This window comes from Gorilla gorilla, chromosome 21, assembly GCF_029281585.2.
Source record: "Gorilla gorilla gorilla isolate KB3781 chromosome 21, NHGRI_mGorGor1-v2.1_pri, whole genome shotgun sequence".
Lineage (NCBI taxonomy): Eukaryota > Metazoa > Chordata > Mammalia > Primates > Hominidae > Gorilla > Gorilla gorilla.
The window spans coordinates 14677000-14965357 of record NC_073245.2 but is presented as its reverse complement, the minus strand read 5'-3'; the positions used below and the strand labels follow the sequence as shown (position 1 = coordinate 14965357).

Below are 288358 nucleotides of genomic sequence, written 5' to 3'. Positions count from 1 at the left end.
TGACCAGCTAATTTTCCCTTTGATGAATATACCCACGTACCTAGTTTTAAACATGTTCTCTCTAAGAAAAGATAGTTGACCATGAGTGACCGTGGTGGATCTGTAGGTGCCGGAAGGGTGAAAGTCAAATTCCTTTAAAGTTTAAAGGAAAACCCAAACTGGCAGTTCTCTGCAGAAGAGGACGGTCTTGCGTACTTCCCCACAGGTAGACTCTTGGGTGAGGAATGGTCCGGCTCCCTGTGAGGAGAAAGAGGGCAGTAAATAGGAGAGGCACAAAGTAGGCTGGTGGGGCCTACTCAGTCATGAAGGGATTTTTCTTTCCTAGGTCCTCTGCATCTCCTTCCTCATCTTCCTGAAGACCCTCCTAGTCTGGCCCTGGAGAGAGGATGTAGGACCTAGAGGAGGGTGTACCTATCCGAAGGAGGGATCAGAAATAACAGGGGAGGCCAGGCACAGTGGCTCATACCTATAATCCCAGCACTTTGGGAGGCCAAGGGGGACAGATCACTTGAGATCAGGAGTTCGAGACCAGCCTGGCCAACATAGCGAAACCCTGTCTACTAAAAATACAAAAATTAGTTGAATGTGGTGGTAGGTGCCTGTAGTCCCAGCTACTCAGGAGGCTGAGGCAGGAGAATTGCTTAAACCCAGGAGGCGGAGGTTGCAGTGAGCCGAGATCAGGCCACTGTGCTCCAGCCTGGGTGACAAAGTGAGACTCTGTCTCAAAAAATAAAAAGGAGGGGGGAGGGGGAAAGTGGGGGCATTTCTCAAGGGATGGGCCATGCATGCTTTCTAATAGAAGAGTCAGGTAGGTTGACTTAAAAGATTTAAATAAAAGGCCGGGTGCAGTGGCTCATGCCTGTAATCCCAGCACTTTGGGAGGCTGAGGCGGGCAGATCACTCAGGAGTTCAAGACTAGGCTGGCCAGCCTGGTGAAACCCTGTCTCTACTAAAAATACAAAAAATTAGCTGGGCATGGTGATGCACGCCTGTAATCCCAGCTACTTGGGAGGCTGCGGCAGGAGAACTGCTTGAACCTGGGAGGCAGAGGTTGCAGTGAGCCAAGATTGCGCCATTGCACTCCAGCCTGGGCAATAAGAGCAAGACTCCATTTCAAAAAAATAAAATAAAATAAAATAATTAAGTGAATCTGAATATAGGCTTTTTCACATATCCCTGTTAAATTTGATTTTACTTGTTCAGTCCATCATTCTGGATCACAGAGATTGCCCTAAACCCTGCTTGGTGTTATCATCTCTCTCTCTTTTTTTTTTTTCAGAGACAGTGTCTCACTATGTTGCCCAGGCTGGTCTTAAACAATCCTCCTGCCTTGGCCTCTCAAAGTGCTAGGATCACAGGTGTGAGCCACCGTGCCTAGCCATTATTATCTCACATGCTGATTGTTCCTTCAAGCTTAGAGTTATTTACAATTTGATAAACATTTCCTCCATTTTTTCATTGATAATGCCACTGCAGTCTAGCCTGGGTGACACAGCAAGACCCTGTGTCAAAAAAAAAGATAACAATGTTGTAAGTCAGGCTCCCTAGAAGCAGAGGCTGAGGCGGGGATTCAGCTGCACGTGATGTCTTCGGGGAGTGCTCCCATGAGAAGGAAGTGAGGGAAGCCACATGTGACAGAGGAAGAAGCTGAGCAAAGATGTGGTTTTCATCTAGAATCTAGCCTTAGCATGATCCCACAGAGAGCTCAGAAGTATGAATAGCACCACAGTGTTGGTCTCACCCTGGGGCAAGAGGACCAGCCTTTATACAACAGAGTCACACAGCACTGTTTGCAGGCTGCTGGGGGTGAGTAACCTCCCAGACAAGGCGACCCCAGTTGGCCAAAAATAACTCTCTAGAAAATGGGGCAGTTGTGAGTCATTATCAACCATCACTCCCTGCAGCTGGGGGAAAGATGCACCAGGCAGCTGTATGAGCTTAATTGTGTCCTCCAAAATGTCATATGTGGAAACCCTAACCTCCAGTACCTCAGAATGTGACTCTATTTGGAGACAGAGCCTTTTTGTTGTTGTTGTTTGTTTTGTTTTTTTTTTTGAGACGGAGTCTCGCTCTGTCGCCCAGGCTGGAGTGCAGTGGCGCGATGTCGGCTCACCGCAAGCTCCACTTCCCGGGTTCAGGCCATTCTCCTGCCTCAGCCTCCGGAGTAGCTGGGGCTACAGATGCTCACCATCACACCCAGCTAATTTTCTGTATTTTTAGTGGAGACAGGGTTTCATCATGTTAGCCAGGATGGTCTCGATCTCCTGACCTCGTGATACACCCACCTCGGCCTCCCAAAGTGCTGGGATTACAGGCATGAGCCACCGCGCCCGGCCGACAGCGCCTTTAAAGAGGTAATTAACTTAAAATGAGGCTGTTAGGTTGGCCCCTAATCCAGTCTGACTGATATCCTTATAAGAAGAGGAATTAGGACACACAGAGAGACACCAGGAATACATGCACAGAAGAAAGACCATTTGAGGACACAGAGAGACTATGGCCATCTGCAAGCCAAAGAGAGAGAGACTCAGAAGAAACCCATCCTGCACGTGCCTTGATCTTGGACTTCTAGCCACCAGAGCTATGAGAAAACACATTTCTGTTGTTTAAGCCAAAGCTAGTGGTACTTTTTGGTAGCTTGAGCTGACTGAGACAGCAGATGAACAGGACCTGGATGGCACCAACAACATCCACTACATCTTTTTTTTTTTTTTTGAGACGGAGTCTCACTCTATCGTCCAGGCTGGAGTGCAGTGGTGTGATCTCGGCTCACCACAACTTCCACCTCCCAGATCCAACTGATTATCCTGCCTCAGCTTCCCAAGTAGCTGAAATTATAGGTGTGAACCACCATACCCAGCTAATTTTTAGCAGAGACAGGGTTTCACCATGTTGGCCAGGCTGGTCTGATTTTTTTGTATTTTTAGTAGACACGAGGTTTCACCATGTTGGCCAGGCTGGTCTCAAACTCCTGACCTCAGGTGATCTGCCTGCCTTGGCCTCCCAAAGGGCTGGCATTACAGTTGTGAGCCACTGCGTCCAGCCTCCCCTACGCCTTCATGTATGCTCTCCACCCAAATCATCTCTCCTTTCCTTCCCCAACTCCTCCCAAACACAGCTCTTTTAAATCTGTCTGCCCTCTCTTCATTGGGAGCTACAGTGCCAATTATAGGAACCAGCTAATTTCCTCTATCAGCTGCCTGCCCCAGACAGGAGCCGACCAGTTTTCCCAGCCTCCTTTCAGCACTTTTGACATCTCAATGAAAACAGTGCAAATGGGCTAGGAATGGTCTTTTGGTTGAAATGAGCCATAAACCATCAAATAATTGCACATGTTTCTATATTTCAGCCCTTAACCCACCATTGATACCCAGTTCTGACTTAGGGGATTTATGTGTCCTTGCCCAGTCTACAAAGAGCTTAAGAATTGTTCCCATGATCTCCATGGAGGGGCAGAGCATCACAAAGGGAAGGAGACGGAGTTGGCTAAACTTTCTGAGATGAGATCTTTAGTTATTAAATCATTAAGGTTAGTTTTCTTTCCAATGTTGGATTTTTCTTGTTGCAACACTAACTCTGTTGATCCAGTTTCCACCTAACAGTGGGAATTCTCCAGCCTTCCAGTTGGCTGAACAAGTTTCTAAGCAGTGGACACCAAGTTTGCTAAGTTTAGGGTTGGTAAGTTTGAGTAAGAACTTTGGCTTTTTATCTGGGTGAAATTGGGAGCCATTGGTGAATGTATTAGATTGCTAGGGCTGTCATAACAAAGTACCCCAGACTGGGTGGCTTAAACAACAGAAACTAATTTTGTCACCATTGTGGAGGCTTGAATTCCAAGACCAAGGTGTCAGCAGGGTTGGTTTCTCCTCAGGCCTCTTTCCTTGGCTTGTTGAGATGGCAGTCTTCTTCTATAACTTCACATGGTCTTCCCTTTATGTGTGGTGTCCAATTTTCCTCTTCTTTTTTTTTTTTTTTTTTTTTGAGGTGGAGTCTCACTTTGTCTGGAGTGCAGTGGCATGATCTCGGCTTACAACAACCTCCACCTCCCGGGTTCAAGTAATTCTCCTGCCTCAGCCTCTCGAGTAGCTGGGATTACAGGCACCTACCACCAAGCCCAGCTAGTTTTTGTATTTTTAGTAGACACGGGGTTTCACCATGTTGGCCAGGCTGGTCTCGAACTCCTGACCTGAAGTGATCCACCTGCCTCAGCCTCCCAAAGTGCTGAGAATAGAGGCGTGAGCCACTGCATCTGGCTTCTTCTTTTTTGTCACTGCAGCCTCGATCTCCAGGACTCAAGTGATTCCCCCACCTCAGCTTCCCAAATAGCTGGTGGGACTACAGGTGCGCACCACCATGCCCGGCTAATTTTTATATTTTTTTATGGAATCGGGGTTCTGCTATGTTGCCCAAGCTGGTCTCAAACTGCTGGGCTCTAGCGATCTGCCCACCTTGGCTTCCCAAAGTGCTGGGATTACAGGCATAAGCCGCTGCACCTAGCCTCAGTTTTCCTCTTCTAATAAACACATAAGTCATATTGTGTCAGACCCCACCCTAATGACCTCGTTTTAACGTAATTGCCTCTTTGAAGACTCTATCCCCAAATACAGTTACATTTTGAGGTACTGGGGCTTAGAACTTCAACATAGGAACTGAATTGGAGGGGGACACAATTCAGCCCATAACAGAGGGTTTTGGACAGAAGAAGGACTTTGTAATGTCTTAACTGACTTTTTTTATAGTAAATAAGAGAAATATGGCTCTGTCCTGCCCGGCTCCCAGGCAGTCAGACCTAATGGTTATCTCCCTTGTTCCCTGAACATCACTGTTATCCTGTTCTTTTTTCAAGGTGCCCAAATTTCATATTGTTTAAACACACATGCTTTACGAATAATTTGTGCAGTTAATGCAATCATCACAGGGTCCTGAGGCGACATACATCTTCAGTTTACGAAGATGACGGGATTAGGAGATTAAAGTAAAGACAAGCATAGGAAATTTTAAGAGTATTGATTGGGGAAGTGATAAATGTCCATGAAATCTTCACAATTTATGTTCAGAGATTGCAGTAAAGACAGGCCTAAGAAATTAAAAAAGTATTAATTTGGAGAACTAACAAATGTCCATGAAATCTTCACAATTTATGTTCTTCTGTCACAGCTTCAGCAGGTCCCTCTGTTCAGGGTCCCTGACTTCCCACAACAATAGCAGAGACAGGGTCTTGCTCTGTTGCCCAGGCTGGAGTGCAGTGGCATGATCACAGCTCATTGCAGCCTTGAACTCCTGGCTCAAGCAATCTTTCTGCCTCAACGTCCAAAAGCACTGGAATTACAGGTGCGAGCCACCATGCCTGGCTGTCATCTGACTTTTTTAAAGGACCACTTAGGCTGTTGGGTAAGAAGGCAAGGGTATCAGAGCAGAGCCCACCAGGCGATGACTGCAATAATCCAGAGGAGAGAAGAGGGTGTCTTGAGTAGGGGGATAGCAGTGATAAGATGCAGATAATAAGGGGGATCAGATCCTGAAATATATATATATATACTTTTTTTTGGAGACTGACAGATATCCATTGAGGTCAGGAGTTCGAGACCAGCCTGGCCAACATGGTGAAACCCCATCTCTACTAAAAATACAAAAATTAGCAGGGCATGGTGGTGGCCACCTGTAATCTCAGCTACTTGGGAGGCTGAGGCAGGAGAATCACTTGAACCCAGGAGGCAGAGGTTGCAGTGAGCCAAGATCATGTCACTGCACTCTGGCCTGGGGGACTGAGGAGACTCCATCTCAAAATCCCAGCTACTCAGGAAGCTGAGGTGGGAGGATCACTTGAGCCCAGGAGGCCAAGACAGCAGTGAACTGAGATTGCACCACTGCATTTCAGTCTGGGCGACAGAAGGAGGCTCTGTCTCAAAACAAAACAAAATAAAACACACACACACACACAAATAAAGGCAATATGTTAATCTGGGTGGAAATGAGAGGCACGTTATTTGGGAATGTGAGGTAGCCATCCAGTGGTGTTTAACAGATGTTTTTACAGCCAACTTTCCAGAAAAAAATATGCATATATATTAATATACACGTTTATTATAAATTTTTCTGATATAAGGGATATATGGTATACAATTTACAGATGATAAAATATATGTATTTCTCTTTTTTTCCTTTTCCTTTTTTTTTTTCTTTGATGTAATGTCTCACTCTGTTGCCTAGGCTGAAATGCAGTGGTACAGTCTCGGTTCACTGCAGTCTTTTTTTTTGAGACGGAGTTTTACTCTTGTTGCCCAAGCTGAAGAGCAATGGCGCGATCACCGCTCACCACAACCTCCGCCTCCCAGGTTCAAGCAATTCTCCTGCCTCAGCCTCCTGAGTAGCTGGGATTACAGGCATGCAGCACCATGCCAGGCTAATTTTGTGTTTTAGTAGAGATGGGGTTTCTCCATGTTGGTCAGGCTGGTCTCAAACTCCTGACTTCAGGTGATCCGCCTGCCTTGGCCTCCCAAAGTGCTGGGCCTCCCAAAGTGCTGGGATTACAGGCGTGAGCCACCACGCCCGGCCTGCAGTCTTGACCTCCTGGGCTCAAGCGATTCTCCCACCTCAGCCTCCTAGTAGCTGGGACTACAGGCACGCACCACCACACCCAGCTAATTTTTTTTTTTTTCTTTTTTTGTTTTGTAGATATGTGGTTTCACTGGTCTGGAACTCCTGGGCTCAAGTGATCTACCCACAGGCGTGGATTACAGGCATGAGCCACCTTGCCCAGCCTAAAACATACATTTATTTCTAATTCCATATAGCAAGTTGATTCTAACGGAATGTTTTCATTGATTTTTTTTTTTGAGACGGAGTTTCACTCTTGTCAACCAGGCTGGAGTGCAATAGAGTAATCTCAGCACACTGCACTCTGTGCCTCCCAGGTTCAAGCGATTCTCCTGCCTCAGCCTCGCAAACATCTGGGATTAGCCGAGATTGCACTGCTGCACTCCAGTCTGTGCAACTGGAAACCCTGTCTCAAAAAAAAAAAAATACTAGTGAAAATGTTGATAGAAAGTATGTCATATCTGTAGCTGTAGCCTTTGCATTGGAATAGCATGAACAAACATTTGAGGAAATGTTCTTCCAGTGTTCATAATCTTTTTTTTTTCAGCAGACAAGTTCTCCTACCTCTGATTAACAAGTGAAGTTCTGAAATATATAGTTCTTGTTTTACTTTGTCTTCTTTGATAACATACATGAAAATATCAACCAACATTCATGTTAGATACCAGAGTTCAGCAAAAATCAGTGAAAGTGGCCAGGCGCAATGGCTCATGCCTGTAATCTCAGCACTTTGGGAGGCCGAGGTGGGTGGATCGCTTGAGGAGTTCAAGACCAGGCTGGCCAACATGGTGAAACCCCGTCTCTACTAAAAATACAAAAATTAGCCAGGTATGTTGGTGTGCACCTGTAATCCCAGCTACTTAGGAAGCTGAGGCAGGAGAATTGCTTGAACCCAGGAGGCAGAGGTTGCAGTAAGCCAAGATCATGCCACTGGACTCCAGTCTGGGCAATAGAGCAAGACTCCGTCTCAGAAAAAAATAAAATAAATTAAATTAAATAAATAAGCCCGGTGGGGTGGCTCATATCTGTAACCCCAGCACTTTGAGAGGCCAAGGCAAGCAGATCACAAGGTCAGGATTTTGAGAACAGCCTGGCCAATATGGTGAAACCCTGTCTCTACTAAAAATACAAAAATTAGCTGGGCGTGGTGGCGGGCACCTGTAGTCCCAGCTACTCGGGAAGCTGAGGCAGGAGAATCGCTTGAACCCGGGAGGTGGAGGTTGCAGTGAACCGAGATCGCACCACTGCACTCCAGCCTGGGCGACAGAGTGAGACTCTGTCACAGATAAATAAATAAATAAATAAATATAAATATAAATAATAAAAAATGAGAATACAGAAATTAGCTGGGTGTGGTGGTGGGCGCCTGTAATCCCAGCTCGGCAGTGAGCCAAGGTTGTGCCACTGCACTCCAGCCTGGGCAACAGAGCAAGACTCCATCTCAAAAAAAAAAACAAAATTATAAAACAAATAAATAAATAAAAATAATTAAAAAATACAAAAATTAGCTGGGCGTGGTGGTGGGCACCTGTAATCCCAGCTCAGGAGTGAGCCAAGATCATGCCATTGCACTCCAGCTTGGGTGACAGAGTGAGACTCTGTCTCAAAAAAAATAAAAAATAAATAAATAAAAATAAAATAAAATCTTTCCCAAGCCCAGGGAGCTTATTCTTAGAGAAGGGGGAAGGATAACGGATTGAGCAGGCATTCTAAAAAGTATTACAACACACTTGGTAGACAAGGAAAAACTCTGAGTCTTTTTAAAAGCAAGCCGAACATCACACATGGAGAGATGACTGAGATGAAAGGACAGCAGGATAAGTTAGAGGAAAGTTGGATGATATCAAAAAGGATTGCAGGAAAACTAAAATTCAAGAATAGCATTAAAATCCATTTTGGAGGATGACCTTTAAAAAAGTTTGCCTGGAAAGCGACAAAAAAGAACAGAGTAATAGACGAAGAGGATCATAGCAGGCAGAGAACACAAAGCTGGGTCAGAGACACAGTGGAAATATCCTTTCTCCCTTTTCTTTTCTTGACATTATTTTGGTTTTGTCAGAGGTGAGGCTGGTGGTAGAGAGGCCAAATTTTGACGATGATGAAAAGGCCGAGGGCACTGGGGGGTTTGGGCTCCAACATCCTTATTCCACTGAACCACGACCCGCAACTGCCTATCCCTAGACATTTCATTATGTGAGCAAAATAAACACCTATTTTAAGTCACTGGTGTCTGAGTTTTCTAAAACATGAATTTCAGAAAATTCGTGTTCCCTGAAATCCCTAACTGATATGCTAGCATTCATATAATCAATGTTTCTCAGGCGAAATCAGAACAAAAAGGATTAGGCCTAATAATTGAAACTATAAGAGAATAAAATTATCCTGAGATAAAGAAATATGCAGATCAAAGAGTTTACTGTCTGCTGAATGAAATTAGTGAGAAGATCTACATTTAAACATGATTCACCGAGGCGGGTGGATCACTTGAGGTCAGGAGTCTGAGACCAGCCTGGCCAACATGGTGAAACCCCATCTCTACTAAAAATACAAAAATTAGCTGGGTGTGGGTGCACTTGCCTCTGATCTCAGCTAATCGGGAGGCTGAGGCAGTAGAATTGCTTGAACCTGGGAGGCGGAGTTTGCCGAGATGGCATCACTACATTCCAGCTTGGGTGACAGAGCAAGACTCCGTCTCAAACAAACAAGCAAACAAATGTAAAGACCATTCAGCAAAGTATCTAAACTGTGAGAGGAAAAAAGATAGGATCCATGTAGAAATGATGGGAAAAACAAGAAAGAAATATATGTAAGCTGGCCTTAATACCAACCTCTACAAGAGTTTTATGGGGTAAAATATTGCGACTCAAGGATTTTATACCCAGTTTATATTCCATGTGTAAGGGCAAAAGAACATTCTCAGATATTCAAGGGCTAAAAAAAAAAGTCTATCATATCTAGCTTGCAGTAAAATACTATGCAAGGCTGAGGCAGGTGGATCACTTGAGGTCAGGAGTTTGAGACCAGCCCCGGCAATATGGTGAAACCCCGTCTTTACTAAAAATACAAAAATTAGCCAGGTGTAGTGGTGTGCGCCTATAATCCCAGCTACTCAGGAGGCTGAGGCAAGAGAATTGCTTGAACCCAGGAGGTGGAGGTTGCAGTCAGCTGCGATCGCACCACTGCACTCCAGCTGGGAGACAGTGACTCTGTCTCAAACAAACAAACAAACAAACAAAAATTATGCACCTTTTTTTAAACATGGAAATTTTTAAGGTAAAAATATGGAAAGATTCCCAAGATACATACTGTTACGTGAGAAGAAGCACGCAGAACAGTCTGTACATCATGCTACTGCAAGAGTTCAAATCGGGGGAAAGCAAGAATCTGTATTAATATTAGCTTGTTTATTCATAAAGAAAGGAAGTGAAACATAAGAAACTAAGAATTGTGGTTAATGGTTGTTGGAAAGATGGGAGACAAGGCTGGGAAGAAGGCGAATTCTTCATATATTTTGATGTGGCTTTTGAATCATGTAAAAGTATTACCCATTTGGTCCGGGTGCAGTGGCTCCGCCTGTAATCCCAACACTTTGGGAGGCCAAGCCGGGTGGATTGCCTGAGCTCAGGAGACCAGCCTGACCAATGTGGCAAAACCTTGTCTCTACAAAAATTATAAAAAATTAGCTGCGCATGGTGGTGTGCGCCTGCAGTCCCAGCTACTCAGGAGACTGAGGCATGAGAATTACTTGAACCCGGGAGGCGGAGGTTGCAGGAGCGGAGATTGCACCACTGCATGCCAGCCTGGGCGACAGAGCAAGACTCTTTCTCAAAAAAACAAAAGTATTACCCATTCAAAGATTAAACTCGAAATACTGTATATTTTTATTTTTAATTTATTTTTATTTTTGTTTTTTATTTGTATTACCCATTCAAAAATTAAACTTGAAATACTATTTTTATTTTTTTATTTTTTATTTTTTAGAGACAGGATCTCACTATGTTGCCCAGGCTGATGTGCAATGGCTTAAAATAGTTGTGTGTGTGTGTGTGTGTGTGTGTGTGTTTTGGAGACAGGGTCTTGCTCTGTCACCCAGTCCGCTGTGCAGTGGTGTGATTCCAGCTCACCGCAACCTTGAACTCCTGAGCTTAAGGGATCCTTGCGCTGCCTCAGCCTCCCAAGTAGCTAGGATAAGCAGTCTTCCTGCCTCGGCCTCCCAAAGTACTGAAATTATATGGATGAGCTACCACACCCAGCAAATATATATATACTATTGGAAGGCTGAGAGGTGGCAGGAACCCTTGACCCCAGGAGGTTGAGGCAGCAGTGAGCCATGACTCAAAAATTTTTTAAAAATTATATTACTATAGTTGTATATTGTAGTTATATACATATAGTTATTTGTTTAACATCTGCCCGCAAAAAGTGCTTTACAGGCTCATGCCTGTAATCCCAACACTTTGGAAGGATGAGGCAGGCAGATCACTTGAGGTCAGGAATTTGAAATCAGCCTGGCCAACATGATGAAACCCCGTCTCTACTAAAAATACAAAAATTAGCCAGGTGTGAAGGCAGGTGCCTGCAGTCCCAGCTACTCGGGAGGCTGAGGCAGGAGAATCGCTTGAACCCGGGAGGCAGAGGTTGCAGTGAGCCGAGATTGTGCCATTGCGCCCCAGCCTGGGTGACTCTGTCTCAAAAAAAAAAAAAAAAAAAATTATCCAGGCGTGGAGGCACATGCCTGTAGTCCCAGCTACTTGACAGGCTGAAGCAGGAGAATTGCTTGATTGCTTGAACCTGGGAGGCGGAGGTTGCAGTCAGCTGAGATGGCACCACTGCACTCCAGCCTGGGCGACAGAGCAAGATTCTGTCTCAAAAAAAAAAAAAAAAAAAAAAAAAAAAAGATATATACCAACTGGCTGAAAGAGGAAGCAAAATATGAATCTGAGAAATGGGGAAGTCAAGGTATAGAGTGGGCTGGAGCACACAATCAAAGTCAAAAGGTCAAAAGTCACAATTATTGTAGAGCTGCTTTCAATACTCAATGCCAACATAAAAAATGACTTTCAGGGTGGATTTTTCTATTTTTGCGAAGAATGTCATTGGGATTTTTGATAAAGACTACGTGAAATCTATAGATCACTTTGGATAGTTTTGACATCTTAACAATATGAAGTCTTTCAATCCATAAACATAGGGTATCTTTCCATTTATTTATGTCTTTTAAAATTGCTTTCAGCAATGTTTTGTGGTTTTCATTGCACAAGTCTTTCAATGCATATTTTATTCCTTTTTTTTTTTTTTTGAGATGGAGTTTCGCTCTTGTTGCCCAGGCTGGAGTACAATGGCACGATCTCAGCTTACCACAACCTCCACCTATGGGGTTCAAGCGATTCTCCTGCTTCAGCCTCCCGAGTAACTGGGATTACAGGCATGTACCACCATGCCCGGCTAATTCTGTATTTTTAGTAGAGAAGGGGTTTCTCCATGTTGGTCAGGCTGGTCTCGAACTCCCAACCTCATGTGATCCACCTGCCTCAGCCTCCCAAAGTGCTGGGATTACAGGCGTGAGACACCGCACCAAGCTGTATTTTATTCTTTTTATGCTATTATAAATAGAATTATTTTCTTAATTTCATTTTCAGATTGTTCTTTGTTAGTATATGGTAACACAACTGATTTTCATGTATTGCTTTTGTGTCCTGCTGCTTTGCCAAATTTGTTTAGTAGTTCCAAAGGGTTTTTGTGGAATCTTTAGGGTTTTCTATGTATAAGATCATATAATCTATGAATAATAACTTTCCTTCTTCCTTTCCAATTTGGATGCATTTTCTTTCTTTCTTCTTTTCTTTCTATTCCCTCCTTTTCCTTTTCTTTTTTCTTTTCTTTCCTTTTCTTCCTTTTTGCCTAATTGCTCTATCTAGAAATTCCAAGACTATAGAAGTGGTGAAAGTGGGCATTCTTGTCTTGTTCCTGATCTTCGAGGAAAAAGTTTGTCTTGCATCATTGAGTATGATTTAACTATGGGGTTTTCATATATGGCTATCATATTGTGGTAGTTTTCTTCTATTTCTAGTTTGCTGCATTTTTTTTTAATCACGAAAGTGTGTTGAACTTTTTCAAAAGCTTTTTCTGCATTGATTAAGATGATCATGTGGTTTTTGTTTGTCATTCTGTTACTGTTGTGCATTACACTTACTGATTCTGGGATTGATTTTAAAGCATTCATTCCTCCAAACACACTACCAGGTTTAGGTCTCTTACCTCTGCACGTATTTAGGAAAAAGACATAATATGACCAACTTCCCAACTATTCAACCATGTTTAGGATAAACTGTATTTTGTTATGGTGCCTTATTTATTTATTTATTTATGAGACAGAGTCTTGCTGTGTCACCCAGGCTGGAGTGCAGTGGTGTGATCTCGGCTCACTGCAACCTCCGCCTCCCAGGTTCAAGTGATTCTCCTGCCTCAGCCTCCTGAGTAGCTGGGATTACAGGCACGCACCACCACATCTGGCTAATTTTTATATTTTTAGTAGAGACAGGGTTTCACCATGTTGGCCAGGCTCGTCTCGAACTCCTGACCTCAGGTGATCTGCCCCACCTTGGCCTCCCAAAGTGCTGGGATTTACAGGCGTGAGCCACCAACCCTGGCCTGGCGCCTTCTTTTAAATAAGTTTGTTTTTTGTTTTTTTTTGAGATGAAGTCTTGCTCTGTCGCCCAAGCTGGAATACAGTGGTGTGATCTCGGCTCGTTGTAACCTCTGCCTCCCGGGTTCAAGCAATTCTCTGTCTCAGCCTCCTGAGTAGCTGGGATTACAGGTGTCCGCCACCATGCCCGGCTAATTTTTGTATTTTTAGTAGAGATGGGGTTTTGCCATCTTGGCCAGGCTTGTCTTGAACCCCTAACCTCGTGATCCACCCGCCTCGGCCTCCCAAAGTGCTGGGATTACAGGCATGAGCCACCGCGTCTGGCCCTTTTAAATAGTTTTATACTGCATACTATATTCAGTCTTTAGTGGTAGATGAATTCTTACTCTGTTGTTGCGTGCCCTGGAGAGCATAGTTCCTTGGAGACACCAAAGGAAGATTTTTCCAGGAAGGTCTTTTGGGAAGGGGCCTCCTCCAAGAAGGGAGTGAAGAAAGAGGTAGATTGAGTCAATGCACTTTTCCTCTATCTGGTCAGAGTTCTTGAAGGTATTTTTCTTCTGAACTTGGGTGGGGTTTGCAGTGGGGTAGGGGAAAAGAGAAATGATTCTGACACATACAAGAAAATGCTCCTTTGTGGGGCACGGGGGCAGGAGTTGCTTCCAAAAGGACCCAACAAAGACCTGTAGGGAACGTTTAAATTTATCTGTGTGTGGCCGGGCATGGTGGCTCATGCCTATAATCCCAGCACTTTGGGAGGCCAAAGTAGGTGGATCACCTGAGGTCAGGATTTTGAGAGCAACCTGGACAACATGGTGAAACATGGTGAAACCCCGTCTCTACTAAAAATACAAAGTTAGCCCGGCGTGGTGGCGCATGCCTGTAATCCCAGCTATTCGGCAGGCTGTGGAAGAAGAATCTCTTGAACCTGGGAGGCGGAGACTGCAGTGAGCTGAAATTGCGCCATTGCACTTCAGCCTGGATGACAAGAGCGAAACTCTGTCTCAAAAAATAAATAAATGAATGTCTGTGTGAACTAGCACTTGAGAGACTGCAGCCTCAGGCAGTTTTCAGCCCTGTGCACACAGTGAAATTACCTAAGGGGCTTAAAAAAAAATACGGAAGCCTGGGTCCCACCCCAGAGCCTCTGAGGGAAGTAACCTGCAGTGCAGTTTTTAACCATCCACAGGTGTTCGTCATGCAGCGCCAAGGTTGGGTAATGAAGAGCTGACGTTGATTGAAGCTTACTCTGTGCCAAGCTCCATTCTACAAGTTTTACTTCACAATAACCTCACAAGACAGGTCTACTGTTATCCTTCGTAGAGGGCCATTGAGGCACAAAGAGGTTAAGTGCTGGCCAAGGACACCCAGTTCATAAGGGATATTCTCTCCACTTGAACTTCAGAGCCCATGCCCCTTACCACAGTGCTGTGCCAGCAAGGGTTGCATGCCAGGCCCTGCCATGATCCTGCCCCAGTATCCCCTGGGGAAGAGAAATGAGCCAAAACCTAAAGGGCAGGAGTAGCTGGCCATGGTGGCTCATGCCTGTAACCCCAGCACTGTGAGAGACCGAGGCAGGAATATCACTTGAGCCCAGGAGTTCAAGACCAGCCTGGGCAACATAGCGAGACTCTATCTCTACAAAATAACTGTTTTTAATTAGCCAGGTGTGGCAGAGTGTGCCTGTAGTCCTAGCTACTCAGGAGGCTGAGGTGGGAGGATTGCTTGAGCCCAGGAGGTCAAGGGTGCAGTGAGCCGTGGCTTTGTCACGGCATTCCAGCCTGGACAACAGAGCGAAAACTTGTTTAAAAAAAATAGAAATAAAAGCAGGAACATCTCCTTCTCTGCTAAACCGGTCCAGGCACCAAGGACATTGCTGATGAGCACAAAAGGGAACACAGCAGTCTGTTTTAAGCTCCTGATGCCAATGCCTCCATGGAGCAGCCCAGATATGACCACCATACCCTGAGTGAACTGCCTCCCAGAGATGTCTGGGTGACCCTAGATCCCCTGGCTCCTCTTCAGCCCCTCCTGATTCTCATCAGTGTTTGTTGCCTCCCAATCCAAAGAGTACATGGAATTCATGACATGCATCTTCTTACATGGGCCTGCAGGGTACGAGACATCAACACTGCCCCAGCAAATCGAATATGCAAGCTAGAGCCTGTGATCTGACAGAGAACTGAAGCAGTTATTTTTCCCAGTCTCCTGGGGAATGTGAGATTCGTTCAGTGTCATCCTCACCCCAGCTGAGGATTCCTGGGGAGCCAGAAGGAAGCTGGGAATATAAAATGGCCCACCATTTCACACCCCAGCCAATGTGAAAATAAGTCCTGAGAGAAAAGGGAAGCTGGGTGCTGTGGCTCATGCCTGTAATCCCAGCACTTCGGGAGGCCAAGGCAGGAGGATCACTTGAGCTCAGGAGTTCGAGACCAGCTTGGGCAATGCAGTGAGACCTCATCTCTACAGAAAATTAGAAAATTAGCTGGGCATGGTGGTATGTGCCTGTAGTCCTAGCTACTCAGGAGGCTGAGGTGGGAGGATCCCCTGAGCCCTGGAGGTCAAGGCTGCAGTAAACCCTGATCATGCCACCATACTCCAGCACTCCAGAGTGAGACCCTGTCTCAATAAATAAATAAAGAAATAAAATGGAAAGCACAGAAGGCAAGAGAAAAAGAAAAAAAACAGAACAAGATTATAGTTTAAAGTCCCCCAATGTCAGATCAAGAGTTTAAAAATAAGCAGTCGGGCTGGATGTGGTGGCTCATGCCTGTAATCCCAACACTTTGGGAGGCCAAGACGAGCAGATCACCTGAGGTCGGGAGTTCAAGACCAGCCTGACCAACATGGAGAAACCCCGTCTCTACTAAAAATACAAAATTAGGTCGGGCACGGTGGCTCACACCTGTAATCCCAGCACTTTGGGAGTCCGAGGCGGGCAGATCACGAGGTCAGGAGTTCAAGACCAGTCTGGCCAACATAGTGAAACCCCATCTCTACTAAAAATACAAAAAAAAAAAAAAAAGAAAAATTAGCTGGGCATGGTGGCGTGTGCCTGTAATCCCAGCTACTCGGGAGGCTGAGGCAGGAGAATCACGTGAACACAGGAGGAGGTTGCAGTGAGTCGAGATAGTGCCATTGCACTCCAGCCTGGGCGACAGTGTGAGACTCTCAAAAAAAAAAAATTAGCTGGGCATGGTGGTGGGCACCTGTAATCCCAGCTACTCAGGAGGCTGAGGCAGGAGAATCACTTGAACCTATGAGGTGGAGATTGCAGTGAACCGAGAGTGCGCCACTGCACTCCAGCCTGGGCAACAAGAGTGAAACTCCGTCTCAAAAAAAAAAAAGAGTAATAAAGGGAGAAGCACAATCAACCAAGGGTTTACAAATGTTGAAAAGATTAAAACTGAGATCAAACATCTGTGATAAAAAGTTATGCATAACCAGCCTGGCCAACATGGTGAAACCCCGTTTCTACTAAAAATACAAACATTAGCTATGCTGGAGGCGCGCACCTGTAATCCTAGGTACTGGGGAGGCTGAGGCAGGAGATCACTTGAACCTGGGAGGCACAGGTTGCAGTGAGCCGAGATCACACCACTGCACTCCAGCCTGGGAGAGCGAGACTCCGTCTCAAAAAAAAAACGTTATGCATTAAAAGGTCATCAGTGAGGAGGTTAAATAGGATAGAGAGTTAAAAAAAAAAATCCCGCTAGCAGCAGCTGGGGAGAGACTCTTCAAAAAGGGTTTTTAGGACACGCCAAGCTTCTAGCAAGTCCTAAAATAGGCAGGAAAGCTGCAGGCACTGTCAGCATCTGCAGGCTCCAACACTGAACCTTCACGCAGGGTCCTCTGGGCTGGGGCCTTCACTTCCATCTCAGGAGCCCTAGGGCAGAGTTCTCTGTAAGGCTGCTTCTTTAAGTGGGGCCCTGGAACCAGCTGCATCCCAACACAGGAGCTTGTGAGGCGTGTAGATTCTCCGGCCCCATCCCAGGCCACTGACTCAGCAACTGCATTTTAACAAGATCCCCAGGAGATTCATTGTACATGAAAGTTTGAGAAGTGCTGCTTTAGAAAAAATACCACATCTCCTTCCTTTATTTTTAATTTATGAAGTATTATAAATAGCCAAAGAAATAATGAGAACATTATGGCAAATGCTTAGGAACCTACAACACAGATACAGCAAAAGTTAGCATTTTGATAAATTTGCTTCAGATCTATTTTCTTCTCTCCTTCCTTTTGAGGCAGAGTCTTGCTCTGTCACCCAGGCTGGAGGGCAGTGGTGCAATCTCAGCTCACTGCAACCTCCGCCTCCCAGGTTCAAGCGATTCTCATGCCTCAGCCTCCCGAGTAGCTGGGACCACAGGTGTGTCCATCATGCCCGGCACATTGTTTGTATTTTTAGTACAGATGGGGTTTCACCATGTTGGCCAGGCTGGTCATGAACTCCTGGCCTCAAGTGATCCGCCCACCTTGGCCTCCCAAAGTGCTGGGATTACAGGCAGGAGCCACTGGGCCTAGCCTTTCTTTCCTTAATACAATATTAGAGGTTTCTTCCTCTGATCGTCACCTTTCCTCACAGGTCTCTTTCCTTCCCTGGAGATTGCTGCTGCTATGACGTTAGTGTGTTTCTTCCCCAGTTTGCACCTTTATTACAAATGCAAGAATCAATAAAGACAGTGTCACTCTGTGTGCATTTGATTTTACATAAATAGTCCCATACCTTACGTACCTTTCTGCAACTTGCCTCTTTAACTCAGCATTATGTCTTAAAGGTTTATGCATGTTGATAAGTTCACTCATTTTAATAGCTGCATAGTATTCCTTTGATTGTATATTGTGAGATGTATTTATTAGTTCTCTTATTGAGGGACAAATAGGCTATTTCCAGTTTTTTGCCATTGAAAGCTGAAATGAACATTTGCAGGTATCTTTGTGAACATGTATGAGAGCTTCCCAGCTGCAAATATCTGGAAAAGGCTAATCCGGGTTGCCCACTATCTAAATCGTTATATTAACTAGTATTGGCAAATTGCTTTCCAAAGTGGTTGAGGCTATTTACACTCCTGCCAACCATGTATGAGCATTTTTTTTTTTAAATAGAGACAAGTTCTCCCTATGTTGCCCAGGCTGGTCTCAAACCCCTGGGCTCAAAGGATCCTCCAGTCTCAGCCTCCCAAAGAGTGCTAAGATTACAGGCCTGCCACCACACCCGGCCCCTCTTTTTTTTTTTTTTTTTTTTTTTTTTTGAGGCAGGATCTCTCTCTGTCACCCAGGCTGGAGCGCAGTGGCATGATCATGGCTAACTGAAGCTTCAATCTCCCAGGCTCAAGCCATCCTCCCACCTCAGCCCCCTGAGTAGCTGGGACAACAGGCAGGTGCCACCACCAGCTAATTTTGTTTATTTTTTGTAGAGACAAGGTCTCACTTTGTTGCCTAGGCTGCTTTCAAACTCCTGGACTTAAGTGATCCTCCTGCCTCAGCCTCCCAAAGTACTAGGATTATAGGCATGAGCCACCACACCTTCTCAGCACTCTTCCATATCCAAATGCTCTCCAATGCCTGATTTTGTTGGTGTGTTAGACACTGTAGGCTGGCTAACCCAATACCTGTCTAACTCTTTCTGCCCAGCCTACCTGTATTGTACATATTAGAAAACAGAATACTCACATTCTCATCTCCCCTTCATCTGGGGTGGCCACATAATGCAATCCTGGACACTGTCTCTCGTGTTTTATTAAGGAAAAAAAATAGAAGCACAATTGGCAAAACATCAGTGTTTGTTCAGAATCAATCATAGGTACACATGTGGGAGTTATATCATTTTCTGTTCTTTTCTGGATGTTTGAAATATTTTGTATAGCAAAAGTTGGCTGGAAGCCATTTAAAGCTTTTGCTTTTCTGACAAAGCATGCTGATGCCTTAGTCTTGCTCTTCTCTGATTGTGGCTTTAAAACGGGTGAGATGTCAGGGAGCACATCAGCTACCTCAACAACGTGTGGCTGAGCAATTGAACCGATGCTCACGTCACTTACCTCCAGACTTCTTGTTTGTTTGTGTGTTTGAGATAGGGTCTCACTCTGTTGCCCAGGCTGGAGTGCAGTGGCACGATCACAGCTCACTGCAGCTAAAACCTTCCTGAGCTTAGGTGATTCTCCCACCCACCTCCTCAGTAGCTGGGACCACAAGCTCGCACTACGGCGCCTGGCCACAGACTTGTTATGTGAGAAAAAGAACTTCCTATTTGTCTGAGTCATTTAGTTAGATCTTCTACTGCTTGTAGCCTAATGCATTTCTTGCATTTCTTTTCTTTGTTTTTTTTTTTTTTTTGGAGACAGGGTCTCACTTTGTTGCCCAGGCTGGAGTGCAGGGGTGTGATCTCGGCTCAGTACAGCCTTGATCTCCCAGGCTCAAGCAATCCTCCAGCCTCAGCCTCCTGAATACCTGGGACTGTAGGTGCCCACCCTCACACCCGGCTAATTTTAAAAAATTTTTATTTCTGCCCGGTGTGGTGGCTCACGCCTATAATCCCAGCACTTTGGGAGGCCGAGGCGTGTGGCGTGCCTGAGCTTAGGAGTTAGAGACCAGCCTGGGCAACACAGTGAAACCCTCTCTATTAAAATACAAAAAAATTGGCCAGGCATGGCAGTGCACACCTGGAATCTCAGCTACCTGGGAGGCTGAGGCAGGAGAATCGCTTGAACCCAGGAGGCTAAGGTTGTAGTGAGCTGAGATCGTGCCACTGCACCCCAGCCTAGGAGACAGAGAGGCTCCGTCTCAAAAAAAAAAAAAATTATTTCTAGTAGAGACAAGGTTTTAATATGTTGTCCAGGCTGATCTCAAACTTCTGAGCTCAAGTAGTCCTCCCCTCCCACCTTGGTCTCCCAAAGTGCTGGGATTATGGGCATGAGCCACCGTGCCCAGCTGCCTAATGCATTTTTGATTAAATAGGCAGGCTTGCTAATATTTGCCGATCTGAAGGATGTAAGATGGTATCTTGGTGTGTTTTAATATACATTTCCCTAATTACTGCAGAGGTCGAGTTTCTTTTTGTCTGTTTATATGTTTCATATGTTTATTGGTCATAGAAATCATTCCTTTGTTCATTTTCCTTTTGGATGGTTTGTCCTTTTCTCATTATTTGTAGTGTTTTTTTTTTTTAATTCGGGGGGGTTCTGGGTTTTTTTTTTTTTTTTTTAAGACAGAGTCTCTGTTGCCCAGGCTGGAGTACAGTGGCATGATCTCAGCTCACTGCAACCTCTGCCTCCTGGGTTCAAGCGATTCTCCTGCCTCAGCTTCCCAAGTAGCTGGGACTACAGGTGCCCATCACCACGCCCTGCTAATTTTTGTATTTTTAGTAGAGATGGTGTTTCACCATATTGGCCAGGCTGGTCTGGAATTCCTGACCTCAAGTGATCTGCCTGCCTCCGCCTCCCAAAGTGCTGGGATTACAGGTGTGAGCCACCACGCTGGGCCTATTTGTAGGTTTTAAAAATATTTTGAAAAATAATAATAATAAAAAAAGAAAAGTTTTGGATATCAATTCTTTCTCAGTTATATACATTACAAATATCTCTTAATTTGTAGCTTTTCTTCTCATATTATTTATGGTTTTCCATGAAAATGTACAAAAGGATTTACATTTTATTTATTTTTTTATTTAATTTTTCTTTTTTTTTTTTGAGATGGAGTTTCCCTCTTGTTGCCCGGGCTGCAGTGCGTTTATTTTGCTTTTTTTTTTTTTTTTTTTTTTGAGACGGAGTTTCCCTCTTGTTGCCCAGGCTGCAGTGCGATGGCGCGATCTCGGCTCACCGCAACCTCCATCTCCCAGGTTGAAGCAATTCTCCTGCCTCAGCCTCCCAAGTAGCTGAGATTACAGGCATGTGCCACCACGCCCGGCTAATTTTGTATTTTTAGTAGAGATCAGGTTTCACATGTTGGTCAGGCTGGTCTCAAACCTGTGACCTCAGGTGATCTGCCCACCTCAGCCTCCCAAAGTGCTGGGATTACAGGTATGAGCCACCCTGCCCGGCTTCTATTTTTTTTTTTTTTCTTTTTTTTGAGACGGAACCTCACTCTGTCACCCAGGCTAGACAGCTCAGTGAGGTGATCTTGGCTCACTACAACCTCCGCCTCCTGGGTTCAAGAGATTCTCCTGCCTCAGCCTCCGGAGTAGCTGGGATTACAGGCCCAAAGCACCAAGCCCAGCTATATTGCTACTTACTTTATTTATTTTATTTTATTTTTGAGACGTACTCTCACTCTGTTGTCCAGGCTGGGGTGCAGTGGTGCAATCTCAGCTCACTGCTGCAACCTCCTCCTCCAGAGTTTAAGCAATTCTCTGCCTCAGCCTCCCGAATAGCTGGGATTACACTATGTTGCTACTTTCTAATGGTAAAATAATGTCCTTGCCTTCCTGGGATAAATACTGATTGGTAATGTTTGTTTTACACATAGTTGTATTTGGCTAGCTAATGTTTTATTCATAATTTTTGCATCTATGTAGGTGAAACTGAACTATTGGTTTCCTTTTCTTACTTTTTTTTTTTTAATGTTTTTGGCTAGGTGTGAGATTTCCCTTACAGTAGCTAGTGACTAGATTCACATGGGTTGTTGAATTTTGTTTCTTAGTTTGGGTAAGATGGAGGTTTTCTGTTCCTTAAAGTTATAAAAGTTGCCTGTGAGGACATCTGGGCTTGGTGAAGTGTTTTGTGGTTATAATTTTCTTTCTCACTAGAATTTTTTATTCGGATTCAATTTTACTTATATGTAAGTCTATTCTATTCCTCTGTGTCCCGGGTTCAAGCGATTCTCGTGCCTCAGCCTCCTGAGTAGCTGGGATTGATTATAGGCGCCTGCCACCATGTCCAGCTAATTTTTGTATTTTTAGTATAGACGGGTTTGACCATGTTGGCCAGGCTGTTCTCGAACTCCCGACCTCAGGTGATCCACCCACCTCAGCCTCCCAGTGCTGAGATTACAGGTGTGAGCCACCACAGCCGGCCTAGTATATTTCTTCTTGAACAATTTTGGTAATGATATTTTTCCATGTAATTGTTCTCTTTATCTAATTTTTCACATGTAAAGTCTACCATACAGAGTCCAAAGCTTAAGAAGAGTTCCTCATTTCCCTTCTCTTGTAGGGATTGGACCAACAAGGACAGGTGGCAAAAAAAAAACAAAAAACAAAAAACAAAAAAAAAACCAACTAAAAAAAGATGCTTTTTTTTGTCTCTGATGAGCCACAACCTCAAAAAGACATGGGAAAAGAGCTGTTAATTTCCCAAATATCCCCACTTACATCCATTAAAGACTATTGTCGGGCACGGTGACTCACGCCTGTAATCCCAGCATCTTGGGAGGCTGAGCCAGGTGGATCATGAGGTCAGATCAAGACCATCCTGGCCAACATGGTGAAACCCTGTCTCTACTAAAAATACAAAAATTATCCGGGTGTGGTGGCGTGTGCCTGTAATCCCAGCTACTCGGGAGGCTGAGGCAGGAAAATCGCTTGAACCCAGAAATCGGAGGTTGCAGTGAGTGAGCTGAGATCACACCACTGCACTCCAGCCTGGCAACAGAGTGAGACTCTGTCTCAATAAAAAAAAACAAAAAACAACAACAACAACAACAAAAAACCCCTCTTTGTCACTTTAAATATCTTGGCTGGGTACAGTAGCTCAGACTGTAATTCCAACACTTTGGGAGGCTGAGGCAGGAGGATCACTTAAGGCCAGAAGTTTGAGACCAGACCGGGCAACATGGAGAGACCTCCCCACTCCCTGCCCCCACCATCTCTTAGAAAAGTAAAAAAAAATCTGGAAGTGATGGTGCATGCCTGTGGTCCTAGCTACTTGGGAGGCTGAGGCAGGAGGACTGCTTGAGCCCAGGAGGTCAAAGCTGCAGTGAGCCATGATCTCACCACTGTGCTCCAGTCTGGATAACAGAGCAAGATCCCATCTTAAAAAAACAGAACAAAACCCATTAAATATGGCCGGGCATGGCTCATGCCTGTAATCCCAGATCCCTGACAGGCTAAGGCAGGAGAATCACTTGAGGCTAGGAGTTCAAGACTAGCCTGGACAATATAGTGAGACCCCTGATTCTGCAAAAATACAAAAATTAGCCAGGTATGGTGGTGCATGCCATAGTCCTGCCTGCTGGGGAGGCTGAGATGGGAGGATTGCTTGAACCCAGGAGTTCAAGGTTACAGTGATTTATGATTATGCCACTGCACTCCAGCCTGGGCAACAGAGTAAGATCCTATCTCTAAATAAAATAAAAATTTTAAACCAGCTGGGCAAGGTGGCTCACACCTGCAATCCCAGCACTTTGGGAGGCTGAGGCAGGTGGACCACCTGAGGTCAGGAGTTCCAGACCAGTTTGGCCAACATGGTAAAACCCCATCTCCACCAAAAATACAAAAATTAGCCGGGTGTGGTGGCACACACCTGTAATCCCAGCTACTCGGGAGGCTGAGGCAGGAGAATCACTTGAGCCTGGGAGGCAGAGTTTGCAGTAAGCCAAGATAGTGCCACTGCACTCCAGCCTGGGCAACAGAGAGAGACCCTGTCTCAAAAAAAAAAAAAAGCCTCATTAAACAAGGGCATTCTCAGCATATAGGAGATGGAGTGAACAAGGGCCCCCATGTCCCCATGGTAGGCAGGAAAACAAGGGTGAATTCGGGTGAAGGTGAACACCAACTTGGCAGGAAGGAGGCTTCCCTGGAACAGGCAGAGAGATAAGGTAAAAGCTTACGTGGCAGAGACTGTGACCACGAGCTGCAGACCTGGAGACCAGGTGGTGAAGGAGGTAGAACTTTATCTCGGAGTAACCTGGTCTTCAACCTTTTGCCAGTTTTATCCTGGAGTAAGCTTGTCTTCAGTGTTTTACCAAATGCACCATATTGTGCCACCCCTCCGTTCCCTGCCCCCCACCCGTCACCTTGTCTAAGATAAATGCACCATTTTGGAGAGAACTGGAGGACAGAAGAGGGGGAAAAGACACCAACTGCCTTTTCTTACTACTTATAAACCCTGTTTTGTTTGTTTTTTGTTTATTTATTTTGAGACAGAGTCTTTCTCTGTCACCCAGGCAGGAGTGCAGTGGCATGATCATAGCTTACTACAGCCTCCTGCCTCAGCCTCCTGAATAGCTGGGACTACAGGCACACACCACTGTGTTTAGCTAATTATTTTTCTTTTTCTTTTTCTTTTTTGAGACAGAGTCACACTCTATCACCCAGGCTGGAGTGCAGTGGTGTGATCTCAGCTCATTGTAGCCTCCACCTTCCAGGCTCAAGTGATTCTCCTGCCTCAGCCTCCCGAGTAGCTGGGATTACAGGTATGTGCCACCATGCCTGGCTAATTTTTGTATTTTTAGTGGAGATGGGGTTTCTCCACGTTGACCAGGCTGGTCTCAAACTCCTGATCTCAGGTGATCCACGCGCCTCGGCCTCCCAACGTGTTGGGATTACAGGCGTGAACGACTGCGCTCGGCCCAATTTTTTTATTTTTTAAGAGACAGGGGTCTTGATTTGTTGCCCAAGCCGGTCTTGAACTCTTTCAGCCTCCAAAAGTGCTGGGGTTGCAGGTGTGAGCCACAGAGCCTAACCCTGTTTGAAAATACAGTTTTAACTGGCAGAGAAGTGTTTATTCTCAGGTGTGAATAAGGCAAGAAAAATCAGAAAGTGGGTGGATCTGGGCTGGGCTTTGGTAGGAAATGCTGTGATTGTGGCCTTAGGACAAAAATGCAAAGGGTTTGGGAGATGCAGGGTTTTGCAGCTGTGTAATCTTGGGCAAGTTACTTAACTCCTAAGTCCTTGGAATATCAGAATAAGATCTCTGATGTTTAGCTGAGTTCCACAGTTTCAAATTCCTGTGGTTTGGACACAGGGACCTAGGGATCAGGGAGTGGGGAGGTGGATTTCAGAGTGATATTTTCCAGGGCCTTCTCTTTGACTTCAGTTAGCACCTATTAGATCTGACTTGTACACTGTGCACAGGGATCTGAGCAGTAACACTGTTTGGGAAGCCGAAAGATCCTGTGCTTTAAAAAAAAAAAAACAAACAGTAAACAGTAACTGCCATGGATATTCAACAACCACTGGAATTCTAGAAACATAATGTACTAGAAAAATAAATCCCCGGTGATGTGCAAAATCGATGGCAGAGGAAGGAGACTGGCTTGTCCCTGCTCCTCAAGGTGTGGTCTGTAGACCAGCAACACCAGCATCACCTGGAAACTTGTGAGAAATGCGGAATCTCATGCCCCACCGAGATCTACTGAATCGGAATCTGGGTATTGTTGTTGTTGATGTTGCTGTTGTTGTTGTTTTTAAGAGATAGGGTCAGCCAGGTGTGGTGGTACGTGCCTGTAATCCCAGCTATTTGGGAGGCTGAGGCAGGAGAATCGCTTGAACCTGGGAGGTGGAGGTTGCAGTGAGCCAAGATCGTGCCATTGCACTCCAGCCTGGGCAACAAGAGCAAAATTCTATCTCAAAAAAAAAAAAAAAAAAAAAAAAAATAGATAGGGTCTTGCTCTGTGGCCCAGCCTGGAGTGCAGTGGTGCCACCATAGCTCACTGTAGACTTGAACTTCCAGGCTCAAGTGATCCTCCTGCCTCAGCCTCCCAAAGTGCCGAAATTAGGGTCTGCATTTTCACTTTAGGTAATAGAAATACTTCAAGCTTGGCCGGGCTTGGTGGCTCACACCTGTAATCCCAGCACTTTGGGAGGTCAAGGTGGGAGGATCACCTGAGGTCAGGAGTTTAAGACCATCCTGGCCAACATGGAGAAACCCTGTCACTATTAAAAATACAAAAATTAGGCCAGGCACAGTGGCTCACGCCTGTAATCCCAGCACTTTGGGAGGCCAGGGCAGGCGGATCACTTGAGGTCAGGAATTCAAGACCAGCCTGGCCAACATGGTGAAATCCCATCTCTACTAAAAATACAAAACAAAATCAGCTGGGTGTGGTGGCGAGCGCCTGTAGTCCCAGCTACTCGGGAGGCTGAGGCACAAGAATCATTTGAACCCAGGAGGTGGAGGTTGCAGTGAGCCAAGATCGTGCCACTGCACTCCAGCCTGGATGACAGAGTGAGTCTCTGTCTCAAAAAAAAAAAAAAAAAAAAAAATTAGCCGGGCATGTTGGCAGGCGCCTGTAATCCCAGCTACTCGGGAGGCTGAGGCAGGAGAATTGCTTGAACCCGGCATGCAGAGGCTGTAGTGAGCCAAGATCATACCACCGCACTCCAGCCTGGGCGACAGAGCAAGACTCTGTCTCAAAAAAATAATTAAATAAATACTTCAAGTTTGCATTAATAAGGACCTGAACCAGGCGTTTCACATCCAGTCACCTACTGGGCTAGGGAGGTCCCATAAATAAGTGAGGAGGCCTCTTTGTGGGGAGTGGTGAATGGTTGAGAGATGCCCCCACCCCAAGGGGACAGGGGATCCTTAGCTCTGGCCCAGGAGATTGTGTTTTTGGTCATGCCAGAACAGAGGCATTGCTGGGACTTATGATTTTTTTCTTTTTCTGAGATGGAGTTTCACTCTTGTTGCCCAGGCTGAAGTGCAGTGGTGAGACCTCAGCTCACTGAAACCTCTGCCTCCCAGGTTCAAGCGATTCTCCTGGCTCAGCCTCCTGAATAGCTGGGATTACAGGCACGCGACACCATGCCCGGCTAAGTTTTTGTATTTTTAGTACAATTGGGGTTTCACCATGTTGGTCAGGCTGGTCTCGAACTCCTGACCTCAGGTGATCCGACCTCAGGTGACCTGCCCGCCTTGGCCTCCCAAAGTGCAGGGATTACAGGCATGAGCCAGCGCACCCAGCCTAATTTTTTTTCTTTTTTTTATTGAGACTATCATGAAACAGCATTGATTTTTCAAGAGACGCATAAAATCCAGATTCCAATGTGAAATCTCCTAACTTTTTAATCCTAACAGCCAATGTTTACAATTATGTTTAACTTTGAGAAATTAAAAAACTGAAAAGAGAATTCTCAAACTTTTGTTCTTCTAACCCAGGATCAGGGTAGTGGGCAGATAATAGGAAGGAAGGAGGGAGGGAAGGGAAAAAAGAGCAAAGGACAAATAAACTCTAGGTAAGACAGACGCAACTGGGAGTGCCAGTCTGTAGATGTGGTAATTTACATACTATGTGCAAGAGTATGGGAACGAGTTAGGCAAGCCTCCCAGATTTCAGGAAGAGGTGCCCGGGGCAATGATGAAAGTAAAAAAAGTGGAGGGAAAGCAGGCCGCCCTCTGCGGAAGGATGGCTGGTCCTGTGTTAGGTATGAAGAATGACTTGCAGGCCATCTGGCTCCGGAGCCCAGTTCTTACGCACGTCCACAGAAGGGGATACTGTGCTGCCCTTAAAAAGCATGAGGCTTATGTCTGTAATCCTAGCACTTTGGGAGGCCAAGGCAGGTGGATCACTTGAGCTCAGGAGTTTGAGTCCAGCCTGGGCAACTTGGTGAAACTCCATCTCTACAAAAAATGTAGAAATTAGTTGGGCATGGTGGCACGTGCCTATGGTCCCAGCTACTCAGGAGGCTGAGGAAGGAGGATCGCTTGAACCTGGGAGGTTGAGGCTGCAGTGAGCCCTGATTGTGCAACTGCACTCCAGCCTGGGTGACAAAGTGAGACCCTGTCTCGAAAGAAAAATAAAAAAACAGAATGAGGAAGCCTTGGTGTAGGGATAGGGGAGTATCTCCAGGTCATGTTAAGTGAACCAAGCAAGGTATAGAACAGTGCATACATGGGCCTTCCTTTGGGTTTCTCTCAAAGCAAACTCAGACAAAGATTCGAGAGCAAGTACTTAATTTGGGAAGTGAGCTGGCTAAACAGCAGGAAAGGAGTGGGGAAGTGAGACAGGGCAGGGAAGGTGGCCAATAACAGGTGGGTGATCCAATAAATAACTACTGAAAGCAACTGAAGCTGAATCTGGTGGAGATGCGTGGGGCACCAGCATAGAATTGGCTTCCCAGAGTTATTTCGCCAGAGGGGTGGGCAGGGGAGCAGGGTGTTAAGATGCCACCTTCTGAGAGCTTGGATGCAGGCACTCCAGAATGGGAGTAATCTCAACCCCCACCCCCACGCACTGCCTGCCACAAGGCTGCTGAGGGTCTTCCTAGTTCCCATCAATCCCTCCGGGGCGGGGCAGGTGCATACCTGCCGGCAGGAGAAAATCTGTAGGAGCACACTGCAAAGGTGCCGGGAGAGCAGCCACAGCATGCGCTGCCCTATTGCTGTGTCAGGAAGTTCTTTTTACTTGGCTATGCAACAGAATATTTTTGTTTTGTTTTGTTTTGTTTTTAGAGCTGGGGTCTCGCTCTGTCACTTAGGCTGGAATGCAGTGGTGTGAACTCCTGCACTGCAGCCTTGAACCCCTGGGCTCAAGTCGTCCTCCCTCCTCAGCCTTCTGAGTTGCTAGAATTCATTATTGAACTGCATCCAGCTCAAGAATGTACATGTATAAATATATGTATTTAGAAGAAAATACAAGAAAGCAGTAAGAATGGTTGTTGCCAGAGAGGGGAAATTGGCAGGAAGGAGGCAGGGATGCTACGGAAACTTTCATCCTGGGCCTTTTTACCTTTGAATTTGGAACCAGGTGAATGTATTCCTTGTGTTTTTTGTTTGTTTGTTTGTTTGCTTTTGAGACGGAGTTTCACTCTTGTCGCCCAGGCTGGAGTGCAATGGCGCAATCTCAGCTCACTGCAACCTCCACCTCCCGGGTTCAAGTGATTCTCCTGCCTCAGCCTCCAGAGTAGCTGGGATTACAGGCGCCTGCCACCACGCTGAGCTAATTTTGTATTTTTAGTAGAGACGGAGTTTCTCCATGCTGGTCTGGCTGGTCTGGCTGGTCTCGAACTCCTGACCTCAGGTGATCCGCCCACCGTGTCCTCCCAAAGTGTTAGGATTACAGGCATGAGCCATCACACCTGGCCCCCTTGATTTTAATCAGTACAATTACAGCCCAGAGTTTTAAAAATGGTCTGCAGGGGAAAAAAATAAATAAAAATGACTTGCATGTAGCACCTGAATGCAGGAAAATGAAGGTAGGAGGTGGGTCAGGAGAGCAGAGAACAGAAACAAGCAGAAGTGTTCAGATAAACTGAAGTTATGTGTGTGTACAGAGACCAGATATCTCAGATCTCTGATTCCATGCTATTTTGTAGGGTTTCTTCTTCTTCTCTCTCTCTTTTTTTTCTTCCAAGACAGAGTCTTGCTCTGTTGCCCAGGCCGGAGTGCAGTGGTGTAATCTTGGCTCGCTGCAAACTCCGCCTCCCGGGTTCAAGCAATTCTCCTGCCTCCACCTCCCCAGTAGCTGGGATTACAGGCAAGCGCCACCACGCCTGGACAATTTTTGTATTTTTAGTAGAGACGGGGTTTTGCCATGTTGGCCAGGCTGGTCTCGAACTCCTGACCTCAAGTGATCCGCCCACCTTAGCCTCCCAAGATGCTAGGATTACAGGCATGAACCACCGCACCTGGCCTATTTTGTATGTTTTAATAGTTAAATGTGTATAGCATATAACTATGTAATGTAATGCTTTTACCTTTATCAGACCATGCATTCCATTAATACTTCTTAGTACAGACAAGACAGTAGGGTCACCAGACCCATGAGATGGGCCAAACACAGCCGCAACATTCTTCCTAACGTATGTAAGCGGCAACTGTTATAGATCATCCTTTCCTTGGTACCTCTAGGAGTCCTATTTAAAAAGTACCTGCATTCCTCAAATAGTCAAAACAACATTGAAAAAGAAGAGCAAAGTTGAAGGACCCATACCTCCTGATTTCACAACTTACTACAAAGCCACAGTAATGAAAGCAGTGTGATACTGGCATAAGGACAGACATAGAGACCAACAGAAGACAATAGAGAGCCCCAAAATAAACCCTTGTATTTATGATCAATTGATTTTCAACAAAGGAGCCACTACCTTTTAATGTAGAAAAGACAGTTTCTTCAACAAATAGTGCTGGGAAAACTGGATATCCACATGCAAAAGAAGGAAGTTGCATCCTTACCTAACACCATATACGAAAATATTACCCAAAATGGATCAAAGACCTAAACATAACAGTTAAAACTATGAAACACTTAGAAAAAAATCTTTATGATGTTAGATTTGGCAATAATTTCATAGATAGGACTCTAAAAGTATAGGTAACGAAAGAAAAATAGATAAACTGGACTTCATCAAAATTAAAAAGTTTTGTACATCAAAAAACACTATCAAGAGAGTGGGGCCGGAAGGCACATGTTCTCAGGACTTCTTGAGGCTGTGTCTCAGAAAAAAAAAAAAAAAGAGAGAGAGTGAGGCTGGTCACGGTGGCTCACACTTGCAATCCCAGCACTTTGGGAGGCCGAGGTGGGAGGATCACTTGAGCCCAGGGGTTCCAGACGAGCCTAGTCAAACCCTCATCTCTACAAAAACTAAAAAATATTATATACATATACATATATATACACACACATATATATACACGTATATATACATATATACATATATATATATGTGTGTGTGTATATATATATATATTAGCCAGGCATGGTAGCATATGGGTGTAGTGCCAGCTACTCCAGAGGGTAAGGCAGGAAGATCGCTTGAGCCCAGGAGGTCAAGGCTGCAGGGAGCCGGGATCATGCCACTGCACTTCAGCCTAGGTGACAGAGCAAGACCTCATCTAAAAAAACAAAGAAAAGAAAAGAAAACAACTAGAGATGGCAGGATCGCTTGAGCCCAGGAGTTCAACCAGGCTGCAGTGAGCCATGATCACACACCACTGCACTCCAGCCTGGGCGACAGAGACTCCGTCTCTAAAAAACATTTTTTTTTTTTGAGACGGAGTCTCACTCTGTCGCCCGAGCTGGAGTGCAGCAGTGTGATCTCGGCTCACTGCAAGCTCCGCCTCCTGGGTTCAAGCAATTCTCCTGCCTCAGTCTCCCAAGTAGCTGGGATTACAGGTGCCCGCCACTACACCCAGCTGATTTTTTGTATTTTTAGTAGATGGGGGTTTCACCATGTTGTCCAGGCTGGTTTCGAACTCCTGACCTTGTGATTTGCACGCCTCGGCCTCCCAAAATTCTGGGATTACAGGTGTGAACCACTGTGTCCAGCCTAAAAAAATTTTTAAAACCACACAACAAGAGACAAGACAGTGAAAAGACAACTCACAGAATGGAAGAAAATAGTTGCAAAACATGTATTTGATAAAATATTAATATCCAGTATATATAAAGAAATCCTACAATTCAACAACCAAACAAACAATCCAATTCAAAAGTAGACAAAGAAAAGAAGCCAGGCATGGTGGTATGCGCCTGTAGTCCCACCTACTTGGGAAGCTGAGGATTGCTTGAGCCCAGGAGTTTGAGGCCAGCCTGGGCAACACAACAAGGCCAGGCCAGTCTCAAAAAAAAAAAAAAAAAAAGCAAAGCCTTGAACAGATGTTTCTTTATTTTTATTTATTTATTTATTTATTTATTTTGAGACAAGGTCTCACTCTGTCACCCAGGCTGGAGTACAGTGGCGCAATCACGGCTTGCTGCAGCCTCCATCTCCCGGACTCAACCAGTCCTCCCATCTCAGCTTCCCTAGTAGCTGGGACTACAGGCACACACTACACCCAGCTAGTTTTTGTATTTTGTATAGAGAAGAAGTTTCACCACATTACCCAGGCTAGTCTCGAACCTCCTGGGCTCAAGCAATCTGCCTGCCTCAGCCTCCCAAAGTGCTGGGATTACATGTGTGAGCCACCGTGCCTGGCCAGTGTTTCTTTAAAGAAGATAGAAAAATGGCTGGGCACGGTGGCTCATGCCTATAATCCCAGCACTCTGGGAGGCCAAGGCGGGCAGATCACTTGAGGTCAGGAGTTCGAAACCAGCCTGCCCAACATGGTGAAACCCTGTCTCTACTAAAAATACAAAAATTAGCTGGGCATGGTGGCGCATGCCTATAGTCCCAGCTACCAGGGAGGCTGAGGTGGGAGAATCTCTTGAACCCTGGAGGCAGAGGTTGCAATGAGCCGAGATCAAACCACTGCACTCTAGCCTGGGCGACAAAGTGAGACCCTGTCTCAAAATAAAAAAAAAAAAAAAGAAGAAGAAGATACAGAAATGGACAACAAGCACATAAGAAGATGGTCATCGTTACTAATCATTAGGGAAATTCAAATCAAAACCACAATGAGATGCTACTTCACACACACTAGGCTAGCTATTATAGAAAATAGAAAAATAAGTGTTGGCAAGAATGGGGAGAAATTGAACCCCTTGTGCATTGCTGATGGGAACATAAAATGGTGCAGCTGCTGCAGAAAATGGTACGGCAATTCCTCAAAAATCTAAATATAGAACTGCTATATGAGTCAGCAATTCCACTTCTGGGTACATGCCCCAAAAAAGTGAAAACAAGGTCTTTCAGAGATATGCGTACGCCCACATTCACAGCAGCATAGCCAAGGGGTGATAGCAACCCGTGTCCATCGATGGACACACTGATGAAATATGATATACGCATACAGTGGAATATTATTCAGCCTTAAAAGGCAAGGAGCGTGCTCCAATACAGATGAAGCTTGAGGACATTGCGCTAAGTGAAATCATCCATTTACAAAAAGACAAATATTATATGATTCCACTTGTATGAGGTGCCTAGAGTCATCAAATTCATAGAGACAGTAGAAGGGGGTTGCCAGGGACTGGTGGGGAGAGAACATGGGGAGTTAATGTGTCATGGGTAGAATTTCAGCTGGGGAAGATGAACGTGTTCTGGAGACGGATGGTGGTGATTGTTGCATCACAACGTGAATGTTCTTAACACCACAGAACTGTACATTTAAAAATGGTTAAAATGGGCCGGGCACGGTGACTCATGCCTGTAGTCCCAGCACTTTGGGAGGCCGAGGCAGGTGGATCACCTGAGGCCAGGAGTTCGAGACCAGCCCGTACAACATGGAGAAACCTGGTTTCTACTTAAAATACAAAAAATTAGCTGGGCGTGGTGATGGGTGCCTGTAATCCCAGCTACTCGGGAGACTGAGGCAGGAGAATCGCTTAAACCTGGGAGGTGGAGGTTGCAGTGAGCCGAGATCGCGCCACTGCACTCCAGCCTGGGCAACAAGAGTGAAACTCAGTCTCAAAAAAAAAAAAAAAAAAGGTTAAAATGATATATCTTATCAAAATAGAAAAAGTAATTGCCTTGCATCATCAATAATGAGACAAAGCAGGGTGTGGTGGCTCATTCCTGTAATCCAGCACTTTGGGAGGCCTAGGCAGGAGGATTGCTTGAGCCCAGGAGTTCAAGGCCAGCCTGGGTGAGTCAGACCCCATCTCTAAAAATAAATAAATAAAGATAAAGGCCGAGCGCAGTGGCTCATGCCTGTAATCCTAACACTTTGGTAGGTTGAGGTGGGCGGATCACCTGAAGTCAGTAAGACCAGACTGGCCAACATGGCAAAACCCCATCTCTAGTAAAAATACAAAAATTAGCTGGGCATAGTGGCACGCACCTGTAATCCCAGCTACTTGGGAGGCTGAGGCAGGAGAATCGCTTGAACCTGGGAAGTGGAGGTTGCAGTGAGCTGAGATCGCACCACTGCACTCCAGCCTGGGCAACAGAGTGAGACTCTGTCTCCAAAAAAAAAAAAAAAAGATGAATAAATAAGACAAAGAAACAAACAAACAACATACACATTGCAGTGAGTTGTGACTGTGCCACTGCAACCTAGCTTGAGTGACAGAGAGAGACCCTGTCTCTAAAATAATAATAATGAAACAAAACAACAATAATTTTTCCTGATATGATTCACTGGGAAGGATATGACATCACATCCTTGATTCCTGTCATAAATATTTAATCTAGATCATGATGAGTAAACATTAACAAACCCAAACTGAACGACATTCTGCAGAATAAGTTACCTGGAGTTTTCAGACACATCAACATCAAAAAGAGGTGGCCTGGCATGGTGGCTCATGCCTGTAACCCCAGCACTTCGAGAGGCTGAGGCAGGCTGACCTCATGAGTTGCAGACCAGCCTCGGCAATTTGGCAAAACCTCGTCTCTACAAAAAACACAAAATTAGCTAGGCATGGTGGCACGTGTGCTTGTGGTCCCAGCTACTTGGGAGGCTGAGGTAGGAGAATCACTTGAGCCTGGGAGGCAGAGGTTGCAGTGAGCCAAAATTGCACCACTGAACTCCAACCGGGGCAACAGAGCAAGATCCTGTCTCAAAAAAAAAAAAAAAAAAGAGAGGTAAGGAAACTGCCCAGATTAAAAGATATTAAAGAGGCATAGCAACTAAATGCAACAGGTGATCTTTGATTGGACTCAGGACCAAAAAGAAAACAAATCGGCCGGGCACGGTGGCTCACACCTGTAATCCCAGCACTTTGGGAGGCCGAGGTGGGCAGATCACAAGGTCAGGAGATGGAGACCATCCTGGCTAACACGGTGAAACCCTGTCTCTACTAAAAATACAAAAAATTAGCCGGGCATGGTGGCGGACACCTGTAGTCCCAGCTACTTGGGAGGGTGAGGCAGGAGGATGGCATGAACCTGGGAGGCGGAGCTTGCAGTGAGCCCAGATTGCGCCACTGCACTCCAGCCTGGGCAACAGAGCAAGAGTCCATCTCAAAAAAAAAAAAAAAGAAAAGAAAAGAAAAAAATCTACAAAGGACATTATTGGGACAATTGGAGAAATTTGAATGTAGACTGAATATTAGAGACCAGTGCTAATTTAACAATGATAAATTTCCTGTGTGTGATATTGCCGTTGCATAGGAGAATGTCTTTGTTCTTTTTTTAATTTAATTTTATTTTTTGAGACAGAATCTGGCTCTGTTGCCCAGGCTGGAATGCAATGGCGTGATCTTGGGTCACTGCAACCTCCGCCTCCTGGGTTCAAGCGATTCTCCTGCCTCGCCCTCCCGAGTAGCTGGGACTACAGGCGCATGCACCACCACGCCCAGTTAATTTTTGTATTTTTTTAGTAGAGATGGGGTTTCACCATGTTGGCCAGGATGGTCTCCATCTCCTGACCTCGTGATCCACCCACCTTGGCCTCCCAAAGTGCTGGGATTACAGGCGTGAGCCACTGCACCCGGCCCCGGTTAATTTTTGTATTTTTAGTAGAGACGGAGTTTCACCATGTTAGCCAGGCTGGTCTTGAACTCCTGACCTCGTGATCTGCCCACGGGTGACGGAGTGATACTCTGTGTCAAAACAAACAAACAAACAAACAAACACAAAACTACGGAGAAAAGTGTAAAAAAAAAAAAATGACCACCTCTCAGGAGGGTACTAACTGGGAAGAGGCATGAGGAAAATTTCTCGAGTGATGGAAACGCTATATGTTGAACACGGTGGTGGTCTCATGGGTGTATACAGGGATAGAAACTCATCCACATGCATAAATTGAGCTTCAACAAAAAAATTAAATATTAATAGTATTGAAGACTGTTCTTGGGCTTTGACCCACTGGCCACAACTTCTTGTTGGCCTAAGGCCTTCATGCTCTATGTTTGAGTGTAGTAACACTCATGCTCTATGTTTGAGTATAGTAACACTCAAAAAAGGTGGTTATTGTACCTTCGGAGCTGGGTTATGGCTGACCCTCCCAGGCTCTGGGCAGCTACTGTGGTGCTCCACCTGCAGGAAGAAGAGAGGAGCCAAGATTGAAAGGGAGTATTAACTCCCGGAAAGGACGGGATTTACTAGCAGGAAAAGGAAAAGTTTTGTGTAAAGCACAGGGCACCGGGCTGGGAACCTTGCGTTTCCTCCTTAGGGCTTTCTGAGTCATGCTTCCCTCTGCTCCGTTTCAAGGTCTTTGCACACCTGCCTCTTCTTGGTCCCAGGGCCAAGGTGCCTCCTTAGAGAGGCCTTCCCTGATGCTTCACCAAACATGGCACCCACCTGTATTCACTGCCATCCTGCTCCATTTGATTCCTAAGTCACAATTTGCAATGATCTCTCTTTTGTATTTGTTGACTTGTCCCTTACTCTATTTTAATTGCAACCCCCTAAAGAGCAAGGACTTTAGGTACCACCGGGCTTAGCATGGTCCCCAACTGGAAGTAAGCGCTCTGCCAACATTGATGGCATCAGTAAATAGTATCTGTTAATAAACTGGGGAAATTATTGATATTGTTGAATCAAAGGAGTAGAGGGTGTTTCTTTTTTCTTTCTTTCTTTCTTTTTTTTTTCCTGAGACGGAGTCTTGCTCTGTCGCCCAGGCTGGAGTGCAGTGGCGCAATCTTGGCTCACTGAAACCTCTGCCTCCCAGGCTCAAGTGATTCTGCTTCCACAATCTCCCAAGTAGCTGGGACTACAGGCGTGCACCACCATGCCCTGCTAATTTTTGTATTTTTAGTAGAAACAGAGTTTCGCCATATTGGCCAGGCTGGTCTTGAACTCCTGATCTCAAGTGATCCGCCTGCCTCGGCCTCCCAAAGTGCTGGGATTACAGGGGTGAGCCACGGTGCTGGCCTTAGAGGGTAGTTTTGAGAAAGAGCTTAGAGGGGGCTGAGGAGTGGCAGAAGTCAGGGATTCGTGGAGGGAAGGGGAGTGTGGAGGGGAGGGGAGTACAAGGGCGGCGAGAATGAGAACAAAGTCAGCAGGATTAGTGTGTGTTGATGGAGATTGAAGTTGATGGGAAATTTCAAAGCTTAGTGAAAATAGCTCCAGACAATAGAGATGGGGGTCTTAGGACTATAATTCCTATGGTGGTCTCAAACTCTGGGGCTCAAGGGATCCTCCCGCCTTGGCCTCCCAAAGTGCAAGGATTATAGGTGTGAGCCACTGCACCCAGCCAATAATTATTATTTATGGCTGCCATTTAGTGTTTCCCACAGTCTTTTGAGGAAAGGACTACCTGTGGGAACTCAAACAGGTTGTTTATTTATTTCTTTATTTTGAAACAGGGTCTCACTCTGTCATCCAGGCTGGAGTGCAGTGGCTTGAACATGGCTCACTGCAGCCTCGACCTCCCGGGCTCAAGCAATCCTCATCCCCCCAAGTAGCTAAGACTACAAGCATTCACCACCACGCCCGGCTAATTTGTTTTGTAATTTTTGTAGCGACAGGGTCTCGCTATGTTGCCCAGCTTGATCTTGAACTCATGGGCTCAAGTGATCTGCCTGCCTGGGTCTCCCAAAGCGCTGGGATTACAGGCATGAGCCACTGCGCCTAGGCAAATTATTAACCTCCCTGAGCCTCAGTCTCCCTTGGTCACATGGGGGCAATAAATGTGCCTACCTCATAGGTTATTGTGAGGATTAAGCAAAAATAACAGTTCCAAAGTCTTTGGAACAGTCTGTAGCTGGATCACAGTAAAGTGCTCAATAAATGTCACTACCATTATCATCTTTTAAAAATATTTTGTATTTTTTGAGACTGAGTCTCACTCTCTTGCCCAGGCTGGAGTACAGTGGCGCGATCTCAGCTCAGTGGAACCTCCCTGATTGAAGCGATTCTCCGGCCTCAGACTTTCAAGTAGCTGGGACTACAGGTGCATGCCACCACACCCAGCTAATTTTTGTATTTTTAGTAGAGACGGGGTTTTGCCACGTTGGCCAGGCTGGTCTCGAACTCCTGACCTCAGGTGATCCACCCACCTTAGCCTTAAAGTGCTGAGATTACAGGCATGGGCCACTGCACTCGGCCTTACTATTATTATTTTTTCACTATTATTGTAATTGACCCATTTCACAGGTGAATAATTTGATGCCCAGAGAGGCTAAGTAACTTTTCCAAGCTGGTATAGTTGGGTTTTTTTCCAGTCTGGCTCTCCGGTCTGTCCCCACTGCCACAGAATTAATTCCTCACTTCCCACCCATACTTTTTTTTTTAACCCTTTCAGTAGTCTTCTTTCCATCTGTCTCTTCCCACATGTCTCCACCCTCCATGGCGTGATCTTGGCTCACTGCAACCTCCACCTCTTGGGTTCAAGCGATTCTCCTGCCTCAGCCTTCTGAGTAGCTGGGATTATAGACGTCCACCAGCATGCCTGGCTAATTTTTTTGTATTTTTTTTTTTTTTAGTAGAGACAGAGTTTTGCCATGTTGGCCAGGCTGGTCTTGAACTGCTGACCTCAGGTGATCCATCAGCCTCGGCCTCCCAAAGTACTGGGATTACAGGCATGAGTCACCGAGCCTGACCCCTAAGAAACATTTTAAATGCCTACATGGAGTGTTAGTGGACACTCCAGGTGCACCCTCCACATGCTGAAAGGTCCCATGACCATTTCTGTGGGTCACCGCCCTGAATTCTCTGGGCTTTTGCTTCCAAAGGCTTACATCTATATTCTCTTTGAAGAATTGTCCTCAGGCTACTGGAACTGCTCTGCCTAAAAACACAAAGAGGCTAGGAGCTTACTGTCTTACTGTGTTACTTGTCTTGACTGACAGGTGCTGTGATATGAGGCCCAGCTCCCTTGCCTTGAGTAGGAACAAACTTGGAGATACAATTTATTCTCCAGAACTCCATGCAGATCAGGCTAAGGCTGAGACCTTACCTAAAATCACCCATCTCTCTTTTTTTCTTTTTTAAGACAAGGTCTCGCTCTGTCACTCGGACTGGAGTGCAGTGGTGCAATCATGGCTCACTGCAGCCTTGAACTCCTGGGCTCAAGTGATCCACTTGCCTTGGTCTCTCAATGTGTTGGGATCACAGATGTGAGCCACCACACCCGGCCCATCACCCTCCTTTTAGCTCCTTCTCCTTTCCTATTCTACTTTCCCTTACTGTGAGAAATTCCCTTACCAGGACAGGCATGGCAGTGCGCGCCTGTAATTCTAGCACTCTGGGAGGCAGGAGGATCTCTTGAGTCCAGGAGTTCAAGACCATCCAAGGCAGCAAGAAAGACACTCCCTTACCACTTTCTCTTGGGAGCCTTTCCTTTATAAATTACTCAGAAACAAACCTTTATCTCAGATCTGCTTCTAGGGAATTTTATTCTATTAGTTTTTTTGAGATGGAGTTTCGCTCTTGTTACCCAGGCTGGAGTGCAATGGCGCAATCTCGGCTCACTACAAACTCTGCCTCCCAGGTTCAAGTGATTCTCCTGCCTCAGCCTCCGAGTATCTAGGATTACAGGCATGTACCACCATGCCCAGCTAATTTTGTATTTTTAGTAGAGACAGGGTTTCGCCCTGCTGGTCAGGCTGGTTTCGAACTTCTGACCTCAGGTGATCCACTTGCCTCAGCCTCCCAAAGTGCTGGGATTACAGGTGTGAGCCACTGTGCCCGGTCTTTTTTTCTTTTTTTTTTTTTTGGGACAGAGTCTCACTTTGTTTTCCAGGCTGGATTGCAGTGGTACGATCTTGGCTCACTGCAACCTCTGCCTTCCAGGTTCAAGAGATTCTCCTGCCTCAGCCTCCCGAGTAGCTGGGATTAAAGGCGTGTGCCACCACACCTGGCTGATTTTTGTATTTTTAGTAGAGACGGTGTCTCACCATGTTGACCAGCCTGGTCTTGAACTCCTGACCTCAAGTGATCCACCCGCTTCGGCCTCCCAAAGTGCTGAGATTACAGACATGAGCCACTGCGCCCGGCCTAATTTTTAAATTTTTGTTAAGATGGCCTCTCCCTGGTTCTGCTGAGAGAGCAAAACACAGAACAAAAATTTAAAAAATAAAAAGAGCAAGATAAAACAAAACAAAACAAAAAATTTAAAAAAAAAAAAAGAGAAGGAGACAGGGTCTTCCTATGTTGCCCAAACTAATCTCAAGGTCCTGGACTCAAGCAACCCTTCTGCCTCAGCCTCCCAAAGTGCTGAGACGGCAGGCGTGAGCTGCCTCACCCGGCCATGAACGCCGTTTTGCACCATCATTTTCCTCTTTACTCCCTTTATCTGGGTGAGTACTAATTTCTGTGGCATGTGTTATTGGCGAAGGTCCCCGTCAGTGATGAAGATGATGCCCTCCAGCATCCGGTGTCCTCTCCATGCACTATCCTCTCTCCGCTTACTCCGTCTCCTTTGCTGAAGGAGTTCCCAGGGGCTCCTTCCTGCGCTTTTAGCGCTCTCCATCCGCACGCTCTCCCTAGATGATCCTTTTGAATCTCTTGGCTTTAAATATTACATACTGTCGATGACTCCCATGTACATAACCATAACCCTAGCCCAGTCTCCTCCCTGTGCCTGTGTGAATGAATCTGGATGCAGATATTCAACTTCCTACCCAATGATTCCCCTGGGATTGTCACAGATGGAAGTCTCCTAGGCTGTCCCCCATCACAACTGTATCTCCCTTCATGCCGCTGGTCTGTAAAATGGCCCCTCGTCCACCTGGCTGCCCAACTCCAAACCATGAAGCTATCCTGATTCCTCTTTTTTTTCATCTTCCATGTATAGCCTATTAGCAAGCACTGTCAGTATTATCTTTTTTTATTTTTATTATTTTTTTTTGAGACAGAGTCTCCGTCTGTTACTCAGGCTGGGGTGCAGTGTTGTGATCTCGGCTCACTGCAACATCTGCCTCCTGGATTCAAGTGATTCACCCGCCTCAGCCTCCCGAATAGCTGGGACTATAAGCATGTGCCACCATGCCTGGCTAATTTTTGTATTTTTAGTAGAGACAGGGTTTCACCATGTTGGCCAGGCTGGTCTCGAACTTCTGACCTCAAGTGATCTGCCCACCTTGGCCTCCCAAAGTGCTGGGATTACAGGCATGAGTCACCATGTCCAGCCTGTCTTTAAAATATATCTTGAGGCCGGGTGTGGGGGCTCACGCCTGTAATCCCAGCACTTTGGGAGGCTGAGGCCGGTGGATCACCTGAGGTCAGGAGTTTAAGACCAGCCTGGCCAACATGGTGAAGCCCCATCTCTACTAAAAATACAAAAATTAGCCGGGTGTAGTGGCACGCGCCTATAGTCCCAGCTACTTGGGAGGCTGAGGCAGGAGAATCACTTGAACCCGGGAGGCGGAGGTTGCAGTGAGCCGAGACCACACCACTGCACTCCAGCCTGGGCTACAGAGTGAGACTCTGTCTCAAAAAAAATAAAAAATAAAAATAAAAATAAAAAACGGCCAGGCGTGGTGGCTCACGCCTGTAATCCCAACACTTTAGGAGGCCGAGGCGGGGGATCACGAAGTCAGGATATCGAGACCATCCTGACTAACACGGCGAAACCCTGTCTCTACTAAAAATACAAAAAATTAGCCGGGTGTGATGGTGGGCGCCTGTAGTCCCAGCGACTCAGGAGGCTGAGGCAGGAGAATGGCCTGAACCCGGGAGGCAGAGCTTGCAGTGAGCCGAGATCGCACCACTGCACTCCAGCCTGGGTGGCAGAGGGAGACTCCGTCTCAAAAAAAAAAATTAAAAAAATAAAAGTATATCTTGAATTTGCTCCTTATTTCCACCTCCACTGCTCTTACCCCAGGCCAAACCACTGTCTTCCACCTGAACTCCTGTAATTCCTGTTCTATTTGCTTTACACTTGGCCCCTTCAATCCATTCTCCCTCCCCAGCCAAAGAGATCTTCTCAAAACCTAAATAGGTCAGGCATGGTGGGTGGCTCACACCTATAATCTCAGCACAGCACTTCGGGAGGCCAAGGCAGGTGAATCACTTGAGTCCTGGAGTTTGAGACTAGCCTGGGCAACACAGGGAGATGCCATGTCGTTTTATCTAAAAAAAAAAAAAAAAGTTTTTAATTTTTTGTTTTGTTTTATCTTGCTCTTTTTCTTTCTGTTTTTTTTTTTTTTTTTTTTTTTTGGGACAGAGTCTCACTCTCTTACCAGACTGGAGTGCAGTGGCGCGATCTCGGCTCACTGCAACCTCTGCCTCCCGGGTTCAAGTGATTCTCCTGCCTCAGCCTCCCAAGTAGCTGGGACTGCAGGGGCACGCCACTACACCCAGCTAATTTTTGTATTTTTAGTGGAGACAGGGTTTCACGATGTTGGCCAGGATGGTCTCCATCTCTTGACCTTGTGATCCGCCTGCCTCAGCCTCCCAAAGTCCTGAGATTACAGGTGTGAGCCACCATGCTCGGCCTCTTTGTTTCTATTTTGTTGTTGCTGTTGTTCTGTATTTTGCTCTCAGCGGAATCCGGGACACTTCATCTGGACAAAAATTAAAAATTAAGCCAGGTGTGGTGGCACGGACCTGCAGTCCCAACTACTAGGGAGGCCGAGGTGGGAGAATCGCTTGAGCCCAGGAGTTCGAGGCTGCAGCAAGCCGTGATCACACCACTGCACTGCAGCCTGGGCGACAGAGTGAGACCCTGTAACAGCAACAACAAAACATAAACCCCTGCTCAAACCCTTTACTGACTGCCCATCATATTTAGGAGGCTTGCTTTTCCTGGCCCCTTCATTACCTTTTCTGTAATCTCATCTCATCCCATTCTCCCTCCTGCTTTCCACATTCCAGTCACACTGACTGCTTTTCAATTCCTCAAACATGGCAAGTTCTTTCCTGCCTCAGGACCTTTGCTCTTGCTATTGTACTTCCTGAAATGTTCTTCTCCCAGGTCTCTGCATAATTGGCTTGGCTGAGTCTCAGCAATAATGTCACCTTCTTCATCCTTTATCATCTTACCTAAGTTGCCTGCCAACTTTGATCAAAGCCTGTTCCTCTTGTTCTTTTTAAATTTATCACTAACGTAGTAATAATAATTATTGTTTTTAGGTTTTCGCTATTTATTTATGACAAGTATTCCACATTCAATATGCTCTCCAGTCAACAGTTATTTGAGGCCAGGCACAGTGGCTCATGCCTGTAATCCCAACATTTTGGGAGGCCGAGAGGAAGCATATAAGAGCCCGGATGCTGGTAGGTATGGGAAGACAGAAGATAACTCACTGCATAACCAACACCTGGCGGGGCTCCTGGTACTCGGTGGACTAGTGTTCTAAGACATGAGATGGCAGCCAAAAAATAAACAAAAAATAATTAAGTGCTTTCTCTGCTCATATGAGGTGTGGTGGCAACAGGTGTGGCCTCAATGTGCAGAATAATGCTAGTGAGTTTGTGGACGTGTATGAAATGCTCCACCAGCAACTGCATCATCAGCATCAAAGACTACACCTCCATCTGGATAAATGTGGCTGAGGTTGATAAAGTCACGAGCAGGTTTAATGGCCAGTTTAAAACCTATGCTTTCGGTGGGGCCATTTGAAGAATGGGCAAGTGAGATGATCTATTCTCCCATCGTCCAATGCTGATGGCATTGCTGATGGCATTGTCTCAAATAACTTTTTTGAGACACTGCGCCCGGCCCTTCTTCTGTCTTCCCATACCTACCAGCATGCAGGTTCACTGGGGGCAGACCTAGTAAGTTTGGCTTTTTTTTTTTTTTTTAGATGGATTCTTGCTCTGTTACCCAGGCTGGAGTGCAGTGGCATGATGTTGGCTCACTGCAACCTCCACCTCCCGGGTTCAAGCAATTCTCCTGCCTCAGCCTCTCAAGTAGCTGGGACTACAGGCGCACGCCACCATGCCTGGCTAATTTTTGTATTTTTAGTAGAGACGAGATTTTACCATTTTGGCCAGACTGGTCTCGAACTCCTGACTTCAAGTGATCCACCTGCCTCAGCCTCCCAAAGTGCTGGTATTACAGGCATGAGCCACTGCACCTGGCCAGTAAGTTTCTTTTTGTTCATTTGTTTGTGTTTTTTTTGTGACAGATTTTTGCTCTTGTTGCCCAGGCTGTAGTACAATGGTGTGATCTTGGCTCACTGCAACCTCTATCTCTGGAGTTCAAGCGATTCTCCTGCCTCAGCCTCCCAAGTAGCTGGGATTACAGGCATGCACCACCACGCCTGGCTAATTTTGTATTTTTAGTAGAGATGGGGGTTTCTCCATGTTGATCAGGCTGGTCTCAAACTCCCGACCTCAGGTGATCCACCCGCCTCAGCCTTCCAAAGTGCTGGAATTACAGGCATGAGCCACTGTGTCCTGCCCAGTAAGTTTCTTATCCATCATTTTGTCAGTGGTGTCTAGCTCAGTGCCTGCCAGGTAGCACATGACCAACGAAGAGTGTCTGTACTAACTTATAGGAGGTGAGTTAGTGGTGCAGCCAACAATCTGGGCACAAAGGACTCAAATTCCAAGTGACCTTACAAACTAGAGACCTTATCAAAAACAGAGAATGGAAAAATATCACCTAGGGAAAGACTGAGTGTTTGATATTATGGCTCAAAAACCAATTGTGGGCTCAATTCTACAGCTAGATTGGGCTTCTTATATGGTATTTGTAAAGGGCTATAAAAACACATCTGCAGGAAGCACGTTCACATCAATTACCTCATTTAATCCTCATACCAACCTAGGCAGTGGATAGGGCAGACGAAATTGTCTTAAGTTTACATACTAGGAAACCTAAGTGTAGTTTGGTTATATGATTTCCCCAAGGTCACTGAGCAAGGCAGAGGCAGGCCAGGGACCCTGTGCCTTTTCTCGCCAAGGCTGCATAAGGTGTATAACTCATTTATTCTAGGATCAAAGAAATATTCAAACTTAAACCTTCACATCCTGCAGTACAGACACATCCCTCTTTTCTAAGGCACACATTCCTGGAGACAACACCTGGGACCCATTCAAGACCCTGAGCCTTTTCTTGTGCCCCAGGCCCCACCTCAGACAGAGACCAAGCTGTTTGAAACAGGGAACAAGCCCAGCCGCGGTAGCTCACACCTATAATCCCAGCACTTTGGGAGGCTGAGACGGGGTGGGGGGGAGGTGGGGATCACCTGAGGTCAGGCGTTTGAGACCAGCCTGGCCAACATGGAGAAACCCCGTCTCTACTAAAAACACAAAAATTAGCCAGGCGTGGTGGTGGGTGCCTGTAATCCCAGCTACTTGGGAGGCTGAGGCAGGAGAAACGCTAGAACCTGGGAGGTGGAGGTTGCAGTGAGCCAAGACTGTGCCTTTGCACTCCAGCCTGGGCAACAAGAGGGAAACTCCATCTCAAAAAAAAAAAAAAAAAAGAAAAACTTTTTGTAGTATACATACAGAGAAACACACTTAAGTGTGCAGGTTAATGAAATCTCACAAAGTGAATATGCCTGCGTGCCTAGCACCCATATCAAGACATCACACATGGCCAGCTCTTCAAAAGACCCCTGTGCCTTTGCTTAGTCACTATGCCCCCAGAGGGTGACAGTATCCCAAATTCCAACAGTTTTGTTTGCCTCTTTTCTTTAAAAACAAAACAAAACAAAACAAATTTGCTGTCATCCACTTCCTGTTTGAACCTCTTTTCTTTTTCTTTTCATTTTACCTGTCCGTCCCATTCAAACTCTTTTCTACTTTATATAATTACTGATAGATTTTTGTCCTTTTTCCTTATTTCCCCCTCAAAGACTAGGTGTGTCCCTGAGGGTCTAGGTTAAATTCCCTTATTGAAAAAAGCTTCCTTTCTTTCTTTCTTTCTTTCTTTCTTTCTTTCTTTCTTTCTTTCTTTCTTTCTTTCTTTCTTTCTTTCTTTCTTTCTTTCTTTCTTTCTTTCTTTCTTTTCTTGACAAGGTCTTGTTCTGTCTCCCAGCCTGCTAGGCTGACACGATCTCGGCTTACTGCAACCTCCACCTCCCGAGTTCAAATGATCCTCCCACCTCAGCCTCCCCAGTAGGTGGAACTACAGGCGTGCACCACGATGACTAGCTAATTTTTTTTTTTTTTTCTTTTCGAGATGGAGTTTTGCTCTTGTTGCCCAGGCTGGAGTGCAATGGTGCGATCTCAGCTCACTGAGACCTCCGCCTCCTGGGTTCAAGTGATTCTCCTGCTTCAGCCTCCCGAGTAGTTGGGAGGCACATGCCGCCACGCATGGCTAATTTTGTATTTTTAGTAGAGATGGGGTTTCACCATCTTGGCCAGGCTGGCCTTGAACTCCTGACCTCAGGTGATCTGCGTGCCTTGGCCTCCCTAAGTGCTGGGATTATGGGCGTGAGCCACCGCGGCCGGCTAATTTTGTATTTTATATAGACACGGAGTTTCACCATGTTGCCCAGGCTGGGCTTAGACTCCTGGGCTCAAGCCATCCACCCACCTCAGCCTTCCAAAGTGCTGGATTACATGTCTGCGCCACAGTGCCAAACCCAAAAGTCTCATTTCTATACCCTGGCGTTGGAGCCTTCTGTGTTTTGCCTGTAACCTATGTTTTCCACGTGGCTTATCTGATGGTTAATTATATGTATCAACCTGTCCGGGCTAAGAGATGCCCAGATAGCTGGTAAAACATTATTTCTGGGTCTGACTGGGACGGTGTTTGCAGAAGAGATAAGCGTTTAAATCAGTAGACAGAAAAGTTCCGCTTTCACCCACGTGAGCAGGCATCATCCAATCCACTGTGGGTCCAGACAGAACAAAAAGGCAGGGCGAAGGCACATTTGCACCCTCTTCTGGAGCAGGGCCATTCATCTTCTCCTGCCCTTGGACATCACAGCTCCAGGTACTCAGGTCTTCAGACTCAGGGTGAAGGACACCACCAGCTTTCCAGGTTCCCCAGCTTGCAGACGGCATACGATGGGACTTCTTGGCCTTTAGAATCACGTGAGCTAATTCCTGCAATAAATCCCCTCTTTCATATCCTCTTTTTTTTTTTTTTGAGACGGAGTCTCACTCTGTCGCCCAGGCTGGAGTGCACTGGCGTGACCTTGGCTCACTGCAAGCTTCGCCTCCCGGGTTCAGTCCACTCTCCTGCCTCAGCCTCCCAAGTAGCTGGGACTACAGGTACCTGCAACCACGCCCGGCTAATTTTTTGTAATTTTAGTAGAGACGGGGTTTCACCACGTTAGCCAGGATGGTCTCGATCTCCTGACCTCGTGATCCGCCCGCCTCGGCCTCCCAAAGTGCTGGGATTACAGGCGTGAGCCACCGCGCCTAGCCCATATCCTTTTATATATCCCTCTATATATCCTGTTGGTTCTGTTTCTCTGGAGAACCTTGACTAATTCAGTTTCCAATTCTCCAGAACCCTGGGGGTTAATCCTGAGTTCTTTCCCTTCGCATTTCACCTCTCATCAGCGGGCAGCCCCTGTTGGTTTGGTGGAACAAGTAAAGTCATTGAGTACTAACTGAGTACTTCAGTACTAACCGAACTGAGAACTTACTGTGTGGTAGGTACCACGTGAGGAGCTGGCATACAGAATTAAATAAACCAAGACCTCTGCCCTGGATGCACTGACAATTGGTGAGGGAGAGAAACAGAAAAACAACTTATTTCCATACATTTCTTTCTAAATGCTGTGATGCATGGAGGGAGTATACTTGCACCAGCCTAGGGACTCGGGGTGGTTCCAGGAGAGGCCAAGGTGGGACTTTCTGAGCAAGAATGATCCAGAGGACATTAAGGAGATCCAGGCAGTAGAAATGTGATGGCCTTGAGGAGCTTTTGCAGGGAAAACAGAAATGGACATAGCCACACTCTCCTTGTCCCCAACACCTTTTTTGAAGGGAGCAGGAGGAAGAAGAATCTGAGAAGAAAGAAAAAAATACAGTCAGAGAAGTAGAAGAACCACTAGGAAATGCAGTCACAAAGTCAAAAGAAGAGAGATTATCCTGAGAGAATACAGCTGTGCCAAATGCCTCCAGAAAATTCAGTAAGATGCATATGCAAAAGATTCCCTGGATTGTGCAATTTTGAGGGCATGGCTAATTTACCTGGGCAGTTTCAGAGGAATACAAGAATGCAGCCCAGATTGCCTGGGGGTAAAGGGAGGAAGGAAGTGAGGAGGAGGAAATAAGTACTGTACGTGGCTTTTTTGAGAAGCTGAGCTGAGAAGGGGAGATGATTGTGGGAACTGGGAGGATGTAAACTTTCCAAAGACAAGGGTGGTAGGGCCGAGCGTGGTGACTCATGTCTGCAATCCCAGCACTTTGGGAGGCTGAGGCGGGAGGGTCACTTGAGCCCAGGAGTTCGAGACCAGCCTGGGCAACATACCCATCTTAAGAAAAAATAAAGAAAGGGAGGTCAGCATTGAAATATGGAGGACACCCAAAGGAGGGGTCTTCAGTACTGGAGGCAGGGAAGAGAGGTCCCTCATGGGAAAGTGGGGTTGTGGATAAGGGGAGGTGGGGGTTGAGGAAATGCCCTTCTCATGACCAGTTGCCAAAAATCAGGAAGCAAGGTTATTTGCTGGGAGTAGGGGAGAATGGTTAGGTAAGGAATTTGGGGTCATTCGAGGGTAAGAGGTTACTTCCATTGGCTGGGCTTCAGATCTGCCAGAGCTGCAGAGTGAACTGGGGTGGAGGAGGCAGAAGCAAACCCTGCTTCTTTGAGCCCCTTGGGCATAGATCCGTGCCCACCAGTGTGCTTTTGTGTCGGACAGATTCCAGAACTAACATTCTGAGTTCAGGGTGTGTGCATTTAAACGCTTTCTTTTTTCAAGGGGTAGGGGGTTGTGGGGGAGACAAGGTCTCACTCTGTTGCCCAGGCTGGAGTGGCACTTAATGCCACTGAGTTGTACACTTAAAAGTGGTTAAAAAGGTAAATTTTGGCTGGGCGTGGTGGCTCACACCTGTAATCCCAGCACTTTGGGAGGCAAAGGCAGGTGGATCACCTGAGGTCAGGAGTTCGAGAGCAGCCTGACCCACATGGTGAAACCCCGTCTCTACTAAAAATACAAAAATTAGCCGGGTGTGGTGGCATGCGCCTGTAATCCCAGCTACTCAGGAGGCTGAGGCAGGAGAATCGCCTGAACCCAGGAGGCAGAGGTTGTAGTTAGCCAAGATCATGCCATTGCACTCTAGCCTGGGCAACAAGAGCAAAACTCTGTCTCAAAAAAAAAAAAAAGTTAATTTTATTATACATATATTTTATCACAATGAAAAAAGGAATGAAATATTGAAGCATACTACAATGTAGTTGAACCTTGAAAACATGGTAAGTGAAAGAAGCCAGTCACAAAAGACCACATATTAGTATATAATTCATATAATTCCATTTATACTAAATGTTCAGAATAGTCAAATCCATAGAAAGAGAGTGAAGATTAGTGGTTGCCAGGGGCTGGGGGAAGAGGAGAAATAGGAAATGACTGCTAATAGATATGGAGTTTCTTTTAGGAGTGATAAAAATGTTCTAAAATTAGTGGTACTTGTACAGCTTTGTGAACATACTGAAAACCACCAAATTGTATACTTTACAATTGTTTACTTTTTTTGTTTGTTTGTTTTTGACACTGAGTCTTGCTCTATTGCCCAGGTTGGTGCTCAGTGGTGCGATTTCAGCTCACTGCAACCTCTGCCTCCCAGGTTCAAGTGATTTTCCTGCCTCAGCCTCCCAAGTAGCCGCGACTACACGTGTATGTCACCATGCCTGGCTAATTTTTGTAGTTTTAGTAGAGACAGGGTTTCACTATGTTCACGAAGCTGGTCTCCAACTCCTGACCTCAAGTGATCCACCTGTGTCGGCCTCCCAGAGTGCTAGGATTATAGGTGTGAGCCACCAGGCATGGCCACAATTGTTTACTTTAAATGATATATTCTAAAATGTATACCTTAAAATGGGAGTATTATGGGTACATGAATTATATTTCAAAAAAAATAAAAGCAAGCCTGGCGGTGGAGTGAGGAGAAGCCTACATGGTATACATGCTATACAGTGCCTATCTCATAGATCATTCAGCCATTCCCTGATCGATGGATGTTTAGGTTGTTTTCAGGTTTTTTGTTTTTGTTTTGCTACTTGAAACAATGCTTCAATGTACATCATTGAACATGCACGCACGCACACACACACACACACACACACACACACACACGTCATTTCAGGCAGGTCTTGGTCCTGCCATGCAGCCCTAGATCTGTTATGTCTCAGTATGAGACAGATGTAGAAAGTGTGAATTCTGCTGACATCAAGAGATGGTGCAGGCCAGGAGTGGTGGCTCACTCCTATAATCCCAGCACTTTGGGAGGCCAAGGCAGGTGGTTCACTTGAGGCCAGGAGTTTGAGACCAGCCTGGCCAACATGGTGAAACCCTGTCTCTACTAAAAATACAAAAATTAGTGGGGGGGTGGTGGCAAACACCTCTAATCCCAGCTATTTGGGAGGCTGAGGCAGGAGAATTGCTTGAGCCAAGATTGTACCACTGCACTCCAGCCTGGCCAACAGAGCAAGACTCCGTCTCAAAATAAATAAATAAATAAATAAATAAATAAATAAATAAATAAATAAATAAATAAAATGGCTTTTACAGATGAACGTTTGCCATCAATTTGATGATAGGAAAGACTAACTTTGAACCCCAAGTAAGCAAAATCTTATTTTCCCCACCCCCCAAATTCTATTATTTTCATTAGTAGACCTGTATTATAAAAATATTATGCTCAATATGACTGGGCGCGGTGGCTCATGCCTGTAATTCCTAGCACTTTGGGAGTCCGAGGCAGATGGATCACAAGGTCAGGAGTTCAGTACCAGCCTGGCCAAGATGGTGAAACCCCGTCTCTACTAAAAATACAAAAAATTAGCCGGGTGCGGTGGCAGGCGCCTGTAATCCCAGCTACTCGGGAGGCTGAGGCAGGAGAACCGCTTGAACTCAGAGGGAGGAGATTGCAGTGAGCCAACATCGCGCCACTGCACTCCAGCCTGGGCGACAGAGTGAGGCTCCATCTCAAAAAACAAAACAAAACAAAAAAATATATTATGCTCAATCGTTATTATATTTTGAGTTTCATCAATAAGAAATCTGTGGAAATTTGTTTTCTATCATTATATAAGTACTGTCACCTTTTTTTTTTGAGACGGAGTTTCGCTCTTGTTGCCCAGGCTGGAGTGCAATGGCGCGATCTCAGCTCACTGCAACCTCTACCTCCCAAGTTCAAGTGATTCTCCTGCCTCAGCCTCCCAAGTAGCTGGGACTACAGGCATGCGCCACCATGCCCAGCTCAGGCTGGTCTCGAACTCCTGACCTCAAGTGATCCACCCATCTCGGCCTCCCAAAGTGCTGGGATTACAAGCGTGAGCCACCGCGCCCGGCCCCTATCATTATATAAGTACTGTACCTATATAATGTCATCAATTTTACCTCTTGGCCCACAAAACCTAAAACATTTATTATCTAGCTCTTTCCAGAAAACGTTTGCCCCAGGTCTAGACTCCAGAGAGATGTTGAAAATAACATTGAAAAGTGCTGTATGAAGATGGAATAGCCCCAAGCTACAATTACCTCTCAAAAATAACACAGCCTGGAAATGACTGAAATTTCAATCAAATTAACCAGGTCATGAAATGTTCTTGATATATTCTGCTGATTTAGTTTAGAGAAGTTAACGGAGGAGGAAAAAAAAACCTTGTTTGTATGAGCTGTAATAGAAAGGAAGATGAATGGAAAATAAAAGGAAAAGCAACTGAAGAGGAAAAATTTGATGTATTTTTTTAATTGATGATAATGCTAAAAATAATTATATAAAAATAATGATATCGAACACCTACATATTCATGCACTGAATAAGCACTTTATATACATTTAATCCTTGTAAGACGTTGAAAGACAGAAGTCAGAGCTATCTGCTGATACCAAAGCCAGTTTGTCAGCAGTAAAATCTCCAAAAAAAAAAAGAAAAAGAAGCCGAGACTAGAGATTAAGGGCCTTGAATGCTACACTGGGAAAGGTTTATTCTTTCTTTATTTAGCTATTAAATTTTTATTTATTTATTTATTTATTTATTTTTGAGACGGACTTCATTCTTGTTGCCCAGGCTGGAGTGCAATGGCACGATCTCGGCTCACTGCAACCTCCACCTCCTGGGTTCAAGCGCTTCTCCTGCCTCAGCCTCCCGAGTAGCTGGGATTATAGGCATGCGCCACCATGCTCGGCTAATTTTGTATTTTTAGTAGAGACAGGGTTTCTCCATGTTGCTCAGGCTGGTCTCGAACTCCCGACCTCAGGCGATCCACCTGCCTCGGCCTCGCAAAGTGCTGGGATTACAGGCGTGAACCACCGCGCCCGGCCTAAACTTTTAATTAATTAATTAATTTATTTATTTATTCAGAGATGGGGTCTCCCCATGTTGCCTAGTGTGGTCTCAAACTCCTGGCAAAGGCGATCCTCCTGCCTTGGTCTCCCAAAATGCTGGGATTACAGGTGTGAACTACTGTGCCTGGTCTGCAATTATCCTTTTGACTAGGAGGCCCTGAAGGATTTTCAGAAAAGGTGTGAGATTATCAGTTCTGTGCTCTGGGATGATAACAAGGATAGTTTCAGGAGATTAGTGTTGAGTCCAACAGGCCAGAGAGAAACTTTTTCGATGGTTAACAGCCCAAGAAAGAGCCAGTGAGGGTCAGTATCTGTGTTGGATGAGAAGAGAATTTCAGAAATACTTCCCAGCTTGACCATAGGTGACAGAGTGGACATGTAGGCTATGGGGCAAGGACTCAAAGACCATTTCGAAGTTTCTGGTAGCAAAATGAGAGAACTCAGATAAGAAACCAGTTTATGGGAGAAAATAATGCATCAATAGTGGAGATTATTTGCCATTCCTGGAGAATATTCAGGGCAGGTTGTTCAAGGGACAATTGGAAATGTGTCTACAAGTTCAGAAAGATGTCTGTCTTGTCTAGGGAGAGAGGTTTGGGAACCACGAGGAGATGGCTGACCTTCAGAGGGGGTTAGAGAAGGAGAGGGCAGGGGAGAAAGGAGATATGAGGGGAAACTAACATTTCTAGACTGGAGTCTGAGAAACTCACATCACTGAGAGGGAAGGGGGGTGTATGGATAGTTAGCGAGAAACAGTGGTATTATCACAAGAATAGCGTTTCAAGTGAGAAGTCAATGGACTGTTACAGAGCCATCAAAGAAGAAAAGGACTGTAAACCTGTAATTGGTTTTGGCAATTAGAAGGTCACAGATGACATCTGATAAAACAGGGAGGGACAGTGCCTGAGGGGTGATGGCGGGGGAGGTTGGGCAGAGGAAGGCAGGCAGGACGGCTGGGGAGACTGGGATTATGGAAGGTTTTTCAGGATAGAGAAAAATGGTAAATGCCTAGAGAGGGAGAGGGAGACACTGAAGATTCCACAGTTCATGGAATAACGATGGGGAGGGGATAGACTTAAAAGCTCCGGGGGTCTTGACCCTGGAACTTCCCTTCTAATCAGAAGACTCCACATTCCTTGCTAAGCAAACACATCGTATCAAAAAAAAAGAAGGTTGGCTGGAATACGCTCTATGCTCTCACTGGTGTAGAATGATGGTTACGGGGCAATGCGTGAGTTTTTCTCTGGGTGCTGGTCACAGCATTTTTGTTGTTGTTTTTGTTTTGTTTTGTTTTGTTTTTGAGACGGAGTCTCGCTCTGTCGCCCAGGCTGGAGTGCGGTGGCGCGATCTCGGCTCACTGCAAGCTCCACCTCCCGGGTTCACGCCATTCTCCTGCCTCAGCCTCCCGAGTAGCTGGGACTACAGGCGCCCGCCACCACGCCCGGCTAATTTTTTTGTATTTTTAGTAGAGACGGGTTTTCACCGTGTTTGCCAGGATGGTCTCGATCTCCTGACCTCGTGATCCGCCCGCCTCGGCCTCCCAAAGTGCTCGGATTACAGGCTTGAGCCACCGCGCCCGGCCGCATCTTTGTTTTTTATTTTCTCCATCTTCGACGGGGATCAAAACATTCGACATTCCAGTGTATATTGAATTTTGCAATCCAACACTTTCTTTTCCCTACTTACTGAATCCCAGTAGGAATTGTGAACTTCAAATATCTGAGACAGGTCTCAGTCAATTTAGAAGGTTCATTTTGTCATGGTTAAGGATGCGCGCCCGTGACGCATAAAACCAAGCTTAGCTGGACCTGTTGGTGTGGTCCTGTCATCCCAGCTACTTAGGAGGCCAAGGTTGGGGGATCCCTTGAGCCTGGAAGGTTGATGCTGCAGCCTTAATTGTGCCATTGCACTCCAGCCTGGGTGACAGAGTGAGACCTTGTCTCTAAAAAATTAAATATAAGCAAATAAAAATGCAGTTATTAGATAAATAAATGGGAAGACACATTATTGTCAAGACACAGACCACACTTGCCTATTTCATAAAATTCCTTTAGTTGCTGCTCCCCCAACTGCATTAATATGTGTGATGTCACTTTCCAAAACTGTGTAAAACACATAAATAATTCTGATTATAAAATCAATTTCTCTCCATGTGAGGTCAGACAGACACCGTCTACAATTCTGTTTCTCAAGAGTTGCCCGGGAATTAGTACATTATCATTCAGTTAGTAAAGCAACCGTGACAATGGTTTCAAGATGGAAGGTGTTAAGAAAGTACTAATTATTAGAACATTTAAAAAAATGTATTCAGATTTCAGCAGTGGCTCAATACGTGTGGTCCCCAGACCAGTAGCATCAGCATCACCTGGGAACTTGGCAGAAATGCAGATTCTGGAGCCTCACGCCAGACCTCCGGCCTTAGCAACTCTGGGGATGGGGCCCAGCCATCTGCATCTTAATGAAGTCCTCAAAGTGAGGCTGCCCAGCTCCAAGACCGAGGGCCAGGGATTTACACTTGGCCTTTCTGCTTAGCGGTCCAAGAACCTCACCCGGGGGCATCACCTGGGGACAATTTAGAAGTGCAGACTTTCGGGCTGCACCCCACAGCCACTGAGTGTGAACCCGCCCCTAGCCTAACACGACCCCCAGGGAATTCACGTCTGAAAAGCCTTGGTCTGTATTACGATCTCTGCATGAGGTAAGAAGGACTTCTTCTCCAGTTAAGTTAAAAAACCTGGCTACCTAAGTGGAGAAGCGGTGAAATTGTTTTAACACATCCAACCCACTGAACCCAATGCACCACAAACTGCCTGATTATCACGCTCGAGCAATGACAGGGCTCGGTGGCAGGCGGGGTAAAAAGGGGGGACCTGGACCAGGACACTCAGGGACCAGCGCTCTGCTTGCCAGGTGGGTCCCCAGGAACAGGTGTGACTGGTGGGAAGGGTCGCGAAGGGGGGCGATCTTTCTGCGCAGGGGAGGGAAATGAAAGGAACGGGAAGGGGACGGCTGGGTGCGAGGCCCGGGATGTTCCGGGGAGCGCTGCCGGGTGCCAGGGAGCAGCCCCTCCCCGGGGGGAGGCCCGAGGGCAGGGGTCGGGGGCGGGGAGGGAGGTGGGCCCCAGACCGGCGCGGGGGCGGGCGGCTCCGCTGCACCCCGCCCCCGGCCCGCCCCTCCGCGGCGCCATTTTGCAGGCGGCTGTCGCGGGGACCGGAGGCGGCGGCGGTAGCGGGCACTGCGGCGCCGAGGCGCGGCGGCAGGACGGGAACCACGCGAGCTGCAGCCAGGTGAGAGCCGGGCCGCCGCGCCCCCTGCCCGGCCTGCGGGCCGCACCTGCCGGCGGGGCCGCGAGGTGCTCGCCGCGCCCACGAGGCCGGCCTGGCACGGCCCCCGCGCGCTGTCACCCACCGGCCCCGCGGCGCGGCCTGCGCGCCCCCACCCCGACCCATCTCCCGGGACCCCGCGCCCGCCGGCCACCCTGGCCCCGGGGCCCAAGATGCCCGGCGGCCCTCAGCTCATGCCGTTCTGCCGGCCGGGCCGGGCCCCCGGGGTACCCACCCCTGCCCGCCACGGGAGCCACAGCGCGCTCGGGCCCTCAGGCCGCGCAGCGGGGAGGCAAATGGGGCGCCCCCAGAACCCCACTGGCTGCCGCCGCCTCCTCCCGGGCTCTGCGCCCGCGCGTCCTGGGGTCGCTTCCCTCGCCCCTCCCCAGGTGGTGCGCACGGGCATCGTCTCGCCCCCTGGAATTCAGGGGCATCAGGAGGGGCGGCAAGAGGGTGCCTTTTACATTCTTGCTTTCTTCCCTTCTACAAAGACTGCGCGAAGTAATTTTAGAAGCAGCTGCTCCGACCCCGGGGCCTTTCTGGCCTGTTCCCTGGGGGTCGCGAGTCCCCCTCCTTGCCACCTTTCGGGGGGAAAAAATGACATTTCGAGTGTGACTACTTTAAGGCGCAGGATTTTCTCCTTCGTTTGGTCCTAGATGCCCCCCGTTGGATGGGTGGCTGATAGGATGTCGGCCTGCAGGCTGGGGGTTTAAGCGTGACTGATGGGAAATTATCGATTGTCAGGGCAAAGGGTAAATGAGGGCAACTGCAGGTGGAAGAAAGTCACCCATAAGGGCTTTTTGGGTCTGCAGCGTTTGTAGTAGGTTCTACTTCTATTCTTGCAGTGCTGGGAGACGGGCGGGGGAAGATGCAGTCCCTGCTGACAATTGGGTCATCTGCGCGCAGAGAAGGCCCCGGGATGTGCGAGGACATGGGACCGGGAGTCCGGAGGCAGTCTGGTTTGAGCTGTCACTAATTGGCCATGTGACCTCCCTCAGCCGGCTTCGTCCTCTCTGAAGCAAAAGGCTGGAATTGGGGTGGCTGGAGCATTTTTATTTTATGTTTTTGTATTTGAATGCTGTTGGGTTTGGGCCTCACCGTTTCTGGTTGTCTACACCTGCCTTTTTCACCGTTGCAGCTGACGTTGCCTGCCTCCCCTGAAGGTGTTTGAACCTGGTGAGATTTATAAAGGGCCCTTTTCAGCTCAAAAAATCAGAATTCTGTGCTGGGTTATGGTTGGCTCTATCAGGGTCACTTATGAACGTATTACTACTGTTCTCTTTTCATTCATCCCCAATTTAATAGCTTTTGGGCACCAGTGGGTGTGCCCAGTGTAAGCTCTCATGGCACACCTGCTAGTTAAAGGGAGGCAGCAGGTGTGTCCAGCCTGTTCCATGTGACATCCTGAGCATGAGGTATCTGCTTTCTAGGCTATTTCCTTTGCCAAAATGGCAACCAGCTTCTTTCTTTTAATACCAAGGCATTTCTCTTTTGGTTTCTTTGCTTAGAGTGGAGGGTGATTTTTTCTTTTTTCTTTTTTTTTTTTTTGAGACGGAGTCTTGCTCTGTTGCCCAGGCTGGAGTGCAGTGGCGCGATCTCGGCTTACTGCAAGCTCCGCCTCCCAGGTTCGCGCCATTCTCCTGCCTCAGCCTCCCAAGTAGCTGGGACTACAGGCGCCCGCCACCATGCCCAGCTAATTTTTTTGTATTTTTAGTAGAGACGAGGTTTCACCAGATTAGCCAGGATGGTCTCGATCTCCTGACCTCATGATCCGCCCGCCTCGGCCTCCCAAAGTGCTAGGATTACAGGCTTGAGCCACCGCGCCCGGCCTGGAGGGTGATTTTTTAAGACAATAGGTATTTCAGGAACTTTTTATGTTGACAGTATTTTAGATGGTTGTCTGGCAGTTGTATTCTCTGACTGTGGCACGGTCAATTAAGTCAATTAAGTTTAAACATCTGTTGACATGTTTAAAAAATGCCTATTGAAGTACCTGGGCCAGGTGTTGTGGTTCACACCTGTAATCCCAGCACTTTGGGAGGCTGAGGTGGGAGGATTGTTTGAGGCCAAGAGTTCAAGACCAGCCTAGGCAACACGGCAAGACTCCTGTTTCTATTAAAAAAAAAAAAAAAAATAGCTGAGTGTGGCGGCCAGCTTAAAAAAAACCAGTACCTGGCTAGAAAAATGTAGATGGTTTTGCTAGGTTTCATGCCATACTATCTATCTCATTGATGGAGCAAACTCTAGTCCATGTAGCATTGCAGAAGTGAGTCATGTGTCCTGGGGCAGGCAAGCACATGTAGCCACCCACTGAGTAGTCTGTCCATCTGTGTCTGCCCATCCATCCATCCACTTGGTGACCAGGTTCTGTTGAACACATCGTTGTTGAATAAACTGTGTCTTTTGCCCTCACAGAGCCTAAGGTCTAGTTTGTGGGGTGTTTGAAATCCCGAATTAGCTATTGTTGTCCTCTTCAGTGTCTCTAAAGACAAACCAGGGATCTATTTGGGGACCTATATTCTGGTACCACTGGTAGCTTGAGGAATTTTCCCATTTTGGTTAAGGTAATTAAAAGCAGTAGGCCGGGGCTGGGCATGGTGGCTCATGCCTGTAATCCCAGCACTTTGGGAGGCTGAGGCGGGCAGGTCGCTTGAGCTCAGGAGTTCGAGACCAGCCTGGCCACCATGGTGAAACCTCGTCTCTACTAAAAATACAAAAGTTAGCCGGGCATGGTGGCGCATGCCTGTATTTCCGGCTACGCAGGAGGCTGAGGCAGGAGAATCGCTTGAACCTGGGAGGTGGAGTTTGCAGTGAGTCGAGATCGTGCCACTGCACTCCAGCCTGGGTGACAGAGTGAGACTGTCTCCTAAAAAAAAAAAAAAAAAGATCAACAGTAATGATTTGAAATTATATGGTGCTTTGTACATGTAAATTGAAGCTTTTTAAAAACGTATTTATATTTAATCCTCTTAGGCTTTTTAAATTTAAACATCTTACAGTCCTTCCTGACCCGTTTCCTGGCCTTGCCCGTAAAACTCTCACACACCAGTCTGTTGGTTCCCAGTGCCCAGTAACCTCATTAATTCATTTTCATGCCCTGCTATTCCTCCAGTTGTTCTCTGGGCTTGCTTTTATTCTTTCTGTAGGGAACCATCCTCCTCCAGGTTAAGCTGTGCGTTGCAGCCTCTAGGTTGAAACGAGCCCTTTGTGCGCTATGCCGTTCTTCTCATTTTCTCTGTGGCTTTGCTATTTTGAACCTGTTATTTTGTCACAGGTTCTAGGTTCTTGGCTCTCCTGTAATTGAGGTCTGCTTTCAGCTTGCACCTTTCATAGGCCTTTCATACATTTATTACATTGTTTGAGTGCCTGATCTGTGCTGGGTAATATTCTTGGTGCTTGGGATGCTGCAGGGAGATTCCCAGCCCACATGGAGCCCACATTGTAGGGAGGTGGACAATGAGAGCTGGTTCTGTGAAGAGGAATCTGACAAGGCTCGGGGGATTAAGTGTGGGGATGGGAGTTGATATTTTTGGAAGGGTAGACAGGGAGGAAGGTATATTAGTCTGCTAACACTGCCATAACAAAAATAGCACAGTGTGGGTGGCTTGAACAACGGAAATTTGTTTCGTATAATTCTGGAGTCTGCGAAGTCCAAGGTCAAGGTTCTGGCCTCTTTAGTTTCTGGTGAGGGCTTTCTTCCTGGCTTGTAGGTGGCCATCCTCTTGATGAGTCCTCACATGGCCTTTTCTCGGTGCCATTTATCTCTTTCTGTTCAAGCACTGTTGGTCACACCTGTAATCCCAGCACTTCAGGAGGCTGAGGCAGGAGGATCACTTGAGACCAGTCTAGGCAACATAGTAAGACTCTGTCTCTACAAAATAAAATAAAATAAAATAAAAAATTCGCTGGACGTGGTAGTAGTGCCTGTAGTCCCAGCTACTCAGGAGGCTGAGGTGGGAGGATTGCTTGAGCCCAAGAGTTTGAGGCTGCAGTGAGCCATGATTGTGCCACTGCACACCAGCCTGGGTGACAAAGCTACTTTGTTTAAAAAAATAAAGTTTTCCTATTGGATCAGGGCCCCATCCTTAAGAACTCATTTCAACTTGGTTACCTCCTAAAGGCTCTATCTCTAAATACAGCTGCATTGTGGGGGTAGGGGCTTCAATATAATGAATTCTTTCGGTGGTGGTGGGGGATACAGTTGAGTTCATAGCGGAGGGCTTGAGTCATTTTTAACTGAAGATGTGTAGGGAGTGAGGCATGTGGAGATCTGGGAGAAGGATCATTCTGAGGGGAGGAAACAGCAGATACAAAGGCCCTGAGGCAGGAGGAGGGGAGAATTTGGTCTTGAGGTCAGAGAAACCATGGGGGTCAGATCACATAAGGCCATGCGGACCACTGTAAGGCTGGTAGATTTTACCTTGAGGGTGGTAGAAGCCATTGGAGGGTTTTGGAGTAAAGAAGGGAGGTGGACTGATCTAGCTTTTAGCAAGCACACTCTAGGCGTTGCTGTGTGAGATAGATTGAAGGCAGGACAGCAAGGAGACCAGCCAGACTGCAGGGCTGAGGGGAGACTAGTGGGATTTCAAGGTGAGGTTGAGATTTGCTGATGAACCAGAAAGAAAACTGAGGAGGACTCCGAGGTTCTGGTCTTAGCACCTAGAAAGAAAGAGGCCATTAACTGAGATGCTGGAGGAGCTGGTTTAGGCCATGTTAAGTTGTGATGCCAACCCAGCATACCCAAATGCAGCAGAAAAGCAAGGGTGGAGATTTTTGGGGAAGGTCATCCTCAATGGAAATATAAATCTTGGGAGCTTCTCATTGTCCTTTGTCCCAGTTTTCAACTTTGACCTCAGGTGACCTCAGCCAAGTCCGTGACCTCAGATCTAGGTGTTTCTAAGGCCCTCTATGGAAATTCCATCCTTAAAGGAGAGTGGTTTTCTCTGGTCAGTGATCAGGAAAATCTTCACTCATGAGTTGTTTTTTTTTTTTTTTTTTTTTTTTGAGATGGAATCTTGCTCTGTCACCTAGCCTGGAGTGCAGTGGTGTGACCTCGGCTCATTGCAACTTCCGCCTCCCCAGTTCAAGGGATTCTCCTGCCTCAGCTTCCCAAGTAGCTGGGATTATGGGTGCATACCACTGTACCCGGCTAATTTTTGTATTTTTAGTAGAGATGGTGTTTCACCATGTTGGCCAGGCTGGTCTCAAACTCCTGACCTCGTGATCTGCCCACCTTGGCCTCCCAAAGTGCTGGGATTACAGGCATGAGCCACCGTGCCTGGCCCACTCATGAGTTTTGCTCAAAGCAGCTGATGGCTCAGGCTTCCTTCCCAAAGGCATCATCTCATTGAGCACCTGGTGGAGGTCATCCATCTATGTGTGTAACTCTTACAGAGATGAATCCCTCTGTCTTCTAAGTTGAATGGAAGTGCAGTTTGATAAGGTGTGCTTCTCTGTTGGACCCTCTCCAAGCAATAGAAGGGACCCTAGAAAGACAAGAGAGCCCCATGTGATAGGGCCAAGGAAACAGTGATGGTGCCCATAGGTATTGATTATGTATTGGGCACTTGAGGTTATTATTGCTAGTCCTAGCAACTGGCAGGCAAGGTGGCTTCTGGTCCTTCATTTATTGATGAAGTCTTGGGTAACTTCTGTAAGTTAATTCCTGAGTCTTGAATTCTGTTCCATTAAACCACTGTAGAACACTATTCCCAGCTCTCATCTGAAACTCAGGGTTTCTAAGTTCTCGTTAGTATAGAAGAGGGCAGAGAAGCCAGTGTCAGTTGAGTGCCGGGGAGCTCTGCCCAGCACTCCTGTGTTCTTTCACATTGATCAGTCTCTGCAGCCCTGTGGGCTGGGTATTAACGCTTTTCATCCTACAGCTGAGGATGCTGAGGTGTGGCAGGAGGGCAGCTCCTTGCCTAGGGTCTTAGCGCTGCCAAGTAGAGTCAGGATTTGACCCTAGGCCGGTCAGTTGCCAAGCTCGAAGTTAGACTCTAATCATGCTGTGTTCCAGGATGACTTTTGGGGACTTGGGATAGAAAGTAGGGTTAGGCTACAGAAGTTGGGAATGACAGTCCGGATCGAGGGATCAGTGTGAGCAAAGGGTGGAGCGGGAGAGGCATGTGACTGGGAGAGGGTAACTGAGTTAGGACAGTTGGAAGGATGCTGAGGATGTGATGGGGGTCAGGTGGAGAGGTCCTTTGATACTGTATTATGGGGCTTGAATCTTTGTCTGGAAAGGCACGGGGAGATTCCCAGAAGGGGAGTGACTTGTTCAGATGTGCATTTTAGAAAATTTTGGGGTGGAGTAAAGGGTGCACTGGGAGGAGGCTGAGGCTGAATGGGAGCAGGACCGTCTCCTCTTGCTCCTGCCTTGTTTGCCTGTGGTTCATTCCTGGCTACAGTGTTTGCCTTTATGCACCCTAGCTTGGATTCTTTCTGTCAATTCCCTTGTTTGTTCCTGTAGGAATCTTCTACCCACCACCTCAACGCTCACACATTTTTTTCCCCCACTGGCTTTCCTTTGTTCAAGTGAATATATACATACCCCCAGCTCCATTTAATTAAATTGGAATAAGCTTTTTCATTTTGGACCATCATTTCATCTCAGAGTTCTTGGCTTTGTGACTCTGAGGGTCTTCTCCACCCTGCTTCAGACCGAAAGCACTGCTGTGTCCTCAGTCTTCATGAAGGAAACACAATTTCTTTCTTTCTTTCTTTTTTTTTTTTTTTGTGAGACAGAGTTTTGCTCTTGTTGCCCAGGCTAGAGTGCAATGGTGCGATCTTGGCTCACTGCCACCTCCACCTCCTAGGTTCAAGCAATTCTCCTGCCTCAGCCTCCTGAGTAGTTGGGATTACAGTCACTGCAACTGTGCCTGGCTAATTTTTGTATTTTCATATTTTTTTTTTGGGACGGAATCTTGCTCTGTCACCCAGGCTGGAGTGCAGTGGCGCGATATCGGCTCACTGAAACCTCGGCCTCATGGGTTCAAGCGATTCTTCTGCCTCAGCCTCCTGAGTAGCTATGCCTGGCTAATTTTCATATTTTTAGTAGAGACGGGGTTTCACCGTATTGTTCAGGCTGGTCTCGAACTCCTGACCTCGTGATCCACCTGCATCAGCCTCCCAAAGTGCTGAGATTACAGGTGTGAGCCACCCCACCTGGCCAACACAATTTCTTATACATTCTACTTTAGATGGGATTTTAGCCTCAAATTTGGTTTGGCTTTATTGACTCCTCTCCAGGGCTGGCTAAAATCATTTCCTGTCTCCAAAGGCAAATCACCTAGCTGGGGGCTAACTACAACACCTTCCTTGTCAAACATGGATCTCATTCTGAAGATCTAGGGTGGACCCCGAAAATGTGCGTTTCTCACAAGTTCTCAGGTGACAGGGATGTTGCTGGTGGAGGCATCACCAGCATCTGGTTTTGTAAATAAGGTTTAATTGCAACACAACCAAGCTCACTCAAGAGACCATGTAACTCTGGCCCTTTATAGAAAAAGTTTGGTGATCCTGCTTCACAGTAAGGTATATGTGGTCAGTGCTGAGAATTTTCTATTGAATTTATGTATCTATATTTTTTGAGACGGGGTCTGTCACCCAGGCTGGAGTGCAGTGGTGAGATCTCTGCTCACTTGCAGCTTCTGCCTCCCGGGCTCAAGAGATCCTCCCACTTCAGCCTCTTGCGTAGCTGGGACTACAGGCGTGCACCACGACACCCAACTAATTGTTGTATTTTTTGTAGAGACAGGGTTGCACTATGTTTTTAGAGATGGGGGTCTCCTGTGTTGGCCAGGATGGTCTCGAACTCTTGAGCTCAAGCATCCTAAAGTTCTGGGATTACAGCCGTGAGCCACTGTTCCCAGCCCAAGTTCATATATTTCTTATCAAGAGCTTTTTTGATATTTATATTTATAGACATTGCTTCACAAATTTTTCCACAGATGCATGATATGGGGGAATGTATGCATATTTAAAAGTGTTTGGAATATAACAAGCATGACACTTCTTTTAAGTCTCTTCTGTTTTATCTAAAATTAATGTGAACTTCTCATTCTGTTTCAGAAACATCAGTGCTTGTTTTAATATAAAACATTTTTCTTCCATATTCTTTGAGTAAAGTTGATGCTACTAGATACATTGTTTTTGATCTTGACCTGCTTGAGAAACACGTACAGGTTGAATATACCTTCTCCGAAGTGCTTATGACTAGAAAGTGTTTTGGATTTTGGGTTTCTTTTTTTCTTTTTTTTTTTCTTTTTTTTGGATTTTGGCATATTTGCACTATACTTACCAGTTAAGCATTTCTAATTTTTTAATCTGAAATTCAGAATGCTTCAGTGAGCGTTTCCTTTTTGTTTTTTGAGACGGAGTCTTGCTTTGTCGCCCAGGCTGGGGTGCAGTGCCGCGCCCAGGCTGGGGTGCAGTGGCGCGATCTCAGCTCACTGCAAGCTCCACCTCCCAGGTTCATGCCATTCTCTTGCCTCAGCCTCCCTAGGAGCTGGGACTGCAGGCGCCCGCTACCACGCCTGGCTAATTTTGTGTGTGTGTGTTTTTAGTAGAGACGGGGTTTCACTGTGTTGGCCAGGATGGTCTCGATCTCCTGACCTCGTGATCCACCTGCCTCGGACTCCCAAAGTGCTGGGATTACAGGCATGAGCCACTGCGCCCGGCCGAGCGTTTTCTTTTGAGTGTCTTGTTGGCACTCAGAAAGTACTGAATTTTGGAGCCTTTCAAATTTTGGATCCTTTCAAATTTTGGATTTTTGAATTAGGAATACTCAACCTGTGTTAAGATTTGCATTTTTTTGTCCTACTTTGCAAATATTTTTTTCTATGCCTTGACTTAAATTCAAGTCTGTCGGCCAAGCGCGGTGGCTCATGCCTGTAATCTCAGCACTTTGGGAGGCCGAGGTGGGCAGATCACCTGAGGTCAGGAGTTCCAGACCAGCCTGACCAACATGGAGAAACCCCGTCTCTACTAAAAATACAAAATTAGCCAGGCATGGTAGTACATGCCTGTAATCCCAGCTACTCGGGAGGCTGAGGGAGGAGAATCACTCGAACCCGGGAGGTGGAGGTTGCAGTGAGCCAAGATTGCCTCATTACACTCCAACCTGGGCAACAAGAGCGAAAAACTCCGTCTGCAAAAAAAAAAAAAAATCTGTCAATCTTTTTTTATTTCCCATGGCTTTGTTATCCCAAAATTTTATAGGTATTCACTCATGTTTTCTCTTAGTTCTTTAAAAAAAAATTGGCTATAATTAGTCTGATATTTGTTTTGGAGTATGGTATGAAGTAAGGATTATTTGTCCCCTCTAGTTTATATTTTTTGAGTACTATTAATTCATCCTTGTTAACTTAAAAAACAACACCTTAATCATATGCTGAATCCTTGGATCTGTTGTTTTAGTCAGTTTATCTGTTCTTTTGCCATGACCTTACTATTTTAGTCATTATAATCACTTTATAGTAGGCTTTATTATCTGGTAGTGCCTATGCTCAGTTTTTACTCCAGTGTTTTTCAATTTAGGGTTTCAAAATACTCCCTCCATCTCGAGATGGAGTCTCACTCTGTCCCCCAGGCTTGAGTGCAATGGCGCGATCTCGGCTCACTGCAACCTCTGCCTCCCAGGTTCAAGAGATTCTCCTGCCTCAGCCTCCCGAGTAGCTGGGATTACAGGCATGTGCCACCACGCCTGGCTAATTTTTGTATTCTTAGTAGAGACAGAGTTTCACCATGTTGGCCAGGCTGTTAAAATACTGTTAATGGGAAATTTCATTAAATGCATAAGTTAATTTGGGGAGACTTGTCATCTTTATAATATTGACTTGTTCAGTGTCTCTAGATTTTTCCTAATATGTGGTCTATAGATTACTTTTGTGTGTGTGTGAAATGGAGTCTCTCTCTGTCACCCAGGCTGGAGTGCAGTGGTGTGATCTCAGCTCACTGCAACCTCCGCCTCCTGGATTCAAGCAATTCTCCTGGCTCAGCCTCCTGAGTAGCTGGGATTACAGGTGTGCACCACTACACCCAGCTAATTTTTGTATTTTTAGTAGAGATGGGGTTTCACCATATTGGTCAGGCTGGTCTTGAACTGCTGACCTTGTGATCCACCTGCCTCGGCCTCCCAAAGTGCTGGGATTACAGGCATGAGCCACCATGCCTGGCTGATTACTTATTCTTTATTTTAAAGTATTTGCTGGACTGGACATGTGATTTATGCCTGTAATCCCAGTACTTTGGGAAGCCGACATGGGAAGATTGCTTGAGGTCAGGAGGTTAAGACCAGTTTGGGAAACATAGTGAGACCCCATGTCTGCAAAAATTTTTAAAGTAGCCTGGTGTGGTGGTGTGCATACCTGTGGTCCCACTGACTAGGGAGGTTGATTGTTGGAAGAGAACTCAAGCCCAGGAGTTCAAGACTGCAGTGAGTTGTGATGGTGCCACCGCACTCCAGCCTGGGCAATAGAGGGAGACGCCCTGCTCAAAAACAAAGAAAATATTTGGTATTTAGAATGCGATTATCTCCCCTCACACCTCCTTCCCACCCGCTATTACTAACTGGTATAGAGCAGGTATAAAGCAAGTATACTGCTTGCAGTTTGTATGCTGTGGGTTTTTTTTTTTTTTTTTTTTGAGACGGAGTTTTGCTCTTGTTGCCCAGGCTGGCGTCAGTGGTGCGATCTCAGCTCACTGCAACCTCCTTGTCCCAGGTGATTCTCTTGCCTCAGCCTCCAAAGTAGAATTACAGGCCTGTTCCACCATGCCTGGCCACTTTTGTGTTTTTAGTAAAGACAGGGTTTCACCATGTTGGTCAGGCTGGTCTTGAACTCTTGACCTCTAGTGATCCACCTGCCTTGGCCTCCAACAGTGCTGGGAATTACAGGCGTGAGCCACTGTGCCCGGCCTTGTTTTTATAATAAGATAAGAGATGTAGGCCGGGGCAGTGGCTCACGCCTGTAATCCCAGCACTTTGGGAGGCCGAGGTGGGTGGATCACCTGAGGCCAGGAGTTCAAGACCAGCCTGGCCAACATGGTGAAACCCCCACTCTATTAAAAAAAAAAAAAATTAGCTGGTTGTGGTGGTGCATGCCTGTAGTCCCTGCCACTCAGGAGGCTGAGTAGCGTGGGAATCAATTGAACCCAGGAAACGCAGGTTGCAGTGAGTCGAGATCGCGCCACTGCATTTCAGCCCAGGCCACTGAGTGAGACTCTGTCTCAAAAAAAAAAAATAAAATAAAATAAAAAATAAGATAGAGATGGAATCTTGCTGTGTTGCCCAGGCTGGCCTCCAGCTCCCAGCCTCAAGTAATCCTCTGCCTTGGTCTCCTGAAGTGCTGGGATTACAGGGATGAGCCACTGCACCTGGCCAGTCTGTATGTTTTATAACCTGTATTAGTCAGGGTAGGTAATGCTAGTTAAAATCTGTGGCCTGACAAAGAAAACATTTATTTCTTGCTCACACTTTTTTAGATGGTTCTTTTCTAAGTGGTGACTTGGGGATCTGGGTTCCTTCCATTTTTGTCACAACTGACAAGAAGATGTGACCTTAAGTTTGCCGTGTAATTTTGTGCATGGAAGTTTTTTTCATGGGTCAAGCTTGGAAGTAGTAGTATTTCTTCTGCGGTCTGTTGGCTGTATTTTAGGTGCAAGGGGGCTGGGAAGTGGTGTCCTTTGGTGTGTCCGTGAGGAAAATGTAATAGCACCGTGTCTGCTCTGCTACTTAACCAAACTCTGTTCTTATTTTTCAGTAGATTCTCTTGAGTTTCTTAGATAGGTAATCATAATACACATTGAGCATTTCTAATCCCCAAATCTAAAATGGGAAACTTTTGAGCACTGACAGGATGCCACGAGTGGAAAATTCCGCACCTGACCTCATGTCATGGGTTGCAGTCAAAACTTTATTTCATATGCAAATTTTTTTTTTTTTTTTAAGGGATCTTGCTCTGTCACTCAGGCTGAAGTATAGTGGCAAGATCATGGCTCACTGCAGCCTTAATCTCCTAGGCTCAAGCGATCTTCCTGCTTTGGCCTTCCAAAGTGCCAGGATTACAGGTGTGAGCCGTTGCGCCTGGCCATTATACACAAAATTATTTAAAATATTGAGTAGAATTACCTTCAGGCTATGTGTCTAAGGCGTATATGAAACATAAATGAATTTTGTGTTCAGACTTCCGTCCCATTCTCAAGATATCTCACTATATATATATGCAAATATTCCAAAATCAGAAAAGATACAAAATTTGAAACACTTCTGGTCCCAAGCATTTTATACAAGGAATACTTAACTTATAGCTGCAAATGATCATTTTGTCTTTTTTTTTTCTCCTTCCTATAGTTAGCTATTTCTTTTTCTTTTTTTTTTTTTTTTTTTGAGACGGGGTCTCGCTCTGTCACCCAGGCTGGAGTGCAGCGGTGATCTCGGCTCATTGCAAGCTCTGCCTCCCAGGTTCAAGTGATTCTCCTGCCTCAGCCTCCTGAGTAGCTGGGACTACAGGCACCCGCCACCATGCCCGGCTAATTTTTGTATTTTTAGTAGAGATGGGGTTTCACCACATTGGTCAGGCTGGTCTCGAACTCCCTCCTGACCTTGTGATCCACCCGCCTCGGCCTCCCAAAGTGCTGGGATTACAAATGTGAGCCACCGCGCCCGGCCTAGTTAGCGATTTCTTTTCCTTTTCCCTTTCCCTTTCCCTTTCCTTGACAGAGTCTCACTCTTGCTGCTCAGCTGGAGTGCAATGGCGCGATCTTGGCTCACTGCAACTTCCACCTCCAGGTTCAAGCGCTTCTCCTGTCTCAGCCTCCCTAGTAGCTGGGATTACAGGTGCCTGAACACCTGGCTAATTTTTTTTTTCTTTTTTTTTTTGAGACGAAGTCTCTCTCTATCGCTAGGCTGGAGTGCAGGGGCGCGATCTCAGCTCACCACAACCTCCATCTCCTGGGTTCAAGTGATTCTCCTGCCTCAGCCTCCCGAGTAGCCGGGACTACAGGTGTGTGCCACCGTGCCCGGCAAATTTTTGTATTTCTAGTAGAGACAGGGTTTCACTATGTTGGCCAGGCTGGTCTCTAACTCTTGACCTCATGATCCACCTGCCTCAACCCCCCAAAGTGCTGGGATTACAGGTGTGAGCCACTGCGTCCAGCCAATTTTTGTATTTTTAATAGAGACAGGGTTTCACCTTGTTGGCCAGGCTGATCTCGAACTCCTGACCTCAGGTGATTGGCCCCCCTCAGTTTCCCAAAGTGCTGGGATTACAGGTGTGAGCCACCACACACGGTCAGCTACTTTTTGTTTTTGAGATGGAGTTTTGCTCTTGTTGCCCAAGCTGGAGTACAATGGTGTGATCTTGGCTCACTGCAACCTCCGCCTCCCTGGTTCAAGCAATTCTCCTGCCTCGGCCTCCTGAGTAGCTGGGATTACAGGTGCCCACCACCAGGCCCGGCTAATTTTTTTTGTATTTTTAGTAGAGACAGGGTTTCGCCATGTTGGCCAGGCTTGTTTTGAACTCCTGACCTTGAGTGATCCGTCTGCCTTGGCCTCCCAAAGTGCTGAGATTACAGGCGTGAACCATCACGCATGGCCAACTTTTTTTTTTTTTTCTTTTAATGCATCGTGGAGTACTTGCAGAATAGGTTTAACTGTCATAGGTCTTATTTTCAATTTTTACTCAAATGCAATATTGTAAATAGTCTTTAGTGGTATTCAAGAAGTGTCCTAATTACAGATTACAGTCTCATACGTAGTTTTTTTTTTTTGAGATGGAGTCCCGCTGTGTCGCCCAGGCTGGAGCGCAGTGGCGTGATCGGCTCACTGCAAGCTCCGCCTCCAGAGTTCACGCCATTCTCCTGCCTCAGCCTCCCGAGTAGCTGGGACTACAGGCGCCCGCCACCACGCCCGGCTAATTTTTTGTATTTTTAGTAGAGACGGGGTTTCACCGTGTTAGCCAGGACGGTCTCAATCTCCTGACCTCATGATCTGCCCACCTCGGCCTTCCAAAGTGCTGAGATTATAGGCGTGAGCCACCGCGCCCAGCCATGTAGTGTTTTTTTTTTAGCGAACAAAGCCCAGCATCTTGACATTGACCCTGCAATCCTCACAGATATTCTTGGTAGTCTCTCCCTGATAGTGATAATTCTCTAAATTTTTGTTTCCCTGCTGATTTGAAGATGACCTCAGATTTCTTGCTGCGAGGAGTTTCGCGAGTGATCGTTCTTCAGGTTTGTCCCCAGGGCTTCTGTTTTAGCCCAGGCTGTTGGATTGTGCAGCTGCTCACATCTTCTGTGTCAGAGATCCTGACCTGCAGTGTTTGAAAATGTTGTCTCCCTCAGAGAAGTTTGATGGGTTCTTGTTCCTCTTCCTTTATTCTTTCATCCACTCAAAGATAAACTGAATAAGTTAGCAATATCGATTTTGTTCCTTCTCCTTTCTTTCCTCCAGTTGACCCTTGGCTTCTGTTTGAGTTCTTTTTGCACTTGCTTCTGGACCCCTAGTGTGAGTTTGGGGCCTGCATGTCCACGCTGCCCACCTGCAGCCCTGCAGTCCCCATTTCCAGTGATGGTACACCCTTCCCTGCGGAGCTCCCCATGTGATCTACAGTAGACTTCACCAGAAGGGGCCTGAATTTAGTGGGAGTAGGAAGCTCCTCTGAACCCTGAGAGGTGGATGGAGGAGGGAAGCTTATTACTTGACTTACCAAAGTAGATACCAGGGTCAAATTTACTTTTTCTGGTGTTTAGTTCCATTGCTTACAATGATGCTTTAAAGTGACTTCAGCTTTTTTTTGATTTCTCTTTTTGACTCTGAGATCTCACACTTACTGTTTTATTTCTTGAATACGGTCAACTGCTAAAATATATTTCCCAGACTTTTTGTTTTGACTGACCCACTTCTCTCTATTTATATTCATCTCTCTCTCTGTGTGTGTGTGTGTGTGTGTGTGTGTGTGTGTATGTGTGTATGTATGTATCTCAGACAAAAGTTTCAAGGCCAGGCGCGGTGACTCATGCCTGTAATCCCAGCTCTTTGGGAGGCTGAGGTGCATTGATCACTTGAGGCCAGGAGTTTGAGAACAGTTTAGCCAACATGGTGAAACCCTATCTCTACTAAAAATACAAAAATTAGTCGGACGTGGTGGCAGGCAGCTGTAATCCCAGCTACTCAGGAGGCTGAGGCAAGAGAATTGCTTGAATCCAGGAGGCGGAGGTTGCAGTGAGCCGAGATCCACCACTGCACTCCAGCCTGGGCAACAGAGGGAGAGTCCATCTCAAAAAAAAGAAACAGTTTCATGGCTGGGCATAGTGGCTTATGCCTGTAATCTTAGCACTTTGGGAGGCCGAGGTGGGTGGATTGTCTGAGCCTAGGAGTTCGAGACCAACCTGGGCAACATGGCAAAACCTCGTCTCTACTAAAAATACAAAAAATTAGCCGGGCATGGTGGTGCACTCCTGTAATCCCAGCTACTCGGGAGGCAGAGGCATGAGAATCACTTGAACCCGGGAGGCGGAGGTTGTAGTGAGCCGAGATCATGCCACTGTACTCCAGCTTGGGCAAAAAAATAAAAAGGTTTCATACCACACCACATTACCTTTGTTTTTTCTTTTTGTGGCGAAAGGGGTCTCTCTGTGTTGCCCAGGCTAGTCTGGAACTCCTGGGCTCAAACCATCCTCCTGCCCCTGCCTCTGCTGGGATTATAGGCATGAGCCACTGCATTCAGCCAGATAACCTTTTAGGCCGTGTACTCTGAAATTTTCTATGCTGATTTCATGATAAAAATTTTGGTTATGATGCCCTAAATTGATATAGACCTGTAAGTAAGGCCTTTGATTTAGAAAGGTTAATTATTCATACTATCCTATGGAAAAGAAACCAGACGAGATTCTGTGGGCATGGCGGGAGAGGGATTCCCTACATCCAGAATAACACATAAGGAAGCTTCATTGAGATAATTTACATAAAATTCAGTTATTTAAAGGATATGCTTCAGTAGTTGGTAGCATGTTCACTGAGTTTCATAACCACTACCATCTGGCTGTCATTAGTGGTTACTCTCCCTTCTCCCCTTTTCACCCAGCCCCTGGCAACACTAATCCACAGTCTGTTTCTATAGATGTACTCTTCTGGACATATAAATGGTATCATACAATATGTGGTTTTGGCCAGGCACAGTGGCTCATGCCTGTAATCCCAGCACTTTGGGAAGCCAAGGTGGGCGGATCACCTGAGCTCAGGAGTTCAAGACCAGCCTGACCAACATGGTGAAACCCTGCATCTACTAAGAATACAAAAATTAGCTGGGCATGGTGGCGCACACCTGTAGTCCCAGCTACTAGGCAGGCTGAGGTGGGGGTATTGCTTGAACCCGAGTGGTGGAGGTTGCAGTGAGCCGAGATCATGCTACTGCACTCCAGCCTGGGCAATAGAGCGAGACCCTGTCTCAAAAAAAAAAAAATGTGGTTTTTTGTGATAGCCTTTTTCACTTAGCATAATGTTTTCAAGGTTTATGCATGTTACAGCATGTGTCAGTACTTCCACTTTATTGCTGAATAATCCATTGTATGGATATACCACATTTTGTTTATCCATTAATTAGTTGATGGACATTTGGGTTATTTTCACATTTGCCTGTTATAAATAATGCTGTTATGAACATTTGAATACAAGTTTTTGTGTGATCATCTTTTTACTTTTGTTGGTAGATACATAGAAGTGGAATTACTGGATCATATGGTAATTCCATGTTTAACTTTTTTTTTTTTTTTTTTTTTGAGACAGAGTCTTGCTCTGTCACCAGGCTGGAGTGCAGTGGCGCCATCTCAGCTCACTGTAACCTCCACGTCCTGGGATCAAGTGATTCTCCTGCCTCAGCCTCCCAAGTAGCCGGGCATGTGCCACCACGCCCAGCTAATTTTTGTATTTTTAGTAGGGACAGGGTTTCACCGTGTTGGCCAGGATGGTCTCGATCTCTTGACCTCATGATCCACCCGCATTGGCCTCCCAAAGTGCTGGGATTACAGGCGTGAGCCACCACGCCCGGCCGATTCTATGTTTAACATTTTGAGGAGCTGCCAAACCATTTTACAAAGTAGGTTCTCCAGAATTATATGAGGGTTCCAATTTCTCTGTGTCCTTGCTGACAACTGTTATTGCTGCTTTTTTTGATTATAGCCATCCTAATGGGTGTGCAGTGGTTTTGGTTTGCACTTCCGTAGTGACTGATGATGTTGAACTCCTTTTCATGTGCTTGTTGGCCATTTGTATGCTATCTTTGCAGTGATGTCTATTCAAATTCTTGGCTCATTTTTTGGTTTATATTTGAGACTGGGTCTTTTTTTTTTTTTTTTGAGACAGAGTCTTGCTCTGTTGCCCAGGCTGGAGTGCAGTGGTGCAATCTCGGCTCACTGCAAGCTCCGCCTGCCAGTTTCATGCCATTCTCCTGCGTCAGCCTCCAAGTAGCTGGGACTACAGGCACCCACCACCATGCCCGGCTAATTTTTTGTATTTTTAGTAGAGATGGGGTTTCACCGTGTTAGCCAGGATGGTCTCAATCTCCTGACCTTGTGATCCACCCGCCTCGGCCTCCCAAAGTGCTGGGATTACAGGCGTGAGCCACCGCACCCGGCCGAGACTGGGTCTTGCTATGTTGCCCAGTCTGGAGTGCAGGGGCTTGTTAATAAGAGTGATCATAGCTCACTGCAGCCTCAGATTCCAAGAGATCCTCCTGCCTCAGGCTCCTGAGTAGCTGGACTAGAGGCATGTGCTGGGTCATCCAGCTTTCTTTGCCCATTTAATTAGGTTACTTGTCTTTATATTGTTGAGTTGTAAGAGTCCTTAATATATTCTGCATGAGTCCTTTATCTGGTATGTAATTTGCAAATATTTTTTCCTCTTTCTGTAAGATTCTTTTTCACTTTCTTGCTGTGTCTTTTTTTTTTTCTTTTAGACACAGTTTTACTCTTGTTGCCCAGGCTGGAGTGCAATGGCACGATCTTGGCTCACTGCAACCTCCGCCTCCCGGGTTCAAGCGATTCTCCTGCCTCAGCCTCCCGAATAGCAGGGATTACAGGCATGCACCACCATGCCTGGCTAATTTTGTATTTTTAGTAGAGATGGGGTTTCTCCATGTTGGTCAGGCTGGTCTGGAACTCCTGACCTCAGGTGATCTGCCCACCTTGGCCTCCCAAAGTGCTGGGATTACAGGTGTGAGCCACCGAACCTGGCCTTGCTTGTGTCTTTTTTTTTTTTTTTTTTTTTTTAAAGATGGAGTCTTGCTCTGTCACCCAGGCTGGAGTGCAGTGGCGCGGTCTCGGCTCACTGCAAACTCCACTGCCCAGGTTCAGACCATTCTCCTGCCTCAGCCTCCCAAGTAGCTGGGACTACAGGCACCTGCCACAACGTCCGGCTAAATTTTTGTATTTTTAGTAGAGACAAGGTTTCACCGTGTTAGCCAGGATGGTCTCGATCTCCTCACCTTGTGATCTGCCCGCCTTGGCCTCCCAAAGTGCTGGGATTACAGGCGTGAGCCACTGCGCCCAGCCTGCTTGTGTCTTTTGCAGTTAAGAAAGTTTTAATTTTTGTTAAAGTCTCTATGTGTCTGTTTTTCTTTTCTTGCTTGTGATTTTGGTGTCATATCTTAGAAACCACTGCCTAACCCAAGGTTGTAAAGATTTACTCCCTCTCAGTTTTCTTCTAAGAATTTTATAGTTTTAGCTCTTAAAGTTGGGTCTCTGATCCATTTTAATGTTTGAGGTAGGGGTCCACCTTCATTGTTTTACATGTGGACTTTTTCTTTTTTTTGAGATGGAGTTTCACTCTTGTTGCCCAGGCTGGAGTGCAATGGCGCGATTTTGACTCACTACAACCTCTGCCTCCTGGGTTCAAGCGATTCTCCTGCCTCAGCCTCCCGAGTAGCTGGGATTACAGGCGTGTGCTACCATGCCCAGCTAATTTTGTATTTTTAGTAGAGACAGGGTTTCTCCATGTTGATCAGATTGGTCTCGAATTCCCGACCTCAGGTGATCTGCCTGCCTCAGCCTCCCAAAGTGCTGGGATTACAGGTGTGAGCCACCGTGCCTGGCCACACATTTGGACTTTCGGTTGTCTCATCATCATTTGTTTAAAGGATGACTCTACCCCCCATTACATTGTCCTGATGCCCTTTTTTGAAAATCACATGTTTAGGTTTATTTCTGGATTCTCAATTGTATTCTGTTAATCTATATGGCTACCCTTATCCTACTATCTTTGTATGTACTTATACCACACTGTCTTAATTAGTATAGCTTCATATTACTTTTGAAATGGGGTAGTGGGACTCCTCCAATTTTGTTGTTTTTCAAGATTGTTTTGACTATTCTGGGTCCTGTGTATTTCCATAAGAATTTCAGGATCAGCTTGTCAATTTTTGCCAAAAAGGCAGATGGGATTTTGAGAGTGAGTGCATTGAATCTGAAGATCAGTTTGGGTAGTATTGCCAAGAATTACATATTTTTAACTGAAAAATTTCTTGAGACAATGTTTATCTGCATAAGGAGCAGTACATTATGATAATTTCTTCCAGCCTAGTCTAGTCTACTTCATTCCATTTTTTCAAATTAAGAAATTGCCATCGGCCGGGCACGGTGGCTCACGCCTGTAATCCCAGTGCTTTGGGAGGCCGCGGTGGGCGGATCACGAGGTCAGGAGTTGGAGACCAGCCTGGCCAACATGGTGAAACCCCGTCTCTACTAAAAATACAAAAATTAGCTGGGCGTGGTGATACACGCCTGTAATCCCAGCTACTGGGGAGTCTGAGACAGGAGAATGGCTTGAACCCAGGAGGTGGAGGTTGCATTGAGCCAAGATCATGCCACTGCACTCCAGCCTGGGTGACAGAGCAAGACTCCATCTCAAAAAAGAAAGCGGCCGGGCACGGTGGCTCATGCCTGTAATCCCAGCACTTTGGGAGGCCGAGGTGGGCAGATCGTGAGGTCAGGAAATCGAGACCATCCTGGCTATCACGGTGAAGCCCTGTCTCCACTAAAAATGCAAAAAATTAGCTGGGCATGGTGGCATGCACCTCTGGTCCCAGCTACTCAGGAGGCTGAGGCAGGAGAATCGCTTGAACCTGGGGGGGTGGAGGTTGTGGTGAGCCGAGATCTTGCCACTGCATTCCAGCCTGGGCAACAGAGCGAGATTCCATCTGAAAGATAAAGAAAGGAAGGAAGGAAGGAAGAAAGAAAGAAAGGGAGGGAGGGAGGGAATTGCCAACCCCAACCACTGATTTGAGTACTCACTCCCATGGACCATTCATTATCTGTTGTTTGAAAAATATGCTTCACGTCAGTGGTCCTCAACCTCGACAGCAAATTGCAATCACCTGGGAAACTTTAAAAAACTACGGATGCTGGACACATCCATGAGACCAGGATGCAGTTGATGAGAAATTCAGCCCGATCACTTCCAGCTGATTCCAGGGTACAGCCAGAGCTGAGCACCATTGCTATAAATAAACTAAAATTCAGATATTTATACTGCTTTTAAAGCCTTTTCATAGTTGACTGAATGGGATGGAAATGTGCGTATTGCTAACTTACAGGTCCTTATGTGTCACTTTGATGACAAATGTATTAGGTCTGTTTGTGCGCTTTCTCTTAACGTAATATGACCTGTGATGCAGTTCTCCTGAGAAATTGAATGATTATGCTATTGACTTGCCCATGGGTATGTAGGGTTGTCCCTGGTCTATGCAGAGAGCAAAGATAGAGCAGGGTGTTTGGAGATCATCTGTCATTTCTCAGAAATTTTTATGTCTGCCTTTTTGCAGTAGGAAATGGATTGAGAAGAATATGTAGGAAATTCACAGCTATTTTAGGAACTGTCATATAGAGACCACTAAATCTAAATATACTGTTGATGTATATGAAGCTATTGGTCAGAACTAAGGTCAGAATTAGTGGAAAAATATCTGGACTGGTGTCCTGTCTTAGAGAGATTAAGGAATGTTAGGATTGTGGTGGAATGCGTATACATAAAGTAGCTTATTTTACTCATTGAATATGCTTTTATCTGGTTATATTTGAAAGTAAACTGTGGCTGGGCGCGGTGGCTCACACCTGTAATCACCCAGCCCTTTGGAAGGCCGAGGTGGGTGGATCACCTGAGGTTGGGAGTTCGAGACCAGCCTGGCCAACATGGTGAAACCCCATCTCTACTAAAAACAAAAAATCAGCTGGGTGTGGTGGCAGCCACCTGTAATCCCAGCTATTAGGGAAGCTGAGACAGGAGAATCACTTGAACTGGGAGGCGGAGGTTGCAGTGAGCCAAGATTGTGCCACTGTACTCTAGCCTGGGCCACAGAATGAGACCCCGTCTCAAAAAAAAAAAAAAAAAAAAAAGAAAAAAGAAAAAGAAAGTAAAATGTGCATATATACAATATATATAACTTTTTTTTTCAAAGTAGAGATTATACGGAGGGTATTTAAGCCTGTTTTTTACTTAGCAATGTATCTTAGATATGTGACTAAATAGTCCTTTATTTGCAGCTCATTTGTGCTGAATACATCATGTTTTATTTGACAAATCCTTCTATTAGGTATTTAGCTTATGAGCCATTTTCTGCTGTGGTGGACGTAATACAGTGGTGAACAGCATTGTACCTAAATCTGAGTGCATTTTCCTGATTGTTTCTTTAGACTAAATTGTTGGAAGGCATATCATTTGCATTTCTAAGACTAACACATACGTAACATACATGCCAGAGACCTCCTGCATTCAGGTTAACACACTGGGAAGTATTGCCATAATAAAACATTTTTTCTTTTTTATGCCAATTTGAGTGAAGAATGGAATCACCATGTTTATTTTGCTTTTCTTTGATACCTAGTGAGTTTGAGTACTTTTTAATGATTCTTTTGGCCATTTATATTTTGTTTGGCTTATTGTGTTTTTTTTGCCAGTTTTTCCAGTCTTGTATCTGTCTCTTTTTCCTGGTGATTTATAACAGTATTTTTATATCAAGGACGTGAACACTTTAATAAATGTTATACATATTTTCCCTATTTGCCTGGTAATTTTATGATGTATTGGAGAACTAAGTGTTATTTGCAGATCGTTTTTCTTGGTTTAATTTTCAAATTAGAAGTCTCATTTTTCAAACTTTAAAGTTTCATAGGAAACATTTTTCTTAAAGATGAATAAAAATCTGTCAGAACATGATTTTGTTTAAAGTATTTTATAGATTTCTTATTTGCCTGTCTGCTAAAAGAATGCTTGGAACAATCAGCTGCCACCTTTGAATTAAAAAGAAAAGTAAAATTTGGAATAGAAGATTTTCCAATATTACTGTCTCTGTATTTTAATATTTTTTCCATATATTTAGAAATTTTTTTTTGTAGAGGCAGGATCTTTCTATGTTGTCCAGGCTGGTCTTGAACTCTTGGCCTCAAGTCATCCTCCTGCCTGGGCTTCCCAAAGTGTTGGGATTATAGGTATGTGCCAGCATGGTGGCCCCATTGTCCCAGTAAATGTGAACCTGAAGTTTGGGCGCTTTTGGTGTTTACACCCTTTGGGTACACATAATGTCTGTTGGGTTGATGGTGCTCTTTTGTGTTAATTTCTTTTTTCTTTTTCTTTTTTTTTGAGATGGGGTCTCTCCCTGTTGCCCAGGCTGGAGTGCAGTGGTGTGATCTCGGTTCACTGTAACCTCCGCCTCCCGGGTTCAAGCGATTCTCCTGCCTCAGCCTTCTGAGTAGCCGGGATTACAGGCACACACCACCACGCTTGGCTAATTTTTGTATTTTTAGTAGAGATGGGGTTTTGCCATGTTGGCCAGGCTGGTCTGGAACTCCTGACCTTGTGATCTGCCCGCCTCAGCCTCCCAAAGTACTGGGATTACAGACGTGAGCCTTACAGACGTGAGCCACCGTGCCTGGTCCTTTGCATTAATTTCTTAGTTTTGCTCTAGTAGTATTACATTGGAGACTTTTGCATCATACTTAGATAATAGCCTTAAATAACTCTTTCTGATTTTACCCTATAGGCTTCTTGTTTAAAAATCGGCATCTGTTTGTATTCCAGCTCTCTGGAAACACTTGTCCTAGCTAGGTTTTAGGGGCTTGCTAGTCTTGTTGGCTCCTTGAGGTTGTGGAGGGGAGCTTAATGTGTGTAGCTTCACGGCATCTGGCTCAGCACAGCTCAGAATAGGTACTACATGTGTCCTATGTGCATATCCTGGCATTATCCCTTTAACTGTCTCTAGGAGAAATGAGACCAGTATGGGTTCTGGTTCTGGGGCTGCCTCCAACTGGGGGTAAGACTCTGTTTCCCCTCTGTGTCTTCCATTGCCAATGGGGGGCCAGGTTGCAGGATTTCTAAGCCCCTTATATTCATTCTTTCCACCCCCTTCATTGAGCACTGTCTTTCGGCAGGGTGCTGGGGAGAAGCAGCCTGCCCAGGCTTAGCCATTTCTAGGTCGTCCTCATTTTGAGTTCACAGTTCTGACCTCTAGTTACTTTAATCTGGTTATTTTCTAATCGTGATCACTCCTAGACATTTTGGAGAGGTTTAGAAAGTTTTGGGGTTAACAGACATAAAATAGGATTTTCAGCTTAGTTGAAGGTCAACAGTACTTGTTCACACGCAAAGGCACAGTTTATGAAGGGAAAAATAGAACCATTTGTGTTAACTGAGCTTGACTTATTAGCACCGATAGTTGCCATGGGAGTGTTTTTTTAAGTTTGTCATTTTGCCAGGAATGTAAATCGGGGCATTACTCCTTAGATCTTCATGTAATTAGGAGGATGGACAAAGCCCCTATTTTTCTTGAATCAGAAGTTTATTATCCCGTTTATAATATGGGAGTAAATTAGGAAAGGTGTCTTTAATTTTTTTGTTTTTGTAGAAACCCTTGTTATGTTGCCCAGGCTGGTCTTGAACTTCTTGGCTCAAGTGAGATTATACAGTGTGAGCCACTACCAGTATCTTTCATTTTTTGATGATAAGTACAACTTAGGCATTGAGCAAAACTGTTTTTAGTGACTTGTCTTGCATATATATTTATGAATTTTGAGCTTTTAAAAAATCACAAATAGGCCAGGTGTGGTAGCTCACACCTGTAATCCTAGCACTTAGGGAAGCTGAGGCAGGAGGATCACTTGAGCTCAGGAGTTCGAGACCAGCCTGAGCAGCATAATGAGATCTCGTCTCTTTTCTTTTCTTTTCTTTTTTTTGGGGACAGAGTCTCGCTCTGTCACCCAGGCTGGAGTGCAGTGGTGCAGTCTCAGCTCACTGCAGCCTCTGCCTCCCCATTTCAGGTGATTCTCCTGCCTCAGCCTCCCCAGTAGCTGGGGCTACAGGTGCATGCCACCATGCCCAGCTAATTTTTGTAGTTTTTTAGTAGAGTTGGGGATGGGAGGGTTTCACCATGTTGGCCAGGCTGGTCTCGAACTCCTGACCTCGTGATCTGCCCACCTCAGCCTCCCAAAGTGCTGGGAGTACAGGCATGAGCCACGGTGCCCAGCTTGAGAGCTTGTCTTTATTAAAAAAAAAAAAAAAAAACATAATACGTGTTCATTAATAATGGTTAAAGTAGAAAAGCAAAAAGAAATAGGACACCACCTGCATCTGAAACCCTGGGAAGATCCAGTTAATATAGTAGTAAGTGTCCTAGAATGGCTATCTTGCTGAAGAAGTCATGTCCATAAAGAGAGAGATGTTCTGCTTTTTTTCACCCCACTTTGTAATAGATCATAACTATTTCCCTGTGTCATGACAGTGTACTGCAGAGTGGCCCTGTAGTATTTTTATCATACAGTGTTTTGCTATCGTAATTTATTCATGCAGTCTTTACATGGTGGATTCTACTTGTCCTACAACTGAAGTGTGTACAATTACATTCATCTAATTACTTTTCTAGAACAATGATTTTATTGGATATGCATTTTTGTTATTTTTTTTTGAGATGGAGCTTCGCTTAGCCACCCAGGCTGAAGTGCAGTGGTGTGATCTTGGCTCACTGCAACCTCCGCCCCCCTGATTCAAGTGATTCTCCTGCCTCAGCCTCCTGAGTAGCTGGGACTACAGGCGGGCGTGTACCACCACGCCTGGCTAATTTGTGTATTTTTAGTAGAGACAGGGTTTCACCATGTTGGCCAGGATAGTCTCGATCTCTTGACCTCATGATCTGCTGCCTCAGCCTCCCAAAGTGCTGGGATTACAGGCATGAGTCACTGTGCCCGGCCGACTCTCTTTTTTTTTGAGATGAAGTCTTGCTCTTGTCCCCCAGGCTGGAGTGCAATGCCATGATCTCGGCCCACTGCAACCTCTGCCTCCGGGTTCAAGCAATTCTCTTGCCTCAGCCTCCCGAGTAGCTGGGATTACAGGTGCATGCCACCACGCCCAGCTAATTTTTGTATTTTTAGTAGAGACAGGGTTTCACCATGTTGGCCAGGCTGGTCTTGAACTCTTGACCTCAGGTGATCTGCCCATGTTGGCCTTCCAAAGTGCTGGGATTACAGGCGTTAGCCACCATGCCCGGCCGGGGAGGGACTTTCTAGCACAAAAGTAATAGAAGAAATTGCAAAAAGATACTAGTATGACTTAAGAGAGACTTAAAAAATGTCCTTTATTTCAAGTGGTATAAACAAAATGGAAAAAGCAGTCATTTGCTTTTTCTGGGGAAAATGCTTTCAGTAGACAAAGGGTTAATATCCTTAACCTATAAGAAACTCTTGCAAAAAGAAAAAGCAAAGTAAAAGTAGGAAAAAAAAAAAGAAACTCTTGGCCGGGCGTGGTGGCTCACGCCTGTAATTCCAGCACTTTGGGAGGGCGAGGCAGGTGGATCACAAGGTCAGGAGATCAAGACCATCCTGGCTAATACGGTGAAACCCCGTCTCTACTAAAAATATAAAAAATTAGCCGGGCCTGGTGACAGGTGCCTGTAATCCCAGCTACTCGGGAGGCTGAGGCAGGAGAAAGGTGTGAACCCGGGAGGAAGAGCTTACAGTGAGCCGAGATCACGCCACTGCACTCCAGCCTGGGTGACAGAGCGAGACTCTGTCTCAAAAAAAAGAAAGAAACTCTTGCAAATGAATCAGAAAAACCCAAACACATACTGAAAAAAATGGGTAAAAGGCACTTACAGTTCATAAAAGAACTGTAGACACATGGATCAAAGAAATCAAGATCAAAACCAGATGTCATTCTTTACATGTCATATTTGCAAAAATTAAAAAAAACAAACAGGCCAGGCACGGTGGCTCACGCCTGTAATCCCAGCACTCTGGGAGGCCGAGGCAGGTGGATCACTTGAGGTCAGGAGTTTGAGACCAGCCTGGCCAGCATGGTGAAACCCTGTCTTTACTAAAAACACAAACATTAGCCAGGCATGGCGATGCATGCACGTAATCCCAGCTACTTGGGAGGCTGAGGCAGGAGAATGGCTTGAACCCGGGATGTGGAGTTTGCAGTGAGCCAAGATGGCACCACTGCATTCCAGCCTGGACAACAGAGTGAAACTCTGTCTCAAAAAATAAATAAGTAAATAAAAAACAATCTAGGAATGGCAAGTGAGGTTAACGTCATATTCTTTCTTTTTCTTTTTTTCTTACTCACCACTGCACCAATGAAGAAATACATAGTTTTCTTCCATTGTGGTTTGTCAGTTTGTCTGCTTTCCCAGAAGGAATTGGGAAGCTTTTTCATTTCCCATTTCTTACGAGGAAGGCTGGGAAATAACTAAGAATTTGTCTGGGCCTAGCACCTTTTGGAAAAGAGTAATTTGCTTTTGTAATTTTCTCCATTTATTGTTACTTGTTCAGGTTTTCAAAAAATAGTTTTTGGCCAGGCATGGTGGCTCACACCTGTAATCCAGCATTTTGGGAGACCAAGACGGGTGGATCACTTGAGGTCAGGAGTTCGAGACCAGCCTTGTCAACATGATGAAACCCCATCTCTACTAAAAATACAAAATTAGCTGGTCGTGGTGGCGCATGCCTGTAATCCAGCAACTCAGGAAGCTGAGGCAGGAGAATCGCTTGAGCCCTGGAGGCGGAGGTTGCAGTGAGCTGAGATCACGCCACTGCACTCCAGCCTAGGTGACAGAGTGAGACTCCGTCTCAAAAACAAAAACAAAAACACTGAAAAAATAGTTTTCCCCCCAAAATTGCCCATTTCATCAAGATTTTCAAGTGCATACATGTGCTTCTTTTGTAAGACCTTGAAAAAAATACAAACATTGGGAATGATAGTATAAGGATAAAGGATATAAGGGTAGTATAAGGTTAAAAATAAACTTAAAAAACAAAATGCAAAAGCATGAAGAATATGTAGTGTTTTGAGTTTGCCCTTGTTTTCAGAAGATATTTGTCATATTCAGGAAGTATCTTTTAATTTGCATTGAAGATATTTGGTTTTTGCTTTTTATTTATTTTTTATTATTATTTATTTTTATTTTTTTATTTTTTGAGACGGAGTTTCGCTCTTCTTGCCCAGGCTGGAGTGCAATGCGCAATCTCGGCTCACCGCAACCTCCGCCTCCTGGGTTCAAGCGATTCTCCTGCCTCAGCCTTCCCGAGTAGCTGGAATTACAGGCTCGCGCCACCACGCCTGGCTAATTTTGTATTTTTAGTAGAGATGGGGTTTCTCCATGTTGGTCAGGCTGACCAACTCCTGACCTCAGGTGATCCACCCACCTCAGCCTCCCAAAGTGCTGGGATTACAGGCATAAACCACCGTGCCTGGCTGGTTTTTGTTTTTTAAATCAGGAGGAAGTGTTTTGTCAGCCTTTTTGGCATCTACTGAATTGATAGAATGATTTGGCTGTTCAAAGGTTCTGGCCTGTTATGATACTGGCCCTGGCGTTCTCTCCTTCCTGCTTTTGAAGAGTTAACATCCCTTTTTAAGGAAATGATGGTGAGTCAGTGGTAGATGTTAAATAACATAGTAAGATACACAGATGGCAATTCTGTAGTATTTCTTCCCCAGTTTTTTGTTGAATGTTTTCTGTATGAAGTCAGTGTCTGGAAACCACAGCATGTAGTATGTAATTTTGCACATCCTAATTAAGAAGCAGCAGAAGCACTGTGAACAGATTCTTGAGAGTTCAGCGGGCCTTGATGGGGGAAAGTCATGTGGTCATCAGTGTGTCCCAAGTGATGTTTCCTCTGACCTGCCACAGTGCCCAGGCTTTGATCTCAGCCCCGTAGCCTTGCGTGCAAAGGACAGTTTTCATGTTTCCAGAGTGCGGTGGAACCCACGAATGGGAGGGGCATTCAGCGGAGCGCTCTGCCAGAAGTTCAAGGTTGCTTACTGATAGCTCAGTCTTGTTTTTGTTTGTATCGTGATTCCTTCTTAACTCCTTCCTCAGAGATTCCTTTCTCAAAAATGTATTTATGTGTTCCCAGTATTAAAACCTCTGACCCAGTTCTGTGGTTTGGTCTCAGTACTTGTTCTGTGCAGTAGTTAAGTCAAGTCCTTCCAGCCATCTTGCCACTCAGCTTAGAAAAATACTCTCCAAAAACATGTCTTTAAGGAGTCATAGTACTTTCGCTTCCCCATTCAGAATTTTCCAATGATTTGTAGCTAAAAATGACATTCTGTTAATTTGCACTTTGCCCTCATGGAGCCGTTTTTAATTAATAGTTTTTTAAAGAATTTGCAAAAGAAGCATACACATGTTGAAAAATAATTCTAGCTTGTCAGACTTGTGTTTAGTAAATTGAGAAAGTCACACGATCTTTTCTTATGTCCCCCCACCACTTCAAAGCAGTTTGATCTGTATCCTTGCCAGCCCTGTTCTGTGTACACAAATGCATACTATGTAATTATCCTTTTAATAAAAGTGAAATCATAACCACACATATTGTACAACCTGTATTTTTCAAGGAACTGTATTTGTTATTACAATTTAACTGAAAGTAAGCCATTCTTTTAGAGTGTCTTTCTTGTTTTCTTTTCTCATGTTCTTTTCATTATTCCTCTTGACTAGACATTGATGGATGTCACCTTTGTGCCTCCCTTCTGACATTGCAAATTTCTGATAAACGTAGCTTAAGGCTTGGCATAGTGGCTTGTGCCTGTAATCCCAGCACTTTGGGAGCCGAGGCAGGTGGATCACCTAAGGTCGAGTTCAAGACCAGCCTGGCCAGCATGGTGAAACCGTGTCTCTACTAAAAATACAAAAAATTAGCCAGGCGTGGTGGCGGGCACCTGTAATCCCAGCTGCTCGGGAGGCTGAGGCAAGAGAATCGCTTGAACCCGGGAGTGGAGGTTGTAGTGAGCCAAGATTGCGCCACTGCACTCCAGCCTGGCTGATAGAGCGAGACTCTGTCTCATTTAAAACAACAACAAAAAAAACCCCCAAAAAACCCCCCCAAAACCCCCACATAGCTTAAGATAGATTTATGTATAGAGATTTTATTTTGAGAAATAAATTACTTTTTTTTGCCTTGCATGCAAAATGTTTTAGAAAGGGAAAGACATCAATTTCTTCATTCACGTTCTAATAATTTAAAGTGAGTATTTTTTCCCAAACAGCAAAAGACCAGTGTTTAGTTTCCAAAATTTAAAAAAAAAAAAGACTCATTAATGGTTCATTGAAGGCTGGACTGGTACCAGTCTGATGGCATTTGTGTGCTATTTAACTTGGGGCCATTGGCGATTGTTGATGCTAACTTGCCCAAGAACAAATGGTAAAAGTTGATGTCTCAACATACGGATTTTCCAGTGAAAATCTGGCTAAACTGTTGGTTGCCTTGCACGTTTTTCTTCACAAGGGAGGGCCAGGCTCATGGCTGGGGCTGTGATGGCTGTTCCCAAGACAGCCACTGAATCAGGCTCTGGATTCCCTTTATTGTGGAACATATGCATAGGTACAAGAGTGGATAAAACATAGCCGTTTAATAAATAGTAAAAGAAACATCTGTGTACCTGCTCATATCCCAGTTTGAGAAATAGAATGTGACCGGCTTTTTGAGAAGCACCCTCCCCATGTGCTAATACATTTTTAAGAGGCTTTAAAAGAAAGTGACTTTTTTTTTTTTTTTAAATCAAAGGCCCTGTGCTAGGGAATATGGAGTTTAAAAGTTATCAATGAAGAAATCCCAACTGAGTGCAAATCACTTTTTTTGCTTTTGTTTTGAGATGGCGTGTTGCTCTGTTGCCCAAGTAGGACTGCAGTGGCACAGTCACGGCTCACTGCAGCCTTGACCTCCTGGGCTCAAGGAATCCTCCTGCCTCAGCCTCCTGAGTAGCTGTGACTACAGGTGTGTGCCACCACGACGAGATAATTTTTTTTTCTTTTTTGTAGAGACAAGGTTTCACTATGTTGCCCAGGCTGGTCTTGAACTCCTGGCCTCAAGTGATCCTCCCATCCCAGCCTCCCTACAGGTGTGAACCACCGTGCCTGGCCCAAAATTGCTTTTTATTTATTTATTTATTTTTGAGACAGAGTCTCACTCTGTCACCCAAGCTGGAGTGCGGTTGCACAGCTCACTGCAACCTCAACCTCCTGGGCTCAGGCGATCCTCCACCTCTCAGTCTCCTGAGTAGCTGGGATCACAGGTGTGCACCACCACACTTGACTAATTTGTGTGTGTGTGTGTGTGTGTGTTTTGTAGAGACCACCCTATTGCTCAGGCTGGTCTCGAACTCCTGGGCTTAAGTGACCTGCCTGCCTTGACCTACCAAAGTGCTGGGGTTACAGGTGTGAGCCACTGTACCTGGCTGAAAAGTTTTTTTATAGGTGTTCTAAAATACTATCTTTCAAAATACTTTGTAGAAATGGAGAGTGGATTTTTAAAGAATTGTGGGTGCAGTTTGTGACCCTGCCTAGAGACAGGCTGGGGCCTTGGAGGCAGTCCATAAAAATGAAGTAGTAATAGAGCAAATTCTAGGATTGGGCATGGCTGGGTGAAAAATAGACTCCATTCATGCAGAGTGCCTCCTGCTAGGTTTGTTATTACTTCTAATTTACCATTTGCTTTTCTCCAGCTAGGTCTTGACTCCACTAACGGGGACTTCTCATACGGCTTTGAACTTGGACCTTGGTGCATCAGCAAATGTAACTCAGCGAATTGTAATGGAAAGCATATGGACAGGTCTACGCCACATCACTTAGGTGCGTGTAAAACACAATCTCCAGTTGTGTTTCCTTTTTCTTTTCTTACTTTTTCTGAAACAGGTTCTTGCTCTATCACCTAGGGTGGAGTGCAGTGGCACGATCACGGCTCGTGGCAGCCTTGGCCTACTGGGCTTATGTGATCCTTCTACCTCAGCTTCCCAAGTAGCTGGGACTGCAGACGTGAGCCACGGTGCCTGGCTAATTTTTAAATTTTTTTTTTGTAGAGATGGGGTCTCACTATGTTATCTAGGCTGGTTTCCAACTCCTGGGCTCAAGCGATCCTCCTGCCTCTACCTCCCAAAGTGCTGGGATTATAGGCTTCAGCCACCATGCCTGGCTAGTTATGCTTCATGGTAGAATTGGGCTGGCAGCTCTCATTAGAACCCTTTTGTACTTGACCTTACCTTTGTACGTTTTTTACGTGTTGAGAACGGTCTAAATGCACAACCTTTGGAATAATGAATTGTTAGGTTAATGCTAATGATAAGGTAATAGACTTCTTTAGGCCAAATTCCACGTAAGTAGATTGAACTAGAAAATAAACAGGCACAGTCTTGCCACTTATATTAATTACAAAGTAGGAGGTAAATAATTTCAGTTTTCTTTCATGCTTTTGACTTTATTATCAGCAAAAATTTGTTGAGTACCTCCTGCTTTTGGCCCTCCGTGAGGTTTATACGTGAGGACCCTGGAGTGGAAAGAGATTTAAGAATTGTTTCCTCACCCCTTTTCAAGCATTCTCTGCAGTTTAATTAATGAGACTAACCACATGTACATTACTCAGGAGCATTCTTTTTTTCCTCCTTCTGTTGTTTCCCTTATCCCCAAAGCTTGTTGAACATTTTGATTATTTTTAATTTTTTGCTATTATAAGCAATACTGCAATCAAATTTCTTCTTGGGGAAAACATCTTAGCAGTAGTAGTGATGGGCACAGTGCATGACCTTTTAAAATTTGATACATGTATAGGTAAATTATCCTTCAGAAAAGCCACAAGTGTTTCACATCTGCTGATACATTCTCTCAGATACTCTGCTTCTGGATGTGGTGGTGCACGCCTATACTCCCAGCTACTCTGGAGACTGAAACAGGAGGATCACTTGAGCCCAGGAGTTCAAGGATTTAGTGAGCTCTGATTGTGCCAGCGCACTCTAGCCTGGGCGGCAGAGTGAGACCCTGCCTCAAGAAAAAAAAAAAAAAAAAGGATGCTGTCAGATACATTGACTTGTTAAAACTAAATTTATTCAGTATGGTGGATGTAAAATGTTATGTCAGTGTTGTTTTAAAAAAATTTTATGTGCAGTAAAATTTACTTTCTGTGTACACTTATAAGAGCTTTTACAAATACTTAGAGGGGATCACTCCTTTTAAAAAAATTTTAAGACTTCTAATAAAGGCTGGGCGAGGTGGCTCGTGCCTGGAATCCCAGCACTTTGGGAAGCTGAGGCGGGCAGATCACCTGAGGTCCGGAGTTCAAGACCAGCCTGTACAACATGGAGAAACCCTGTCTCTATTAAAAGTACAAAAAATTAGCCAGGCATGGTGGCGCATACCTGTAATCCCAGCTATTCGGGAGGCTGAGGTAGGAGAATCGCTTGAACCTGGGAGGCAGAAGGTTGCAGTGAGCCGAGATTGTGCCATTGTACTCCAGCCTGGGTAACAAGAGGGAAACTCTGTCTCAAAACAAAACAATGACAACAACAAAAAAACCAAAAAACACTTCTAATAAAGAAGTCTCTACTTACTACTAAAAACAAAACAAGGCCGGGCACAGTGGCTCACACCTGTAATCCCAGCACTTTGGGAGGCCAAGGTGGGTGGATCATGAGGTCAGGAGTTCGAGACCAGCCTGGCCAACATGGCTGGTGAAACCCCGTCTCTACTAAAAATACAAAAATTAGCCAGGCATGGTGGTGCACACCTGTATTGCTAGCTACTCTGGAGGCTGAGGCAGGAGAATTGCATGACCTCAGGAGGCTGAGGTTGCAGTGAGCCGAGATCATGCCATCGTGCTCCAGCCTGGGTGACAGAGACAGACGTCGTCTCAAAAAAAAAAAAGAAAAATACACATCCTGACCTTTTTAATGATTTACGTTGTCAAGCCTGTTTTCTTAGTTCTGAAGGAAGAGGACACCTGGCTCTTTTCTTAGAGGTCACCTTTAATACCAGGTCTTTCTTTGAAATCACTCCCTTAGTTCATCCATTTTTCTCATTGGCATTTTCACCATTGCAGTTGCCAAGGTCCTTTTCCTTGGATTAACACAGTAGCTTCTTGATCCCCATTTTGAGATTATCCTGTGGTGGACAACTGCTCTCCTCGCCTGCCCAGAAACTCATGTTGCATGAAGCCGTTCTGTGTTGAGTTTGCCTTTCAAGGCTACTTTGACTCCACAAAGGGTTTTCTTCCTTTGCTTCCCTGTCCTCTGACCTCCAGGTGCTGGGGTTAGGCTGTTGTGTTCAGCGCCCAAAAGACGCATCATATGCCACCTACCTCTGGACCTCCGTAGTGGCATCTCTCTTGGGATTCCTGCCATCTTTCAAGGCTAACCCTAATCTCACTTCCTAAAAGTCATTTCTGACAACTTCCAGCCTGGAGTTCCAGTGTCCTTGAGCTCTCCTGCCCAGCTGTATGGTTGTATGTGTTTTCTCTGATTTGCTAGGTGTCCGGACTGTACAATCAGATGGGAAAGAGCCTCAGCATAATGTATCTCCATCTCCTTGCTCCAGCCCACCAAGGACAGTCAGGGATCTAGTTGGATGGTTGGTGTCATTCCATTTGCCTTGAGATGATCAGTACAGATCCTAAAATATCACGCTCTTACTAAACTGAGAAGAGAGGAGGCTTGCGCGTACCTTTCATTTTTGTCATTAATAACATACAGGTGACCGTTGAGTGCCTGGCTTTCATAACTGAGAACACCCATTCTGCTTGGTGCCTGAAGCCTGCAGACTGGGTGCCTGGTTCTGGTTGAAGGGTATTTTAGCATTTGCTAGAACCACCACAGATGCTGCGGAACTCAGATATAAACTGGATCAAACACTTGGAGCAGTGAAGAGAATTTTCTATTTTATTGGTGCCTGATTTCCAAGAGGCCTTGTATCGGGAAATCCTGGTGTTTTTGGTTTATAGACTTTGTGCTGTTGACGTCAATGTCTTATTTTCTCATTACCAAACATGTTGTATAAAAATGTTGTGTTGCTTATGGTTTGATCAGTAGCAAAGAGAATTAAATATTTACTGGAGAAATTGGGTGGTTTCACAAACCTATGTAAACACTGATGGTGATTACAGAGCTTACATAAGAAGGTAAGGAAGGAAGATGGAACAGTTGTGTAACAGTTACTATGAAAGAGATTCCAAGCAAATTAGAACAAGTCTGGCCTTTTCAACTGGTTATTTTGAAAAATCAACATGTTAGTGTTGGATTAAGACCAGCTGTTTATAAATTGTCTAAGTTGTTTGCTGATTTTTCTGTATGATGTTAAAAAAAAAACTCATCAATAAATTTGTCCCATGACTTCTAATGATAATCCTTTTTAAATACACACATTATTTTGTTTTAGGTTTGCCATAAACTGGAACTTGCAGATCAATAGCAATAAAGCCTTTCTGGATTTGAGTAGTGTTTACCTTTGGATGGGCCCTGTGTTTTATTTAGATTTCTTGTACTGGTTGTGGGCTTCCCTCAAAGAGCCCCTGCCTCCAGCCCTTCTGACCTTTCATCTTGTGCTTCTCGTTAGCACTGGATTCTGCTTCTGGATTTCTGCTTTGGTCTCTTTTATATCTGCTTCCTTCCCTCCTCTCAGTTCTGTGTGTGGAAAATTAGGTTATGGCACCTGCTCCCCATCATGTAATCTGCCCAGCTGACTGTATAGGATATTAATAATAGGGTTGTCTTTGATGTTTGGATAAAGATGGCCATGCCTGTGTGTGTGTGTGTGTGTGTGTGTGTGTGTGTGTAAAATCAAACTATCAAAAGTTTACACATTCGTAGGATGTGATCTTATCATGATTACCCTGGTTGTGTGCACTGAAATAGCATTTTCTCTTTCCCTGGTATCCACGTATTTTAGACTAGCAGTGCCTAATACCATTATAATGGAAGTCACATATGTAATTTTGAGATAGCTACATTAAAGGAAAACAAGAACAATTAATTTTAGTAATATATTTTATAAGCTGATATATTAAAAATAGTATTTCAACACAATCAATATAAAGTTATTAATGAGATATTTACATTCTTTTTTATTTTCATAGCAACCCTTTGAAGTCTATTGTATATGTTACATTCATAGCACATACCAGTTGGACCAACACGTTTAAGGTGCTCAGTAGCCACCTGGGGCTGGTGGCTCCCGCATTGGATAGCACAGTTTAAACCCCACATAGCTTTATTTACCACTGAGCAATATGTTTTCAACTTCCAAGCTCTTGGATTTTTCAGTATTTCATAATGTAAGCCCCTTCTATTTCAGGGACTATGTAGTAATACATACTCACACTTGAATGATGCTACTAAAGCTTCCCCTTCCTCACCTTTTTCCTTTCAAATTTAGATTTTCTGTTGCCTGGAAAATGCACATGAACCAGTTCAACAAGTAAATTGATCTCCCCTGCTGCCCCCTACCCCAGTCTATATGTATATTTTTCTTTTTTACCCAAGAATCACAAATACGTTCTATAGCTTATAATTTTATTTTTTTGGAGGGGACAGGGTCTCCCTCTGTTGGTGGTATGATTATAGCTCACTGCAGCCTTGATCTCCTGATCTTCCTTTTTTTTTTTTTTTTGAGACGGAGTCTCACTCAGTCACCCAGGGTGAAGTGCAGTGGCACAATCTTGGGTTACTTTAACCTCTGCCTCCCAGGTTCAAGCAATTCTCCTGTCCCAGCCTCCTGAGTAGCTGGAATTACAGGCGCATGCCACCACGCCCAGCTAATTTTTGTATTCTTAGTAGAGACGGTGTTTCTCCATGTTGGCCACGCTGGTCTCCAACTCCTGACCTCAAGTGATCTGCCTCCCTTGGCCTCCCAAAGTGCTGGGATTACAGGCTTGAGCCACCACGCCCGGCTGAGGGTGATGCTTCCTCTTCAGCTTGCCTGGTAGCTGGGACTACAAGCATGCACCACCACACCTGGCTAATTTTTTGTAGAGACGGGGTTTTGCTGTGTTACCCAGGCTAGTCTCGAACTTCTGGGCTCAAGTGATACGCCTGCCTTGGCCTTCCAAAGTACTGGGATTACAAATGTGAGCCACTGGGCCCAGCCAGTTTATAATTTTGACAAGTTAAAGTTTGGTTGCAATGAATGAGTCTCATTTCTTTTTGAAATAAAGAAGATCTAGGAAATGTGAAGAAGTATAGTAACTAATATTAGATAAAAATAGCCCTTGGAAGAGTTGAGATCCAAGAATAAAAAGGATTGAAGGAAAATCAGGAATCCCTGAACACAGTAGGTTTACCGAATATGAAGAGCGCTTACCTTTTGACCACACCTTTGGTTTTCTAAGTTACTCAGGTGCCATCAGCAAGCCCTTAGGAATGATAAATTTAGGCTCCTAGTTACCAGGAAACTCTAGCCCTCCCAGCGCTCTCTCCGGGAGCACAGTGACTATATCAATAGGGTGTTTTTTCTCAGCACTGGTGTTGACTGCCAGAATTTCTCTTCTAGTTTGTCTTACCTGTATATTGATTTCAGTGTTGTCCTTAGATAATGGCTCAAGCTTTTAAGAATTATGAAAGTGACATATGTACACTGTAGAAAAATAAGGGGGAAAAAAACACATATAATCCCATCATCTGGAGATAATCATGTACTATTTTGGTGTTTTCCTCTATTTTCCTTTCTTTTTTTTTTTTCTTCTTTTCCCTTCTCTTCTACTCTTCTCTTCCTTCCTTTTTCTCTTTTCTTTTTTTTTTTTTTTTTTTTTTGAGACAGAGTCTTGCTGTCATCACCCAGGCTGGGATGCAGTGGTGCGATCTCACTGCAACTCTACCTGCCGGGTGCAGGGGATCCTCCTGCCTCAGCCTCCTGAGTAGCTGGGACTGCAGGAGTGTGCTACCACACCTGGCTAATTTTTTGGTGTCCCTTCATTTTCTGCATGTGTGCACACACTGAAATGGGATTATCAGGTTTGTTTTGTAAGCCTGTCTTTTTCTCAGCTTAATAATGCACTCCTTACGTTGCCACGTCAGTCACCGATGTTTTAATCTCTGCAATATGCTTATATAAGAATGTGCCCACAATTGTACCAACCAGTCCTCTATTTTAGGCATTAATATTTTCCCCTCCGGTTTTGGATTACTCTTAAGCATTATTTTAATGAACACTCACAAAATGAAAAATTTAAGCCTGTTTTAATTATTTTGCTAGGATAAATTCCTTAAGAGTAAAATTGTTAGGTCAAAGGCTATGTGTATTTTTAGAGCCTTTGATTGGTGATGTTAAATTACCATCTAAAAATGTTATGTCTGGGTGCAGTGGTTCACGCCTATAATCCCAGCACTTCGGGAGGCTGATGTGGGCGGATTGCTTGAGCCCAGGAGTTCCAAGACCAGCCAGGGCAACGTGGCGAGACCCCATCTCTACCAAAAATAGAAAAATTAGTATGTGCCTGCAATCCCAGCTGCTTGGGAGGCTGAGGTGGGAGGATCACCTGAGCCCAGGGAGGTCAAGGCTGCAGTGAGTCATGATTGTGCCACTGCACTCCAGCTTCGGCGACAGAGTGAGACCCTATCTCAAAAAAAAAAAAAAATAAGTTAATGGCAATTATTACTCCCACTAGCAGTATATCCAAAGTGCTTGCATGTTAACAGGATGTTAAAAATTATTTACTAAATTTACAATTACAATTTGTTGTGTAAATTATAAATGGTACATTTTATTTTATTTCTGCCTTTTTGATTTTTTGCTTTTTTTGAGACAGAGTCTCACTATGTCACCCAGGCTGGAGTGCAGTGGCACGATCTCGGCTCACAGCAACCTCCGCCTTCTGGGTTCAAGTGATTCTGGTGCCTCAGCCTCAGGAGTAGCTGGGACTACAGGTGTGTGCCATCATGCCTGGCTAATTTTTATATTTTTAGTAGAGACGAGTTTTCACCATGTTGGGCAGGCTGGTCTTGAACTCCTGGCCTCAAGTGATCCACCCACCTTGGCCTCCCAAACTGCTGGAATTATAGGCGTGAGCCACCATGCCTGGTCAGATTTTTTACATTTTTTTTTAATAAGAAAGCTTACATATGGTCATATTCCTATTGGCAACACAGAGTTATGGCAGCCTTAGGGATTCTTAGAGCCATGCAGACTACTTTTAGGTGCGTGTGGCTGTGACTAAGGGGTCCTGAAGCCAGCATGCCAGAGCACCTGCTTTCCTGACTTGGTGGCTTGCTGGATACATCTTTAGGTATATACCCTTTACTTATTTTCTGCTGATCACAATTTAGGAAGTGGATAGACCCAGAAAACGTGGATCCGTGGTTGGCTTCATGAACTTGAGAAAAGCATAACTTTGGATAACGAAGGACATTTGGCATGAATTGTGCTCCTTGCTTTGGGAGAATAGCAAAGAGTGAAGTGAGTGGTTTGGATTTTGGGAGATGTGGAAAGGATTTGCTGAGGAATTGATATTTACATTCTCCAGGTGTTGCAGTATTTCCAGGTAGAGGGAATAGCAGGCTGTGTCCTCCAGCCTTAATTCAACTACTGCTGTTAGTTTTGAAGCCTTTTTCCTCTTTGCCATCATCTGGCAACTTTTTTTGAGATAGAGTCTTGCTCTATCACCCAGGCTGGAGTGCAGTGGCATTATCTTGGCTCACTTGCAACCTCCGCCTCCCTGGTTCTAAGCGATTCTCCTGCCTCAGCCCCCTGAGTAGCTGGGATTACAGGTGCATGCCTCCACACCCGGCTAATTTTGTATTTTTAGTAGAGATGGGGTTTTACCATGTTGGCCAGGCTGATCTCGAACTCCTGACCTCAGGTGATCCACTTGTCTCGACCTCCCAAAGTGCTGGGATTACAGGTGTGAACCACTGCACCAGGCCATCTAGCAACTTCTTGACCTTTCTTTATGCCGCTTGAATGTTGGCTCCTGGCCTGCCACATTTCTTTCCACTGTGTCTTCTAGCATCATCTCTCAGTCATTGGCTCATCCGGCCACGGGACCTCACTGACCCTTTACCTTTTGCAGGTAGTTTTACTTCCAGTTTATATCAGCTCTCCAAGGCCCAGTCATCTCCCAGACAGCACTTTGGGATCCTGAGCTGGGAGTGTGTCTGCACACCCTGTCCTCCCTAGCTCTCATTCCTCCCCTTCATCGGTCCTGGTGCTCCGGCTCTGTGGTGCTCTCTGGCTTCCTCTTGCCTCCCCAGTCCTTTTTACCTGCTATGGACGCCACAGGAAATCACGTGGCTGCCATCTTACTAACATGGTCTCCTCCCTCTCTGAGCTGCCTCCAGAACTTGTCAAGCTCCCTCAGTGCCCTGGTCTTAACTGTTCTGTTTTTTTGGGGTGGAGGTGGTTGAACTCTGCTGGAGAGAAACCAGATAACAAGGTGACTTTCTCTATTTCACATTATGAGTTCTGGGCTCAGCTGGACTTTGATTTTTTTTTTTTAAATAATGTCATTTTTCTCATCGTTTTTCTTCTTCCATAGTCACTTCTGTCCAATCCCATTCCCAGCCTTTTTACTCTCAGCCATGACCTCTGCTTCTTGGTTCATTAAGAAAACAAGTGATCAGATAAGCACTCCCCCAACTTCCTGCCCTCCTCTCACCTCATGCTGCCTTGCATAAGGGCAACTGTCTGCGTATATCTCTACCCACAGAGGCTATGAGGCAATCACTGCAGATGGTCTGTGTGGAACTGTCCGAACAAATTCTAAGTTTTCCTTTCAGGGTTACATGAGAACTGCTTTTCGCTCCCTGTGGCATAGTTAGAGATTCTCTGGCTGAGGGGGATATGTTTGTGTTTTCATAAAAGACAATATTTTAGAAGTGATGTGATACTTGGAGGGGGTTAAATCATCCCCAAAATTAAATCTCCTCCCAAGATGATAGAACTCATTAATGGCACAGTCAGGGCTGGAATCTCAGTCATGTGTTCAGTGGCCTGTCCTTACCTGAAATAACAATACTTTAGATCAAGGGTGTCCAATCTTTTGGCTTCCCTGGGCCACACATAAAATACTGTATCACTAATGATAGCTGATGAGCTTAAAAAAAATCGCAAAAAATCTCAAATGTTTTAAGAAAGTTACGAATTTGTGTTGGGCTGCATTCACAGCTGTCCCGGGCCGAGAGCTGGACAAGCTTGCTTTAGATAAGCCCCACTCTGGGGGACTGGAGATAAAGAGGGCGTAAAATTTATTTGTAATTAAAAAAATAGATAGGCCAGGTGTGGTGGCTCACGCCTGTAATCCCAGCACTTTGGGAGGCCAAGATGGGCAGATCATGAGGTCAGGAGATCGACACCATCCTGGCTAACAAGGTGAAACCCCGTCTCTACTAAAAATACAAAAAATTAGCTGGGCATGGTGACACGTGCCTATAGGGAGAATTGCTTGAACCTGGGAGGTGGAGGTTGCAGTGAGCCATGATCGTGCCGCCGCACTCCAGCCTGGGCGACAGAGCGAGACTCCGTCTCAAAAAAAAAAAAAAAAAAAAAAAAGGATGTGTAATCAGAATGTGCATGAGGACAGGCCAGGCAGGGAGAATAAGCCTCCTTCCTGTCTGGTCCTTGTCCCAGTTTCCATCTCTGGAGGCAGCCACTTTTACCAGTTTTTGTGTGTTCAGACTGTATATCCTTTTAAAGATAGTCTTTGGTTAAACATTTGCTTTTAATTGTGACATTTCAAATATAAAGAAAACAAAAGAATGAAAACTTACCTGCTAGATACCCAGACCTAATAAATCTAAACATGTCATTTTTGCTTCAGGTATTTTGTTTTTGCTTTTTAAGGAAATTGAAACATTTCAGATACCTGGTTTGTCCTCTCTGCAAGCCTCATCTCCCTCTTTCTCTTCTTCCCAGAGGTACCTTTACAGTCCGTGTCTTTACTTTTGTGTTACATGCTTATATATTCACAAACCAACATATAATAATGATTGCGTGATTTAAAACCTTAAATAGTAGATCTTGTGTGTGTGCGCGTGCATGTGCGTGTGCGCTACAACCTACTTAATCACTCTGGAAAATGTTCCCACATGTTGGTCCAAGTAGCTAGAGTTCGTTTATTTTAACTACAGTATTTTATTTCATTGATCAAGCATAGCATAACTTAGATATTCTCCTCTTGACATAGCATAATGAACAGAATGACTGTCTTCATCTGGGTGGGTTTCTCTAGGGTGGAGTATGCTAACTGGCCTTGCTGGATCATAGTGCACACACAGTTCCACCCAACTAAATATTAGCAGTGGTTCTGTCAAGTATTTGAACCAGTTTTCTTCTCTGTCAACAAGATAGAGGAATTCCTATTTATTCACAGTCTTGCCAATACTTCATATTACTAAACTCTTATTCTAGCCTTATCTGATGAATGTGAAATGATAATTGTGTTTTAATAGAGATAGGCTATGTGGTTTGTGGATATTCACTAGTTGATGTTTACTAGTTAAAGGTGAATGTTGTTTCCAGGTTTTGGCTATTATAAATAAAGCCGCTAGAGGCCAGGTATGATTGCTCACAGTTGTAATCCCAGCACTTTGGGAGGCTGAGGTGGGAGAATCGCTTGAGCTCAGGAGTTTGAGACCAGCCTGGGCAACATAGCGAGACCTCATCTCTACAAAAACAATGACAATAAAAAATAAATTAGCTGAGTATGGCAGTACACATCTGTAGTTCTCTCTACTTATGAGGCTGAGGTGGGAGGATTGCTTGAGCTCAGGAGTTTCATGCTGCAATGAGCTATGAGCCTGCCACTGTAATCCTGCCTACGTGACAGAGAGAGACCCTGTGTCTAAAAATAAAAATAGCTGATATGGTGACTCACGCCTGTAATCCCAGTGATCCAGAGGTCAAGGCGGGAGGTTCGCTTGAGCCCGGGCAAGAGCCTGGGCAACATGACAAAACCTCATCTCTACAAAAATTAGAAAAATTAGCCAGGTGTGGTAGCGCACACCTATAGTCCCATCTATTTGGGAGGCTGAGGTGAGAGGATCACTTGAGCCCGGGAGGTTGAGGCTGCAGTGAGCCATGATTGTACTATGGCACTCCAGCCTGGGTAGCAGAGTGAGACCTTGTCTCAAAATAAATAAATAAAAATAAAAAATAAAGCTATTATTAACATTTATGTACATGTTCTTGTGTGAACGTAAGGTTTCATTCAGCCATAGATGCCCAGGAGTAGTGTTGCTGGGTCTTACGGAAACATATGTTTAACTTGATAAGAAATGACCAAATGGTTTTTCCAAAGTAGTTGTACCATTTTGCATACCCACCCAAGAGTATGAGAGTTCCAGTAACTTGTCAGCACTTGGTATTGTCTGTTTTTGTTCTAGCCATTTTAATAGGTATGTCATACACCATTTTTTTTTTTTTTTTTTTGAGATGGAGTTTTGCTCTTGTTGCCCAGGCTGGAGTGCATTGGCACAGTCTTGGCTCACTGCAACCTCTGCCTGCTGGGTTCAAGTGATTCTCCTGCCTCAGACTCCTGAGTAGCTGGGATTACAGGCATGTGCTACCATGCCCGGCTAATTTTTTTTTTTTTGTATTTTTAGTAGAGACGGGTTTCTCTGTGTTGGTCAGGCTGGTCTTGAACTCCTGACCTCAGGTGATCTGCCCACCTTGGCCTCCCAAAGTGCTAGGATTACAGGCATGAGCCACCACACCTGGCCCTTTCATACAGCTTTTTAATCCAAAGAATGAAATTTAAAAATCAAATTATATTTTAAAGTTATTTAAAGTAATTGATTTTTGCCCTTCTTGCTCTTGGATGATCTTTTTTTCTTTCTCTTTAATTCAAAATCAGAGCATTGTGTTAGGGTAACCAAATAGTAAAGAGATTGTATAGTACAGCGTAACATTTGCAGCTACTCAGCCAGGCGCGGTGGCTCACACCTGTAATCCCAGCAATTTGGGAGGCCGAGGCAGGTCGATTGCTTGAGCTCAGGAGTTTGAGACCAACCTTGGCATCATGGTGAAACCTCATCTCTACCAAAAATACAAAAATTAGCCAGTCTCATAACCCGGTCTCAAAAAAAAAAAAAAAGGTAAATAAACATTTGCAGCTACTGCTAGAAAATTAGATAAATGTATTTTGTTGCTAAGAAATACATGGAATTTTTCATTTACTAGTTGGACTATTTTATTTCTGGAAAATGTATGTTAAAACTTTATAGTGAAGAATGTTAAACCTCCATTTTAATGATGCCATCCACCTACTGGTGTGATTTCTCCCCCTCCCCTCTAGGCTTTAAATAAGATTTAATCTGAGAATACTCATTCCACTACTAAAAAGAGAAGTGCAGAAACTACAGGAGTAGGGCAGCAATCTTATTTTACAGAGGCATTTTCGGCTCACTGGTTAATGACTTTCCTGCACATACTGCACCACGCATGGTCTCCAGTGAGGGGCACGGATGCCAGTGCAGTGATGCTTTACCACTAACCCTTCTACTGCAGCCTGCTAACTAGGACACACTGTAGTGTGAGTCTTGAGCTGGAAGGATGCAGACAGTCTTCACAGTGGATTTGCTTTGAGAGTTGGATGAAGTGTTTTTACTTCATTGCTGGAATTGTGGTATGTGCTTGTCAGCACACATTCTGAATCATGGCTTGAGATTATGGTTGAGTGGCCAGGCTTTAAGTGTCTGCCAAAGAAGCCAATTTAATAAGTTTTTTTTTTTTTTGAGACGGAGTCTCGCTCTGTTGCCCAGGCTGGAGTGCAGTGGCGCAATCTCCGCTCGCTGCAAGCTCTGCCTCCCGGGTTCACGCCATTCTCCTGCCTCAGCCTCCCGAGTAGCTGGAACTACAGGCGCCCGCCACCATGCCGGCTAATTTTTTGTATTTTTAGTAGAGACAGGGTTTCACCATGGTCTCGATCTCCTGACCTCATGATCTGCCCGCCTCGGCCTCCCAAAATGCTGGGATTACAGGCGTGAGCCACCGTGCCCAGCCAATAAGTTTTCGGTAGTCAATGTGAACAATGAATTTATTCATTTCACCCAGATGCTTAGCTTTTACCATGAACCTGCTATTTGGTTCCTCTGAAGAAAAATAACTTCAACCCTCTATTCCCCCACCATACCCCCAGGTTAAGAATATGTACTGATCTTGTATTTCCTTTGAAAAATTTGGAAACTAGGGTTGTTCCAAATGTGATGTCTTACTAGTGCTCTTTGCAGATTTTCTATTTTCTTTTTAAAATGTCAGTATTCTTTATTCTTAGAATGGACATATTATACAATTTTTTTTTTCTCGAATGCCAGGTTTCTTTTTTTTTTTTTTTTGAGATGGAGTCTCACTCTGTTGCCCAGGCTGGAGTGCAATGGCCTGATATTGGCTCACTGCAACCTCTGCCTCCCGGGTTCGAGTGATTCTCCTGCCTCAGCCTACCGAGTAGCTGAGATTACAGGCATGTGCCACCATGCCCAGCTAATTTTTGTATTTTTTAGTAGAGACGGGGTTTCACCTTGCTGGAGGCTGGTCTTGAACTCCTGACCTCAAGTGATCCGTCCGCCATGGCCTCCCAAAGTGCTGGGATTACAGGTGTGAGCCACCGCGCCTGGCCTGAATGTCAGATTTCTTTATTCTGTTTTTTTTTTTTTTTTTTTTTTTTTGAGACAGAGTCTCACTCTGTTGCCCAGGCTGGAGTGCAATGGGACGATCTTGGCTCACTGCAACTTCTGCATTCCGGTTTCAGGGGATTCTCCTGCCTCAGCCTCCCGAGTAGCTGGGATTACAGGCGCCCACCACCATGCCTGGCTAATTTTTGTATTTTTAGTAGAGATGGGGTTTCACCATGTTGGCCAGGCTGGTCTTGAACTCCTGACCTCAGGTGATCTGCCCGCCTTGGCCTCCCAAAGTGCTGGGATTACAGGTATGAGCCACTGCGCTCGGCCTGTTGGGTTTTTTTTCTTTTCTTTTTTTTTTTTTTTTGAGGTTATAGTTTTAGCTGCTCTGACATGCTGGGATAAGACCATCAAAGTTTTTTCCTCACATAATCTATCCCCCTCTTTAAAATTTCTAGAGTATTGATTCTTATTTTTAAAATTAATTTTTAGAGATAGTGTCGCTCTGTCATCCAGGCTTGAGTGCAGTGTCATGATCATAGTTCACTGAACAGTGAACTCCTAGGTTCAAGCCATCCTCCTGCCTCAGCCTACTGAGTAGCTGGGATAACAGGCACACCTCACCATGCCCAGGTAATTAGAAAAAAAATTTTTTTGTACAGATGGGAGTCTTGCTGTGTTGTCCAGGATGGTCTCCAACTCCTATCCTCAAGTGACCCTCCTGACTCAAGTCCCCCAAAGCACTGGGATTATAGGCATAAGCCATTATGCTTGGCTTCTTAGAGTATTGATTCTTTTACATAGTCCAAGATGGTTCCTGCAGCCAGTAAGAAGAGGGAAGGAGGCCGGGCGCAGTAACTCACGCCTGTAATCCCAGCACTTTGGGAGGCCAAGGTGGGTGGATCACCTGAGGTCAGGAGTTCGAGACCAGCCTGATTAACATGGAGAAACCCCGTCTCTACTAAAAATATAAAATTAGCCGGGCATGGTGGCACATGCCTGTAATCCCAGCTACTTGGGAGGCGGAGGCAGGAGAATCGCTTGAACCCAGAAGGGAGAGGTTGCAGTGAGCCGAGATCGCGCCATTGCACTCTAGCCTGGGCAACAAGAGCGAAACTCTGTCTCAGAAAAAAAAAAAAAAAAAAAAAAAAAGAAGAGGGAAGGGAGAGGGGAGGGCATGCTTACTTTCACCCATATCCGTTGGCTAAGGCTGGCTGCATCTAGCTGCAAGGGAGCCTGGGAAATGTTGCCTCAGTTAATTTAGTTGGTTGTGTGCCCAACTTAAAACCAAGGATTTTATTAGTTGAATTACTAATCGAATGGCAGAGAAGGGCCCACAGAGATACCTGGTTGCCTCTGACACCTCTTAATGAAATATAAAAGTTGCTACAAGAGTAAGAACAGTCAGTAATTGGAAGCAAATTGAATATGAAATGAAAATGTGTTTTCGTTTTGTCTACTTTTCTGTATGTTTGAAATTTTCCGGAAGAAGTTTTTTAAAATCTTACATTTAGGTTTCTTCTACCAAGTGCCATTAGATTTCATAACACTAGAGGGTGCTGTTAATGCATTTGCTTTTAGCATTTCTAGCATCTGCCCCCTTGTCTTATTACAGAGTCAAAGTAGGTTTTGTCTAGCTGATAATCTTGAATCTCTTTTGTTGTTTTACTCAGTTTTACAACAGCAGGGGCACAGAAATGTCAATATCTAACATTTATCTGGAAAGACAGAAATAATGATTCCAAATGTGGAATTAAAAGAAAAACACATTTTAGATTTTATTCATAAAAGGAAAACAAATCAGAGATTATGTTAATCAGATTAGATATTTTCAAATGCAAAATTATTTCTGAAGAATTAAAAGTTTTTTTCTTGTATTTGTCCATATTTAGCATTTTAGTTGTTTTGCCCTGTTTTCTGCCCTGAATTTACTAACCATACATACATACTAAGAATTGAGCTATTGATAATTTTTCCTCCTAATATAAGGAGAGGGATATAACTAAAATTTTAAGAATGCAGATAAACACAAAAAGGAACACCCGTAACCCCTATATTATAGAGATTACCACCATAAGCTGCTTGGTGCATAGCCATTTTTTTTTAAAGCTCAATCGCACATGTATATATACAGTACTTTTTTTTAAAAAAAAAATTATTTTTGAGACAGAATCTCACATTGTTACCCAGGCTGGAGTACAGCAGCCCCGTCTCTGTTCGCTACAGCCTCGACCTCCACGCTCAAGCGATCCTCCCACCCCAACCCTTCAAGTAGCTGGGACTAAAGGCACATGCCCCCATACCCGGCTAATTTTTTTGTATTTTTTGTAGAGACAGGGCTTCACTATGTTTCCCAGGCTGGTCTCGAGCCCCTGAGGTCAAGTGTTACTCCTGCCTTGGCCTCCCAAAGTGCTAGGATTACAGGCATGAGCCATCGTACCCAACCTATACAGTACTTTAAAGAGAGGGGAATCACGAGTTAGTGCTCATGTATGGGAATTTTTTGTGTATTCGTTTTATAACTTACTATCTTTCTGAAGTATCTTATTCTAGGGTGTGTGTGTGTGTGTGTGTGTGTGTGTGTGTGTGTTTTAACTCATTTTCTGGGTAGACAGATGCATTACCTATAAATAATTATTTTGCTTTCCCTTTTCCATTATTTGAGCTTTCACATTTTTTTTCTTCTTTTTAGAGATAGGGTCTTAACTCTGTTGCCCAGGCTGGATTGCAGAGATGTAGTCATTGTTCACTGCAGCCTCAAACTCCTGGAGTCAAGCCAGTCCTTCTACCTCAGCCTTCCCAGTAGCTGGGACCACAGGCATGCACCACCATGTCCAGCTAATTAAAAAAAAAATTTTTTTTTTAAATAGAGAGTAGGTCTTGTTACGTTGCCCTGGCTGGTCTTGAACTGGCCTGAAGTGATCCTTCTGGCCTCCCAAAACAATGAGATTACAGACCTGAGCCACCGTGCCCAAATAAAATCTTTTTCTTACTGTCCTGGCTAGAACTTCCGGAACAGTCTTCTATAATGGCACCCACCAGACTCCTGTTTCTGTCTTTAAAGAGCACCCCTCTGGGTGTCGTTCAGGTTATGTATCTCATTGCCTTTGGTATGAGATCAGGGTTCTTTTCGAGGACTTTTTTCTTACATGTGTAATGTGCTAAGAGTTTTATTCAAAAATTGACACTGAGTTTTATGCCTTTTTGGTTTCTTTCTTTCTTTTTTTTTTTTTTTGAGATGGAGTCTTGCTCTGTCACCCAGGCTGGAGTGCAATGGCACAATCTCAGCTCAACTGCAACCTCCACCTCCTAGGTTCAAGCAATTCTCCTGCCTCAGCTTACCGAGTAGCTGGGACTACAGGCGCCCGCCACCACGCGTGGCTAATTGTTTGTATTTTTAGTAGAGACGGGATTTCACCATGTTGGCCAGGCTGGTCTCAAACTCCTTACCTCAGGTGATCCACCTGCCTCAGCCTCCTAGAGTGCTGGGATTACAGGCATGAGCCACTGCACCCAGCTGAAATGTTCCTTTTTTCATAGGGTTTGAAATTTTCCTTGTGGCATGATAGATGGTGACTTTTCATAAATGCTCTTTAGCCATTGAAAATGAAGCTATTTTCTATGGGGTGCAAAGTTTGATATCTATTGTATTAGCCTTATTCATTTTATTGGTCAGATTCTGTGATCAATACAAAATAAAATTAATATGGACATGGGGCCTATGCTTGTTTATCCTCCCTACCCCTATCTTCTTGGAGAGAGATATGTTTATGAAGTGTTGGTCATTTCTTCTCTATTTCTAGCCATTATGGGCTTTATTTCGGTGAAAGAATGTTCAGAATGTAAAGACTGACATCATATTCTTCTTGTGAATTTTATCCTTTAGCAATGTAAAATGACATCCTTTTTCCTGCTTAATACTTTTTGGCATGAATTCCACTGTGTCTGACATTTAAAAAATAATAAGGCAGCATTAGTGTTACTTTTTTTCACTTTAAGGTCTATCTTGGGGGTTGGCATTTATTTCATTTTTATTTATTTATTTTTGAGACAGTCTCTGTCTGTCGCTGAGGCTGGAGTGCAGTGGCATAATCTCAGCTGACTGCAACCTCCGCCTCCTGCGTTTAAGTGATTCTCCTGTCTCAGCCTCCCGAGTAGCTAAGACTGCAGGTGTGCGCCACCACACTCAGCTAATTTTTTTTTTTTTAGTAGAGATGGGGTTTCATCATGTTGGCTAAGCTGGTCTCGAACTCCTGACCCCAAGTAATCTGTCCACCTCAGCCTCCCAAAGTGCTAGAATTACAGGCGTGAGCCACTGCGTCTGGCTGGCATTTATTTTTTGATGCAATCTGAGTATTTTTAATTAAATGGGTTTAACTCACAGGTCTAGCTGTGTTTTAGTCTGTATTCTGTTTCAAATTCTAATAGTGGTTTTAAGTGAAAAACATAAAAAAAAACTCATTTCTCTAATTGTCATAGTTAAGGCCTATGATTCTTTCTGTTTGGGAGAAGGGCTTTAGCATCTTCTTACTCTCTGTTTTCAGTCTTTATTAATGTAATCTTTTCTGTCTGCTTTATTTAATTACTTTTTTTAATTTAATTTAATTTTATTATTATTATTTTTGTGATGGAGTCTTGCTGTGTTGCCAGGCTGGAGTGCAGTGGCGCTATCTCGGCTCACCGCAGCCTCCACCTCCCGGGTTCAAGTGATTCTACTCCCTCAGCCTCCTGAGTAGCTGGGAATACAGGCACGCGTCACCACGCCCAGCTAATTTTTGTGTTTTTAGTAGAGACGGGGTTTCACCATGTTGGACAGGGTGGTCTGGATTTCTTGACCTTGTGATCCGCCTGCCTCGGCCTCCCAAAGTGCTGGGATTACAGGCATGAGTCACCGTGCCAGGCCTTTTTTTTTGAGTCTCGTTCTGTCACCCAGGTTGGAGTGCAGTGGCGCAATTTCGGCTCCCTGCAACCTTCGCCTCCCGGGTTCAAGCGATTCTCCTGCCTCAGCCTCCTGAGTAGCTGGGATTACAGGTACATGCCACCACGCCTGGCTAATTTTTGTATTTTTAGTAGAGATGGAGTTTCACCATGTTGATCAGGCTGGTCTTGTCTTGAACTCCTGACCTCGTGATCCACCTGCCTTGGCCTCCCAAAGGGCTGCGATTACAGGTGTGAGCCACTGCGCCTGGCCTATTTAATTACATTTCTTATATAGCATATGTTTAGAGAGCAATGTGGCTCATGCATTATGTTTTATAACCAGGTTTACACTCATTATTTAGCTTTGTCCCTGTCTTGATGGTTTTAGCATCCATGCTTAGCAGTCTTGTATACTAGTTAGTGGCCTCTGTGAATTTCACTTCTATATTCCAACCTGGTTGGAATATAGCTTCAGGCTTTCTTTCCCTCCTTTTCTTTTGAGCTCATGCACATCTAAAACTGTCTTGTTTGGCTTTCACACATGAAGGGCACCTTATCTGGGTATAAAATTCCTTGTTAAGACCTTTCCCTCAGTTTGTGTTTGTGTTATTGTCTTCTGACATTTAATACTGCTGTGGGCAACCCAGGTGCTAAGCTTAATTCAAGCTAACATTTAAGCAAACCAAACATTTTCTCCTCCCTGGATGTGTCTACGATTCTTTCATCCTGTGGTTAAATTATTTTGCTAGGATGTGTCCAAGTATATGATTTTGCATGAACCTAGAATGCCCTTTTAGTCCCTTTACTCAGATTTTTCTTAATCTCAGAATAGTTTTTTAGTCTACATCTTTTATATTAGGTTATTTAAGTCTGCTCCATTTGTTCTTTTTTTTTTTTTTTTTTTTTTTTGAGTCAGCGTCTTGCTCTGTCGCCCAGGCTGGAGTGTGGTGGTGCAATCTTTGCTCACTGCAACCTCTGCCTCCCAGGTTCAAGCGATTCTCCTGCCCTCAGCCTCACAAGTAGCTGGGATTACAGGCACGTGCCATCACACCCAGCTAATTTTTGTATGTTTAGTAGAGATGGGATTTCACTGTGTTGGCCAGGCTGGTCTCAAACTCCTGACCTTAGGTGATCGTCCTCCTCAGCCTCCCAAAGTGTTAGGATTACAGGTGTGAGCCACCACACCCGACCTCATTTGTTCTTTTTAAAAAAGTTTTATTGAGGTGTATTACACACCATGATAGTCATCATCTTAAAATATACAATTCAGTGGTTTTTAGTATACTGTTATTCACAAAGCTGTACAGCCATCACCACAATACAATTTTAGCACTTTTTTTCATCCTTCAGAGAATCCTAAAACCCATGAATAGTCACTCCCATTCCCACCCCAGCCCCAGGCAACCATTGATGAACTTTCTGTCTCTGGATTTGCCTACTCTGGATGTTTTGTGTAAATGGAATCGTACAGCATAGCTGGCTTCATTGCCCCTTTTGTTTCTAAGTCTGCTTGAGAGGCACTGATGAGTCACAGCTTGGCCTTGTTCTTTGCTTTTTCCTGCCCAGCTCTGTCTCGGAATAGCCTTAGCCTTTCTGTACTTTTCCTTGTCTCTCAGAGTTTCTCAGGTCCGTCACCCACCTCTGTTTCAGTCTTTTGTGATGCCATTTCTCTCGCTTACTTCTGAGTTAGTGCTGGCTCTTCATTTCCCTACTGTTCTTCCCCACCTCAGCTTCTTGTTTTTGTTCCATTTTCTCCATATAATTGTCAATCTTGTTTCCTTTTTTAAAAAAATACCAACTTAAAAAATGTTTTTCCTCCTTTATTCCAACTGTGGGTTTTTGTTTTTGTTTTTGTTTTAAATTTTCTTTTGGCTCCTGCAACAAATCTTCTCTGATGTTAGAGTCTTCACAGCATGTCCTGAATACAGTTCTTGGCTCCCCTAGGCATGTTGACCTGATGGGTTGGATGTGTCATGTGCGGACCTGTGTTCTGGGCGCTTGTGGTGGTGGGTCTCCTGCCCTGAGCAGTTGAAGCACCCGGCTCCCAACCTTCTCCCCAGTTTCTACTAAGGCGTCACTTCTGGTCAGGTGGTGTCATCCTCTTGTCCCACTGCTGAGCTCCTCAAGGTTTCTGTGAATGAGGAATACTTACAGCTGCTTTTCTCCAGGAATTGTTCTGGTTCTTTTTCTGTCTTTATCTCAGGGACTCCCATCTTCTAAGATGTCCCTTGCTGATGGTCGATGCCTCTTCTGCCTGGCTGTTTGTCATCTGAGCCTTGAGTTCCCTTTCTGGATTTGGGAAGGGCAGTCTGGTGTTAGGGAGATGGAGGCAGGTATTTGCATATTCCACAGGGCAGAGGGTGCCCACTGCCCAGGTTCCTGGTAGGCCCTGGCTTGGAGTCAGGACTGGGAAGGGCGAAGTCTGGCCACAGGTGTGACTTCTTTCCTAGTCCTGATGTCAGACTGTCAGTGTGCATGCACCACTTTTGTGTCTTCATGGGTACTTCCACTGTTCGGTAGGAATCAGTGGGGACCTGCCTGCTGGATGCCATGTTGAACTGGACCCCAGCAGTCAGCTCTCCAATGTGACAGTTATTTGTTGGCTTTGCCTACCTTTTAATGATGAACTCCTACCTTGAGATCTGAAATTTTTTGAGCTTTGAAAACAATTGTCTTTGGGCCCTGATTGGGGAAATGGAAACTTCCCAGGTAGTAAAATTAATCTCCCTTTTCACTGAGCTGGAAGCAGCATGGGTGGACTTATTCATCTGAACTGAAGGGTTTACAAAGATAGGTTTTAATTTTCCTTCTTAGTGCAGGTTTGAGACGTATTCTCAGCAGCTGCTTGGTTTCTACAATAGACTATCCAGCCTGCCATGGAGAAACCTGCTACAGATTGATGTTAAGGAAACCATAATAGAGGCATGCAGTAACTGTTTGTAACCGGGTGGTGGCTGTTGTGTAACACAAATAGCATTTCTAATGAGGTGGTGCGGTTATACAATTTTGGCCAGCCTGTGTGGGTTATAAAAGCTGAAATTCCTTCAGCACCTGAGAGCGTCTCATGCTGAGTACCAGGACAGTCGCAGGGTTGCACAGACACCGGCCCAGAAGTGGTGGGTGACCCACTGATTAGAGGACATTTCTGTGGAAGGGTGGAGTTTCACTTTGAAGGTAAGGCCATTTGACGGCTCTGCTTTGGGGAATGAGTTGTGAGGATATACAGATTGATTACTATCTGTTTGTGTCTGTGTGCATTTGGGTCTGCGTGTGTCTGTTTCCATGTGAGTATCTGAGTGTTTGTATCTCTGGTGATGTTTCTGATTTTCTACATATATGTCTGTTTCTGTGTGTGTGCGCGCCTGTGTGTGTGTGACTGTGCCTGTGTAGGTGGGTGAGAAGTTCTCAGTTTTGCACAGCTGCATTACTAGAAAATCTCCAAAGGGTTTCTTAGTGCTGTCAGACATAATTTAAATATCAAAAACTGAACATTAACATTTATGCAGTTCTTAGAAGACACCACCCTTACTTAGGTATGTGAGAGAGAATAGCAATAAAAACTTCATCTGCAGCGAGTAAAATTTCTGTGTTTTTCAGGTGCTTATTTACTTTCCAGAGTAAATAAAGTAAAAACGATGTAAGTAAATTATTTATTTTCAGAGTCCAATCTAGTGCCAGGATTGCCAAAGCTCTGCTGTGTGTTCTTTTACGTTTTCCGTTTTTTTTGTTTTTTTTTTTGAGATGGAGTCTCGCTCTGTCACCCAGGCTGGAGTGCAGTGGTGCGATCTCGGCTCACTGCAATCTCCGCCTCCCAGGTTCAAGCAACTCTCCCGCCTCAGACTCCCAAATAGCTGGGATTACAGGTGCCTGCCACCACGCCTGGCTAATTTTTTTCTATTTTTAGTAGAGATGGGGTTTCGCCATGTTGAGCAGGCTGGTCTCAAACTCCTGACCTCAGGTAATCCATCCACCTTGGCCTCCCAAAGTGCAGGGATTACATGTGTGAGCCACTGTGCCCAGCCTATGTTTTCCTTCTATGCAGAGTTTCAGAAGTTTGATGAAAAGTAAGTAAACAACCAAAAAGGAATATAAGTGAAACAAACTTCATGGAGAGCTAGAGTGTCTTATAGCTGAGTGCAGATATATTTTTAATTCTTTTAAGGTCTTTGGGTTATTAAAAAATGTCAGGTTCAGATACCAGAAAAAAGCAAGACATCTGTAGCATACAATTCTAAGTGATTGCAGTCTCTGTATTTAATGAATATAATTTTTAATGAATTGCTTAGGAAGAACACCTTTGCAGGAAAAAGAATGTATAACATACAGGCATGGAATATTTAAAGCCTCCCATTTATTGAAGATCAGGGAAAAGCTTTGCAATAATTTTGATCACCATGTATGTGGTGTTAACCTGGGGAAGAATTAGTGTCCCAGCCCCAGATAATTGCAGTGCAGTTTAGGCAAACCCACTCTTCAGCCCTTAGGTAATCTATTAGAGCAGGTGAATCCCTCAGAGCTCCCTTTTCCTTATCTTGGGAGAGTCTGCAGGGAAGAGGAACGCTTGGACTAGGGGGGAGCAGGGGGTATGGTGTGGTGGGGAGAAACAATACAGCAAAAGAGATTTGCAAATGGAATGTCTTCCAGATGAGACCGGGAAAGTGGTTGGTGTTGAGAGGACTGAATAAATGGGCCAAAGTCCAGCAAAACCAAGCAGGCGTAATTGGGTAGTTAGGAAATAGAGGCAAAGTGGAGCTGGATCTTTCTCTGCGGGTGAAAGAAGGAAATCTGGCTTTGGTCCTTGGAGAATGACATGGTCTGAAGAGCAGATCACAGAGAGGGCTGGTGAGTCCATTGAGTTACTTGAGATGCTTCTCCCAGCACCTGAGCCTGCCTTCTCCCAGCAGGGGCAGCTCTGGCAACAGTAGCTGGAGGTGACCAGGTGTCCTACTGAGGCTTCCTCTTCAGGGACTGTGCTGGAAAGAGGATGGAGCAGGCATCCCAGACACAGTGGGACTGAATCAGCAGGGCACAGCCATCTCCTGGAAGTTATCCAGGCCCCCAAGATTTTTGTATTGGGTGAGCCAGGGGGAGCATCGAATGACAAAAGGCATCTGGAGACCTGGAAGAGAAGAAAGCATTCTTTGTATTCCCTGAAAGTAACTCACAAATTTTCCTCAGCTTCCTTCAGAATGACTTTTAGATACGACCTTCTCAGGCCTATTCTGGTCTTTTGGCCTTTTCTTCAGAGTCTTGTTCTCTTAGCTTGGAAGGTAACACGAGCAATGTTTGTCTTCCAGAATGATTGTTGGACCCACAACATTGGCCCTGAGCTTTTTTGCAGAGATAAATCAACCTCTCTGTGCTCCAGTTTCTCATCTGTGAAATGGAGAGAATAACAACCCCTCCCAGAATTTTTGTAAGGGCTAAGTGAAACCATGTTTGTGCCTGGGACTTGATAGTTCATTATGCACATGTTTTTATCTTGTTGTTAAAATTCCATATAAAATTAGCTTTTCAGTGGCTCCTGTGATGACGGATGATTAATACATTTTAAATAGTGTTTAAATAAAAAGCACCATGTGTGCAAAAAGTGATGTGTTAAATCACGTAGTAGAAATAAATGCAATAAAACTCATCTTTGTTCTGCTTTAGTTTGCTAAAATGTACATTCAGATTTTAATTTTGTCATGCAGGCTGCACTTTTTGCTGTACTGCCCCTCCCTTTCCCCTTTCACGTCCCAGCCACAAGATTTCCCTGAACGAGTCAGGGATTCCCCAAGTATTTGAATGCCTTTTATGCATTGGACACTGTGTCCCTGCTGCTATCTCATTCTGGTGGGGAGCGGACAGGAAGCTGGGAACCATGGAAACACAGAAGACGGACAGCTGACCCAGGAGTGCTCCCTGGAGGAGGAGGTCTCTTGAGCCCAGACCTGGGAACTCTGGAGGTCAGCGTGGGCAGTGTGGGCAGCACCTGGCACTGAGGAGAAATGGCCAGGATGACGAGGCTTAAGATGGTCTTGTTATAATTTTATTTAAATAAAGTTTTGGAAAGAAAACTTCTGCTGAAAGATACCAGGCACAGTAGGCGCTGTAGCATCTGTTTGCTATACCATTGGGTTAGAAAAAGAAAGACTGCGGATGACTTTGTATCTTAAACCCCCAAACAAACAAAGCGTACGCCACTCTGACATTTTACTTTCTCAGACTCCATCGCTCTTCTGAACAAGCAGGCAAATGAGTTATCGTCTTGTCACCTAGATACCATGACCATCACCTTTCATGGCTCATGCATAATTCGATGTCAGCAAAATGACGTGTCTCAGGCTGGACTCAGGAGCTTTTTTAGGATTTAGTGTTGCATTTGGGACTAGAGCTTGTCTGTACCAGAGCTTCTGGGACTAAGTCTTTGGGCTGGACTGAAGGGATCTTCTGTAGGCAGAGCCCATTCTTCAACATCTTGTTTCATTCTGTCAGTTGTGCATTTTACTTTATGTGCCATAAACTATTTACTGTCAGTTAGGAATGATCCTCCCCACCCAACTCACCCCATGGATGTTTCAGGAAAATTTCCCACGTTTATCCAGTGGCATTGCATCCTCTCTGGCCCACTGGTGAGGACCTGAGAACCCATTTTTAGATTATTTCTAACTAGTACAGTGTTTGCCCAGGGACCCTTTTTTTCTACCGTCAGAGCAGGGTTGCTACTGTCAGGACCCCTCTTGGGGCCCTGGGAGTGGCCTCTAAGGGATCATTACTCCTGGGGCTCGCTACAGATGGAAACTGGTTTCTGAGATGGAACTAGGCAGTGGTACCTATGTTCCCTCTCAGAAATCCAGGTTTTATCTGGCTTCCTTTAAAACATTTCTAACTCTTAAAAGAATTAAGTCCACAAACTGAGACAGTGACAGAAGGCTGAGATGGTACATTAGGGTGCAAAGGAGATTCCTCCCATTGCAGTCATTGGAGGTAGTTTGGTTTAGGGCTCTGGTAGATTATTGTAATTAATTATAAGGCCACCCTGGTGCTGCAATTCTGGGTACCCCCTCCATCATTGTGGCAGGGGAATATGATGATATTTTGTCATCAGTGCCATCATCTTATACCGCTTTCTCACTTTGGCACAGTATTTCTATGGGCATGTTAGTTTAAGGTCAGTAAATAATCTGATTTAAGTCGGGCACTTGGAACATGCCTTTCATGTCAGTGTGCAGAGCTTTTCCATCAGTGACTTGCAGACTCTTTTCCCCTGACCCACAGCATGAAGCATTTTACCTTGACACTCTCGGTTACCCCTGTCTTTTGAGATATGCTCTGAAGTTTTTTGTTCTGTCAAATGCCATTGTTTTAAAAATTCTGGTCAAGATCCACTAATTTAATTTCATGACCCACTAGTAGGTACTGACTTGCGGTTTGAAAAATGAGCGCTGGCTAGGCATGGTGGCTCATGCCTGTGATCCCAGCACTTTGAGAGGCTGAGGCGGGAGGATTGCTTGAGCTCAGGAGTTCGAGACCAGCCTGGGCCACAAGTAGACCCTGTCTCTACAAAAAATACAAACATTTGCTGGGCATAGTGGCGCATGCCTGTGGTCACAGCTACTCAGGAGGCTGAGGTGGGAGGTTGCAGTGAGCTGCGATTGCTTGACTGCACTCCAACCTGGGTGCCAGAGCCAGACTGTGTCTCAAAAAAGACAAACAAACAAACAAAGAAGATCAAGAGTTCCTGCAGTGTTTTGGAGAAGACTGCAGGATGATTGTTTTGTTTTTTTTTTTTAAATTCAGTCACATGCTATGAGCATACTTGTCATCACAAGATCAAATAAGCACCACTGCTTACAAGTTCATTCGTTGCTGCTTGGAGCTTTAAATGGAATAATTATAGCTAGGATCAGCATCAGAATTGCAAACTCCCTGAAGTCGGACTCTGTGTATTAGGTAACCAGTTAAGTCATTTCATTCAAAGGAAGTTGATCATATACAAGTTGAAGATTTTTTTTTTTTTTTTTTTTTGAGAATTCAGAGTGTTTCATTCAAAACCAGCCCTCACCACACCTACAAGTTGAGGGCATATGTTCCAACAATCTTTTTTGACTTGAATTAAAAGCATTTAGGTCAAATGTTAGCATTTAACAGAACTTAATGGAGCAGCCACAGTTTGATTATAATCCCCTTATGGGATTTAAGCAAAGAGCCATGGATTGGCTTTTGAAATGTGCTTCATCATTGAACCTAGCTGGCCCTGAAAGCTCTTGTGTCTTAGTGAGAACCAAAGTAGCACTTGGCAGGCTGAGGTTTTGAGTGTCCTTATCCCAGAGGGCACTCCTTCTTAGTCATATTCTTCCCCTGTCTGGATTGGTTTAAAGAAGTGCAGACAATAGCTTTTTCCCAGCCAAGATTGCCTATCCCAAGGTGTGGGTGATCTGAGGACCTCTAGCATGAGAATATTTGTGCATTTGTTAAAAATACAGGTTCCTGGCCGGGTGCGGTGGCTCATGCCTGTAATCCCAGCACTTTGGGAGGCCAAGGCAGGTGGATCACGAGGTCAGGAGTTCAAGACCAGCCTGGCCAAGATGGTGAAACCCTGTCTCTACTAAAAATACAAAAATTAGCCGGGTGTGGTGGGGCACACCTGTAATCCCAGCTGCTTGGGAGGCTGAGGCAGAGAGTTGTTTGAACCCGGGAGGTGGAGGTTGCAGTGAGCTGAGACTGCACCACTGCACTCCAGCCTGGGCGACAGAGCAAGACTCCATCTCAACAAACAAACAAAAATACAGGTTCCCAAGCTCCCACGGTAGGTCTATAGGATTAGAATATGAGGAGGGGACATTTTTAAAATTGGTGGGATTGCAGGGTTTTTGAATTCTTTTAGTCTTCTAAAGTCAATTTTATTGCGATAGTGTTTACATAGAGCAAGTGGATATACATCCAAATGGAGCCACCAGAATCACAGTCAAAACAGCAGATTTCTATCATTCCAAAGGTTCCATCCTTTCCCTGGGGAGCCCTTTCCTCCATTCCTGCCCTAGGTAACCACTCTCCACTTCCTGTAGAATGGTTTGTCTTTTGAGAATCAGACTGCATGTCTCGTGTCTGGCTGCTTTAACGAAATGTCTGTGCAACTCGCTTGTGCTGTCAGGCACGTCAGCAGACGCTCTCTGGTTTGTTGCTAACTAGTATGCCTTTGGATGGACCCACCATGATTTGCTTACCCGTCCACCTCTTGATGGCTCTTTGGATGTTTCTAGTTTGGGGCTGTTATAAATAAAACAGTGTCGAATTTTTGTCTTACATGTATTTGTGTGAAAGAAATCTGTCTTTTTTTTTTTTTTTGAGACAGAGTCTGACTCTGTTACCTGGGCCGGAGTGTAGTCGTGCAGTCTCAGCTCACTGCAACCTTTACCTTCTGGACTCAAGCCATCCTCCCACCTCAGTCTCCTAAATAGCTGGGACTACAGGCGGATACCACCATGCCTGGCTAATTTTTCTTTTTTTTTTTTTTTTTTGGTAGAAATGGGGTTTCGTCACGTTGCCCGGGCTGGTCTTGAACTCCTGGGCTCAAGCGATCCGCCTGCCTCAGCCTCCCAAAGTGCTAGGATTGCAGGTGTGACCCACTGTGCCTGGCCCAGAAGTGTATATTTTAAATAAGCTTCCCACGTGAGTCTTAAGCACATGAGCCACTGATTCTTCTTCTGGCTCTTCCTCTCTCTCCTATCCTTTTGGAGAACTGTGGGTTTTTGTCTAGAGCAAATGATGGATTTGCCATGGATTTATATTTCTGATATAGTATTTATTCAGTGCCGTCTACTTGGAGTAAATGTAAATTTCATTAGCATTTATGGAACATCTATCTTCTCCACACCCCCCCACCCCCGCCCCGTGTACTTCCTTGTAAAGAACATCTGTCTATTCTGTACTAGGAGCTGGGAATATAAAGATGAATTTTATGTTTTATTTTTTGTAGAGTCAGAGTCTCGCTATGTTGCTCAGGCTGATCTCGAACTCTTGGCCTCAAGCAATCTTCCCAACTAGGCCTCCCAAAGCGTTGGGATTATAGGCATGAGTCACTGTGCCCAGCCTTAGAGATGAATTTTACATAGGGGGATTCTACTCTTTGGGCAGACTATTAGTGATTAATTCATTCAGCCATTGGAGGGTTTCTGTGTTACCTGCTCACTCTGCTAGGTGCTGATCATGAAAGGACAGGTTTTTCTTAGGATTTGGTGGTTCTTTCGAGAAACACAGAAGGTTTTGGTATTTAACTCCACGAATAGCTCAGCTCTGAAAACTTCTGGACAGTGCCATCACATTTCTCCTTCAGGTGGCCCTGCTAAGCCACAGTGAGAGGGGTGACTCTGTTTCCTGGACAGGGAGAGATGGTCAGATAAAATGAAGTTCAAAAGAAATCATTACAGGCTGAGTAGCTGATGAAACAAGTACTGATTAAAAGCTTCTGCATTTGTGCGTGATTGTTGGTGGCTGGAGAGCTAGTGATTCAGTCCTTAGGGAATTGGAAGATTGGTTACACGTCTAAATATTTTATTTTACTTTTCTACTTCCTCGTAACAGAATTTTCCAGATGGCTGATTTTTTTTCTCTGTCAGGTTTACATTTATTTCCAGGTGACTTTTTTTTTTTTTTTTTTTTTTTTTTTTGAGACTGTAGCGATTTCCTGCTTCCTCTCAGGTAGTGATTTTTAACTTTGGCTGCAGGGAGCTTTAAAAAATCTAGATACCAAGTATAATTTGTAGAACCTTGGCTTTTCTCCACTCTCTTCTGAAACCCAAAGTTATTTTAGAACTTTAAACATGAGGACATTATTCCGCACTGCTGTATCCTGAGCTCACAGCAGAAAGGACTGAATTGATTTGCTTGCATTACATTGTAAAGGGGGTAGATGCTGTAAGGGAAACCAGCCTTTCCCCTGGACTTGAGTCTGAGGAGTAAGGAAGAACTGGTGCTAATGTGGACACCATGAGGCTCTTAGGGGTGAAATTGGGCCCATCTTTTGTAGTTAAGTTAGTTTAGAAAATATAGAGGAGTAAAAACAGGAAAATAAGTCATTTGTGTTTCTATCACTCAACATCTTGGTTAACATTTTGGTGTGTGTATACATGGCCACATACTTTACACATCCACAGTGGGTTAATGCTGTACATACTATCTTTTTCATTATATATATTGCTTTTAATTCTTTTCACTTATGAAATAACTTTTTTCACTCAAAACTAGTATCTTCTACCATTCTTTTTATTTTTTTATTTTTATTATGATAAGAACGTTTAACACGAGATCTACCTTAACAACTTTTTTTTTTTTCCTCGAGACAGAGTCTCACCCTGTCACCCAGACTGGAGTGCAGTGGTGCGATCTTGGCTTACTGCAACCTCTGCCTCCTGGGTTCAAATGTGTCTCCTATCTCAGCCTCCCAAGTAGCTGGGATTACAGGCATGCTCCACCACGCCTGGCTATTTTGTATATTTTTAGTAGAGATGGGTTTCACCATGTTGGCCAGGCTGGTTTCGAACTCCTGACCTCAGGTAATCTGCCCACCTTGGCCTCCCAAAGTGCTAGGATTACAGGCCCAGCCGACAACTTTTTGAGTGTACAATATGGTATTGTTTTGTTTTCTGGCTAATTTTAAAAAATTTCATTTTTTGTAGAGATGGAATCTTACTATGTTGCCCAGGCTGATCTTGAACTCTTGGCCTCAAGCGATCGTCCCACTCTTAGCCTCCCAGAGTACTAAGATTATAGGCGTGCATGAGCCACCATGCCTGACCGAAGTATTGTTAATTATAGGCACAGTGTGGTCCAGCAGATCTCTAGAATTTGCTCATGTTGTATAACTGAAACTTTTTTTTTTTTGAGACAGAGTCTTGCTCTGTCGCGCAGGCTGGAGTGTAGTGGTGCTATCTCGGCTTACTGCAACCTCCGCCTCCTGGGTTCAAGTGATTCTTGTGCCTCAGCCTCCTAAGTAGTTGGGCTTTTAGGCGTGCACCACCACGCTGAGCTAACTTTTGTATTTTTGGTAGAGACGGGTTTTCACCATGTTGGCCAGGCTGGTCTTGAACTCCCGACCTCAGGCAGTCCTCCTGCCTTGGCCTCCCGAAGTGCTGGGATTACAGGCGTGAGCCACCGTACCTGGCAACCTAAAACTTTTAACCTGTTGAAGTCAGTTCTCCATTGACCGCCCCCCCAAGTCCCTGGCATCCACCATCCTACTCTGCTTCTGCATTTGACTATTTTAGACGCCTCACGTAAGTGGAATCATGCAGTATTTGTCCTTCTGTGACTGGCTTGTTTCACTTTATGGAAAGATGTTCACCCTGTGTTATGTAAAAAGGCAAGTTAAAAAATAACACATATATAACAGGGTAAACATCTTTCCATGTCAATAAATATTTCTGTGCTTTCTTAACAATGTTAAAATGTAGACGTTAGGTCTTACTTTTTCTGGATTTTGTTACTTGGTGGTAACCAATTGTCTTGGCATGTATAGTTGGTTTTATGATTTGAAGTGCTGCCATATCATATGTTCATCAGTTTTTGGGTTTTTTTTTTTTTTTTTTTTTTTTTTTTTTTTGAGACAGAGTCTCGCTCTGTCGCCCAGGCTGGAGTGCAGTGGTGCAATCTCGGCTCACTGCAAGCTCCGCCTCCCGGGTTCACGCCATTCTCCTGCCTCAGCCTCCCGAGTAGCTGGGACTACAGGCGCCCGCCACTGCGCCCGGCTAATTTTTTTTTTTGTATTTTTAGTAGAGATGGGGTTTCACCGTGGTCTCGATCTCCTGACCTCGTGATCTGCCCACCTCGGCCTCCCAAAGTGCTGGGATTACAGGCGGGTTTTTTTTTTTAATGACTAATAGTTACTTTGTTTTCATACTTGTTGAACTTCTGTTTATTACAACTTTACCTTAGGGTTCTTATCTCACTGACCACACTCCTCCTATTTTTCAAATATTTGTGGCTATCCTTGCTTATTATTATTGTTGTTGTTTTGAGATGGGGTTTCACTCTGCCACCCAGGCTGTAGTGAAGCAGCATTATCTTGGCTCACTGCAAACTCTACCTCCCAGGCTCAAGTGATCCACCTCAGCCTCCCGAGTTGCTGAGACCACAGGTGCATGCCACCACACCCAGCTAATTTTTTGTACTTTTGGTAGAGATAGGGTTTTGCCATGTTACCCAGGCTGGTCTCAAACTCCAGAGCTCAGGTGATCCACCTGCTTCCACCTCCCAAAACTGTTGGGATTAGAGGCATGAGCCACCATGCCTGGCCCTTGCTTATTCTTCTAGAGGATTTTTTAGCAAGCTTCTCTGACCTGTTGGGGGGGTATTAATGGATTTGTATTAAATCTGTGTAGATTATGTTAATTGGAAAATGAATATTCTTACAGTACCTTTCCTATCGAAGAGTATCCTCTGTTTCTTTGGTTTTTCAAATCCTTTTTATGTCCCTCAGTAATATTTTATCGTTTTCTTCATAAAGGTCACGCATATTTTTATTTAATTTATTCTTAAGTATTTAACGTTATTCTTGCCATGGTGAGCAGGATTCCTTTATCCTATTATTGTCAGGCATGGGCAAACCTTTCTATAAATGTCTTTGGTTTTGGGGGCCAGGTGATCTCAGTCACATGTTCTTCTTTGCTGTTGTTCACAATCCTTTAAACATGTAAAAACCATTTTTAGCAGGGACCTTAACAGAAACAGGCCAGATGGTGGCTAGCTAGCTGCTGATACAGATGCTTATCGCTGGCATTTGGGAAATGTTTGATTCAATCACATCGATCATGTGTTTTGTAACTCGCTATGTAATTGTAGGTTCTCTGAGATTTTTCATATCTTTTGATGTAGTTATAATTTGGACTTTTCTAATACTTCCCTCATCTTTCTTGGTCGGTGTCCATCGATGGTGGTGACGTTGACACCCCCGACTTGTTCCTGACATCTGTTGTATCACAGATAGGTTTGATGTAGTAAGATTATTAAACAAAACCACTCTTACATTATACCACATGCCTTAAAAAAAATCATATATCAGTCCACAAACGTTGGAGAACCTTTAATATATGTGCCAAGTTCAGCACCAGGGGTGGAGGTAAGATGGTGAGGCTGTGACACTGTTTCTTTCTGTTTCCCACAGCTCTCTGGCTAGGCAGACAGATAGACATGATCTTGCTTTGTTACAATCATCTTTTAAAATTTTACCTTAATTTTTTTTTGTACAGATGGGGTCTTGCTCTCTTGCCCAGGTTGTTCTCAAAGTCTTGGCCTCAAGCAGTCCTTCTGCCTGGGTCTCCCACAGTGTTGGGATTACAGATGTGAGCCATCACACTCAGCCCTCCACATGGTCCTCTGACATCATGATGAGGTGGTGATCAGAGGAAGTATTGATGGGAGTCACCCCAGTGAGAAGGGGTGAGATGAAGGGGGCTTATTTTGGAGGGATGGCATGAGCAGGGTCCTGAGAGATAGGAGAGGCCTGTGAGTAACCACAGTAGGGGCCATGAGGGACTGGGAAAGGGGGCCTGGATAGGCCCCATAGTCACCTCTTGTGAAGGAATTTGGGTGTCACTCTAAATTAGGAAGCCATCAAAGAGCATGGTAATTTTCTGTTGAAGCATCATGCTACTTACCATTTGGACAAGTGTTTAGAGCCATCAAGATGCAATGAGGGGCCCGGCACGGTGGCTCACGCCTGTAATCCCAGCATTGGGAGGTCAAGGTGGGCGGATCACCTGAGGTTGGGAGTTCGAGACCAGCCTGACTGGCCAACATCTACTAAAAATACAAAATTAGCTGGGCATGGTGGCGCATGCCTGTAATCCCAGCTACTCGAGATGCTGAGGCAGGAGAATTGCTTGAACCCGGGAGGTGGAGGTTGCGGTGAGCCGAGATCGCACCATTGCACTCCAGCCTGGGGAACAAGAGTGAAACTCTGTCTCAAAAAAAAAAAAAAAAAAAAAAAGATGGAATGAGGGCCAGGTGCAGTGGCTCATGCCTGTAATCCCTGCACTTTGGGAGGCTGAGGCAGGAGATTGCTTGATCTCAGGAGCTCAAGACCATCCTGGGCAACATTGTGAAACCTCATCTCTACAAAAACTAGCCAGGTGTGGTGTCACATGCCTGTAGCCCTAGCTACTCAGGAGGCTGAGGTGGGAGGATCACCTGAGCCTGGGAAGTCAAGGCTGCAGTGAACTGTGATCGCGCCACTGCACTCCAGCTTGGGCAACAGAGTGAGATCCTATCTCAAAAAAAAAAAAAAAAGATGGAATGAGAACACGAGTTAAGTGGCTGTTGTGATGTTGATGAGAGACCATGGTGATGTGTGCTAGGGAGCAGCCATGCAGGTGAATAGAAGTGCATATGTTAGAGAGTTCCTAGTCCAAGGAGGGTGGGTATCAGCCCTGGAAAAGGAGCTTGAAGGTGATTCCTGCCCCTCAGTGCCCCCTCAGAAATCACAAGGAGGGCAAAATCACCAGCAAGTCTCACAGAGGCAGTGTGTATAGGCCAGCTGGCCTGGGCTGTGTTTGTCCAGGGAGAACAGCTGTAAGCTGAGCATTTAAAGGGCAGTTTTATGTCTTGTATAAACAGTGTAATGGCAGGTTCAGATTACTGATTCAAGTTTGAATCCTGTTCTACTGCCTATAGCTGTGTATCCTTTGGCAAGTTATTTTACTTCTCTGAAGCTCAGTTTCTACTTTTGTAGAGTTTGTGTGCAAACCAAGTAATATTATGCTTACTGGCCAGAAGTAACTGTCATTTATTTAATAAGAGGTCAGAGAAGTGCCTGGCACACACCGACACTTAACAACTGGAAAATTGCAGTTATTACTGCCATTGTCGCCATCATGATCTTCCATCCCTCTGCTCCTCCTTCCCCACTGTCATGTATTAAGGCCAAGACAGCGAGTGGATTTGCTCATTCTCTTTCTCTCTTTTGCAAGGGGTAGGAAAAGGGGCAATGAGGGACCACGGGTTGGCACACACACTTTCCCCGGTGTCAAATTCCCGGGGAGATTTCGCTTCTTGTTTTAATACAGACGTTAAACTCCACTCTTCCCTCACCTCTCCCCTTTTCTCTGTTGCATTTTGCCGCTGGACCTTGGCATTTATACACACCATGTTCATCCTGTGTGGATAAACCCTCTGATCTCGGGTTGTCGCATACTTTCTGACCTTGAGAGTGTCTGCATCATCCTTGTGCACTGGGGTGTGGAATGCTGTCCTTTTGGGCTTTTTATGGCGTGTCCAAGGACACATTTCTTTGCTCACCCCTTCTTTGTTCTTCCTCCATGTACTGTCCCTGATGAAAGGTGCTCCCCTCTTCCTGAGCCCTGCAGTCCTCTTCCCTGACGCCTTTCTCAGAACATCACTGCTCTGCGCTGTATGAGTCTCATCCTCTCCTGTGCTCTTTCAGGTCTAAGGCTTCAGGATACTCCAGGCACTACTTGGAAGAGGTGGGTGAAGTGCATTAGTGGTTCCCCCACTGTAGCTTATGAGGTTCAATTAAATGCGTGGTGGAGAAATGGAGCACAGAGTTACTTGCTGGAAGGTATTCTTGTCGGGATGGAACTGTCTCTGTTCCTAGTGCTGGGGATGGTGGGGAGGGGTTTGCTGCTGCAGTGGATGTTCATGTCTGGAACACCAAGATGAACTTAACCTAGGAGAGTAAATTTATTCTGCTTTAAAAAGTCCCATCAGTTTCCTTAGCCAGGCATGGTGGCTTGCACCTGTAGTCCCAGCTACGTGGGAGGCTGAGGCAGGATGATCGCTTGAGGCCAGGATTTTGAGACCAGCCTGGGCAACATAATGAGACCCCCTCTCTTTAAGAAAAAAAGTCCCATCATTTTCCCTAAAGTTGATATAGATAAGGGTGATTTGAAAGCTCTGCTGACATGCTAGATGTGGTACAAAGAGCTTATTGGTCCCTTGGAATGTGACTATATGGCATGTGGCCATGTAAAAATCTACCAGTATTTCACTATCCTCTTTGCCCATTTTATTTTCTGAAAAAATAAACTTCTGGTGGTCTCAAGGCAGAGGTCCACTGTGGCTCCTTCAGGCAGATTTTATTTTTAGGTATGTTTATTTTCACTCTGGGTTTTTTGCAGATTTTGGGAAGATGATGGGTGGCAGTGGCTAACTCACAATGTAGAAGGCTGATGGATTTGGCTACACAAACATGATGACAACTCTGGCAGCTCAAAAGGTCATCCCCCAAATTCATAAACAAAAAGCGGGGATAAAATGTTTGCATCAAATACAACAAAGATTTAAAGGATTAATATCCTTAAAATGAAGCTCTGTAAACATTATAGAAAATAGGCAAAGGACATAAGGGGATAAACCACAAAAGAGGCTCTGTGGTTGCCAGCAGACATGAAAAACTCATGAATCAATGCATGGCAACATATCTGAAAAATTACCCACTTGCACAGATTTTTTATACATATATATATATTTTTTAAATTTTAATTTTAATTTTTTTTTGAGATGGAGTCTCGCTCTGTCGCCTAGGCTGGAGTGCAGTGGTATGATCTTGGCTCACTGCAAGCTCCACCTCCCAGGTTCACGCCATTCTTCTGCCTCAGCCTCCCCAGTAGCTGGGACTACAGGCGCCCGCCACCACGCCCGGCTAATTTTTTTGTATTTTCAGTAGAGATGGGATTTCACCATGTTAGCCAGGATGGTCTCGATCTCCTGACCTCGTGATCCGCCTGCCTTGGCCTCCCAAAGTGCTGGGATTACAGGCATGAGCCACCGCGCCCAGCCTGCACAGATTTTACATATTAAGGGCTATCAGACTTTGCAGTGTTGTAGTGATCCCTGCGGTAGAGTTTCATATCCTTATTAAACAGCAGAGTTGTGATGAATGAATTAGGACCTGTAAGTAGCGGGGGCTGTGGCAGGGTGGTGGGACCCCTGAGGTGGTCTGGATGTGGCATTTTAGGCTGTGCATTCATTTCTCTCTGGATGCTGTAAACATCACTTTTTCCTCCAGTTTTTACTGTTAATGATAAGAAGTCTGATGTTAATATTATCTTTCCTTTGTCAGTAAGCTGCTTGTGTTGGTATGGTTTCTTTTTTTTTTGAGACGGAGTCTCACTCTGTCGCCCAGGCTGGAGTGCAGTGGCGCGATCTCGGCTCACTGCAAACTCCGCCTCCTGGGTTCACGCCATTCTCCTGCCTCAGCCTCCCAAATAGCTGGGACTACAGGTGCCCGCCACCACACCCAGCTAATTTTTTGTATATTTAGTAGAGACAGGGTTTCACTGTGTTAGCCAGCATGGTCTCGATCTCCTGACCTTGTGATCTGCCCACGTCCGCCTCCCAAAGTGCTGGGATTACAGGCATGAGCCACTGTGCCCAGCCTTGGTTTTTTTCTGACAAGAAGTTTCAAGATTTTTTTTTTTTTTGGACAGAGTCTCACTCTTTTGCCCAGGCTGGAGTACAATGGTGCAATCTTGGCTCACTGCAACGTCCGGCTCCCAGGTTCGAGTGATCCTCCTGCCTCAGCTTCCCGAGTAGCTGGGATTACAGGCGCCTGCCACCACGCCTGGCTAATTTTTGTATTTTTTAGTAGAGATGGGGTTTCACCGTGCTGGCCAGGCTGGTCTTGAACTCCCGACCTCAGGTGATCCACCCACCTCAACCTCTCAAACTGCTGGGATTATAGGCGTGAGCTACCACACCTGGCCAGAAAATTCTTTTAATAATGACCAAGCTGGAGTAAGTCCCATAGACGTGCTTCTGTGTGGGCTTTGCTGTCTCTGCTATATGCATGTTCCGAGTGTATCCCTTGGAGGACCTGATCTTGTCCTTAGGATTAACATGGCACATCTGGGATGCCATCCTTGGGAGGAGGGAAGTGTCTTTAAATGAAGATTTCTCAATCTCAGCCCTCCTGAAATCTTGGTGTGGGATCTGTCCTGTGCATTGAAGGATGTTCAGCAGCACCCCTGGCCTCTATGTACTAGACGTTAATAGCTCTCCCCGAGTTGTGATGGCCAAAGACATCTCCAGACATCGCCAGATGTCCCCTGCAGGGCAAAATTACTCTGGATTGAGAACCACTGCTTTAAATGAACATGGATAGCATGTGAATGAAAATGCAAAATGTGCATGAATATGCAAACAAGAACGACCACCCCGGAAGAATTTGATGTGTGTACCTAGCTCTCCGTATTCCACTCATGGAACTTCATGTTCTGGCAGCAGTTTCTTTGTTTTCCTTTTTGGCCTTCTGATTTCTGAACTCTAAAATTTGTGTAATTCTTTCTCTTTTTTATTTCTTTACATTTCGTTTTTCCCCTGGCTCATCCAAAGTGTTTATTGAATGAAGTGTCCCATGAAGAGTTCCTCAAACAGCAAGTTCTGTACTTGTATTTCCAAACTTATTGCAGGCCTGTCCTCACATTTGCAGGGCAGCTTGGTTGGATTCTTTATTCCTAGTGGGAAGATAATTGGTGGTAAGATCTGATGTCACCCTAATTGGAGTACCAGGGGATGCGCTCTGCCCTTCCCACCCTTACCTGTTTGCATTATCTTTTTCTTTGTAAAAATTCAGGCATAGCTAGGCATATTTCATTGTATGTATGCCATTCCTTGGAGGGATCCTCTGTGCCCTCTCATTTTTTTTTTCTTTTGAGACTGAATTTCACTTACTCTGTCGCCCGGGCTAGAGTGCAGTGATGCGATCTCGGCTCACTGCAACCTCCGCCTTCCAGATTCAAGTGATTCTCCTGCCTCAGCCTCCCTAGTAGCTGGGATTACAGGCATGCACCACCACTCCTGGCTGATTTTTGTATTATTATTATTTTTTTTTAGTAGAGACGGGGTTTCACTATGTTGGCCAGGCTGGTCTCAAACTCCTGACCTCAAGTGATCCACCTATCTCCCAAAATCTTAGCTTCCCAAAGTGCTGGGAGTATAGATATGAGCCACTGTGCCTGGCAACCTCCTCTTTTTACTGCTTTTGAGTATCTTCCCCTGCTTTTAATTGGGCACATGTAGGGAATTTAGAATTATTTTACTGCCCATCTAATCATGATTAATTGGCTGTATCTGCATTGCCCAGTATAGTAGCCACAAGTTACAAGTATCTTAAATTTCGATTTAAATTAGATACAATTAAAATTCAGTTACTCATTTGCACTAAGCACATTTCAGGTTCTCAGTAGCCACATGACTCTGTTGGATAGGACAGATATATAACATCTCCCTCATTGCAGAAAGTTCTATTAGGTAGTGCTGGGTTATGAGATATAAACCATATGCATATCAAAGAAGTACCTTAGCTATTTTTTTCTCCCTAGTATTGTGATATTTTTGATAGTTTGGTTTAGTGGTCCCCCTCTCTAGTGGGCAATTCAGAATCAGTAGGTGACTATAAATGAAGAAGGGGTTGGGTGCCTGAAAACTGTAATTAGGTAAAGTATTTTTTGGATGCTTGGGTATAATGTGTAGTGTGACTTTTTTACTGTGCAAGAAACTCAGTGACTGCATGCAGGCCTGTGTTGTTTTCATGCTTTGGGGTGATTTGGCTGTGCTCTTCTTTTCTAGGTGCTAAGAGATGCCGTTTGCAGGCCTCATCTCTGCTTGAGAATCGGGGGCTCCAGGCACTAGAAGAGCTGGCTGATCCTGGGCTCCTAGCTTGAATAAGCCTTCACTTCCAGCTGCTCTCCAACGGCTGTGTAAACTACTCGTTTCTCTTAATGATGGGTATTGGTAAGAATACCACATCCAAATCAATGGAGGCTGGAAGTTCAACAGAAGGCAAATACGAAGACGAGGCAAAGCACCCCGCTTTCTTCACTCTTCCGGTAATCATATTCCCCATCTTCCTTTCTTAAATCTCTTGAAAGTAGTTTCCGTATGGAATCAACATAGGATTGGCTTTAATGCTCATGTTTTCAGTGAAGGTTAAGGCATTTGCAAACCAAATACTTTATATGTGAGATAGTCTTTGGGCTAACTCTTGGGTTTTAGCTGTGCTCTCAGCCTGGAGTCATCTGCTGGGATTAACTCCAGGAAGGAAGTATGCATTGCTGTTAACATTTTAAATCTAGCCCAGTGCTTACTGTGTCCTGGAGGATGTTGAAGACTTAATTTTATCTTCAAAAATGTACTCTTAGGAAATAATGTGCAACCCAACATCACACTCATATTGCAAGCTGGGAGGATGAATGACTTACTGCTTGGAACCCCACTGTCCATATGTATTATGGCAGCAGTGTCCAGCACAGAGGTAGTTTTATCCAAATAAGTGATAGCAATCAGATAAGGCTGATTACACACATTCATTTATATTCAGTAAGAACATTTTTTTCCCAGATGTAGGACGATGACTTGATTTGTATAAAGTTACCTATAATGTGTTGGTTTAAAAACAGAAAAATGCTCTTTAGAGAGGTCTTGCCTCAAGATGTTTTCCTCTTAATATTGGAGATGTGGTTAATGGCAAGAATAGTATTCTAGGACTTTTTTCTTTTCTTTTTTCTTTTTTTTGAGACAAGGCCTCGCTCTGTTGCCCAGGCTGGAGTGCAGTGGCACCCTTAAAGCTCACTGCAGCCTTGACTTCCCAGGCTTGAACTATCTTCCCATCTCAGTCTCCCGAGTAGCTGGGACTATAGGTGTGTGCAGCCTGTAGTCTACCACAGCTGGCTAATTTTTTCTACTTTTTGTAGAGATGGGGTCTCACTGTGTTGCGTAGTCTGGTCTTGAACTCCGGGGCTTAAGTGATGCTCTCGCCTCAGCCTCCTAAAGCACTGGGATTATAAGCATGAGCCACCACACCTGGTTTCAAGATTAGTTATTATTATCAATGTTGCATCTGAAACTATTGGCATGCCCCATGGCCTGATGATAAAGGGACTCAACAGTAAGACATTTGAGGGTAGATGGATCTACAGAGGTGTCAGTATTATTTTTTAAGACTGGGTCTCACTGTGTCACCCGAGTTGGAATGCAGTGGCACAATTAAGACTCACTGTAGCCTTGACCTCCTGGGCTCAGGCAGTCCTCCCACCACAGCCTCCCAAGTAGCTGGGACCACAGATGCCTGCCACCATGCTCAGCTAATATTTTTTATTACTTTTGTAGAGACAGGGTCTCCCTATGTTGCCCAGGCTGGTTTTGAACTTAAGAGCTTGAGCTCAAGCAATCCTCCGGCCTTGGAGGATTCTTTTTTTTTTTCTTAAAAAAATAACAGTTATTTTAAGAAAAATATATTTTAAGAAAAAAATAAAAGTTATTTTAAGAAAATAACTTTTCTTAAAAAAAAAAAAAAAAAAGAAGAGACTGAGTCTCACTCTTGCCTATGCTGGAGGGCAGTCGTACAGTCATAATGGAGCTTTGAATTCCAGGGCTCAAGGCAACTGACTTAGACTCTTGAGTAGCTGGTATTATGGATGCATGCTACCAACCCTGACTTGAACATGGCATCTTTTTTTTTTTTTGAGACCGTCTTGCTCTGTCACCCATGCTGGAGTGCAGTGGCACCATCTTGGCTCACTGCAACCTCTGCCTCCCAAGTTCAAGCGGTTCTCCCGCCTCAGCCTTCCAAGTAGCTGGGACTATAGGCATGTGCCACCACGCCCAGCTAATTTTTGTATTTTTAGTAGAGATGGGGTTTTGCCATATTGGCCAGGCTGGTCTCGAACTCCTGACCTCAGGTGATCCACCTGCCTTGGCCTCCCAAAATGCTGGGATTACAGGTGTGAGCCACTGTGCCCAGCTGAACATGGCATTTTTTAAGTACATTGATTGACTGCTTTCGTTCACACTTTATTCGTTTATTTTTTTAAATTGTATTAATTCTCAGAGGGCTGTTTAACTAATTTTACAACTGGCATTACCATTTTCTTTTTTCCTATAATGAAAAATTTTGAAACTGGATTTTCTTCACTGTTGAAAGCTTAAGGTTGACACAGATTTTCTAGGGGAAGAGGCATCAGTCCAGTTGTTCAAGATTAAATTAGATGAACTTGAAGAATGAATGGGAAGGTTTCATGCATGGGGGTTGCCTCATCTCTTTGGTGGCTTTATTTTGTCTTACAGCCCAGGAGATGATTCACTCTCACTTCCCTTCACTTTCGGGACAAGAACTTGAACATGTCTCAACCACCTGCCTTGTTATTATGGTCCAGAATTTAAGATTTACTTACTCTAGGTTAAACTTGTAGTATTTTATCGTTAGCAGTTGAATTCATCATTGTATGTTGTCAGCTTCCTCATTCCTTGTTGTTTCTTGCTTTCTTCTTCTTCCCTCTTAGTTTGCTTTTCATTTAAGATACACTGATGGTCTGTGGATGGTCACCATCGTAGTCTTTGTACATCTGGAAATAATTGTAGTTTGCCCTCCACTATTACACAGACTTCTGTGAATGATACAGCCCAGCCTTCCAGCCTGTCCTCATTTCTCTTTAGCTGCTTTCTCTAATGATTTGGGTATCCTCTTCCAGCACTGCCTTCTGGATGAGTCCTTCAGTATTTTCCGGTTTACTTATTTTTTGTATACAGTCATGTATTTGTGTTGAATTTTTATTGCAATAATTATACTTCTTCTAAAATTTTTATTTGGTTAACTTCTGCCTATTTTTGGTCCTTAATTTCTTGTATATATGTGTTTCTTTTAAATGTGACTTCATTTAAATCATTGGGAACCCTGATATACTGTATGAAGTCCCTCCCTAGTTCTCTTTCCATCTGGAATCTTCCAGGAATTTCATCTCTTTCTCTGTGCTTCTGTGGGGTTTGTGTCTTTTCATTATGGATCCAGTCCAGAGGCAGACCCTAGGGTGGAGCCCTCGTTGTCTTCCCCAGGGTTGCCAACCATGGCATGGAAGAGTGGGGAAGCCTGCCTGGCCTGGTTCAGCCCCCACCTTGTTCCCCTGCTGGAGCCGAGGCTGCCTGGCTTAGGGCTTCCAGGCTCAGCCTAGCAGTTCCCAGTGTCAGCCCCATTTTTTTCCGTAAGTGTTTTTTTCTCTTTCTTTTCTTTTTTTTTACACAGGGTCTCATTCTGTTGTCCAGGCTGGAGTGCAGTGGAGCGATCACAGCTCACTGCAGTCTCGACCTCCTTGGCTCAGGTGATCCTCCCACCTCAGCCTCCTGAGTAGTTAGGACTGCAGGTATGTGCTACTGGGCCTGGCTACATTTTTGCGTATATATATATTTTTTAAATTTAGAGATGGCATTTCTGCATGTTGCCAGGCTAGTCTGGAACTCCTGAGATCAAGTGAGCCACCTGTCTCAGCCTCCCAAAGTGTTGGGATTACAGGCGTGAGCCACCGTGCCCAGCCCATACATGTTTCTTGCGTATGGAAATGTTTGTCTTTTTAAGCTTGCCTATTTTGAGGTTTTTCCCTCTATCCCTGTTACATTTTTTAGGGCAGGGTTGGGAAGGAATACTGCTCACAGCATTAATTTCCAGATCCAACCTAAGTAGGAGTCCCTTTGAGAGCATGGGAGCTGGGAATGTGGACGTAAGCCATAGTTGGGTGTAAATATGATGTTAATTATAAAGTTGATTTAACAGTAGAGCCATTTAATTAAGGATGTTATGGAATTTTTATCCCAGTCTAGGGCTATAAAAGGAAGCCTTAAAAGGGGAAGAAAATAGTTTTTAAAATTATGCTAAATTGAACTACAAAGAGTAGGAATAGAGCTGGAATCATGGGATGGAGCTGCTGGGAGGAGAGAAATGCCAAGGATAGAGATGGCAGAGAGTCCAAACATGAGCTCCCAGGATGATTTGGCATCAGGGATGCCAAGATGAACCTTAGTCTGAACTCCCAAAGCTCAAGATAAAGTAGATTACATAAAAGAAGGAAAACATGAAAACAAAACCTCATCAAAGAATGTTTACAAAGGAATAGTTTGTGGGATGGAGTTTTGGGTTGTGGATAGTTTTGTTAGAAAACATGTTATAGGCTGGGTGCGGATGCTCAGGCCTGTAATCTCAGCACTCTGGGAGGCCAAGGTGGGAGGATCACTTGCAGCCAGGAGTTCAAGACCAGCCATGGCAACATAGCGAGACCCTCATTCATACAAAAAATTTAAAAATTAGCTGGACGTGGTGGTGCATGCCTGTAGTCCTACCTACTTGGGAGACTGAGATGGGAGGATTCTTTGAGCCCAGAGGTTCGAGGCTGCAGTGAGTTAGCAGTTGTGTCATTGCATGCCATCCTTGGTGACAGAGCAAGACCCTGTCTCCAAAATATATATAAAATAAGAACAGGAACACAGTACCGCCCGTATTTAATCACTAGTGAAATTGCTACCCTAAGTCAACTTTTAAAGTAGAAGACCATTTTGAATGATTTGCCCATTGACAGGGAAGAAGTGAGGAGACTAAGTTACAGTGGGTCGCTTCCCATTGCCTGATGGATGGGATTGGTGTGGGGGCAGCTGGTTGGAGGCAGGGGCAGTGGGGTAGCACAGGAAGAATTGGTGAGTCTGGGAGATACCAAAGGCATGGGAATAGTAAGAACAGAGGTGAGGCTGATAGAAGAGATGATAGGAGGTTTTGAAGGCCAAAGAAGGAGATGTTTCGGATTCTCATCAAGATTTTATACAGAAGAACCTGACTGGGTATATGTTGGCTTTGGAGAAAATATGAAGTCTAGGGAAAACCATAAGTTTGGAGGGTGGGGAAGATGGAAGATGATGGGTTTTATTTGAGAAGTTGTGGATTTGAACTGCGGTGCTCCTAGAGCCTGCAGGCAGTGGGGGTGTGGGACTTGACACACACAGAGATCAGGAGAGCTGTAAAGATTCACTGTGATGGCTCATGTGGGTGGTGACTGACCCGTGTGAGAGGGTGCTGCTGCCAGGCAGAGCTGGCAGAGGAAGATAGGGTTGAGGGTCTCACCGTTGGATATACCCACACGTGAGTGACTGGGAGGATCATGCCAGGACATTGCTGCATGCTAGTGCCTTGTTTCATTCTGGCCTTTGCAAATGTAAATATTGAAGAATAGCCAGCATGGCAGCTCTCGGTTTTATCTTTTTGTCTGGATCTGTACTGTCCAGCATCATGGCTGCTAGTCACATGTGACGTTTACATTTAAATTAAATACTATTCAATAAAACCTGAAATTCACTTTGTTGGTTGCACTCGTCAAGTACTCCATAGCCACACGTGGCTAGTGGCTAGCCCATCTCTGCTTGCTGGTTAGGGCCTTGCGAGGCTGAAATGTTGGCTCTTATTTTCTCATTTGCCTCAGAATCCAAAGCTGGGCCTTAGGCTGTCCGCTGTTAAGGCATCTAGAGAAAGGTGTGCTGGAGTGCAGTGTTGTTGGGCTGCAGTAACCAAATCTGGCCGTTCCTGAGAACCAGGCTTGTGGGGTGTCTCCTGGAAAGGGAGGTGGGGTGTGTGGCTGATAAGGATCTCATCTTTAGAGATTCTCTTAGGCATCCTGTGTTGGATGAGTGCTTCCCAGATCTTTAAACAAAATAAAACAAAACACCCACACAAACATTTTACAAAGAAAAAGAACAAATCCATACTTAGAAGTAGAATGTCCACTAGGTCAAAGTAAGAACAAGAGACGTGCCAGGCCCCAGAACTCATGGAAATTAGATCATGTGGTCAGAGTTGATATCAAATAGGGGGAACATAGCAAAAGATCTTCTTCTTATCCCACAGGACTCTAGTTAGGCAAATTCTTATGTTTTAAAGCCAGCTAGGAAATGCGTAAATAGGGGTGAATGCCCATGGCAAGAAACAGGAATCAGGAAAAAAAAAAAAGCAAAAAAAATTCTGATGAACGATCGTACCCTAGGGACATTGATCCCAAAGTACAGACAGGAAGCACGGCCAGAAAAAGGCTGTGTGTTTGCTCAGCAGTTCTTGGACCACCTAAACCTGGAAGCCCAGTTAACAGCCCAAACTTCCTGTTGGCACAGGCACGGCTGTGACACACACAGCCTGTTGTTTCAGTGCGTCATCATTCAGAGTCAGGGAAAGCGTTTAAGCTTCCTTAAGCTTTTATTTCTCTTAACAGCCTTTGTGAGAATATTTGGGTATCAAGAGTAGATTATTCTCTGTCTGGAGATATTAGCGGCATGGACCGAGGAGTAACTTTATGAGGTTCAGTCTTACCAGAGAATGGGAGAAATACTCCTGGGTGTTCATAAGAACCGACCACTTCTCATCTTACCTTGGTGTGTGTTCTTCAGAACATGTAATGGGAAGAGCCCACAGCCTCACGTTCCTCCATTGATTAAATGTGTCTGGTGCACATACCTGGTAACCAGCTGCTTACAGCCCAGTGGGGGACATATGGCAAGACAGCCAGCATACATCAGTGTTAGGGTTTCAATTCCGCAAGGGTGCTGTGATAGTGTCCACGTGAGACCCTTGCCCAGTCGTGTTGTAGGGTAGGCCTTGCCGGTCAGATGAAGGTTCCCAGGGGAGATAACATGGAACTCCTAAAAAATGTCTAGGTATAGTAGGTCAAGAGGAGGGAGACTGAAGGCATCTCAGCTGAGGGTGTGCATGGCAGTGTCCTGCTTGGGGCACAAGTTTAGTGCAGAGTACAGTGGAGGTGGAGATGAGCAGCAGGGATGCTGAGGAGAGGTCATAGTAAATTTGCTCGTTTTGGGGTAGGAAATTCCTGCGGTGGGTGCCGGGGCAGGAAGGGTCTGGAGATAGGAAGGCAAGTTAGGGTGCTTACGCAGTCCAGGTGTGAGCCGATAGTGACCTGACCTGGAAAGTGCGGAGGAAAGGAATTCTTCCATTCAGCAGATGGTTATTGGGCACCTGCTTTGCGTGAGGCTCTGTCCTGGAATTGGCCTCCTAGTGATGGTGGGAGGAGAAAAACAGTAAAGAAACTAGCAAATACGTCAATCTTGTGGCAGCTGGTCACTAATTCTGTGAAGAAAAATAAATCAGGGAGGGGAATAGTGAGAAATAGAATGTGAGGTCAGACAGTGATCATACAGGACCTGCAAGCCATTCATTAATTTGTCCTTTTGAAAATAGGAACTGTGTGCCACTCACAGGTCTGGGCTCTAGAGAACAACAATGAACAGACAGACAAAAATCCATGAGTTTCCATCTTTTTTTTTTTTTTTTTGACAGAGTCTTGCTCTGTCATTCAGGCTGAAGTGCAGTGGCATCATCATGGCTCACTGCAGCCTCAACCTCCTGGGTTTAAGCCATCCTCCCACCTCAGCCTCCTGAGTAGCTGAAATACGGCACATGCCACTGTGCTCAGCTGATTTTTAATTTTTTTTTTGTAGAGACAAGGTCTTAACTATGTCACTGATCTCAAACTCCTGAGCTCAAGCAATCCTTCTGCCTCAGCCTCCCAAAGTGCTGGGATTACAGGTGGGAGCCACTTCGCCTGGCCACAGGGCTTTCGTTCTGGTGTGGGAGACAGGCAATCCACAATAGAAATAAGTCAAATGTGTAGATGTTAGATATTGACAAACACTAGGGAAAAAAATAAGGTAGAGGTATGGATGCTGAAAATTCAGGCGGCCAGGAAGGGCTGCACCAAGAAGGCGGCCTTTGAGTAAAGTCCTGGAGGAGCTGTGGGAAGCCTGCGTGTGGGCCTCAAGGGCAAAGGCCCCACAGCAGGGGGGTGCCTGGTGTTGCTCCACCAGGGTGGGCATTGACCAGAGATTCCATAGGCCTTGAGGGCCTCACCAGGATGTTGGCCTGAAAAAAACCTTTGGAGGCCTTTGAGCAGAGATGTGACATGCTCTGTCTAGTGCGGAGTAGGCTGAAAGGAAAAGCAGGAGGCCAGGCAGGAGCTGGTGGCCCTAGGACAGGTGTGCTGACAGCAGCTGCATCCTGGGTGCTTGCCATGTGGAGGTGGGAGAAGCCACCAGGCTCTGGAGCAGACCTGGTTTCTGTGCTTTTGGGCTGGATGAGGGTGGGGGCAAGTCCCTTCAGAAAGAGACACCCATTCCAGGCGTTGAAAAGTATGTCAGGAGAAACTCTGACTCCAGAGGGAGGACGGGGAGGAGCCACAGTGGAGGAAGGGTTGGCTGGAGGTGTGGCCGAGAGCTTTGAAAAGAAGGGGCAAGTTGCTGTCCTGGAAGAGACTCCTGGAAGGAGCTTCAGGAGGAGACCTGGGGCCTGTGGGGCTGTGTCCTGATGGGTGTGCCTAGCAGGCAGGAGGTGAGCAGGACAGAGTGGTGATGTGGCTCAGAGCTGTGCTGTGCAAGGATGCAGGGATGTGAGGATGCCCCAGAGCAGAGGGGAGGAGGGCAGCCACCAGGATCAGGGACCCATGCTCCTTTCTTTCCTTTTCTGTTTCCCTTCCCTCCCCTCTTCTTCCTTCCCATCCCTTCTTTAAGACAAGTGGCCTTGGCAGAAAGATGTAGGGAGGTACAGTGAAGAAACCATTTAATGGCTGCTTCAGTTCCTCTAAACCCCTGACTATATGATGACAGATTTGAACATGCCCCTTTTCAGCAGTGAAAAGAAGGCAAAAAGGTTTTTTGGTGCAAATACCTTCATTCTAAAAACCAAGCAGAGAAGCCCAGAGCATGTCCTTGTTCTTGTGACTTCCGTACCAGGTGCTGTGAAGTTCCTTTTTGTACATCCCTAAATAGAGAGTTTGGAGTACTTAGATCTTAAAACGAAAAGTCTCAGTTGGATGGTAATAATAGTTGTCTGGGAAAATGTTCTTTCTGTAAGAATAATAGATTTTGGGATTGACTATGATTCCAAGAAGGGCCTGAGGATGAAGAGAGACTGTTTCCTGGAGTCGGCCCAGGGAATTGGTTTAATTCTCCTATTTCTGTAAGATGAGAGTTTTAATATACTGCATAATGGCCATGATTTAGGCAGGGGATGCCCTTAACAGCTTGAAGTGGAACAACCAAGATGAGCACCCTTTTCTGTTTTAAAATTTGTAAGTTGGGGGGAAAAAGTGTTAGGAAAGGAATATGCCAATATATGCTTTGAAATGAAAACATCAAAACGATGGGATGCAAGTGAAGATTTTTGTGCATGGTAAGATGTTCTTTTCCTTATCCATCCTCCCTCCCTCCCTCCCTGCCTCCCTCCCTTCAAGATGGGGTCTCGCTACATTGCCCAGGCTGGTCTTGAACTCCTGGGCTCAAGCAGTCTTCCCCCCTTGGCCTCCCAAAGTGCTGGGATTACAGGCATAAGCCACCACACCCAGTCCTAGATTTTTAACTTAAAAATTAATTTTTTTCCCTCTGGTTTTGAGGTTTCAGATAGTTTATCATATTGCAATATACTTTTAATTTGAACAGAGTTTTGGTAGTTTTAAATGAAATGAGAGATGTTAGTAATACAAAGTACACATCTAATAGTTGGGAGACACGCAATTTGTTATGAATGAAAATAGCAAGAGGTTCTTGCTACAGTCTCTTACTATAGCAGGCTTACAAAGTTGATCAGCATTCTGGCCATCTCGTGTGTGTGTGTGTGTGTGTGTGTGTGTGTGTGTGTGTGCTTTTTTTTTTTTTTTTTTTTTTAAAGACACGGTCTTGCTGTCACCCAGGCTGGAGTGCAGTGGCGTGATCTTGGCTCACTGCAGCCTCCGCCTCCCGGGTTCAAGCAGTTCTTGTGCCTCAGCCTCCCAAGTAGCTAGCTGGGACTACAGGCATGCACGACCATGCCCAGCTAATTTTCGTATTTTTTGGTAGAGACTGGATTTTACCATGTTGGCCAGGATGGTCTCAAACTTCTGACCTCAAGTGATCCTCCTGCCTCGGCCTCCCAAAGTGCTGGGATAAAGGCGTGAGCCACTGTGCCCGGCCTCTCATCTCTTAATTTCTGTGAGGTCAGGTTTATGGAATCTTGGTCATGGAAAAGGCCTTAGAGGACCTCTTGTTTGTTCTGCTCTTGCTAAATGCTGTGACAGGAATGCATCAGAAGTAGTTGACAAAGCTTCCTTCCTTTCCTACCCCATGTGATCCCCCTGCCTTCATCCTGCCGTCTCCGCTTTCTGTGGGTCAGCATCAGTTCTTCCTGGGATCATCGTGACAACCTCCGTGTGATCTCCCTGCCCCACAGCCTTGGTCTCTTCTGACCCCTGATTGCTATTCCTGCCTGTGCCTTTGCACTTCCAGGACTACTTCAGATTTCCTTTCTTCTAGGTGAATCCCCACTTCTAAATTCCTAATCCCCACCCCCACTAACTTTTATTTGCCTCAGCTAGGTAGGCAGGCTTCTTAGTTTTAATGATTAGAGATAAAATATTTCAGATTGATTTCTTTACCATAATCTAAGCCCATAATTCTATTGGAGAAAAAGTTCATTCCTGCTAGGATTTGATAAAGTACTTGAGGAGGAAGATATGATATTGGAGGTTTCAAGGCAGTAATCACTCAGTTGTCACATTCCCCACCCTCTTAAATTGCCCTTAAAATGGATGTTTTTAAGCATCCATAGTTCTCCCTAGGTTTTACGGTACAAACTACATTGTTGGGGTGAAATGGAAGAAGCAAGAATGCTGATATGTTCTTCTGCCTCTTTTTTGTAGTTCTCATATGTGTATTTTCTGTCCCTTTTTCATTATTTGTGTAACTTCTTTCATTTACAAGAGAAATAAGTTCACTGCAGAAAATGCAGAATGGTAAAATGAGGAAAACAAATAATTTAAAATCTCACTAGCCAGAAAAACACCACTTTCTGTTATTTTGGTAGTAACAGAAAATATTTTACTGATATTTTGGGTGTATTTCTTTTTTTTTTTTTTTTGGTTGTGATTGTTGTTTGAGACAGGGTCTCACTCTGTCACCCAGGCTGGAGTGCAGTGACATGATCATAGCTTCCTGCAGTCTTGACCTCCTGGGCTCAAGTGATCCTCCCACTTCAGCCTCTTGGGTAGCTGGGACTACAGGCATGCACCACCACGCCCAGCTAGTTGTTGTTATTGTTGTTGTTTTTAGTAGGAATGGGGTTTTGCCATGTTGCCTAGGCTGGTCTCGAATTTCTGAGCTCAAGTGATTGGTCTCCCAAAGTGCTGAGATTACAGGCATGAGCCACTGTGCCCAGCCTTGATGTATTTGTTTCCAGAGATTTAAAACAAGTATTTGAGTGTTCTTTTATAAAATTCTCATCAACACACAGTCTGCTTTATAAAGACTTTAACTTTGTATCATATCGTGGCATCTCAATGTTATTAGAAACAGAACTTGTAATTGTGACATATAGCAAATCATGGCTCTAACTTTTCCACTTGCATTGGGACTTTGGATTGTTTCTAATGCTTTGCTATAATAAATAACAGCCTAGTTTATATTGACCTTATTGTATCTGATTGCTTTAATTTTGAGTTTCAGTGAAGCCAAACACTTCTGCCAGCATTCCTTGGCCATTTATATTCTTTCATTGTGCCTATTCTTCTCCCTAGCCCCTTTATTCCTGCGGAGTAATACTGGTGATCAAAGATACTGCATCATACAGAACAATTACAGAGAAGATCCCTGGATCTGATAGCACTTTGAGGGAATAGAGGAAGAACCAGCCGCACCACCAGCCAGATCTGCGCCTGTTATTACTAATAGCCCTAGGATAGGGGGATGTTTACTCTGTCTCTGTTTAGGGGGAGCAGCTTTTGTTGTAGAAGGAAGTGTCTGTATCTACAGATCTGTGTCTGTAGCTCTGTTCTTGCTCTTTTCACTTTCTGATATACAGATGATGTTCTGTATACCTGTGTCAGTGTATAAGGATTATCTTCATTGTTTTTTATAACTGCAAAGTGATCCATGGTATAGATATACCATAATTTATTTAATTACTGCAGATAGACATCTAGACTGTTTCTAATGTTTTGCTATTACAAATAGCACTACTCTGAATAACCTGGCACATAAGTTGTTTCACTCAGGTGTAATTGAAGGATAGATTTCCAAGAGTGAGATTTTTGAGTCAGAGGGGATGTGCCTTGGTAAGCTGAGGGGGCTACTCACCAAATTGCCCTCTGTTGAGGAATTTCGTCAGCAATGTGTAAATGCCTGTTTTCTTGCATGCTTGGCAGCAGAATATATGGTCAGACTGGGCTCTTGTCCCGATTAGTAGGTAGAAAGAGGTTTCTCATTATAGTTTGGTGGAGTCTCGTTCTGTTGCCCAGGCTGGAATGCAGTGTCATGTTCTCGGCTCATTGCAACCTCTGCCTCCCAGGTTCAAGCAATTCTCCTGCCTCAGTCTCCCAAGTAGCTAGGATTACAGGCGCGAGCCTCCATGCCCAGCTAACTTTTGTATTTTTAGTGGAGATGGGGTTTCACCATGTTGGCCAGGCTGGTCTCGAACTCCTGACCTCAAGTGATCCATGCATCTTGGCCTCCCAGAGTGCTGGGATTACAGGCGTGAGCCACCGCACCCGGCCTCTCATCATAGTTTTAATGTATATCTTCTTATGAGTAAGGTTGAGCATCTTTTTACTGTTCAAGAAGCATGTTTTTTTCCTTAGTTATTTTCCTGTTGGGATGTTAGCCCTTTTCTTGTTGGGTTTGTGTCCCTTCCATATTTACATTTTAGAGACATGGGTTTGTTATCTGTAATGTGTTAGCACCTGGAAAGAATGGGAGAGGACGGTCCGTTTTGGGTGGAGTGCTGTAATGTGCTGCGTGGCCTCAGGATCTGTTCTTGAATCCATCTGGGGACAGGATCCCCAGGGACATCTCTTAGAAACCTCACCTAGCAGGGAAGATGTTTGAAGTGCCCAACCTAGTGCCAGGCATGAATATGTGCCAGGCAGACAGTAGCAGTCACCAGCACCACCTGCCTGGGGTGTGGGAGGAGCACACACTGCAGAGTGTTTCAGTGTGGGCCTTGGCAGACACATCACCCGCCCGAGCTCTACTGTGGGCCGGCATGGGGAGAGGTAAGGCTCCTTCTGGCTCCTCTTGTCGCCCTACTGGGGGACAGGTGAGATGCAGCTGGAATCCCCGGGGTGCTTCTGGCTGCCACAGCCTTAGCCTTCTGGAGAAGGCAGCCCTAAGACCAGGCTGGGCCAGGTGAGTGGTGGAGGCTGAGCCATCCAGCAGCATCACCTGCACTGGGGAGTTACAGGAGCCGTCCTGTTGGAAGAGGCAGTGAAAGCAAAATTAGAGGCTTTGCTGCATCAGCCAGATTCAAGGTCGCTAGTGTCATGTTAGATCTATCCGCTGCTGCATCTTTTTGAGATGATGTAATCTAGATTGACAAGCTTTGGGTGTTTAGAATATGTTGTACTGTACTCACTTGAACTTATTTTTCATAGTGGTTAATTTTGAAATTTCTAATAATATTGAAAGTAGGTGGAAAGTTTTCATGTTCATAGGAAAGGAGCTTTGGAGTAAAGGCTGGGAAACACGAATCTGTTATCTTCTGTATTCAAAACACATTTTAATTGTGGAGTAGATTTGGATACAAGAGGAAATAACGGTGTGTGCACACATTGAGGAGGGGGATTAATAACAGTGTGTGTTACCTTTCTGTTAAAAGAATAGAAAGCAGAAATTTGGGGGACTGTATTACTATTCTGAAAGTGATTGGTTTAGTATAAAGTGGTTCTCTTAGCGGCCAGACACGTTGTAGTGTGGATGAATTATGACCACATCCTGAATAAGTGGGAAATTGAGTTCTGAACACTCTCATTGGAGGTGTGGGGTTTCGCAGGTGCCAGTGCCCTCCGCTTGACAGGTGTCACTAAGCAGCACATGCACTGTCACTTCTGCTTGAGAAATGTGGGCACACACAGCTGTCAGTTTCGCCTGGCACTGCTGTGATACTGACACCTCTAGGCAATGACTTCTGTCACTCCTGCTTCCTACACCTCTGACCATCTCAGGAGAACTGTTTAGAAATAAATACTTTAATACCATTGTCTTAGCTTAGTAAAAATAAAACACAAGCAAAAAGACAAGTGTAAGACTTGACTTTGAGTGTGGAAATGTGTCCGTTGCTCAATAAATACAATGCAAATGCAATTGCATATTGGAGACAAAATCATCTGGTTAGGCAGAGAAAACCTCCTTTCATAGCTGATTGATTGTACAATGTTAGTTTAGGAGACAAAACTTAAGGCCATGAGTTTAGTTTAAGATAGTTTTGGAGAAGAAAGGACATCTTGTTCCCAAAAGGGGTATACTAATCTGCTGGTATTTTTATAAAAACTTGATCAATTTCCTGAGGTGAACAATGCCAAGATTCTTCTGTTATCTATTAGTTACCCAAAAGAAAACCAGACTTTATTAAGTTTAGAAAGCTTCCCAAGACATGTTTTATTTCCCAGTTAAAATAATATTTAAAAGTTCCAAAATATGAAGCTTTGATACTATCATCAACATTTTAATCCTTTTCCCATAAAAAATTCAGTCCTCAAGAACTGATTTTTACCATTTGATTTTTAAAATTAAATTTTGCATTAAAAATAGACCATTAGAGTATCTATTTTAATAAGCCAAAGGAAAAAATGTTAGTAAGGTGGACTAGTACTTCCAGTAGAACTCTTCATCTGTAAGAACCATTTAGGCAAGAACTATTTAGGCAGCCCCCTGCACGTAAATAGGTCAGAGACGAGCCAGTCAGACAAGAGCATTTCCAGCTGGCGTCCCCATCTTATTACAGGCTTCCTTAGAGGATGGGGGTAGCACGGAGAGGAGAGCTACATCTCAGCTGTGCAACAGGAGGGTAGCAGGGGGAAGCTGGGCTCTGAGGTCCCCAGGGACAGACAGCTGGACCTGTGCAAATCATAGGTTTTCTAGGTCAGTAGTATTTACAGTTAAATAAACTTCCTGGACTAGCCTGGCAAAGTAAAGCTTCCTTTTTTGGATGATTTCTGTGGGTCAAACACATTTTGAATTGGCTTACAAACACTCCACCCCTACCTCCACCAGTCTCTTTGGGACTGGCACCTCCATCCACCCAGCTTCCCAGCTAAGAAACCCAGCCTGGACACTTTACTCCCGTGCCCCCTGCTGTGCTGTGATGGCATCTCACCGCTGTACTCACCACAGAGCTCCCATCCAGACAATCTTCAGGGGGCATTAAGTCCACATCATTGCTCTCTCCTGAAGCTGACTGTCTTTCCCAGACCACTGTTAACACCTTGGCCCAGCTCCTGTCTCCTTGTGTGCCAAAGGGTCATTCCTTTACCCCACCCATCCACTCTCCTGCTGCACCCAGAATGGCTGTCCAGTGCTAGCATCTGATTGTGGCACTCCTGTTCTTGGCATTTCTTTGTGGCTACTGACTGCCTCCTGTGTAACAGCGGAATTCCTTGGCGGGGCACTCAGTCTGGACTGAGCTCCTGCAGGGAGGCAGGACTGCATTCTCATTGCCTGGGATACAACCACAATTTGTTGAATGAATGAATATATGAGCTTTTTTTCTAGGCTTAGGAGTGTCTGCATTTTATAATACAGATGTTCCTTGACTTATGACAGAGTTACACCCCTAAAATGCATTTAATACACCTAACCTACTGGCAATTCGTAGCTTAACCTCGCCTACCTCACATGTGCTCAGAACCCTTACATTAGCCTGTAGTTAGGCAGAAGCATCTAACACAAACCGTATTTTATGGTAAAGTGTTGAATATCTCTTGCAGTTTCTTGAATACTGAAGTGAAGAGCAGAGGGGTTGTATGGGTACTTGACAGTTTCTACAGAATACGTATCACTTTTGTACCACTGTAAAGTCAAAAAATCGTAAGTTTAACCATTGTAAGTTGGGGATCATTATACTTATTTGTGTATGTATAAGTAGTGAGTGGAATGTGTCAGGGGAGCAGTAGGAATTGCTAACTCATTTCAAAATCTATCTTCTTAGTGCCATGTATACAGATGATTTTTTTTAATGTATCGAGGTGAAGTTTGCATAACATGAAATTAAAGTGAACAATTCAGTGATATTTTAATACACTCACAGTGTTATACAGCCCCGTCCATTTGGTTCCAAAACATTTTCATCTCCTGCAAAGGAAACCCCTTACTGGTAAAGTTGCTGTTATCTGCAGCAACCCGAGATAAATGCAGGTGAAGGTTAGTTTGGCTAGAGTCAGACTTTCAATCATATCTAGGTTTTTCTGATGATTTAGTAACTGATCCGTGTTTTAGGAGAGTTCATCCTGAGAGCGTGTTGCTCTTGGCTTCTCAGTGGGTTGAGCACTGCTGCGATATGACTTGGAGCACAGTTCTCTCTGTAAGTTAAGAGTTTCATCTCGTGGACCTGAACTTGGCCAGGAACGTGTATCCTCCCAGCAGCCAGTTTTTATAGGCAAACCAGCTCCACAAACTCAGTTGGCTTGTGTAAAAAACTATAACATGTTTGAGAAATAATTTTAAAAGCAGGTCTTTATTTGAAGTAATGTAAGAGAATTCTGCTCTGTAGGAGTATGTACTAATTAATTGAGATCTCTGGCATACTTTTTATTTTTATTTTATTTTATTTTTTATTTGTTGAGATGGAGTCTCGCTCTGTTGACCAGGGTGGAGTACAGTGGCACAATCTCGGCTCACTGCAACCTCCACCTCCTGGATTCAAGCGATTCTCCTGCCTCATCCTCTCAAGTAGCTGGGATTAGAGGCGCCCATCACCACACCCAGCTAATTTTTGTATTTTTAGTAGAGATGGGGTTTTGCCATGTTGGCCAGGCTGGTCTCGAACTCGTGATCTCGGGTGATCTGCCTGCCACGGCCTCCCAAAGTGCTGGGATTACAGGCATGAGCCACTGCGCCTGGGCTCTCTGGCATACTTAAAAACCCACTTCAGACCTAGGTTATAATCTGTATGACCTTGAATGAGAAACCTAATTTTTCACTGCCCTGATTTCCTTGACTACAAAAACACATGAATTGGGAATCTCTCTGGACCTCCTCAATCCAAGCTGTACTGCTAGGATTTTAGTCTTAAATTTCTTCCCTATTATCAAAATAAATTGTACTTACTCATTTTAGGAAATTACCAAAATATAAAAAGGGGAAAAAGTTGGCAAAAATGGCCCTACCAATTAAGGACAACCACTGTTAGCATTTTGGAGTATGTCTTTTTTTTTAAATTATCCATTTTAAAAAAAGCAGTATACAAATAACAGAAATACATCCTGATCATAAAAGATCCAAACACTTACAAAGGGTTGGGAGTAAAAAGATGAAAGGTGTCTGCTATTGCTGTTCTTGTCCCTAAGGCAGCACCCTTCCTACTGGTTGTGATTTTCCTGTATCCTTTTCTGTCCTTTTTAGACAAGTGGTGGGGTCATTACAATTTTCTTTTTTAGCTCAGTTGGGATAATTCTAGGCTTATTGTTTTATAACTTTTTAAAAACAGTATTTCTTGGAGTTCTTTTTTTTTTTTTTAATTAGTACATCAGCTAGCTATTTATTTATTTATTTAGAGTCGATGTCTTGCTCTGTCACCCAGGCTGGAGTGCAACCCCCACCTTTCATGTTCCAGCAGTTCTCCTGCCTCAGCCTCCTGAGTAGCTGGGACTACAGATGTGCAACACCGTGCCTGGCTTATTTTTGTATTTTTAGTAGAGACGGGGTTTCACTGTGTTGGCCAGCTGGTCTCGAACTCCTGACCTCAGGTGATCTGCCTGCCTCAGCCTTCCAAAGTGCCAGGATTACAGCCCTGAGTCACCGTGTCCAGTGCTTTATTATTTTTAATGGCTGATTATCTCCTCTAAATGAGTGTATAATAATGTAACTGTGTCTTTTTGATGAACATTTATGTTGTCCCCAAGTATTCAGTATTTCATAAATTACAGCAGTGATCAACCTTGAATATATATATTACCTGCATGGATATTTCTAGAGGATAAGCTTCTATGAGTCTAATTGCTGGATCCACAGAAATACCTGTTTTAAATCCCATTGCCAAATTTCCCTCCATGAAGGCCATTCCACCAAGAGCATGTTCTCTGCAAGAACACAGGAGAGTAACTCTCCCCCATACCTTGGTCAATACCTGGTTCAGTTTTTTAAGTTTCCCTCTAAATTTGTTTTTTTAAAATAAAATTTTAATAATTATTTCCATAATTTAAAATGATATGGAACAGCTTTTCATGTGTTTTATTGTATATATGTTTTTCTTCTATGAGTGATATATTCCTAGCCCTTGCCCATTTCCTTTCCATCCTTTTTCCTTAGGCCTCTCAGGGATGAGTTGGGTTGTTTGGTTTTATTATTGGTTTGAGGTGTTCTTTACGCATATTGATACTGACCCTTTTTATATCTGCTGCACTGTATTTTCTCCTAGGCCATCGCTTTTAGTGTATTTCACAATGCCAGAATTAGAACTTTTAATATACTTTTTAAATCTGTAGTTTTTAAATGTAGTTGCACTGTTAACCATATATACAGTTACCTTAGTATTTATTACATGTGCATTTTCCTTGATATTACTCTGTTAAAAATCTTTTCCCTTGTAGTATTCTGGGTGTCAGTGGCCTATAACTAGTTATTTGAGCCATGTGTGGTGGCTCATGCCTATAATCCCAGCACTTTGGGAGGCTGAGCTGAGTGGATCACCTGAGGTTAGGAGTTTGAGACCAGCCTGACCAACATGGTGAAACCCCGTCTCTACTAATAATATAAAAATTAGCCAGGTGTTGTGGTGGGCACCTGTAATTCCAGCTACTCGGGAGGCTGAGGCAGGAGAATCGCTTGAACCTGGGAGGCGAAGGTTGCAGTGAGCCGAGATCACGCCATTGCACTCCAGCCTGGGCGACAGAGCGCGACATCGTCTCAAAAACAAAATGAAACAACAACAACAAAAAACCCTAAAAAAACAAAAACTAGTTATTTGTTATTATAAACAGTGATTACTTTCTTTGGGTTAAAGCTTTTGTTCTCCAGTATAGATTCCTAGAAGTGGAACCATTTGGCTAAAAAGTAAAAATATTTTATGGCTCTTGCTACTGGCTGGCAGAACCCGGGACGATGGTGTGGCCCCTTACCGAGGAGTGTTCTCCAGTGGGCTGGTTTACTTAGGTGAACAGCAAAGATTGAGTTCCTCCAGCTAGAACATTTCCCCTTCTAGGTGCAGGAAGTCGGCCTCAGGTGGTTATGTGGGCAGGGATCTTAACCGAGGCAGCTCAGGGTACTCTCACCTGTTCAGCCTGGGCCTCATCCACAAACAGCATGGGCCTCTGAGCCAAACTTCCCTTCCCCTGGAGGATGTGGGGGTGCCCCTGCTGAGGTTGCCCTGGGATTTTATTTCTTTTCTCCCCAGCTGAGCCTTCTGCTAAGGCAGCCTCCCCATACGGTACATGGAGTATGTTTCTCCATCAAAACCATGTCTGGTCATGCACTCACCAGGAGAATTACAAACGGCTTTCGGGGGGAGGAAAATGTGGTTCACGCTGAAACATCCTCTAAGTGGATTGTCTCTGCAGGTGGTGATAAATGGAGGCGCCACCTCCAGCGGTGAGCAGGACAATGAGGACACTGAGCTCATGGCGATCTACACTACGGAAAACGGCATTGCAGAAAAGGTACCCCTTCCGTCACCCCGTGTCCCCACTCCCACCGCCATCTCCTCCCACAAGTGCTGCCCCGGATCTGGATCCGGATCCCTTTCAGACACTTGCATGTCCTTCATCTGGGGCTTGGTCTCTGACTCCCAAGGGGGTGTGTTCTCTTCATAAGGGAAGTAGGAGGAGCCATAGGGAATAGAAGTTACTAGTTTGTTTTTTTTTAATTGTTTTAATGGCATTTGAGGTGAGAACCATAGAGGAGGATCTAGGTATTTAAAAAGGCCTCAGCCAAGATGGCAGAGGGAAGTGGTTAAGAGCTTGAGGTCTGGCGTCAGGTCTGGGTGCAGATATGAGTCAGACTGAGGAAATTATAGAAGTTCTCTGGGCCTCAGTTCCCTGTCTCTAAAATGGGAATAAAAATGTCAACATCTGGTTGTTTTGTGGATTGAATGAAATGATATGTGAAGTTATTAGCATCGTGCCTGTTACATATACATATGCAGTAAATAAGAATAAGGGAAATCAGCAAGTGGTTTATGCAGCCTATGAAAATGCCTTTGAGTTTTGACCATAGCACCTTTGGCACCTTAGTGTGCCAATGGAAATGGCACACTAAGGTGGGGAGAATCGTGTTTGTGGTTTTTTTGTTTATTTTTGTTTTGCTCTGTGCCTCGTTCCATCTCCTTGAATGGTCAGACTTTGTGACCATAGAGGTCAGGAAAAAGTTGCCCAAAGCGGCTCCAATCTGGGCGCAGTGGCTCACACCTATAATCCCAATACTTTGGGAGGCTGAGGCGGGAAGATTGCTTGAGGCCAGGAGTTTGAGACCAGCCTGGGCAACATAGCAAGATCCTGTCTCTACAAAAAAAAAAAAAGAAATAATTATCCAGGTGTGGTGATGTGTGCCTATAGTAGCAGCTACTCAGGGGCAGGAGAATTGCTTGAGCCTAAGAGTTTGAGGCTACAGTGAGCTGAGATCATGCCTCTGTACTCCAACTGGGAAGACAGAGTAAGACCCTGTCTCTAAAAAAAAAATAAATAAATTCATAAATAAAAATAAAATAAAGCAGGTCCAGATATCCCGATTTCTTTTTTTCTTTGTATCTGCCACGATGTCTAACATATGAGAAGTTAGATAATCTGATATTTCCAAATTGTGTCGCAGCTCTGAGACTTTCATTTGAGTTTTACTTGATAGATTTTAAACACAGGTTTTATTTATACTATGAAAATTTACTAATTTTCAGCTGACATAATAAGAAACTAAACAATTTATGTAATGAGAAATTCTATTCTGGAACCACTGTATTATACTGTAGACAGTGTATACTATGTATTCTAATAACAGACCACCCAGAAGTTGACACATACAAATATAGTACCTGAGTTGGGTATTAGCACGGTGAGTTCACAGTGTAATCACTAAAGTGATTAAGAACAAATAAATTGTATTGAAATTCTGAAATAACCAAATTTTATGCCCTTTTAAACAAAATTCCAGTCTGGGATATGGAAATTTCATTTTTGCCTCTCAACCAATATTGTTATTATTTTCCTGCTGCTTGGAGCTATTATAAATTTTATGGAGGTTAATTAAAGTAGATTCAGGCAGAGATACTGAAATTCCAGAAGTGCGGGGTTCCAAGCTGCTCCCCAAAGGTTAGTGCAGTGGTGTTTGGCATGTGGATTGGTGCCTGCGGTCTGCAGCTGAGGCACATCCCACACCGCCGGTCCGCAGCTTTCACACGGTCCATTTTGTAACAAAAGGCTTCTTCACAGACTTGGTGGGGCCGCATATAATCCTCTATGCCATGATTCCAGGCTGTCATGTTTTCAGACTTCCTCCTTCTCTGTCTGGAGATCGTCTTTAGAAATAAATAGTGATGAGCATTAACACTTTGGGGCTTAGCTTTACCTTTTACTGATGGGAGGGATCCAGTTGTAGGAAAAATGTCTCTAGCACATTTATGCTAGATGTTTATTTTCCTGTTTGGGTGAACATTTTTTCATTGTCTAAACATTGATACATTTGTATTTCCTTGAATACCAATGAAATGGAGTATCTTAATATTTTCCTGGCCATTTTTCTTACTTTATGAAATGAGGAGGGCAGTGAGAAGAGCTGCCACATATTAAATAGTGCTAGTTGGGCTGGGCGTGGTGGCTCATGCCTGCAATCACAGCACTTTGGGAGGCCGAGATGGGTGGATCACTTGAGGTCGGGAGTTCAAGACCAGCCTGGCCAACATGGCGAAACCCCGTCTCTACTAAAGACACAAAAATTAGCCAGGAGGGGTGTCACACGCCTGTGGTTGGGTTGCAGCTACTTGGGAGGCTGAGGCAGGAGAATCACCTGAACCCAGGAGGCAGAGGTTGCAGTGAGCTGAGATGGCACCACTGCCCTCCAGCCTGTATGACAGAGTGAGACTCTGTCTCAAAAAAAGTAAATAAATAAAATGCTAATCATTAAGCCAGACCCTCAGCGGGCTGTTTTTTTTTTTTTTTTTTTTTCCTTGAGACAGAGTCTCACTCTGTCACCCAGGCTGAAGTGGAGTGGCCCAGTCTCTGCTCGCTACAATCTCTGCCTCCCCGGTTCAAGCAATTCTCCTACCTCAGCCTCCTGAGTAACTGGGACCAGAGGCGCACGCCATCATACCAGGCTAATTTTTTTTGTATTTTTAGTAAAGTTGGGGATTTACCATGTTGGCCAGGCTGGTCTCAAACTCCTGACCTCAGGTGATTTATCTGCCTTGGCCTCCCAAAGTGCTCAGATTACAGGCGTGAGCCACCATACCCGGCCAAAAGTAGTGGAAGGCTCTCAGGAAGCCGGATTGCCCCAGTGTGAGCAGAGTGGCATGTAAGCTGGTTATTAAAGAGCCTGCACTGGATGTGCTGCCCTGTGTGCCACTGGGCCTTTTGCTGCCCGTTGTTTCAAATGCCTAGTTGCAATTATCATATTAAATACAAGATAAAATAAACTTGTCTTCTATAACTTTGAGATCTACTTTTTTTTGTTAGAGACCTTTTCTGACTTGGGCCAGGTGGGTGGCTCATGCCTGTAATGCCAGCACTTTGGGAGGCCAAGGTGGGTGGACTGCCTGAGCTCAGGAGTTTGAGACTAGCCTGGGCAACATGGTGAAACCCCGTCTCTACTAAAAATACAAAAAAAATTAGCCGGGCTTCATGGCATTCGCCTGTAATCCCAGCTACTTGGGAGGCTGAGGCAAGAGAATTGCTTGAATCCAGGAGGCAGAGGTTGTAGTGAGCCAAGATGGCGCTACTGCACTCCAACCTGGGTGACAAAGTGAGACTGTCTCAAAACAAAAGAGACCTTTTCTGACTTGATCCCTGTGGATTCTCTTTAAGCTATCTTTTGTTAAAGGACTAGTTGTTCCAAAAAAAAAAATGACATTCATTTTAACATGATTGTCTAATAGTAAACAGTCCAAAAAATGGAGAAAGTTGAAAATGTGCCCCCTACATTCTTTATGTATTCTATGTAACCAGCGGCTGGCAACCTGATGTAGAGTAACCGTCCTAAAGCTGAGATCTGAAATCTGCAATGTTCCAATATTTGAAATTTTTTGAGCACCGACATGATGCTCAAAGGAAACGCTTGCTCATTGGAGCATTTTGGATTTGAGTTTTGGGATTGTGATGCGCAACCAGTAAGTATTTCAAAATCCCAAAAAAATCTGAAACCCAAAACATTCGGGTTCCAAGCATTTTCAACCTGTATGTATATTCCATACCACTTTCCACATAGGTACACACAAACAGATGCCCCAGATGTTAACATTTTACTGTACTTTCTTAATCATTCTTGTAGGCATATTATTATTTTTGAGCTGTTCGAATCTCACAGACATGATGCCTCTTTATTTAGGGAAAATACTGCATGTGTATTTCCTTAAAACAAAGACATTCTCTTTGTTTTATAACTTCAGTACAATGTTTTTTGAGACAGTCTTGCTCTGTCATTCAGGCTGGAGTGCAGTGGCACAGTCTCAGCTCACTGCAACCTCCGCCCCTCCAGTTTCAAGCAATTCTCATACCTCAGCCTGAGCCTCCCAAGTAGCTGGGATCACAGGCGTGCACCACCACACCTGGCTAATTTTTCTATTTTTAGTAGAGACGGGGTTTTGCCATGTTGACCAGGCTGGCCTGGAACTCTGGCTTCAAGGAATCTACCTGCTTCGGCCTCCCAAAGTGCTGGGATTACAGGCATGAGCCACCACACCCGGTCCCTACGGTACAATTCTTAACACTGATGAATTAAATGATTAGTCATACAATACCTAATTGATTTTATTACTTAATCCCAATTTTAAAATATTTAATATCTACAAGCTTTATTCACATTTCTTCAGTTGTCCAAATAATGTTCATTATTGTAAAATAAATAAATAAATTAATTAATTTTAAAAGTTTTGGTCCAGGAATCAAATCAGGGGCTGTTGAGGCATTTACTTTTTAGGTATATCTTTAGTCTCCTTTAATCTGGAACAAATTTTCATTGTTAATGTAACATGGTACAAGCCAGTTTACTTTGTAGAATCTCTCTCAGCTTAGGTTGGTCACTGTAGTTTTATCCTGATTTTTCATTAGTGAGGCTGCATCTCTACACATGCTCAAGAGCCATGTGTATATCCTTTTCTGGGCCAGTTTTTCCTGGCATTTTCAATATTTAGCTTTGAGGCTACTATCATCTCAGGAATTGTATCTTTAAATATTAATTCCAGTCTATTCTTTTGGTTTCTGATTTGGGAGCTGCAATTATGCATGTTTTGTTTGTTCTTTGCCTGCCTCCTCCAGCTATCAGTTCTCTTTAATCTTTTTCTTCCTCTTAGCACGGAGTTTTTTCATTCTAGTCTCTGACCCTTACTCTGTTTCTCAGCTTATCTGTTCTTCCTTGTGCTCCTCACACTTTCATAGTTTTTTGTATTTTTTTTCCTTTCCATCTGGCCAAATTATGTAAACTCATGTTTATTTCCAGTTTCCCTTAAATGTCTGTTTGAATTTTAAGGCCTTTCTTAGTAAGAATGATTGTTTTATTGTGTTTTCAAAATGCATTTTTTCGTTAATCCATTGAATACTGTAGTATCCTTCTAATTTGTTAACATGTCCTTTATTTCTTAAATTTTTCTTATTTCTTTGGTTAATTTCTATATTCTTTTTTCCTTGTTCTGACATTTAACACTTACTGTTACCTATATTTGTCTTTTTCTTATTTTTGAGAGCTACCTTTGACTTCCAGCCCTTCTGTTGAGTTTTAAAAAACTATCCTGTGCTTAATTTCTGAGACCTCTTTTATTGTTTTTTGGTTTTGTTTACTGGTTAAAGTCTTTAAAAAGCATTCTTTGTCTCCCACAATTGAAGTAACTTTATTTTTCTGAAGATAGTTTTTTTTTAAGCTTTTTAAAAAATACTACATTGATTATATTGTCTGTTTCTTTGCCTTCATTTTTTTAGTCTTTCTTCACTGTTCCAGGATAGGAGGCAATAAAAGATAGGATTGTGAGGTCTTTGTGTGTGATGAAGTTTATCTAATCGTGGGCCTGCCCTTGAGTGACCAGGTGGAAAGCCGTGTTGTCTCTGTGGGATCTATAGATGTCACTATCTTGCCTTTGGGGCTGATCAGCTTTCTCTAGAAAGGAATCGTGTGGTCTCCTGTGGGTATAAGTCTGGCTTCTGTGACCTGGTTTCTGGCATTCTGGAAGCAGATGAGTATCCAGCTGCTGCTGTTTTCCTTGATCGCTGTGTGGTATTCCTCAGCCTGAGGGCTTTCCAGTTTATATTCTTCAAACCATACATATTTGTTTCTTGAAGGAGGAGGATAGCAGTAGTTAACACACTGTCTGACCAGTTTGCGGAGTTAAGACCTGTCGTCTCCCCATTGCTACTCTGTCTAGTGCTTCCAAGCATAGCACTTTCTGGGGTCCTGCTGGTCAGCCAGCCCACCTCTTCACAGCATCCTTCTATGAGCACCCAGCTTGTGCATTCCTTCCCTCTCCCAAATTGGTCACAAATCATCCAAACAATTTCCATATTAAAAAGAATATTAATCTCTTTTTCTTGATCTCCTCTTTGCTTTGTGCTTGTAGATGAGTATCATATTTATTCCTCCTGTTTTTAGGACTTAGAAGAAAAGACACATGTGGTCAATCTACCATGCTTAACTAGAACTCAAAAGCTGGCTTGTTGAAAAGAATAATGAAATTGATCTTTTGGGTTTTTTGTTTTTTGGTTTTGTTTTGTTTTGTTTTGTTTTTTTGAGACAGAGTGTCACTCTGTCACCCAGGCTGGAGTGCAGTGGTGCGATCTCGGCTCACTGCAGCCTCCGCCTCCTGGGTTGAAGCGATTCTCCTGCCTCAGCCTCCCAAGTAGCTGGGACTACAGGTGTGCGCCACCACACCCAGCCAATTTTTGTATTTTCGGTAGAGACAGGGTTTCAGGGTTTCACCATGTTGGCCAGGCTGACCTCAAGTGATTGGCCTGCCTTGGCCTCCCAAAGTGCTGGGATTACAGACGTGAGCTACCAGCCTGTTTTGTTTTTTTTTTGAGACAAGATCTCTGTTGCCTAGGCTGGAGTGCAGTGGCGTGATCACAGCTCACTGCAGCCTCAACCTCTCAGGCTCAAGTGATGCTCCTACCTCAGACTCCTGAGCGGGTGATCACTGGCATGTGCCACCACACCCAGCTAATTTTTGTTTGTTTGTTTTTGGAGACAGGGTCTCTGTCTGTTGCCCAGACTGGTCTCGAACTCCTGAGCTCAAGCAGTCTGCCGACCTTGGTCTCCCAAAGTGCTGGAATTATAGACATGAGCCACCATGCCTGGCCAAAACTGATCTTTTGTGGCCCTGATCAAGAGAAAAAAAATAGAAAGCACACATATACATTAGTATAGTAAAAAGGAGAAATGTACAAGAGAATAATACATGCTACTTTATGATAATCAGTTTGAAACGCTACAGCAGGGGTTGGCAAGCCAAATTTGGTTTAATATCTGTTCTTCTCAGTAGAGTTTTGCTGGAACACAGCCACATTTCTTCGTTTACCTATTGCCTAAGGCTGCATCCATGCTACAGTGACAGAACCATGTGGCTCCCAAAGCTTGAAATATTTACTGTATGGCCCTTTATAAAAAATATGTGCTGACTCTGCTGCAGAAGAAATGATTTCCTAGAGAAAGAGACTACAATCGACCCCAAAGGTGCTAGACTAGATAGATAACCGCAGAGGAGATAGCAAAGGTTATTAAAAATGTTAAGAAGGCTCCAGGCAGAGAACAGCGTTCTGAGTTCACTCTAGTCTTCGGAGCACAGGCAATTTTTTTGTTCTTTAGATTATTTTGGACCATAGAATAAGATGGAAAGTCTTTGTAAAGTGACGTAATTATTTATGTAGTCATCTTTTACAGAAACCTTGTTAGAGGTTTTTGTTTTTGCGGTATTTAAAATAGCTCATAGTTTACAGTGATCACTGGGTGTGGCGCCACAGTGCGTAGAGTGCACAATGGCCAGACTGGTCCTTCTGTCATCAGGAGGGGCTGCACAGCGTCTGCTTCACAGTGTTGTCTGATCCTCTTGACCACACAGCCCCCTCCTGTATCATTTTAATACCAGTTGTGGACCTTTACACAAGTTTTGTTGCTGAGTTGTAGGGCTACCCTCATTACTAAGAAAAGTTTGTGTGTGTGCATGTGCATACATGTGCCTGTGTGTACATCTTAACCTCTGCCTGGATGCGAAAAGTCTTGCTTTTTTTTTTTTTTTGGTGACAGAATCTCTCTCTGTTGCCCAGGCCAGAGTGCAGTGGCGTATCTTGGCTCACTGCAACCTCTGTCTCCTAGGTTCAAGCAATTCTCCTGCCTCAGCCTCCGGAATAGCTGGGATTACAGGTGCACGCCACCACGCCCAGCTAATTTTTGTATTTTTAGTAGAGACAGCGTTTCACCATGTTGGCTAGGCTAATCTTGAACTCCTGACCTCAGGTGATCTACCTGCCTTGGCAGGTGCTGGAATTACAGATGTGAGCCACTGCACCTAGCCAAAAAGTCTTTTCATCTGCCTTATAATTAACACTAGTGGTTTTGGAATTGTTAGAAAAATGTTGCTTACATTATTGTATAACAGGTTGTACTAGTCTATGATAGGGTTATGTATTCTGTCTTCAGACATTTCTCTTTGTTATGAAATACTTCTTTGTGAGCAGCCACACCGCCTGTGTGGCTGTAGCTAACGTGGTGCTGTTGAGCTGACCTTTGTGTAGTGAGCCCCAGGTCTGTAATTCCATCACGTTAGCAAAATGGTGACCTCAGTTCAGAAGTTCCCAAATCAGGTTCTGTGATTTATGAGAAAGACTCAGAGAATTCAGCAGAGCTGTTTTACTCACAGTTAAGGGTTTTTTGTTTGTTTTTTTTTTTTCTTCAGAGAAAGGATACAGATTAAAATCAACAATGAAAAAAGGCACATAGGCAGGGTCTAGGAGACACCAGGCACAGGCTTGCAGCCATCCTCTCCCAGTGGAGTCATGCAGGCAGTGTTCAGTTTTCCCAGCAGTGATATGTGATAACACCCATTCAACCAGGGAAGCTCATCCAAGCCTTGGTGTCCAGGGTTTTTAATTGGGGATCTGTTGTATAGGTATGGCTGACTGCCTATGTGGCTAACTTTAATTACTCACCAGCCCCTCCAGAGGTCAAGCTGACACTGTGTGGCCAAGTTTCAGGTAAAAAAAAATATGTATAAACTAGAGAAGAGGCCTCACTATGTTGCCCAGGCTGTTCTTGAACCCTGGCCTCAAGTGATCCTCACACCTTAGCATCCCATGGTGCTGGGACCACAGGTGTGAGCCACTGCACTGGGCCTAAAAAGACATGTTTAAGAGGCAGAAACCCCAAGAGCTCAGGTTATCCCCCACGTACCAGGCAAGAGTCAACCCTTTCTTTGAAATGTGCAGGGTTTGGACAACCCAGACCTGCTGAGTTAATCTTTATTGTACATCACTACATGCTACACCCCTCAGACACATACGTACTTTTTCTACCATTTCTTCCAACAAGTTTTTAAAGACATCCATAATCCATTGTAACAAATTCAACACAATGTAAATTTGCCAGTATCCCTTGTGAGGACGGAAGAGAAAGTGTTACCCAAAAGGTCATATTCAGTTACATTTGGATTAGATGAGATGTCAGCTTCCATCAGACATTTACCTTCCGGCTGTGGAAGGTGAGGGTGAACTGTGTCCCTTCTTTTGTTTAAGGGTATTGGGCCCCAAACCCAAAACCCCTGTTGCCTCCATGTCGAACACATGGAATCAGCATTTTTCCATGTGGATATCTCTTCATTTTGTTTCCTGTTAAACACTTTGTTTGCTAGGTTATAAAACATTTCTTAAAATGAGATACATATCTTGGATTCCAAGAAATGATTGTAGAAATTCCAAGAAAAGATTATTTGTGTGGTGTTTGAAACCAGAGCAGTTTTGAGGTTCTCCTGGGGAACTTGGGGCTACCTTGAGTTTTCTGTTTGGCTCAGATACTGCATGAGTTCAGAACTGATGCTGAGGGTGATTGGAAGAGGCTGGACTCTAACCTAAAGTGACTGGTCTTTATGATGATTTTTGCTTAAAAAACCATGCCACACTTAATGTTTTAAAATATTTATTTTACTAGTGTTAGGGGAAAAAGAAGAAAAAACCTGTCACCTAAACTATCAATACATTTTTCATGTTTTGTTTTTTAAACAGAATTCAAATCACCGTGTTTATATACTTTAGAATTTTCCTCTTTTCACCTAACGTTATCTGAGCAATAGTGTTTGGATAGGAGGGTGTAGAATTTTAAAGTACAAAGATCCTTTTTACTTGCAGGGATGAAGTGGGCTGGGAGGGGCAGATCAGTGTGCTGTCTCTTCGAAAGTGGTTAAAATTTTCTAAGATTTTTTTCATCTGGGGTCTCATGCAAGGACTGCTTGTGCCAAGGTATCATTTTGTGGTCTCAACCTGGGAACATCTCTGTCCATGCAGGAGGATCCCCAGGCCTGGGGAGAAGCTCTGAGCAAGTTTGGCGTTCTCAGGGATGAGATGTTGCCAAAGGATGCTGACCCCCCAAATTCTGAGGATTGACCATCCCGGTGGGCGACTGTACTTGAGCCCAAGAGTATACTTGGCTTCAAAGATAGCCAAGGCTCAAAACTGCAGGAAAATGGCAGCCACTTGATAAAGTTGTTTTTCTGTAATAGTGGCCTGTACATGGCCGAGCTAACACTGGTCTTCACGTTTAATGAGTACCTTCTTTTCTCCTTCTGGCTCACAGAGCTCTCTCGCTGAGACCCTGGATAGCACTGGCAGTCTGGACCCCCAGCGATCAGACATGATTTATACCATAGAAGATGTTCCTCCCTGGTACCTGTGTATATTTCTGGGGCTACAGGTAAGATGATTCCTGTAGGATGTGTAACTACCAGCGTGTGTTTGCATTGTCTACCATCTGGAATTGTTTAAAAATTCAACTTTGGTTTTTGTTTATTGAAGACTTTTGTAAATTCCTCTTTTAAGAGTGATGAGTAGGGGCTGAGCACGGTGGCTGATGCCTGTAATCCTAGCAGTTTTGGAGGCTGAGGTGGGCAGATCACTTGAGCCCAGGAGCTCAAGACCAGCCTGGGTAACATGGCAAAAGTCCATCTCTACAAAAAATACAAAAATTAGCCATGTGTGGTGGTGTGTGCCCACAGTCCCAGCTACTCAAGAGGCTGAGGCAGGAGGATCGCTTGAGGTTGAGGTTGCAGTGAGCTGTGATCACACCACTCCACTTCAGCCTGGTTGACATAGTGAGACCCTGTCTCAAAAAAAAAATGATGAATGGGAATTGTTGACATCACAGCAGGAGGAAGAAAAGAACAGGTAGAATGGATTACCAGGGAAAAGAATGAAGATGTTCAGGGGACAAGCAAGAGCAGCGACATAAAGGAAGGGAAAGGAAATAGAGTTATAGAAAGAAGGAAGAATAGAGAAAGGAGAAAAGTTGAAGAATAGAGAAAAGAGAAATTAATTTTCATCTCCCATTCCTGGCCTAGTTAACCCACCCAAAATCATGGTAACCTCTGCCATGAAACAGGAGCTACCCTGAAAAGTGCCATGTTGGCCAGGACCTAAATGGTAGGTTTTCAGTCTTATTTTTTAAAGGAAGGGAAACTTGCCATGGTAGCAGCAGCTTTGTCTGCTGCAGCTTCCAGTGGGAGGGGAGGGCAGCCAGGCTCAGGGACAAGGTGGGTGGTGACATAGCTGATGGAGGCCTCCAGCGCCTTTGATACTTCCCTCCTCTGTCTTCAGCACCCTTTTCCCTTTCATAGGATGAACGCGGGACGTTTTGGAGAAAGGGGACAATGTGGGGAGGGTCTTTTCTTAGATGCACACCGCTGGACTGAATATGCTTTGGTTTTAACTTGGACTCTGTTCTGAGGTCGGACTTAGCATTTTTCCCTTCTCAAGTTTGTGTGGTCAGTTCAACCTAAGGTATCTCAGGTGCCGAGAAAATCCATCTCATTGTCCAGAGAGGTTGATTCACCCTGGGGTGGGGCTGCCAACAGCTGGGTACTTTGGTTGAGTTTCCAGTTGCCCCGCCCTTCCCTCACCCCGTTTCAGGTATCACAGCCCATGGTAACCCCGACTGGCAGGTGTCTGTTGAGTAGGGGAGGAGTCAGAGCAAAAGGAGCTGAGTGGCCTTGGCAACTAGTCTACCTGGGGCTGAGCATTCTGAACCAGATTCAGGAAGCACACTTTTTGGAAGGTTTATCTTATAAATGTTCCTAGCAGTCTTCCCTGGTCAGATAGGAGTGGGAAACCCTGCCTGCATCATGCCCTTCCTGACGATTCAGAGTACATAAAGCTGTGAGCAGCCCTGAGACATCCTGAACAGGAATATTTCACCCCAGGAAACTCCTTTACAGTCGGGCTTTGTGGGCTGCATGTGGCACGTTTGGCTAACGTGGGCAGGAATGGGAAGCTGCTGGAAGAAAAGTAGGAAGTTTGCAGAACAGAAATAAGAACTGGTCAACAGGGGAAGGGAGGGAAGTGAGTCGTGAGTGCTGGGAGTATCCTACCAGGGCTACAGGTGTGGCGGGGGGTTGGGGGGACTCCCAAAGGAAAGTGGGATGGGGTTCTTTCTGGAAGATTACCATGGCTACCGTATGCCCTTAACCCTGCCCTGACTGGAACAGATGAATTCTTTGTTTTCGAAAACAATGCCAGCTCACAGAAAAAGACAGAAAACACTCCATGCGTATGTAACTTATGAAGCTTATGTAACTTTAATCCCCAGACATGAGAGAACTTTTTTAAAGAAATAGACTAATTAACCTAGAAATGTAGATGCAAAATTCTATATAAAATATTAGCAAATCAAATCCCAGAAGAAAAATACAGTGTGACTAACTAGGGTTTGTTTCAAGCATGCAAGAATAGTTCAGCACATCACAATTCATGATAACAGATTAGAGGAGAAAGGCCTTATGGTTTTAGCAATTTATGCCAGAAAAGCTTTTTGGGGAAGAAACCCAAATATTTCTAATAAGAATTACATAAGTAAAATATCACCAGTGCTGATATTGACTGTTTCCTTTGTGAGGCATGGATTCATCCAAGTAATAAGTAATAATGACAGTGAATAGTAAGACAATAAAATGTAATGAAAAGGAGAAATGCAGCTGGGCGTGGTGGCTCACGCCTGTAATCCCAGCACTTTGGAGAGGGAGAGGCAGGCGGGATCGCTTGAGCCCAGGTGTTTGACACCAGCTTGGCCAACACGGTGAAAACCCATCGCTACAAAAAATACAAAAATAAGCTGGGCGTGGTGGTGCGCCCCTGTAATCCCAGCTATTTGGGAGGTTGAAGCAGGAGAATTGCTTGAGCCTGGGAGGTGGAGGTCACAGTGAGCCAAGATGGCACCCTTGCACTCCGTCCAGGGCAATGGGAGTGAAACTGTCTTAACAACAAAGGAGAAATACTGAAAAAGAAGGAAAAAAGTATGGCTTGGTCGAAAAACCAAGGAGATTCTTTATGTGGGCTATTTTTTAACGACAATAAGAGAGAAGAATTAGGATGAAATCAAGAATAAATGAGGAAGGGTTTACTGTTTCTCCTCTGACCCTTTTCCTGCCCACAGCACTACCTGACATGCTTCAGCGGCACGATCGCAGTGCCTTTCCTGTTGGCCGATGCCATGTGTGTGGGGTACGACCAGTGGGCCACCAGCCAGCTCATTGGGACCATTTTCTTCTGTGTGGGAATCACTACTTTGCTACAGACAACATTTGGATGCAGGTGAGATTGGGGTACTAATGGGGGATGCCAAAGCCCCCAGAAGGCGTTGAGCTGCGCCGTTTGCCTAGGGCTGTTTGCAAGGACAGAATGGAGGCAGGGGAATGTCCTAGTGGCCTTTGGTCCCCACCCCTCAGTGTTCCTCCCAATCATTTCCTCTCTTGGTGAATGGCACCACCACCACCTTCCCCTACCCAGTTGTCCAAGCTGGAAACTCAGCCTCACTCTCCTTCCCCTGCCCCCTTGGCAAGTCATGCTCGCTCCCCAGCACCCCTCTGTGCCCCTATACCTTACATTCAGACCAGAGTGTCCCACCAGGCTCCCCGTTGGCTTCCCTGCCTCCAGGGCACCGCTCTTGGACCCACTTTGTGCCCCACACCCAGTGCCATCTTTCTACTTCCACACCCTCCTCAGGGTGAGCCACACTGCAGCTCTCCTCCCTTTTTACACACCAGGCTGCACCCAGCATTTAGGCTTGCCCTTGCTCTCTGCCCCACTTCCATTTCCAGCCGTGCCTCTGAGCCCTGTCTCCTGCCTTCCCTGGCCTCACTCCCGAGGGCCCGCTGTCTACCTTCTTGTGTGTCTTCCCCCAACCCGCCTGGCACACACCAGCTCATCCTCCAGGCCCAGCTTGTCCTGCCCTCCCGACTCTGTGGAGCCCTTCATTGTCCTCTGAATTCCCACCTTGTTTTCATCCTTCCAGTGTGGCCCTTATTCCAGTTTGTCCTTTTTGTTTCTATGTCTTTTTCCCACGGTGCTTCCTCCTTGATGCCAGGGCTTTGGCTTGTTCACTTTGCATTTCCAGCCACCAGCTTAAATGGACATGGAGCTGGCACAGGAAGGAAGAGAAACATCCTTATCTACCTTCCTACCTCCTCCTGCAAGCTTGCCTTTTCCTCTCCTTTCCTGCTCTTCTCCCCTCTTCGCAGTGCAGCCTCTTACTTTACCCCAGGGCACTGCTCAGGAAGTGGAGCCTGCTCTGGCAGGACTGTCCCAAGTTCACGGCCAGCTGTCTCTTGCTCTGTCAGAGACAGGCTGAGTAAGGCCTGGCCCTCCCTGCGGTGGGAGGTGGGTGTGAGCTGAAGTCAGGGACTGCATTCTGATGAGTCAGAATCCTTCGGGACCTCAGGGTTGCCCTAACGCGGCACGGGAACAGGGGAGCCTTGGAGGGCGGTGAGCCATGTGCAGGTGTTCTGGTTGCCAGGGTAGGCCACACCCTGGGAGGGCAGGCCGCAGGTCTGCTGATGGAAAGAAGCTATGTGGACTAAAGGCTTTGGGGCTGGCAAGCTCTTATGGTTCCCAGATCCCAGCCCTTGCTAGTCTGCCCATAACCACCAAGCTGGGCTGAAGGGAGGAGGGTCTCCTCAAACCCCCCAGGGGGCAGGGCAGGGATATCACTGACCGACTAGGGGAAGGAGATGTGGTCTGGGCCTTCCAAGAAGGCCTCAACCTGACTAGCACCCTCTTTCATTCTTTGGGTACAGTGTTCAGGGCTCTGTGCTTCAAGTCCAGAGTGCATGGCAGAGCTTTTTTTGGCTCACTCAGGATCCTTACCTTGCCCATGGAGCACTGGTTCTCTGGGGAGATGTTCTTTTTCTAAACAGCTGACTTATCCGTGGATTTGTAGGCATAATCCCTCTGTGAATTTGGTCAGTGTCTCTAGCTGAGCATTATTGGTTGACCTGAATAGGGGATGAAAGCTGTGTTTATTGCAGTGAAGTGTGTACCGTGTGCAGCTCTGCCCCAGCTCATGCCAAGGAGGCCAGGCCTGGCCAGCAGCTGAGCCTGATGGGCATAGTTGCTAATGGGACACAGAAGGGAGGGACTGGGGGAACTTGGGGTAAATACTTTTGGTCGCAGAGGGCATCATCTTGCCCACTGTTGGGGCACAAGACCTAAACAGAACTACCCGGGTCAGCGTGGTTCACCTCCCTGCTGGTCTGGGAAGCAGTTTGAGCGGAGTAAGAACAGGAGAGGGATTTGACACCCTACTGGGATGGCTCAGGGACCCAAAATGCAGAGCTGTGGCCTGGAGGAGGGTGCGTGTCTGTGCGCCCCATGCCCACAAGGCTGAGTGAAAGCAGCCTTTCTTGCTGTGTTTGTGAGGAGTCAGAGTGAGTCCCCCATGACCTTTGGCTGTGCAAGGAATGGCAGCCCCACCCCTGCTTCCATCCTCTCCACAGTGTGGCCATTTGCTTAGTCGTAAATCAGGTGGTGCTGACTCTAATCACATCAGCAACCGTGCGCTGCTGGGCAGGTGCAGGTGTGCTGGGGACTTTGGTGGGGTGTTGGGCTTGTGATAGGGGTTTTCTGTGGTTGTCGGGGTGTGGGTGGTGCCCGTTCTCTTAACCTGGGCAAAGACAAAGAGTACTGGCTCAGCCCTGCAGATATTCAGTGACTGGTCTATGTAGCAGGTGCGGGGCCTGGCCACTGTGGGGAGCAATGGTGACATCGAAGCACATGGCTTGCAGCACGAAGGGCAGCGCCATCAGGGAGACACAGTGCATCCTCCAGGGGACTTGGTGGGAGCCCTGGAGGAGGTGGTGTTTGAGACAGGCCCTGCAGGCTCCAAGGGCTCTGCCCAGGAGGGCTGAGGGAGCAGCTTCCATCCCAGCAGGGGCAGGAGCAAAGGCAGGAAGTCACAGCCTGGCATGATCCCCCTGCCCAAGCACACAGAGGCCAGAGCTTGGGACTTATCAACAGGCACAGGGAGCATTCAATGGCTTTGTTAGCAGGGGACGCGCCCCCTGGGGCTGTGCCTTGAAGGACGTTACTTGGTTACTTAGTATAGGGGGTGAGGACCATCCCAGGGGATCAGTGACATCCATGAGAAAGGTGATGGGGGCCTAGGCAAGTCTCAGGGGTGTGGGATAGGAAGGTGACTGTGCTGGGACTGAACTCATTCCCCAGTCTCACTCTTACTCGTCCTGGGGGTCCCTTCCTGCTTTGAATCCTTAGCTGGAAAGAGAAGCAGCACGGAATGGAATGTGCTTCATGTGTCCTGATTAAAGAATCTTTCCAGCAGAGCGGCTTAGAGAGAGCCTTTGGGATGGGGGAGGGGAGCGCCCCTGCTGGCACCTTGTGGGCAGTCTGGGCCTCCCAGGCTGAGGGGGGGGCTCTTGCTGTGAATCTGAGCCCGCAGTGCTGTGTGTTGCCTGCACCCCTTGCTTCCTCTCCGACCAGCAGGTGGGCAGTGAGCAGGGGCTCTGGTGGGGGCTCCTGCTCCGCACGGCCTCAGACCCTGTCTGCAGACCTTCTTCTGTGTGGGTCCTTAGCACACTTGGGGGCCTGCTGTGCAGGGGGCTGCGTGTCTGAGGCAGCGAAGGGGCACTGAGGCAACAAGAGAGGCCGCTGGTTCCCCCCTTGACTGGCCAGTCACCATGGGGGGCACGTTTGCTGCACCCCATGTTTGTGTGTTTCCTCTTCTCTCATCCCCACCACGTCTCTCCACCCTCCATCCCTTCCTGTTGGGATGCAGACTCCTCCACCCTTCCTGTTCCCATCTTGGCGCTAGGCCAGAAGAGGCCAGGCTACCTTGTCAGCCGCACCACCTCTCACAGCCTTGCCTCAGGTTTCCTGTGGGGTTAGTGAGGAAGAGCAGAAATCCCCAAATGGCCAACTCCTCCATGAGCATATGCCCTGTTCCCATCCAGCAGAGCAAGGTTGGCAGCCAGACCTCAGTAGGGTGAGGCCCCCTCTGGTACTTGGACACCCAGATCTCAGGACAGCATCTGTTCTAGGGGTGCTCACCAAGATCAATACTGCCAGAGCTGGATGCATGGCCATTGCAAGTGAAAGTCAGATTTTGGGATACTTTTATGGAATTCTAACCCCTTGGGTATCAAACCTACATTTCTGAGGATAGAGATATGTTTATAGCATGTGGCATTATGACCTTGGACAAGTGACCCCTCCAGCCCCGTTTCCTTTGTGAAAATGAAAGAAGGCTTCTCCCTCAGGTGTCCTGGGAATGATATATTTCGCCTTATTTTAATGAATCTATTGTGTTTTTGTAGATTATTATGTTTCCTAAAATACTTTTTGGGAGTTTTTGCATATGAAAATGTGAACTCATATTTTAGACTTTTAGTTCTGCTAGTTGCTTAGATAGATCCATCATAGGCTGTGAATTATCATTTCTTTTAGACTTCTGTGTTTATTTTCTGCTCAAAAAAGGATGGAATAAATAGCTAGAGCAGTTGGGGTAGAGAGACTGCGAGCAGGGAGCAAGGTGGAGAGGAAAGGCAGATGCAGCCGGGCGTGCAGGCCTGACTCCCAGCAGCACTGCCGGAAGGATGGCAGATGGCCTCTGTGGGCTTTTTTGGGTTGTGTTTTTGCTTTTGGAGAAGCTCACCACTCATTTCCTTAGGCTTAGGGCAGCAGAAGGAAAAGTTTTTCGTGTCCAGCTTTCGTGATTTCTAAGACACAGTGTCAGACTTCTCCAGCTCCGAAGTGGTTCCCCTGTTGTGTTTCGGTTCTGTATCCTGCATTGTGCATTTGACTGCCTCTTGCTGAGTACCCAGTATTTCTGTCACGCTGGATGTTGTGGGTGAAGGGAGCCTGAGGACAAACCATGGCCTGTGCCCTTGAGGGGTGGGCCCTCTATTGTGCAGAAGTGTCTAGATTACAGGAAGGAACAAGGTGCTGTGGTCAAGTCGTCCCCCTCATTTCACATGGGCTCTTGATCTGAGTGGAATGCTATCCTGGAAACCTGTTTCATTCTATAAAAATGATCAGAGTTGATGGGAAACCCATGAAGGTGAAACAGATGTGTGTCTTTGCAGAAGACACAGTGAAACAGATGTGTGTCTTTGCAGAAGAAAGGGAGGGCCTGGGGGAACTTGGGGTAAATACTTTTGGTCACAGAGGGCATCACCTTGCCCACTGTTGTGTCACAAGACCTAAATAGAACTACCCAGGTCAGCAGGCAGCATGGTTCACCTCCCTGCTGGCTTGGGAAGCAGTTTGAGCAGTGTAAGAACAGGAGGCCGATTGTAGATGCCACAGCATGGGGGTACATTTCCCAAGGCTGACTGGCTGAGACCACATGAAGCATGTCTGAGTTGTGCAGGCTGCAGACCCTTCTTCCTTCACTGCACATCTCTCCCCTGGCATGAAAGTTTTCCTTTTCTTCCAGGGGCCGTTGTCTTTTTGCATTGGAGGTTGTGGGCCTTAGCCCCAGTTGTCGAGGACTTTAGGAGGCTTTGGTGCTTTCCAAGCCTTTGCTTAGGGAAAGGCAGCTTCCTCACGGCCCTTCCTCATGGCATTCCCTCTCCCTCTCCCTCTTCCTCCCTACCTTTTCCTCCTCCCTCCTCTCCTTTGACCTTGATCCCCTGAGCTTTGTGTCAAGGAGGTCTTCATTACCGAGTTTTCCCCTGAGCGAGGTTTCAACAGTTCTCATTCTGGTTGGTCTGTGATGTCAATTCCAGCTAACCCTTGTTCCAGGAATTAGTACAAAGCCTTTAAAATCCAGAGAAATCAGGTCAGGGTTTTGAGAGTCCCCTAGCCAGCCTGCAGCCGTCATTCTTTTGTGGCACCTCTGAGCTTCCCAGAGTTCCCACCCCTGACCCTTGGTGTCTCTAGGGCCCTCCAAGACCCTGCTCTGCCGTCACCACACTGACTTTCCCGCAGGCTGGTGGGAGGAGAGTCTTACGGCGTCTGTGGGGCCACCCTCAGCCTTTCACTCCAGGCCCCTCTTAGAAGCATCACTCTGACCTCTCCAGCAAAATGAAAGGTAGGATGCCCCCTCTGAGAGGAGCCCCTCCTGGCCATTCTCAGGCCTGCTGTAGGCACACAGCACATTCATGTGCTAAGAAAAGGTAGGGTTTGGCCAAGAGAATCATTGTAGCTGGTTTAGGAACCTGGCCTCTAACCAGATTGTCTGCCCTAAGGAGAGAGAGTTCCTCTGTCTTCTATCCTGTCAGGTTCCTGGGGCCCGTAATGGAACCTTGTCCATGATATATGCTCACTGAGTACAAGGGGTGGCTCCAGGAGACTTTTAAGTCTTAAATCTGGGGACTTCGAACTCATGATTGTTTATAAAACTTAGAAGCATGGAGGGATGCGGTGATCAGATTGGGGCAAGGGAGAGACCCCACTTCTCTTTCTGTATATGTATGTTGGGGTACAAGTGTAATTTTTTTGATTTTTGAGCCACTTGAAAGTAAAGTTGCAGGCTGAGCAAGGTGGTTCAGGGCTGTAATCCCAGCACTTTGGGAGGCTGAGGCGGGAGGATTGCTTAAGCCCAGGAGTTTGAGACCAGCCTGGACAACATAGTGAGACCTTGTCTCTACAAATAATAAAAATAATTAGCTGGGTGTGGTGGCGTGCACCTGTGGTCCCAGCTACTCGAGAGGCTGAGGTGGGAGGGTCGCTTGAGCCCAGGAGATGAGGCTTCACTGAGCCATGATCACGCCACTGCATTCCAGCCTGGGAGACAGAGCGAGATCCTGTCTAAAAAAAAAAAAAAAAAAAAAAAGTAAAGTTGCAGATAGCATGATGGCTCACCCCTACATACTCTCCTAGCAATGAGAGTGTCTCTTGTGTATCACAGGAGACAATTTGTCACACCTAAGAACATTAACAATCATTCTGTTTCATCGTCTCATATGCAGTTCGTATTTAACTTCCCAGTTGTTCCTAAAATACCTTTCCCCATTATTCCCTCTCTAAACCAGTCTCCTTCGTGTGGTGCATTTGTTTGTTGTGTCTCTCTGCTGTCTCCACCTTTTTCCTCCCCACGTCGTCATCTTTTTTAAAAGATTCCAGACCTGGTGTCTCGTGAGTGTCTGATTTTGTCTTGATTGTGTCCCTGTCATATTGTTTGATTTGTCCCACAATCCCTCTGATTTGTTGTCAACCAGAAGATGGGGCTGGAGGCATGGTTGATTTAAGGTAAACATTGTTGCCAAAATTACTGTGTAGGTGATGTCAGATCCTTTGTATTCTGTCATGTCAAGCAGGCACATAATGGCAGATTATAGGGTTTTGTGCCCAAATAAAAAAATTTTTTACCATCCATTTAACTAAAAAAGAATTTAAAATCGTACATTAATATGGGAGACCAGGCTGGGCACAGTGGCTCATGCCTGTAATCCCAGCACTTTGGGAGGCTGAGGCGGGCGGATCACCTGAGGTCAGGAGTTGGAGATCAGCTTGGCCAACATGGTGAAACCTCATCTCTACTAAAAATACAGAAATTAGCTGGGCATGGTGGTGGGTGCCTATATCCCAGGTACTCGGGAGGCTGAGGCAAGGACAATCCCTTGAACCCGAGAGGCAGAGGTTGCAGTGAGCCGAGATAAGGTAGACCAGTGAGAACGCGGAGGTGACGACCTTGGCTGAGGGTCTCTGCCCTGTCCCCACTGCCAGCTGCACTGAGTCCTTGGATGCAGAGGCGGCTGGACTCCCTTTCCATCATTCAGTAGTCACGTGACTTTGGACAAGCTCTCTCCAAGCCCTGTTTCCTCAATGGTAAACTAACCATAAGATTGTTAGTGAGCAGGACACCATGGCTCATGCCTGCATTCCCAGCACTTTGGGAGGCCAAAGTGGGAGGATCACTTGAGCCCCGAAGTTCAAGACCAGCCTGGGCAACATAAGGAGACCTTGTCTCTACAAAAACATAAAAAAAAATTAGCCAGGTGTGGTGGTGCACACCTGTGGTCCCAGCTACTCGGGAGGCTGAGGTGGGAGAATTGCTTAAGCCCAGGAGGTCAAGGCTACAGTGAGCCGTGATTTGCGCCGCACCACTCCAGCCTGAGTGACAGAGCGATACCCTGTCTCAAAAGAAAGATGGTTAGCGAGCATCAGGTGAGCTGATGCCTGGTACCTGTCCACACTCAGTGGCTGACTCTATTTATCTTAGTTTTCCCCACTGGGAGGGAAGGAGGCAGGTAGTGCAGCGGGTGCACAGCGAGCAAGGGCTGGACAGCCTTGTGGAGCAACGCGGACCTGATGAGTGCGGCAGGGCTTGGGGTTGGCCACACTGCCAGTGTCCCCAGCCAGGGTGGGCCCCACTGACCCTGGAATCTATGGCAGAGGCCATCAGAAAGCTGTAAGGGCATTTGATCCAGCCCCTCCTGAGGCCGGAGACCCTCTTGCCTCAGCTAAGCTTGTTCTCTAAGGCGGGTCTACTCGCTTTTGTTCCTGCAACTCTAGCTTTTCTGGGTGGTCTCCCTTCAGTTACTCCACCCTTCCTCTGTTAGCTGGTATTTGTGATGTTTCAAGGGCCTAGGAGTCTGATTGAGTCCTCTTGTTACATGAAAGTTTAATGAATTTGGTTTTCTACAACCTTTCTTCTTCAACTGTCAGGTCCTTCTTGCCCCAAACATTTCCCCGGGCTCTGAATTGCTCGTCCTCCTCCCCATGGCCTTCTGCTTCCCCCACCTCCCCTCCCCTAACCCCCATTCTTCCTTTTTAGGCAGGTGACTGCCCTGGCAAAAGCAGCTCTACACAGGAGTGAACAGTACTTATCACCAAATAAGGATGGAAGCTCTTTTCCTGTTTTAAATTTGGGGAGTTTTTTCAATATTTGGCATGACTCTGGTGTTTTAAGGAATGTGTTGTCATCTCCCTGCCTCTGCTACCCCCACCCTCCTAAGTCCCCACTCCCTGAAAACACTTGTTAGATTGATAGACATAGGTTTTTAAAATGTCAGCTCTGTTGAGGGGCAATAGATATGCAGCAGAATTCACCCTTAAGCTGTATGGTTAGATGAGCTTATACCCATGTGTACAATCACATCACCATCACCACGAATAGATAGAACAGTGCAGGCTGCTTTCCAACAGTTCAGCAGGTCGATGGATGGATGGATGGATGGATACAGTAAATGATGGAACATGTCATCAATTAAGAAAAAGTTTTCTTTGACACATTATGTCTTTCTTTTTTTTTTGAGATGGAGTCTCGCTCTGTTGCCCAGACTGGAGTGCAGTGGCGTGATCTAGGCTCACTGCAACCTCCACCTTCCGGGTTCAAGAGATTCCTCTGCCTCAGCCTCCCAAGTAGCTGGGATATAGGTACCTGCCACCATGCCTGGCTAGTTTTTGTGTTTTTAGTAGAGATGGGGTGTCTCCATGTTGGCCAGGCTGGTCTCGAACTCATGACCTCAGGTTATCCTCCTGCCTTGGCCTCCCGAAGTACTGGGATTACAGGCATGAGCCACCACGCCTGGCCTTGCTTTTCTTTAAAAGTACTTGGTACACACACTCCTAGTGGTAGATTCAATAAAGAACCTATGGCTCCTCAAAGCCAAACCTGTCACATCTCTTAAGGGTTATTTTTCAAAAATTTTTCCTGCAGTTTAGACTCTTGAGTGTTCATTTGACAATGCAGGGTTTTGTACCAACTTTGGTTGTTGTCTTGGTAGATTAAGGAAGCCGGGCACAGACTATATATGCTCTGTGTTGGTGAATTTTGTTTTTGTTTTATTCATTTTCATTAACAGTTTAGTTCTGGGCAGATACATTTTGTATCTTCGTGGTGTTTCCCATAGGAACCATTGGCTTTTAAAGTTTCTCTGATGGCACCAGAGGAGGACTGCAAGCCGCCCGGCATCTGGAGGCTTATCTGGTTGAATCATGAAAACCCATGCACATTTCACCCCCAACTCTGAGTACTTTTAATCTAATCACCACTCTCTTCCAAATGTGCAGTCAAAACCAACTTGCCAGAAAGACTTAACCTCTTATTTTTAGTTTAATAGAAGTCCTTTCTGAGAATATAAATAGCTCCTTCATTTCATTAAGTATTCATTGGTGCTGAGGATACATGGTGGGTCAAGATGGTGGGTGAAGCCAATCCACTTCCTAGTATCGGGGGATGCCCGCCTCAAGGTTGAGATGGGCAGGACAGCTTGTGGGGAGTACACCAGCACAGACAGCAGCAGCCCGAGGAAGGGAGCAGATAGAGGCTGGACACAGGCGGAGATCTGATTCAGGCTGGCTCGTCATGTGAGCGGATGCCAAAGGGAATTAAAAAGCAAAGATGACACACAGAGCCATGCCACAGCCTATTGGGATGTCCTCTCTGGCTTGGTTCCTTCAAGACTGAGAATAGCTTCAGGGTTAAGGTCACCTCTCCCAGTTCTCCTACGGTGGTCCTTTCAGGGCAGGTCCTTCACTCATTTCCCTCTTGCTGCGGGAAGAACGCGGGGCATTTGTCATCTGGTCCCCACTGACCTTCATCATATGAGCTCCCTGTGCTTTCTCCCAAGTGGAGAATCTGCAGTCCTCTGAGGGTTCCTGGGTCCGTCCTGTGGCTCTTGTTTTGCACCTCCCCTCTCTCTGCCCGGAATACCCATAACCCCCACACACGTGGCGAAGCACTTCTCGTTCTTTAAGACTCGCTCAAGCGACTGCACCTGCAGAGTCCCACAGCATTTCACACTGTCACATCACAGCCCCTTATATGTGACCATGATTAGTGTCTTCTTCACGCAGCAGAAACAGAAGGGCTCAGAAAGTGTTTTCCATCGTCGTGTCTGCTTATAATTGTGCTGGTGTCAAGCAGATATCCAAGAATCATTTATCAGGTGACAAAATGATAAATCCCTTAACCTGGCACAGGGGTTGTCAGTCTCAGCCACCTCTAGAAGGCATTGTTGAAAATGCGGATTTGGTGCCACCCACCCCTGAATCTGGCTAATCCGGACGAGATGCAGAAATCTCCACATTTAACCAGCACTCCCAGAGAATCCTGAAGCAGCTTCCTGGTAACTTGGGAGGTGACTTGCAGAAATCTTGACAAAAAGTCCTAAGTTGTAGGGGAACACATTACAGATTCAAAGGAGATCCTGGAATATTTGCTGGAGGAGGTGATATTTTCTCTGTACCTTAAATGACAAATGAAAGGTGAACTCGTATGAAGGAGCTGGTGAGAGATACCAGGCTGGGAGTGGGGTTCAGGTTACCTGGGCACCAAGCTGGACATGGGGGGCCTCTGGCAGGGTTTTGAATAAAGTAAGGACTGTGGGAGTTTGCTTAGGTTCTCCTGCTGTCCTGAGGCTGGAGCCCGACATGGGATCTCGTCATGTCAAAGTTGCTGGTCTGCTCCGGATTTTGTTTTTTAAACTAATGTCTAGTGACCACTATTAACTGTGAGAATTTCTAGCTGCAGAAACCCACTGCCTCTTCACATATTTAAGATATATTTTCCCTGTAGACAGGTCAGAAAAACTTCTTTTGTTAAAGGCCAACAGTAAATAGCCTAGGCTTTGCGTGTCTCTGTTAATGCTGCTGAGCTCCACCGTGATAGCGTGAAAGCAGCCTTAGACCATGAGTAAATAAATGGCTGTCCTTTGTTCCAGTACAACTTTACTTACATAACAGGTAGCACCCCAGGTTTGGCCCACTGGCTGGTTTGGCCGCCCCTGGTGTAAAGAAAAGCACAGTTTAATGTATTTCCTTTCCAGTCTTTAGTACAAAATAAAAGAGCAGGCAGTCTTCTCGGCCTGGGGAGACCCACCTGGGTGCCTGAGGTTTACCTGGTCCCATGAGTACGACAGGGGCCGTGCCTTGGGTGCAGAGAGAAGAGCTGAGAATTGACCGTCTTCACACCGGGCAAGCACCTAAAAAAGCCACTCTCATCACCTTCAGCCGTTTTCTTGGAAAATTGGCTTTGTTAATTGTGATCTAGGGAAGCTCTCGTTTGTTTAACGTGTTCATATGCTCTTGTTGCAACTTTCCCTAAGAACGTTTCAGTCAAGCCAGTGACAGAGCCCACACTTAGTGCTGGCGTCTTAACAGCTTGTGTCAGGCGGTGTTGCCTGGCTAGATGTGAACACGTAATGCTGGCATAAGCAGCCCTTTCCAGATCATCTCGGGAGACTTTTTCTATCGTCTTCTATTTCAGGGGAACTCAGGGTCCCAGCAGCTTGCAAATGAGCGAGTATCTTTACAGCAGTGCTCTCGGGACCTTTAGTCCTAGTTAAGCCACCAAATGCTCACCCTGAAAGGTGCCCAGGTTGGATGCCAAGGTCACGTTCAGGCTGAGGTCTGACTGAAGAGTGGAAGCCAGATCCAGTCTTTCCTTTTGCCGTTTCCAGTGGATCACCAACACAGTGTGATGTGTGATGGCCACATTCCTAAGGATAAAATCTCTAAACACAATTCACCATTTGTATTCCACTGCCCTAGGGTGCACTGGCTGAAGTCTGAAACCATGGTAAACCAGATGCCATCTGGACCATTCCATACAGCATCCGTCCCTAATTACACGCTGTCCTTTCAGTACAGTCCCGAAAATTTGTGCTTATGGAATACCTAGAAGTCAAACAGTGTTTTCCCTTTGACGTACATTCCCACTTCAGGTGTCCTTCACTTCCGCTATCCTCTGGGCCCCTCTGGCAGGTAATTATAACTGGATGGTTGTTGAAGGGCATGCCTGTGGGAGTGGCCAACAGCAGTGCATCTGGTTTGTATGGTGTAGCCTGCGTCTGTGCCTTAAAGCCAGCACCCTTCCTACTCTGGATTGATGTCATTGCATGATTAAACAGCCAGGAGAGCATCTGTAACAAGGAAGTCTTGACCTCACTGGCTCAGAATGGTGTGTGCTGGGCTCTGGACTTGCAATGAGACTGCTTGTCCTTTAGCCAGAGCCAGTTTGATTTCTCAGTCCAGTTCCTGTTTCACTGTGGGTAGGACTTGCTGCCAGACAGCTCAAAGGGAAGGATGCTGGGTCCCTGTCTCGCTGGCCAGGCCACTGACTAGGCTCTCTGGGGCATTTCAGGATTTGGATGTGTGAGAGTTCCCAGCCCTGCAAACAGGAGGAGTCAGTTTAATATTTTACCCTCAAAATTATATTAAAAATAGTGATTAAGTTCTCATGCTAACCCATAAAGCCAGTTTAATGTGACTTAGCTGAAATGCTGTACATTTCCATTAAAAAATGGTAGTCTTTTTGAATAGCTAAAGTGTTCATGAAGTCAATATGAAGTATCTAAAATATAATCAAATCATGTCATTTGAGGATCTCTGCATTTAGTTGGAGGATGTGGGCAGCAAATTTAATGGAGATTCTGCAAGTTTTCTGGGCCCTTTAAAATATATTAGAATACCTTTAAGTATTTTTATGATTAAGCAGAATATTTATTTTATCTGCTGTCACGTTGTAACTTACAGCTCTGTAGATCTAGATTACTATTATGATTTATCTGTAATCGGCGATTAGGGCAGTTTTTGATTTACAAAATGAAACAACGGAGGGAAATTTGTTCCTATGATAACCAATAAGAATTTTAAAGGGAGGAGGAGGGAGGTAAAAAAGCAGAAATACACTGATGTTTAAAAAGGAGTTTATAAGCTCAGCAGGAAAGAGGGAACCTCAAATGCCCGCAGTCTCCCGCCTGCAAGAGGAAAGGTGGTGATGGCAGGGGCCGGTGTTGGGGTGTTGGCACTGACCACGGGGCCCACCCTGGAGCTGCCTGGGTGGGAGGAGAGTGGCAATGGGGAGGATGAAGAAGCCACTGGCTGTGGCTGCATGGCACAGGAAACCTTTGCAAACTGGGGCTTTTTCTTCTAGGTGTGCCTGCATTTACTCATGTGCTGTATGTCTATGGAAAAGACTGTTAAGCTGTCAAATAGTGAACTACCTCGGTAGTTCCCGATGCCGTGATCATGGTTTTGGTCTCGTTTCTTTTAGGTTACCCCTGTTTCAGGCCAGTGCTTTTGCATTTTTGGCCCCTGCTCGAGCCATCCTGTCTTTAGATAAATGGAAATGTAACACCACAGGTAACTGCAGTTATTTCCACATATGTCATTGGGGTCCTTTAATGCAGGTGTAAAGGGAGGCCTGGACATGCTGCCCTCAGCAGCGCTAAATCCTTTCAAGAATTAGGGACAAAGCACACAAACCCACAAACAGCTTAGAATGCTCCATCTGTGGATCGTGTCTGTCTCTCTCTTTCTGTCCACTTGTTCATCCCTAACCCTAGAGCAAGAAAGGATCAGAATTGACCTCATTTCTCTATGTTAATGAAATTGACAAATATAGGAACGGAATAGAAAAATATTTGTGCTATTTTTCTGCCTCTCTCTTTCAGTGGATTTTATGACCCACCAGTAATCACTCTCTTTGCTGCGTCAGCATCCCTTCTCTGAAACATCTTTGCTTTTTAAGGATCTGGCTACTGTGGTTTGCTGCAAATGACTTTCATTCCCCTTCCTTAGTGATTGCAAAGATCCTTAAGGAACCCGATAAGGCCAGGAAAAGATAAGGAATTTGAGAAAATTAGAGTCAGACCTGTACTCTCAAAAATACAATTACATTTTGACCTTCTAGGAGCAAAGTTTTCCAGCCTTCATTTCCTTCCTTGCTCCTAGGAGTTACTTTGTGACCACTGATTTGGTCTGGGAACTGGAAAAGGCCCTCTGTTTTATCTAAGTTTTTCAACCCTCAGTCCAGCAACCTTGCTGTCGGGCATTTCGATGAGCTGTGTGCAAAGGTTGGCTTTTTTGTGTGAGGCTGGTGCTGGTAACGTGTATCACCACTTCAGTTAGCTTTTGACCATTTGGGGAGCTCAGTCGATGAGTTCATTTGGTTAAATTAGCATTTGAGGATCCACCCTTCAGTGAGATAAGCTATGCTGTTGGAGGTTGAATTTTAGGGATGGGGATTGAAACAGATGTAATAAAAACAGGGAGAAAATGCCTCTTAAAAGGTAAAATGAATATGTCATGTGAGACATCAGTGTCACTCCAAGAAAAACTTTGTTTTTGTTTTCAAGATGTTTCAGTTGCCAACGGAACAGCAGAGCTGTTGCACACAGAACACATCTGGTATCCCCGGATCCGAGAGGTAAAAGACAAGCGTTGTCTGCTTTTGGCTTCTTCATGTTTCTTCTCAGCTTCAATGTTGGTTGACCCAAGAAATAGCAGTTACTTTTACTGAGCCCTTCTTTTCTTTTTCAATGACTGATACGTTTATTTCTCTTGTTAAAGGGAATGTAGTTAAGCAATACTCTAAAATAAAGCATATGGAAATGCTCTGGGCAACCTTAAGGAATGGTTTCCTCCCTCCTGCACACCCACAGACCTGTCCACTCACACCCGCCAGCACAGCTGGCTGAGGTTCGTGGCTCACTGGATGGAGCTACAGAGGCTCATCGACAGATAACAGAATTGTTCACTCTGGCCTCAGTGTTTGCCTGTGTTCATTGAAAGAACTAAAGATGTTTGTCTGCCAAAGTGCAATTGAACAGAAGCAGACATGAAGAACGGCTGACAGTGTATTAATATTTTCCAAAACCTGTGAGATAATTCACCATCAGTTCAGAATGAGCACAGATGTGGCCATTCTGCACACTAAAAACATCCCTTTAGAATTTCTGTCAACAACATTGTCTTGTCGATGTCCTGGGGGGCTCACTCTTTAAAGCTGAGAGTCTTTATGCTGCAGTGTTCCTCTAAGGCTGGTCTTTAAATGTTGTGTTTCTTAAAAGGGAATTATAAATTTTTGCCTGCATCGTTTAGCAGTGGAAAAGGCATGTGGGCCCTGTGTCCGGGACCCATTTCTGTAATACACCTGCATCACGAATGCAGGCCCCAGTTAGTGCCCCCTGAAGTTTCTTGTCGGGTCCTGGGGAATTTTCTAGCTATCTCTCCCAAGTTAGATGATGTAATAACTTATTGCCTTGCAGAATTATCAGTTGTGGTTGTAGGTGACATTCTGAGTGTGCAGTGTACAAGCAGCTCACTGTCATGTCTGTGCCATCTCTTGTTGCAGATCCAGGGGGCCATCATCATGTCCTCACTGATAGAAGTAGTCATCGGCCTCCTCGGCCTGCCTGGGGCTCTACTGAAGTATATCGGGCCCTTGACCATTACACCCACGGTGGCCCTAATTGGCCTCTCTGGTTTCCAGGCAGCGGGGGAGAGAGCCGGGAAGCACTGGGGCATTGCCATGCTGTAAGTGGAAACATCTCCCCTCATCCCACCACTGCGGGGCATCCTTTAGGAACATTCACACAGACTTCAGGAGATAATGTTTTTCAATAATAAGAATGGTCTGACAGTTTCAACTTTATTTGCTTCGTGCTGGGGAATAGTTGAAGGGTTTTTGACCCAGAGTTTGGGAAGTGACATATAGTTGACGTATTACAATGACAGACTTAGCAGCGATATGAAGAGGGTGGATTGTAAGTTTTTAAGCTTTGGTAATGGGGTAAGGTAGTGGCGCCATTTGTTTTTGACTTTTGAGGTCTTGCCAAGTCTCATGTTCATGAGTTGACATACTGAGAAGCCAAATTTTTATATCATGAGACTCAAAAATATTCCAGAGTGGCAGGAATCTGGAGTATTTCCAGAGAAGTCGCGGGAAAGGTCTGTTGGCATTGATGATGTGACTCTTCTCCCCAGGCCACACTGAGCTCTGCACTCCTGACGGGTGGGTGGTTGGGGGAGGGACATGGTTTCTGCCAGGGTCCTGCTAGTCAGTGCCTGTCCTTTTGTACAGAATGTCACATCCATTAAAGAGGTCCCTTGCCCTTTAAGTAAAGTTAACATTTTGTGTTAATGAAGTCACAGGGGAGTTTGATAATACTACTGATGATTAGAGTCACAGAACTCTTTGTAACACAGAGCCCACATTCTCTATGTGTCTGCAGAGCATGTTTAAGAGTTGATTATGTGTAGGTATATGGTTCCCTTACTCTGGAATTTAACCAGCCAGTAAAACTCCTAAAACAAAATAAGTCATCACATAAGAGAGTTTTTCATTTGCTTTGTTTTGTGAAGTAGTCTGCAGTTATTTAATAACAGGTGGTATTTATTGATCTTTCACTGTGCATCAATCCTTTGTATAGCACTTGTATATAGTATCAGATAAGGCACATCCTAGTGGTATCCCCTTTAACAGCAGGGGACGCTGAGCACCACGACGTAATGTTATTCGCCCAGAGTCATACAGTGAATTAAGTGGCCACCGTGGGTTTCAAAACCCAAGTGGTGGACATGGGCCCGAACCCATCATACTCAATCCTGTTCTGTGTATTAGAACATGACGTACAAATAAAAGGGAACCATAGCAGAATCGTTATCTACACTTTACAAATTAAATTAAGGTGTGTGAAAATATCAAGTTTTTTTTCTTTAAACAAGGTTTGAAGGAGACACATCTCACACATGAGCATGAATACCCATCATCATGCTTTCCCAAGATTGTTCTTTTATTGCGATGGAGTCTCGCTCTGTTGCCCAGGCTGGAGTGCAGTGGTGCGATCTTGGCTCACTGCAACCTCCACCTCCTGAGTTTAAGCAATTCTCCTGCCTCAGCCTCCCAAGTAGCTGGGATTACAAGCACCCACCACCACACCCGGCTAGTTTTTGTATGAGTTTAAGCAATTCTCCTGCCTCAGCCTCCCAAGTAGCTGGGATTACAAGCACCCGCCACCACGCCCTGATAGTTTTTGTATTTTTAGTAGAGACGGTTTCACCACGTTGGCCAGGCTGGTCTCAAACTCCTGACTTCAGGTGATCTGCCCACCTTGGCCTCCCGAAGTGCTGGGATTACAGGCATGAGCCACCGTGCCCAGCCCAAAATTGTTCTTACTATTCTCATTTCACCAAAGGTTGGTCAAAACATTCTTCACACCAGCAGAGATGGGAAGATGGCATGTGAGAATAGTCTTTCAGCGAAATGTAATTAATGCCAAAATGGATAAATTGTAGGTATAGTACAGTAAAATTTGAAACCAGTAACAAAAGGATGAACAAAACCCACAAAGCACTTACAAGCTTAAAAAAAAAAAGTGTTAAAAATCACTCTCAGAGAGGAAATTGAAACTTTGCAGTTAATTACTGATAGTTTAGGAAATGATGGCAAGAACAGCACCAGTCACACTTAGTAGCCAGAGGTGTTCTCAAGAAAATTCACAACCTTTAAAGCAGATACAGCACATGAAGAATTTCAGTAGCTAAGAAAACAGGACAAAAAAATGAACCTAGTAAAAGCAGGGGGAACGAATTAATAAAGATACAGAAAATGTGACACAAATAGAAGTGGTAAATCTAAAAGCTGATCTCTTGAGGGGGAGACAAAACCCAGTGTAGACAAACTTCTGGCGAAGCTAAGCAGGATAAGAGGAAGCCTGTGCACATAGATCTGCCACAGATCCCGTCAGAGGGAGCAAAACTGTTACCTCCCCCCAAATTAAAACAAAAAGTAAGAAAATAGTGGTTTTCAGAAAACTTAAGTAACCAAAATTGACTCCTCCTCACTCTTATCTCTAAGTATGGGGGTGCCTCCACACTTGATCCTGGCCCCCTTCTCTCCATGCACTTCCCCCAAGGAAATCGCATTTCTTTGATGGTGGATAGTTCCATGGAAACCTGTAGTTCAGACCTATAAACTCCAGACTTACAGATCCAGCCCCTATTTTGCCTCTCCACTTGCTGTTACACAAGACATCTCCATCTGTAAATGAAAAAAGCCCCAGACTTTTGATTCCTTTCCTGCCCCTGAAACCAGTTTCTTCTGCTTTCCTCCTTTCGGTAAATGGCACAACCGTGCCCCTAGTTGCTTCAGCCAGAAATGTCTATCTGTTCTTCAGTCTTCCTTTCCCCTCATCCCCCACACAGCCCATCCTGCCCTTCCTCCTCCTGAACAAATTCTGAACCCGTTCTCTTTTGCAGGCCTTCACTGCCGCCACCCTCTGTGAGCCTCGCTCGCCCTTTGGCCATTGATTCCTCACTGTCCCCAGCTTCTCCCTCATGTCTCCCAGGGGTCCTCCTCTCTCCCCTCCTTTTGAAACATCAGTTAGACACAAGCTAGAATTCTGGAAGCTTTGGGGTTTTCTTACTGTTCCAATGTCTGGAGCCTCACGTGCTGCCCTCAGTGGATCTGTTTGCGTCTCTTGGCCTGGATACCTGGAGCCCCTTTGCTCTGAGCACCCAGGCATGCAGAGGTGGGACATGATCTTGAATTATCTAGATGCCTTCCTCCACTCCACCCTTACTTGTCTCTTTCTGGAACCTCTTCCTGAAGCCTCCTGGACTCTTCCTGTTTCCTCTCCTGTTTTCTATCTCTTTGTCTTTTTTCTTTATTCGTGAGAATTCTCCTTGGCTTTATCTCTTATTCCTTCTGCCAAGATTGTCATTTATGCTCTGGTGTTTTTTCAGTTTCCAAGAGCTCTTCTGTATCCTTGGGCTGTCAGCTCTGTGAGAGCAGGGCCTACGCTCTGGGTGGGTCACCTCAGCACCCCCAGCACCTGCCCCTCCCATGGCTGAGCTGGTGCTCAGTGAGCAGGTTGTGAACTAATAAAGGAAGGCTCAGGAAGCCCGGTAAACCCATGACCACAAGAACAGCCGAGATAGTTGTTGAAGGACTCTGATTCCTAAAAGAAGCCCTGGGCCCAGATGGTTAGACAATGAGTGCATTCAGTCTTCAAGGAAGAGAGACTATATGCACTGTTTAAACTGTTCCAGAGCTCTGTGAAAGGAGGGAAACTCCCCAGCCAATCTTAGTGGCAAATTCTGACCGACCTAATACAAAAGGAGAACCATGGACCATTGTTTTCTTTCCTGGGGTTGTGTTAAAAAGCAAAAAATCCTGAGCGGATGGATGTATTGAGGCACATTCTAAGCAATGAGCCCTGAGTTCAAATGTCTTCAGGTAGCATGCTAAAGTTCAGCATCATTCTCTACTGTAAGACTCCTTCCAATCTTTCAAAATGCAAATGTGCAAAAGACTCTATTCACCTTCAGAAAAGGGCCTTAGTATCCAGCCCTGTCCACCCTTAATTTGTTTTTTAAATGTCACACATCTATAAGCATATCTTGACAGACTATTCCTTAGAACGTTGTTTGGGAAGATGCTGCTACAGATAACACAATGAAAGAACAAGGCATAATGTGTCATTTCAAGAATTCACAGATGATCAAATATTAGAAAATGTGTTGAAATCGATCATGGCTCCATGGTAGGTTTTATTTTATTTGTTAAATTTTGAGACAGGATCCCGCTCCATCACCCAGGCTGGAGTGCAGTGGCACAATCTCAGCTCACCGTGGCCTCTGACTCCTGAGTTCAGGCGATTCTCATTCGTCAGCCTCCCAAGAGTACCTGGGACTACAGGGTAGATTTTATTAATAAGGTCTTATTGATAAAACTATGGTAATAGTTCCCTCCCCTTAATTTTATTTTTAAAATTCAACCTACATCCTTGTTGCAAACTTAGCAATGTGAGAATAGAAGGATTTTTTTTTTTTTTTTGAGACAGAGTTTTACTCTGGTTGCCCAGGCTGGAGTGCAGTGGGACAATCTCGCTTACTGCAACCACCACCTCCCGGCTGCCAGCAATGCTCCTGCCTCAGCCTCCCAAGTCGCTGGGATTACAGGCATCCGCCACCACTCCCGACTAATTTTTTTGTTTTTTTAGTAGAGACAGGGTTTCACCATGTTGGCCAGACTGGTCTCAAACTCCTGACCTCAGGTGATCCACCCACCTCAGCCTCCCAAAGTGCTGGGATTACAGGCGTGAGCCACCGTGCCTGGCTGTATAGAAGGATCTTTATGCGTAAGATAAAAATGCCTCCTACTTGAATGATGAAAGACTCAAATCAGTCCTACCTTTTGAAGTCAGGAACTTAAATAAGCTTGTTTATTATCATGGGTATCATTTAAAGTTATTCTAGATGTGCTAGTCAGTTTATAAAACAAGAAAGTAAAATAATGTGGATCCATACCAAAAAGATCAGAGAGGAGAGGGGATGGTGACTTGCCTGTAGAGGAATTAAATACATTCCACAGCTTCATAAATAATACTGTGGTCCTGGGACAGGGGTAGACATTGGCAGAGCAGAGTAAGAAGAACAGAAACAGAATTAAAGAAAAATAAATATTTAGTATAGATGGCAGTCACATTTGAAACCAGTGGGGAATGGACAAATTATGTAGGAAAAACTAATTACTTTTGGGAAAAAGTTAGACTCCTAATTTATATCAAATTGTATTTCAGTTGAATTAAAGACTTAAATATACAAAATAACCATAAAAGTGCTAGAAGAAAACCTAAATAAGTTTTTAATCCTAAGGGAGGGAAGATCTTTCTTAAAGCAGATATTGAAAAGAGAAAGAGAAAGAGATTTTACTATTGACACATTTAAAACGTCAAAAACCACTGAATTAAAAACAAATCTGTCGTGGCAGCTCACACCTGTAATCTCAGCACTTTAGGAGGCCAAGGTGGGCAGATCACTTGAGCTCAGGAGTTCTCAACCAGCCTGGCCAACGTGGTGAAACTCCGTCTCTATTAAAAATACAAAATTAGCCGGGTGTAGTGGCGGGCACCTGTAATCTCAGCTACTCAGGAAGCTGAGGCACATGAATCACTTGAACCCAGGAGGTGGAGGTTGCAATGAGCTGAGATTGCACCACTGCACTCCAGTCTGGGCGACAGAATGAGACTCTGTCTCAAAAAAAAAGCTGGGAAAATACTCATAAAAATGTCACAAGAAAAGCTAACATCCCTAACTCGTAAAGAGTTCTACTGGTTAATTTAAAAGTGAGAGAATCCCAGTGGAGTAATAGATGAAGGGTGTGATAGGAGTAGCCATTTAGCAAAAAAGGAACTACACCTAGCTCATTAAAGTGTGAAAAAGGTTTATCCTCCCAATTTATTAAAATGCGTATTATCTACATGATTCTGTTGGAATTGAGAGTGAATGAGGTTGTACAAACTAAGTCACTCTGATGGAGATGGAGTTTAGAGACGGAGTCTCAGGGGAGGTTAGTGCAGCCGGTCAGTGACTGCTCTTTCTGGCACAGTGCATACGTCCTTGGTAGGACCTACATTTTAAAACTTATTTTTTTATTGACTTTTCTTATGGAAAATTTCAAACCTATTCAGAAGTGAAGAGAATAGTTGAATGAACCCCCATGTGTCAATACCAGGCACTCCAAAACAGTATACTTTTATCTATATCCCACTGTTTTTCAGCTCCCTCCAATTCAGTTAAATTCTAGGTATTTGAAATTTAACAGTAATTAAGCTCAGAAATCTAAAGTAAAATAATAGTCCCCTCCTACTCCATCTCTCAAAAAAATCTCGTGATTGTTAACTAGTAAAAAATTTTGTTTTTATCCTTACATATTTTTATATTTTTATGCAAATAAGTACAAACTAGTATATATACATAATTTTATTCATTTTTACCCCAATAATTTGTTGGGTTTACTTCTCTGAGACAGCATGTTTAGATGATCTCTTTCTTTCCAAAGCTGCACAGTGTTTAATAATGTAGTCTATAATGTATTCAGCCATTTCTCAACTGATGCTCATGCATGTAGCTTACATGTTTGCTGCTACCAAAAAAAATGCTGAAATATATACCTCAATGTGAAAAGACTGAGTATTAGAAGCAATGATGATACAGTTTTTCAATTAAAGCTGTTTATGTTGCTTCCGATGTCATACAGTATGGGAATTTTTATTTATTTATTTATTTATATTTTATTATACTTTAAGTTCTAGGGTACATGTGCACAACATGCAGGTTAGTTACATATGTATACATGCGCCATGTTGGTGTGCTGCACCCATTAACTCGTCGTTTACATTAGGTATATCTCCTAATGCTATCCCTCCCCCCTCCCCTGGTATGTCCATAAAACAGAATGCTAAGCAGTCACTAAGGTGCTGCTGCAAATCTCTGTCTGATGAGGCGGAAAAGCAAATAGATACTGAGGCAGGTCAGGAAGCTGTGTAAAGCATGATTCCAGTTTGGCTTAGATAATAACCTGTTCATGTCTGGGGACAAGGAAGATGACAATCTGTCTTCCTCCAGCACCCAGCAAATATCCAGGGAGTGAAAACCGTTCAGAACAGATAGACCACAATATTACATGATTTTATCACTCAAGGGGGATTATGGATGATCTTCAGGGTTTTATCTTTTTCTTTCTGCTTATCTGTCTTTTAAATTTTTTGTAGAATTTAGTATGTATTACTTGCATAACATTTTAAAGTAAAAGTTAGCAAAGGTAAACGTGAGGTGGGAAGCACCCAGTGGAGTAGACAGCAGCCCATCCTGAGAGCTGGGGCTAGAACGCTTCATCCCTTTGCTCAGTTAAGATATGTGGACATGGGCAGGTCTGCACCTCTAAGCTGCTGCCTCTCTGTCACAGGGTGCCTGCCTCCAGGTGTATTTGAGAATAAAAATAAACTCGAAGTAGACAGGCTTTAGAGCAGAAAGAAACAGTCATGTTCATCTGCTGCCTAATCTGCTTTCTAAATTTGAGTTGCCAGATTTGGGCCTAAGATCTGGGTGTCCCTCCTCAAATTCTGTGTGGTCTCAGTCCCCTCTTAAATGTGCAGGTGTGTTGCCTGAAATAATGACAAAACTAGCAGACCTGGGGCGTCTTTGGATCTCCTAATATTCACTCTGAAACAAATAAGTAGCATTTATTTTTTCCAGACATGAAAATCGTATGTAGGTCTAAGTTTAAAATATTCCAGTTTTAGTATCCCTTGTTACCATATTGTTTTTTGTTAAACTTCACTATCCCAGAGGAATTGAAATAACGTGGGCACTGTGTGTGTTTTCGACCTTGAACTGGTACTGGCAGAGACCCCTGATGGATCACCAGTTCACCGAAGTGCCTGAGTAGGCAGGGAGACCCGTGGAGCAACACACGCATGTTCTCCAGCTGGGCTGCCATCCACACCTCATTAGGAATGTGACAGTGGAGTCACACTTGACCGGCTGTCGATGGGGCTAATGATTCCATCTCAACAATTGGAACTGTGCCCGGGAACAATTAAGCTTAGCTTTGACTGAGAACCTACTCTTCCTGCCTGCTCTACCTCAGGTTGTGAGTGAAAGAGCGAGACCGCGTGGAGGCTTAGACGCATTGTTGGGCACGAGTTTTGTTTGGGTGATGAGTAAATCCACCCGGGGGATGGGAAGTGGCCCCACACCTGCCAGCCCCGTGGGACACCAGACCGATGTCATGGACTGGTGTGTCAGGAAGTGCCATGGTCCTGCCGTGGAGGGGTCAGCACCTGTGGCTGCCTCCCATAGCACTTAGTGCAGTTCAGTCAGGACCGTGAGGCTCAAGGAGAGGGACTTCTGCAGCCCAGCCTCCTTGCCCTGTGACCAGGGTGGCAAAAGGAAAGAGTTCAGTTCAAGCCATAGAGCTAGATTCCTGGCCCCCAATGCTGCAACCCTAGCCGTGTGATCTTGGACCTCTGGCTTTGTCTCTGTGAAAAGGGGACCATCTTAGAAGCCACCCCGTAAGGTTGAGATGCTGCACAGGAAGACATTAGTGTAATGTCTGGCACACAGAAGCCTCCCAGGAATGTTATTAATACTGAATTCTACTGTATCTACTTTTCTTGAGCAGTGAAGCTTACTTTTTGCCCTTTTAAAAGTAATTTATGCATGCTGTAAGTAAATTGGAAAATACAGAAAAGTGGGAAAACCAGTTGCAAATCATGTAACTACTCAAAGCGAATCCCTGGGAGAATTTTGGATCATGTCCTTCTTACCTGTTTGTGTGTACATGCAGTAGTTTCTTGGTTTGCTGTGTAGTTAATTCATAGTTATAATCTTACAGTTTATGTTGTATCTGGCATCCTTTCCCCTTACATAGTGTAAGCGTTTCCCATCAATGTGTACATTCTTTGGGTTTTCTTATTCTATTTAGGAAAAGCTGTCCTAAGGCATTTACATCAGAATTTCATTTCAGTATCAAGAAAATGCTAGGCAAATTAGTTGTAACATCTTCCCCCAAAGTAGTATTTCCAAAAGATGTACATTCCAATAGATGTACTATTTCTCAAATGGTAGTTCAGAGGACTAGCAGCTTTCTAGGTAAATGAATTGAACACTATGTCAATTTTGCCATAGAAGCTTCGAGTGTTATTTTATAACAGAGACGTAACAGCTTTTGACCTAGTTTGTTTTCTTTCTCTCCTCAGGACAATATTCCTAGTATTACTGTTTTCTCAATATGCCAGAAATGTTAAATTTCCTCTCCCGATTTATAAATCCAAGAAAGGATGGACTGCATACAAGTTACAGCTGTTCAAAATGTTCCCTGTGAGTAGCTGACTTCTTCCCCTGCTGACATTTTTGCCTTCGGTTAATATGTAAGATGATTAAGTGAAGGGAGGGTTTTAAGCAGGCCCTCCTTGGGGGATCATATCTGTGCAGTGATACCAGGGTACTAATGACCACTCAGATCATCATAGACTTAAACATTCTGATTCTGAAATGGGAGCACATCCTTTTAGCAGTGCCGAAGGAAGGGGACACTGTCCTTGGGACTGAGTAAGATTTGACTCCACGTGGCCTCTGCAGGCACGATGTCCATTCTTGTTTTACCAGCCAGACTTTGGAATGGGTAAGATAAATTCACCTGAATGAAACTGCTCTCTCAATGAGATTCCATTCAAGGAAGAATATGTCTGCAAAGTACTACTGACTGTGGTGGGCTCTCGGGTGTGATGTTCAGACCGCGGGAAGACGTGTTTTTTGCCAACACCTGTGAGCCCTTCTGGCCTGACAGAGCTTCCCCTTGACCACTCCAGATCATCCTGGCCATCCTGGTATCCTGGCTGCTCTGCTTCATCTTCACGGTGACAGACGTCTTCCCTCCCGACAGCACAAAGTATGGCTTCTATGCTCGCACAGATGCCAGGCAAGGCGTGCTTCTGGTAGCCCCGTGGTTTAAGGTTCCATACCCATGTAAGTATTCTGATGGCTAGAGGGGTCAAGAGCCCAAGAGGGCCCAACTGAGAGGGGTTGGAATTTGGCAGAACAGCCTTCTTTGTCCCAGACTGTCTCCTGAAGGTCTTGCCATTCTGGTCAGGAGAGGATTAGACAGCAAGTAAGGGAGGCCCTGTCCCCAGGGGGCAGAAACCAACACACAGAGACTGACCGGCTCCCTTCTCAGATTAGCTAGCTGTCTCTTTTGGATCTGCTAGGATGAAATCCTGGACAAGGGGTCTCTTGCCAGGTTTAAGCTCTGGTGGCCAGGATTTGAGGGCAGCTGCTTAGATAGGCAAGTATAGAGCTGCTTGGTCCCAGAGCTGCCAAAGTGGAAAGATGTGAGTGGGAACAGCCTGGGGATTAGCAAGCAACCTGCTCAAGCATGATGGAATTTATATAATCTCTTAATGGGCAGCCATAATCTTTTAAATTTGGCCACAGCTGTAGAGGTAAGTTGATAGTCACTAATGGCCAAAAGCTGCATCTTAATTTGAGTGTTGTGTAACTCTTGGGGGTGTGAATACGTTCCCTAGCTGTGTCACCTGGACTCGCAGCTGGCCCCGTCTAGGTGATCCCAGTGGTTGTTACACACTTGGTTCCATTGTGAAGACTCTAGTCCCGGCGTCTGGGTTTTTATTAGAATTGGAGCCTGAGCTTAGTCAGGTTCAGCCCACTTCTTTCCCTGTGTAACCATCTTATTTTCATTTTTTATAATGACAAGGAGAAAAAGAGAGAAGCCAAGAATTTTAAGGTTGGGTTAAAGATGACTGCTCTGAGCATGTTGAATGATGAGTGTTGGCTGTTCTTTTTGTTCTCAATACACTTAGGAAAGCTTTAAAAAGTTTCGTCTTTCAGGCCGGGCACGGTGGGACATGCCTGTAACCCCAGCACTTTGGGGAGGCCGAGGCAGGAGGATCGCCCGAGGTCAGGAGTTCAAGACCAGCCTGGCCAACATGGTGAAACCCCATCTCTACAAAAATACAAAAATTAGCCAGGCATGATGGCGGGTGCCTGTAATTCCAGCTACTCGGGAGGCTGAGGCAGGAGAATCGCTTGGATCTGGGAGGCGGAGGTTGCAGTGAGTCGAGATTGCGCCACTGCACTTCAGCCTGGGAGACAGAGCAAGACTGTCTCAAAAAAAAAAGTTTCATCTTTCTAAAATAACTTTCTCATCAGATTGTATGATCTAAGTGTGCATTTATACAGACCTATTCTTTTTCCAAGAAAGAATGTGCATGGTTCATAAACATACCTGTAGTCTGAGATAAAATGAAATTAAAATTAGTTGGTGAGGCAGTCAGGGTGAGGGTGAGGCGGGGGTGGCAGGTAGGTAGAAGCCCCCACAGCGTATACAGGGTGGTCTTCTGCTTGTGCAGACAACTCCCAAAGTGGGTGCCAGTAGGGGCACAAGCTGGGCTGTCCAGGAGAGGCAGCTGTACAGGTGCTGGGGCCAGAGGGAGTTCACTAGGACCCATGGGGCCACACACGAGAAGGCGAAACTTAGTAGACAGAGCGCCTGAGGTTGTGCTGGCCGTGAGCGAGCACGCAGGGCTCCTGGCCTGCTGAGGGCTGGTGGGGTACCAGAGCTCCACTAGCTAGAATGCCACCTCCAGGGATATAGTCGTACTACTGTATACATATGTAGTACTCTCCAGTGCTTTGTCTCAAGCCAGAGAGGGGCTTTTGAATACCTGAGCAGTGCTTTTCAGTCTTTAGTACACTAGGCATGGTCTGGACTGATTGTTAATATAATACAGATTTCCGGTGCAAATGTCAACAGTGCTGAGGTTGAAAAACCCTGCTGTCAAGTAACAAACTAAATGAAAGGTTCTTGGTAAAAGGAGATATGAAATAACAGATTCAAGAGAGAAGGCTGGAAGCCAACAAGGTCTTTAAGAAAAAAAAAATATAGATATATATCTGAAGGAAAAAGGATCAAAATAAGAATCCCCCTTCAAAATCAAGACACTAGACTTGAATGCTGCAACCAGAATTCTTGAAACCAGAATGCTACAACAATAACAAGATAACAGTATAAAAGATAATTTAGAAAAAGCAAAATGTTCCTTGGTGAGGAAGGCCTCTGAATGAGGAAAATCCATTCCAAATTAACCTGGAGCTGATACGTTGAGCAGGCCTCTTGCTGCTGGCATAGGGTGTGTCGAGCCGCGTCCATCAACCTGCGTACCTTGCACCCCTGACCAAGGGCTGCCTCTGCATCCCCTGGCTGCTCCCACAGAATGAACAAGCCCGAGGCAGGAGCAATTCTGCCCTTAACCGCACTCCAAGCTTATTCTGCACGTCTGACTTTGTATCCTTTCTCTTCCCAATCCAGTGGTTGCTCTAGGCTACCTACAACACAGGCCAAACCCCTCTAGGTGGCTTAGATGGCTTTTGGAACACTTCCAGAACTTGCCTCCTGCCCCGTGCCCTGTATGAGAGCTCTGCGTTCACCAGAACACCCTCAAACCCCACCCTCCAGACCCTCCCGATCCCTGGAGGGGCACCTCCATTCCCACCTCCTCCTCAGATCCTTCCCTGGCCAGGGCCTGACTTCGCCTTTTCCTGACCGCCTCACTGGTGCTTCTTGTGACCCAGCTCAGCTTGCCTCCATTTGAAGTTGAGCCATTTCCCTCTCCCCGGATCTTTTGGAGTGTCCTGTGCCCCCAGCTACGTTGTTGGCTCCTGCATGAGAGACCATGTTTTAGCCATTGTTCTTTTTCCACTGTGCTTTCTGCTCAGTGAGTGTATTATAACTAATGCTTCAACGGAAGAAGGGCTACTCCTTTATCAAAGGAGTCTATTCATTCTCACACGAAAGAGACCCATGCTATTTTTATTAAATAAGACCTATGGCTTTCAAGTCCAAATAAATATACTTGTAAAGAAAAAAGTATCTAATGAGGGATTAAGTGAATGCGGGACTTAAAATGAAGTTTCAGTGGGGCCTCACTTTGCTTTCTGAAATGAAACTATTTAATTTCCCATAACATGGTTTATGATATAAAAATAAGGTTCTGGTATTATAGTAGAGAAGGACTGTCCATACCTTATGGATGCTTTACTGTTGGGATTTAAGTATAGCTGGTGATTTCTCACTGCCTTTTCACTTGATGCCCTCCCCTGGGGAAGGCCACTGCTGCTTTGTACCCTGCTCTGTACAGCAGGGCTATAAATCCCTCATACAAATTTCCCAACGTGGCAGGCCACTTTCAGTTGTTATTTAGTGGATACTGAGTGTGGCTTGGAAGCAGGAAAGAGAAGTTACAGCCTCTTCCAGCCCAACAATGTCTTCTTCTTCTTTTTCTTCTTCTTTTTTTTGAGATGGAGTCTCGCTCTATCACCCAGGCTGGAGTGCAGTGGCGCAGTCTTGGCTCACTGCAACCTCCGCCTCCTAGGTTCAAGTGATTCTCCTGCCTCAGCCTCCCGAGTAGTTGGAATTACAGGCACATGCCCCACGCCTGGCTAATTTTTGTATTTTTAGTAGAGATGGGGTTTCACCTTGTTGGCCAGGCTGGTCTCGAACTCCTGACCTCATGATCTGCCTGCCTCGGCCTCCCAAAGTGCTGGGATTACAGGTGTGAGCCACCGCACCTGGCTACGATGTTTTCTTTTAATTAAAGACACAGTGCACATCAGTCCTCATTATGGCCATCTTCATCTGACTTAGCAACTGTCCCAGGCATCTGGTGCTTAAGATTTTAAAATGAACAGTTTCCATGAGCTTCAGAATCCGAATGGATCTTGTAGAGTCTTGCAGCGTTCAGAATGACTTTGGGTAACTGGTCCCGGTCACTTTCGCCTGCCTCTCTAGGAGCATTCATGGTTGTTTTCCTCCCACAGTTCAGTGGGGACTGCCCACCGTGTCTGCGGCTGGTGTCATCGGCATGCTCAGCGCCGTGGTCGCCAGCATCATCGAGTCTATTGGTGACTATTACGCGTGTGCGCGGCTGTCCTGTGCCCCACCACCCCCCATCCACGCAATAAACAGGTATGTTCCTGAGAAGACAAGTTCCTGATTGGTCCCAGCACCTTGTTACTTTGTTCTTAGGTTTACATTACCTTGAAGACAAAACCAAGAGTTTCAGCAGGAGCCCAGCCAAGCAGCAGGACTCTGGCGACTGTTTGATGCATCACCGCCTTTGTTTACTTTCGACTGTCTGATACACCACTGCCTTTGTTTACTTTCATTTTCCTCGTCCATGACGTGGAACAGAATTCCTACCCTTCCTTAATTGCAGTGACATCAAATAACACACTCTCTGCGAAATCACTGTAAGCCTTAAATTCAAAAACCACATGCCAAGCACTGCACTTGTTCTTTGCTTTTTTTGGGGGGGGTGTGTGTGTGTCATTTGGAGATTAGATAGATAAAATCAAAGTAGCTCTGTCTATATATATATATATATAGAGAGAGAGAGAGAGAGAGAGAGAGAGAGAGTGCTACTTTGATTTTCTGTTATCTTGCTTTTCCAACTGTTCTTTTTTTTTTTTTTTTTTTTTTTTACACAAACTGAAATTTTTCTTCCCAGCAAAACAAGCTCTTCACTGCTTACAGGTTTTTTTTGTTTTGTTTTGTTTTTTTTAATTAAAAAAGACCCAGGGTCTCACCGTGTTGCCCAGGCTACAGTGCAGTGGCTGTTCAGAGGCACAATCATAATGCACCACACCCTTGAATTCCTGGGCTCAAGCAATCCTCCCACCTCAGCACCTTGAGTAGCTGAGACTGCAGGTGTGCACCACCATACTTGGCTATACAGTGCTATTTCTACATTGCAAAAATTACCTGTTTTTTTCCCTGTTTCCCCACCCAATCTTGGCTGCCACAGTCGGACAGAGAGAAAGCACAAGGATACCGTTTTCTCTCCCCTGTAGTGGAAACCTTAGCAGCAGGCAGTATGCCCCAGGTCTGTCAATTAGATACGTTCCAATTGTCCCCAAGGGTAAGCACTGTGTAATCTATGCACAGTTACAGTTTATATAAATAGGGACAGGAATAGCAGAAATGAATGAAATCTGTGGGATCTAGGGCTTATGAACTATGGCGTTCATGATTAGCTTTTAGAAGTTGTCAGATGATTGCCCCTGAGGAGTCTGCAGAGAAAAGAAAACAGCCCAGATCCCCTCCTGTTCTCCAGCCAGCTCTGTAACCCCAGAAGGGACTGTGTGTGATGAGATTAATGGACTGGGCCTTGGCTCTGGTACCTGATGTCCCCATCTTTCTCTAATGGAGCTGCTGCACATGATTAATACCTGTATATCAGTATGTTTAAAAGTGTCAGTACTTATGAAATTATAAAACATTTCCTTCCTGATGAAACTGGATTTTAAGAGTAAAGGATCACATCAATGTTTTATTTCCATAGACGGCCCATGTTTGTCTTATACCCCAACAAATGGCTTTATTTTCTGGCTAAAATCCTTTGCTTTCATTTGCAGTGATTTAAAAACACTCAAATCTAACGTGTGATTTAGAGATGTGCTTCCCAAAATGGAGTGAGCTTTGGGGGTTCTGTTAAAATGCAGATTCTGGCCGGGCGCCGTGGCTCACGCCTGTAATCCCAACATTTTGGGAGGCTGAGGCAGGCGGATCACCCTGCGGTCAGGAATTCCACACCAGCCTGGCCACATGGTGAAACCCCGTCTCTACTAAAAATACAAAAATTAGCCAGGCATGGTGGTGCAAACCTGTAATCCCAGCTACTCGGGAGGCTGGAGAATCTCTTGAACCCAGGAGGTGGAGGTTGCAGTGAGCCAAGATCGCGTCACTGCATTCCAGTCTAGGTGACGGAGTGAGACACTCTCTAAAAAAAGAAAAAAAAAAATGCAGATTCTTTTCTGCTTCAGCAGGTCTGGGATGGGGTCTGAGATTGTATTTTTCATCGCCCTCCCAGGAGATGTGGAAGCTGCAGGCTCTGGACCACATTTTTGGATTGTAGATGTGTAGAGGCTATTTCAGAGTGAATGCATTATCCCATTGAATGATTTTCTTTCCTCCATGCCTTTACATCTTAGGGGAATTTTCGTGGAAGGCCTCTCCTGTGTTCTTGATGGCATATTTGGTACTGGGAATGGCTCTACTTCATCCAGTCCCAACATTGGAGTTTTGGGAATTACAAAGGTACACAGAGTTTTCTAATTAAATGATTGGGCTTCTAAGCTTTGGTCCATTTCATTGATCGGTCTGGCCACTGCAAGTTCCAAATGGGCGGGCCTCTGATTCTAAAAAATTACTTCTCTCCTCTTTTTTTTTTTTTTTTTTAAGTGTTTATAATGCCTGTTTGGAAGTCTCTCTTCTCTTGCTGGTCTGGGTAGGGAGGCACTCAGTGCTGTCGTTCCATCATGCAGTATAGATATTTATAAAGCACCGACTCTGCCAGGCCACTGTTCAAGGCACTTGGGATACATCAGTGAATTAAAAAGTGGAGTTTACATTCTAGCCATCAACAGTCAGCATACTAAGTCCGTAAATGATGCATTATGTCAGCCAGTGACAAGTACCGGGGGAAACATGGGACAGGAAGCTTGGGGAGAGGGTGATCAGGTGAGCTGAACACAGACCTGAAGGGTGGAGGGAGGGAGCCTGCAAATAACCTGGGGGAGAGCGTTCCAGGCCAGGGTGTGGCCAGGGCCGAGCCCTATCCTGGAAGTGGAAGGTCAGCAAGGAGGCCAGTGCGGGTCGGGAAGTCAGAGCAGGTGGGGTCTGCCGGGTAACTGGGGACCAGGTTACACAGGCAGGCAGGTAGGTAGGCAGCCACAGACTGCCTGAGTGGAAGGGAGTGCTGCAGGGAGCAGCTTGGTCAGATTTCTTTTTTTTTTTTTTAGGGATCGCTTTGACTGCAGTGATGAGAATAGACCATGGGGGGCTGGGCAAAAGGTAGAAATGGGATCCCAACTGGGAGGTGTCACTAGTTTTAAATTAAGAGATGACCCACCATTGGCCATGGTATGTTGTGAAACTAAGACCATGAAAATTGGTTCACCATCCTCGATGGCCTACGTCTCACAGGTCTCCCTCACTGAGGACTTGGGGCGAGCCCGGAAACCTTCTAGAACTGGTTGACCTCTGTCAAATTGGGAGGGAGGAGGGGATTTCAAAAGAGCTCTCCCTTGCCATGTAAGATTCTATAATCAGATAAAGAGAAACCAGATACTAAGTTTGGTTAACCTTGATTGCAAATCCAGGTGAGAGGGAGCTGCCAGGCAGGCACACACATGCCTGGTTTGTTTGTTGGTTTCCCCAGGTTGGCAGGGCCCTGCCAGAGCTCAGCCTGAGGTGTGCCAATGGCCCCATCTGCCTGTTGCTCCCTGTATGGGGGATGTGAAGGAAGGTTGTCTGAGGGGCGCTTCCTCTAGCGCCATCCTGGGGGTCCTTTTGCTACCCATGGTGAGAAGCCAGTGCTGAGCACAGGGAGATGAGGGAAGGATCTCGTGGGCACAGAATGGGGCCTAAGCCATGCACTCTTCAGCCAGTTTGCTGCCATGAGCTTGCAGGCATATACTAATCCCAAATCCCAAATAAGATAGCCGGCCCTCTGTATCTGTGGGTTCTACCAACTTCATTTCAAAAATATTGTTTCTGAACTAATATTGTTTGTTTCTGTACTGTTCTGGGTGAGCATGTACAAACTTTTTGTTGTCATTATTCTCTGAACAATGCAGTCGGACAACGATTTACAGAGCAATTACGTTGTATTAAGGATTGTAAGTAATGTCGAGATGATTTAAAGTATATGGGAGGATATTGGCTGGGTACGGTGGCTCACACCTGTAATCCCAGCAGTTTTGGAGGCCGAGGTGGGCAGATCACCTGAGGTCAGGAGTTCGAGACCAGCCTGGCCAACATGTTGAACCCCTGTCTCCACTAAAAACACAAAAATTAGCCAGGCTTGGTGGCTGGTGCCCATAGTCCCAGCCACTTGGGAAGCTGAGGCAGGAGAGTCACTTGAACCCAGGAGGCAGAGGTTGCAGTGAGCTGAGATCATGCCACTGCACTCCAGCCTGGGTGACAGAGCGAGACTCTGACTCCAAAAAAAAAATTTAAAAAATAATATATAAATAAAATAAAGTAAATTGGAGGATGTGTGTAGGCTACATGCAAATACTACACCATTTTATATCAGGGAGTTTAGCATCTGTGGTTGTTGGTATCTGAGGCGGGGAGAGTGGCGGTCCTGGAACTAATTCAGGGTTCCCTAGGGACGACTGTAGGCGTAAAATTGTTGTAGATGAAGGGAATCTTAGGGGAAGATGGTTTAACAAGCCTCCTCCTTCTGCACCCCTTTAAAACACATCATCATATAACATGACCACCAAGGTAGTTTGGGAAATCATTCCTTTTATTAAAATTCGAATGGTGCTAGCTTACTCTGACAGGTTACCTTGCCAACACTTTTTAATGAGCTGATGTATCCCAAGTGCCTAGAACAGTAGCCTGGCAGAGCGGGTGCTTCATAAATATCTATACTGCATGAAGGAATGATGGCACCTGAGTGCCTCCCTACCTGGACCAGCAAGGTCCATCATTATCGTTATTATCATTATTGCTATTTACCCCTTAGTTTATTTCTAGGAACAGAGCAAGTACTATCTCACTGGCCGTCAAATCTCTTTGTTGGTGTCTAGAGGAAGGTCATTTCTCCTTGCTGCATTCTGTACCACCGTTGAAGACTTTGTAAATCCAGAAACCCAGGGTCTATTTTACCAAGGTCCTAGAGGCAGAGCCACAGTTCAGGAGGGAGGTGCCAAGGAGACTCCAGGGAATGGACCCTGTGAGAAGGGAAGCAAAGGTCCTGGGGAAGCACCGGGAGGGCTGGGATTTTAGGGCTCTATCTCTGGTAGTTAGAATAAAACATAATAGGTACTTGGTCACTATTCATTGAACAGAAGAATGGCTTAGTTGCTGCATATATTGTTGACAGCATCAAAGGCAGATCAGTCTTCTGGATGTCACTTTGATACCAGATTTAGTTTCAGGTATCCCTGGGGCCAGTTTGGCCCCTCATACCTAACAGGCCTGCCCGACCCTGCCAGGAGTCTTTGCATAGGCTGTTTCCTCTGCCTGGATGCTCTTCCACTAGCGAACTCTTACTCACCCCTCAGGACCATCTCCAACAACCCTCCCCAACTCTTCAGATTTTCTCTTCCCTGCTGCTGGGCTCCCCCAACAGCAGAACAGCATAGCGGTGAGATTATTTGATCAAGCTTGTGACTTATTCATCTTTGCATTCACCTGTCCCAGTCTAACAAGTCACAAGCTTGATCAAATAATTACTTAGTTCCTTGAAAATGTTTGCTGAAGATAGGGCCATTAGTAAATGAAAGCCTTCCTTATTCCATAGTAACAGCCAAGCATGAGTCACTTTTGCTTGATTTGTCAGTTTGAGTGATCTTTTCCATTGCTTCCCTGCCGTCTATGGTGTGGGGAGGGGCAGGCTAGGGACAGTGAGACAGTGACTGAGTCCAGCTAGGCAGCCATCTCTCATGTGCACAGCCTCAGATCAGGCTCTGATGCTTAACCGGCTGACCCTGGTCCTTTGAGGGTTCTGTGCAGTGGTCAACATGTCACACACAGCTGCACCAGCCACGTGTGCCTGGTGGGCACTTGAGATGTGGCCAGTGTATGTGAGGAATTGCATTTAAAATTTTGTCTCATTTTACTTAATTAAAATGGAAGCAACCCTCTTCTCCTCACCGGGGTCATACATAAATCCTTGTGGATACTCCCCCAAACACTCTGGAACCTCCTTTACCCAGTTTACATCCTTAGGGTGTTTTCCTGCAAGAGGCAGCACAGAGTAGGGGCCCACAGTGCAGGATTCCTGAGCCTGATGCCAGCGCCACCTCTCACGTGTGGTGCTGGGAACCCAGGGGATAGGCAGGGGCAAAGTGTGGCCTTTGCGTTGAGACACAGAGGGCCATCCCAACCCATGACCGGTGACAGCAGGCTAGACAGAAGCTGCTGGGAGGCAGAGATCAGGAGTAGCAGATATGCCCTACATGGTGCTATGAGAGCCTATAATGGGGGAATAGTCCTGGAGTTGGGATGCTTTTCAGAGGAGCATTTGGGTGATGTTTAAAAGGATGCATCTAGGATCTGGCTAGGAGGGAACCACAGGGAAGGGTGTCCAGGTAGACAGGCCCAGGCCTGCCTGGTGTGCTTGGAAAGAGCCTGAGAAGTGAGCTTTATTTCATGAGTACCAGAGGATGCAAGCAGGGGACCAGCCTCCCCAATTTCATGTGTTAGAAAGGTGACCCCGTGGCCCCATGGAATGGGGGCAGGAAAGGCCAGTGGCAGTAGGCCCATGTGGGCGGCTCTCAGATGGCTCAGTGCGTGCCAGCTACCATTCAGGCAGTTTTATGCAGGTCCCATTTAATCCTCAAAACAAAACCACGAGGCTTGTGCGTGACTGAGATGAAGATCCTGAGACTCTACAGGCTACGGGTCGGCCCGACCATACAGTCGGACGTGGGCCAGGAGAAGAGCCCACAGTCAGGCTCCAGATGTCCGCATCCATGGCCGCTTCTCTTTTCCACCTCTCACGGGAAGGGTGCCATGAGGAGAGGAGGTTCCAGACATGTCTGGGGGTTTGGTCTGATTTCCGGTGTGGGGAAGTTGGCATTGAGGCTGAAGCACTTTGGGGAAAATTGCCTTGGTGACATGTGGTGCCGGGAACCCAGGGGATAGGCAGGGGCAAAGTGTGGCCTTTGCATTTGAGACACAGACGGCCATCCCAACCCATGACTGTGCCAGGGCAGTAGAGCCCTGAGGCCTGAGTGCAGGGAATGTCACCAAGGCTTGGAGATGCAGAGGGCGGCCCTCAGGGTCCCCACAGTGGAGGTGAGAAGAGTGGGCTGATGAGGAGGTGAAGGTAGCGAGCCAGGCCATGGGTATCTCTGCTGTGTGTTCTGTAGTAACTTATGGTGATTTTGCATGGAGATGAGTCCCTGTTTCCCAGTCTCCTGTGTGTTCTGCAGGTCGGCAGCCGCCGCGTGATACAGTGCGGAGCAGCCCTCATGCTCGCTCTGGGCATGATCGGGAAGTTCAGCGCCCTCTTTGCGTCCCTTCCGGATCCTGTGCTGGGAGCCCTGTTCTGCACGCTCTTTGGTAAGACTCCCCTCTCTGGCTTTTTCCTTTACTTTTCCGAATTTTTAATAGGGATCATGGTGTTTTTGCTGACTCCCTTCAGTAAGAAGGTAACGATAAATTTCTATTTTAAAATACAAAGGATATGCCGTCAAAAAATGAAAACTTTTATCACTCTCTGAGTTGAATTTATATTAAATATGGAACCAACAATAAGATGTAATTGTGCTATGAACATTTAGATTAAATTTAATCTCTTTAGTATTTCTGACCAATTTAACTCAAATACCATCCCTCTGAATGGGCTACTTAAAACTGACCATTTTGACAGTGGGACTCTGGGTTTGATCTCTGCACCATTTAGCTGTAATAACCAGAGACATGCACCAGATATTTAGGTAGGTCTCCTTGTTTAATCAAAATGTTTGTGTAGAGAGAGAACCAATGTCCTTAGTTTTCTATTTGACAAACAAAATGCCACATGGTGTTTATGCTCCCGTATGAGCCCAAATAGCGCTTAGGCCGAGGGTCATTTGGCTCAGAGCCCAGGGTGGCTACAGTCTGACCCCACACGTCCCCCTTCCTGTCCCTGCACTGGTCTCATTGGTTTCTGCTGGACAGAGAAGGGGTGCCAGGGAGCCTGCCCTCACCTGCCTTGAGCTGTCCCCGCTGTAGTGGTGCTGGAGCTTGTGGTCTGGTTTGTTTTTCTCCAGGAATGATCACAGCTGTCGGCCTCTCTAACCTGCAGTTCATTGATTTAAATTCTTCCCGGAACCTCTTCGTGCTTGGATTTTCGATCTTCTTTGGGCTCGTCCTTCCAAGTTACCTCAGACAGAACCCTCTGGTCACAGGTGAGGAAATGGGCTTTACATCTTGGAGTGGGAGCTGGAACCACAGCCGCCAGTCCACACGCAGCTCTTTGCCCATTGGAGAGGACTTTGGGCCTCCAGGAGCTGTGGTGCAGATGCGTCTGTGGATCTCTCTTGAATCTCACTTTTCAGTACTTATGTGGAAGCGCTGTGGGCTTCCTGCTGGCGTGTACACATAACAGTCATGGATGCTAAGGTCTCCTTTTCACTGGGACCCTCTCCTTTGGGAGAATGCCTCTCTCTAAATCCTTTTGATTTCATTAGTCTATCTTAATAGACTAATGCTCCATTAAGATAATATTTTTTTTGAAACTCAACTTCATAGACTTTGAACACGTTATTCTACTATTTGATGTCTATCCTATTAACTCCTCAGAGCAAAATCACGTGGCTTGTGCATTCAAGATTAACCTTTTTAACTCCTCCTTTTGTTTTAACACTGCAGTGTCCTGAGGAATGTAGAAAGGAAGAACCGTCTCAAGACACAGCCATTGCTACTGGTAATATCTTAGCCAGTGCAGAATTGAGGAGTGTTTGTTTATACATATATTTTTTGTGGTTGAAATTCACATAACAAAATTAACTACTTTAAGCAGTTCAGTGGCATCTAGTACAGTGTTGTGCACCCATCACCCCTGTCCAGTTTCCAAAACATTTCAGTACCCCAAAATAAAACCCCAAACTCATTAAGCAGTAAATCCCCATCACCGCCTGCTCCCACCCGCTGGCAGCCACCGGTGTGCTTTCTGTTTCTATGGATTCACGGTCTATTCTAGGTATAAATAGAGTCATAATATGTGGCTTTTCGTATCTGGCTTCCTTCACTTAGCATATTTTCAAGATTCATCCATGTTGTAGCATGTAGCAGTACTTCATTCCTTTTTTTGAGATGGAGTCTTGCTTTGTCGCTCAGGCTGGAGTGCAGGCCTGGGCATGATCTCAGCTCACTGCAACCTCCGCCTCCTGGGTTCAAGCGATTCTCATGCCTCAGCCTCCCAAGTAGCTGGGATAATAGGCACCCACCACCACACCTGGTCAATTTTTGTATTTTTAGTGGAGACGGGGTTTCACCATGTTGGCCAGGCTAGTCTTGAACTCCTAACCTCAAGTGATCCACCTGCATTGGCCTCCCAAAGTGTTGGGATTACAGGCGTGAGCCACTGTGCCCGGCCTCATTCCTTTTTTATGACTAGATAATGTTCTATTGTGTGTATATACCATAAATTGTTTATCGATTCATCCATTGATGGACATTTGGGTTGTTTCCGCCCTTTGGCTATTGTGAATATTGATGTGCAAGTACAATCAGTTCTCATTATTCATGAAGTTATGTTTCATAGAGTTGCCACAAGCAGTATTAGCAAATACTGAACCATTGCTGGGGAAACACAGTCAGCAATGCCACAGCTCATGCCTGGATGGATCTTCTTTAACACACACCATAGCCGCCTTATGTGTAGGAACGTCAGGGAGCACTTCACACCACTTGGACATTTTAAACAGTGAGATCACCAACGGAAAGCACACGGTATGACAGACATGGCACTACATAGTCCGCAAAAAGGACTCTTGTTTACAGGATGAGGCCAGAACAAGGCAGAGCGTCAGCTTATTTGACATCAGCCAGGAATGTGTGTGGCGTGGCTCAGATTTTTCACTGCTCTGTATACCCATGAAGGCACCAAGGGTATTCATTTTGGGTTTACAAATACATTTTAGTGTATGGGCAATTTCACAAACACGTAATTCATGAATAATCAATGTGGGCCATATTTGAGTACTTGTTTTCATTTCTCCTGGGTATATACCTAAGAGTGGAATAATTGGGTCATGTGGTAATTCTATTTTTAACCTTTTGAGGAACTGCCAAACTTTTTCATGGCGGCTGCACCATTTTACTATCCCATTAGCCATGTACGAGGGTTTCTGTTTCTCCACATCCTCACCAGTGCCTGTGATTTTCTGTTGAGGATTGTTCTATCTTCAGGATGGAACGTGTGTGGATAAATGAGATTCTTGCTGTTTTTTACATTTAATATGTCATATTCATGGGAGGACACCTTTATAAATCCAGTTGCCCCTGGTTGAAAGCAGCTAAGCACTAATCGATAACCCAGGACACTGGAAAGTCTTGTATGACTGCAGGTGCCAGAAATATTTTTGTCATCTTATTATTCACTTTGTAATTTTTTCTCAGCCTTATGACTACCATTTTTTTTATTTAGAATTTTTTTTATCCACCGACTACACCCCTGTGGCTTCACAGTTCGTTGTAGGGTAAACACCACTCTTACATTCACCTTCTATGCAACACTGTTGGGAATTCTCCTTATGGAGATACCTTTGGATTATTGTTGAAAGTATTCATCGTAGCTTAAAACATTACTGGCAAAAATTCATCTACATGTGCACAACTAAGAAATGTACACTTTCCTTTCCTGCTTTGATTGGCGGAGTTCTGCCCACACCATTGCCCCTTCCCAAGTCAAGGGCAGGCTCACCGCTGCTGTGGCACTGATCCTTTATGGCTGTGTTCTCTTTCTAGGGATAACAGGAATCGATCAAGTGTTGAATGTCCTTCTCACAACTGCTATGTTTGTAGGGGGCTGTGTGGCTTTTATCCTGGATAACACCATCCCAGGTACGTGGTATATATCAAACACACTTTTTTTTTATTTTTTTTATTTTTTTTACATATGTGTTACTTTTTTGCCAAATAGAAATGGAAAGCGGGAAGAGTAAATGAGTTCAAAGCCATCACTGGTTATAACTGTTTTCTAAAACAGTTGCGATGGCACTCCCAGCCTCCATGTATGAATCAGTTTTTTGCTACATAAACTGATTAATTTTATTTCTCGTGCTGAAGGACTTTTGGGAGACAGCAGCTGAGTTCACTGCGTGTGGTGAAATGGCAGTGGGATGGGCACAGGCCAGGCTCCTGCCCCCCTGCACAGCCTGTGCCAAAGGCCCTGCAGTGTGGGTTTCATCTGATCTGAGAGAGGTGGGCACAGCCCGTGGCACTTCTGCTTGGGGAGACTGTCCCTTAAATGAGTTGTTCCTAAGGTGGGCTTCCAGCCAACTAAGACCAGAAGGCAGTAGAAGACCATGGGCAAAGGCTGAGATCAGGGGTCCAGGATCATTGACAAGAGATGCCTGGAGGCAGCTGCCTCTCCAATACCCATGATCCCTGTTTATGGATACATTCTGTGCTGAGCTTGGGGTGACAGACTAGGATGTTATGTGGGTCCTGCCTTGGTGGTGGCTGCTGTGGACCACTGTAAAGTGCTGCCATGGACATACTGGCAGATTTCCCTGCCTTCAAGGAAGGGTGATACTTATTCTTAGGCTCAAAGGTTTTGTTGAGATTTTCCCCTTTAAACAACCCATCTCCAAAAAAAAATTAAAAACCTCGATCAAGAGATTGCTGGGGAAACCAAGGCAGAAGGAATCACACACACGAATAGATGGAAGGCACTGGATTTAAGAGTCCATAACGACCACTCTCTTTCTCTCCTAAGCCAGAGGGAATTGAGAGAGGGATGCAACAGTCAGGCTGATGGAAATTAAAGTCAGCTTTATTTCTGAAATACTGATGAGAGAGCAGAGCTTAGATATAAAAAAAAGTCATGAGCTTCCTTGCTGAGCCCTGTGTGCTCAGAGCTTTCTCCCTGACCCATCTGTCAGGGTGCAGAGTGGCCAGGAGTGTCCAACCGGTGGATGTTCATCCACACAGAAGCACAACAGGTACATGACCTGTGTGTCCCCCATAGCACCAGACACGCTAAAATGGAGCAAAGCAGCATGAAGTGTGGGTCTGTCTAGATGGGGGGTGAATGTGCAGTGACTGGTTGATGAAGGCATTGTGTGATACAGTAAAGATTCAGCCCTGTTTTGCAAACTCAGATTTGCATTTTAAAGAGGTTTTTTTTTTGACTCAGATTTACATTTTACAGAGTTTGTTTTGTGTGTTTTGTTGTTTGTTTTGTTTTGTTTTGTTTAGTTTTTAAGACAGAGTCTTGCTCTGTTGCCCAGGCTAGAGTGCAATGGCATGATCTCAGCTCACTGCAGTCTCTGCCTCTCGGGTTCAAGCAATTCTCCTGTCTCAACCTCCTGAGTAGTTAAGATTACAGGCATGCACCACCACGCCCAGCTAATTTTTGTATTTTGAGTGGGGACGGGATTTCACCGTGTTGGCTAGGCTGGTCTCGAACTCCTGACTTCATGTGATCCTCTCACCTCGGCCTCCCAAAGTGCTTGGATTACAGGTGTGAGCCACCACACCTGGCCTAGAGAGGTAGTTTTTGAGCAGACTTGGGGCAGGAGGTGATGAGCCAGAAGACTAGGTAACCAGTTGGGAGACCAATAGAATGAACCAGGAAAGCAATAACATGGCCTGAGCTGGACCCTAACAGTGAAAACTGAGAATGTGGGTCACATAGAAGGATAGGGAGGTCAGAAGGCCATTAGGTGATTGCTGGAATGAGGGACATGGAAGGGTTAGTGCTTCTTAGGCTTCTGGTTTGGGCACTGGATAGCTGAGCACCTTCACCTCCTCAAGTATTCTTTGCTGCTATCTAGGCAGGTTTGATCTGTGGGACCGTGTGTGTGTGTGTGTGTGTGTGTGTGTATGTATGTGTTTGACGACAGTTTCATTTTCAGTAGAGCTGCTAAACGAAGCATTCCTTTGTTCTATCTTGGGATGTGTGACAGGTACTCCAGAGGAAAGAGGAATCCGGAAATGGAAGAAGGGTGTGGGCAAAGGGAACAAATCACTCGACGGCATGGAATCGTACAATTTGCCATTTGGCATGAACATTATAAAAAAATACAGATGCTTCAGCTACTTACCCATCAGCCCAACCTTTGTGGGCTACACGTGGAAAGGCCTCAGGAAGAGCGACAACAGCCGGAGTTCAGACGAAGACTCCCAGGCCACGGGATAGCCTTTGCTGTGCCCTGTGGCCTGGCCGCAGTGAGGCATGTATCTGTAGTTCCTTGCTGGGTAACAAGAAGTAAAATACATGTTTGTATATCTACATTTACATTCTGCGCCCCAGAGCTAAGACAGACTGCGAATCACTTTTCTGCTGTGAGGGTGATGGTGCCTGATACGGTGTCTCGCCTGTCTCCTTATTTAAGCCCTTAACTCCTTGCCCTTTGAGAGTGTCCATTGCTGGCCATGGTCACTAAATTTGAAGTTCCAGTCCTCCCTTTGGAGTGGACATTTAAAATCTGCAGCGATTCCTTGCCTCAGTTCCCTCCCACCACCCAGGGCTGGCTTTCCTGTAAGCCGCCTCCAGGGTCCAGGGGCTTTCTCTCTCTCTCCGAAGCCCCTGGACCTGTTTCCTTGTCATTTGACCCTCGTCTGTGCCCGCGGAGACCTCCTCTGACCAAGGGGCACTAGTATGCCTGCGCTATCATGACTGACTGGCCCAGTATGATTCTGTTGTCGCTGATCTCCTGGAGGAGGAGGCTGTTGACCTGAAAACGGTGGCGTGGCTCCCCTGTGCCCAGGTCTGGCCATGGGTAAGGCCTGCACAGATGTTGAATGAACATCTGTTTGGGGCATTGGAGGGAAAAGGAAAGGACCCTGAAGCCAATATCTGATTCTCGGCTGCGCCTTCTCTTGGCCACCCTGGCCCTGACTGGGCCAGCACGTGCACACTGGCCTCTTTTCATTTCACTAGTGGCCGAGACACCCTCTCTGGCATTTATCACTGTTGGCCGGTGTGATGAGTATAGAGTGCCACCCAAGGCACCAGTCACACAAGCTGATGGGCGTCTTGGCTCTGCCGTCATGTGGATGTTATTGTCGCGCGCGTCTATAATTACAAGGTTTTATTCCTATTTAATGTTACTGACTATAGCAGATTTTGGAAATCAGTGTTCTCCATGTGACCCTCTTTCCTTGCATCCCTATTCCTTGTCTCCCACCCACTCTTCCCCCCATCAAGAAAAGAACCAGCATTTGTAAAGCTGTGGACACCATCAGGGAAGCTTGTTGTAACGGCTTTTGAAGGCCAGTAACCATTGTTGTGGTTGTGTTTTGTATTGCTTGATACCATGAAAGTGTAAATACTGTAATGCCTAATCTATTTATCAAAACTGACTACTGGACCAGAGCCCAGAAACCATGGGTCAAGTTACATGTGAATTTGTTTTGTGAAGAAGGGAAGCTGGGGCAGGTAACACGCAGAGCCGCCACGTGGAACGGTCTGTCCGCCGGCCGGTCCCGCTTGCCGGGCTTCTGTTGCAAGTCGCTTCTGGCAGTCTTGGCTTAAGGAGACTTCCTGTGGGTTGCCACGTTGCACGTCCGTTCGATCTTGATTTTACAGGTGAGGGTGGTTGCCAAAGGTGATAAGAAAAGCAGCCAACAGGCTCCCTCTCACTTAAGAGAGTTCTAATTAATAACACTAAATTCTTCCTGAGAAATGACTCCTCTTGGTTTGGTTTGAAGTTTTCCAGTGAAGGAAAAGGCCTGAGATAGGAAGCAGTGCCCTCGCTTCATGAGGTGGCGTATCTTCAGTGGCCGTTGGCCTGGTCGAGCTTTGGTCAGCTGCGTGGGTGCCTGTCTCCTGTCTCCAGCGGCAGGGCATGCTTCTTGGCAGCCTGGTGTCCACACGGTGCATTCCTGTCCCCCTCGGCCCCAGGCTGGCTCAGCTCTCCAGTGCTGCGGCGCTGTCTTTGCAGCATTGCCATGTCACTGTAGCCCCCTTCACTCTGGGAAGTTTGGGGCTTCAAGGTTTATTCTGGCAAGAACACCTTGGAGCCACTGCATTGTTTTGCCAAAAACTTACTGCAGATTAAGTAAAGAACTTAGATGCTAAATTACATCTAATTATGTATGTTTTTTTAAATGTGTCTTTGATGCATACTTTAGAAGCACACTGGCTCGCGGTTTCCATCCCTCTTGCCTTGGGACACTCTTGAGGCTGGCAGCCCTCCTGCACTGAGTTGCTCTCAGTTCCTTCTGTTTGGATTTTGCTCAACATCTCCAGTTTCTCTGCTCTGAAAAATGGGGAAAACTGCTAAACATCCCAGAGATTTGCAATCTTCTAGCTCTCCAGGTGAGCAGAAAGACCAAATATCCAAATGAAAGCCTGAAAGCCATTGGTGATCCAGGGGCACCTTCTCTTCACCTTTACTGGGCGTCTTCCACTGCATAACACTCAAGGTGTCTGCTCTAGTCATCCAGAAACCCACTCCCTTCTGAAACCCCTCCTTGGGCCTGGTTTTATCAGGAGGATTCAACTCCGCTAACGTGTGGGGTGCCCTCTGTAGGCCTTCACACGGGGAAGGAAGCCCTACCCTTTCAACTCCTGTTGGAATGAGAGTTTCCTGTTCTTCTTATTCCACTGTGGCCAACCCGATAATTCTGTCCGAGGAGGGGTAAGGGGATAGGAGGTGGGGAGCAAAGAGGGCAGCCTGACTAGATGCCCCTGCTGAATCTGGTACTTTCTGCACAGCCTTGAGTGATTGGAGTCCCCTAATGACTAATAAACTTGAACATGTAACACACACACACACACACACACACACACACCATTTTAGGAAGTGGTTCTCCTACTGGAAAATATGCTACAGAATGAAAGTTTGTAATTGAAAGAAAAAGAATGTATTCATCTGCTTCTTGGGTTTAAGCACACACCTGAAGGGGAGATATTGGGGGACACGGTGGCCACTCGCGGTCTGTGTCATGACACTTCCCATTCACATCATTGGCCTGCGTTGCTGGGGCTTTGAACCACCACCCCGTACTTTGTTTTGCCTGTAGAGTGTTCTAAAATATTTTGGATGTGAATGTCCTTGCAGGCCAGTTAGTCTCCAGTTTCCACAGAGACCACCTACCCACCACCTTCCCAGGTCACCTGCCTGGTCCCTGAAAGAAAGCATTTGTGTGGGCAATCCCAACATGAAATGTAGACAGTGTGAATACGGACAGGAGGTGATGCCATATTCACAGTGGGGGATGGGGGGCCCCCACCCCTGCTTCACAGAATAATGGGAAGTGACTCTAGTCTTTGTAAGCAATTTTCATTCTCATTAGGAAGTTAAATGTAGATTCACAGATTCATTTACTTTCAGAATCCTCAAGAGGATTTCAAATGCTAACTTTTAGTTTCTTGGGATTGATCAAGGCAAGAGAAGTGGCTTTAACCATGCCAGCCAGAATGAAGCATCATGGGTCCTGATGGTTTCCCATTTTCATGGTAACAAATTCGCACACAGGTTTTGCTTTATACTGTAGAATACTGACTTTCATGATGACAACTTGGTTTATGCATGAATATTGCAGTATTTCCATATAGCAAAATAACATTTCTACCCAGGATAATAGTCACAGTTTTCCAGGGAGGGAATGATATAATTTTCATGACAATGTCATGTGATGATAGAATTTCTCCATTGATGAATCTCTAGTATGTGTGTATACTTTATTTACCCATACGTATATTTTATGACCATGAGCTAAGTTGTTATTTCTTTCATTCATATCCCTGCTGAAATATTGGTACTAGCAACTTAAAGTTGGCAAGTCTCATCTTCAGTAATACGGATGCCATGGGAGTGGCCAGGCCAGATTGAAGGTGAATATGGAGCAATAGCAGAAGCCTCATTCCAGAACCCATCTGGCCAGAGAAGCAGCAGCATCCTGGGGGGTGGCCGTGCATGGGGTGTACACTCGCTATAGGCATAGGCCCGGCATGGCTGTCGCTGGACGCCAGCTGTGCACACCCAGCCACACCTGCTGCACGCCGCGTTAGCGTGCGGCTCCGGGCCTGAGCATTCGCAAAGCTCGCTTCTCCAGGGAGCCTCCTCTTGGCTTTGGAAAAGAGCCCAGGGACTTAACGTGCTGCCTGTTGTACTCTGTCCCCTCATGACTTTTTAGACACAGGGACTAGGACATCGACCACCCTCTGCCCCTCCTGCAGTCAGAACCCGAGTAGTGCAAGAAGGGCCACCCGGTTTTGCCAGCGTTCAGCGTCTGCCCATGGACCCATAAGGCACATTAGCGTTGGGGGTCTCTTTTCAGCAGCCTCACAGACATTCCCGTCCTTTCTGGTTGGTGTTGACTGTGTTTCAGCATCACTCTACCCTCCCATGTCCTTAGCATTGCTGTGCGTGTTTCCAGGCACTTAGGACACCCTTCCCCACGTTGCCATCTTACTGACAGTTCAAATGACTCTCCTTTTTTGTTCGTTAGTAACAATCTTCATTTGACACCTTAATACATTTCTGACTGTTCTTAAAACAGTGGGGATGCCTATATTTTCCTTGAGTTTTTGTGACTGACTTTGGCTATATATACCTTTCTGGGGTTTTGTTTGTTTTTTATTTTTATTTTGATTACCGAGGGTATTTGGGGTGGGGTTGTTTTTTGAGATGTGTAATTCTTTTATGGAGTTTTTAAAAAGAATTTTCATATTGTTTTTCTAACATGGCTTCATTAAACGTTTAAGTATTTTAAAAATATGTAATATTTGGACCAGATGTTGTGAATAATAGTAGAGATAAAGCTATTTTATTCTGTATTTTTAAAACTGTTCCGTACAAATAAAAGCTCTCCTGGACACAGTTTTGCTCTTCACGTGCCTCCTTCTTGGGCTACTCTTTAAGAAAAGAGTCGTCCCTCAGAATCTGTGGGTGATTGGTTCCAAGACCTCCTCGGATACCAAAATCCGAGACTACTCAAGTCCCTGATATAAAATGGCATAGTGGGTCAGGCACAGCAGCTCACCCCTGTAATCTCAGCACTTTGAGAGGCCAAGGCGGGAGAATCGCTTGAGGCCAGGAGTTCGAGACCAGCCTAGGCAACATAGTGAAACCACCCCCCCCGGCCCCGGCCCCGTCCCTTCACTAAAAAAAATTAGGCACACATGGTGGTGAACGCCTGTGGTCCCAGCTACTTAGGAGGCTGAGGTGGGAGGATTGCTTGAGCCCAGGAGTTCAAGACTGCAGTGAGCCATGTTCGCACCACTGGAGCCCAGGCAAGGTGACAGAGTAAGACTGTCTCAAAAACATAACATGGTGTAGTGGATTTTGGTGTAGTGTATGTGTACATGGATATGGTGTAGTGTATAGATTTGGATATAATCTATGCATATCTTCCTGTGTTCTTTAAATCATCTCTAGAGGACTTATAATATCAAATACAATATAAAGGCTATGTAATACTTGTTATACTGTATTGTTTCTATATTTGCATTTTTATTGTGTTGTTTTTATTGTTTTTTATTTTCAATCCTCGGTTGAATCCAAGGATACAGAAGCCTCAGGTACAGAAAGCCGATGGTAATTAATTAAAAGTTGTCACCTAGGGGAGGAAATCAACGGATAAGAAATTCAATTCAACAAGTTCATGAGCGTTATCATTGTCAGGTGCCTGGCAGACTGATCAATGAAAGCTACAGGAAAGGGACAATCAGTCCTCGTTCCCAGAGAACCAGAGATGTGGGCAGGACTCTTGCGAGGATGTGGAAGGAGGAAGTAAAGTCTCAGAGGCCTCAAAAAGTTAGAGAGTGCGCCCATGTTGGACTTAGGGGGTGAAATTCTGAGTCTGTTATTACAGTAACACATCTGGAGGTGGAAGACATTTTGGGAGTGGTGACCAGAGAGGGTCTCACCAGCCATGCCCACTTTCAGGCTGAGTATTCAGACTGGGTCAGGAAATGCTGAGCTGTGGGGGACTGAGAGCAGCTCCATTCTGTCCTCAGCGTGGCTCCCTGGTGGGGTATAATGATGGGTCCAGAGGTGATTAGATGTGTTTTTTCACTTAGAGCAAGCTTGTCCAACCCACGGCCCACAGGCCACATGCGGCCCAGGATGGCTTTGAAAGCTGCCCAACACAAATTCTTAAACTTTCTTAAAACATTGAGATTTTTTGTGATTTTTTTTTTCTTGAGACGGAGTTTTGCTCTTGTTGCCCAGGCTGGAGTGCAATTGCACAATCTTGTCTCACTGCAATCTCCGCCTCCCAGGTTCAAGCGATTCTCCTGCCTCAGCCTCCCAAGTAGGTGGGATTACAGGCATGCGCCACCATGCCCGGCTAATTTTTTGTATTTAGTAGAGATGGAGTTTCACCGTGTTGGTCAGGCTGGTCTCAAACTCCTGACCTCAGGTGATTCACCCGCCTCAGCCTCCCAAAGTGCTGGGATTACAGGCGTAAGCTAACAAGCCTGGCCGTTTTTTTTTTTTTTTTTTTTTTTTTTTTGGCTCATCAGCTGATGTTAGTGTATTTCATGTGAGGCCCAAGACAGTTATTCCAGTGTGGCCTAGGGAAGCCAAAAGATTGGACACCCCAGGTTTAGGGCAAACCTAGAACTACCCCATTCCCATCTCAACCCATGGTTCTTCTCTGGCCCATTGAGCTATGACTGTCCACTGCAGCCGCTCCTGCAAGACCTGCAGCTAGCTGCCACCATTCCCAATATCCTGACCTATGAACCGCTGCTGGCGAGTTCATCACAACGGGGATTATTTTACCTGAAGTTAGGTACATGCAAAAGATTTTGTAAGGTATTTAAAAAATAAGGAGTACCCATGTTTCCACCCCCGGCTCCGACCACAGCATATTAACAGTGCTTCAGGCCAGGCGTGGTGGCTCAACGCCTGTAATCCTAGCACTTTGGGAGGCCGAGGCGGGTGGATCACGAGGTCAGGAGATTGAGACCATCCTGGCTAAAACGGTGAAACCCCGTCTCTACTAAAAATACAAAAAATTAGCTGGGCGTGGTGGTGGGCGCCTGTAGTCCCAGCTACTCGGGAGGCTGAGGCAGGAGAATGGCGTGAACCCGGGAGGCAGAGCTTGCAGTGAGCCGAGATCGCACCACTGCACTCCAGCCTGGGCTACAGATCGAGACTCCTTCTCAAAAAAACAAACAAACAAACAAACAGTGCTTCAGACACCCCACCCCTCTGGACCCTTCTCCTACTGCATCTTCATCCCCATCAAGAGAGCTGCTACCCTAAATTTTGAATTATCCTGTCCTTGCCTTCACAATTTTGGCACATAACAGCACCCCCAAGTAATCTATTAAGTTTTGCATGGTTTTGAACATGATGTAAAAGGAATGAGATATATGTTGTCATGCTTTATTCAGTGTTATGAGATACTTTTATGTTGATACATCTCTTTAATGTAGTGCATTTCATTTTCATTACTGGGTAGTAAAATTTAAGATGAACAAAAACAACATTCTGAAAGCTTCCAGAGAGAATGAACAGAATCAAAACCTCAAGAGCTCTGATCCAATAAGCCTTGGATTTTTGAGCAGCATTTTTTAAGAACTGAAGGAAAAGAACTTTGAACTTAGAATTTTATGTCTAGCTACTTGAATGCCCACATTTTAATATTTTTGGGTAAAATACTTCAACAAACCTAGGAAGTGCTGTAGGAGATAACTGAAGGGAAGGTGAGCAAGAAATATTTGGTAAGCCTGGTCACTGGAAATAAGCCAGGACCGCAGGAAAGAGAAAAGAAATAGCCATAATATTACAATGTTATTGGAGGCCCTATCACTGTGGTGTTGGAAAGAGGACATATAGATGTGAGTTCTAGAAACAGGCCTAAATATCCCAATAACAATAAATGAACCAAACTCATTAGTTAAATGATTGTCAGATTAAATGTCAAACCAAAATCCTGATATGTCCTTTTTATAACACTGGTGTTCCAAAGTGTGGTCTCGGACTGTTAAAGACTGCCATAATATATGTTCAGAAATTGAGTCTTAGCAACTTTATAAAAGTTTCTAAGCAATTTGACAGTCATTTTATGTGTGCTGACTGTAATACTAAAATACCTGGCCTTATTTTTTGCTTTTTTTTTTTTTTTTGAGATAGGTTCTTATTCCATTGCCTAGGCTGGAGTGCAGTGGCACAATCTGAGCTCACTGCAGCCTTGACCTGGGCTCTCGTGATCCTCTCACCTCAGTCTCCCTGGTAGCTGGGATTACAGGCACATGCCACCATGCCTGGCTACTTTTTTTTTTTTTTTTTTTTTTTTTTTTTGGTAGAGATAGGGTTTCTCCATGTTGCCCAGGCTGGTCTTGAACTCCTTAGCCCAAGCGATCTGTCCACTTCAGCCTCCCAAAGTGCTGAGATTACAGACATGAGCAACCATGCCCAACATTATCTTTAATTCCATGGTTTGTTTTTAAAAATATTTTACAAAAGTCTGTGATAAGTCAGGAAAAGCAAAAAACAACTGATCTCTACAAAAAATTGAAAAATTAGCTGGGCATGGTGGTGCATGCCTGTGGTCCCAGCTATTCGGGAGGCTGAGGTGGGAGGATCACCTGAGTCTGGGAGGTTGAGGCTGCATTGAGCCAAGATCCCGCCGCTACAGTCCAGCTTGGGTGACAAAGAAAGACCCTGTCCTAAAAAAATAAATAAATAAAAACATACTTCCCGTTGTGTTACAATTGCCTACAGCAGCGGTACCCAACCTTTTTGGCACCAGGGACCGGTTTTGTGGAAGACAATTTTTTCCATGGATTTGGGGGGTGGGAGGATGGATGGTTTCAGGATGAAACTGCTCCACCTCAGATCATCAGACATTAGTCAGATTCTCATAAGGAGCCACAGCCTAGATCCCTCGCACACACAGTTCACAATAGGGTTCATGCTCCTATGTACTCTATGCTCTAATGTACTGCTGATCTGACAGGGGGCGGAGCTCAGGCAGTAATGCTCCCTCCCTCGCCTGCCACTCACCTCCTGTTATGTGGCCCAGTCCTAACAGGCCATGGGCTGGTACCAGTCTGCGGCCCAGGGGTTGGGGACCCCTGGCCTGCAGTATTCATTACAGTAACATGCTGTGTAGGTCTGTAGCCTAGGTGTGTAATAGGCTATACTATCTAGGTTTGTGTAAGAACACTATGATGTTCACTCAACAAAATCGTCTAACAACACATTTCTCAAAACGTATCCCTGTTGTTAGTCAACACGTGCCTGTATTTGCTGATACAGGTGGAGTATCCCTAATCCAAAAATTCAAAACCTGAAATGCTCCGAAGTCTGAAACATTTTGAGCACTGATGACATGCTCAAAGCATGAGCACAAGAGACCATTGAGACCAAGCATATCAGATTTGGGATTTCAGATTTTCAGATTAGGGATGCTCAGCCAGTAAGTACAATGCAAATATTCCAAAATCTGAAAAAAAATCCAAAATCCAAAACACTTCTGGTCCCACGCATTTTAAATAAAGGACACTCAATCTGTATCACAAGTTAAGAAATAGGAAACCCTCTGTGCCTCTCTAAAACTAATATGAAAACTTGTACTTCCTCAGATTGTGCTTGACATTAAAATAACATTTGCAGCCAAATATATCTCAGTATAAATGTGAGAGTGTTGAAGCCACCTCATATGTATTGCCACCTTTTGTCCAGGATGGGAGAGGTTTTGCCTAACAAATGACATGATTTAGTAGACAAAGTCTTCCAGAACCTTCCATCCTTGGGAAAAATAAAACCAGACTTGGAACCACAGGTTCAGACTGAAGGAATGACTCAGATGGTGGGATTTAGGCATCTGCTTTGAGCTGTACCCCGAAGTCTACAATGACCACCCCCACACCTACCCCAACCTAGACACATACCAAGGCAGCCCTTGCCTTAACTGGACCAGTGTTGTCTCCAGACACATCCCCCAGCAGAATGACAAGAAGACTCTTCCTCCATTGCCGCTCCAACCTTCCAACCCCTTTGAGGCACTGTGAGCCTCAAAATCCCAATTCGTATCACTTATAAATAGAAGCATACTACACTGCCACTTGCTTTTTTCACTTGACAATATGGTGGGGGCATTTCTGCCAACGGGAAGATACAGATTTCATATCTTATGCATCAAGATAAATTTAACATAACCAAGATCTTATGCACATGGACTCCTTTTTAGTGCAGTTTTTTTTTTCATCTCTTCTGTTTGCTTCTCCTCTGCCATCCCCCTCTCCTTCTGCCCATCCTCCTGCCTTGCTCCATGTGAGCAATGGGCTTGGTATCATTCACACATTTCTCTGTGCTCATAACCATGTCAACATCTAGCTAGCTAGCTATTCTACATGTACGCACACATATACACCACACATATATTCCTTCATGTTTTGTCATTGCTCTCATACACACTTTTCTGCATCTTGCATTGTTTACTGAGCAATATCTTGTGGAAATCCCTACAATTTAGCTGGTACCACTCTAATTAATTTTCCTGATGATTTCACAGTATTCCTTGCTGTAGATTCACCATAGCTTATTCAAACTTGAGAGATACTCATATTCCTAGTTTTTAGCCATCACATATAACTATAACAAACATTGTTTTATCTAGGTTTAAACAAATGATAAAATTCATTCCCAGGAGTAGTATTGCTGGGCTAATAGTATGGGTATTTTTCATTTTCCTTTCTTTTTTTTTTTTTTTTTTGAGACGGAATCTTGCTCTGTCGCCCAGGTTGGAGTGCAATGGCGCAATCTTGGCTCACTGCAACCTCCGCCTTCCCTGACTCAAGCGATTCTCCTGCCTCAGCCTCCCGAGTAGCTGGGATTACAGGCACACACCACCACGCCCAGCTAATTTTTGTGTATTTAATAGAGACAGGGTTTCACCATGTTGGCCAGGCTGGTCTTGAACTCCTGACCTCAGGTGATCTGCCCGCCTCGGCCTCCCAAAGTGCTGGGATTGTAGGGGTGAGCCACCACGCCAGGCCAGGTATTTTAAATTTTAAGGGATGTTGTTACCAGATTGCCTTCCAAAAAACTATAATAATTTACATTTCCACCAGAAAGTATGAAAGTACCTTACCCGATTCCGCACTCCTTCATCTCTGTCAATAATGCTGTTATGTTTTAAATTTTGTCAGTCTAATAAATACATTTCATGGTACCTTAAGTGGTATTTCCTTGAAGTTGTGTTTCCTTGATCGCGAATGTGTTCAAGTAGTTCTTTTCTATTTCTCAGCCATTTCAATTTGCCCTTCTATGGATTTTCTATTCATATTCTTTATCATTTTTCTTTTTCTTTTTTTTCTTCAACTTTTATTTTAAGTTCAGGGGTACATGTGCATGATGTGCAGATTTGTTACATAGGTAAACATGTGCCATGGTGGTTTGCTGCACAGGTCATCTGCCATTTGTCTTTTAGGTTATCTTTTGTTTTGTGAGAGTTATTTTTTTGTGTATTATGGGTATTTAACTCTTAATCTGTATTGCAAATATTTCTTTCCCAAATTTATTTGCCTATTGCTATTTCTTGGCAAGAAATAATTAAAGAAAAGTCACCACACTAATAAATTTGGGAAAAAATATTTGCAATACAGATAAAGATTTGAATATCCATAATACATAAAAAGCTTTTATAAATGCTTAGTTAACTATCTGGATCTGCAGAGCAAGTGGGTTTCCTGTTTTCGTTTAGATAATTTCTCCATCCCTAGGTTGTATGTGTAGTCCGATACTTCATTCTTGATTTTTATCATTTAATATTTTACATTTAAGTGTTTTATGCTTCTGGAATTTATATTTATGATTGGTTGTTCCACTGATCTATCTGTCTCTGTTACAATAAGGCAAATCCATACTGGAAACTTGGCAAATAGTCCCCAACCTCCCAGGCTCGGGTGACCCTCCCGCTTCAGCTTCCCTGTTACTGGGACTGCAGGCATGCACCACCACATCCGGCTAATTTTTGTATCTTTTGTAAAGATGGGGTTTCACCATATTGCCCAGGCTGGTCTCAAACTCCTGGGCTCAAGCAATCCGCCTGCCTCAACCTCCCAAAGTGCTAGGATTACAGGCGCGAGCCATCATGCGTGGCATAACTCCTAAATTTTGCAGAGATAAGTTAATACTCTTCATTTCAGCTGATTATTTGAATTTCTCTTGTATTCTTTCTTCTATCTATAAATTCTTACTGTGTGCTTATACTACACAATTTTATACAGTGTATTAGCCTGTTAGATTTCACTATGTGTTTTGAAAGGTCTATTGCTCACCACTGTTTCCTCTTTTCTTTACTCTGTCTCAACTTGATATCTCTGTTTTGAGTCATTTGGTTTTTTCCCCTTCCCCCCTCCCCTCCCTTCCCTCCCCCCTCCCCTCCCCTCTCCTCCCCTCTCCTTCCTTCCTTCCTTCCTTCCTTCCTTCCTTCCTTCCTTCCTTCCTTCCTTCCTTCCTTCCCTCCTTCCTTTTCTTGAGACAGGCCTTGCTCTGTCACCCAGGCTGGAGTGTAGTGGCATGATCACAGCTCACTGCAGCCTTGACCTCCCAGGTTCAAGGGATCCTCCTACCTTAGCCTCCCAAATGGCTGGGACTACAGGCATATACTACCACACCCAGCTAATTTTTGTATTAATATGTTGTGTAGAGATGAGGTTTTGCCATGCTCCCCAGGCTGGTCTTGAAGTCCTGGTCTTAGGCAATCCACCCGCCTTTGCATCCCAAAGTGCTGGGATTATAGGCCTGAGCCACCGTGTCCAGCCTGAGTCATTTGTTTTTAGACAGAGTTCTTTTCTGTGAGATTTCATTCTAAGGTACAGTACATTCTGATGTTTCTCGTGTCCATAACTTTTTTTACTCTGACATGTCAGTGATATCTTAGTCTAGTAGAAAACATTCTTAGTTTGCTGTTTTATTATTTATTTATTTGTATGCAGGGATCCTGTGCCATAAAAAATTACATTTTGATAATTGTGCTTAAAGAATTCTCTTTAAAAGGCTGGGCACAGTGGCTCATGCCTGTAATCTTAGCACTTTGAGAGGCCGAGGCAGGCAGATCACTTGAGGTCAGGAGTTCAAGGCTAGCCTGGTCAACATGGCGAAACCCCGTCTCTACTGAAAATACAAAAATTAACCAGGCATGGTAATCCCAGCTACTTGGGAGGCTGAAGCAGAATAATTGCTTGGACCTGGAAGGCGGAGGTTGCATTTGAGCCGAGATTGTGCTGCTGCACTCTAGCCTGGGCAACAGAGGCTGACTCCGTCTCAAAAATAAAAAAAAGAAAAAGAATTATATTTAAAATACTTTCACGAAGTAAAAAAAAAAAGGTGGAGAGATAAAGCATGTGTCAAACTGTGGTTAGATGAGAGCACATGCATATTTTTAAGAGATGTGCTTTGAAATATGCAGGGGTGATATGACATGGTGTCCGAAATTTGCTTTAAAATACATAGTTGAACAAAACTACAGTAATCAAAACAGTGTGGTGCTATCATAGAGACAGATAGATAGACCAATGTTATAGAATAGAGAGGCCAGAAATAAACCCTCACACATATGGTCAAATGGTTGTTTTTTTTCCCCCCCGAGATGGAGTTTTGCTCTGTCACCAGGCTGGAGTGCAGTGGCATGATCTTGGCTCACTGCAACCTCTGCCTCCCAGGTTCAAGCTATTCTCCTGCCTCAGCCTCCCGAGTAGCTGGGATTACAGGCACTCACCACCATGCCCAGCTAATTTTTGTATTTTTAGTAGAGATGGGGTTTCACCATGTTGGCCAGATTGGTCTCAAATTCCTGACCTCAAGGTGATCCACCTGCCTCAGCCTCCCAAAGTGCTGGGATTACATGCATGAACCACCACGCCCTGCCAGTTAAATGGTTTTTATTTTGACCGTTTATTAGGAGAAAAGACCGTCTTTTCATCAAATGATGCCGAAAAACTAGATATCCATATACAAAAGAATAAGTTGAACCCTTACCAAACACCATATACAAAAATTAACTCATTAGGGACCAAAGACCTACATGTAAGATCTGAAACTATAAAACTCGTAAAAGAAAGCATAGGGCAAAATCTTCATGACAAAATTGGACTATATACACATTTTTTAAATTGTGCATCAAAAGATAATATCAGAGTAAACAGCCAATCCACAGAATGGGAGAAAATATTTGCCAATCATGTATCTGATAAGGGATTACTATCCAGAACATTTAGAAAACCCCTAATAACAACAACAAAAACAAACAACGCAATTCAAAAATGAGCAAAGGACTTGAATAGACATTTCTTCAAAGAATACAATACAATATACAATTGACCAATAAGCAATGAAAAGATGTCCAACCTCAGTAATCATTGGGGAACTACAAATCAAAACAATAATGAGGTATCATTTTATGCCCATTAGGATGGCTACTATCAAAAAAATGGAAAATATTAATAATAAATGTTGGTGAGGATGTGGAGACATTGGAATCCCTGTGCTCGGTTGGTGAGAATGTAAAATGGTATATCGCTATGAAAAACAGTATGGTGGTTCCTCAAAAAAATAGTAATAGAATTACCATATGATTTGGGAGGCTGAGGCAGGTGAATCACAAGGTCAGGAGTTCGAGACCAGCCTGGCCAACATGGTGAAACCCTGTCTCTACTAAAAATACAAAAATTAGCCGGGCGAGTGGCATGCACCTGTAATCCCAACTACTCAGGAGGCTGAGGCAGGAGCATTGCTTGAACCTGGGAGGTGGAGGTTGCAATGAGCTGAGATCGCGCCATTGCACTCCAGCCTGGGCAACAGAGCGAGGCTGTCTCAAAAAAAAAATTACTATATGATTCAGCAATCCCATTTCTGGGTACATACCCAAAAGAACTGAAAGCAGGGTCCCAAAGATATTTGTGCACCGATGTTTACAACAGCATTATTCACAAGTTAAAAAAATGGAAGCAACCCAAGTGTTCATGGGTTGAATGAATAAGCAAATCCATTCAACCTGTGGATGAATGGATAAGCAAATTGTTGTATAAATATACAATGGAACACCACTCAACCTTACAAACAGAGGAAATTCTGACACATTTATCTGTGTTGTACCTTGAGGACATCATGCTAAGTGAAATAAGCCAGTTGCAAAAAGACAAATATTATATAATTCCAATTATATGAGGTACTTAGAGTAATCAAAATCATAGAAAGTAGAATGGCTGTTGCTGGGGGATGGGAGCAGGGGGGAGATGGAGAGTTTTTGGTTTGTTTGTTTTGTTTTGTTTTGTTTTTCGAGACGGAGTCTAGCTCTGTCTCCCAGGCTGGAGTGCAGTGGTGTGATCTCGGCTCACTGCAACCTCTGCCTCCCAGGTTCAAGTGATTCTCCTGCCTCAGCCTCCCAAGTAGCTGGGATTACGGGCACCCGCCAGCATGCCCAGCTAATTTTGTATTTTTAGTAGAGACGGGGTTTCACTGTGTTGGCCAGGCTGGTCTGGAACTCCTGACCTTGTGATCCACCCACTTCAGCGTCCCAAAGTGCTGAGATTACAAGCGTGGGCCACCACGCCCCGCCAAGAGTTATTGTCTAATGGGGACAGAGTTTAAGTTTTACAATACGAAAGAGTTCTAGAGATGGATAGTGATGACAATATTATGAATGTATTTCATACCACTGAACTATAAACTTAAAAATGGTTAAGATGGAAAAATTATGTGCATTTTATCACAGTTTTAAAGGTTAATGGGAAAAAGTACTGACAGAAGACAAGAAGTTGATGAAACATGTGTGGCAAAATCTTTATGGCTGTTAAATCCGGCTGATGGCATATGGAGATCTATTATATGTTTTACTGTGTGTATGTAAATATTCATGATAAAACTAATTTTTTTAGTTCCAGAAATTTTTTTTTGGTGCTGTTCTCAACTCTTTCTAGGAACTCTTCTAATTTTTTGTTCATGCTGGGGTCTGACAGCTGACTGAGCAAAGTCAAGGAAGCATAAAGCAGCAGAGCGGGTGCAGGGAGCAACAAGCACTTCAGCCTTGTTGGTGCATACAATGTGAACAGAGAGAAGTAAGTAATGAAAATGGAGCCTCTAGCAAGGGCTGGCTAATGGGCTGCCTTGTAGGCCGCAGCAGATGGTGTTCTCTCCCCGTTCTCTACACCCCTGGCCCACCTGCATTCCCCTGCAGCTGCAAAGGAGGACAGTTTCCAGCACACTGACAGCTTCCTGCTTCAAGCATCTGTACATCTTGCTTTTCCTCTGCTTAAGGTTTGGGTATCATGGGAGTTTCCTCAGCTGACAGCAGGTATATCCTGGAAGTGAGGGAGGCAGGATCTTAATCTTAACAATGCAAGGCGGGACTTAGTGGGAAAATGCCCCGGCCTTCTACCCTCCGATAGGATGATTCAGAGGAATGTTCCACACAGTATCTCAGAGGACCTACAGGATTGAGCTGCAGTTGCCTACAGGGGGAACCATGTGCCCCCAAATTCTTGTCTCAAGGTGTGGTGATTTGAAAATATATTCACAAATTCTTTGACACTCCTCCCTTCAATAGATGGAGCTAATTTCCCTCCCCTTGAGTATGGGCAGATTTAGTGACTGCTTCTAAGGAATAGACTACAGTAGCTGTGATGTGTGTCTTCCAAGGCTAGGTCATAAAAGACTTTACAAATCTCCACCCTGTTCTTTTGAATCATGCCATGGATGCATGCAAGTATGCCTATCAAGGGACAGAACCAAGGCCCTCTGACAATATCCATCTGCCTGAGCCATCTTAGAAGTGGATTCACCAGCCCCAGTCAAGCCTTCAGATGATTGCAGCTCCAGCTGACATCCTGATAGCAACCCAGTGAGAGCCCCTGAGCCTGAACCACTCAGCTGAGCTGCTCCCAAATCCATAACCCACAATAACTGTATGAAATAATGAGTGTTTATTATTGTTTTAAGCTGCAAACTTTTGCAGTAATTTGTTCTGTAGCGATAGATAATACGCAGGGGCTGCTGTTGGGTGAAGCCACATTAAGACATCAGCCGTGATGAACCTTCAGGATGTAATCTTACAGATGGGGAAATTAAAAAAGGTTTTAAAGGGAAGCTCCCACCCCCAACTAGCAGACCCTACCTCGGGTCTTTTTTCTCTTCAGGCTGCCCACTCTCCCCATGGCCATGGTTCGTATTCTCATCCAAGGTAGCAGAAGCACAAATTGAATGTTTCAAAAATGAAACATTTGTTTTATGATTGCTCTTCTCTTGATGTTGAGAACTCATTAGAATTTTCCTTTGGTCTTCCTCAGCACAGGCATTTTGGTAGGGGGCTTCCAGTCCTACTCAGGATCTGTTTGGTACAGTTCCACTGCCACACCCCACCCACTAATTTCCTCCCTCACTCCAGGCTCACCAGCCCCATAGAGCATGGGGCCACAGTATGGTGCCTAGGGGTGGGGGTGGGGGGTTCCATGGCCCTGTCTGACTGTGCATTCAGATTCCTGTTCTCTATCGCCCTGGCCCACCGGCATTCGCCTGAAGCTGCAGAGAACAGTTTCCAACACTGACAGATTTTGGCCTCAAGTATCTGTACATCTTGCTTTTCCTCTGCTTAAGGCTTGGGCATCATGGGAGTTTGCTCAACTGAAGGCAGGTGTACCCCAGAAGTGGGAGAGGCAGGAACACACACATCAGTAATTGTGTGGCTACTGATGTCCAAGTGGCCTTTTCTCTCACCTCAGGGCCACTTAGGCTGCCTCTCTCATCTGGGATAGCCAAAGAACCTGCGTTCTTGAGTGGGGCACTTCCCCCAGAACTGAAGTCACATTCCACCCCCCTGTCAATCCCACCCTAGGGGAACAATCCATGTGCATCCCTGGAATGCTCTCTTAAGGTGCCTCTACATCAGGCCATCCCAGGGAGAACCCATGGCTCCCAGAAACTCTGGAAGTGATCACTATGTTCCCTCCTCCCAACACCTGTGGCTCTGGCCACGTTACAGGGTGGAGGGTTCCTTTTCGTGCTCTCTGTGTGATGGACAGGATGACCTCTTTCCCCACTGTGGGAGATGCTGGCAGTGTCCACCCACATCCTGTCAGCACTCACCTGACTGAAGCTGCTCATGGGAACATTTTGAACAAACAGGAAGTGCCAGGGGATAATGCCCACAGGGCAGCCCTCAACTCATGATTGAAGGGATCAGTGTCAGCTCTTTATTCCCTCAAGTGGGGTAGCAGAACCATGCCCTACACTTTCCCAGAGTTCCCGGTGGGACTGCGCCCTCCCAGTGTCCCACGATGGTAACCTGCTCCACACACCCCATGTGGGGGTCCTTCACTTCCCCACCGTGCACCTTCCCCCTCTACAGCTTGCATTCGGGTCTATGTCTCAGTGTCTGCATTTGAAGGAACTATGACACACACAATTACCACTGAATTTCACAGATGTCTCCTTCTAAGAGTGGAGATAAGAAGAAGTTGCCCATCACTCTGAAGCTTCTAAAAATAATTTTCTCAAAACGAAATAGCAAAAACCCTCTCTCCACCCAAATGCAGATATCTCCTTTCAGCCTCTCTGATCCTGAGTGAGAATCGTCTTCTCACATGGCAGCATGATGCCCCTTGAACTTAATCACGTGGGGTCTGGTGTCTTCAGAGGTCCGTGGCAGGGTGTGGGGCTGGGGAAAGCAGGACAGATCTCCTGTGGTGTCACAAGTTATTGCCACAAGCAAATACTTCACAAAGCACTTTGTAGGCTTTGACAAGCCAATGACTATTCTAAACCTTTACCTGGACCTTGTTTCCAAGTTCCAGAACTTAGGACCCTCTACTCACCTGAAGCCACCATGGGACGTCTCTCAAACTGGAAACATTGCCGTCCCTCTCCACCAAAGATGCTTCTCCTCCAGCCCCATCAGCCTCTCTCAAAGCCCGGCTGTCAGAGTGATCCCTTCTTCTCTGTCATTTTCCATACTCAATCTATCACCATATGTTGTGGGTTTTTCTTGCAACCACCTCCTGAGTCTACCCTTGTCTCTGCACATCCACTGTTACCCCTGATAGTAGATCGCATCACTTTTCTCAGTTCTTCACTCACCCTGAGTCCATATCCTTTGCCATGTGCCTTTGCAGCCCCTCCCACTAAAGGTGATATGTTCTTCCATATGCCTTGACCTTGGGCTTGGCCATGTTGGCTGACTTCAGCCAATGAGCTGTCACAAAGACTTGAAATGTGCTGGTGTGGCAGGGCTTGCTGTCTTGCACTTCAGACATCATCAAGAGAACATGCTCTGGCTAGCCTCTGGGGCCTGGAGAATGACAGACATACAGGGCAGAGCTGCAGCAGGAAATAGAGCTATCCCACCTGCTCCCTACCAATTATCATTATTTTAAGGGGCTTGTTTGTTACACAGCAATACTGTGGCAATAGCTGACTGATCCACCCCTGTAGTCCAAATGACCACAGTTTTGTTTCTTAACTTCCATAGTAATCTCTTAACCAGTTTACATGTTTTAATTTTGCCCCTTGCCACTCCATTGTATAAACGGCAGCCACTGTGATATTTTTATTGTAAATTTGATTGCATCTTTTCCTAGTTTAAAGGATTTCAATGGCATCCCATTGCAATTTTTTTAAGATCAAGCACTTCTAATGGTACAGTCATTAAAGGGTTTAAGTGTGTAGATCTCAAAAAGAAAAACAGAAGGCAAATGCACTTATCAAGTAAAGGAAAAAATGCAAAAAAAAAATTGGGAACAAAGAAATCCTATGCCATCACTCCTACAAATAAAACTTCTCAAAACCACATTCAGAAACAATCCTAAGTTTATACAAGTGCGTTTGTAACACTAAACAAAACCAGAATTACAGAAAGCTCTCAATTTATTCTATACTCCATCTCTGTTTTGGACTCTGCAGTAGCTTGTACTGTGTCAACCAAGCTAAGCTGGAGTCATATCTCCCAGAATTCCCTCCCCTTTGTGTGTCCAGGTCAGGGCTGGCCACAGGAGTAACTTGTGCAAGATTTGGAAAGAGACAGACAGCGGCAGCAGCTGTTACATTTGGAAGATGGGTGCAGGCTCTAGATGCCACTACAGCTGCATCTGTCCCCATCCCCATGGCCTCATCTGCCTGAGGCCAGTCAGACTGACAGCTCCTGCTCCTCACATTGGACCTCCTACATGTGCAGCTCTGAGGGTTTTTTAAATTTTTAAATTTTTTGGATACAGTGACTCTATTGCCCAGGCTGGAGTGCAGTGGTACAATCATAGCTCACTGCAGCCTCGACCTCTTGGGCTCAAACAATCTTCTCACTTCTCAGCCTCCTGAGTAGCTGGGACTACAGGCACACACCACCATGCCTGGCTAATTTTTGTATTTTTTTGTAGAGATTGGGTTTCTCCATGTTGACCAGGTTGGTCTTGAACATTTGGGCTCAAGCAGTCCTCCTGCCTCACTCTCCCAAAGTGTTGAGATTACAGGTGTCAGCCACCCGCACCCAGCCCACAGACGTCTTCTGTAGGTCACTCCAGATGTATGAAAGACAGACAGGTTCCAATTTGTCTTCATGGGTTTTGCTGTGGCTTCCTGGGTCTCCATTCATGTTTGCTTTTTCCCACTTCGTGTCAAGCTTTTCTTTGTAGCCTGCCCTGGCTGACCCAGGTTTACCACTACACACAAAGAACAGCCTTCTGTAGATTTTTTTCATCATTTCCACTGTGACATCTTTCTGATCTTCCAGTGATCCTTACAGGTGTTACCTCACCAGCTTTTCCCACAAGGACATAAGGTCTAACGCCTATAATAAACCCATGATTCAAGGGCATCCTATTGCAATATGACTGAAACCCCCAGCTCCTCATCGTGGCCTGCAATACAAGGCATGACATGGCCTCTCCCATCTCATCTTATGCCCGTCTCCTCCCTGCTTGCCTGGGTACGGTGTCATCATTCCTTCAGAACAAGAGCCAATTGACTGGAAATCATAATTACATTCTCTGTTGAGTCACTTAGATGCTTCAAGTCTCTCCTCCCCACCATTCCTGGTTGCCTGGGTCTGGGGAGGAAGAGGTTAAGGTTGTTGGAAGGCCTGGATAGCTTGGGCCTGTTCTCAATCAGAGCACAGCAGGAAGGCGTGGGGCTGCTTGCTGGGTCGGGGAAGTCTCCATAGCAAAGCGATTAGGTCAAGTGTGGGAGAGAACATGCTGAACGTTCATCTCTGTGCACGGAGGAGGGTGGGCTGGGCCAGGGGCAGGAAGGATGGGCGGTCAAAGTCTCAAAGTGGTAAAGCCCTGGGAGTTGGCTTTGCATCTGCAGAGATTTGGCCAGCTCTGGGCGGACGGTCAGCATCTCAGGCATCTCATGACAGGCTGGAATGGGTCAATGGACCAGTCTTGCTGGCTGTGCTGTCCAGCCCTCCCCTCCTTGGCTTCTTCCTGATATTTCTTGGCCCAGGAAGCATGTCTGTCCTCCAAGAAACTTCTCCCAGCTGGCTCCTCTCAGCTGGCTCTGCATCGCCGTGAGAGGTGGCGTTGGCTCCCCGTCTGGCCCGGCGGTTTGGACCAAGTACACACATAGGGGAAGGTGAGCTGTGTCCCTGAAACACGACAGGAATCAGGGAATTTGACTTGTCTTGAATATGGTTTCTTGGCTGCATAAGTGGAACATGAAACACCTCTCACCTCCCACCTTCTGTTCCAGCCACGCTGGACCACACGCTGTTCTCTGGTTGAGCCAGGCTCCTCATGGCTTTGAACTTGCTGCTGCCTCTGCCTAGAATGTCCTTCCCCATCTCACCCTTAAGACCTGACCCAGATGTCACTCCTTTTATGAGGGAGTTCTCTTCTACACTGAGTCCTGTCTTCCTACGGGCTTCTGTGTAGTGACTGTATTACATCCCTGGTCTCTACCTTTAACCTCCACACAGAGCACCTGAAACTTTTTAAAAAAATATAATTTAGGCAGGGCGCAGTGGCTCACACCTGTAATCCCAGCACTTTGGGAGGCTGAGGTGGGTGAATCACAAGGTCAGGAGATCGAGACCATCCTGGCCAACATGGTGAAACCCCGTCTCTACTAAAAATGCAAAAATTAGACAGGCCTGGTGGCGGGCGCCTGTAATCCCAGCTACTCGGGAGGCCAAGGCGGGAGAATAGCTTAAACCCAGGAGGCAGAGGTTGCAGTGAGCCGACATCATGCCACTGCACTCCAGCCTGGGCAACAGAGTGAGATTCCGTCTCAAAAAAAAAAAAAATATATATATATATATATATATATATATATATGAAATTTAATCTCTACTTTGAACCTCCATTTGGCTGGCAGCAAAAATCATGCTGGTCAATTTCTGAGAAATGTGGTCATTTTAGGTTAAAATTCACTTACTTCTGAAATGTTCCTTTCTGCAGTCCCATTCCCACCTTCTCGCCAGGGTCTCATCTCTGTTTCGGTGGTGGTGGGCTGATGGAACATGGGTGTCGTCATGGTTCTGGGCACAGCATCCTTCCTCCCTGGCTACTCCCAAGATGTTTGAGCTTCCCTGTGGTCCCTGGCAAGACTCATGGGTCCCCTTGTTCCAACCATGAGATGCCCTCAGTTCCCCAGCTTTCTCCCGTCTGACTTCCATGCCCTTCTCAGGGTTATGGGAAATGTTAGCTGCTCTCCTATAACATCCTACATCCCCTAGAAGCTCTCTGGGTCTACTTAAGTCCCTCTGCCACCAAAGATGCCTGGGCAGCCCTATGCCATGGGTACCATGTTACTCCAGATGACTGATGGGAAGTGGGGCAGGTCTCTACCTTCAGATCCCAAACTCGTATGAAATCTGAGAGTCTTATTGTCCACTCCCATCCTTCTAGATATAACTCTAGAGAGAGGGCAGCATGCTGTATACTCTCAGGATCCATCACCTGCAGTATCTAAATGACTTGCTTCCCCAGCTCACCTCTCCCTACCTGCCTTCCCCCTGACCTTCTTCCCTGCCCCTAGGATCTTTACTTTTTAACTGTTTTTTTCAAGCTGGGATCTCACTCCATCACCCAGGCTGGAGTGCAGTGGTGCAATTCCAGCTTACTGAAGCCTCTACATTTCAGGCTCAAGTGAGCCTCCCACCTCAGCCTCCTGAGTAGCTGGGATGACAGGGGCAAGCCACCATGTTTGTCTAATTTTTTATTTTTTAATTTTTTGTAGAGATGGGGTCTCTCTATGTTGCCCAGGCTGATCTCAAAGTCCTGGCCTTAAGCAATCCTCTTGCCTTGGCTTAACTATTTTTTTTTGACTAGTTAATATATGCACATGGAACAAAAGGAAGTCAAATAGTACAAACGAACACTCATATTTGTATATAATTTATTCAATCCTACATTTCTTCGGATATAATCAATTGACTCTTCACCAAGAGTAATGACAAAACCACTTTCTCCCAAATCCTCTCTCTTCTCTCCTCCATTCAATTTGGGCTGGTTATTGCTATTATTAGTTCTACTGCTTTACTGCTCCGTAGGGACACTGTGAGTGTTTGTATGAGAAAAATCGTCTTTGTCCAAGACAGTCAAGCATTTTACAGTTTGCTCATTATCTTTGGTCCCCACACACCAAATGACATCAACACTCTCAAGCTCCAAGACCACCAAAGAAGCAGATGCTACCTCTGGCCAACAGCCTCTCTCTAGAGGGTTCTTGTATAACTTCACACTTATTTGTATCCCTAATAGCTGGGCTACAGACTTTAAACGTATCTTTTCTTGGCCTTCAACTACAAAAAAATGAGAAAATCAAGATACTTAACACATTCTTACCTTCATTGGGTTTTACAGCTTCTGCTTTATAATGGTTTATAGCATTCGTTTTGTTTCGCAACCATAATTCCAATAGTTGTTTTAATTGTAATCCCGAAACATAAATGTATTCAGTGCTCATTATTGGTGTTTTTGCTTCTGTTTCTCATTTGTTTACTAAACTTGGTCTTTCTGTATTTTCTTCAAGGTAGCTGAATTTTTGTAGTTTTGAAAATATATGCATGTTCTTTATTTGGACTACAGTTGGGGTTGATATGAAGTTCCTGAATCATGTTTTCTTTCTCTGAGGACACCATAGTAGCATATGTGGCACAAGATTGTTTCATTGTATTCTAGCTTTGAATCTTGCTGTGCTGATGTTTGTAGTCAATCTGATTTTTTTAGGTTTAAGTTCAGGGGTAGATGTGTAGGTTTGTTATATGGGTAAATTGTGTGTCACAGGGGTTTGGTATACAGATTATTTCATTACCCAGATAATAAGCATTGTACCTGATAGGAAGTTTTTACGGTCCTCACCTCCCTCCCACCCTCCACCCTCAGGTAGGCCCCAGTACTCAATGTTTAGCTCCCACTTAAGTGAGAACATGCAGTATATGATTTTCTGTTACTATGTTAGTTCACTTAGGATAATGGCCTACAGCTCCATCCATGTTGCTGCAAAGGACATGATCTTGTTCTTTTTTATGGCTGCATAGTATTCCATGGTGTACATGTTCATCACAGCATTATTTTCTAAAACTTCTACATTTTTTTTTTGTAGATTCAGGGTCTCACTATGTTGCTCAGGCTGGTTTCGAACTTCTGGGCTCAAGTGATCCTCCAGTCTTGGCCTCCCAGAGTTCTGAGATTACGAGTGTGAGCTACCACACTTGGCCCTTGTAGGACTATTCACAATAGCAAAGACATGCTGTTATTTTTTAATGGATGATCTGATCTTTCTACTGATAACCAGAAACTCTTTATCTTTGAAGCATGGCACTATTAATAGGATATGTTGGTATTGGTTAATCTGTTCCTTTAGCATTTCATTTACTGAATGTTCATTGGGGGCATTATTTTAAGCACTGGGAACACAGCAATAAACAAAAAAGGACAAAAACCCCCATCCTCATTTCTCAAGGAACATACATTTGGCTGTAAACATGCATTGGGCATAGTTTAGAAAAAACTATATCCATTTTCCCAGAACATAGTATGGCCTTTCAATCTATAAATTCATATTTTCAGTTTAGGAAAGTTTTTTTAGTGTATATATTTGAATGCCAATTATACATATGTTGACTTTCTTCTGCATTTGTTCTATATCTATTATTTCTTCTCATCTTAAAATTCACTGTTATTCTCCATGTTACTGCATTCATTTTTCTGAAATGTACCTTCCAGGCTTCTAGCTGAATTTTCACAGTGTTTTGCTCCTCCATGGGGTCTTTTATTTCTGTGATAGTTTTATTCTTCTCTTTCACTTCTCTTCCTGAGTCCTGGTAGCTTATATTTCTCTTCTTTCCCTTGTCTTGTAATTCTTTTCTGGTGCACTTGTAATTTCTCTTTTTTTTCTTTTCGTTGTCTTCTTTCTTTCTTTCTTTTGTGCTTGCTTGATTTTTTTTTCTTTTCTTTTTTTTTTTGGATAGGCTCTCACTCTGTTGCCCAGGCTGGAGTGCAGTGGCATTATCTGGCTTACTGCAGACTTGACCACCTGGGCTCAAGTGATCCTCCCACCTCAGCCTCCCAAGTAGTACAGGCACGTGCCACCATGCCCAGATAATTTTTTAATTTTTTTTTGTAGAGACGGGTTTTTGCTGTGTTGCCCAGGCTGGTCTCAAACTTCTGGACTCAAATGATCTGCGTGCTTTGGCCTCCCAAGGTGCTGGGATGACAGGTGCGAGCCACTGCACCTGGCCTGTAACTTTTCTTGGAGTAATTGTTTATAGATAATTTTTTTTCATTAAGTTTCTGAATTCATGAGAAAATTCTTGGTCCCAATTATCATCTATCCCAGACAAAGTCTTTCTTAAATGTTAGCAAGAAGTCTCTTTCTGGCTCATTGGAAAGCTCTGAACAATAGATTTGCGTGTGTGCATGTGTGTGTGCATGGTGGGTGTGGTGGTAGATTGGCCTTTCCTATGCCAAACACAGACTGTATAGTTTCACCATGGTAATATATATATATATATATATATATATATATATATATATATATATATACACACACACACACACACACACATATATATACACATATATATACATATATATAATCAATATCTATAATTTTGAATGTGTATTCAATTTGTATTGATAGGGTAACATTTTTCCCACCAAGTAATTGGTATTTCCTTCCAAAAATGGAAGGGGAGCTTTGGTGGAATGTAACCCTGGGGTTAAAAAAACCTGAATGGATTCCTAGGAAAATTATATGACATATCCCACGTAATCTGAAACATGGTTCAGTTACCAAATTGTTTATAAGCACTTTGTTTAGCAGGAAGGTGGCCAAGAGAGAGTTTAGCCTTGAGGCTGTCTATCAAATACTTTTTGTGAAAAGAGACAAAAGGTGGAAATGAGTAAGTTTAGGTTATGTACTTTAGGTCCTTTTCTTTTCTTTTCTTTTTTTTCCTCTTACCAGCACCTGTTTGTGTTTTAACTGAGGAGGGAAAGCCTAGTAAGATAGCTCTCCTGTCTGGGGCCCAAGACATGTGGACATGAGCCTACTTAGATATCAGCTGAGCGAGAGCTTCAATCCACTCTCCCATCTGCAAGGATGGATCCAGACACTGTGTCATATAAATATTTTAAATGCTATGGAAATTGCTTAGTGGTGGATAAAATGAACTCTTTTAATTAAGATAGTCCTGCCCCATGAAAGATAAACATGTAGAGTTCAGTGACAAAATCTTTGTTACTCAAATTTCCCTAGGTCTCTCAAGTTTATGAGAACAAATGGAGTCACATTAACAGCCATAAATCTAAATGTCACCAACTCACTCAGACTTGAGCCATTTGAAAATACCTCTTCTGCTGCTTTGGTGGTGGGGGCAAGGGCGGGGGCACAGGGCTGGCAGTGGGGACAAATTCCTAGAGGTACCTCGCACAAGCTCATAAGCAAATCCAGGGGACTTCAGACTTGTGTCTGCTCAATACCCTGGTCGTGTCAGCCTTGATTGCAGTATCCTGTTAAGTTCTTTAACAGTTCACTATTGCTATAAAACAAACTATGCCAAACCGTAGTGGCTTAAAGTGACAACCATCTATTTTGTTTATGCTTTTTATCAGCTGGCTATTTGGGCTAGACTCAGCTGGGCTCCCTCATGCATTGGTGGTCAGCTCTGGATTTGGGTATGGGACTTGACAGATCTTGGTTGGGCTCTTTCACATGCCTTGGGCTTTGGCTGGGACAGCTGGGCCCACTTGGCTCTGGGTCATGTGGTCTCTCATCCTCCAGCCAGCTAGCTCAGGTGTATTCAATGGTAGAGGCAATGTTCCAATAGAGAGAGTGGGAGAATGCAAGGCTTCTTGAGGCCCAGGCTCTGAAAAGGCACAACATGACTTCTGCCTCCTTCTATTGGCCAAAGCAAGCCACACTGTCAGCCCAGATTCAAGGTGGAGAAGTGGACTCCACTTCCTTACTGGAGGAACTGCAGCATCACATTGCAAAAAGCAAGTGTGCTGGGAGCCAGTAGTCGTGACCATTTTGGCAATCAAGCTATCTCATCCTAGGTAGTGTTGTCAACATAACAAGCTCTTGAAATAGAGAAACTGAACAGTGGAGGGTTGGCCCCTTAAGTATTACTCAGCAGGAGGGTTCCCAAAACATGGTTGCTTGGGTCTCAGAATACCTGGAGGTTTACAAAACAGCCCCTTCAGTTGTAACCTAGAGCCCCTTCTTCTTCCCAGGAGCCCCCTCCTGTGTGTCCAGGGGACCAGATTGGGAGCAGAGTTGAGTGACAATCTCATTAGCCTTCTGTCAACTCAAGCCTTGTTACCACTTGTTTTCTTCTTTCTTTAGAATGCAAATTCTCTCCCAAGAGGGTCTTTTTTCACCCGTCAAGCAGATGTCCAGCTGGCCTGCCATGCTGGTGCACCAGACGTGTGAAGAGGTGGTGGCAGCCCAGGGGTAGACCTCACTTAGGCTTCCTTATTTCTCTATATCTCATTGGATCTTCCTCTGTAAATGCTTACCTCCTGGATAGCAGAGGGGAAAAATATCTGAATATTAGTCTGGTAAATGAAGTCTTATGCAATACTAAATGGTCCCTCTGGTCTTCTTACGCAAACCCTCTCTCAGAGTTCTTCCTTCCTGCCCAGCTCTTTTTAAGATGCATCTTTGGGAGAGGTTGAACCTTACTCTGGTGGTGGCAAGTGAGGCTGGTGCTCAGGATCACGGGGAGGCCTCTGGGTCCTCCCTGGGCCCCGCTGCAGATGGCCTGCTCTGGACCCTCCCTTGAAAGCAGAATGCTGGACGGGCTGGTCCCATTCCTGAGTACTGGGCTGGCATCTACTGCTGACACCTGCAGCGTGTGCAGTTCAAGGTCTGGGTGCTCCAGGCTCCTTCGGATCTCTGCACTCTGATCTTCACTCGGCCTTCGCTGATGCACCCTCTGGGTCTCCATTATGTCCTCCTGCCAGCCCCTGATTTAGCCAGGGTCTACCTGCCCCTCTTCATCCTGGGGCTTAGAGCAGATGATTTGTTTGTTCTGTGTCGCATCCCCTCAGCCCATTTCTCATCCCAGCAGGACAGCTCCACGAACAGGAACTCATTCCACCTTAAGGGACAATGGCTCCTATTTTTCTTTTTTCTTCTTTTTTTTCTGGATTTTTGTTCTGTCGCCCAGGCTGGAGTGCAGTGGCGCGATCTCGGCTCACTGCACTGCAACCCCCCACCTCCCAGGTTCAAGCAATTCTCCTGCCTCAGCCTCCCGAGTAGCTGGGATTACAGGTGCGCGCCACCATGCCCAGCTAATTTTTGTATTTTTAGTAGAGACAGTGTTTCACTATGTTGGCCAGGCTGGTCTCGAACGCCCGACCTCTGGTGATCTGCCTGCCTCGGCCTTCCAAAGTGCTGGGATTACAGGCACGAGCCACCGCGCCCGGCCGGCTCCTGTTTTTCTGCCTCAGATGTTTCTTTTAGGCCAAATATGTCCACACAAACCAGGAAGTAAGAGGAGGTAAGCTCAACTAGAGGAGAATGAGAGGAGTCAGCAGATGAATGCCCCAAACCCCCCACCTTTAATGAGATATTTCTGAGGCGTGTTCTACACAGGTCCTTAGACGGTCCCCAGAGAAGTGAAGCCCCAGTTGCCCCCAGCAGTAACCTGTCCAATAATGCACCTTCCCCACTCTCCACTTCCTCCCTCCCTCACTTCTGCATTCTGGGTCCTCAGTAAATGATCTGCACCCAAATCCTTGTCTCAGGCTCTGCTCTTGAGGGAGCTCAAACCAAGACAGGCCCTGTTAAAAAGCCTGTGGCTCACACAACTCAGCTTCCCCCCGAAGCTCCTGGTCCTTGGGAGCAGGTGGGAACTTTGGCATTACATCTATGCCACACAGGGATTGTGGGTGACCCCAGGAAGCTGAACCCAGGCCCTACCTCTGTGTAGCTATGGTGCCACACTGAGCTGACTTGTGTGAGGCTGTCTAGGTTGGAGGAGAAGCGAGTGGGCAGACGGTGTTTTTTTTGTTTTTTTTGTTTTTTGTTTTTGACAGAGTTTTGCTCCTGTTGCCCAGGCTGGAGTGCAACGGTGCCATCTCTGCTCACTGCAACCTCCGCCTCCCAGATTCAAGCAATTCTCCTGCCTCAGCCTCCTGAGTAGCTGGGATTACAGGCGCACACCACCACGCCCGGCTAATTTTTGTAATTGTATTAGAAATGGGGTTTCACCATGTTGGCCAGGCTGGTCTCGAACTCCTGACCTCAGGTGATTCTCCTGCCTCGGCCTCTCAAAGTGCTGGGATTACACACGTGAGCCACCGCACCTGGCCTGTAATCCTTGATTCTATCCCCAGAACTCCACTTAACCCACCAACGTACCTCTGCTCTAAGGTCAAAAGTCACAAATCGGGGAGACGCAGCATCCAGGACTTTCTGTCTTCCTCCCTTTTCCCAGAATCCACTGGGAACTGAGGAGTGGGCTTTGGGCCTCCCAGTTCTCTGCATAGCCTCCTTTTCCCAAGCCACACAGGAGAACTCTGATCTGCCTCTCCAGCTGTTATAGGGGGAGACAAAGAAATGTAGAAGCTCCTTTTCTTTCTCTGGCCATGCTTGTCATTCCCACTACTGTTTTGCTAAGGAAAAAAGGAACTTAGCTTTGAGACTCCAAACTCATCAGTGGCCTCCTTGTTCTGTAAACCTGTGCTGTCCCAATCTGGTAGCCTGTGGCTATTGAACACTTGCAACATGGCAAATGCCCCTGAGGAACTGAATTTTTTTTTTTGAGATGGAGTCTCGCTCTGTCACCCAGGCTAGAGTGCAGTGGCGTGATCTCAGCTCACTGCCAGCTCCGCTTCCCGGGTTCACGCCATTCTCCTGCCTCAGACTCCTGAGTAGCTGGGACTACAGGTGCCCGCCACCACGCCCGGCTAATTTTTTATATTTTTAGTAGAGACCGGGTTTCACCGTGTTAGCCAGGATGGTCTCTATCTCCTGACCTTGTGATCCACCCACCTCGGCCTACCGAAGTGCTGGGATTACAGGCATGAGCCACCACGCCCGGCCGGAACTGAATTTTATTTATTCATAATTAATTAAAATGAAAATGTATATGCCGATCCTCGATTCAGTTATTGGGCAACATTTAAGTATGTTTGAAACAACTTGGGCATGTGAATCTACTTTTTCAACTAGAAGTTTTACAAAATCTGAATTCAGATCAAGTAGTTTTGTTGAAATTTTAACGTCCAAATTGAGATGTCCTCAAGCAAAAAAACACGCTAGATTTCAGCCTTAGTGTGAAACTAGAATGTGAAATGTCTCATGGATAATTTCTTTATATTAATTACACGTTGAAATGATAGTATTTGTAATATATTGAGTTAAATAAAAATCTATTACTAAAATTAATCTCACCTGTTTCTTTTTACCATTTTTAATGTGGGTGCTAGAAAGTTTAAAACTGCACCTGTGGCTTGAGTTGTATTTCTTTTGTATTTTTAGTGGAGGTGGGGTTTCACCACGTTGGCCAGGCTGGCCTCAAACTCCTGACCTCAGGTGGTCTGCCCACCTCGACCTCCCAAAGTGCTGGGATTACAGGCATGAGCCACTGTGCCCAGCCACAAGTTGTGTTTCTATTGGAGAATTTTAGATAATTCTAGACAATGCTCACCTGTTGCTTCCTGGACCATGAGCCTCTTGGTCTGGCCTCTGGTGGTAGAAGCCTATAAGAAAACACGGTCTGGCCAGGTGCAGTGGCTCTCGCCTGTAATCCGAACACTTTAGGAGGCCGAGGTGGGTGAATCACAAAGTCAGGAGTTCGGGGCCAGCCTGGCTAACATGGTGAAACCCTATCTCTAAAAAAAATACAAAAAATTAGCAGGGCATGGTGGCACATGCTTGTAATCCCAGCTACTCAGGAGGCTGAGGCAGGAGAATCTTGAACCTGGGAGGTGGAGGTTGTGGTGAGCCAAGATTGCGCCATTGCACCCCAGCCTGGGCAGCAAAAGCAAAACTCCATCTTAAAAAAAAAAAAAAAAGAAAATATGATTTAAGGGTAGACTTTAATTATTAGTTTAATATATGCAAAATATTATCCCTGTTCAGATGTGTTGCTGTATTCTGCCTTGAAGGATGAAGGATGAAGGGCTATTCCTTTCTCACCTGTGGCTTTGGTATGGGGAAATTGATGAATGGAAAAATGTTTTCTGGTGACTTGCGTGAATGAATGAATGAATCAATCAATCAATTTATTCACCAAGATGGAGAATCTAAGTAGAGAGAAATGTGTTCAGGGCTTGGCAAGATGGCTTGTGCTTGTAATCCCAGCACTTTGGAAGGCTGAGGGGGAGGACTGCTTGAGGCCAGGAGTTTAAGACTAGCCTGGGCAACATAGTGAGACCCCATCTCTACAAAAGATACAAAAATTAGCTGGCCATGGTGGCACATGCCTGTAGTCCCAGCTACGCGGGAGGCTGAGGCAGGAGGATCTCTTGATCCCAGGAGATTGAGGCTGCAGTGAGCTATGATCATGCCACTGCACTCCAGCCTGGGTGACAGAGTGAGACCCCATCTCAAAATTACAAAACAAAACAAAAACAAAAACAAAAGTAATGGGTTTAGTTTTAAATAGGGCCTAGGTTCAGGATTTCTGGCAGCCCAGTTTGGACAACCTGAGCTCATCCCTAGCCCCACTGTCACAGGAGGATGAGCTGCTCTTTTGGAAGATTAGATTAGAGAATAAGGGATTCTAGCAGCATCTGGTTGCTTTCCTGAGCAGCAGAGCTCCAAGCCCCGGAGATAGAAGTCATGGCCACCTTTCACCAAGTGTCTGGGGTGCAGGGAGGGCCAGTCTGTGATGAAGGAGAAGAAAGAACCCCTCAGGGAAGACTTTCTGGGTTACGGGAAGCCCTTTAGGCTCTGGATTTGCCTCTTATACTGAGCTCTCCATGTAGTTCTGACACTGAGATTAGATGAGATTATCGAGAAACCACTGCGTCTGCAAATGCATTCCCCCAAGGTTATTTCTATTACCTGCAAAGGAAAGAAGCTTAACACATAGAGTAGTGGGTCCATATGGGGAAACTTAATGGGAGAACTTTAACTTATTTAATTTATAGTGTTTATAGCCCAAGAAGAAAGAACCAGAAGATATATACATATTTTTTCTACAAATAAAGCTGATCAGTGGCCTCCTTTTTCAGGGTAGCTGACACAGTTCTCAGCACCACCCTACAGCTGCATTTTGGGTTCAACAGACTTTTGTGGCTGGCCTGGGAAGCAGATCACCATTTATAACATTGTTTCTAAGGGAGACACATTCCAAGATCCAAACAATGAATTTAGTAAAGAATGCTTGGCTTCCAGGCTGGATGAGCTGGTCTTGCTGTACCTTGGGGGTTGGCCTGAGGCTCCCTTCCCCTTTGGTCCGCAGACACTGCAGGGTTGGGGATAGGCACGTGAGGGGGAGAGCTCTGAGTAGATAGGGAACCTGCAGCCGGGCTGCTCAAGGGCCTCCTGTGTGCTGGGGGCGCCAGGAGGTCCAGGGATGGAAAAGGGGAGGTGAGAAATGGACAAAGAAACTTGGCCTCCTTGGCATTGCTGTCACGTCTGGCCGGCCCGCCAAGTCGAAGGGGCCTGTTTAGCCCCTGCCCGGCTCAAACCCTTTTGGGAATAAGCTCGGATGTTTGAAAAAACAAAATCCCACAACCTCTGCCTGGGGAATCCAGGCCGCTGGAGGTGGGCTTGGTAGGGCAGCGTGACTGTTCCCTGGGAGTGGTTGTCACAGCGCCGGGTGAACCAAGGAGCTTGGGCCAAGTCTCCATCCCTCTTGGAGAGGGCAGCAGCAAGAAGGTGAGGGGAGCCAGCTCATCCTCCCCAACCCTGCACTCCCCACCCCCCCCAGCCCGGAAGAATCGCTGGCGGCGGGAGCCTGGACGAGCTGGCGGGGAAGGGGACGCAGCCACAGCATTGTCTGGGAGGGAGGGGAGAAGCTCCGCCCCTAGAGGGGAGGGGAGAAGAGGAGGGGGCAGGAGACAAGGGGAGGAAGAAAGGCGAAGGCAAGGCGAAGGGGTGGGGAGTGATATGAAGAGCGAGAGAAAAGAGAGGACAGCGGACGAGCAGATCCGGTAGGGGCTGAAAAAGGCCAAGGGGCTGGAGGGAGGGAGAGGAAGGAGGAGGGGAGCGAGGAGGGCGGGGCGCCCGGTCCCCAATCGCGCGGCCACCGCCTGCCCAGCCTGGCCGGATTTGAGCCCGGCCCGCGGATCGCTGGCCGAGGCGCAGCTGAAGCAGCCCCCCAGCCGCGGCGCCCCCACTTTCCAACTCCACGGTTCCTGCGGCGCGGGCGCGATGCAGCTGGCCCGGGGTGCAGGCAAGGCGCGGGGCGCGGGGCGCGGGGAGCGTGGCACTGGGAGCGAGGCACTGGCGCGGGATGCCGGGCGCAAGGTGCAGGGCGCGGGCCGTTCTCTTTCCGCGTCCCCCCACCTCACCAAAGTTTTTCCACGATGGTCCCTACCCCGGCTGGGTCAGCCCCTTAATCCTCGCCTGTCTCTTGTCTCCTCTTTCCTCCCCGAGCCGCGGGGCTCCCGGGACGCGCGGACCCCCGCCAGGGGCCGTGTAGGCGCGGAGCCCCAGCCGGCCTGCCTTGGGTCCGAAGAAAGTTGTGGCTTGGAGCTAGTCCTCCTTCTAGGACCCCTGGGGGCGTCCTTCCTTCTTTTTGAGCCCGCGATGGGAAGGCGCTCCCACCCCATCCCCGGGGTCTCTGAGACTTCCTGGCGAGGTGGGGCGGCGTGGCAGGTGCAGGGCTGGGGCGGGCCTGACAGCCCTGGAGAGTGCCCGACCCCAATCCGCCGCCGTCTTCTAGGCGGATTCCCCAGAGGCGGGTCCTAGTCCCCGGCGCGGGGAGGCGGCGCGCTTCAGAAGGGCGCAGGGTGCGCGGGGGCCGTTGGCCCTCCGGGCACTTCCCCTTTGCGGTCTCCCCGCCCTCCTTCGGAGCTGGTGCCTGAGGTCGCTGGGACCTCAGCCGGGCGTCCTGTCTCGCCCCGAGCGAGGCAGGTGCCGTGGGCGGCCCCGGCTACTTCTGCATTTCGAGCGCTTACTTTGCATTCAGCTCTAAGTCGGAGAGCTCTGGGGACAGCCGAGAGTGCCAGTGGCCTCATAGGGAGACTGAGGGTTCTGTTTCACCTCGGGCGCTGTGTGGGTCTGGGCTGTCCACAGCACCTCTGCGCCTCAGTGACAGGAGAAGCCGAGCGCGAGGCCTCTCAACGCTGCGTGCACTCTGTTTCCCAGGTATCTGGAATCCCGGCGCCTAGAACGTGTTTTTCGGGAGAGCAAAGGCTGTGTCTACGGCAGGCTGGGGATATAGTAAGTACCTTGTAAATGATGAATGAATGTATGAACCAATCAGCTGACAAACAACAATTTGTCCTGGAGGGGGACCCAGTTCCTGCCACAGTTGATCTTAGTACAATGGGAGGAAAGAATTAGAAACAATGATTCTTTTAAACAGCCGGGAAGACAGAGCCAGGGGCCTTCTTTCAGGAATATCTGGATGAGGAATCTGCAGCTAGGCTTATTTTACTAATAAATCCACATTTACTTACTAGGCACTTTTTCTGCAGGTGGTCTGAAGAATTAAAGAAACCTCGCATGGCGAAGATATATCGGGTTGTTTGAGGAGAGTTAATTTTCAAAAAAACCAAAACACTTGTGTTCAAATATAGTGTCCCAGGGACACAGTGTGACATCTACCTGGGTGGTGGCCATTTGGGATCAGAGACCCTTGCGTGGGAGCTTTGAGGGTGGGCAGTAGCTGTGTTTTCTCCTCTGGACGGGTCAGCCTGATGCCTAGGGGCTGTGGCAGTCCAGCAGGCCTCACAGGGGTAGAAGAGGGCCTCAAATGATGGCTGAGCTTGGAGAGGGCAGTAGTTTTGGAAAGAGCGGGTGTTCTTGCCCTGGGAGAAGATGGAGGCATAGCGTGCAGCCTGCCTGGGCACGTGGAGTGTGGACTGGTACAGCTTGGGTTCCCTGTGCTGGGGAAGCTGGAAGGTGAGTTCCGCTCCTCCTTCAGCAGATGGAGGAGCAGAGGTGGAATATCAGGGAGACATATGGTAAGTGTTGGGGTGCAGCCTAGACATATCCCAAGTGCTCCACTCCCCTCATTTTTATTCTGTTGAAATTGGGTTGGAATGGTGATGGCCCCTTTGAGGAGCCTGGCTGAGAGGAGACCAGGGATCTGAGGTCCCTTTTCGTGCCTTCCTCCAGGGGAAGGGGACTGTGTGCCCTCCATATCTGGCCAAGTGGGGCTGTGCCCGCATCTGCTGTATCTCCAGCCACATCATCCCCACTTTCCTGAGCGTGGCCTCACTCTGTCCCTAGTGCTCCACGGCCCACCTCTCTCCATCTCCACATGGCTTCTGTTTGGAGGTTCAGGTCTTCTCACCAGTTTGTGCCATCTTAGGAGTCCAGTTGGTGTGGCGGACAACCCTACACCTTGTTTTCAATCCTTTGGATGCTCTGACCCACCTGAGACATCCCAGTTACTATTGGTTTTGCTGTGACTTCTTGGTCTATTCCCTGGTGCCCCGGAGCCAGGCTTCGTGTCTGCGTCCCATACGTGAGCTGCTTAGGAATGGCTGAGCGAGTCAGCTGGAGAAGTGCCCAGGGTGTGCATCTGCTGCCTCAGAGGGCTGGACGACGCTGCTTGCCAGAGAGGAGACCTGTCATCAAAGCACAAAAGAACATGGGCCTGATTATTACTTTCAGTCCTCTTTAGGATATTTCGGCAGGAAGTGTCCTTGCTGAGTGGGAGGTGGGAGCAGAAAGGCAGGGTCAGGTTGCCAGAGAGTCTCACGGAGAGGCTGGGAGATGGACTGAGTGACCCCAAGAGTAGTCCCAGGACTCATCTCCTCCTCTCTTCCAGAGCGAGAAACAGGGCAGGTCTCAGCAGTGTGCTTGGAATGGAACAAGGTGTTTTAGCCTCTATCTTCAATCTGTAGTAGTTGAGAACTGCCACAGCTGGGTTTAAAAAGCAAGGGGTAGAAATTCCCTCCTGCTACCTCCCTAATACTCTTCACAACATGGTCCAGTTGTTTACTGTAATGACACACTGTCCTATTTAAACACTTCCCTGTCTCCAAGAAGAAGTTTTATTTTTTATTTATATTTATTATTATTATTTTTTTTTGACATAGGGTCTCTCTCTGTCGCCCAGGCTGCAGTGCAGTGGTGCAATCATGGCTCATGCAGCCTCAACCTCCTGGGCCCAAGCGATCCTCCCACCTCAGCCTCTTGAGGAGCTGAGACCCCAGGCATATGCCACCACACCCAGTTAAATTTTTATTTTTATTTTTTTATAGAGATGAAGTCTCGCTATGTTATCCAGGCTGGTCTCAAACACCTGGCCTCAAGCCATCCTCCTGCCTCAGCCTCCCAAAGTGCTAGGATTATAGGTGTGAGCCACTGTGCCTGGCCCAGAAGAATGTGTAAATGTCCTCAAGGTGGAGTGAGCTCCCACAGGTCTCACGGCTGGTTTCATTTATTTGGCCTGCTTGTTGGTTACTGTGGATCACATGGCCGTGTGAGGTGGGGGTTGGTGAATGGGGCAGGAGGCACCAGGGAAGGAGGGTGGCACATCCTCTGACTTGGGCTGTGCAGCCAGTGGGTCATTTTTTATCATTTCTGGGATGGCAGACTCTAAAGCTGTCATCACAGGTTGATGCAGCTGTTTGCGGTGACAGCTTGGGGCTGGGGAACTGCTGCTGCTCAAGGCAGCTGTGGCGGAACCAGAGAGAGACCCTCTCATCCATTCCTGTGGAACGGGCAAAATGACTTCCAAGGCCCTTTCCTGTTCCTTCAACTGGTGAAAATTGGCAGAGAAATACCTGTGCTTTCTTTGACCATGTCAACCCAAAGTGATTTGGCAAAGTAGATTTCCTTCATCAGCACGGTGCTTTAACCGTAGTTGGCATTCAGTGAAGTGTGATTAACTGCTCATTTTTATAAATGTCATGAAAGAGTATTGGATTTGGAGTTTGAATTGCATCTTACCATTTCCTAGCTGTGGGATACTGAATAATGTAATAGATGCTGTCAGTCTCCTGCCCATGTTCCACTGGTCTCAACCAATGACTGATGGGAGAAGGTGTGCAAATACTCCAGCTTCCTCGCCTCTCTTTTGAGATAAGTTTGGGGCATGTTCTGTGCTGTCTCTAAGAATTCCCTTGCAGGACCGAATCTCAATTGCTCATAGTGTTAGCTTGCTCACTTCCTCATCTCAAGTACATTTCAAGTACAAAGGGAGTGTACTTTGTACTTTGTACTCTCCCTTTGAGTTACTTGAACTTGAATTCTTGTTTCACAATCTACTTTTGGGTGAAACCAACTAAGACAGGCTTTAACTTATAGTTAAAAGTCATTAAAAGTCTCAGTTTCAGGCTGGGCGCAGTGGCTCATGCCTGTAATCCCAGCGCTTTGGGAGGCCGAGGTGGGTGGATCACCTGAGGTCAGGAGTTCAAGACCAGCCTGACTAACATGGTGAAACCCCGTCTCTACTGAAAATATGAAAATTATCCGGGCATGGTGGCGGGCGCCTGTAATCCCACCTACTCAGGAGCCTGAGGCAGGAGAATCGCTTGAACCTGGAAGGCGGAGGTTGCAGTGAGCTGGGATCTCGCCATTGCGCTCCAGCCTTGGCAACAAGAACAAAACTTCCTCTCAAAAAAAAAAAAAAAGAAAAAAGAAAAGAAAAGACTCAGTTTCCGCAACTGTAAGATGGGAATTATAATAAGTATCTCACAGCAATATTGTGAGGGTCAAATGGGCTATCATGTGCTCAGCCTGGCACATAGCAAGCATGTAGAAAACCATTTGCTGGCTAGAAGCAGGCTATGATGGATTTCAGAGTGTGTATTATGGTGGAACATAGAGAGTTACAGTGCTTTGGAGAGAGGCTGCTCTTAGGTTAGGTGAGGAAACTGAGGTCACCTGCACATGGTTTGTATTCCTAGGTTGTGACCAGCGACGTGCTGGTAAATATTTAACATCCGGCTCTCGGTAGGGGCTTTGGGGGAAGCCCTGCTTTGTGGTGTTTTCCAGTTTATATGATATAAATAAATATTCCCACTATGGCTGACTTCACTCTACCAACCTGGTGTCAGTGAACACTCAGTTGGGAAGAGTTGTGCGCCACTGGCACTTGAGAGCCAGCAGGATCTGGCCCCAGCACACATCTGGCCATGACTAAGTCAGCATGTGACCCCAGTGATTTTAATTTCCAATTCTGTACATGCGGAGGGGAGGATAAGATTTGTATTAGGCATCCAAGTCATGGCATATGTTCAAGCGCTGCCCCAAACCAGTTGAACCTCACCTGCATGTGAGACACTTCTGGGGTGCATTTAGTGATTATAATTATTATTGGTTTTTTTTTTGAGTTGGAGTCTCACTCTGTTGCCTAGGCTGGAATGCAGTGGCACGATCTTGGCTCACTACAACCTCTACCTCCCAAGTTCAAGCGATTCTCCTGCCTCAGCCTCCCAAGTAGCTGGGACTACAGGTGCATGCCACCATGCCCAGCTAATTTTTGTATTTTTAGTAGATGTGGGGTTTCACCATGTTGGCCGGGCTGGTCTTGAACTCCTGACCTCAAGTGATCCACCTGCCTCAGCCTCCCAAAATGCTGGGATTACAGGCATGAGCCACTGCATCTGGCTAATGATCATTGAAATGTTTATGCTGTGAGACTTTCTGGTTCTCAGTTTCCCCATCTCCAAGGCAAGGGATTAAATGATTCCACATGTCCCTTCTAACCCTTGATCTCTTTCAGAAGAGTCATTGCCTTGTCCTTCTGTCTATACAAGAACAAAACCTTTAATGACAAAAAACCTTTCCTGCGAACTACATGTGTGCCACCCACCATGAGACACCCAGCACTGGCCCCTCCTAGAGTCCTTCCTCCTGGGAATTCAGTGGACGTTAACCCAGTATAATCCTGCCTGTCTTGTATATCAGTGTCACCTCAGGAATCCGGCATGGTGTGTCTCCAGAGGAGGCCTGGAGAGGTGGGGAGGGAGGGACTGGTTTTTTTTGGAATGGATGGTCCCTTCCTTTCTGAATCACTATGCAAAGTTATAGACACCCAAGTAGAGTCTGCTCATGGTTTGCATTCCTAGGTTGTGACCAGTGACGTCCTGGTAAATGTTTAACACCTGGCTGTTTTTGGAAGGAGGTTTGGAGAAAAGTCTGTGTGGAGAAAGAGAACTTTCTATGACAGAATTCATCATCTTGGTGTAATTTTACTCTTAATGCTCTGTTGACAACCCTCCCAAACAAGTTCCTGACTCAGCAGTTCCACCCCTAGGAATTCTTCCCCTAGGGATGTAATTGGATAAATGCAGAAAAGTATGTGTATGGGGATGTCCCTCGCAGCATTATTGATAATAATGACAACACTCCATAGTGACAAATGGAGACCAACAGTCATACATTAGTTAACCATGGCATGTCTATACTTTGGAATACCAAGTGGCTACAAAAACACAGGCTGCAGGTGTGTAGCTATTAACATGGAAGAATATGATATATATGTATTTTTGAGATGTAGTTTCACTCTTGTTGCCCAGGCTGGAGTGCAATGCCATGATCTCAGCTCACTGCAATCTCCGCCTCCCGGGTGCAAGCAATTCTCCTGCCTCAGCCTCCCGAGTAGCTGGGATTACAGGCATGCACCACCACGCCAGGCTAATTTTTTGTATTTTTAGTAGAGACGGGGTTTCACCATGTTGGCCAGGCTGGTTTTGAACTCCTGACCTCAGGTGATCCACCCACCTCGGCCTCCCAAAGTGCTGGGATTACAGGTGTGAGCCACCAGAATATGATATATTTTTAAGAAGCAGCTTACCAAACTATGTGCTATTTTTACAAACTATATCACCCATCTATATTAGCATCTGGAAGGATGTATGGTAAAATGTCAAAAGTGATTATCTCTGGGTGGTGGAGGTTTGCGAGATTTCGATCTTCATCTTTTTTCATATGTAATAATTTATTTTTATGTTTTATTGTGGCAAAGTATGCATACCATAAAATTTACCCTTTTAACCATTTCTAAGTGTACAAATTAGTGGCATTAACTCCATTCACAACGTTGTACAACCCATCACCATTATCCACGTCCAGAACTTTTTCGTCGTTCCAAACAGAAACTCTGTACCCATTAAACAATAACCCCCTCACTCGTTTCTCCTTCCAGCTCCTGGTAGCTTCTAGTCTACTTACCGTCTTTATGAATTTGCCTGTTCTAGCTACCTCATATCAATGGAATCAAACAATATTTGTCCTTTTGTGGATACTAATCTTTTCATTTATCTATATATATTTTTCGTTTTTGTTTTTGAGACAGGGTCTCACTCTGTTGCCCTGGCTAGAGTACAGAGGTGTGGTCATGGCTGACTGCAGCTTCCGTCTCCTGGGCTCAAGTCATCCTCCCACCTCACCTCAGCCTCCCAAGTAGCTGGGACTACAGGTGCACGCCACCACACTCAACTAATTTTTTATTTTTGTAGAGACAAGGTTTTGCCATGTTGCCCAAGCTGGTCTTGAACTCCTGCATGCAAGCCATCCTCCCGTCTCGGCCTCCCAAATTGCTGGGATTACAGGTGTGAGCCATGGAACCTGACCTATATTTTAAAAATAAAACAAAAAATGTTTATTTTACTTCTGTAATAGAAAGGAAAGGAAAGCCCTGGGAGACAGTTGTGGTATTTGGCCCCTGGTGGTTCCATCTCAGGCTGGGTCATGTGGTCCTGACTATCCTTCCTGGCCTGGGCAGTGTCAGGGTGCTGCCTCCATCTCAGCCTCACAGGACAAAAGTGGCCAGGGTGCAGACGTGCAGCACCACTGGCTTGGGAGCTGACCACAGCATGGCTTGCTGGCTGCTGGCAGCTGGCCCTTGGGGCCCAGACACCCTGCTGCTGAATCTCAGGGTTTTCTGTGTGGTGATGAGTTTGGAAAGGTGGGTTCACGATTCGCCATGACTTTGAGGGAGCAGCTGCCATGCAGAGAGAGAGATTCAAACCAGGTAGAAGTGGAGTTGTGTGGACACTAGCTTCCTTGAAGCTCGAGAAGGAGGGTCTCCGCCTTTCTATTTCAAGCATCCTTTGTGTGTGCCAAATGCTTGCCCTGCTAAATACCCATCCCAGTGGCTGTAGGGCTGGTTGTTGAATGTTTTGTCCATAGTGTGGCATGGGGTGCAGGGGGGACTTTAACTGGTGGGGTCCACAAGGCCTCAGGTACTCTGGGGAGATGGGTGGTAGCCTCAGATAATCAGTGCCCCTTCCTAAAGTGCCGTGTAGGGTCTTACAGCTAATCACACAGACATTTAGGGCAAGGATGGCTCTTTTGTGTCCAGTCGGGGCCATGGTGCCACAGGGTTGGGGGGCTGGTGAGGCAGAGTTTGCCCGCAGGTCAGCTCAGGAAGCTGCGGGACCCAGAACAGGGAAACCAGGTCACGTGACTCTATTCAGGGGTCACGGGAGTGGGTCAGGTGGCTTTTCTCTGGGACATTTGCTCTGAGGCAAATGCTGTGAGTTCCTTGTTAGGTGAGTTCCCCGAAGTGCCCGCGGCTCCTCCAGTGAGTTGGTAAGAGTGTGAGTCTGGGAGGGCGCTCAGGGTCTCTTCACCTGGCCCTGCCCAGTGGGTGGCTACCTTATTAATCTTAGGCAGTCGTCAGGGTGTACAGAGGTTTGATAGAGCCGCCTCTGTGGGCCATGTGGAGGAGCAGTTCTGCTTTTCATGGGGCTGACTTTCCTTTAGGGTTGGTCAGCTGTGCCCAGGGCAGACAGAGGAGGGTGTGAATGTGCTACTGTGGCAAACTTCCCCTGGAAACGGTCTGGAAACCCCCCGATGTGCCATTTCTCCTGGCACTAGGAGGGGTCTGAGATCTGCAGTGAGCGGGGAATTTCCCCGCACATGTTGTTGGATGCGTTAACTCAAGGTTAAAGGAGGGTGGAGGGTGGATGTCAGATATGCTGCAATGACTGCCCCCCCGACCACCCTGGAGGGCTCTGGACACACCCAGCACTTCCTTTGCTCTTCCCACTCACTGCTTTTCAAGTCCAAGGAACCTGCTGGGGTCTAGGGGTGGAGGAGGCCAGCGGTCCTAGCTTTTGGGTTTTCAGTCCTGTCCCCAGGTGGCGAGTAGAGGAAACCCCAAGATCTCTGCACACACAGCTCAGAGTCTCAGCCTATAGCACCAAAAAAGGAAGAATGCTGGGGTTCCCTTGAGGAAGGGGATGTGAAGTCAGAGATGAGTCTGAGTGGCCTGTGACTTGGAAACCACTCAGTAAACAGGAAGTGTCGATACCAAAGAAATCTGAGCTTGTAGGAAACAGGGGACCCGGAGGCAGCCCCTCCTTACCTGCCTGGATCTGTCTGTCTCTGTCTCTGCAGAGCTGGGAGACGAACCCTCAGATGGGCCATCGGGAGCACTGGGGGACACAGGCCTCAGGCCCTCCCTGCAGGGTGGCCTCCCTTAAATCCTGTAGTTATTGGACAGGAGGAAAGCTTACCTTGCTCTTCCCCAGGTAGGACATTAAAACTACCCTATAAACTGGCTCAGCTTTGAGAAATGCAGGTCAGGGAGTGTCTTGTCTTATTTGCTTTATTGGGGCCAGTGTTGTCTCCACCAACTTTCCCCTCTCCCCTTGGGTCCTACAGTCACATGGAATTTCTCACTTGGTTGAACTGGAGCCCACGAGGGACTATGTCTTGGCTGGTTAGCATTCTAGGTCTTTAGTTTCTCTGAGCCAGAGTCTAATTCTACACATACCAAGCACACACACCATACATGTGGATACACACACATTCACAGCCATACACACCACCCCCAACCATACCCTCCACACACACACACACGCCACACACTGGACTCTCACTCACACACCGGGAGCTATGCTCACACCCACGCACACACAGCTGCTTTTTTCTGGAGTCTGTGCTTCCTTTATGCTTCCTTTTTTGTCCTGCTCCAGTGCCCTGGCTCTCTGATTAGAGGCTAAGCGCTCTGAATTTCCTCTGCAACATCCATCCTAAAGGTCAGGCACTTGTGGATGCCGGTGGGGCTTCCCTGTAAACATGTGGCTGCTCCTCCGGCCTGCGAGGCCATTGTCTGGGTGGGCCCAGCGGTGGCCTTCTGGGTCACTCACCTGGCCACCCGCCCACTGGTGTGGAGCTGGAGGCAGGCCTTTCCGACAGGAGTCCCAGGACCGCTTCCTCCCATCTTCCGCAGTCGCGTCTGGGAACCCAGGCCTGTGCAGACAGCTTGGGCAGGGAGGGCTGGGCCGGGCTGGGCCACAGTTGGTGGCGGAAGAGTGGAGGCTTCGTAGGCCGACGTGCTTGAAGAAACCCCAGCACGGCACTTGCTGCGTTTCAGTTCCTCCTGTGTCGGTGGGCCAGGCAGGGGCAGCTCCGGGGATGGGAGTGCGGTAGCTTGCCAGGAAGGGCCTGTGCCTGTCAGTTACCAAGCATCGGGGCTTTTCTGGGAATGGGGTGGGGATGGTCTGTGGGGCCTGTGAGTGGGAGGGGTAGTTCATTGTCCCCTCAGTGTCCCACCCAGTGTGTGATAAGGAACTGACAGTCAGTGGCTCTGTGACTGCAAGTGCCCACGTCCTGGACCTGCGGCTCTGGGCCTCTCTCCCTGGCCCCTGCAGGGTCTGCTTTTCTCACAGCTTGTCCTCTGGGCTGGTCACTCACTCGCCTCCCATCCCCCGGACCTCCCAGCCTGCTGTGGGCTGGTAGCTGGAGCCAGCCTGCACCTGCTACTCGCATAGTGACCCTCTCAGATCCAGTGCTCAGCCAGAGAGCCACAGGAGCACTGGGCTGCATGTCGGCTGTGCCACCTGGGACAAGCCACCTAACCTCTGAGACCTTCTGTTTCCTCATTTGTAAAGTGAAGTCTTCCCCCTGGGGTTCTTGGAGGGACTAAGATAAAGCATCTAGAGCCTGCTACCACCAGCAGCATCAGCAGCAGCCCTGGGCGCTTATTAGAACTGCACCTTCTCAGGCCCCACCCCAGAATTACTGAATCAGAAACTGGGGCAAAGGGCAATCTGTATTTTAACGAGCCCTCGGAGGGATTCCAATACACACTCAAGTGGGAGAACCACTCCTCCAGAATACAGTTGGGTTGGCTGATTTTTGGCTGAAAACACTTTCTTCCTTATCACCTCAAGAGAAGCTGTAGTCTACAGGGGTTCCGCTTGGCAGCTGCACCGCCCTGGATTTGAGCCTCAGCTCCACCCCTTCTAGCTGTGTGTCTTTGGGCAAGTGGCATAGCTTCTTTGTGCCTCAACTGTTCAACTGCAAAATGAGGATAATAAAGTTTCTTTCGTAATGAGGTTGGTGTAGGGGTTAAAGGAGTCCAAGCAGTGATGGGGCTTCTGTTCCATAAAGCAGGAAGGCAGAAGGCAGAGTATGCCATTTCCTTCCAAGGCAGCCCACATTTTGCCCATGCCCAGGACAGGCTTGGGTTTGGGAAGCATGATCTGGCATCTCTTGCCATCTCTAGGTCTTGGCAGGGCCCCAGCCTGCAGCTGAAGTCTCCTTCCTCGTGTGGTGCAATGGGGCTGGGGTTTCCTGTTTGCCATCCACACCGCTTCCTGCCCCACTACAAGGGGTCCGAAGCGCAGAGGGATCACTATCTCCTCTGCCATTGCTTGGTTACAAAGCAGATTCCCTCAGGAGACCTGGCCAGTTGGTCTTTAACACTGTAGTGGAAAGCACTGTGTCCAGCAACTTTCTTCTCCAACCCAGGAGATCCAGGTTGTCCTCAGAGGGAGGGGCAGGGCTCAGAGAAGAGGTGTGCACAGGCCCCAAAAGGGGAAGCTACAGGCCTCCAGTGAGCGTTTCCTTTGCATCAGACTTGGGGCCTGGGGCTGGGGTTCTGGCTTCTGTGACATGGTGCCCTGGCTTGCAAGAAGGAGCCCTTTGCATCAGCTCAGTGCCTGCACACATAGACCCTGCGGGACACTCTACACTGTCCCCTTTCTCCTTGGAAATATTAGTAGTAGGGAGAGGGTGCTAAATACCCAACTCAGTTTGCTTTTAGAAAATTCCACCCCTTCCTTTCTTGAAGGACTGCTTTGAAATACTTATGGTGGTGTCCTCAATCTACACAGCTCTTTCCCTACCAGGTTCCACAGTGGCACTCAGCCCTGGATGTACACCGGCATGACCTGGGGAGGCTTTGAAAATGCTTCTGCCTGGGCCCCTCCCCTAGAGTCTGATGTAATTGATCTGGGCTGCAATCTGGATGTCAGCATTTGATTTGATTTGATTTTTTAAAGAAGGGGATTCACTCCATCTCCCAGACTGGAGTGCAGTGGTACCATCATAGCCCACTGCAACCTCGAACTCCTGTGCTCAAGCGATCCTCCTATCTCAGCCTCCTGAGTAGCTAAGACTACAGGGATGCACCTCCTGAGTAGCTAGGACTACAGGCATTAACTGTGCCTGGCTAATTTTTTATTTTTTTATTTTTTGTAGAGACGGAGTCTCACAATGTTGCCCAGGTTGATCTTGAACTCCTGGCCCCAAGCCGTCCTTGTGCTGTGCTGCAATTACAGGCATGAGCCACCATGCCTCGCTGACATCAGGATTTTTAAAGCAACCCCTCTCTCTACCCACTCCCTGCCGCTGCTCTGGGAGTCTCATGAGCACCTGGAGTCAGAATCCCTGTGACGTCGGGTGTCTCTAAGCCACCTCTTCCCACCGCCCCCCATCCTTGGTTTCAGTCCAGGCTTTGGCAAGTGCCCAGCCCTCCCACTGGTCAGGTGGTGGCTCTGTGGGGTCTGCCACCCTGGGAATTCTCCATGGAAAGCCCTCTCCTCCCCAAGCCTGTCTCAGAGACTGGGGCTGCCTGGATCCTATAGAACAACTGTTGCTCTCCCTCCCTCACCCCCACTGGGAGCTGAGGTGGGGGTGGTTGGGGCCTGGCCCCTGCTCTACAACTAGGAAGACAATTCAGGAAACAAAAAACAAAAGTGACCACCAAAGGGAGCTCTTCCCCTCTCTCACCCTGGACTTTCCTGCCAGGGCTGCCCCTCCCTTGGAGGACTTCCCAATTCATAAATAAGACGAGAGGTGCTGGGTCTCCAGGCTGGAACTGAAACCACGTAGGGCGAGCCAGGGTCCTGGGGATGCTCTGAGACCAAGGAAAGGTGGCACGTTCTCCGGGCTCCCTGACCATGGAGCGTTTGGAGGAAGCAAGACCTAAGAGCAGAGGGGATTCTGCTGTCTTTGGTGGGAGCTCCAGATGCCTTTCCCTCCTCCTAGAGTGTCTTGAGAACTTGGTGTGTGCTCTCCTCTCAGGAAGCTGAGGCTGTGAATTTTGGGCTTGGCCAGCCCTGCATTTGTTCTTGGAGAAGCCTCCTGTGGGAGGCTGGAAACACCTGCAAGTGGCATCTGTGGGAAGGAAGGGAAAGGATCCTTCATGCAACTGCTGCAGGGCTTCAGCTGGTCCAGAGCTTGGGTGACGCTGACCCCGTTCCTGCAGCCTAGGCTCCAGCGCCAGGCTGGTCCTGAGTGGGCAGCTGTTTCCTCCCAACTTGAGAGTGGGCGGGGGACAGTGACAGACCCAGTAGTTGCTTCAATCTCAGATATGGAGCAGGTGTAATGGATGCTGCTGTACCACCCAGGTCCCCTTAATCTATTGCATGCTGTGAGTGTTGACAGTGCTGGGTCTTAGCGGCACACGTTTCCTGAGAATTGCTCTTGCAGGGAAATGCCTACGGGCTGGCCCTCTGCCAATGACTGACATGCAGCGGTCCAGAAGCGCCACCTGCCCACCTCCACGTAGGACAACTCTGGGGGCCCTTCACACCACAGAGCTCCCCAGGGGATCAGCTGTGGCTGGGCTCCAGCTGAACCCACCTCATTCCTAGCTCCTCCCACTGCCCCCGTCCTGCCTTCCCCACTCCCTTACAGGTTTCTCCTGAAAACACCTGCACAATAAATCACATGCTTTCTCTCAGGCTCTGCTTCTAGGAATCCCCTGGCCTAAGGTAGCAGGTTAGTGTCCCTGGACAGACTGCTGATCCCATCCCCTTCCTGGAAGCAGTAATCACGATAACCCGGGTGCAGGAGAGGCACAGGCTGGGAGCTGGGGGCTGGGGGCCAGAGAGGAAGCTCCAGGCCCAGGAGGGGAGAGAAACACCAGCAGGTGACTTCTGTGTGGGGTACATGCTGTGCTGAAGGGCAGGCCGAAGTGGGAGTGCCTGTCCCTGCATTGTCCAGGGGGCATTTATAGGGGGAGGTAAGTTTTGATGAGGGTCGAGGCTAGAACATGTGAATCTGGGTCTGATGGGGAGCATGGGCACACTCACAGAGCATAAAAAGTAGGCTCAGAAAGTTCTCTGTGGCTGGGATGTCATCATATTAAACGGCCAGAGGACCTTCCCTTTGTAAAGACGTCCTCCTGGGTCTTAGGGAAGGTCTTACCCCCAAGTTGTCTTTCAGGCAGTCAGGAAGTCATGAATGGGTCTCCAAGTAACCAACTGAATTCCACTGACAAGCAGAATGCATTGCCCAGGCATTTAATGGAGCTGAGGAGAATTTGGAACATTCTTCCAAAGCATGAAGCCAGTGCCAGAGGGAAAATTTGACTGGTTGGTGGCCCCAACAGGGTTCCAGCATGACAGGAACCTGGGAGGCTCATGTCTCAACTAGGCAAGCCCAGCTGTATTCACATCTCCACCTATTTTGGCAGACGTGCTTTGTGGTTAGTAGACATTCAATATATGCTTTATTTTCTAAAGTGTTTTTTCTAAAAAGAAGTACTGATTTAGAATTCTAGAGGGAGTAAGTAACTATGTTCATAGAGGAAGTTCAGTAGATTTAAATATGTTTTAGACTTCCAAAGAGCAGCTCCATATTAAAAATGATTTTTGAGAGATAGCTCACACCTATAATCACAGCATTGTGGAAGCCAAAACAGGAGGATTGCTTGAGGCCAGGAGTTTGAAACCAGCCTGGGCAACATAGTGAGACTCCATCTTTACAAAAAATAAAAAATTAGCCAGGTATGGTGGCGTGTACCTGTGGTCCCAGCTACTCAGAAGGCTGAGGTGAGAGAATCACTTGAGCCCAAGAGGTCAAGGCTGCAGTGACCTGTGATCGTGCCACTCCATTCCAGCCTGGGTGACAGAATGAGACCCTGTCTCAAAAAAAAAAAAAAAAAAAAAAAAGATTTGTGTAAAATCTGCCCTTTCTTTCTTGTCCCATTTCTGCCCCTCTTCTCCTTTCTCTGTGTGGTAGACTATGAGGTGTTTTAGTTCTGTGCCTAGATGCTGGCTGATGTGGGAAGCCCCTCGTTCCTCCTTGCCTCAGTTTCCCTCCTACAAGACATAACAACCATTAGTCTGTATTCCCAAGGCCCCGTGGGAAGTCATGATCGTAAATGGTTCTTAAAGGCATTTTGGAGCCCAGGAGAGCACCATAAATTCTGGATAATAACAGGGGAGGCAGAAGCATTGCAACCAGCCAGCTGAACGAATCCCTGTCTCCAAGGCCACAGATACTGGCAGGCACCCCTGGAGGAAGTGTCCAGTTGAATCCAATTGAATCCACATTCCTGTTCCACAAACCGTCTTCCTCTGACCTTCCTTGTGTGAGGAACAATGCTCTGTTTAAGGAATATCAGAATTAACTGTGAATTTCCGGCCCTCTGTTAGTGCTGCTGCTGTTTGCCTTAAGGTGGATGTGAATGTAGCTTAGTATCTTTAGCTGGCTGCAGGGAGACAGTGCTTTGTGAGGGTGGTTGGAAAGTTTGTGAAGAAAGGTGCAGATGCCCAGAGTGGGGCAAAAGAGGGACTGGGTCCTAGAATCACCTACCTGTAATTTCAGTTCAACTTTGGGTTAGGCTATGCAAATATTTTCTTAACACTTTTTTCCCAAGAAATGTCAAAGTAAGAAAAAAGGTGGGGAGAAGTCAGGCCATAGACAAAGATGGGGCAACATGACCCCATAGGTCGGAGTTATAGCTATGGCCTTGGTGAGATCACCCAACAGGTAGAGAGTGGCTGAGCCCTAGAAAATTCCAACAGTCAGGGCCATCAGACTATCTGATGTGTATCAATCTGGTAAGTAAAAAGTCGGGTCATGAGGGAAGTTGAACAGCTTTTCATGGATTTATTAATTACTTGTATTGAGTTTTCCATGAACTATTGTGCGTGTCCTTTGCCCATTTTATGAATGAGCATAGGACCTTTTTCTTACTGATTTATTAAAGCCCTTTATGTATTAAGGACATTAGCCCTTTACCATATGTTTTGTAAATATTTTTCCCCAGTTTTCAATTTGTCTTTTTGACTTTGTATAGTTTCCTTTTTTTTTTTTTTTTCTGAACAGAAGTTTAAAATTTTCACAGGTTGGTATCAATTTCTTCAGCATTTTATTTTTCAATGTTTAAACTTTTGGTTCAGTTATTTCTTTTGGTGGAAGGAGTAAGCTAGTGATTTCACTTCCCTGTCTTCCCCCTTCCAAACGCCAGCGAATTCTCTAGTGATATTTTAAAAAATTAAGCTACATTTCCCCTGCTATTTAGAACTGCTGCTTACATTCCATGTTCCCAGATATATTTGGGTCTATTTCTATATGTTTATTGTTTCATTGCTCTGGCTATTTTTTTCTGTAGAACCAAATAGTTTTAAGAATCAAATTCTCTAACTGGTATTCTCAGTAGATTTAAGAAGACATGGTATTAAAAAGAATTGTCTTAAGAGCAGGACAGATGCAGAACTAAATTACCAAATGATTGGTTATGTTGGAGGCAAAGAACGAAAGAGAGAGTCCTGGAGAAAATTCAATTGGTGAGTTAGAAGATTAGCTGGAGAATTCTGAGAAAAATAAGGAAATGGAGGGTAGCTGCCGGGGTGGATGGATGCATAGTGCTAGAGAGAGAAGAGATTGCAGAAGAACCAAGAATGGACCGGCTGCAGTGGCTCACTGTAATCCCAGCACTTTGGGAGGCCGAGGTGAGAGAATCACTTGAGGCCAGGAGTAAAAGACAAGCTTGGTTAACATAACAAGACCCTGTCTCTATCAAAGAAAAATTAAGAAAAAAATTAACTGGGTGTGGCAGCCCGTGCCTTTAATCCCTTTGGGAGGCTGAGGCGGGAGGATCGCTTGAGGCCAGGAGTTTGAGGCTGCAGTGAGCTATGATGGCTCCACTGTACCCTAGCCTGGGTGACAGAACCAGACACTGTCTCAAAAAAAGAACCAAGAATGGGAGGAAGAGGGGAAATAATCAAAGAAAGATAGAATAACCTTTCCTCTGGCTGAAGAAAGACTCCAGTGTTGGAGAGTGAGAAGGGCTGCCGACAGCAGGCACCATTCACCTGATTTCCACTCCAACCAGGCTGCGCGATCAGCTCTGGCTGAGTTCCCCCATGACCTTTGTGTGGTTTAACAGAGGCTGCTCTGGGGTTCCCTTCCTTGGGCTCTGACCACCAGCTCCTGGCTCTGCTGGCCTTGGCCTCCTTCTCAAGGCCCCTTGTTTCCTGGGCTTCCTTGGTACCGTGTCTCCTGTTTTCCCTCTTTCTCCAGGGACTCCTTCCTCTGCCCATGCTGACCAACTGGGTTAATCGGAACCCTGCTCTAGGCCCTGCCCCCTTCACCCCTTCTGTTCTTTCCCGATGACATCATCCTCTCCCCTCACCTCACGTGCCAGGAATCGCTCTCCGGGGCCCCAGGCCTGCTGTACTTCTGGTTATCTGCACTGGAAGTTTCCATGGGCCTGCCTGAAACTCAGTCCTGGTCCTCACTTCAGCGACTGTGAAGGTGGCACCTCTGCCTACGTTGCGGTCCTCGCCAGCAGCCTGTGCATCACCAGGACTCTGCCTGTCACCCCACGTTTCATCCGGCAGCACACCCTTTCCCCAAAGGGTGTGCTTTCCGCATCACGACTTTCCTCTTCTTCTTCGAACTCTCTAGAGTCTGTCTCTCCACCTCGGGCTCCGGCCTCTCAACTGGTCCCCCGGATGCTCTTCTCCCGGATTATTTCTCCACAAAGCAAGGCATTGGGTGGGTGACCTTTCCAAAATGTACATCAGATCACATCCCTGCCCTCGGAATTCCCCTTGTTTTCCTCTTGCTGCCGAGAAAAATGACTATAGTCTTGGTGGTTTAAAACAACAGAAATTTAATACTTATATTCTGGAGTCCAGAAGTCTTGAAGTCAGTTTCTCTGGGCCAAAACTAAGGTGGTGATAGGGCTCTGCTCGCACCAGGGGCTCTGGGGCAAATCTGTGTCCTTGCCTTTCCCAGCTTGTGAGCTGCCTTCAAGGTTCATGGCCCCTTCCTCCATCTTCGTCCACAGTGCAGCGTTTTCAGATTTCTCCCTCTGCTGCAGTTGTCACGTCGCCTTCTCTCTGCTGTGGCAGAGCCTCCCTCTTATAAGGACACTGGTGGTTACATTTAGGGCCCCCCAGATAATCCAGGATAGTCTCTTCATTTCAAGATCCTTCATTTAGTCACATCTGCAGAGTCCCTGTTACCATATAAGGTAATTTTCACAGGCTCCAGGTCGGGGCCCAGGTGTCTCTGGGGCCATTCTTCATCCTCCACACTCACATGGCCCAGCATTGCCCACCAGATGAAGTCCAGACTCCTCACCAGGTCGGGGTTCTGCTCGTGCCACCCCATCTCGCACAGTTCCGAGTTGCCTGCTCTTTCTGCCTGGACCTGCTCGCCCCTCATCTTTGCCAACACTGAGGTCTCAGTTTAGAGGTCTCTTCCTCCAGAAAGCCCCCCAGGACCCCACCCTCATCCGCAGGTATCCTTCCTGTTTGCTACCATAGCACTCACCCTCCCTTGACAGAGCCCTCTGCCCCCACACATCCCCCTCCTCCTGCACCATGTGCCTTGTTTCCTTGACTGCTGAGCCACCATCGTGAAGCACGATGCTTGGCACGTTGTAGACACAGTAAATGCTTGTTGAATGTGTAAATTTATACATGCGTAGAAGGGGCACCTTTTTAGAAAAAGGGACACTGACTAGTTATGGGTAATTGTCACTTAAGAAAGAAAAGCTTTGGCCAGGCATGGTGGCTCAGGCCATAAACCCAGCACTCTGGGAGGCCGAGGCGGGCAGATCACCTGAGGTCAGGAGTTCAAGACCAGCCTGGCCAACATGGTGAAACCCCGTCACCACTAAAAATACAAAAAATTAGCTGAGCGTGGTGGCACATACCTGTAATCCCAGCTACTCAGGAGGCTGAGGCAGGAGAATTGCTTGAACCTGGGAGGCAGAGGTTGCAGTGAGCCGAGATCGCACCACTGCATTCCAGCCTGGGTGACAAAAAAAAAAAACAAAAAAAAAGAAAGCTTTCTCACTAGCTCGACTTTCCTTTTTTTCTTTTTGCGCGTTACATGTGTACTCCGGTTTTCATGATCAGATTATTCTTCCTTTTTTGGAAAAGTAAAAAAAATAATAAAATTTAAAATTTAGAGAGACCAATTGTGTTCTCAGGGTCTCACTTTTGGGGACACTGGTAGGGTCTGAGTTTTCTGAATGGAATCAGCCCATGGTAACCGGCAGTAACAAGTTACCAAAACTTAGTGGCTTAAAGTAAATTTATTTTTATTTTATTTTATTATTTAATTTAATGAATTTATTTTGAGATGGGCTTGATCTGTCGACCAGGCTAGAGTGCAGTGGCGTGATTGTGGCTCACTGCAGCCTTGACCTCCCGAGCCCAATTTATCCTCCTGCCTCAGCCTGCCTAGTAGCTGGGACCAGAGGTGCATGCTAGCACATCTGGCTAATTCCTTATTTTTTGTAGAGATGGGATCTCCCCATGTTGCCCAGGCTGGTCTGGAACTCCTCGGCTCAAGTGATCCTCCCTCCTCGGCTTCCTGAAGTGCTGAGATTACAGGTGTGAGCCACTGCGCCTGGCCTTATTTTATTATTTTTTTAAGACACAACGTCTTACTCTGTTGCCCAGGCTAGAGTGCAGTGGTATGATCATAGCTCACTGCAGCCCTGAGCTCCTGGGCTCAAGCAATCCTCCTACCTTAGACTCCCAAGTAGCTAGGACTACCTGTGCGTGCCACCACATCCAGCTAATTTTTAAATTTTTTTTGTAGAGATGGGGTCTCCTGCTGTTGCCCAGGCTGGTCTCGAACTCCTGGCCTCGAATGATCCTCCTGCCTTGGCTTCATGAAGTATTGCAGTCACAGGCATGAACCACCATGCCTGGCCAACGCTAATTGATTATCTCACAGTTCTGTAGCTCAAAGGTCTGACACGAATCTCACTGAGCTAACATCAAGGTATCAACAGGGATGTGTTCTTTTCTGGAGACTCTAAGACAAGTCCATTTTCTTGCTTTTCCAGCTTCTAGAGGCTGTCTGTGTCCCTCGGGTCATGGATCCTTCTTCCAGGAGGTCGAATCCTTCTCACATTGTCTCACTGTAATACTGGTTCCTATGCCTCCCTCTTCCACTTAAAAAATATATTGTGCGGTGGCTCATGCCTGTAATCCCAGCACTTTGGGAGGCCGAGGCAAGCAGGTTGCTTGAGTCCAGGAGTTCAAGACCAGCCTGGGCAACATGGCAAAACCCCATCTCTACTAAAAATGCAAAAAACTAGCTGGGCATCGTGGCATATGCCTTTAGTCGCAGCTACTTGGGAGGCTGAGGTGGGAGGATCACTCCAGCCTGGGAAAGTCGAGGCTGCAATGAGCTGAGATTATGCCACTGCACTCCAGCCTGGGTAACAGAGTGAGTCTCTGTCTCAAAAAAAAAAAAAAAAATATATATATATATATATATATATACACACACACACACACATACACGTATATATGTATATACTGGTAAAATACACATAAAGTTTACCATCTTAACCATTTTAAAGTGTCTAGTTCAGTGGCATTAAGTACCTTCACATGTTGTGTAACTATCACCGCCATCTATCTCCAGAACTCTCTTCCTTTTGCACACTCTGTACCCATTAAGAAACTCTCCATTTCCCCTTCTTCCCAGCCTCTGGCAACCACCGTTCTGCTTTTTGAAGAATCACCATTCTATAAAATCAGTCTCTGATTTTGACTACTCTAGGTACCTCATAAAAGTGGAATCATATGGTATTTTTCTTTTTGGGTGTGGCCTGTTATAATGTCTTCAAGGTTCACCCATGTTCTAGCATGTGCCAGCCTTTCCTTCCTTTCTAAGGCTGAATAATATTCCACTGGATGCGTATATTCCATTTTGTTTATCTGCTCATCCTTCAGTGTACACTTGGGTTGCTTCCACCTTTGGGCTGTTGTGAGTAATGTGATTTTGCCCCTGGGGACACTTAGTAGTGTCTGTCGACAGTTTTGGTCATCATCACTGGGGTAGTGCTGCTGGCATCTAGTGAGTAGAAGCCAGAGATGCTGCTAAACACCTGCAATGCACAAGACAGTCCCACGACAAAGAACAGTCCAAGGCCAGGGGCGGTGGGGCACACCTGTAGTTCCAGCTACTCAGGAGGCTGAGGCAGAGGGATAGAGGGAGCCCAGGGATTTGAGGCTGCAGTGAGCTATGGTCATGCCACAGCACTCCCAGCCCAGGTGACAAAGTGACATCGCTTCTCTACAAATAGGAATTAAAAAAGAATGGGCCAGCTCCAATGGTAATAGTGCTGCTGGGCGCGGTGGCTCATGCCTGTAATCCCAGCACTTTGGGAGGCTGAGGCGGGCGGATCACCTGAGGTCAGGAGTTTGAGACCAGCCTGGCCAACATGGTGAAACCCTTCCTCTACTAAAAATACAAAAAATTAGCCTGGCGTGATGGCGGGCACCTGTAGTTCCAGCTACTTGGGAAGCTGAAGCAAGAGAATCACCTAAATCTGGGAGAGGGAGGTTGCAGTGAGCCGAGATCATACCACTGCACTCCAGCCTGGGTGAGGAGAGTGATACTCTTTCTCAAAAAACAAAACAAAACAAAACAAATGGTAATAGTGCCAAGGTTGAGAAATCCTGACATATATATATACCTATCTGAATAAATATTTATACATGTAAATGTGTGTATGTATATGCATATTTTATACTTACATAGATTTTAAACAAAATTAGACCCATAGTTTTGTTACCTGTGTTTTTGTAATGTATTGTTATAATTAAATTGTCTTTCACATTGTAATATTTTAGTGGTGTCTGTAGACACATACTGTGATTTCTCGCACTCGGCTGTATTTGGGCATTTTCAGGTGGTTTACCCATCCTCAGTAGACCTCAGTAGAATCGGGCTGTCCCTGAGATAACTCTCTATTCTGTGTTGTGACGGTCTCTTCAGAGAGGAGGACTCATCAGTCGTCCTTGGAACCAAAGTGGGTGTCAGTGTGCTCTGTGGCTGGAGCATTTGTGCTTGGATTGTCCAAGGGTTGTCGTCTTTCCTTTGGATGTTTCTTCTCAGAGGCTGTGGCAAGACGAGGCAGCAGCCAGCAGTGTTGCCTCTCACAGCCTTGGGTCAGTGTTAGCTGTGGATCTGGGTGGGGAGGAATGGAGAGCCGTGGCGTCCAATTTTGTGCCCCCTCCCCACCCCAAGTTCTGCTGAGTTCCCAAGGACACAACTTGACTTTAACCTCTGTCTTCTCCTTCCAAATATAGGCCTCTCCTTCTGATGAAAAGAGAAAGGAAGAATGGACTACAGCCACCAAACGTCCCTAGTCCCATGTGGACAAGATAAATACATTTCCAAGTAAGACGTTTTGCTAGAGTGTTTTGTCCTCAGTGACCAGTCCCGTGCTGGGATGTTGTGGGTGGACGGCAGCCGCTGGCAGAGGGCCCCCCACTGTATATCAGACTGGTGGGGCTCCTGCATGGGGGAAGGAGCCAAGCAGCTGAACTTGGACTTGTAAGAGCATCAGGGCTGCTGCTATAGATAAAAACATGTCCCGAGAGCCTGGCCTGGAGGTGAAGTAAAGGGGAAGTCAAGACGCAGAAACTTTGGGGGCTCAAAAGATGTGGTATCCTGGAAGACTTCCAGGAGGAGGAGTTGGCTGGTGGCTGTTCGCTATCTTCTGAATGTTTGTGTCTCCCCCAAATTCCTATGTGGAAACTTCACCCCAAGGTGCTGGTATAAGAGGTGGGGCCTCTGGGATGTGATTAGATCTAAGTACCCTTATAAAAGGCCAAGGGAGATTGTTTTTCCTCCGCGGTGTGAGGACGCAGTGAGAAGGCACTGTCTGTGAGGATAGGGCTGTCACCAGACACTGACTCTACCTTGACCTTGGACTTCCTGGCCCCCAGAGCTGTGAGAAATGAATTTCTGTTCTTTAGAAGCCACCCAGTCTATGGTCCGGCAGCCAGAATGGACTCAGACACTGCTCCCCATCCTGTCCGTTGTGTTCCCAGGGAGTCCTGGCTGGGGTAGTGTGTCCCTCGGCTGCTCTGGGTCTGGCTAATGCCCTCTGAATAGAAGGGGACAATTTAATTGCTTTCTGTGCACTAAAGTCTCTTGAGCTCAGGCTTTTTGCTAATGTGACTGGGCTTGAGCCAAAATAGACCCTTGAATTGGAAGTTCCAGAAAAAGATTTCTCTATCTCTCTTTTTTTTTTTTTTAGAAGGAATCTCCCTCTGTCACCTAGGCTGGAGTGCAGTGGCGTGATCTCAGTTCATGGCAACCTCTGCCTCCTGGGTTCAAGTGATTCTCCTGCCTCAACCTCCCAGGTAGCTGGGATTACAGGCATGCGCCACCACACCCAGCTAATTTTTTAATTTTTAGTAGAGGTGGGCTTTCACCATGTTGGCCGGGCTGGTCTTGAACACCTGACCTCAGGTGATCCACCCGCCTTGGCCTCCCAAAGTGCTGGGATTACAGGTGTGAGCCACCGCGCCCAGCTGGGATTTCTCTATCTTAACGAAATATTTAATTTATCCGTGACTAAATTGTTGGAAGTCCTTAGGCACGCTTGACACATGTTTTGTGACATCTGACCATTCTTATCTCTTTGTGGACAGATTTCCCCAGGGACTTCTACCAACCAGTGATTTTCTATCCCGGTTTCAGATCTGTGTGTTCAAAAGTACCAAACGGCCTTTTGTCTTAGGTGATTTCGAATCACATTTTCCACAAATTTATTTCAGCTTGCATAGAATCACGCTGCTTTATCTAGGTTTAACTTGTCAGGATTTTCTTGGCATTTCCAGTGGGTTTTGACTCCTGGCGTGGTCCAAAATCTCTCCACTGAATGGCTGGGTTCAGAGAGGCTGAACTCTGCCACCTCTTACTTGAGACTAGACAAAAGCGCACAGTGGCCCCCTCCACCTCTCTCCCCTCTCATCCCACCTGGAGTGCAAAACATGCACTTTCAGATGAAACTTGACTTGTGCATTCTCAGGGTTGATGAGAGATTTCCCTGATCACGAAGGGGGTGAAATCTCCTCTCTGGCCACGTGCAGTAGAGCTGTACTCCCAGTGCAGCCAGTTGGAAAACTTGGTGGCTAAGGAGGTCCAGTACTGGGCTTCAGAGGGGGAGTTTCTAAGGGTTTTTATTTTTTAATTTTTAGAACTGAAAAAGTATTGCCAGGGCCCAGAAGCCACCTCATGCCCACTTCTTGTCACTACTCCCCAAGGTGAACCACTATCCTGAATTCTAACACTCCATTTTGAACTTTATGTCAATGGAATATGATCTGTGCTTTTTTGTGAAAGAAGCTAGACACAAGAAAAGCACATATCCTATAATTCCCATGAGTCACACTCATGCGTGTAGTTGTGTAGTTCATTCACATTCTCTTCGCTGATAGTTTTCCGTTGTGTGGCTATTGCTTCCTTTATTCACCCATTCCGATGCTGATGGGAGTTTGCAAGTTTTTTTTGTTTGTTTGTTTGTTTGGTTTTTTGAGATGGAGTCTCAATCTGTTGCCCAGGCTGGAGCGCAGTGGCGTGATCTCAGCTCACTGCAACCTCCACCTCCCAGGTTCACGCCATTCTCCTGCCTCAGCCTCCCGAGTAGCTGGGATTACAGGTGCACGCCGCCATGCCTGGCTAAATTATTTTTTTGTATTTTTAGGAGAGACGGGGTTTCACCGTGTTGGTCAGACTGGTCTCAAATTCCTGACTTCAGGCAATCTGCCCATCTCAGCCTCCCAAAGTGCTGGGATTACAGGTGTGAGCCACCACTCCCAGCCACAAGTTTTTAAACACATGATAAGGTCATGTCTATGAAGCATAAGTTAGTGTGGCTCAAACCTGTCTCATTTCACTTCTGAACATCCTGGAAGCTTCTGAGTCTTTTATTTTTTTTCTGAGACAGAGTTTCACTCTGTCACTCAGGCTGGAGTGCAGTAGCATGATCTCAGCTCACTGCAACCTCTGCCTCTGAGGTTTGGGTGATTCTCCTGCCTCAGCCTCCTGAGTAGCTGGGAATACAGGTGTGCACCACCACGCCTGGCTAATTTTTTGTATTTTTGTTAGAGATGGGGTTTCACCATGTTGGCCAGGCTGTTCTCAAACTCCTGACCTCAAGTGATCCGCTGGTCTTGGCCTCCCAAAGTATTGGGATTACAGGCATGAGCCACTGCGCCCGGCCAGCTTCTGAGTCTTGTGAAGGCCTATCATTATTGTCCTTTCCTCACTCACAGCGTGCTTGAGGGAGAAGAGGCCACAGCCATGCAGGAGAATCGCTGTCTGTGGGCTCTGAAGTGCTCGCCTCAGTGAATCCATGGCTTACTAACACCTGCTCATTCAGCTTGAGTTTGGGAGTATTGTCGGTAGACGAGGCCTGCCTTGGTGTCCTGGAGTTGCTCCTTACATTCAGCATTGTTCTGGGGTGGTGCTCACTCTTGACTTTGATCCTGGGGGAAGATGGTTATGGGGTGCATGTGCGTGTGCATGTGTGTGTATGTACATGTGGACAGTTACCAAAAGTGGGATGACTGAAGGCCAGGTGAGAGGTGAGAGAAAGAGGGAACAACTGCATTATAAGTGGCTTCAGCTGATAATGTTATACCTCTTCTATTTTTCCCCCTAAGAAATGAACTTCTCTTGCATCTGAAGACCTACAACTTGTACTATGAAGGCCAGAATTTACAGCTCCGGCACCGGGAGGTAAGGAGTCCCCAGGGACCGCCCTGATTGGCTAGTCCAGGGCTTGTCACCATGTGTCCTGGGTCTGAAGGTCCCTGAGGTCCCAAGAGAACCCTGCCTCTCCTGCTTCTCATTTAGGATGCTAGTGAGAGTCCTTGGGGTTCTTTGGAAGAAGACTCCAAGCCCAGTTTTGTTCCAAAAAGGATGAATGTTTCAGAGATGTGTTCCAGAGACATTCCTGTAGAAATGTGGCAGGGCTAGCCCAGTCTCATCGGGGAGATTCTCCAGAGGGAGCTTTCATGAAATGACCTTTCCAGGTGGCTCCCAAGCAGACGTTCTCTCGTTGGGCAATTCGGGAACCCCACCCAGTCCTCTGTGTTTAAACACCTGGGCCCAAGTCGTATCACTGCAGTGACCTGGGCAAAGCACATAAGCTCTGGATGTTAGCACTTGGCCCGTCCCCACACTTGGTCATCCTAGGTTGCTTTTGTTACTCATCTGATTCCCATCCCGAAACTGAGCTTACTCATCCTGTATCCATTTCTCTAAAGCCTGTTATCAGATAGATGATGAGTTATAAAGGAGTCTGCTAGGGTACTTTATACTCAAGCGCCTGTGACTGATAAAAAGCCCCTATGTGTAATGCCCTTTGAAACACATTTTCAGGTTATCAAGCTGTGGCGATTTAATCCATAGAAACAGATAACAGATGGTGGAATTTCAGCTGCTAGGGCAGGTTGCTTGGGGACAGTATGTGGGATGTAGTGGCCTATTCTGTGTCCCTCAAACCACTCCACTTAGACAAAATCCTGTTTTGGGTTAAATTTTGACCTACAATTGTGTAAAGGAATGATGCCCACCTTGACCAGGGGAAGGCCATGTAAATTGCCTATGTTTACGTAAAGCCTTCCTCCCCCAGACTCCTAAAATTGTTTCATTTCTCTCCTTCCCTCTTTTATTCCTTCCTCCCTCTTTGAGGATGATTTTGGGGCCCAAGTTAGTTAGTTGCTCAATGGGCTGATGTCATTTTCACCTATGGGGCTTGTCCTGAAGATGTGTCCCATGACCCAGATCTAACACTTGAATAACCCATAAAACATGGCTTCAAAAAGGTTTTTCTGAGACTAGAGGGAGGAGAACTGATTCTTTTAGGAACTGCCCTTCAAGCTTTTACTAATCAGCAGCTGAGCCATGCAAGATTTTAGTTCTTAAATAGCTTTCCTGGGTTATGTCCTATAGAATAAATGATTAAAAGTGCTTCATGATTAAAGGATTTCATAGTCATAAGCGAGTCCCAATTCTTTGGGATAGAACATGTAAATGCCTCTAGAATGGTTTTACATTTAACGTCTAATTAGTCAGCAACCTCTGAGTATAAATTGGGGACTCCTGCAAGATTTATTCACCTGTTGGAGAGTTGTCATTTAGCCCGTTAGTTTATTACAGAACCTGGGACATTCTGCTGTTTGGAAATCTGATTAGCACAGCCTCTCCCAGCTCATGATCACTTGACACCCTTTTAAAGACAGCAGTTCATCTGCTACAGGAGCTGGTGTTCTGTAGAATACACTTCGGCAAATGTTGCTTTAAATTTCCTTCAACCACCAGGTTGGATTGCTAAACAGATGTTGTAGCTAAAGAGACATCATTTTCCATAGTAGGGGGTGGGACGTAGCTAACTCCAGTTCTTGCTTCTGTTAGCAAGGCTAATCTCACTTATTTTAAGAAACGTATTCCGCTTTCTTTAAAAGTCATTAGGATAAAAAGAAAAACAATGCTTTTTATAATTTATACCTAGGTATTTGAATTTCACAGCAACTTTTGTGCTGACCTGTGAGGTCAGCTTCAGGATCTGGAGTAGTTTACGTCAGAAAGTATCTCAGAGCTGGGGTGTGAACTGGGCAGCTGCCCCTATCCTGTGAATACAATCTGGGGGCCCCCAGCCAGGACATGTGAAGAATGTGTCATTTGTCCCTCAGCATGGTCTTGGCTTCTGTGGGGGCTTTTCTAGGCTCACCACTCTGATTGCTTTGTGGGCAGGAAGAAGACGAGTTCATTGTGGAGGGGCTCCTGAACATCTCCTGGGGCCTGCGCCGGCCCATTCGCCTGCAGATGCAGGATGACAACGAACGCATTCGACCCCCTCCATCCTCCTCCTCCTGGCACTCTGGCTGTAACCTGGGGGCTCAGGGGTGAGTGAGGAGAGATGGGGCAGGGAGATGACTGGGATGCTTGGGGGTTCTATGTGTTCTCAAGCAGATAAATGCTGCCTTCTTCCAGCCAGCCCTGACCCTGGCTCCTCCTCCTACTACCTCTACTGCCCACCTGCCTTGGCCTTGGAATGAGGAACAAGGGGCAGATGTGGTTGTGATTGGGCCCCCTTCCTGTCACCATAATCACTGATGAGGTCACAGGAGGGGAGCTGCTGAGTCATATGAGGGGAGCTGCTGAGTCAGAGTCCTCCCTTAGGGAGAACTCAGGAGTCTCTGAGTGGAGCTGCTAGTGGCTAGTGAGGCCCAGCCTGTATATTTCTAACAGGGCGCCCCATGCCCCAGCACCCTCCCCACTGGGACCACTCCTCATAGAATAGCCCCACTCCAAAGCATTTATGACTTGAACCTTCTGACCAAGGCTCTCTGAATCTTGGGGGAACCTAGAAGAGGAAAAGGAATGTCAGGCTCTGTCAGAGTCAGCCAAGCGAGATCAGCCAGGGGTCTGCTCCCTGCAGACCATACGGGGAGCCAGGGTGTGGTGAGATGGTGGTAGTCTAAGTTCCCACCAGAAGGGCTGGGAAGACCTAGTCCATCCCTCCTTATCCTCCATGGCTGAATAAGCCGCCAAATGCCTCTAGCAAGGCATGCCCTCTTTATTGTCTTTCTGGGACTTGAGTTTTAGGATCAAGTTACTAGCCTGGCTCCATCCTGAAACCTGCTGATGCTGACTGCCTTCGGCCCCAGCCTGGGTGGAGTGTGCTCGCCTCTCAGCCAAAACCACAGTGACCTTTTTTTTCTGGTTTAAATGAAAACCAAGCCCTCTCTGTTGGCCACATTGAACATTTTTCTAAACTCCACAGCCAAATCTATGTTTCTCTACAATTGAGAGAAACCTACTATGTGGCCAGCCCTGGGGCTGGTCTGGTTTCTTTCCAAGGGGATTTAAGGAGGAAAATTGTTGCCCACCCCATAGGTGCTAGGATGTCTGGTTAAGGTTCTTTGGTTTCATCTAACTTTGTAGGTTTCATGCTCTGCTTTTCAGCACTATCACCATATTTTTGCTTTGTTTTGTTTGAGACAAGGTCTCACTCTGTTTCCCAGGCTGGAGTGCGGTGGCTTAATCACAGCTTACTGCAGCCTCAACCTCCTAGGCTCAAGTGATCCTCCCAACTCAGACTCCCCAGCAGCTGGGACTATAGGTGCACACCGCCCCACCCTGACCTTTTTTTTTCTGTTGCCCAGGCTGGAGTGCAGTGATGTGATCTCGGCTCACTGCAACCTCTGCCTCTCGGGTTCAAGCGATTCGTGCCTCAGCCTCCTGAGTAGCTGGGATTACAGGTGCCCACCACCAAACCCAGCCATTTTTGTATTTTTTGGTAGAGAGGCGGTTTCATCATGTTGGCCAGGCTGGTCTTGAACTCGTGACCTCAAGTTATCCACCCTCCTTGACCTCCCAAAGTTCCGGGACCACAGGTGTGAGCCACCATACTGGCCCTACCTGGATACTTTTCGTATTTTTTGTAGAAATGGGGTCTCACTATGTTGCACAGGTTGGTCTCAAACTCTTGGCCTCAGGCAATCCTCCCACCTTGACCTCCCGACGTGCTGGGATTACAGGTGTGAGCCACCACGCCCAGCTGTACTTGTTACACTGTACTGTATTTGTTATACTATACTGTATTTGTTATACTATACTGTATTATTGCTGTGTTTGATTTCCAATGGCCAAGCCCATTTCACAGCCTGACTCTGACCCCCAGACTATTCTATTCCCTAAGTGAGATGATTTTTAAGATTTCGTTTGACCCTGTGGCCTTTGGTTTGGGCTGCTAAAGGGTCCTTCAGTCTGCCTGCTTCTTCTCCCTTCTCTGTGGCATCAAGCTGGTCTTGGTTGACTCTGCAAAATACTTTGGTAGAATTTTCAGGAATGGTAAATGATGTCATTTAGATGTCAGCTATGATATAGTGAATGCCTAGACTACTGTCTTAAGAAGGATCCTGAGGCTGTGCGTGGTGGATCATGCCTATAATCCCAGCACTTTGGGAGGCTGAGGCGGGTGATCACTTGAGCTCAGGAATTCAAGACCAGCCTGGGCAATATGGTGAAACCCTGTCTCTACAAAAAATAAAAAATAAAAAATAAAAAAAAATAAGGATGCTGAGACCGGTTTCTGCTTCAGCAAGAATGAGGGCTTTAAATCAGGGAGTGGGAGTCGCTGCTCTGGGTGCCAAGTGTTCACCATTCCCCAGAAGCTCTGACCAGGTCCATTCTGTGGTTCAGAAGTATATGAGTTAAATTACAATAAGAAGTTCTTTCAGATTTTCCATTTTAATTGTCCTTCCTTAAAACCATCCTCCCCAGAACATGAGGTTTATCTCTACTGGGTCCCAGGGAGCCCATGCCCTTCTCACCATGGGTTGTTCCTAATTGGTCAAATATGATTCTCCTTTCTAGCCAAATCCTCTGTTGATTTTGGATGTTTTTCTGAGCTGCTCCCTTTGTCCTTTTTGGCTTTGAGAAGTTATTTGCCAGTTATGATGGCAAACCAGGGTCTCAGCTTGGACTGCCTACTTGTAACCCTTTCTTCAGCTTGGATGAGGACTCCATCCTTGCAACGCTGAGAACACTGTCAGTGTCCCTTCCAAAGCTGCCCCTGCCCTTGTTGTGGCCAACCTATTACTTTCCATTCCTTTTGAATGCCAGAAGCAATTATGAGTTATTTCTTCAACAGCAATGAGTCTAAACTGGAATCTTACCCTGCAAAACAAATGGCCATTATTAGAGTTTTCCAAGTAAGCCATAGAATCCATACATGCTTAGAAGCAGTGCAGGCAGCACGTGGGTTTTGTTTCTTGGTATTATCCATCCTGGGCTTGATGAATTGGATGGGCGTGTTACTGCAGTTGCTGCAAAAGAACATCTTCCCCCTCCGGAACTCCCCCTGCCCCACCCACTGCTTGACCTGGGAGCTGGGCCAGCCTTTCATGGGATGCTCTGCGCAGCCCATTTGCACCCTTCATCACCTGATGTGTGCCAGTACCCAGCCTGGCACTAGCAAAGTGCTCCCCTTTCAGGAGTGGGGTCCAGCGGGTGTGGGGGCGTCTCTCCACAGGGGTTAAACTAGTCTCCCCCCTCCCCTTTGTCTTCTCCACTCCCAGAACCACTCTGAAGCCCCTGACTGTGCCCAAAGTTCAGATCTCAGAGGTGGATGCCCCGCCGGAGGGTGACCAGATGCCAAGCTCCACAGGTAAATGTGAGTGGAAGGTGCTTCCAGCTAGGGACCAACTGTGTGAAGACCGCTGTGATAGATGCTGTAAACTGTTATTTATTTTTGAGAATATAAAATGTACATGGTTCAAGATACAAAGGGAGAGAATTAAGTCACCCACCTCATCCACCCATCTAGAAGCATCCCAAGAACATCCTTCGTGGGATAGTCCATGCAAATATAAGCAAAACACACTGACATATCTTTATGGATGGATGTAGTTTCTTCCCCCTCCCCTCCCCTCCCCTCCCCTCCCCTTCCCTTCCCATCTCCCTCTGTCACCCAGGAGGATGCAGTGCAGTAGTGCAATCTTGGCTCTGCTTCCTGGGTTCAAGTGATCCTCCCACCTCAGCCTCCTGAGTAGCTGGGATTAAAGGCATGGGCCACCATGCCCAGCTAATTTTTGTATTTCTAGTGGTGATGGGTTTTTGCCATGTTGGCCAGGCTGGTCTTGAACTCCTGGCTTCAAGTGATCTGCCCGCCTCAGCCTCCCAAAATGCTGGGATTATAGGCATGAGCCACCGCGCCTGGTTGGATGTAGTTTCTTTTCTTCCCCTAGTTATACAAGTGGTAGCATTGTGCAGATCCCAGTTTTTATTTATCAGTTTATCTGGGGGAATGTTTCCATATACATTTGTAAAGAACTTCCTTATTCTTTACAGCTCTGCATTCTTTCACTGTATGGAAAAAGGATAATTTATGTAATCACTCCCTATTGGTAGACATTTAAGTCATTTTCAGCCTCTGCTATGACAAACGAGTTTGCAGTTGGCGGCCTTATACATGTGTCAAGTCACACATTTGTCAGCGTGTAGGATTCTTTCAAGTGGAATTTCTGGGTTTAAGGCCATATGCATTTTTAATTTTCATAGATACTGTCAGTTTGCAAAATCTTTTTTATATTACATGGATTAAATATATTTTAATAAGAGCAGATTAACCTACTTGTGATTAATGTCAATATTTTATATTTATACACATACAAGAATAGACATATGCCATGGGAACCCCGCATATTTTTAGATACATGTTCTGTTAAACATTACTTTTTCTAATTTTTTATTGTGGTAAGATATACATAACATAACGTTTACCATCTTAACCATTTTAAGTAGTACAGTTCAGTGGTACTAAATGCACTCATAATGTTGTGCAACCATCACCGCCATCCATGTCCAGAACTCTCTCCATCTTGGGAAACTGAAACTCTCTCCCCATTAAACTCCCAATAACTCCCCACATCCTTCTCCCTTTAGCCCCTGGCAACCACCATTCTACTCTCTGTCTCTGTAATTTTGTATGTACCTAGAATGTACTTACAGTGTACCTCAATTATATGTGGTACACTTATATGAGGTACACTCTAAGTATCTCTTATAAGTGGAATCATTCAGTATTTGCTGTTTTATAATTGGCTTGTTGCACTTAGCGTAATGTCATCAAGATTCATCCGTGGGTAGCATGTGTCAGAGTTTGTTTGCAGTATCTTGTTAGCTCCTATATCATGCTTATCCTGTGCCAGGCACTATTCTAAGTGCTTTATGTATATTAACTCATTTAAACCCTCAGCAACCCTCTGAGGTGGGTGTTATTATTATCCCTATTTTATATATAAAAGCACCGAGGCACAGAGAGGTTAGTGATATACGGCAATCGTGGAGCAGGGATTTGAACCCAGGGAGTTCCGGCTCTGAAGTTTGTTCTCTGAACTTTTCCTTGTATAGCTTCTCTGTAAATTCTGCATTATGTTTTTCCCCCAGCAGAAAATATTATTTGTATAAAATATATATTTTTGGAGACAGTGGGTGCTGTAGCACTGGCCACAAATTGGGGACCATGTGCCATGTCCCAGGTCCAGACAGACAGAGTTCATTTCCCTCTCCTCTCTCAGACTCCAGGAGCCTGAAGCCCCTGCAGGAGGACACCCCACAGCTGATGCGCACACGCAGTGATGTTGGCGTGCGTCGCCGTGGCAATGTGAGGACGCCTAGTGACCAGCGGCGAATCAGACGCCACCGCTTCTCCATCAACGGCCATTTCTACAACCATAAGGTAAGGTGGACAGGGGGATGGGGAGGGGGGAAGACCTCTTCCTGGGTAGATGCCACCTCAGGGCTACAGCCATATGGTGGGTGGTGTGGATGCCTGGGAAGCCAAGTGTTTGCTGCTGTTTAGTCTGGGTTGTGGGTGGGCTGCAAGCCCTGCTGGCTTCCTGAGGGCTGAGGGACCCCAGGTCAGAAGCCTCAAAGTCCCCCTGTGGGTTCCCCTTAAGGTGGTGGGTGAATTCAGTGGGGCTGTACAAAGCAGTCCCTGCTGTAGCCTTGAAGACCCCATAAACGCAGCTCATCAGTCTCTCCCAAGAAAATCCACGTGTTACCCTCTTCCCGCACACCGTGCCCCCAGCTGGTGTATGGTCTGGCTTTTCCCGGAGCTGAAGCAGAGCTGCAGGTCTCAGACCTGGGGTGTCAGTGCACCACCCACCCCACCCCAGCTTGCTGATCTCTCCTTTCCTCCTGCTTTGTTCAAATCCTACCCCCAGAGGCAATACATGGTGGGAGAGTGGTCAGAGACAGCCTTGTGCTGAAGTCCCAGAGGAAGGGTCTTTTTGAGTGTGGAGCATGAACTGAATTATGCAAACCCCGAGGGTTGCTTTGTCTACAAAGCCTGCTGCTTGCCAGTCTGCCGGGGGCTCCCAGGGAGTACATTTTGAGTATCGTTGTCACTGTGCCCTGTACCGCACCTGGATTTTAGCACTGGGTCCTTGTTCCCACTCCCACCCTGAGCTGGGCCCTTCTATTGACAGACATCCGTGTTCACACCAGCCTATGGCTCTGTCACCAACGTCCGCATCAACAGCACCATGACCACCCCACAGGTCCTGAAGCTGCTGCTCAACAAATTTAAGGCAAGTTCCCTTTGCTGACTGGCCACAGATGGGGTCACAGCTGTGCCTTGGGACCCCTAGAGTGGTTGTGCGAGGAGCTATGGAAATTGTGTGTTTTGTAGGATGCTGAGCAGAGGGCTTCAGTTCTTTAGATCCTCACGATCCAGGACAAAGTCCACAGAATCAGCATCGGCATCACCTGGGTGCTTGTTAGAAATTCAGATTCTCAGGCCCCACCCCAGACCCACTAAATCGGAAATTGTGAGGGGTAGGCCAGGGACGCCGTCTAACAAGCCTGCAGCGGATTTGGGTGCCTACCGAAGTTTGAGAAACACCAGCCCTCAAATCCTTTATGGGCTACTTTAGAAGGACCCTGAGGCCTGCTGACTGGTTTTGGACTCTGTGAAGATTGGCTTCTGGGCCACAGTTGGGAAACCTACTTTGAAATATGATACTTAAATAGACGTGCACATTATAGTGCAGGAGTGCTTTTAAAGTTCTGTTGCTCTGTGTTTTCCACAATCTCTTGGAGACCAGAGATCTTTTGGAGACCAGGTGTTCTTAATTTTAATGGAAGCCAGTGTAGCCTAACAACCTAAGAACACAGGCTCTGGGTTCAAATCTCCACTGAGCACCTGCTAGTTGGATGAATTGGGCAGGTTACTTAACCTGCCCCTGCCTCTGCTTCGTCATCTTAAAATGAGGATAATGGGACTTCACTATGGTATCGTCGTGAGCATTAGATGGGTTGAAGCCTTTAACATTTGTAGAACTATGCCTGGCACATTGCAATAGATGATAGCTGTTATCTATCCTAGTCGTGTGCTACAGAATGACCAATTTGGTCAATGATGCACCACATATACGACAGTGGTCCCATAAGATTATAATCCATTTTTTATGGTAGCTTTTCTGTGTTTAGATATGTTTAGATACACAAATGCTTACCATTGTGTTACAAGTGCTTACAGCATTGAGTACAGTAACATGCTGTACAGGTTTGTACACTAGGAGCAATAGGCTATATACCATATGGCCTAGGTGTGAAGTAGGCTATGCCATCCAGGTTTCTGTAAGTACACTCTATGATGTTTGCACAACAATGAAATTGCCTAGTGACACATTTCTCAGAATGCATCCTCGTGGTTAAGTGCATGACTGTATTATTGATAAAGTCATCTGCCTTCTCGATCTTCTCATCACTTCTGAGAGTTGTAGATAAATAGCTCTCCCCTCGAAACAGCCTAAAATTGACTAAGCTTTGCATTGTTAAAGAAGAGGAAAAGCCTCGAAGTTGGGATGTTTAAATAGAAACTTTCAACAAGAATCTTTTGCTCCTGCTTCAGATTGAGAATTCAGCAGAGGAGTTTGCCTTGTACGTGGTCCATACGAGTGGTGGTAAGTCTGAAGACCACAGTGTACTTTAAAACTTCTAATTAACTCAAAATAGCAAGTTAAAAAAATACCTCTGCCTCCTTTGCTTGTTGTTTGAGTTTTGGAAACTTCCAAATGTTGTTTGCCTTCAAGGCTGATGGGCTTGCTGTATGAGTCTACTAGGGATTGCCTTATATGGCCAGTAAACAAATTCTAAACCTAACTGCCTATTAAAAGAGGAACTAGATTTTCTTAAGAGACAGATAAACCCAATTCCTCCAAGGAGTTTGAGGCATGGTGGTATTGTTGAGGGGTGGGGAGTGGGAGGAAGTTGCTTTTCACAACACCTATGGAATAGTTCATTTATAAATCAGTCTCCTGACGTATATGGCAGCATCTCCTAAGGTGCCTAGTCCATTTGGACCCCCGCATTAACCACTACTTAATGTGAGAAAGGCCTCTCAGGGCTGCTCCTGGTTGTGTGTGGTTGCAGAGAAACAGAAGCTGAAGGCCACCGATTACCCGCTGATTGCCCGAATCCTCCAGGGCCCATGTGAGCAGGTCTCCAAAGTGTTCCTAATGGAGAAGGACCAGGTGGAGGAAGTCACCTATGACGTGAGTTCCCTTTGGGTCAGGTGATCTGTCCTCAGGAGGGTGGGGATTTGGTTGGATCACCTGTAACTGGGGTATAGAATGACTTTTTTGATCAATGACCATGCCCCCTTTTACTTCTTCAGTACCAGGTTCTCTTGAAGCCAGCTTTTGCACAGTAACAAACATCTCCAAATCATAGTAGCTGACAACAGCAAACATTTACTTTTTTGCCCATGATTCTATGGTCTAGTAGCAATGGCTCTACTCTAAGTATGGGTTGAGTTGAAGTCTGCACTGTGTGACTCACCCAGAGGCCCAGGCTTTTGGGGCAGTAGTTACTGCACATGGGTGTGCTCCTCATGGCAGATGGTGGAGCATGAGAAACCAAGCCAAATCATGTAAGCATATTTGAAGCCTCCACTCAGATTTGGTGTGTCATGTCCACACACATTCCACTGGCCAAAGCCAGTCACATGGACAAGCTCAACATTAATAGGGTAGAGAAATATACTTATCCCAGGGAGAAGAATTGATAGAGCAGGGTGGGGATTCTGGTGGGGAAAGGGACGCCATTTTTTAACTTTTTTTTTTTTTGGGATGGAGTCTCGCTCTGTTGCCCAGGCTGGAGTGCAGTGGCACCTCCCTGGTTCAAGCTATTTTCCTGCCTCAGACTCCTGAGTAGCTGGGACCACAGGTGTGCACCACCATGGCTGGCTAATTTTTGTATTTTTAGTAGAGACAGGGTTTCACCATGTTGGCCAGCTGGTCTTGAACTCTTGACCTCAAGTGATCCACCCGCCTCAGCCTCCCAAAGTGCCAGGATTACAGGCATGAACCACGATGCCTGGCGCCATTTTTAAACTTTAACTCACCCCAGAGCCATCCACAGCCTCTCCAAAGCAAGTTCATATTTGGATGCTTGTTTGAGCCTTGAGACCCAAATCGTCATTTGGAACCCTGATTCCTTCCATTCTCTTAGGGGAGAACAAAGGGGTTTATTAAACATAATGGGTTCAGTTCTTTCTCTGCATCACTGTGTCAAAAGAAAGTACTTTTCTGTGTTTGGCGTCACCTCATCATGAATTGAATGCATGACATGAAAAATGAGAAGTTATGAGATGGTGTCACGTAAGTGAAGCGATCATCGCAGACTCCTTCCCACCCTGGTGAGGAATGAGGCTTGGCTCCTGCCTTTAAGGAAATCCTGGGTTTCTGAAAAAAATAGACTTCCCAAGGCTTTGTGCCTTGTATAAGGACAACCCTGAAAGGAATTGGAATAATGCTGGGAAGGGCATTCACCCAGACTTGCTTCTTTCTCTCTAGGTGGCCCAGTATATAAAGTTCGAGATGCCGGTACTTAAAAGCTTCATTCAGAAGCTCCAGGAGGAAGAAGATCGGGAAGTAAAGAAGCTGATGCGCAAGTAAGTGTGGCTTCTGGGGCACTGGGTGCACTTCTCCTGGGGCCTCAACAGAGGGGCCTCTGCTGGGTCCTCGCAGGGACTGTGCTGAGCTGCTGCATGGGCCTGGGTCTCGGCTTTCTTTGGAGGGCTGCCCATTGACAAACCTGGATTTCAAGTGAGGACATGACAGTTAAGTGTGTTCATCTACTTCTTGTGTCAGCTTCTCGTTTTGATGTGGGACATCAAAGTGTCTCTTGTCCTCCCTCTTATGGAAAGACTCTGAAAAGAAAGTGTTGGTTTAAAGTTTCTTTGGGGTCTAGATGCAGAAATAGGGAAGGTGACTGTACGCTGGTTTCTTAAGTATACGATCAGGCTCCCAGCAGGAGACAGATGCTCACTCCGATGAGGGTCTTTGACGAGTGTTTGAAGAAGGGATTATTTACAAAGACTTGGGCAGAGTCTGGGGTAACCTCAAGGGATAGTGCAGTCCCTGGGGCTAGTGTTACCACCCCTTGCCTGAAGGGGTGAAGGCAAGGAGTGCTAACCAAGACCCGGAGGTTCCAGGGATTTCAGGAAGGCTGTCTTAGCCGTGGATGTAGCCTGAGCTACTGGCCTCCAAAATCCTTTCTTCTCCCCCTTCCTCCCTTTGTAACATTTATCTTCTGGAAATTGCATTTGGATTGAAAAATAAAGCTGTTTTCTGGGAAGGATTTTGTGATTTCTTTGCTATGTTTAGTCATAGAAGAGACTGCCTTTCATAGATATGGTGGAATAAATGATTCATTTTTGCCACTGGAGAATAAAGCCGCTGCTGGATTTGCTGTATCGATGATCATAACTAGTCTGATAACACACTGAACACTTACCATGTCCTAAAATTTTTGTTGTTGTTGTTTTGTTTTGTTTTGACACAGAGTCTTGCTCTGTTTCTCAGGCTGGAGTGCAGTGATGAGATCTCGGCTCACTGCAACTTCTACCTCCCAGGCTCAAGTGATTCTCCCATCTCAGCCTCCCCAGTAGCTGGGATTACAGGCATGCGCCACCATATCTAGCTATTTTTTTTTTTTTTTGTATTTTTAGTAGAGACGGGGTTTTGCCATGTTGGCCAGGCTGGTCTTGAACTCCTGACCTCAAGTGATCCACCCTCCTCGGCCTCTCAGAGTGCTGGGATTGCAGGCGTGAGCCACCGTGCCCAGCCAACTATGTCCTAAACTTTAAAAATAGCTTTTTCTGTGCAGCACAAATCCCTGAACATAAGGAATATGTCCATTTATCCCTGCACAACAGTGCCCACTCCTGTAGCTGCAGTGCCACAGCTCAGGGAAGTCGTGGGAAAACAGAACTGCCCCTAAGCCACGGACCTCCATGCCTAGTAGCTGCTATGGCCTCTTCTGCAAAATGCAGGTTCTGTTATAAGGTTGAACCATATGAAGTTGCCATTTTTGTAGGATCCCCAAGAGGGTCAACTGTTAGCAATTTTATATCATCTAGCCTAGGTGAGGGTTCATGAGCTGCTGTGCATATGAAGTACTATGCATAGTGTCTTGGACATAGTAAGCAAACGCACTGAATTCGTAGAATGCTTATTATTGCTGTTGTTTTTTTTACCTTTTTTTTTTTTTTTTGGCTAGATGTTCTACCCGTAGTAAAATAATCTAATTTGGATTTGGCCTCTTTATTTCCTCTCATCGTGTTGCAGGAATGAACATAAGCAACAAAGTAGCTAAAGAGGGGTCAGTAATGGAAGCAAAGGAGCAGGGCACTTGACTGCACTGTTACCTGGTGTGACCTTGGTGTTACCCAGGTGGCCGGGAAGGTCCTGGGCAGGGGTGTGTTGCTGGCTGCTCTCCACCTGAGCCTGTTTCTTGTCTCCAGGTACACCGTGCTCCGGCTAATGATTCGACAGAGGCTGGAGGAGATAGCCGAGACCCCAGCAACAATCTGAGCCATGAGAACGAGGGGATCTGGGCACCCCAGGAACCGCCATTGCCCATAAGACCCCCACGAAGCTAGGCACTTTCTTTCCATGGAAACATTTAGACACAAACCTCCCCAGCTCCGGCCAAGCCATCATTTGCTACCTGGAGCTGGATGTAGAAGTCAGCAGACAGCTCCCCATCCCTGGACCCCTGCCCTCCTTTTTTCTGCTCACAAGGACTTTTGATTTTAGTTATAAGGAGGACCCAAAATGTGTGTGTGTACATGTGTGTGCACGCATGGTACGTGTCCATGTGCCTACCTGATACTTTCACATGTAATTAAATTCCAGGCAACCAGCACAAGAGCTGTGAGCTTGGCACATGTGCTGCTCGTGAGCAGGAAAATCAGAGGAGCCACTGATCTGAGTGGTATTTAGGTTGAAGGAAAGATTTCTCCTCTCAAGTGCCAGGGAGCAGCCACATGTCTGTCTGTGTTTAGAAAGGAAAGAGGGTTCTCTAGGTTCACCATTTGGGTTGTTTATATGTTGGTAGAAATTCTCCCTGTATGCCTAGAAGGATCAGTGAATGTAAGAGCCTTGGAAATTAACAAAATAACAGCCACATAACCTTGCGGCAAGTCTGATGCAAAGAAAAAGATAAACCATCCGTGGGGTAGATGCAATAAGCCCACGTATTTTTACACTGGAAACGTTGATTGTTTTAAATGACAAAGACATATGTGATGTTCTATGTGGAAACCTGTGAAGAGTGGGTTCTGCCTCCATCTCTGCCTCCATGGCTACCTTTAGGAGACAGAGAAGATCCTGTGTGTTTCTCTGTACCCAGCTGACAGCCTGTCTCTCTGGCGCTTCCTTGAGTGGAAGGAAATATCTCAAGAAACAAAGATCTCCCTGGTGCATACACAGTGCTGACCAGCTAGTGTGGCCAGGGCCTGGTGGCCTGGTGGCCAGGAAGTTTCAGGTTGAAGGGAAATGTCAAGGCTACCTGCAGAAATGACAGGTGCCTTGAACACAGCCCATCTTCATGTCATCAAAGGTCTTCCTGCACTTGAAGCTGGGGCGATGTTTGCAGTCAAGACCATTCTTTCCAACCTCTGGGTTCTTGCAAGTTGCCCTCACCTTGTGTGTGGAGATGCATTCCAAGAATGAAGCCTCATCTTGCTACTGAGTGTGGGGTTCAGGGAAGCTCTTTAGGCCACCGGGTGAAGGTGCATGGGGAGGATGGAGCTTCTCCTCAGCTCCTCTGAGCAGCCACCTATGTGATCTTTAAATCCAACCCCAATGGGAGAAAAGGGCAAGAACAGTCTGTGCCCTGGGACTCCCATCAGGAAGCTTGACAGGCAGCTGGGCATCAGTGCAGCTGATATCATTTGAGGAGGGAGACAGATGCTTGGACCTGGGTGCCTGGCTGTGGAGATTGACCAAGCAAGATCAGGAGCTCCTGATAGCAGGCGTCTTTGAGCCTAGCTGCGGTAGAGGCACTGCCCATCTCTTCTCCACCTTCTCTCCACAGAATGTTTGCAGAGCTGGGCAGTTGAGGAAAGGACAGCCCCTGGTTGGTGCCTCCAAAGGAAGGTGGACCTTTTTGGTGGAGACGTTTCTGCCCTGGGCACCCTCCTGCCCCCCATTCATACCTATGGCTTCTTTAGAAGGCTGACAGCTGTGGTCTCAATGTAGACTGCAAAAAGATGGCATGCGGCCCCTGGCATTTCACCAGGGGTTTTATAGCAAGTCTCCTTCCTCCATAGGGACAGCAGCACCAGCCCTGTGGGGCATGGAGTGGAAACCCAGAAGGGCTTCTGCAAGCTGCACAGAATTGGGGTAAGAAGACAAAGAGTGGGCACCGGGAGAGGCTTCCTTTGTTACAGCTGGGAAAGAACAGTTCTGTGAATGCAAACACCTCCTGAGTTTTGCAATTGAGAAAATGATTTGGAGAACTTCTCTTCTGGTAATTTTTATTTTGAATGTTCAAGGCCTTAGTTGGCCGCAGTAATTCTCCTTGGAGGACTTGGGAGAAGAATTTCCACAAAGCAAACTACTAACCACTAGCTCTTATTGAACAGCGATTTCTGGCTTATAAGAGTTCTCTTTGATTTGCACTAGCACTACGATAGTGTTAAATGGGGAAATACTGCAACATGTCCAGTTTGCCAGATCACTTTCCAAGGGAGCAATACTAAGGCAGACTCAGCTTTTTAAAGATGGGAGGTCAGGAGGTGGAGGTGAGAGGAGATCCCATCTCACACAACACACTTCCACGTAATGCAGACCACACTTTTCCATTTTGTCCTGCCCTCTTGAGAGGTCATTTCTAACGTCCTAAGAACCTGATCAGAAATTTTGGAAGGGTTCTTTGAAATAGCAGCAGTTGAAACAGAGACACTTTGCCACAGTGTGGAGCAGATTTTCTCACTGGTATCACATGGTCTTGCAGTTTTGAACTCTTCGACCAATTTGTGGGAGTTTATGTAATTGCGTGCAATGAACCTGAAATTGTGTAAAGAACAAACAAAAGACCAGTTTATAGGGTTGGGTTTTTTTTCCAACTTGTGAAAAGCAGTTTAGCTGCATCTGTCTCCCCACCACCCCCACCCCGGGAGGGGCTTATGTTACAAGGTGATCAAGTGAAGGAAAAACCTGAGCCTATCTGGCTGGGATGGTGGAATTAAGCACAAGGTCACATTCTCTGTGATCACATGAGAGGGAAGGTGATGACTTAAAAATGGCAGGGGGTGGGGATTATCTTGGGGAGAGGCTGAAAAGCACAAAAGATAGTCTTGCCTGTACGTATTGGTGAAGAACGTGCACAAGGCTGGATGGACTTCAACTTGGAGTTGAGTTGAGGCAAGAGGATTTCTGGATATTAGTCACCCATCTGCAAGAAAAATGCTGAGGCCTCGGGTCAAGATTTTGATCTGAGACATGCTGATGCTTCAAGGAGAAATATTTTCACAATCCTCTCTTCCCTCACCAAAAGAAAACAGTACTCTCTCCTAGAAACCTCTAGGTAAACACATTTTATCCTAATATCGGTAGCATATAGTACCCCCCAAAATATCTGTTTTTCATGCAAAAAATCTCAAAAAGAAGTCTGTGGAGTTGAGTGGTTACTTCAAAGTGTCAGGAGAGTGAAGAAATTGGCCACAGAAGAGCAAGAAGCTCTCTTAAGAAAAGGGAATTCTCTTTAAAGAAACCACCACCAACAACAAAACAACCAAAAACCATGTTTTATGTCAAAGCTCTGTAGCACAGAGAATGTGGTGTCATAGATACATCGCCGAGAGAGATTTCTTTCTTTCTTTTTTTTTTTTTTTTTTTTTTTTTTTGAGACAGAGTCTGGTTCTGTTTCCCAGGCTGGAGTGCAGTGGTGCGATCTCAGCTCACTGCAACATCCGCCTCTGGGGTTCAAGTGATTCTCCTGTCTCAGCCTCCCAAGTAGCTGGAATTACAGGGACCTGCCACCACGCCCGGCTAATTTTTTTGTGTGGTTTTAGTGGAGGTGGGGTTTCACCATCTTGGCCAGGCTGGTCTTGAACTCCTGACCTCGTGATCCACCCGCCTAGGCCTCCCAAAGTGTTGGGATTACAGGCGTGAGCCACTGCGCCCAGCCAAGAGAGAAATTTCTACATGAACAAGGCAATTTCAGTGTCTTACGGCGGCCAAACCATGACGTGAAGAATGAGATAGGAGACAGGAGATCACCATAAGCGTCCCTGATATAGCAGCACACATTTTCACGTTTCCACTTAAATCGTTTTGCACAAAGTCTTGCTTCACTCAGATGAGATGAGATATGATTTCCTAGACATGTAAAAATAAGAATGAATGTGGCGCCCCCTTCTTCCAGATGTAATAGAAAGCTTTGCCCTATCACAAGGGGGGTGTTGAAGCGCCCCTTGTGTTTTAACTGTATTTAACTGAGCACAAGATGCACAAGCTATGGAGGGAAACCCTCAGTTTACATTTGGAGTCTTCCCTGCAGATCGCAGACCTGTTTCCAGGCTGATGTTTCTGGTGTGTAATTGCTAGTGTTTCTGAAGGGTTTTCCCAATTGTTTTAGCCTTGTGAAGTATTCTTAGTTATAACTTGCCTTTCAGCGATGGTACATGACTTGATTCAACGTTTGGTTCTGAACTTACACACTGATGCGTTTACTTACCTAACATAATCTGACAAGGTCTCAGTAAGGGAGCCATACATTTTTGTAACATTTTGATATGTTTTAATGCATCTGACTTAGATCTTACTGAAATAAAGCACTTTTCAAAGAGATGTGCCCTGTGGATGGGTCTGTGTGTGACTGCTGGGTGCGGGAGCTCTGTGTTGTGACAGGGTGGTTGTAAGGTGGGTGACAGGAACAGGAAGGAGCACCCACCAGATAAGTTAATTTTCTTCCCCGAGTTTATGGTTTGAACATGTTTGGGCCTGGCTGTTGTGTCCCAAATAGGAAGTAAAATGAGAAGGTCGTCTTAGGAGCTGCCAGTTGAGGGCTCTGGAGAGCCAGGAGTTGTGGAGGAAAGAGCTTGGAACTTCTACACAGTGAGGCTGGATTTCCACTCTCACTCCACCCCTTCCTCTTGGACCCTGGGACCAACCCAATGATCCTTTCTCTGGGACTTGGTTTTCTCACCTGTAAAATGGCTAAGCCCCCCTGCAGGGGTTGGGCACCTGGGCTTGCTTCTGTTGGAAGCATCCCCCCATGGCTCCCCAAGTGTGAGATTTTCAGACTAGGGCCCAAGTTCCACCCTATGGTATGGGGAAGGTATGATATTTAATTTTATATGTCAACTTGGCTAGGCCATGCAGCCCAGATATTTGGTCAAACACTAGATGTTACTATGAATTTGTTTTTTTTTTTTTTAAGTTGAGATTAACATTTAAATCAGTGGACTTTGAGCAGTCTGCCCTCCATAATGTGGGCGGGCCTCACCCAATCAGTTGAAGGCCTTAAGAACGAAGACTGAGATCCCAGAGAAGAAGGAATTCTGCCTCAAGACTGCCTTTGGACTTGAACTACAGGATCAATTATGTGAACCAGTTCCTTAAGCTCTGTCTCCCCACACCCACACCTCTCTCTCTCTCTACACACACACACACACACACACACACACACAGACACGCACAATCTTTGGAGAACCCTGACTAATACACAGAAATAATTTCATTTGTTCATAAAGTTTAATATGAGATTTGATGGTTGTCTTCCTAAGAAACCTGGCCATGGAGCATAAATAGTGACCATTATAATTTGGCCTCTAGAAGAACGTAACAACCAAGACCAGATTTTTAACGATGCTTCTGTAAACAATGCATATATAAGTATGAAAGAGAGAGAGAGATGGGGAAGGAGGGAGAGAGAGACAGAAAGAAAGTGTGGATAAATCACAGTTCCCTTGGAGTGTTGTTTTGATTTCCCATATTTAGAGTTTTCAATTCAAAGAGAGCTTTTCAGTTGCTGCTTTTAAGTTGGGTGAAACAGATGAGCAGTTAACCCTTCCAAGGTAGTGAGACTTTTGTACAGTGCATCATGCAGATGTAGGTGATATACACTGAAGATAAATGGTTCATCTGGAGTCCAACCACGACCCCCCAAAATGCAGTAAGCCTTGTAGGAGTTACAGTGCCTAAAATAACCAAAAAATTCTAATAGCCTTCTGCCAAAGGTGCTGGCAGTTCTTGGCTTGTTTTATAGAAACAGATTTTATGAAGTAATTTGGTATTATCTATTTTAGGTAATGAAGTTATTACTGAATGGAGTTTGCTATGAGTACAAGACTTCACTGTCAAGTTTTGAAGACATTTGAATAGGTTGCTGAAATGTTTAAATGCAAGAAAACACTGCTGAAAACTGAACTTGAGTAAAATTAACATTGCTATTTTTAGTTTAAAACCATGCAAAATTTTCTGCGGATCATATGGGGTCAGAAAGAAGAAAAGAAGAAATAATGCAAAAAAGAAATTGTGACTTACAGTTTAAGTATATGTCATATAAGTAAGTTAACTTTATATAAGTGATAAATTATAAGTATATGCTTTATAAGTGTATAATTAACTTTAGAAGTTTTAAAATGGTAGGTAGGCCCACTGGCAGAGACCATAAGTCCTGGTTTGCTTGGGACACTTCCACTTTATTCTGTGGTTATATGTAATTATTAACAGCATCCCCTTTTACTCTCAAAATGATCCAGTATGGATGATAAATATGATCACCCTATGAGCTGGCCAAAGAGCAGCTTATCATAATTTTGATGAGAAGTTTTTAAGCAGCAGCCATAAGTTGGAATTTAAGTGTTAAGTTTAAACTTTAGGAAAAACTGAAATCTAAACATGTGTTTTGACATAATGCAGAATCTAATATGGATTTTTATGTATCAGTGTTTTATTAACCCTGATTTAATTGTTCTTGCATTAGAGCAAGATACATTTTTGTTATTGGAGTTTTAAGCTTGGACTTATTCATAAGCCATAAACATGAATATTATTATTTTTTAATTTAAAAAGTATTTATTTTTCAGTTTTATTGTGGCATAACTGACAAATAAAAATGACATATATTCAAGGTGTACAACCTGATGATTGTTGTACATACACATTTCACATATACATTGTGAAACGATTACCACATCACATTAACACGTCCATCATCACACAGTTGCCATTGTGTGTGTGTGTGTGTGTGTGTGTGTGTGTGTGATGTCAGGACACTTCAGATCTACTGTTTTTTTCTTCATCCAGCCCAAAATGTCAAAGATCTACTTTCTTAGTGAATTACAAGTGAACAATACAGTACTATTAACTATAGTCACAGCACTGTATATTAGATCCCTAGAACTTACCTTGTAACTGAACATTTGTTCTCTGATTTTTAGGATATGACACAAAAAGCACAGGCAACAAAAGCAAAAACAGGCCAGGTGTGATGGCTCATGCCTGTAATCCTAGCATTTTGAAAGGGTAAGGTGGGTGGATTGCTTGAGCACAGGAGTTTGAGACCATCCTGGGCAACACGGCAAAACCCCATCTCTACAAAAAATACCCCCCAAAATTAGCTGAGCATGGTGGCATGCACCTGTAGTCCCAGTTACTCGGGAGGCTGAGGTAGGAGGATCGCTTGAGCCCAGAAGGCTGCGGTTGCGGTAGGCCGAAATCACATGCACTCCAGTCTGGGGGACAGAGAGATACACTATCTCAAAGAAAAAAAAAGGCAAAAATAAACAAGTGGGACTACATCAAACTAAAAAGCTTCTGCACAGCAAAGGAAACAATGAAATGAAAAGACAACCTATAGAATGGAAGAAAATATTTGCAAACCATGTATCTGATAAGGAGTTAACGTTCAAAATACATAAGGAATTTCCACAACTCAATAATTCATGACTTTGAATGTCCCCTGCTAGTCACTAAGCCCCTCTAAGCTGCCCTTGATGCCACCTACCCTCACCTGCAGAGCCATCTATGGGGTCAACAGCACCGAGAGTGGGGTATCTTACAACATCCTTCCCTGGGACAACCCAGGGGTTCTGAGAAGGTAGTTGGTGCCAAACACTGGGACAGATGGAACATGACAGCATGGGTATGTCTTGCTGATGGAAAGTAATTATGTCTCAGAGATGTCTAGGGTATAATTTTGGGAACAAACTACTTGGAACTCCCACACATTGTGGATATTGAATGTCTGGGACTACAAAGAGCCTTGATTCCAAAATGATCCCAAGAAAAGATCTTAATTGATACAGACGTGCTGGGAAGGGAAGAGCATGGTCCCTTTAAATGATACAGAAGTGGGGAAGTGAAGTGCTGGGTAGAGGAGGGCGTGGTCCCTAGCTAGGGCCCTACCCCCACGGACCTAGGTGAGGACAGTGATTTTTGCTTTGCTGTCCAAATGTTGCATTTCCCAAGACCACCCTGGCCTCTCATGCTCCCATCCTATGCCTATAAAAACCCGAGACCCTAGCAAGGCAGGGACAGAAGCGGCTGAAAGTCGAGAGGAGCACATCAGCAGGCACCGGCACGCTGGCTGGCCATGAACTGGCAGAAGGGCATGGAGTTTGGCTGGGGCAGTTGGAGGAGAGCCCGTGGGGTCGAGTGGCCTGACTCCAGGTGAAAATCATCTCCCTTCTGGCAACCCCCCCCCCGCCCCCTCCCATCTGCTGAAAGCTACTTCCACTCAATAAAACCTTGCACTCATTCTCCAAGCTCGCGCGTGATGCGATTTTTCCGGTACACAAGGCAAGAACACCGGGATACAGAAAGCCCTCTGTCCTTGCGACAAGGTAGAGGGTCTAATCGAGCTGCTTAACACAAGCGGCTTATGGACGGCTAAACTAAAAGAGCACCCTGTAACACATGCCCGCTGGGGCCTCAGGAGCTGCAAACATTCACCCCCTGGACACTGGCGTGGGGTCGGAGCCCCACAGCCTGCCCGTCTGTATGCTCCCTCAGAGGTTTGAGCCGCAGGGCACTGCAGAAGCGAGCCACAGTCCCGATCTCACGCCCTGCGAGGGGGAAAAGGGAACCGTTCCCGTTTCGTGATGTAGTGTTCAACTTCAATCGTTAAAGTTCCTTAGCCAAATATTAACTATAACACAAGTTGTCACAAAAATCACTAAGCAAAAAAGCGAACTCTAACATCTATGACCCATTAAAAGAAACCAACAAATAAAAGTTGAATTCAAGTTGGTCATCATAATCTAGAGATAAATTATTAGAAATATAAAATGAATTTTGCAAGGTTGCTAAAACAAGGAAAATATATAAAAATGTATTTCTATGTATTTCTAGGTGTATAATCTAATAAAAGATTAAAAAATAAAATTAAAAATGGGAAGATATGCCTCATTTATGGATTGAAAATTTAGCAGATCACTCCCAAATTATCTATACATTCAAGTAATCCCAATAAAAAGCCAAGTACATTTTTTTCCTTGCTTTCCTCCTTCTTTGTGATAATAGTATAGGTAAAATAAAAACCGTAAGCATGAATACTATTCTGCTACTGGAAGTGTAATTATCAAGTTTATGTAGAAGGCTGGGCGTGGTGGCTCACACCTGTAATCCTAGCACTTTGGGAGGCCGAGTCGGGCAGATCACCTGAGGTCAGGAGTTTGAGACCAGCCTGGCCGACTTGGCGAAACCCTGTCTCTACCAAAAATACAAAAATTAGCCAGGCGTGGTGGTGGGTGCCTGTAATCCCAGCTACTCAAGAGGCTGAAGCGGGGGAATCACTTGAACTGGGAGGTGGAGGCTGCAGTGAGCCAAGATTGTGCCACTGCACTCCAGCCTGGGCGACAGAGTGAGACTCAGAATGAAATTACATAATAGTTTATGTAGAAACATGGAAAATATTGTTATGTAAAGTAAATAAAATAGTATGTTCAATATGATTGCAGGCCTACATGTAAAGGCTTATGAAGAAAGTTACGTTGGGGTGGTGCTATTAGATTTTCTTACTGCTTCTATTACATTGGCTTTAAAATTAAAATTTCCTGCTTAGTAACTCCAAAAATATTGAGAATCCAAAAACGTATAAACACATACAAAACAAAACAACAACAACGAAAAACAATGGCCACAAGATTAAAGCCAGCCAGGCGTTTGTGTCTCTGGTAGGGTCAGTTTTTCCAAGCACTAGACTTCAGAATTCCTAGAAGAATAAGAAGCCCATTATGCAATGGAAATGCAGTCCCATATACCAAAAATCATATATATATGTAATGTAAATACACACATATGTAATACACAGACAAAATGGAAGGATGGCGTCAATAGTTCCAGGGCCTTTGAGGAAACCTGCCACCATGCCATGCCATCTCGAGTACGCGGGACCCTGAGGTTAGAGACCTCATGTGAGGAATTGGGAAATTCCCTGTGTTTAGAGTCAGTCACCCTGGACACCAAACACATTTTCAATCTGTACTCTCAATTCTCCTTTCAGAAACTGGACATGCAAAAGTTTTCAAAAGGAGAGAAAAATACACACCATAAATCCTGGAAACCTGAAGTTAGCCAGAATGTGCTGTTAGACAGTTCTACTTTCAGTTTCTTATATTCTGAAGTTCTCTTGATTAGGAATTGGGTACCAGATGCAGTGCCCGATTCACAAATCAAGCCCTTTGCTTGGTGTCTTCTGGATAAATGTGTGCCTTGTCCGGCCTGGGCACATGGGACACTCCTGCTCCCCCAGCCCACCCCGCCCACCCCATGCACCTGAGGCCTGAGCCAGGAGCTCAGGAGCTGCTCTGCCTTTCGTTCCCACAGAGGCCAAGACGCTGGCAGTGAGCATGATTTCTGGGCTGACTCAGATGACTATCAAATAAACTGAATTTAAAAATAGTTCACTCAGGTGCCTACTGGTACCTTCTCAGGATACACACACTAAGTTGACAATAAACAACCCTAAAATAACCCAAATGACTCTAAGGTTCTTAAAATGCCCTTAGAATTCCCCCACCCTAAAAAACCTCAAGGATCCTGAAGATCCCTGTAAACTTCATGCTAGTGGGGTTGACCTCTAAGAAGCATCAGAATCGCCCAGGGTTCCTGTGAAAACGCAGACTGCTGGGCCCCAACCCCAGAGTTCCTGATTCAGCAGATGGAGTAGGGCAGAGAATCTGCATCTCTAATATAAAGTTCTCAGGTGATGCTGATGTTTCTGGTGCACTAACTGTTCTAAATGAGCCTAAGGGGAACACTGCAATCACCCGGGGAGTTTTTTTAGAACACTGATGTCTATATTCCGTACCAAGAGATTGTGGTTCAATTCTTCTGGGCTGTGGCATTGGCAGCAGAATTTTTAATATTGCCTCTTTCTTACTAACTGATATGGTTTGGCTGTGTCCCCACCCAAATCTTATCTTGAATCCTAATGTGTTATGAGAGTGACCTGGTGTGGAGGGGCGGGTAATTGAATCATGGGGGCAAGTCTTCCCCATGCTGTTCTCATGATATTGAATGTCTCATGAAATCTGATGGTTTTAAAAAGAGGAGCTCCCCTGCACAAGCTCTCTTTGCCTGCTGCCATCCATGTAAGACTTGCTCCACCTTGCCTTCCACCATGATTGTGAGGCTTCCCCAGCCACATGGAACTGTAAGTCCAATTAAACCTCTTTCTTTTGTAAATTGTCCAGTCTCGGTTATGTCTTCATCAGCAGCGTGAAAATGGACTAATACACAAACCTCCTCTCCGATTCCTGTATGCACTGAATTTGAGGACCACTTTACCAACCTTAAAAGATCCTAAATGAATCCAAACAATCCTTAACAATGAAACACAATCCCCTGTAAAACATTTAAAGGTGATAGACAATTAAAATGACAACAATAAAATGACACTAAGATTCCTAAACGCTATTAATCAACCCTAGATGATCCCAGAGGACCCTAAAAGAAGCTAAACAACTTTTAGTGACTATAAACTCTAGAAAAAAATTTAAATGCTGTAATAATGGAAAAAGGTCCTAAATAACCTTAACGAAGTCAAGATATAATAAAAAGGTCTGAATGACAGCAAATGCTACATGACCAGCCACATTCCTACCAACTGTAAACCTAAGAACTTTAAAACCAAATCCTTAACAACAATAACCCTAAATCATCCCAAATGAATTTCAAAAATCATAAATAATAGTAAAAGATCCTAAATAGCCAAAAATATTCTACATGATCTTTGGTGGCTCCTAACATCCCTAGAGGTTCCTAAACCTTGAATGAGCCAACTTTAAAATCAAAGAACCCAAATGATATTCAGTGACCTAAATGACTGTAAACCTTTTTTTAAAAAAAAAATCCCAAGTCCTTATCTAGCCTACCTGGACCTGCTACTGAACCAACCAGGGGTTCAGTCTATGTCCTACTGCTTGCCTCCCAGAAAACCAATCACTGAGACAATGAGCCTTGCCAAGGAAGAAGGCTTTCGTCAGGTGCTGCAGCTAAGAAGATGGAAGATCAGTCTCAAATCCATCTCCCCGAGCAACTAAAATTAGGAGTTTATATAGCAGGAAATAAATGTAACCATGTGTGGGAAAACAGGAATTAGCAAAGGGTAAGCAAGAAGAGTTGATCAACAGGAAGCTGGTGGTTGCTTAGACAATCATGATGGGTAAGGGGGTTTTGCCTCTCATTGTCTAGATGCAATGATCTGGTGAGTGTCAGATCCTTGATGCTATCTAGAAGGCCTGATAGTTGGTTTCCTGAGAAAGGAACTCAGATAAGACAAGTGTCATTTTCTCAGGTTTTAAGACTGGGAGGATCAATTTCTCTGTTTATTCAAAGAAACCATAAACATCAGCTCTATGGGACAACTGGGTCGGTTTCAGACCTACATGGTCTTCCTCAGGCCTCTTCTTGGGATCAGCTACACTGGCCTTGCTGCTCTTCAAGCATGTCCAGACCTGTCCTGCTTCTGGGACTTGCACTTGCCACTTGGTCTTTTTGGGATACTCTTCACCCAAGCTCATCACATGCTTGTCTCCTTTTTGATTCAGGTCTCAGCTCAACTCTTCCTTCCTAGCAAGGCCTTCCCCGAACACCCAAATCAGCTGCTCTCCTGCCAGCTATCCTCTGCTTCCACGCTCTTCTAAGTGCTTTTTGCAGTCTGAATGTATTCGTTGACTTATGTATCTCCTCCACTAGAACCTAAGCTCTGTGAAGGCATCCCAACCACCTAGAGCAGCACCTGATTCTTGGTAGACACTGTGAAAGGAAAATAAACCTCAGGACCCCCAACTCACTAAGGCAAAGGGAAAAGTCAAGTTAGGAAATGGGTCATGCAAGCCTGCTTCCCATTTTGTTCAGAAAAAGATAGCTGCAAAGATAAAAAGAGTTACATACTTCCCTCACAATGTGCCCACAAGGAAATTCCTTGTGGGTCCAAAGATCTTTACCTTAAAAGAGTTCTATTGAATTTCACCCTGACTTTCACACGGATAGGACAAAGGACACAACTAAAAGTCATCTCTCTGTTCACCTGACTGCTTCCTCTGCCCTAAGTTTATTTTACCTTATGTAAAAATGCTGATTCTCTGAGCATCAGACGAATGCATAAGTGACTATTCCTCTACCCTTTTCTTGCATGTATAATGTGTATTCAGTGAACGCTGATAGAAGAAGACTCAAAAGAATGCAACTGCTTGCCTTTCTCATTGCCCACCCTTTTGTAAAGTTCCTTCCTTTTTCCCGCAATAGTTGCTTTTTTCCCTTTTAAATATTGAGGTCTCCAGATGCCCTTTGGAAAAAGCAAAAGACCACAGATTTTTCCTGAGCTTCTGTGTTCTTTTCCTGGTTGTGTCCTTAACCTTGACAAATAAACCTCTTAAAATGATTGAGACCCATCTCGGTCATTTTCTTTGATTTACAACACCTTGATAATATTTGTGTAGTGAACGAATAAATATCCAAATGTACCATAAACATCAAGACCTCAAACACCAAGTATGCCAATGCTAACAGCCTCTAAGTCCTGACCCAAACTCACTAACAAGTGTAATCCTTCTTAAAATGAACTTACATGATCCCATGCTATCGAAATCACCTCAAATGGTCCTAAATCCTTTGTGATCCTAAACTACCCAAAGTGGTATAAGACTTCAGACACTCTTAGAGATTCTGAAGTGGTATAAATTACTCAAAACAACTTTAAAGCTAAATAATCTTCCATGACTATAAACGGTGCCAAGTGACATAAACCACCCCTAAAAAGCTCTAAGCAATCAAAATAGAACCTAAACCTTAAAAATCTCTGTAAGAGTTTCAAGACGTTTGAACCCTAAACAATCCTAACTCTAAATGCATAAAATATCCTGAATGAATAATTTCAGGATATTCTTTAG

General features: G+C 45.6%; 2 protein-coding genes across 9 annotated transcripts; both read left to right on the top strand.

The window, feature by feature from the left end:
* The first annotated feature begins 55076 nt into the window (after positions 1–55076).
* Positions 55077–206229, top strand: SLC23A2 (solute carrier family 23 member 2). Of its 7 annotated transcripts, XM_055372517.2 has the most exons (18): positions 55374–55473; positions 68390–68510; positions 86486–86612; positions 125831–126090; positions 145582–145680; positions 155984–156100; positions 158831–158988; positions 172631–172719; positions 173715–173785; positions 174713–174894; positions 183906–184026; positions 184518–184674; positions 188542–188689; positions 190714–190819; positions 195676–195805; positions 196498–196635; positions 199199–199294; positions 201364–206229. In XM_055372517.2, exons 4-18 carry the CDS (start codon positions 125983–125985, stop codon positions 201594–201596), a joined length of 1953 nt encoding a protein of 650 aa, XP_055228492.1. In that variant the 5' UTR covers positions 55374–55473; positions 68390–68510; positions 86486–86612; positions 125831–125982; the 3' UTR covers positions 201597–206229. The 7 variants fall into 7 exon arrangements, with proteins under 7 accessions (XP_004061821.1, XP_030860727.1, XP_030860726.1 ...); XM_004061773.5 differs by lacking the exons at positions 55374–55473; positions 68390–68510 and adding an exon at positions 55077–55096; XM_031004867.3 differs by lacking the exon at positions 68390–68510 and having other exon boundaries at positions 55345–55473; positions 86490–86612.
* Positions 206230–234220: 27991 nt separating this feature from the next.
* On the top strand, positions 234221–278804 carry RASSF2 (Ras association domain family member 2). 2 transcript variants are annotated; one of them, XM_004061772.5, is made up of 12 exons: positions 234221–234914; positions 236074–236148; positions 257436–257526; positions 260805–260880; positions 262900–263051; positions 266232–266320; positions 268233–268393; positions 269145–269246; positions 270572–270623; positions 271093–271214; positions 272517–272614; positions 274469–278804. In XM_004061772.5, the coding sequence occupies exons 3-12, from the start codon at positions 257468–257470 to the stop codon at positions 274536–274538; spliced, it is 981 nt and encodes a 326-aa protein (XP_004061820.1). In that variant the 5' UTR covers positions 234221–234914; positions 236074–236148; positions 257436–257467; the 3' UTR covers positions 274539–278804. The 2 variants fall into 2 exon arrangements, with proteins under 2 accessions (XP_004061820.1, XP_055228487.1); XM_055372512.2 differs by having other exon boundaries at positions 234914–235156.
* Positions 278805–288358: the final 9554 nt, after the last annotated feature.

Excerpts from the sequence above, each read along its gene's own strand:
- RASSF2 (XM_004061772.5), top strand. The coding sequence starts at position 257,468 with ATGGACTACAGCCACCAAACGTCCCTAGTCCCATGTGGACAAGATAAA. Across the intron at positions 257,527-260,804 it reads CAAGATAAATACATTTCCAA|AAATGAACTTCTCTTGCATC; the intron begins GTAAGACGTTTT and ends TTTCCCCCTAAG. Across the intron at positions 270,624-271,092 it reads CGTGGTCCATACGAGTGGTG|AGAAACAGAAGCTGAAGGCC; the intron begins GTAAGTCTGAAG and ends GTGTGGTTGCAG.
- SLC23A2 (XM_004061773.5), top strand. The coding sequence starts at position 125,983 with ATGATGGGTATTGGTAAGAATACCACATCCAAATCAATGGAGGCTGGA. Across the intron at positions 184,675-188,541 it reads GTTTAAGGTTCCATACCCAT|TTCAGTGGGGACTGCCCACC; the intron begins GTAAGTATTCTG and ends TTCCTCCCACAG. Across the intron at positions 199,295-201,363 it reads CCTGGATAACACCATCCCAG|GTACTCCAGAGGAAAGAGGA; the intron begins GTACGTGGTATA and ends GATGTGTGACAG.